Raw genomic sequence first — 271,165 nt, 5'->3', positions numbered from 1 at the left:
TCAGCAGGGGTCTCCCATGGGCAGTGGGTAGGCCTGTGGTAGTGGGGGTCCCCTGGCAAGATTGCATATCCCGGGTCTTTGGGCTTGGGTGGCTTGCCTCCTGGGGGGCGGGTCATGAGCCTATGCCACTATATAGTTTTCTCATAAGGTAGCAGCTTCTTTAAGGGAGGCAGGCTGGCTACAGGCTACCCAGCTCCGGGCCCTGGGTGGTATCACCTGCAGCAGCTGCTCCAATACCACTTGGTCTGCTACTCGATGGCCATCATCCGTAATGGACTTCAACCAATGGTAGGCCATGTCTTGGAGGGTGGTTACTAGGGCCCAGGGCCAGTCGTATTTCTTGTAGGCAGTTGCCCTGAACTTCTGTCGGTATGTCTCGGGTGTTATTTCATACCAGTCCAACACGGCCATCTTCAACTTATCATAGTCGACCCCATCCGCTTTGGGCAGGGCTTTCAGCGCAGCTTGAGCCTCTCCCATCAGGTATGGGCTTATTATGAATGCCCATTGCTCCCTGCGCCATTGGGCTGCTTCTGCCTTGCGCTCAAAAGCCTCAAGGTAGGCACTGATGTCATCCTCTGTGCTAGCTTTGCTAGGTGAAAGGGGGGGGCTCCCCAAGCCAGCAGGATCACATCCCAGACTGGCCCCGGCAGCTGACATGCCACCTCCCCCAGCTCCCAAGAACCCGCAGGAGGGCACTTTGGGCATCACGCTGTTGCTGGGCCAGTGCTGCCTGAGCTTCTCATTGCTGTTGGGCCATCACCTATAAGAGCTGGCTCTGCTGTTCCGCCAACCACTGGCTGAACTGGGTTAGATGCATCTCCCCGCGAGCCTGGGTCTGAGTTGGCTGCTGGAATCCCTTGGGGACCACGCTGGGGTCCCTTGCTTCAGGAAGGGTCAATAAAGGCACCCACAGTTCTGACCGTGAGGCTGACCACCCCACCGGGGTGGGAGGGTGGGGCAGAGGAGAACCTGCAGCAGGACTGGTGCCTGCCTTCTCCACCACTTTGTCAAGTTCGGTTCGTCCTGCCTTGGCGCCTGGCTGCTCTGCTGTGGTGCTGCCACCACTTGCCCCCAGGAGGGCTTCCCTCGGCCTCAGAGGTGGGGCAGCGGAGGTGGTTGCTGCACCACTCTCCTCCTTCTGCCCTTGGCTGTCCATGCCTCTCCTTCCTTCCTGGCCACATCAACTGTCCTCATCCCCAGCTTCATTGGGATGAGCCCCTTTTATCCTCCGCTTCTTGTGCTCTCCTTCCCTCTCCCACCAACCCCATGTCTTTACTAGTCCCCCAACCTCCCGTTGGCCCGATGAGCCCTGCTGCCCAATGGTTGTCCTGGCCTTCATTTCCTTCACCGTTTGGGTCTTCTTTGTGACTCTGCTTCTGCGCATGGTCCTCAGACATCTCCCCCATGCCTAGGCGCCATCCAGGTCACACTCGTCCAGCCCTCAAGGCGATCCGTCTCTGCGCTAGCCGGTGCCTGCAGTCGCAGCATCTTCTGGGCATCTTCAGGCTCCTCCTCCCATCATCAGGCCAACTCCAGTATTGCTGGGCCCGCCGCTGCCAGCAGGAGTGGCCACCTGCACTCCTCCAGCTGCACCAGTGTCTTCCATCTTCTGCAGCCTCACTGCCATGGCCCGCAGCGCCCCGGGCTTGGCTGTGGTGGTGGTCCTGCTGGTAAGGGGGTAGCCAGACCCGGGGGGGGGGGTCAGGCAGAGTCGGACTCTGGCTGCAGCATCAGACACAAGGTATTGTCTTTTACAGTATTTTGCAAAAAATGTATTCTGGAATACGTTTGTTGCTTTCAGGGTTTCTAAAGAAAACCAGGCTTCAATATTATGCAGGCTCCTTTAGGAATGTTAACTTGGGACTTCCGGTTTGGGATTCATGGAGGTCTGACGCAGCTCCATTTGCGGAGCTGACCGGACTGCCGTTTTAAGCGGCCGGCGGGGGAAAAATAGCCCGCGGCCGACTGCTCTCAGGCGGAGAGCAGGCAAAGAATGCTCAAGACCCTAGGGTGTGCTAGATCTCGGACGAGGGGGGGCTCTACACAACGGGTCCCCTCCCGATCCTTGAGGTCCCACCCTGCGAAAGGTCGGCTACAATCTCTGCGGCAGTTCTGGGGCCAATTCGGCTGGCATAAGACCTACATACCCAAGCTTCGATTGGGGGAGAAACGGAGAGGAGAAGCTAAAATCGAAACAGCGATTATAACCCGAGAAAAGTGAATGAGAAGGTAAAGATCACTATCTTCTGTTACGGGACAGATTGATGAAAGCAGAGAGGAATAAAAGTAGATTTTCAAACTGCAACAGGCTAACGATAAAGAGGGGAAGACTCGGCAAGAGTTTTATTTGAAAAGAGACTCAGTTTAAAGAAGTTATTAAAGGAATTGGACTATTGTTTTGAATACTTGCGGTTATGGAGCTGTGAGAAAAAGACACCATCGCGAGACCTACTGTGGGAAGTTGGGAGACAGGAAGTGCGTAACAACAATAGAGTTGCTGGAGAGAAGCGGCCCTTGCTGGAGGGCAGGAAGAAGGGAATCGCCATCTTTGAAAGGGGAAGGGTCGCGGCCTCAGCGGAAAAGGAAGTAGGCCATCTTGGATTGCAAAATCATAGAGAAACCATAGAGAAAAGACGCCCGACATTTTGGACTCTTTAAAATTTAATTTTTGTAAGAAGACCGGGACATTTGAAATAAAAGGACATTAAATTTTACGCCACGGAGTTAAGGAAGAGAGCGGACTTGTGGGAGCGAGCCAAAGCAAGCCCCACGATGTCAAAAAAAGAGTGGCAATCGGCAATAGAAAACCTGGATAAAAAACTTTTAGATGTGATTAAAGAACTTAAGGACACGAAATTGGAGCTGATTAAAGAGGTTAAAGAGGTTACACAGACAGTAAAATCGGAGCTGTCAGAAGTGAAAAAAGGTATGGAAACAATACAAAGTGAACTACAAGGAATGCAGCAGAGAGTTAAAACAGTAGAAGACGCGATGGAGAACTTAGCAGACACGCAACAAACAGAGATGAGATTGATGAGGGGGAGAATGTCAGTTGCAGAAACTAAACACATGGAGAAGCAGTTACGTTTTCGTGGCTTGCCAGAAGTGGAAGGAAAGTCAGCGCAAGAACAGATGACTGAGGTGTTAGCTGAATACCTGGGGAAGGAGGAGGAGGAAGTTGTGGCTATCCTAGATGTGGCATATCGTGTGAACTCGAGAATTGCAACCCAGAGGAAATTACCAAGAGACGTGATTGTGCAGTTTACGACACGAAATATGAAAGAGAAGATTGTGACAAAACAGTTTCAAGATCCATTGGAGATTGATGGCAAGACGATTATCATAATGAAGGAATTACCCAGGTCAGTGTTATCAGATCGGAAAAAATACAAAGTGCTAATTCAGATCTTGAAGGACATGAAAATTAGGTACAGATGGGAGTTACCAGAAGGTGTGTCTTTTGAGTTTGGAGGGGCCAAAAAGCGTATCAGATCTGAGCGAGAGATGGAGCGATTTATAAGGGACAATGAAAAAGACTTACCAACAAGACTATGAGTATGGAGTGTAAAGTTTTATCTTGGAATGTAAATGGACTAAACTCACCGAATAAGAGAAAAAATATTTTCCACTGGCTATTAAAACAAAAATGTGACATTGTTTGTTTGCAAGAGACCCATATCAGAAAGCAGGATGTAAAATATTTAAAATCAGGAAAATTGGGCAAAGAATTTGTAGCGGCCTCCAACAAGAAAAAAAGAGGAGTGGTGTTGTACATAAAAGAGGAGCTACAGCCAAAATTTGTAATGAAAGATGTGGAAGCCAGATTTATTGCAGTGGAATGTACTTGGAACTTAAAGAGAGTGTTGGTAGTCGGAGTTTATGCACCTAACGGTGCAAAGGAAAGCTTCTTTGAGGATTTGAGGAAGCAACTAGATGATCTTTCATACGACCAGATAATTCTTGCCGGAGACTTCAATGGAGTGACGAACTTGGAATTGGATAAAAAGACAACAACTGCACAAAAGAAAAGAGGATTATTACCAAAGCTCTTTTTTGACTTGATACAACAGGAGACTTTAGAAGATATATGGAGAAGAGAATATCCTAAAAGTAGACAATTTACTTTTTATTCTGCAAGGCACTGTACACTATCAAGAATTGATATGATCTGGGCCTCAAAAGACTTAGCGTTATGGACTAAGGAGGTAGAAATAATGCCGATGGTAGGCTCAGATCATAATCCAATCATGTGGAAATTAGGGAAAAGGAGAAAAAGGAAAGCATGGAGAATAAATGAGGACTTGCTACAGGAAGGAGAGAATATGGAGATGTTAAGAAGAGAGACAAAGTTCTTCATACAATACAACGTAAATAAAGAAGTACCAACTGACAAAGTTTGGGACGCTTATAAGGCGGTTATAAGGGGCATACTAATGGACTTAAATGGTAGAGCAAGAAAAAAGAAAGAGGAGAAAAGACAAGAGATTGAGGAGAAAATAAAAGCCAAAGAAATACAGTTAAAAAAGAGACCAGGGAAAAAGAAATTATATCAGGAAATTAAAATACTTCAAGAACAGTTAACAGCAATGAATAATAAGGAATTGGAGTGGAATCTTAAAAGATTGAATCAGAAAGCGTTTGAAGGTGCAAATAAACCTGGGAAGTATTTGGCATGGCAACTGAAGAAGAGAAGGGAAAAGAAAATAATAAATAGAATTTGCGAAGATAATAAAACATATTTGGAACAGACTACCATTAGTAGAGCCTTTTACAAATTCTACGCTAAGTTGTATAATAAGAAAGAGGTAAATAAAGAGTCAATAGCGTTATATTTGGAGAAAATGAAACTTCCAGTAATTTCGGAAGCTTGGAGAAAGAAACTGAACAGTGAAGTAACAGATGAGGAACTAAACAAGGCAATACAATCTGCAAATCTAGGAAAGGCGCCAGGGCCAGATGGACTTACAGCGAAATTTTATAAGGTAATGGCCAATGAACTGGCACCATTCCTAAAAGAGGTGATCAATGGAGTTTTAAAGGAACAGCGGATTCCAGATACCTGGAATGAAGCGAATATATCATTGATCCCCAAAGAGGGCCAAGACTTGACTAATGTGAAAAATTACAGACCTATATCGCTACTTAACAATGATTATAAAATCTTTGCGAAGATACTGGCGGAGAGACTGAAGGGGTGGCTTTCGGAAGTCATTGAGGAGGAACAAGCAGGCTTTTTGCCAGACAGACAAATCAGAGACAATTTAAGGACAGTGATTAATGCTATTGAATATTATGTGACAAAGAGGTTGGTTTCTTCTTTGTTGATGCTGAAAAGGCGTTTGATAATTTAAACTGGGACTTTATGTTTGCCACTATGGAAAAGCTACAATTGGGAGAAAGATTCATTAGAGCAATTAAGGAAATTTACAGAGACCAGACTGCAGCAATTGTGGTGAATGATGAAGCGACTAAGAAATTGATTATAAGTAAAGGAACAAGACAAGGTTGCCCGTTGTCTCCACTGCTGTTCATTTTGGTATTGGAGATCCTGATGATACAAATACGACAAGATGAAAAAATTCGAGGAATTAAAATAAAGGACTATTCATATAAGGTCAGAGCATTTGCGGATGACATAATGTTAATTGTAGAAGACCCATTGGAGAACATGCCAAAAGTGATAGATAAGATTAAGGAGTTCGGAGACTTGGCAGGTTTTTATATTAATAAAAAGAAGTCAAAGATACTATGCAAAAATATGACTAAGCAGAAACAACAATTGTTAACGGAAATAACGGATTGTGAAGTAACAAGTAAGGTGAAATATTTGGGAATCGAACTGACTGCTAAGAATATAGACTTATTTAAAAACAACTATGAAAAACTATGGACTCAGAGAGAGATTTGATTAAATGGAACAGACTAAATTTGTCATGGTTGGGAAGGATTGCAGCAGTTAAGATGAATGTGTTACCAAGAGTAATGTTTTTGCTACAGACAATACCAATCATCAGTGACTCTAAGCAATTTGAAAAATGGCAGAGGAAAATATCAGACTTTTTATAGGCAGGCAAGAAGCCTCGAGTGAAAATGAAAGTTTTACAAGATGCAAAGGAAAGAGGCGGAATGCAACTGCCCAATCTAAGACTTTACCATGACGCAATTTGCTTGGTGTGGTTGAAGGAGTGGATGACGCTAAAGAATAAGAAATTACTAGCCCTAGAGGGATACAAAAAAATATTTGGATGGCACGCATACTTATGGCATGATAAAGTAAAGGCGAACTCGATGTTCCTGCATCACTATATACGGAGAAGTTTATATATAATCTGGAAGAAGTATAGAATCTATCTGGAAGAAGGAACCCCTTTGTGGGTAGTTCCATATGAGGTGATAGATCCGAGAGCTGTTGATAATGAGCAACAATGTCTAACTTATAAAGAAATAACTAGAACTGAAGAATCTAAACTCAGAATAAAGACTCAGGAGGAACTATCACCTTATTATGATTGGTTCCAGTATAGACAGATTAGAGATTTATATAACTCGGACTCTGTAAAGGGAGGTATACGAACAGAAAACTCGGAACTAGAGCAGACCCTTCTTAAAGAGGACAAGAAAAGAATATCTAAGGTATACCAAGCACTGCTGAAATGGTATACTGAGGATGAAATAGTTAAAGGACAAATGGTGAAATGGGCCATAAATTTCAACAAAGAAATAACAATGGAGGCATGGGAATACTTGTGGAAGACTACAATGAAGACAACGACATGCACTAGTATTAAAGAGAACATTTACAAAATGATTTACCGTTGGTACATGACACCAAAGAAGATTGCGCTAGGGAATTTGAACACTTCTAATAAATGCTGGAAATGCAGGAAGCATGAGGGCTCCCTCTACCATATGTGGTGGACGTGTGAGGTAGCTAGGCAGTACTGGGGGGAAATAATAAGAGAAATGAGTGAGATTTTACAATTTCAAATTAATAAGAACCCAGAACTCCTGCTACTAAACTTGGGAATGGAGGGAATTCCAGCCCATCATAGGACGTTGATATTTTACATGACGGCAGCAGCTAGACTTTTGTATGCGCAAAAATGGAAAATACAAGAAGTGCCAACCATTGAAGATTGGATCCACAAATTGCTGTATATGGCAGAAATGGACAAAATGACAAGAAAATTGAGAAACCTGGACTCAGGACAGTTTAACACAGACTGGGAGAAGCTGAAACAATATTTGGAGAAGAAAGGGGAGGTGGGAGGAGAACTGTGGCAGTTTGAGAACTACTGAAGTACAATAAAATGTAGAGGGGGGTGACTTTACTGGGGAGGAGAAGAGGTAAAAGAGAGTTTCTAAGCAGTTATGATATTAGATTGATATATATAGAATAATAAATAGAATATTGATAGAAAATAATTAATCATAAGGGTTAACTATAAGGATTGATTAACTAATAATATTTTCTTTTTGATTCCGTACAGTGTACCAAACTGAATATGTTTATTTGAAGTTGTATATGAGTCAAATTGATTGATATCATATATAGACTTATGATTGAAGGGGAATAGAAATATTAATGTAAACAAATATAACTAAAATAGAAAGAAGATAGAATGAATAACATATAGAGTATAAGTTAAACTGGCTGATTTATATGAATGTATGGTTTACATAGTTTATGATATATAGAAATATTTGAAAGTGAAATAATGAAAAATGGGATAAATTGTTTATCCATTATGGAAAAAGGGACTCATAGTCAGGGTGCAGAGTATTAAAAATAGTTAAAGAAGTATTGCTTAGAATAAAGGGAGAATATATATTTGTTAGATAGAGGAATATATAAAGAGTAAGGGAAAAGGGATAAAGGGTTGGAAAACTGTTGGAAGTCAACAAAATGGGGGGGGGGAAAGGGAGGGGGTTAGAAATTGGGAAATGGGAACATTGACTGTAATGTGTAAACATTTGATCCTAACCCAATAAAAAAATTTTCAAAAAAAAAAAAAAAAAGGAATGTTAACTTGATGGGGCTTGAAGATTACTTTTGAGTAAATATACAAATATACTGTAGAGCAGTAAGATATGAATAGAACAGTAAGATATGAGTCCAGTGCCACCTTAAAGGCTGATAAGATTGATTCTTGAAAGACTGACAAGATTAACTCTTGTCAGTCTTTAAGGTACCAAAGGACTGAGATGTAATTTGTGTTGCATTATATGAAAGTTCCATGTACACACCTACAGTTTGCTTAAACAAACTGTGGTAACTGTCAAGTTAGCACTGTACATTCAGCACATTTGGGGAAAGAGACTGAATGCTGATTGATTATTTGAGAGACAAAAAGACCAGAATGAATATAGTTGCTGTTGTGGAAGGTTTAGCACCATCTGGTGGCCACTTTGAGATGTCAGACTGCAAAATGACAATTTTTTCAGCCAAAGCTCTTTTCAGACATTACGATTTTGCCAGTACAAGGGGAGATCTCACTTGATATGTGTGGTTGCCATTTTGTATGAATAGGGCAATGTACCTATTCTGTAGCTTTTGTAAGCATGATTAGAAACCCAGATTTTTCAGGATACAGGTTTGCACATACCAAAAGTCTGAAAACCCACTCACACAAATTGGTGATGACACACGTTGACGGAATCTTCTCTTATGTGTGGCCAATTGTCAAAATGGCAACACCTGGAAAGGACTTTGGCTGCAAAGCAATTCAGATATAGCTACCAGCACTGCAAACGTACACTTTAACTTTGAGCAAGCACATTAACTTTGGTTTCTCAAGTGTCACCAATGACATTCTGGAAGTCTTTAGGTAATTAATTATGATATAGAGTTATTCTCATTGGTAATTTTATATTTTTAAACTGTCCTTTAGGAGGTAGAATACTTATAGAAAACACAGAGGTAGCCTAATGTGGTTCAAACAAAATATCTTGGTTCATGGTAATATTAACTCAGAGTTCCTGGTTACTCCTAGCTGCGGTTCTATTATTATAATTGTCAGACCAATCTCACTCCTTTCTTAAATCTACAGCTTTCATAATACTTGTAATTAAGTGAATATAAGAATATTCTTTATTGCTTGCAGGCAACATTGGAAGTTTTCCCCATGGAAAAAGACAAGGTGTTAATCCTTTCAGTAAGTGGTTTCTGTAATCCGTCTCCCCCCTACCCCCCCCCCTACACACCATGTTTTCCTGATAATTATTATCTCTACATAATGAGACAATCCCACTTGACAGCTCTCCACGTAGCTGCCTTAACATTACCACTAATGAGACTAGCTATCCTGGAGTTAGTTCAAGGAAAAAGAGATACATAATGTGCTGTCTTACTGAGCTTCACCCATTGACCACGACTTGTGAGGAGGTGTCCACATAGTAAGGAGCAGCAGTCCTCAAGATATATGGGCCCAAGGCTGTGAAGGGCTTTATTGAAGCCAACCCAAATTACAAAGAACATTGTGCAAATTTTTTAGTTCTGTAGAACTCTTCATCAGAAAAGTTTTATAAAATTAAAAAACAAAGGAGGAAAAAAAGCAAAATTTCCATGTCCAGATCTTAAGATTTTGTCTTGTTCTTCTTTGATTTTGGATCCTGGCAGGTTCACAGTTTGATTGCTGTAGGTGTTAATTACAGCACTTTCATTCTGGAAAAAGAAATAAACAATAGAGGGTCCAAATGTCACCCCAAACCTATGTGAGAATCACAATTTTCTTTGCGAGCTAAGAGCAGATGGGATCATTTGATAGTCTTTATATTAACAATGGTTGGAATAAATTTATGATAGTTCACAAGGTTTCTTGGCTGAAATTAGATAACCATAAAGTAGAAAAAAGTTGTAAACAGCCATATTGGCCTATAAAAATCAAGCAAAAGAAACAAAATCATGTAATACCTTTTACTGATACCAACCCACACATCAGGTTATATGTATCCAATAATTTCTTACCATGATTAGCTCATAAACTCTCATTTTTGTCAGGCTATCTTCTTATTATAAGAATATTAGGAATAAGTAGTTACTTTGATTAGGGGACTCACTTGTAGTCTGTGAATTCAAACCAACATGATTTTCATTGGAATTTCCATCTCTTCTTTTTCCCCTCCCTGCAACTGTTGATGCTCTGCTCCCTCCCTTTCCATAACTGCAGTAGGACGTCTTGTCTAAGAGCTGATGGGAAAGCATGATATGACCAGATGGATACACCAATGGAGTGACAGGAGATGCTGCCACTGAAAAACACTCATGTGGGACTGGCACCATCCAGTGCAGCAGAAGTGGCCTCAACAATATTTGCACTTTTAAAGTAATAATTGAAAAGGGGGGGAGGCTGGTCTCTTTTCATGCTATAATCTAGTACCTTGGAGAAGAAAAAATTTAAAAGGCAAGTGTTACATCTGGGAAGTAAACCAAACTGCTACTGATCATTAACACGTTTGGGATTGCTCGGACTCAAAGAAAGAGATGTCTAATATACTGTATATAAATTGATGTAAATTGTACAGTGGTCCTGTGCTGACCTGAGTGCAACTGTTTTGTTCCTTTTTAGGATTTCTATAGTGGTTTAGATTATGTGGCACAGAGGAAGCTGTAATTCCAGAAAAGCACTGATTTCTGCAACCAATTCTGACCTAAAATCAACCTCTTTTTCTTCTACAGTGAGCATTTTTATTCAGATAAGTTTAAATCTGTGCTTGTTCTTAAGCTTTCCCCCCTCACTTTCCTGTTCCCACTACAATTGTAAAAATGTTGCCTACTTTAGTGAACACATGGCAACATGGTTGGATTATTGTAATACACACGTGATTGGGCTGCCCTTGAAGACAAACCAGAAACAGCAACAAGTTCAGAATACTGTCATGGGGTTAGCCAGTAGGAGCATATCTTGCCCATCTTAGAACAGCTACATTGAATGCCAGTTTGTTTCCAAATCCAATTCAAAGCAGTGATTACGTCCTTTACAACCTGGATCTCACATATCTGAAGGACCGTCTTCTGTTGTATGTTCCTGTGCACCAACTACAGTCTTCCGGTTGCCACCTACTTGCTGTTCCCCCACTTTAAGGCAGTCTGCCTGTCATTAACCAGAGCCCTTCCTCTTCCATTGTAGCTCCCACTCTGTGGAATTGTTTTCGTGAAAAGATTAGGAGAGTGTCATCATGAGAAATCCACAAGAGGATCTGCAACACCCCCCCCTTTCTTTTCTTTTTTTTGGGGGGGGGGACTAGGGCTTTTATTGAGGAATAAATGGCAGGCATCTTTTGGGGTGAGGAGATATTGGGAATTTTATTCTATTGGGTTTAAGTGATAACATTTTAACTGTGACAGCAAGCTGCCTTGAGCCATAAGGAAAGGTGGGATATAATTATTTTAATAAATAAAGCACATAGAAATTAGCCTCATGATGGCACCACTACAGGTAGCCATGATTCCCTCTTACTGTACTGCAAAATTGTTAAAAGGTGAGCAAGAGAGCAAATTTAGATGTGAGGTAAGTGTACCAGAAAGATAGACCTTTTGCCGCACTGTAGGTACATGTGGCTCATACTATCTCTGACCTGTGTGGTGCAGTAGATAGAGAGAGCTAGCATATATAGAGCATTGAACTTAGGCTGAGTTCAAATCTTTGATGGCGGCCCTGAGCAGTTTCTCAGCCCACCCTGCCTCACAGGTTTGTTGCAAACATAAATCAGATAGTACCATGTATAGCAGCATGAAATGTTATATTCCAGTAATGGATGAATTCCATATGTTGCTGGTCAAGTTTTGGAGGAGTCTGTAGCCTGTGGAGTAGAAACAAGGCAGTGTGCCGTGGTGGTTTCATGGGGCTTGGTTAATGAAGGCATCTGTCACAGAGCTCCCATCAGTCTTAGCCAATTTCTGGCAAGTAGGCAGCACTGCTGGTGATAGCTGTTGGTGATGGGAAAGACCAGCGATCAAACTGGAGTCGATCTACATCCAGGTTACCAAAGAGGCTGTTCCTGATCATGAGATCTATATGATTCTCAGCAAGGAGGTGGGCTCTTTTGGGGGATGGTAGGCATATACAATAGGTTGAGTTAAAGTATATTTGTGGACCAAGCTATAACCTCATATAGTTTCATATCTTGATATTGTTCCCAGTAATGACAGTGGTGCAGAACTGGGAAACATAGAGAAGGTACAAGATAGAAGAAATAGCATTTGTCATTTTAAAAATTGCAGTAGTAGCCCACTCTTCCTCTGAAGCACTTGGAGCTGCTTCTATATGGTTATGGGATAATGTCCCAGCTAGGCAGCAGCTGGTCCCACCCTTGCTGACTCTTAGTATGTGTGGACTTGCTTGAGTTTCAGGATGGGCCCCAAGCATTGGTTTTTCATGTGGTAAGAGACTGGATCCATTGGCTTCCTTTCTCCAGCGCTTACAAAGCAAAAGTGAGAGGAGGGGCAGACTGGCCCTTTGGAGGAGGAGGAGGAGGAGGAGGAAAGGCAGCAGTTTTGCAAAGAATCTTTCTAGTTCACACGTGCATTCAAGTCCTTTATTAAGTATCTGCAGGTGGAGGTGAGATCTGTGAGATGAGGGTGGGTCTGTCAACCCAACCTAAATAAAAGCACAAAGAGCCAAAGCAAAGGAGCCTTCGTGCTGTAGGCTGGCCTGCACGTTTTCTAAAGGCCTTTGTTCTGCAAGCTCAGTTCCTCATGCTTGCAAGTTGAAATGCTTTGAACCTTCTTGAAATCATTGGTCTGAACAATTTGCACCTTTAGCTATGACACTTTATGGGCTTTGTTGGGCAGGTTCTTGTCCAATAATAGCTAACTATTAGCGTCAGTTAATGGTAGGTTAATAGATTCAAAAGACTCAACTGCCTTGGCTGGTGGTGACTATTTAGCATTTATATAGCACCTTGAAATATTCTAAGTGCTTTGCATATATTATCTCATGACAGCTGCATAAGGTAGATCAGTATTATTTCTCCCATATTACAGAGAGAAAGGCCTGACAGAAGGCAGCCATCCTAAAGCCACCTGGTGAGTTCATGGTGGGGACAAAATTTGAAAGATGTGCTTTCTATTTTGTAGGTATTTTGGAGCCAGTCTGGCGTAGCGGTTAAGAGTGGCAGGACTGTAATCTGGGGAACTGGGTTTGATTCCCCACTCCTCCACTTGAAGCCAGCGGGGTGACCTTTGGTCCGTCACAGCTTCTAGGAGCTCTCTCAGCTCCACCCACCTCACAGGGTGATTGTTGTGGGGATAATAATAACATACTTTGTAAACCACTCTGAGTGGGTGTTAAGTTGTCCTGAAGGGCGGTATATAAATCAAATGTTATTATTATTAGCTTGGTTGTTTAGCCACAAGTTCTTACAGTAACACATATTAATCATTAGATGGTGGGAAATTTGTACTGAACGGTATAGGGTTTGTTGGTCATTTGCTTCTGACTGCAGAGCTCATGTGTTTTCTTCTTAAGCTTTACAGCTTTGTGGAGAGCATTCAGGCATACACAGCTAATCTGTAGGTTGTGCAGTTAAGGGGCTGTATGATTGCCTCAGTTCATATACGCACATAGCTCATCTCAAACTAATGGAAGTGCATGAATTGCTTTATTGTAGTGCCCTTCTGTACCAACAGTTCTTCTAGTCGATTAGGTTTAGTACTAGGGTAATCAATACCATAGTTTGTTATAGACCTTAATAAAAATTCTCAAAATCTTGCTGTAACAAAGTTATACAATCACTTGTCTAAGACATTGTGTGGCAGCTACATTCTGGTTCAGCAACTCCAACGCATGACAACAATGCTCCACAAAAGGTGCATCATAATTTTGGATATCTTGACTCCCTTTATATCCTGAAGGGTGCAAAGCTGGGTTGTAAAAATAAATGATTTTTGGAATTGTGTACAGGGATGGGGATTCTAAGTGGATAGAAGTTTGAAACTGCCCCCCAAATATTGTTCGGATGTATTACTTTGAATGTATGCTAAATTGTTTCACAAGTATATTGTAAAGTAAATATTTGTGTCATGGAACAGCAGCACCCACTGCTGGTTTCTGAATCCTGTCACATACAGTGTATGTGGCATATCCAAACATTTCAGTCTTTGAATTCCATCTCCTTTTTATACCCAGGATTTATTGTTCATGTATTCTTGTTACTTTGTGTAGAATAGAGTGTAAAAAGAGTATACTGCCCATCTGACCTTGTTGTAGGAGTGAAGAACAACTTTGTAAGGAACTTTGTGAAGAATTCTCATAATTTGTGCACTTGTTATAAATATTACCTATGAACACAGCAATGGGTTCCCCTGCCGCTTACTAGCTCCCTTTCCTCAAAAGTGTCCTGCTGTGTTGAAGTGACTATGGCTTACTTGTTTCAGAAACTAGATGATAGGATGTAACCTTGATGGTTATCCTATTAGCTATATTTGACCAATGGCCCCTCTGGCCAAGAATTCTTTCTAGACTGAAGACCAAATCAACATTTGGTCTTTGGTCTAGAGAGTCAGTTGTATTTTGGATACTAGACAGTTATGTAGAGTATGTTAACGAACAGTCAGTAACAGACACTTACAGCAACCCAGGGAACAAACCATCAATACTCAATATTTTCATAAAGAATTGTTATATGTTGCTTGTTTGCAAAACAACGTTAAAACGATTTCCTATTCTTTAGGTTATTGTGGCTGTTAACTAAAGAACCGCAGTTCTGTAAAAGCAAGAATGCAGAATTCTCTATACCTTCACAAAAGTACTGGCAGGGTTCTTTGTGAGGGAACCATGATAAATTAATTGTTCAAATGGCCATGTACACTTTTAATTAAAGTTGTCTTGTGAGAACCTTTCAGAACAGTGTCAAAGAAATGATACTGTCATAAAAAGTCACGAAACTGAGTGATTCTCATCCAGTTTCTGCATTTCTGGGAAATATAAGAATTTTGACTAAAACAGAAGAGAGCTCTATATGTTTTGTGCAGATTTCTACAAGAGGCAAAATCAAAAAGAGTCCAGTAGCACTTTTAAGACTAACCAATTTTATTGTAGCATAAGCTTTCGAGAATCATGTTTTCTTCATCAGATGCATGGAGGGCAGAAGGAAACTGGCCAAATATAGAGGAGGAGAGAGGGGAGATGTAAACAACTGCTTTGATATGGAGATGCAGACAGCTCCTTTTGGGGTGGGGATCAGTTTGCTTGTGTAAAGATTCAAAGGAGTTTGCCGTGTTAGTCTGTAGTAGCAAAATCAAAAAGAGTTCAGCAGCACTGCAGCACAAGCTTCAAACTCCTTTGAATCTTTACACAAGCAAACTGATCCCCACACCAAAAGGAGCTGTCTGCATCTCCATATCAAAGGAGTTGTTTACATCTCCCCTCTCTCCTCCTCTATATTTGGCCAGTTTCCTTCTGCCCTCCATGCATCTGACGAAGAGAATGTGATTCTCGAAAGCTTATGCTACAATAAAATTGGTTAGTCTTAAAGGTGCTACTGGACTCTTTTTGATTTTGCTACTACAGACTAACATGGCTAACTCCTCTGCAAGAGGCAGTATATGTCAGGGGATAATAAAATTGGGCTGGGTTTTTGCATGTCAGGGTCCACACAGGTACAATGAGTGTTATTTTAACTACATGAATATACTATATGTTCATCTTTCACAAATGGAGATGAGATGTCAGCATGGGTGACTTCCAGGCATTATAATATTTGTGCATAATCTTCCAGGTATGCATGGGAACTGCAAAATTTGATTTGAATAAACCACTGTGATGATCATTTGAAACCCTGGAACATGAAACACAGAACTTGTGGCAACCTCTATCAGAGTAGTGTGGACCATTTTCTATTTGTCAGTTCATCTAATTACATTTGCAGGATCCATGAACATAATGGTCAAAGCAAATTAATATAGATAATGTACTAAATCAGCCATTAGAATTTAAATGCTCTAGAAAATGAAAGTACAGCTGAACAAGTTCCACAAAATATGCCTATCTGTGTTTTACACATGGGAGTAAACTTGGTTCAGAACATCACCACCTATATTGAAACATAGAGCTGGAAGGAGCGCCCAAGGATCATCTAGTCAAACCTGTTACACAACACAGGAAATTCACAGCTACCTCCTTGCCTCACCAGACCCCTGCAATATGCCCATCTTGTCATTTTTTCAGTTCATTACAGTTGAATTGTTGATATTTGATCTATCAGCCATGGATTGCAAAAGCATGAGGCTATATTGGTAAGAGACCATGGTGGGAAAGCTGCTGTAGCATAGTGGTTAAGTGGCCAGGCTATGAATCAGCACTTAGCTGGTTCAGCTCCCACTACTGCCATGAACTCTGCAGGTGGCCTTGGATAAGCCACTCCTCTCAGCCCCAGCTCCCCAGCTGTGTTGTGGGGATATTAATAACACTGATTTTGTCAACTGCTTTGAGTGTGGCACTAATCTGTCCAGAAGGGCAGTATATAAGCACACGGTTGTTGTTATTTGGATAACTAGACCCTTCAAATAATAGAATCTGGCTGTGTCTATTAAGATGTCATTAGCAATCCCATGAAAAAAAAGTAGAATTTAACATAATAGTGCAGAAGTTCATGTTGTAAATGAGCAGTACCTGTAGGTGGCTCTGTTGCTTGCTTAATGGTCTATCTTGGTAATCGGCCGTATTGTAAAACTTGTGTTGTAAAACTACAAATGATATTTCCAGTCAAATGCAACCATCTGGAAAGGGCAGCTTGGCACAGAGAGTTACTGTTGTTTTAGCGTAGTTAATGAGAGATTTAAAAACACAAGAGTATGGTTCCAGTTCAGCTTAGTTGCTACTAAGTCCTGTGATGACACCCCATCTCTCTATCTAGAAACTAGGGACTTTTAAAAAAAAATGATCAAGGCTTTTGGGACCTGGACTCAGGGTGCCAGCGGGCATTCATTGGGTCTATTATGAGAGGATTATTGACTTGAAGAAACACTCAGCAGGCTTAATAAAAACAAGTAAGAAAGAGGTTTATTTCAGTGGTGCATGTGGCTTGCTCAAGCATTATATTTAGCAAATTTATGTGTTTACATCATATATGGTTTTAAATATTGTCTCATAAGGTTCCTATTTGAGTAGGGTGTCACTATCATACACACAGAGTAGGGAGAACAAAATGTTCACCAGACTGCACAACTGCATTAAGGAGGAAAACATAAGTTGTGAATAATGGAACTCATTATTACAAAGGGGTGGAGACAGGGCTTTCTTAGCCTGGGCTTGCTTAGGGGACAAGTAATGTAGTCCTACAGAGGAGCCCACTTTTGAAGAGCTACTGTGATTACAGCAGCATCTCATCAGTGATTCAGCTCAGCTCTGGAGGACTGCAGAGGCACTGTGGGTCTGTGTCAGTAGCCAGGCCAACTTCCAACCTGTTTCAGAACTTCCCTCTGCACAAGAGGTTGGCAGTATGTTGGGCATGCACAGCTTACTATGCTGCCTTCAAAGCAGTCTTGGAAGAGGGCAAAAGAGGAAGTGCATAGCATCTTTCCTAGGGCTGTGGTGGAAAGCCAGGAGGAAAACGATGAAAAAGTTGTTCTAGCACAGAATTTCTGAAACAAGTATCAAAACAATGGCTATATATGTAAACAAGCATGACTATCACTTTTAAGCCTTTGATACTCTTGATATGTTTAACTTTAAATTTTAAAGTTATGCTATTATAGTAATATACCATTTCTTACAAAACCCAGGTTTTCATAAACAATAATAAAAAAAAGAATATCAGCAAGTTACCTTGGATACATTTCTCAAGTACTTAGAGACCTTATTCATATTTACTCTTATTTTTCTTGTATCTGTCTTTCATTTTCTCTTTATAAATATCAGTTGGTGAATATTTCAGTGAATTTCTAGTTTTATTTTTATTTGGGGGGGGGTAGTTTGAGAGAGTAGCATGTACTACTAAGGATTGTGTCACTTGCACCCTGTCAATAGAGCTGTTAAGTTAATGAGATTTTTAGGAGCATGAAAATATGTGTGTGTCTTTACAAATCAAAGCAGTAGATGTTTAGCATAAGACATGAAGATTCTGTATATGTGAAGCAAAATTTATTTTTGTGACTAATAAAAGTTTTTATTATTTTTACATCAGTAATGCTTGCTGATAGATCAGACTGCACTGTGGATATGAATCAGAGTGTATAGGTTCCTATTCAGTTTGCAGGACTTTTGTTTGTTCAGGTCAGAAATGCAGTTTTATGGAGGACTTTGAATAAAAAGGAAGCAGTCTCTTTAAACATTCATTCTTTTCTTGGTGTAATGAATTCAAGAGCATTGAATTGCAAATACAGAGTATTCTAGTTAAAATTTTACTTCTCCTAAACTGACAAAATATCTTTCTCTTTTCAGGCCTGGAGAGTGCAACCTCTTATATTGTATTTAATGAAATGGAAATATTGACATTAAAAGTTGGTGGTTTAGCATCATCTAACATACTTTGAGGCATCAGAAGGAAAGCTGGGGAGTGAGCTCATAAAATATTATCCCCATACTGGAGATGGGAAGCTGACTAAGAGTACCTTACGTGTTCATAGCTGAGGTAACATAAGTGGCCTCACAACCAACATTCTTAGTCATGATCCCAATAAAACAGCTCCCTGAACAGTGAGAGTTCCATTTAACCTGTATATCAGTCATATTTGGTAACATTACAAAGCATGTGTGAGAATGGACAATTCTCACAACAGAGAGAAGTAAGCAATTTAGTAACAAGTTTGATGATATTTAACTCAGTCTGGAATTGCAGGATAAGCCATAAAGTGGTTAAGGTTCAAATAACACCATATTGTTAAGGATGGTGAAAATCAAAGCTGAAATAGATACAAACGGATCTTTCTAAATTGGGCGAATGGGCAACAACGTAATAGTTGAGGTACAATACAGCTAAGTATAAAACAGTGCAATCGGAGCAAAAATAATACTTGTACACCAGCGGAATCTAATCTGCCTGTGACGGCAAAAGGATTTGGAGATCATGGTGGATAGTTCAGTGAAAGTGTTTACTCAGTATGCAGTAGTGGTGAAGAAGTCTATACTATTGGTTCATGGTAATGGTGTCTGTGCAGTTCCACATGGGTTCAAATAACACCATGTTGTTAAGGATGGTGAAAATCAAAGCTGAAATAGATACAGACATATGCAGGCCAGTTACAGAGAGGTTTCTAGCAGCTCTAAGAGAGTGAGGGTGCTTCCTTCCCCCTCCCCCATGCCAAATTCCTACCCTTTTTTAATGTAAAAAGGAGGAAGAAGGGGAGCTCCTCTCTCAGTTTTCTCTGCCACTGCTGAGAGAGGTTGTCTTTCATCACAGCTCCTTCTCTGAGGAAAAGTTTGGGTTTGATTTTTCTCTTCCATCTGAGGAAAACAGGCGGTGCTTTTTCCCTCTTTGCCTGGTATGCGGGGGGGGGGGGGGGGAGGGAGGATTTATAATGGTTTGTAACATTACTTGTTATTTAATTAGAAAATGTATATGCTGCCTCTCCTGAGATCTGGTTGAGATGGCTCACAAAGTAAAAACAAATAAAAACCATACAATAATAACTATTACAACAAGAACAAGCATAAAAACAACATTAAGCAGTCTAAAATAATACTCATAAAACAGCATTCAGGTTAGAAGTCAGCCATAAAGATAACTTTAAAAAGATGGCATACTTCAGTTAAAGACCTGGATAAAAAGAAACATTTTGGCATAGCACCTAAAGGACAGTACACGAGTTGTCAAGCAAGCCTCATGGGGGAGCACATTCCAAAGACGTGACTACTGAAAACATCTTTTCTCTGGTTACCTGCTGCCTAGTTCCTGTGGATGGGGGCACAGAAAACAAGGATCAGGTAGAGGTTCATAACTGGAAGGCCAGACAGTATGGGGAGAGGTCATCCTCCCAGTATAGAAAGTGTGTGTTCCCCTATCTCAAAAATACATTGTAGAGTTCAACAAGGTTAGAAAAAGTGCTGCCAAAATGATGTGATTGGGGTACCATTTCTATAAGAAAATGCTTAAAAGTGCAGCTTTTTGATTTACAAAAAAAGGTGGGTAATGGGGGAACATGACAGAGGTTTATAAAATTATGCATCATCTGGGGAAAGTGGATAGAAAGAGCTTTTTCTCCTTTTATTATAATAGAGCTCATGCGGCAAAGTGTGAGGACACTAGATTCAGGACTGACCCAAAAAGGTACTTCTTCAAACCATACATAATTAACTTCTGGAATTCACTCCCACAAGATGAAGTGGTGACCACTAGCTCTGACCATTTTAAAAGAGGATTAGACAAATGCATGTGTGACAGACAGGACTGGTTCCAGTTCCACCTCTACTGAGAAACTGGCAATGACATCTAGTGGAATGCTGAGGGAGAGATGGATGTTTTCTGCACAGTCACTTTATAGCATTTCAGAATCTATTCTGTTTCCCATGTTCTCCAGAGTTTCTCACATGCAAGGGAGTCATGAGAAGCAGAAACAGTTTTTGTCTGCCTTTTCTCCATTCCCCCCCCCCCGCGCACATTCTACGTTTTTTTTTAAAGCCACTGTCCAGTTGCTGCTCTGGCGCTTGTAGAATCAAAAACGCCTCTTCTGCCTCTCGTGCCCCCCTCTTCCTTTCCCCCAGGAGCTGATTGGTCTGTCCACCAGTAATCACTCACACCCTCCTCAGCCCTCTGAACTCCTTTTCCACCATTTTTATCAGTAAAGTGAAATAAAGGTCATAAGACTGGTTCTCCATTCACTTCCTTCCTCCTGGGTATGTTCTCTCTCTCTCTCTCTTTTCCCCAATGCCAGGAATGAGTCCTAACACTTTTTATTCCCTGCTGGCTTTAAAAGCCAGGAAAGCATTAAATAGCTGCTTTCCACTTCCTCCCTGGGTGGGGGTAAGGGAAAGGCACACACACTTTTTTTCAAAGTCAGGAATGAGTTGTGATGTAACATTACTGCTCATTCTTCCTGGCTTAAAAAGTCAGGAAAGGGTTAAATGACTGCTTTCCTGCTGTTTCAGACTTCTCCTAATGCCAAAGAGAAAAAAAATACCTAGGCATTTTGCATAGCCATTTGAAGTTTGAAAACAAAGTGGGAGGAAATGAAGCAGCAACATTTTAACCCTTTCCTGGCTTGGCTTTAAAAAAATAAACAAATGAGAGTGGAACAAGCACCAAAATTACATGTTTTCCTCCAGAACTCTGCAACAAATTGCCTCTCCAGTGGGCACAGGACAGCCCAGTCAGCAAATACGGGGGGAAGGGGGTCCAACATTGCAACGTTACCACGTTTGCGATTTTTTAAAAAAAAAATGACATCAGCTCCAGCCCCCACAAAATGTGGCTCCAAAGAGACACATCCCAGCTTGTCAGCAGACACCAAATCACCTAGAGGTCATGCAGTGCAGAATGATGGGATCCCAAGCTGTTTCAGCACTGATCGGCTTGAATGCGCAGCATTGCCAGCTTAAAGTGCCATGCAGAATGGGCACTAGTTAAAGGTCTGTTGGAAGGCTGTTCCTAGGGGTAGTTGGCTTTGGAAGCTGCTAAGGGAACCAGCAGAAATATAGCTGTCTGTTAATACCTGTTCTGATACCTTCAAACATTCCCTGTTTAGCCGCAATATCTGTGAGTTTTAAAATAATCCATTCCTATGTTCTATCTTGTAAATAAGTTATTCTTTTTTTCTGCTTTAACCCTGGCTGGCTTGAAGTTGTTGGCTGAGGAAACATATGTTGCACTTGTGCTCACATACACACATGCACACCTCAAACACTCTGGTCACAACCAAATGGGCCAAATTTAATTAATTAATGGCAGTGTATATGGAAAGTAAACACTAAATTTTCTTTCCCCAATAGCTCTGAACAGTAGCTGGGTGAGGTGAAGTAAATATAGAGAACAGGCTACCTGTCTGGTGGAGCCTCTGGGAAGAGGAGAGAGGGGACTCTGTGTGGATTTGGGTCAGGGCTATCTGCCTGATAAAGTAGAGATTAGACAGGTGGCATGTTATGGCTGACTTTAACTGCCTGGGAAGCCCCAAACCTGAGAAGAGAGGTTTATGGTGGGTGGCGGTGTCACAACATGTAGCAAGTATCCATCAATGGTTATTGGCCAAGATGGCTAAACAACATGTCTATGCTCAGAGGCAGTGTGTCACTAGTTGCTGTAGGCAGCAGAGGGGGAAAGGTGTTGTATTTCCTGCAGGCATTTGCTTGACCACTGTCGGAATCAGGATGCTGGACTATATAGACCACTTGTTTGATCCAGAAGGATTCTTCTTATGTTGATCAATAGCTTAACAAACAGGAGTGCTTTGGACCTGCTTTGGTTTTGAGTCTGAAACTGTCTTCTCAACAGGTTCTGCCTTAAGGTAAGCCCTTAAAATACAAGCTGCCTGAAAAGCCCAATTCCTTTTTTTTGCTTCACAAGTAAATTCTCCCAAGGTCTAGTTCAGTTCACACTTCAATTTTACATTGGCTTTAACACCTGTCTTTGATAAATTTACTCCCCATTGTCACAGGTTTGCAAGCATGTGGAAGCAGAGAAACGGACACCGTTCTTTGAGGTCTCAACATCAAAGCCTTACTTCCTCCAACAGGAAATATATTGAGCTTATTGAAACGACAGCATTTATTTCACCTTGAATTGAATTGGAGAATTCATAACTTGAATTGAATTGGAGAAATGCTTTTTCAGTTAACAGGAAGTGTCTGTTCTGGCCCCGATCCATCTAAAATTAGGATTAAGTATCATGAAAAGCAATAAGATTTGACAACTGGGGAACCATAAGGACCTGTGGGGAGGGGAATCTCATTTCCCCCTCCCCCACCATGTTTTCTTTCCCTTCCTTGCCTCCCATAGCCTCTCCCCCCTTTCCTGCTTTTGTGGGGGAGGGGGCTGCTTTTGAACAGCAGCAAGCAGCCAGGCGTGGATGAGTCTTACAAGTCACATGGTATCAAGTGACCCAGTGGTTGCTTCTGGGCCTGGTTCCAATGAGTCTTCCCTCAGGAAGCTTTTCAGTTGCCAGCCAGTGGCAGGCAATCTCCTGGGAGTTTGCCCCATTGCCTGCTGATTGCTGGTGTTTGGTGGGAGGTGGCAAACCCCCCAGCAATCACCCACCACTGGCATGCAACCCAGGAAAGTGAACACTGGGTCACTCCTGGCGGGGCATGATGACATCACTTCCTGTGGTGACATTTATGCCAGCCAAGGGCATGCTCCCATGCTTTGCTGGGGCTTATTTTGGCCCCAAACAAGCTGAATTTGCCCCATGCAAAGTGCAGGGTCATGCCCATGGCTAGCATGATGACATCACTTCCTGGAAGTAACATCATTGCACAAGTGTTGGGAGAAACAAAGACTCCACAAAGTACAAGGTAAGTGCCAGGTTCCCCCCTACTGCTGGGAGGGTATAGAGGCTTGGCAACCCTATGCCTCAGAGGCCAAAACAACCATGGAAAGGCTCTGCCTTTTACTGACAGAAAGCAAGCCTGGAATACTGGCTGATGTGTCATAGTTACCTAGCAACAGCCACTGAGGGCATCTAGTTAAACTTACAATCTCTCCTTTTATCATTTTGGACTTTTTAAAACACACAATGTATTTTTTTTTTAGATTTCAGATTTTTCTGCAAACCAGAGGCATTTTTCAGATGTGTAGGAAGATCTATCTTGTCCATTCATTGCTCCAGTCTCCACATTTAAGTATCCTCAGAACAGGGCTACTTGGCTATTAGTATATAATATGTCTGACTAATTATATTGTACTACTTTTATCATGAGTAACTTTATCAGGATTGGGATCTCTGAAGATTGTAGAGTTCTACCCATCTTACATTCTAAATGCACATTTCATTATGTCATCCTAAATGAACTATTTAACATCTTGGTCAAGAATTGCTGTGTGGTGATATGTTAAACTTGGATGTATCAGAGAAGATTTTAATTTTCTAAATGCCAGTGTGTATGTGTGTGTGTGTGTGTGTGTGTGTGAGAGAGAGAGAGATAAACATAATGCATTGCTTGAAAGTCTGTAAGTTTGACAATGAAAAAGCAAACTTTCTTGAGCACATGGGATTCATTACCTTCCCTTAGTGAGCAACTGGGCAAGGACTGCATGCATGTCACTTTGAATGATAGCGTGGACAAATTGCCAGCAAAAACACTTGGTGTCAAAACTAGCCTTTGACTTGTTGTGAGACCTTGCTTCAATGAGTGGAGGTGGGGATTGATGAATAATTGTGATAGAATGGTGCTCTAGTTATGTTCATGGCCTAGCTGAAATATTAGTCAACTGAGTTGAATCCTCATAACAAATTCTAGAGCTGTGTTGTGGGTCATTCTGATTAAAATAAGCACTGTTTCTAGGAAAGGCTACTGTGGAAAAAGAAATATAAATTAAAGTGGAAATGGTTAAATATATGGTTGAGGAATAGATTAATTCCTCTCCATTATTGTAATGTTTTGCATCTAATAGTTTGGATTTTATTTCTGCTTGTTAATGTGGGTCCCCCCCCCTCCGGTATTAGTTACTAGAGTTGTCAGATGGCCTCCCTATCAGAACCAGACAGAGGCCCCACCAACACTCACCTTTTTTTTCTTTTTTGTGTGCACAGGCTCCTGACCCCTGGATCTGGCTATGTATATATGAGAGACTGATTATTCTATCGAGGTCAGGCAAGCTGGGTGAAAAGGCCTAAGTGAATGTGTGGATGAGATGAGAGTTTATTCTGTTAGTGAAGAACTGTGTGAAAAATTAGTTTATGTGACTGAGTCTATGGATTTACCACTGAGAAAATTATTTCTGAAACCACCAAGCTTAAGAACTATTCTGAAACCGATATGCTTATCAAAACTCTGTAACTATCATGTGCAGTTTCTTAAAAGTAAATTCTATTTGTGGTTAAAGAAAAAGGATCCCTTTTTTACTTCACAGCCTCCCCTCCATGCTGACTGTTCTGTCACATTATATATAACAAGCCTTCCAATATTACCAGTTAAACTGAGAAGGTCTAACACCTTTGGGTTTTTATTATTTTTTAAAAATTATTTATTACTGCAAAACAAACAAAAAAGACAAAAAAATGCTGGCTCCAAAAACACTATTGGCAAATATATACATAGGCTTCTACAAAAGGTTTCCAAATATCTAAAAGTAAGACCATCCGCAATTGCTGTCTATATGTGATACATTCAAATGTTGATAAATTTATAATGTCCTCAATCCAATGAATTACAGGAAGTGGGCTTTTGTCTTTCCACCATCTGACGAAGAGAAATGTGATTCTTGAAAGCTTATGCTACAATAAAGTTGGTTAGTCTTAAAGGTGCTACTGGACTCTTTTTGATTTTGCTACTACAGACTAACATGGCTAACTCCTCTGGATCTATGTCTTTCCAGTGTTGTAGTTTAAATCTTTTAGTAGCTGTAAGGGCACAAAGGATCCATTTCTGCTGACCATCAGTTAAATTCCAAGAGACAGGCAAATAGTTTAACAATACATCAACATCCTCAAAAATAAATGAGTATTCTAATACAAAATTAATATGATTCCCTCCCCAAAGAGCTGAATGACTGAACATGTTCAAAGCATATACTTAAGAGATGCATGTTGTAAACTACACCGCCAACAATTAGACACTGTGCTTAATCCTTTAGTAAAAAAGTGCTGTGGTGTCCAATATACCCGAAACATAATTTTTTGCTGGATAAGTTGCAGCTTAAGATCCATTTCAGCAGAACTGGACACTCCAGCTCATATGGTGGCAGCAAAAACCTTTTGAGGGTGTCAGGAAGGCAGCAATATATAGATCACACACAAACAAAAGAAAAGTGTTCTTGAGGTAAAAGCTTGGGTAAAGTAGACAACACCTGAAGCTGTATAGAGGAAAAAAGAGTGTTGAAGGTGACCAGAGCCCTCCTGAGATAAAAGTTTAAGGTAACATAAGGAGGAACTGGATTAAAAGTCTAAAGGAAAGTTTATAAAAAACAAAAGAAATTCTTTACAATTTTGTAATTTGTGTCTTGACTGTAAAATTCAATAGCATTCCTGTTTTAAACTAACAATTGAGTAAATTACTGCCTTTTCCAACACTGAGATGTAGTAGTGGGAAATAGTTCATCTGTCGAATTTCTGCCTGTTATGCAGCCATCAAAACAGTGAGAGCTTCAGAAACCATAGTATATATGCAGAAAGAGCAAGCATACTGATATAGAAAAATTAAGATTTAGAAATCTTAGGTTAGCAAGATTGTCTGCCTGTTGCAAAGCATTCTGGGTGAGCGAAGATTGGATCCACTGACCTTTTCACATACTTGAATGCTTCAACCCTAAAATGACCTTGCTTTTACAACAAGAGATCTGTTTTTTATAACAGGAGATGTACTTCCTGTTGTCTTATCTTTAAAGATGCTATGTAGAGGCACCAGTTTGACACCCTTAGAAGGAACATATTGTTAACAGGAAAGATAGGCAGACACAATTTACAGCGTTATGGCTCCAATCAATACGGGGCCCTAGTCCTTTGATAGTTCAATATACTGTATAAAAATTAAAGACCTTTCTATTCATGTTTCATGTAAGTTTGCTTTGTCTGACTTGCATCTCAAACAATCATTTAAATAAACCATGTGTTTTCTGCCAACTGACAGTCTTGGATACTTTCTTCTTGCTCTCCCAGGTAGGCCTGGGTCAGAGTTTTCTAAAATTGAATTTCCTTAAATTTTCCCCTAACACTCACCCACGGAGCCAAGAGTTTGGCTCTAATGCTATCTGAAACATTGTTTTTCTCTAGCTTTGCAAAAGCAAGCACGTAATACTTACACCATCGTCTGTTGAGTCCAAACTGCCATAGCCATAAACATATTGCCTCACTGCAAGCTTGCTGCCGTTGGCCTCAAGTGTAAAACTGACAGTTTTAATCAAAATGTTTCCAATCTACCTGGCCATTTAATGCATTGGAAGTGAAAAGTGGCTCCCCACAGGTGAGCTTTCCTACTGCAGTGCTGGGCCTGGATAAGCTGAAGGAAAAAGAGTGCGGCTTTTATATATTAGCTGGCTAATATAGTCAAAAAAGTTAGTTCAGTCACGGTGAGCTGAACTACATCGTTTCCTAATTAAATTAATTCAAGTAAGCTTCTTATGTATTGAAAGAAAGAGCATAAGTATTTCAGGCGAAGAACAAAAGTGAAGGAATGCTTCCAGCTAGAATCCTGCTGAGGAAGAATTATAAAGACTAGGTTTGTGGGAGTTGCGTCCTACGGCTAAGCTGCCTGGAGACTCTGGTTCCTGTTTGTATTTGAGCTCTTTGGTAGATGCAGCACTTAAGGTCATACAACTACACTTCTGTAAGCTGTTCTTGCTTATGGAAAGAGTATTGGAGAAGATTGAGGCCTGGCTAATGTTTGAGCACTTATACAGTCAAGGGGCTATCTTATTAGATTGTGTGTGTTATGATGAATGCCTCAAAATATTCATATTGTAGGAGCAAACTCTTTTTTACAGATAGGGAAGAGCAGGACTTCTTTTCAGCGGGAACGTGGTGGAACGGAGTTCTAGCACCTCTTAAAAATGGTCACATGGCTGGTGGCTCCGCCCCCTGACCTCCAGACAGAGGGGAGTTTAGATTGCCCTCCGCGCCACTCGGCGGCGCAGAGGGCAATCTAAACTCCCCTCTGTCTGGAGGTCAGGGGGCGGGGCCACCAGCCATGTGTCCATTTTCGCTGAGGGTGATTTAAACTTTTAAAAACTCCCCTTTGTTCCAGCTGACCCAAAGTGACATCATTGTGCGGTCTTGAGTTCCACCACCTCTTTTCCCATAAAAAAAGCCCCGGGGAAGAGTGAACTATTCTATTCTGTTTGTTCGTTCGTTCGTTTATGGTGAAGTAGAGCTGGGTGTCATCCACATATTTGTGGCACCTAGGGTTGCCAGGTGTCCGGTTTTCCACCGAACAGTCCAATTTTAGTTGGAAATATCCTATTGAGTCAAAAAAACAGATACCTGTGTTCAAGCCCAGTGTTGTTCACATCTGGGGAAAAACTCGCTGGCCCACGCGTTCACCCACTCGACGTTTTGTGCCTCTGTGGAGAGGCTGGCCTACTTGTCCACCCAGTGTCCTGTGCACCCAAGGAGAGCCTAGCTGCTCACTAGCTCACCACTAGCTCACCCAGAGTTCTGTGCACTGGGGAGAGCCCAGCCAACTGCTCATTCACCCAGAGTACTGCATGCCAGGGGAGAGGCTGGCCCATACCCTTGCCTGGCATGCTGCACACTTGGCAAGAGGCCAGCGCATTCACTTGCCCACCTGACAAGAGGCCCACTCACTCACATGCAATTCTGTGGGCCTGGGGAGAGGCCAGCCACTCCCCCACCTAGTGAGATGCCAGTCTACTGGCCTTCCTGGAATCCTGTATGCCCACAGAGCTGCTGGACAGTAAGACATTCTAGCCTATTGTGTGCCAGCAATAATGTCACTCCTGGAAGTGATGTCATCATGCTCGGGGTGGGAGCACACAGACAAAACCATTTTTAAAAGTAAGTAAAATGGCTGTGCCTAGGTTTTTGGAGAAGCTGTCTGGCAACACTGATCTATCCCAGTAAGTTCATGTAGATGTTAAACAGCATGAGGCACAAGATAGAACCCTGCAGAACCCCACAGCAAAAATTCCATGGGCTCTAGCACCACCTTCTAGAATTGGTTAGTCAAGTAAGAATGGAACCACTGAATCATGGTACTCCCCACTTCCAACTCAGCCAGGCTCTCCAGAAGGACAATATGGTTGATAGTGTTGAATGCCACAGAGAGACCCAGAAGAACCAACAGGGACAAATTCCCCCTGACATTCAGGGATCATCATCCTTCAGGGTGACCATTTCTCTCCCAAACCTGGTCCTGAATCCAGACTGAAATGAGTCTAGACAATTTAGGACAAATTGGACCCGAAACATTTTGTATTATGATTAATGGAACTGCATAGAGAGAGAGAAGCAATTTCTGGAAGAAATCAGGTGGGCAGCAAACCAGGAAGCTTTGCAAAAATCTGGTAAAAGTGTAGCCTCAGTATGATGAACAGAGTGGGCATACAAAGTGAGCATCTTTAGGTAAAAGTACCTTTCCTTTCATACTGAAATCCATGATTTAATGAAACATGCTCAATTGTCTGGAAATTTACATTGTCAAGTGAGTGCCACTGTAGCTGAATTAAGGCATCTGAAACACCAAAGAAGTGTTTTGAAAAAAAAACAGCCAGTAACATACATACTGGAGCTGAAAGATACATCTTTGCTTGTGCTCAGCCTTATCTTATAATGTCAACTCTGCTAGAAGCTTAAAGGACTACTTGCTCTCCTGATGATTAGAGGTGTGCACTGAGAAAATTTCTGTTTCAGTTTCAAATCCAGAGTTTGCAAACAAATTGTGTCCCATTATTTTTTTTCCTGGTAGGGCCTTGCTGGTTCAGCTCTAATCCATTTGGTTTTTTCGTATCATGAGTTTCAGCACTGTTCTTTGCAGTGATGGCTTCCAGTCTTTTTGGGCAGCTGTTTTTGCACTTAACAGCACCAAAATTGCACAGATTACAATCCTCCCTCTAAACTTTTGACCCACTGAGTTTCAGCCCACAGAACAGTGGGGTTCGATGTTTACAAAACCTGAAGAATACTTGGGGAAGGTGTCAAGGTAGGAAGCTGTGAATGTACACACTGTTCTTTTCATGACTGGGTTGGGGAAAGAAGGCTCTGTGACAGCTACATTTGCACTTAAGGGCACTCAAATTGAACAAAAACATTGTCCTCCCTTTAAACCATTGACCCAACCATTTTTTCCTCAAATACATTACACTCACACACACACACCACCAACAACAAGAGACTCCAAAGAAGGCAAGTGTCAGTGGGTGCTCACTATGGTGGGAAACTCTCTGGCAAAGTGATAAAGGGGATGGGGGTGCTGGCCAAACAGAAGAGCAATCCAAATGGGGCAGAGGAACAACGTTTTTAAAAATCCCACTTCATATTCACTTTTTGCTTTTTCTAAGTGATGATAGTCCAATAAATTATTACTTTTCTGTCATGCTGTTGCCTGTTGCTGCCACATTTCCTTGTGCTTTGCAGTTTCGTTCCCATTATGAAGGGCAAATTCTTTTTTTGCTGCTCAGCATTCTGCTGCAAAACAGGTTGTTCTCGCATTAATTGCCACCAACCTCTCTTTCCCACGTAAAATCAGGTAGGCTGGAAGATTGTTTGAATTTCGCACCACCACTCACACATCTAAACAGAGCTATGTTTTCCCCATGAGTTTTCCTTTTGCTATGGGTAGGCAGGACTGTTTTTGAAAGTGCAGAGTAAGCCAGTGGCTTGCAGAGGCTTGACTTATGCTTGATGAGGAGAATGTGTTTTTAAATAATGTTTTGGCAGATGCTGGATGGGTAGGAATCCCAGGTCCCCCGGTGGGAGCACCTGATCCCCCATTACCACCCTCCACCCCTTGCCACCACTCTCCGGCCTGGCATGGGGGAAAGGTGAGGGAACAGGCCTCCAGGTCATTTGGGGCCCAAACTGGCTCACTGCAAACTGCAGGAACACTCCCAGGCCCTGCACAACGATGTTACTGTCCAAAGTGATGTCATCACACTGCCCTGGGAGCAAAGAACAAGGTGAGTGCCAGGTCTCCTCCTCCTACCGGGAGGGTAAGGAGAACTGGAACTGTATGGATGGGAATGGTGGTGCTTGCAGTAGGATGAAAAACTGAAAAGCAGGTTGTTTGCTATGTAGGTGGAAACATTGACATCGCTGAAGTTTCATTGAGGTACACATTTACCATTTGACTTAGAAAAAGAGGGCCCTCCCAAAAAAACTATGTAAGCTATCCTAAACAGGTCTACTCAGATGTAAGTGCCATGTTATTCAATAGTGCTTACTCTCATGGAAGTGTCTTTAAGATTGCAACCAATGATTGAAATCTTCCATGGCTTTTATCATTTTCGCCCCACCCAGTGGCACTTTTCCTCACAGCAACCAAGCATCCAAATGCCCTGATAATAATAATAATAATATTTGATTTATATACCACCTTTCAGGACAACTTAACATCCACTCAGAGCGGTTTACAAAGTATGTCATTATACCAAGTATCACCCTGTGAGGTGGGTAGGGCTGAGAGAGCTCGTGACTGACCCAAGGTCAGCCAGCTGGCTTCAAGCAGAGGAGTGGGGAATCAAACCCAGTTCTCCAGATTAGAGTCCCAATGCTCTTAACCACTACACTAAACTGGCTGATGGGGGTGCAGCAGACAGACCAGCACTACAAAATACCCCCAAATGCACATTCCCCCTTCCCTCCAACCAGGGCTTTTTTTTGAGCCAGAATGTCCCGGAACAGCGTTCTGACACCTCTTTAAAATACCCACGTGACTGGTGTAATGTATTTTAAAAATGGCCTGTTTTGGCCATTTTGGGACTGTTTGGGCCCAAATCAGCTCAAAACAGCCTTGATCGGGCTGGCGCCGGGCAGGGGAAGGTTCCTCCACCCAGCAGCCACCGGTTTCAGGCTGACTCAGGCCTGATCCAGGCCATTTTGGTCCCATTTAGGATAAGGCCAGTGCTGGGCAGGGGAGGATCCCCCTGCATGGCAACAGCCCTTTTCAGGCTGTTTTGACCCCGATCTGCGATGTTTCAGGGCCATTTGGGCCATTTCCGGCCCATTTAGGGGCCGAAATGCCCCAGATCAGGGCCAAAATGCCCTGTATTGGGACCAAAATGGCCAGAATCAGGCCAGTGCCACCTGCCTGGCACCAGCCCAATCCTGGCCATTTTGGCCCTGATCTGGGCCATTTCGGGGCCATTTCGGCCCTTTTGGGCCCATTTAGGGGCTGAAATGGCCAGGATAGGGCCCGAAATGCCCCATACTAATCCCTTGCCAGGCAGGGGAAGACTCCTATGCCTGGTAGCAGCCCAATCCTGGTCATTTTGGGCCCCTTTCAGCCATTTTGAGCCCAATTCAGGCCCAAAATGTCCAGGATCGGGCCTGAAACAGCCAGCATCAGGGCCCTCCTAGGTGGGGGGAGAGTCTCCCGCAGCCTGATCCTGGCCATTTTGGGCCCATTGGGGGAGTGCTCTTCCGTATGTCAGCAGCCCATTCCAGGTCGATCCGGACCATTTCAGGCCCGTTTTGGCTCAATTTGGGCCCAAAATGGCCCAGATGAGGCCCTAAATGGCCAGCTTCAGGCCACTGTCAGACATAGGAGTGCTCTCTCATGTGGCAGCAGCATGTTCCAGGCTAATCTGGACCATTTTGGGCCCATTTTGGCCCAAATTGGGGTTGAAAAGGGCCTGGATCCGGCCACTGCCGGGCAAGGGAGTAGTCCCCTGTGGCAGAGCGTCCTGTTCCGTGCCAATTCTGGACCAATCAGGGCTGAATTTAGCCTTATCCATGCCAAATCGGACCCCCCCCCCCATGGAGCACAGGAGCGCTCCCAGGGTGGCCATGGCCTGCGTGATGACATCACTTTCCGGAAGTAACATTGTCATGCAGTTCTGGGAGCATGTGCATGCATGTATTGAGAGGCACACCACCTCCTCCCAGGAGTTTCCCCAGGTGAGAGTTCCCCCACCTCTTTCCCCAGAAAAAAGCCCTGCCTCCAACCAAGTTAAACTAATGTTTCCAAAGCCAATAGGTGGGGACGAGTCTCCCCCTGTGAGGACCTGATTGGCAAAGAGACAGTGCCATTGCCCAGGTATTGCCAGGAAAAAGTGTATTCATATGCATTACATACATTCCCCCTTGGCAACAGAATTAAGGGCTCTCTTCCCTTGGTATCACATTGGCGAATGTTGTTAACGAATGCTGCCATTCCACCCAGTGCCTGCCACTGTTGCCACTGTGCAGTAAGAACCAAAATGAAACACAAACTTTTTGGTGGGAGGGTGCAGTTATAACTTGGTTTCCTAGATCTGGTTTACCGTTCTGGAAGCCACTTTAATGAAATGAAACGGAATTTTGAGTGTGTTTCCAGCTTGATTGGGTTTTTGTGCACACCCCTACGGCTTTTATGGTTGGCACTCTGTTCCCAAATGGCATATATGTGCATGGCACTTATTTCTTGGACTGTCCCCCTTGCAAGTCAGGTCCAAACACATGCACTTGTAGATAAACCTTTATTAAGGGATCACGATCCGGTGTATACTGGGGTTCCAGTCTGAGCAGTGTTTTGTACATAAGCAGAGAGGAATTAACAAGAGACAGAAAAATAGTACAAATTCAAATCCTTTTATTGGAAAAACACAGAAAAATAACGTGAGGAGAGAATACCAAATGCAGTGTGTGTGCACACAGAGGGAGAATCAAAACCTATTACTAAGTTAAGGTACCTGAGTTCTAGACATGGATTGCTAAAAGGAGAAAAAAGGGAGAAAGAAATCATATGACCTTGATCCTGGCTAGACTCAAGGTCCATGAGAGTCCAGGAAAAGAAGACAAATGACAAACAGCAACACTTTGTATTGGGTGATCCCAATGGGCGATTGGGGTGCAGAGGGTGAAAAAGGGAAGGCAATGCAAAGACTGAGGCTAATGTCTCTGTGAAGGGTCCTGTTCAGTGTCACAGGGGTAGTAGGTGGGATGAGCTTGTTAGTAAAATCTCTGGGAAACTGGGGATACTTTTAGGCACTGAGCATCTGCTATTAGGATGCTTCAGTTCTTCTGAACTGAGACTGGATTGTGGATAAAAGTTTCAATTTGATCAGGCAGTCTGGAATTGCTACATGGGGAGAACACTGGAGGGAAAATTGTAAGTACTGAAGTGACAATTTGGCATGATCCGTCTGGAGGACAAAAGACCACGTGTGCCTGATGGCTGTGTCCAGGGTTGATGATGCATTTTTGATGAGGATGAATACTGGAGTGGATCCTTCTGTGCATTAGGACCATTAGCAGTTCTAATCAATGAGATACTGCTGGAATCTTATGGGGGGGGAGGTGTTGATAGGATTGCCTTCAAGTAGACCTTTTTTGCATAATGGACTGTTCACATGTGGGAGTGTCTGAGGCTGCTGGAATTTTATTGGAAACCTGGCTTTACTTGCTAGGCATGTACTTAAAGCCTCAGGAGAGACCAAAGTTAAGAAACAAATACACACAGCCTTCTGGGTGGTTACTGAGTTGTGGGGGGAGGTCTTCCCCGGTAAATTTCTGCTCCTCTAGATGCTCTGGTTGACCTCTAGAATATGACGGAGGCAATTGACATGATAATTCCAATCATTCTCTCTCAGGTCTAAGAGCCTGGACAGCCCCCTGGGTTTCCTGAGGGGCTGTGGATGATGAAAAGACAAGGGAGATCTGAGATTGCCCTTGAAGACTAGGAAGTTATAATTGGTACAGAATGCTGTGGCCAGAATGCTGGCTGGAGTGCATTGTAGGGACCATATCATTCCATCTACACTGGCTCACAATTTGTTTTCAGGCCCAGTTCGAGATGCTGCTATTGACCTTTAAAGCCCTATCCAGTTTGGGACCAGCATCCCTTAAGAACCATCTTCTCCCATATGAATCTACCCATTCACGCTGGCCACCTTCAGGCCCTGCTTTGGCCATCAGGCCATCATCTGAGGGCCTTGTCAGTTGTGGTGCTGAAACTTTGGAACTGCCTCCTCAGGGAGATTTATCTATCTCCTTCTATCATCGTCTTCTGCACATGGATGAAGACTTTTTTGTTTTGTTTGGCATTTCCCCACTAACTGCTATCGTTCCCCCTCCCTGGTTTATATGTTATTTTATACGTTTTATTGAATTCTTTATTTTATATATACTTTAAATGCTGTTTTAATGTCTCAAATGTTTTAATGTTGAGATTTTTTTAACTCTTTATTTTTGAATTGTTTTTGTTTTTGTAACAGAATTAAAAACAACATTCCACAGTGAGCTAACAATACTTTTCTAAATACAACATATAGTCCAATCAGGTTAAACATAAATAATGAACAATAAATATATTACAGGTATGTAGTTAAGGCAGTTTGTTAGATACTGAAGGGGTCTAATGGATAAGGTTTACATGGATGTATCTCATGAGCAATCAATGTTGAGGTGTTTTAATGTGTTGATGTTTGCTGCCTTGGAGGTCCCTATTTAGGTAGAAAGTCAGAATAGAAATGTTTTCTTTCAATAAATAAAGAAAATACTACTTAAGTTCTGAAGTCTTTGAGGTCTTGATCCATGTGTTTCTCCTTCAGATGGGTAACTATGAAAGACAGGACCTTTTCTGTTATGGCACCTCATTCATAGAATGCCTTTCCAGTGACGCTCCACCTAGCAGCAAATTTGCTAACTTTTCAGTTTTTATAAACTGTTGGCTTTCCCCCAACATTTTGGGGGAGGTGCTAATAAATATTGGTTCTGAATATTTTTACTTTTCTATATTCTGCTGTGTCCTGCCATTTTTCTTAGCTAAGGGTGGTATGTTCCATTGAGCCTCCTGCATCAGCAGAATGTATCTTCTTGACCAATGGAACAGCTCTCCTCTCCCAAAGCTGACTGAAGTTATAGGACAAGCCATCTCAAGTTTTATTGAACTGTGTAGTAATACAGACAGAAAACAAACAATGAAGCCTTGTTGGTTGTATTATGAGTTTTAAAGGAAAGAATGGTTTCACCTCCTAAAATATTTCATGGAGGTCTGCAGTCAGGTCATTTCACACAACAGAACAGGCAAACTGACCTCAATTATTCAATAGTTTCTGTATGTTTTATTAAAAAGTTACCCTCTCGCACTTTCAGGTGTCAACATCCTGTTTGCAGACTTCCGTATAACTACTTGCTGGCCAATTCTTTATGTTCTTATTGGCTAAGAAGCAGCCTTCCCAGCCAATCCAAATTGCAGTTTCTGATTCTCTGGGATGTCTTAAACAAGCCCTATGTGTTTTGATTGCTTGCTGGAGGTGTGTGTTTGGGTTAAGCACTATTTAAGAGGTGAGGAACTGAGGTGAACAATATTTGAGGGTCCTTTTCTCTGCAAAGTTGATGCACTAGTTTTTCTTATGGATGTCCAAGTGTTCTGGGCCTAAGGAAGACAATTCCCAGGTAAACGTGTGAGAGGACTTTGCTTGTAGAGATGAGACAATGCCAGAGAGGTCATAGCTCAGTGGTATAGCATCTGTTTCTATGCAGAAAGTCCCAGTTAAAATTGCTGACCTCTCCAACTAAATTGTTTAGGTTGTAAGTGATCTGAAAGACCTCTGCCTAAGACTCTGGCCTGCTACTACAAGAGAAGATAATACTAACTTAGTACAAGGCAGCTTCTTGTGGCAATTTATTTCTTTTTTATTGCTTATGTTGTCACAGTTTTTGTTGACTGCAGTTTAGTAGATTCTTTTTTTTATGCTGTTGATAATGCAATTTGTATATGACTGACACAAATAATATTGAAAAATTCATACATTTTTACAGGAAAATTTGGCATGAGGAAATGAAAATAGGGATGCTGTGAACTTTGTAGGAATCATGTTAAACATGAGGTCTTTGACAGCCATGATCACTAATGAACCAAGCTTCAGAACTGTTTGCAGCTCTGCAGTAGCTGTGGGGGTGAAGTTTCATTTTTTTGCCTTGTAGAAACTTTTGCATCTGTGCAGTAGGTGAAATCAGTTCTACCACAGAGTCTTGGATGTGTGTGTTTGTGGTGGGTGAGGATGTTTATCCTGTTTATGCAAAAGTGTGCATATAAATGAAGTAAAATAGATAGCCTGTTTGTACTGGGAGCTGTCCCTGCTCGTGGCCTGCCAGGTGCACTCTTAGGTTCAGAACTGGAGACACGGGCAGATGTATACTAGGATCTCCCCAGCCTTGTTCTAAGCTTAATACAGTTTGGTGTGTGTGTGTTTTAGAATTAATAGGTATGGATGAGTTTAAACCCCCTATATCCTGAAGAAGAAATGTAATAGGTGTGGTTTGTAAAGCAAGTGTGCAACAGAAAGAGGGGAACATTTTTTGTCAAGGGATTGCAAGCTCAACCTGTTTCTTCTTCTTCCAGCAAAATATCATCAAGGGGAAAGGTAAAGATAAGGATGAAAGAAATGGAAGAAAAGCTTGTATACATTTCTAGAAATGAAGAAAGCTGTACTCCATCAAAAAGGCAACACAGATTTTAATTGGCTTCTCTTGTATTTAATGACTTAAAAATAAAACGAAGAGACACTCCACTGACATCGTTGGCCCAGAACCTTTTCTTCTCAGTGCGTGTTAAAGGCAGCAAAACCACCATGATGCAGGCAACTGCATACAGTCCACCCTTCCCCAACAAGGAGATCTTAAGAAATAAGCAGACAAAAATACTGTGATGCTGAATGAGCAAACTTGATCCGTGTTTCTCTTGTACCCAGGGTTGGTATCTGAACTAGGAAGCCAGGCTAGTCAAGTAAGAACTCACTTAATACTTGTCACCTATTTGATTTAAATCGCAAGCTTAGTGCTTTTTAAAAAGGCTTCTTAAGGGAATTTTCTGGAGTTAAGAAAGGAATCCAAGAAACTTGAGAGTCAAAATAAGTGAGGCGACAGCTTCCACTGGATAGAATGCATGGCTTTGGTGTTATTCAGCACTTTGCCACAGACCAAAATGAGATTCTCACAGATTACTCTTGCTCATTCTAAGCCAACCTCACAGTATTGTTGTGAGGATAAAATGATATCTCATTTGCATGGTCCTGACCTCTTTTGGGAAAGATGGGATACTAAGGTGACAAATAAACTGAAGTATACATACATATGAACATTATTCAGGTGACAAAGGTCATTTGTACAAAAGCATTTGCACATCAAATGGTTAACTAACAGGCATGAAACACAATGGTGGTAACTTGGTGAAATTCTGATTTTTGAAATCCAAAAGAGCTGATAATTTGATATCTGGCTTCTTATTTAATCAACTGTGGTGTTGTTCAGGACTTACTTTAGGACAGGCACCAAAGTATTTATTTAATCTGCTTCCTAGCCCCATTTTTTCCCTAAATGTAGGTAATGATAAAATATAAACTGGAGAAAAAATAGTAGGTGAAATGGCATGATACTTAAAACTCCTACTGGTGATGGAATGGCTGTACTGTTGTTTCCATGGGAAGGAAACTTTTTTCTGATTTGGGGCACAATCCACTAACATGTTCCAATGCATTTCAATGGGGATTCTGCAGGAGATCTTCCCAGTAGATTGTACCCTCGGTCTCATTCACATCACTAGGGGAATTACCCACTTGCTGTGCAGCTTCAGAACACTAACGAAAGCCATTAAATGTTTGCTCTCTACTAGTTTCCAGAGATATGAACTCTTCCCCTATTTCTCTCTCCTAGTTCTTCTGGTGTGAGAGAACCAAGTATTCTCAGCTCCTGCTTTCATTTCTTAATGTACACACACACACATACATATATCTATATCTATATATGATAAGGACCTATAAGTGGAGCGTGGCATATATGAAACTTCTGTATGGCTTTGTATGAAAATAAATAATTTTTTTCAGTTAAAGTTAATTTTCATTCATTGTCCTACATTTCTTAGATCATTTTTTTATCTTCATGTCCATGTTCAATGATGCATTCTTTTTGGCCACTGCAGGTTTTTCATCACTCTTTCACATTCATGCTCCACATGCACTGCACACACTCAGCCACATTTCCATACATGCACACTTCCTACATTACCTTTAATGATTCACCCTTATAAAACAATACAGAATACAGATAACACTCACTTTCCTTATATACTTGCCTTGAAGCCCTCTGCGCCTCTTTAATAAGGTTGGCATTTATGAAGAAGACATTCCTGTACAGCACCTAAGTATTTTTGGACAGAAAAAATGTCTTCCACTTAAAAAATAAAGCATAAACCTGTCTACTCTCGCACTTAAGAAATATGTATATATAATATGTGAGTATAGATATAAGTACAGCTTTTATTTGGTACCAAACCCAAACTTCAATTTGCAGCTGTTGCTATAATTCATTTATATATTTTTTCATTTTAATTTTTTTTCTTTAAAAAAGTGATCAATGGAAGTGAAAAGGGTACTTTTCTTAGAATGTTCATCATGTGGTGCAAAAACGGGGGCTGTTAAGACTATACCTCTCACCTGAACTGAGACTGCAAAGTGCTGGTCCTTTGAAAGATGGGGGTGAAAAGAACATGATGGTAGATAGACGTAAGGCAGGCTAGTTGAAAGGAAAACATCACATGAGCTGGAAAAATATTCTCAGTGCTTTCTTTAGAAAAAAAGAAACCCCAAATACCCAAGGGTGCTGCTGCTGCTGCTGGATTTGCTTAGTATAGAAGACACCAGTGCCTTGTAGTCACCAGGCATCCATGAGATCATACCCTGCCTCACAAGAGAGATGGAAGTCATCTGGCCATATTACCAAATGACATCCCAGATGCTTCATATGCAAATTTAACTCCAAGGTGATGATGGGAAGCTGCATCCAAACTACAAAGCCTCCCAGTGGCTGAGGCGCCAGGCCTCTGAGTCACAGGGAGGACTGTCTGTCACAAATGGGTTGTTAAAAGAGCCACAGGTGTGTCCCTTATGCAGTCCGGCATCCCAAGTCAAAAAGTATCACCAGAAACCTTTCTTGCTTCTCCAGTGTTCTTAAAAACAGGGTCAATCCAGGAAGATAATGCTTAGAAGACTTTGAGTGCCACCTTAACTCCTCAAAGTTTTCTCATATGCACCAAAAATGTGGTAACAGCAAATTATTTACATGAATTCATTGCCACTTAAAAAAGGAACAGTTCTCTTTTTTCTCATAAATGGAACAGACAGCCTACCATGATTAAAAAAGAAACTTGTGCTGGTTTTTCCTGGCTCCTGTTTCCTACACTGCAGCTCCCCCTCCCTTTTGTGTTGGTTTATTTACCTTTTATAAATGACTATCTTTTTTTGTTTTGTTTTCTGCAGTGACAAAAGCTTTAAGTAAGTTCATTACACAAAGAGAATTGCCATATTCAAAATATACAAGTTACATACAATATTGTTAGAGGTCTTTTTTTTCTGTTTTCTTCTTTTTTAAAATTTTGGTAGCCCAGGCAGGTGATCAGATTGCTACATGCTCCAGCCATCAACTGTATTTTTCCTGCAGAGGTGTGTGTGTGTGTTGTCTTTGTGTTTAAAACACAACAGTCTCACACTGTGACTCTAAAAATAAGTGACAAAAGCAAATCTCTTGATTAACATTTATGCAATGTAGAAAAATGTAACATTTTCATTCCCAGCACTGATTCTGGCTTGAGATTTGGATGGACTGATCATTTCTCAGCCTCTTTCTGATTGCTAAAAGGGAAAATAGATCATGTTAGGGCCAAACCAGATGAGAACGGAAAGATTAATGTATAGTGGCTGCTTCGAAGATATGGGAAAGGCTGCTGGGGAAAGGTGCTTAACCCTTTCCTCTCATACTTCTTGCATGCCTGAAAATGCCTCTCCAACACAGTAATTTACTTTGGGTGGGGGGGACAAGTGCAAGTACTTAGATCTATCTTCCCCCCTGGACAGAGTAAACCAAACCCTGGAAGAAGAGTTGCAAGTTGTAGAGGAAGCATGAGAGGAAAAGAGTCACTTAATCTTCAAAGCAGCTGACTGGACCTGGTAGTTAGCTTTTAATAAATCAAGAAAATTCTATATACAGATCTTCTGCATCTTATCTGTTTTGGCTCTAAGAATCATACTCTCAAATATACAAAAAATTGTTTGTTTTCCTTCTGAATAATGACATTTAATAAGGCCAAGGAAGGAACAAAGTTGAGATCAACAGCAACTGAAACAAATAGGAACTTTGAACGTTGCTGAAGTTTTGGATTTGACTAGATAGGAACTGTGGCTGGGATGATGTTGTTGATTTCATTTTAATTATTTTAAACTTTGTTTTTGTGATAGTTTTGCCCTTCTTAAAGTCCAGTTGTCCTACCATCTGGGCAGCTGTGGAATCTTGACTGATAGCTGTCATTCCTTGTTTGACAACACTTTTAGGTCTGGTGTCTAATGAGGTAACGGAGGAGGGGAGCCCTCCCTTCCAACTTGATCATCTTCTTCTGAGCTTAAAATCCTTTGATGTAGCAATAGGCTTCCAGGGTGGCAAACAAAATGTACAGTAGCCACAAGCTCACAAAGAGCAAAGTCGTGGCAAGTCTGCACCCTTTGGGGCCTCCTAGTTCCCCTCCAAGGTGAGGCCGTCTTCGGTACAGCAGGATGCTGATGCAGACGAAAGCAAAGATAGTGAACAGCGTTACAGAGAAGGCGAGAGTGCCTGCGGACACGTGGAACTCCTGTCCCTTGGAAGCCCAGTAGATGGCGGCCACTGACCACGCCAGTCCAATGCCCAAGAAGACGTTGACAGCATTACTGCCTGTGACATTGCCAATGGAAGCATCTGCATACATATCTTGGACGGCGGCTGCTTTGCTAGCAAAAGTGTCTGAAAGGGAGAGGAGAAACTAGGACATGGATAACAAAGAAACAGGGATCCAGACAGCAATGCTTACTTGGGGGAAAGAGAAAATCCTTTGCAAAGGGAAGATGGGGATATCTTGTTGTGATGCAAGGGAAAGGGCCATCAATTTAGTCCTAGTTCTTGTCTGGGTTATAACTCTGCAGATGTCATGGGGACCCACAGGACTGAATCCTTTGCCATACAAAAAGATGTTTTGACCACACTGAAAATCACCATGTCAGGGAGAAGGGTAGGCCAGAATTCTTCTTCCTGACAGCTAATTTTCTATACGGGAGAAAAATTTTTATATAAAGGGTTATTCATGGGAGCCTCCACCTTCAGACATAAAAGCAGCTGTGCTGCATCAGACCAGTGGTATACCTAGTCAAGAATCCCATTTCCCACCATGGCCACACAGATGCTCTTGAAAGGACCACCAACAGGGGCCTAGAGGACAAAGCTTCCCTGTGTGGTTGTCCCAGGCAGCACTGGTATTCACAGGGCTCTGAATACTGCCTTTGAACATAGAGGTTCCATTACTCATCACAACTAATTCCATTGGTGGATCTATTTTCCAAGAACTGGTCTAATCATTTTTTAAAACCAACTAAACTACATCCTGTGACAGTAAATCCATTAAGTTACTCTTTGAGTGAAGAAGTACTTGTGTTTCAACTTGTTCTACTGGGTGCCCGAGTTCTAGTATTGTGGGAGAGGAAGAAAAAGTTCTCTCTAATCACTCTCCACCAAATACATCACTTTATAACCCTCTTGTCTCTCATTGGTTGTTTTTTCTCTAAGCAGACTCAAACTCCTTTCTTCATAGGGAATGTTTGATCATTTTGGTTGTCCCTTTCTGCTTTTTCTAGCACTTCGGTATACTTTTTGAGATAGGGCAACCGGACAATACTCAATATTCCAAATGTGTTGGCACTAGGGTTGCCAGGTTCCCTTAACCTCCCAGTGGGGGTTGTAACCTGGCAGCTAAGCATGATGACATCACTTCCAAGAGTAACATCATCACATTCATGGGGGGGCGGGGTTGTTCGCTGCACACTGGTCCAGGAGGCTTCTTGCTCTGGGCCCATTCCCTGTGGCTTTTTCCTCCCACCAGCCAAGTGAGTGGCAGCGGAGGGCAGAGGCTGGGAGCCAGGAATCCCATGCCCCCATTGTGGGACTGGCAGCTATAGTCGGCACCAGAGTATCAAGAGCAAGAGCATTATGAGACCAGCCATTTTTTAGAAAATTCTTTTCCTAGTAATTCCTAGCACTGAATTTGCCTTTTTCAGTGCTGCCAGAAGTGGTACAGGTTTGCCATCTTAGTGAGATCTCTAGAGTAGTTCCAAGGGCAATTCAAGTGACCACTTGAAGAACTACTTGTCAAGTGATCAGCCTATCACTTACTTTCCATTACTGGATATGGTGTAAACCTTGATAAGAAATTCCTATGATCAGTTAATTCAAACCCCATGCTATCATGAGAAAGTTGTGTTAATCTTGTGACAAACTTGACTATGTCACTGATTCTCATGCAGTGGCTTGAGAGCTCTTTGACATGCCACCTGTGGCTCTTCTGAGCAGCTCACCAGTGTGGCACCTGCCCTAATCAGGCAAGGCCCTTACAGGATGGAGATTTTGGTTGGCAGATAGTTTCCAGAGGAATAGCTGCTGCTGGAGGAATGGGTAAACTGTGAGCCTCCCTGAGGTGCAAGCCTCATGCAAGAAATGGAAGTAAAAGTGGCTCTTTTGGCTGGATGTAACTGCAATGTGGCTTTCCCCAAGGTACAAAGTGAGAACCATTGGACTATGTGAATTGCCTCTAAGGGGGGAAACTGTGTGTGGTTCTGCACGTGGTTCCAGTATCACTTAATCCTGCCCTTTCTTGCTGCTTCTTCAAAGCTGATTTTCCCCCATTTTGGAAAAGGGTCTAATAAATTATTTAAATAAATAAATGGTATTTCTAGAGGAAATGATGCATGCAACTGCAACCTTTAGTTTTGTAATTCATATGGCAACTAATGGGCAGAAAGCAAAATAACTCCCCGATTAAAGCTGATACAGCTCCTTAAAGACAGCATTTTCAGTACAGCTCCATGCACAGAATGCAGAGTTTTCCTGCATTCCTCTATATTCAATCATTCCTTTCTGACCCGCCCCAGGGTCAATCCTAGGGTTGTAGGACTTGTGCAAAAGAAAAGCCACACAGTTGGTAGGTGGTGGTGGGATGAGGCAGGACAAGAGCATTAAATCATCCCTCCATCCTCTTCTGCAAGTGCAGCTCTGCTGCATCCCCTTGTATGTATTTCTTCAGTCTAGCCCATGGGACTGCATGGCTGCTTCTCTGTAAAGATCCCAGGAATGATCATTGTGTAGTCAGAAGGGGCTGCAGGAATGGAGAGGAATGCAGGAAAACTCTGTGAGCCTTCTGTTCACGGATGGGTGGAAACATGCCAGTTCCCAGAAATGCTTACTATGTACATCCTGAAAAGAAATCAGAACATTTGGGACAGATTTTTGAGAGACCCTGCAGACTTTCACATGTGGGTGGGGTGAACTGTACACTCAGGTGTCATGTACAGAACTCTCTGTTTGAAAGATACAGCATATAATGAACACTCTACATACCCACGTGACAAATTGGCCTTTTTTGTCATCCTTGTAGATACACCCAAAAGTGTGGTGGTGGAGAGTGCCACCAAGTCAGAGCTGGTGGGTGGCAAGAGACTAACAGAGGTGGTTTGCCATTGCCTTCCTCTGCAACCATGGCCTTCATTGGAGGTCTCTCATCCAATTACTAACCAAAGCTGACCCTGCTTAGCCTCTGAGATTTGATGAGATCAGGCTCACCTGGGCTATCCAGGTCAGGGCACACCCAGAAGTAGCAGCTTAAATATTTTTTGGCAGCATAGATAAATAAGGGGGGGGGGCTGAATATCTAAATGCAAGCGTTGAACAGTAAGATTATGAATGGCAAAATAATATAGAGCAAATTTCCCCATAAGCCTCCTCACCTGGAACTGAAGTACCAAAGGCCACAAAGACAACAGCCGTCACTGAGTCCTTAAGGCCAATAGTGCAGCCAAAATGAGAAGCTAGGTCTCCAATGATGGCGGTGAGCATGCCAATAATCAAGATGGACACAATAAAGCAAGCCCAGCCATTGCAGTATTCAGTGGGCGGGACACAGGCAAAGAGCACCTTCCAGAAGACAGTCAGGAAGTGCATGACATAGTCGAAGCAAGAGGGCAGACGCTCCTCACCAGACTCATCTTCATCTTCATCTCCTGCTGCAGAAAATAGAAAACAAGAAATACAAGATCAGTGGACTTTGTGGAAATCCTGAGATTTCTACCAGTACTATATTTAGTGCATTGCAACCACAGAAGTCACAGAATCTCAAGATACCAGAATATCTCATTAAGTATAGGGATCGTATTTAGTTTTTGTATCTGAAAGGGATGGAATGAGTGTGTTTGGAAAGAAAGGCTCAAGCCAAGCCATAATAACAAATGCATCACAGACTTTTGGAGGTATTCTCAGAGGGAATGTGGGCAGGCAACGCTGGTTACAGTTTCATGTGACGGAATGAGCCATAAGAGCCTGGTTCTTGGTGACAGCTGTAGCTGACTTGACTATGAAGTGCCTACTGTCTGCTGCCCAAGGGATAAAGAGAAATGAACAGTTCTGCTTATCACAGTTTTTGCTTTTGAACTTACCAGCTGGACAAAGAGGCCATGAAAGGATACTAACTAATCTTTTCTTCTTTTGTAGTTGATAATTTTCGACTAACAGAATGACCAGAGGCATATACATGCATTCAGCAGGACAGCAACAGTCCCTCAGCATGACTGGAAGGCACACAATAAAGCCACCTAAGCAGGTCTGGTCTGCTCAGCACCTGCAGCAGAGACCACCTGGTCATTCTAGAGATAAGAACCATGATAGAAGAAAGGCAGGGTACACATGTACTAAATAAATAAAATAATTTCCTACAGCAAACATATATTTTGAACTCTGGCACCACAATCAGACTCAACAAGAAGTACTATATCCAGGTTACAAACTCTGCAAATCAGGAATAATTAGAACTGTGTCTTCTTTACTGATCTCCATCTAGTTTCTGGATAGTAGATATACAGTTCCAGGAAGTACCCAAACTTCTATACGTGGCCGTTGACTCTTGTTCCTCCTCAACATTTGCCTTCCTTCTTTGTAGATCTGATTTGCCTCTGCATGATTCAAAGGTGGCGAATGATGATATGATATTGCCATGAATTACTAGATAATTCCTAATATCCATAACATTCAGATATAGATGACCTTTAGAACTACACTCTGCTGTGTACTTAGGGACAGCCACTAGATAGACTCCCCCCAAAACTGACCACAGGAAAAAATTATTTCCACCTAAAGGGCTTCTTTGGGGCTGAAGAATAAATATTGCTTTTAGCTTCACTCTAGTTTTCTCTGGTTCTTTAGGGTTCTGGCAGTGCAGCAGGGGACAGCAGTTAAAAATGACAATGGGGTCCCCCATGTCCTGCAACAGTATCAAGCTATTTGAAAGTGAGTTAGTAACAAGAAAGTCATCTGGTAACATTCTTAACTTTGTTTTTGTAAGAATACCCAGAGGATATGGCCATCTGTATTACCATAGCAACAGTTTCACAAAGAAAGTGAAGGCCAGCCATGCATTCTTATTCACCCTTTCTCTGAAGAAGAGTGGGCAAACATTGGAAATGGAAGGGCACTGTAAACAATCAGTTTCCTGCATAATGGGATTGTTAAACCATTGCAGACATTCATAGATAGATGCTGGGGCTGATGCTAACTGAGCTAAGGAGAAAGATTTTGTACTGCAATTACAGTGTAATACTCCTGGCTTTGTTCTTTAAAGTTAGCAACATGGTGTCATTATGAAAATGTGTGTGCGTGCGTGAGAGAGAGAGAGGGGGGGAATGTTTGGAGTGAGACAGAACATTGCAAGTGTTTTTATATAAGTACTTAAATATACCATATGGATTTGAGAGTTCTTGATTTTGACTTGATCTACTTTTAGTTTGTCAAAGAAGAATATATCCTGTGTTCAGAATATCCCAATTGTGCCTACTACTCTGTAATTCTCGAATATCTGAATGGGCTATCCACAGATCAACTGTTAAAGACAGAACTGTCAAATCCTCACCCTCTAACACAATGTTTCTCAATGAAGTCAGATCACACAGTTGCCAATCATCAGCTAAAGAAATCATGTTATGTTCATGCACATGTGAGCACCCAGAGTTTCTGTCAAGTACCCTTTCTGGCAGCTATGAACATACTTCCTCTGGCTGTCCTTCTGAAATTCTTCAGTACATGCAATAGCTACATCTAGAGGATTTGAATCCAATGAAGACATTTCCTACTTTAATAGTTTGGATTTCATGGTGGGAACGTAGCTGAAGCAAGGAATCAGACCTCTTTAATCAAATAAAGGCATTTATCTCACTCTCTCCTTTCCTAGTATCATATAAGACAGCAAATGTGACTATGTCATGATGGACGAGTTTCCTCTGGAATGCTGCTCTGCCCTTACATCAACACTAGCAGTTGGCTGCTCCACATGTACTCAACATGAACAATAGCCTCACTACCGAGACCTGCTGAAGCTCTGAGAAGAAACTGTTCAAGAATCTGGACTTCTGGACAAAGCCTGCTAGTGTTCCATAAAGGAAGAAAGAACATGCTAGCAAAGGGACTGGGGAGATGAACTGGTAAGCTAATCTTAAACAGGTCTACTTGGAAGCAAATCCAAATTGATTTCAGTGCTGTGTTTTGGCTTACAGCTAGGGAATAATCCCAGCAGCAGTGTTCAACTTGGAAAGGGAGAGAGAGGTGTTGACATGCACAATGCCCCAAGCAAAGTTCTACCACTGCAGTTCTCTAGTGTAACTAGTATGGCTAGGGGATCTTCTGAAAGACTGAAGTTATGACTTTAGACTCTCCTCCCAGAAAGAAGAGCCAGTGGCATGTCTGTGTTTCCTGCACTCTTCCCTGCCCTCTGACCATCTCTCACATCTCACTTGCTAGTCTGTTGCAAACTCATGAATAACAAGGCATCTGTATGGCGCACACACTTGCATGCAGCACAAGCAATTCATAGCTGGCCATGGCTATAGGCATGTTGGAAACCAACCCCTTCTCTAGGAGGAATGTGAGGTAGCCAGGCCAAGGTGCATCGTGAACTGAGTTGCAACTGACTGCAGGCCTTTGCAAGAGAAGCTGCTGCTGACATTTTAATCATGCTTTCTTTTATATTCAGTTAGACAAAATGCTCTTGCAATTCTAAAAAAGAGGTGCCTAATCCTCACTGAAATTCCCAGCCACAAAGGTCATTTTTTAAAAAGATGCCTAACAGTTAAGATTTCCATAGGCACACATGGCAATTAGCTGCCCAAGTTTAGCTGAAAACAGCAAGAAATTAACTATTCTAATAATTCAATCCTGATTCCCGACTCCTCTATTAAATGAATAAACATTAAAGCTGGGTAGAGTATTAAATAATCCCCTAAAATGTTAATCAAGTGGGGGAGGAGAACCAATTTTAACTGGCAAGGGCCAAATTTAATCATTGGGAGCTGAGAATTAAAGAAACACTTGTAACTTTTGGGGCTATTTTGGTTCTAGTGTGTTACTGTATTAATAAATGAAAAACAACATAAACTTTCTTCTAACAATGTCTGGTAGGCAACAGTGACCTTGATAGATAAACCATGGGTCAGACTCAGCATAAGAAAATGTCATGTGCCTATGGGCCTTTGCTTATTATACCATAAGGTATCTCATGCTTTCTTCAGTATCTAAAAAAGGCACTTTTATCAAGGTTTGTAATAAATATACATTTATTAAAATGCAATTCATGAGTTGGTTCAAAGGAGATGATCAAACAGCTAAACATTCTTTAAAGATTTATTCACCATTCAATGGCTTGGATCCACCAGAATGTATCTGTTAAAAGGATTTATGCCTCTGGAGTGCTACTTTCTCAGCACACCATTCCCCTGCAGATCAAAATGAACAGTGGGGGCGGGGGGCATTTTTGCCACAGCAGAAGTGGGAAATAAGGAAGTTGTACTCAGTGAGCATAAATCCTCCTGTCTGTGGAAACACACCAATAGACTCAGCCCACTGTGGGGATGAAAAAAAAGAGAACAAAATATTGTATTTATTTAATTTCATTTCTACCCCACCTTGCTCCACAATGGGGGCCCAAAGCCGCTTATGTTGCTATCTCCTTCTGCATTTAATTCTCGCAACAATTTGGTGATGAAGGTTAGGGAGGCTGAGGGTGTTTGACCAGCCCAAGGTCACTCAGCAAGTTTCCACAGCAGAGTAGAGGGGATTTAAACTTGGGTCTCCCAGACACTACATCACACTACCTAACTACTAATCTCAAACAGAATGAAACACAAAATCCTAGGTCAATCGGCAAAGTTTAGCCACTCTGAGAGATCTGGGAAAGCCGAACAATGGCTGGTTCCAGCACTAGTGATTAATATTTTTCTCTTGGTGATGGCTGCCTGGGTTGAATCCCGTCATTAGCCCCATCTCACCTGCACTGACAGTAATGGCTTCCATGAACTGGTCCCGCCAGGAATGTGTCCCTACAACCAAGGCCAGGTTTGTCTTCTTGATCAGCTTGTCCACCGTACTCTGTCAATGACAGAAATACATAGTAACCTGCGTGTGAGAAAACCCTCTAAATTGACCATACAGAACTTCTTGACTGTGTATACCCCAAGCTCATAATGATAGTCAAGAAACAAAAAGATCAAACAACAAATGCATCAGCCAAACAAACTTTATAACAAATAAACTACTGGTCTGCTTTGCATAAAGTCACATCAGATTTTGGCAGTTGCAGACCACCTTGTCAATTAGCAGTGCCAGCTTCTTGCCTTCAACTCATTGATTTATATAGATCTTTTCCCTTCTTACTCAAAGGCTTTTTGTGTTTCAGAAATCTGTCCTTCAGCTGTGCCATTTCTTGTAATTTTCCAGCAGAGTTTCCTCATGGGCTCTTCATTTTCCATTGATAAATAGGCTAGTTGACCCAGGAGCCAGAGTGATGCTTTGCATGGGTGTTGGCAGCACTGGGTTTGAATAGGCTTGTTGCTCATATCAAAGCAAAAAGGCTTTCTGAAAGGAAAAAGGCTAGACTGAACTAAGCCTGGCTTTAAACTTTTGTGTGCTCATTATATACAGCATCCATGAACTGCAGAAGCTTGCTTGCTCCTTTACTTGCCTGGATACCCACTATTAACATTACTGTGGCACCATAGACATTGCCACAGGGCAGAAGAGATGATGGTCTCCAGGGCCTATCAATTTCCCTTGATGATGACAATCAGCAACTAGCAGCCCTTGAGTGAAATCTGGCCCCACCCTTCTGTTGCCAGATGAGAAATGAAATAGATGTATTCAACAGTGACTGGAGTAGAGGGACAATGACAGCCACACCTTGGAGTATTTGTCTGTATAGAACTTTGGCCTGCTATTCTTTCGGGAGATCAGTTTTAGCTCCCTGAGAAAAGTAGCTGCCTAAGGCGCCTGTAACCAGCTTTAAGGCCCACCTGCTAAAATGGGCAGTAAGGAAAATGAAACACGCAATAATTTCTTTACATATATTAGAATATCTACAGTTATAATCTCATAGACTGAGGCTGCAGAAATGCTAAAACATGGCATTTATTATCTGCTCTTCAATCTTGTGAATGGCAATATAATTCTGAACCTCTTTGGTGATCCATATGGTTTCTGCTCAGGTTTAGTTGCCTGGTGTTTCTTTATGAGCTCATTTTCAATGCTAAGTCAATAGAAAATTAGACATTTGCATACACCCAAATAAATTAATGGTTACAGTTTTCCCCCAACTGTACATGATTGTACAGTGTTTGAGTGCAACCAGATGAAGCTGAACCACCTCAAGAAGGTCTCTGGGGAGGCTGCATATAAATAAATAAATAAATAAAATTCGCTCTCAAACAATATATTTTGGACTCAGGATTGGCTGACTTGTGTTTTGAGACATAACATACCAGGAGAGGATTCTAGGTCTCTCTAGGGCTACCCAACTCTATGACATGGTAGATAATCTACTGTTCATTCAGATTGCAATTTATATACCACGACTTGATAAAATCCTGGTTAGCTGTGATAACTGAATGCTGTTATTATTTCAGCTAACCAGGTGTTGCTGGTCATGTCCACAACAGGCTTTAAACTAGGATTTGTAGCTGGTTTACAAACTATAGTTTATATTGATCATGATTTGTTATGACCGCTGAAGTCACAAGGCCATTCACAGGGCCCTGGCTACAGAGATGGCAGTACAAAGAGGACACACTGCTCACTGGGATATGGGAAAAGCGGCAAGAGGTATGCAAATTAGAGTTTGCATAGTATGTATCTGGTAAACTTACCAGAATTTGTTGCTCAAACTGTATTTAAACAAACCACAGCTTATCATGATATCTGAATGCAGCCTCTCTCCTCACAGCATTTTTGTTCTAATCTTTCCTTCTTTTATCTGACTTACCTTCCATAAGCTACATTTCTCCTTTTTATCCCTACAGTGGCTTTCCCTTTCATGTGATGTTTTTTTCTTTCTCCCTTTGAACTTTATTCTTTCCCTCCCCTTCTGGTGAGTCTCTTCCCTGTAGCTCCTTCTCATGCATAGCACTGACCTTGAATTCATAGGACTCTTCAATGATGACCTCCAGTTTGGGATGCTCGCCCAGTATTGGCTTTCCCATTTCTGCAATCCGCTTGGCTTCCTCCTCTTCCATTGTCAGCTTCCTTTCTGCCACTTCTGTGGGAAGAGCACCAACATGTAAAGATTGTCCTCCACATGTCTGATGTAGGGCAGAGGATACTGGACCAAAGAGCTGGGTTGGGCAGGCAGGGATTTGCACACCAGCAGCTTCCTTTATAAACCCAACACAACAAGCCTCATGAAAGCAAGCGAAGGATGGATTACTTTAAATGGCAGGTGTTAATGCTGAAAAGGTGGAGAGAACTAAAAACTGGTGCCACCTATGTCTTGTAGTCAGATATTGGGTAAAACATGCACGTGGCTTTAGCCAATCAGTTGTTCTGTCTTGAAAAGATTATTTCTTAGAATTGCTGTGTAAAGAGAGAGAAATGACATCTAAAGGAAAAGCCTCTGGGGAGGTTATGGGCTTCGAAATCTGATTGAAAATAGTATAAGTGATTGTTTACTGTTTTTAAAAACGTTTTCAAAAATGTTCTATTCGTCTTTTTTCAATCATTTTTCTACATTTGAGTTTTTCTTAGGGAACAATCCATCCCAAAGTTAGGCGCATTTAAATCCACTGAAGAAGCAGACTTGCATGTGTACTGGATTGTGACCTCAGTGATTTGAACATGGTATTTTATTTTTGAGGGTGTTTGAGCTGAGACGTGGCTAGCATATTTTGTAGATAGATGAACTCCATTTCATGTGTTGTGACATTATCATGTTTGACGTTTCCCTGCCAGCAGCAGCCAATGATGTGGCACGAAGGCAGGGAAACATGCAACATGAAGATGTCACAACAAAGGCTCAGTGATCCTACATTTAACAGGAGAGAGGAAATGAATTTGACAGACTCTCTTCACATCAGCAGCCCAATGTTGCGTGCAACATGCAGCACCCCCCTGCTCAGAAGATCATCTTGTAAGCTGATAATACACTTGCAGAAAAGTCAAAAGCGTGAAAGGATTTATTTGTGTGGAATGGCCCTTCAATTTTTAATATCACCCCAGATCTTTTGTTAGTAGAAATGAAGAATTTATTTGAAAACAAGCCAAGATTTCAGAAAGAAAATACAAACATTCAATATAGCATTGACATAGTGCTGTTCATGCCATTTGGAGTGGGGGGAATCAATGCTCCAGTTATTTCTTTCTCTAATTAAGAATCCTTTTCAGAAAAGCTCCATGTTTGTACATATTTTCTGCATTTGCACTGAAAAAGAGATTTTCCTTTTTGGTGAGGAAATGCCTTTTGGGACTCTGTTCATAGTTCTCTCACTTCTTTATGCTAAAAGATGTATATAAAGCTTGCTCAATGATGTATTTGCCTGTACAAACACATCTTTTGTCTTAACTCATTCACATTGTAGCTTTTCTAGGCAACTGCAAACATTTAAAAAATGTGCAGGGAAATGCAAGTTAGGGGATTTCATGCTTTGGGAGGAAAGAGGGGAGGGAAATGTCCTTAAAGTGAAAGGAGTGAAAAGTCATGCCTGAGCTTTCAGGATATGGAAGAATAACAAGTCAAGATAAAAGAATGCATCAGAGGCACCAGTACCCAAGACTAGACTCAACTATGGATCTGTCTATAGTTGATACAACAAGGAATTTCAATTTTGAAAAACAGCTAGCAAACTCGGAGACTAAGGGCAGTATTTGATTGCAGAATTTTAAGAGTTCTTTATTTCCCACTGACCATTTTGGTGACTCTTTGAAAAGATCAAAATTGGCATGGAAATGTCCTGGGCCTTCCATGATATAGGGGACATCATCAGTGTATAATGGTCCCAGAAACCTCTGTATATATTTCACCCTTCCGGTATAGATTGAATCCTTCCCAGCCTCACCCCGGGTCATCCAAAGGGAAGTGCACAATCCATGCTGGGAGGAATGCCACAGACATGTATGCACCTATACTCCTTTATGAACACAACAATGTCATCGACTATGCAAAAGGTCTAAAGATTTACATCCATTCTCTTGGTGTGGATCATCTCCACATCTCACTCCTTCTTCCCAGTGGGTCTTGTCTCCATGCACCCTGTGCCCATCTCAGTAAAAATGGGATCTTGTCCATCAACCCATCCCTTATGGAAAGCCGTGCAGAGGAAAGGAGAGTATTTTGACAGAGAAAGCATGATCCACACCAAAAGCAGTGCAAAATGTATGGAACTCCTGTCCCTGCCCATAGAGACCAGTTTTTCCACTTCAAATAACTGCTTGCCATATTCTCACGAACATTTTCTTTCCCCTTCTACTATTTCACTAAAGTAAAACATACAGTCTAGCACATCTGAAACTCTCTGCTGATGCTAGAAGTATTAGAAACATAATCTATGCTGCACCATCAATATACAGAAGGGCCTCCTTCCCTTGTGGAGCATATGAAATACATTTTAATAGGGAGCTAATAGAGAAGGGACACACAAGAGTTGCAAGGGTAACTAGGGATGAATGAGAGCAAAAAATGTTTGCACAATCTTGTATTATGTATACTGTGAACAGCAAACTTTCAGAATTTGTCTTTGCCAGCCATGACATTTTGCTGTTAGGATAGTCTTCCAATAGACTGTGTCCTTGTCCATGGTGCTGATGATGATTACTAATTGAAACAATGGAAAAGCAGATCAAAACTAAGGCCTAAATCAAGCAAACATTCCTCATGTGGGCATCTTGTGACAAAGCTGTAGAAGTTGCTATTTCCAAGAGATGTCTCTCATGGCAAACAGTCTCATGAACAACAACAACAACAGCAACAACATTTGATTTATATACCACCCTTCAGGACAACTTAATGCCCATTCAGAGTGGTTTACAAAGTATGTTATTATTATCCTCATGACAATCACCCTGTGAGGTGGGTGGGGCTGAGAGAGCTCATAGAAGCTGTGACTGGCCCAAGGTCACCCAGCTGGCTTCAAGTGGAGGAGTGGGGAATCAAACCCAGTTCTCCAGATTAGAGTCTTGCATTTTCACCAAACCACTACACTACTTTGGTGAAAGTCAGAATTGCAACTTGTTGCATTGTGGGAAATGCTTTGAAGTTTCTATTGAGCAAGTATGGTGGTTGGGATTATAAAATACAGTGGACTAGCTAGCCTCTGCACCAAAAAAGGACTCATCATATAAAAATACTCTTGAACAAACTACCAGCAACTCAATTGTTCCAGCTGGGAAAGCTTGTCCCACCAACTTTCCAGGGACTATTTAAAGGCTTGTTTGCCCTTTGGGGTTTAGCTCCTCCTGTATCCTTTACACAAAAACAGCAAACTGGCTATAACTGAAAGCATTCTCTCTCTTGATGATAATATTGCTTCAAGCAGTTACAAAGCTTGTCATAAAGCACTGTACTGGAACATGCAGTAAGGCACACTGGAATATTTGACAGAGAAAATCATTGTTTCATTCTTCTTAGCTGAACCTTGACCATTCAGTCTGAGCTGCCACACAAAGCAAAGATAATGTAGAAGACAAGATTCTCTAGTATGCTTTTAAGGATTTCTGTAGGTTTTCTGAAGAGTGCAGGTCGTTCTGTACGTATGAAATAGTTCACATGGTGGAGTTTATAAATCCTGCATGGATTCCAGTGGGCCTTGTAATCTTCTCCAGAAATTATTGAGGCTAAAAGTTCTGCATAGATTCCATACATCATTAAAACTTTCCCCTCAACTCAAAAGGGCCACCAGACTGCAAAGCCAGCTCAGTTTACAAAACATACATGGATTCCTGTGCCAGGAGACACCATATTAATCTATCACTCCAACAGAAACAAATCCATCCACCTTTCAAAGTCCATAATGTCTTTAAGTATCACAGCCAAACTCCCATGTCATGTAAGCTCTCACAGAGTAGCACTCCAGGAAGGGGAAATCATTTTCCAGCTGCTCTACATAAATAAGAAATTTCTTCACAAAAGAACGAATGCAGAGAAACTGGCAGCGGCTATAAATGTTACAGTTATAATACTATAATGCTTTCCTTTGTGTCAGGTGGAGTCAGTGTGAAAAAACAGATGCGTCTTCAGTAAACTACATCCCTTAGCCATCCTGTGCCATCAAGACACAGAAACAAGAATTTCATCTAAGAAACTTCAAGGCAGAGAGAAAGCCAAACAGAGGTCCTGAATGAAGGGATTTCATATTGACTTCTGTTCATTCCTCAGATTTCAGATATGGAAGTAATTCTACTATAACCTGGATCATCATAACTGAGGCAATGGGGTAGGAACAATTTGTTTGGCTTCATTATGCTTGGATCTGAAAGCCAGCACTCCCATGATAGCTGTTATGTAGATGCCACTAGATTACTTTCAAATGCGGTCCCAGAGGTCTGTTGCAGCAAAAATATGCAGGAGTCTTATGGCACATTTAATACTAACACAATTTTATTTACCATAAGCTTTCATGGACTACAGCCCACTTCTTCAGATGCATGACTGGATCTTCACTATGCATTATTTTATGGAGAGATATGAATAAAGTTAACAGGGTCAAGGGGCCATGAAATGCAGGAAGTACAAAGGGAAAAGAAATTACATAAAATTTAAATCTTATCAATAAATAACAATTGCGACATTATAATCAAAGAGGCTGACAAAGGACTATCTTCAACTATCTATCTATCAACTATCTTCAGTCCCACAAAGGAGTATAAGAAAGAATTTTTAAAAAATAGTGAAGGAGTTACCTATATATATATGTGAGCTAATCTATAAGGACATAAACCAGGAACCTCAACCACTATTTGAGGTATTGGCATTGGTAAGGGTATATGGACATGTGGACTTTTTTTCTTCAAATCCTATGCCATAAACATAATCAGTTATTTACATGATGCTACAGATGTCCTGAGGAAATGAAAATATATTGACAGTCACTCAGAGAATGCCATTTTGGCCTCTGTGGATGCTGAGGCTCTATAAACCAACACTCCCCACACTAAGGGTCTCCCACCTTTTTGAGCCTGTGGGTATATTTGGAATTCTGACAGTGTGGTGGGAGCAGCAACAAAATGGCTGCCACAAAACAGCTGCTGCCAGAGATGGAGCCAGCCACAAAATGGCTGCTACAGCTTACCTTCAGTCACACAGTGAAGTTCTTTCTGCTGTGGAAGCAGTTTCTGCCAAAGCAATGTTTTTAAAAATCTGCACAGCCAATCAATACTCCAATGGCCAATCAGAAGCTATGCTTCCTAAAAGCCCCCATCTGGCCTCAACCACTTTCTAAAAACACTTGGAAGGCATCAGGCAAGGTGTAAGTAGGCACAATTGTGCTCTCAGGCACCTCTGCCCTACACTGTCAGACTGCAGAAACATTATCTCTAATAATATCACAGAACATATTACTACCCATAATTACTTCAGATTTTGAAAAAGCTTATACTTGCAGGTTAATGGCACAGATCCATGATATGCCATATTCATGGCTAACTTGGAACATACATTCTCAGCTCCTATCCAATAACATTTCTTCTGCAGTTATGATCTATGACATTTTTGTTACCTGGATATGTAGAAAGGAAGTTTTAAAGATATTATATTGGCCTTTAACAACCTTAACCTGAGCCTGGACCAGTCTAAACAACAAATCAATTTTCTGGACACCATTGTGAAACTGTAATGGGCACACAAGTGCCTCCTTATTCCAAACCCTCATCCATATCAACATGATTCCAACTACCAGCTTGAGCACACCACACAATCCACTGCCTGCAGCCAAACAGGATGCTACAATTGCATTTGCTCCAGTTCCTTGGACAAGGAACTCACACCTGAATGATTTACAAATGACATCATTGGAATTCTTGGAAACACATTGACAAAGCCAGATTGGTACCCACAAATAACTTCCTACAATACAGACACAAAGAGATAACAGAACTCCACTGTTGTAACCCAGAGCTTCCAAGTCAAATCAGTCTAAAATATCACCAGTGTTCTACAGCCCATCCTACATAACTATACTTTTCTCTCACGGGCCTTGGGTGGTATTGTTTTCCTTGCTTACATACAGCCCTCTAATCTAAAACATCCCACCAGCAACAATGGCCTACCTAGGCTCTGCAAGAAAGACGATGCTAACTTTGTTCCTCTATACAATTGGGCAATAATTGGATGGGTTGTGAATCAGCACTCTGCTAGTTGGACTTCCATGACTGCCATGAACTCAGCAGATGGCCTTGGGTAAGCCACTCCTCTCAACCCAGTTCCTCAGCTGTATTTTTATTTATTTATTTATTAAATTTGATTTTTTTAGCCTACTCTCCTCGCGAACAGGCTCAGAGTGGTGTACAATAAAATGCTTAATACACATTGAAACATTTAGAATACATTTAAAAATCAAAATCACAATACACATGCTGACAACATCTCAGATGGCGGCCCCCTCCAATTTCCCCAATCTATATATATAAAGACAAGTGTCCTCATCAATGCCCAGCCCAAACCCCTGGACCTAGAAACGTGAAATTTGGGGGAAATGTTCCTTTTGTGATGTAGAGGTTCACTAAGAAGGGATTTTAAGAAATTCGCCCCCCTAAGGGGGTAAAAAGGGGTAAAATGTGTTTTCCCATAGGGATACAGCTTCCTTGTGTGGCTCCTCCTCCTCCTACCAACTGCTAACTCAGCCACTCTTCCCTGAGGTTATTTGCATATGTGGCCTGATTGGTCATCATCCCAACATGCTAAACAGTATGCAGGATACATGCAGTGCCTCAGGACACATTCAATGACTCCCAGTCATTGAATGTGTCTTGAGGTAAAGATACACCTCCCAGTCTTCCCCTCTAGGGTCGCCAATCTCCCTGTGGGGCCTGGCTTTCCTGTGTGGCTGGCAGGCTGATGGGTCAGCTGTGGAACTCTGGGTTCTGAGGTAAAAATCAGGTAAAGGAAACTGCAGACAGTTGAAGAAAGACAGTACAAGACTCCTGAAAAGGGATTTTATATAAAAGTCAGTAAGGCAACTGAGCTTTTAAATGTTCATGGGGAGATGGTACACAACCTTTCTAGGGGCCATTTCAATGCAAACCTCTCACATGAACCTGCTGAAGTGCACACCACACCACCCCTTCCTCAGGCCAACTCCACCTCACACCTCTTGCAGCCATCACCTCTTACTGTCCCCAAGAAGCCTCCTGGCAGACGTTGTGCAAGATATACTGATGCTAAAAGGAGGAAGCAACTTAGAGATGCGGCAAAGAAATATGCACATCATACTCCTGCGGTGCACTGAGCAGCAGTGGACAAGTACCAGCAAGTTCTGAGTCCAAGGGGAAGGTAACCATCCCTGCAGGCCTGGGCACAGTAGTGACGGCTCTTGCAGACCTAACAGCCACAATATACCCTGATATCGCCACTATCACAGAGAAGTCCATGGCCGGGCTGTGCAAGCGTGCCATTCTGACCCCCAAGAATGACAAGGCTGCCATCATTAATGAAATACAACTTAACTCTCTCAAAGGGGCAGAAATGGAGTACAGATCTGTGGACTCAGTGCTGCAAATGGTCCACTATCCTGTGGAGTTTCCCAACACGCTCAACACTCCTGTCTTCCCAGCCCGCAAGCTTCTCCTCAAAGTGGGGGCTCCAGTGATGCTGCTCTGGACCTCAACGAACCCAAACTCTGCAATGGCACCAGACTGCAAGTGAAAGCCCTCCACAGGAACGTCATCAAGGCCACACTGTTCACCAGCAGTGCTCGAGGGGGAGTCAGTGTTCATACCATGCATACCATTCATACCATCATATAACCTCTTTGAGTCCAAGAGACTGCAGTTCCCCCTCAAGGTCTGCTTTGCTATGACAATTGACAAGTTCCAGGGGCAGATACTGAAGGTGGCAGGAATTGACTTGAGGGAGGACTGCGTCTCACATGGGCAGTTCTACGTGGCCTGCTGCAGAGTGAGCTCACCCAGCAGCCTGGTGATCCTGAAGGGAAAATCACCAATGAGGTCTACAAAGAGGTCCTTCAGTAGAAAAAAAAAGGTTGTACATGTTTTTCACTTTATTTATTGCCGTACATTCTTTTCCTTTTAAAATCTCTTCAATATATGTTACATTTTGAAATTCACTTCATCAGTTTTTGGCTTCACTTTATTCAAACACCCTTGTGAAGCGTGGGTACTATGCTATTATGTTACAAAACCAGCTAACTCCCCCCCCCCCCACAAACCAAAAAATGTTACATACCTATAAATATTGTAATTGTATTTAAAGTAGTTAAATACCATAGCAAAGTACGAGCATCAAGCTAGTCATAATATAAACAAAAGAGGGGAGGGTGGGGGCCACAGTTAATAACATTTCAGTGACTGTGCTTGTAGGGGGGCAGATGATTTCATAGCCCCCCCCCCCGGCAGGAGACTGGTAGGAAGGCTCCTAAGAAAACCAAAGGCTGGCCTCAACCGTATATCTAGCGGAACATTTGTCTTACAGGCCCGCCGAAAAGATATAAGGTCTTGGCAGGCCCGGGTGTCCTCTGACAGAGAGTTCCACGATGATGGGGCCAGGACTGAGAAGGTCCTGGCCCTGGTCAAGGCCAGCCAGGCCTCCCTGTGGTCAGGAACCACCAGTAAGTAAGATTTGTCGATCTTAGTGCTCTCTGGGGTACATATGGAGAGAGATGGTCCCTCAGGTATGCTAGTTCCAGTCCATTTAGGGCTTTAAAGATTAAAACCAAAACCTTGAACTTGATCCAGAACTCCACGTGGATAATAATTGTGGGGATAATAATAACAGTGACTTTGTTCACTATTCTAACTGGCCATTAATCTGTCTAGAAGAGCAAAATATGAGCTCACGGTTGTGGTTGTTGTTTGTTTGTTTGTTGTTGTTGTTGTTGTTACTATTATTATTATTATACCATCTTGGACTAACATTTATCCTCCAATATGATATATGCCATCATGGAACAACAATGTCCTTCTGCTCTATATATGGACAAAGCCTGTTATTAAAAATAGCAATATTCAGAAATGGGAAAAAACAGAGTTGCACTTACTTGTAACTGTTGTTCGTCAAGTATCTTCTGTGCAGGCACACATTTAGATTGCGCAGGCACAGGCCAGCTGTGGAGAGATATGTCCAGCTCTAGGACTTTGCAGAGGGAGATGCTTCCTCCCACAGTGCACACGTGCTTCTTTCCCTGCCTAAACAGCATGTGTCCTAAGGTGGGGCATACTCCTCTTCCCTCAGTTCTCCTGAGCCACCGGAGCCAGGACTAATGCAAGAACAAAATTCACAGCAGGGCAGGAGGGAGATAATGTGTGCCTGCACAGAAGATACTCAATGAACAATAGTTACAGGTAAGTGCACCCCTGGTTTTGTCATTGTATCTTCCTGGGAGTATAACAAGCTACTCACCAATGGGGGTGGGGTGAGTCTGTTAGTTGAATAAGGAGAGCAGGACTGCTGTTCCCACTGCTGATTCTTTTCTTGAATTCAAAAAACGGAATAATGCCTGATGAAGGTGTCTGCTGATGACCATCTCACAGCTCTACAGATGGCACAAAGTGGAATACCTTTGAGGAAAGCAACCGATGAAGTTTGATCCCTGGTGGAGTGAGCCCTGATATCAATGGGTCATGTGATGCCTGCTTTGGTATAGCAGTTTGATGATAGATACTATCCATCTAGATGACGAATGTACTGAGACCGTATGTCCTTTACGAGCCCTTTGGTTTGCTTGAACTGTCTTGTTCACTTTAAATAAAATAAGAAAGCTCTCCTTACATCTAACTTGCATAATGTTTGTTTGGCATCAGAGTTTGGTGCGGGGAAAAACACTGGGAGCATGATATATTGTGATAGGTGGAAACTGGAAACTACTTTGGGTAAAAACTCTGTGTGCATAACAACCTTTTCTGGAAAAAAATTGTGTAAAAGGTGGGTTACTTCTTAGTGCAGTTAGTTCTACTCTTCTTGCTAAAGTGATGGCAACTGGAAGGCCAGCCATCTAAGACAGTAGAGCTAGTGTACCGAGGGGGAAAAGCATGAGTCTGGCTCAAAGGGGGGAAGCTTGAGTCTTGCTAAAACCAAGGAAAGGCTCCATTGTGGAACTGGTACAGGTTTGGGAGGGAAGGTGTTGAAGAGCCCTTTCAAAAATTGTTTAGAAGTATAGTGCTTATAGGTTCTCTGCTTATAGGTTCATGAAAGGCTAATATGGCTGCCAAGTGAACCTTGACTGATGTGGCAAAAGGCCTTTGCCTGGGAGTGTTATCAGATAATCGAGAATCATGGCAAGGGTACATGAAAAGGGTGACTCACTTCTGTCTGTAACCCAGGATGCAAAATGATTCCACTTGTAGCCATAACAGTTGCATGTGGAGACTTCACGAGCATTCAGAATGACTTATATCACTTCCTTGGAGAAACTGGTTGAGTTGTGTTTAACAACCAAGCTGTCAGGTTGAGTTTCACTGCATTCTGGTGGAACACCAGTTCCCTGCAGAGTAGGTTTGGGTTGGGACGCAAATGTACATATTGTCCTCTCGAAATGGAGAGGAGAGCTGGAAACCATTCCTGTCTAAGTCAAAAAGGTGTAATTAGGATGCAATCGATCTCAAACTCCCTGATTCTGCACAGGACTCTCACTATTAGAGTGATTGGGAGGAAAGTATAAAAGAGCCCATGGGTTCAAGATATTTGGATTTTGGATTGCTCCCCACTATTGCACAAAAAGTCTTTGCCTTCATGTTGGTTGCTCTAGCAAAGAGGTCTATTTCTGGAAATCCCCAGAGTCGGAATACCAATAGGATGTACTTGTCTGACAGTCTCCACTCTTGTTGGGTTTCTGCTGGTTTTGTGTTGGGTTAGAATGTTGGGGTGACTTGTGTTGGGTTTCTTGTGGGGGTTTCTGCTGAGAGCATCTGCCCTTGAGTTGTTTGTACCTGCTATGTGTATTCCATAGAGTGACACTTTGTTCCATATCACCCATTCCCAAATGGTCATTGCTTCAGAACAGAATCTAAGAGAGACCATTCCCTCCCACTTGTTCAAGTAACAGAGTGCCAGGATGTTGTCCATGTGGACCTGCACCCTCTTGTTGCACAGCAGACCAGCAAATGAGACAAGAGCAAAATGGACAGCACTCAGCTCTAACACATTTATGTGCAATTTACGCTCAGAAGGGTCCCATTTTCCTTGCACAGATGTATTAATACAATGAGCACCCCAGCCATGTAAAGATGCATCAGTGGTGATGCATACTTCAGCTAATGGGATACCGAATGAAGCACCTCTAGTGAGGTGGTCTTTCTCTGTCCTCCAGAGATCTAACTACGGTTCTTGGAATGGAGAACTTAACATCCTAGAAGAGTAGGAGAGGGGTTGTATTTTCTAATGAACTAGTTTTGGAGAGGCCTCATGTGTAAGCATGCAAAAGGGACCACTGCTGTCGCAGACGCCATAAACCCCAGTAACTTCTATATCAAAGAGGTTGGTTGGAATTATACTGCCATGAACAAATGGGCCAAGGAACTCAAAGTCTCTACCCTGACCTCTGTGAGGATAGCCCTATCCACCAGAGAGTCTAATCTGGCACCTATGAAATGCGTACGCTGAACCAGTGTGAGGTTGGACTTTTTCCAATTTATAAACAGTCCTAACCTAGAACCAGTGTGAGGTTGGACTTTTTCCAATTTATAAACAGTCCTAACCTAGAACCAGTGTGAGGTTGGACTTTTTCCAATTTATAAGCAGTCCTAACCTAGAAATTGTTTGAGTGGTTATGTTGGTATGAACCTGTAATTGAGCTTCAGAATGAGCTACCATGAGCCAGTCATCCAGGTAAGGGTATACCATGCAACCCTTAGATCTGAGAAATGCGACTCCCACAGTCATACATTTTGTAAAGACATGGAGTTGAAGACAGCTGAAAGGACAAAACTGTGTTCTGATAACAAGCGGCATTGCATTTAAAACATAAATACTTCCTGTGTGAGGGATGGATAGAAACATGGAAGTATGTGTCCTTGAGGTCTAGAACCACAAGCCAAGAGAGCAACTCCAACAGCTGTATCACTCAGGAGAATGTTAACATACTAAACTTTTCAACAATGAATTTGTTCAACTCTTGTAAGTCAAGGATAGGCCTTATTCCTCCATCCTTTTTTGGATACCAGGAAATACCTGGAAGAGAAATCTGGTAATAAGTTGGATCCTGGAATTGTTTCAACACCTCCTTTTGACATTAAGCTGGTTAGGGCCTGTTCGAGTTCAGATGGGCAGTCCACAAAAGCAACAGGAAGGAGTGTTAAGGGTAGATGTTCCCTGAAGTGCAGTCTATATCCCTACCGGACGATATGTCCCCATTGTCAATGATACTTGACCAGGTGGAGAAGAAAGGACCCAGCATGTCCTTGAAGCAGATGGAGGTGGCTGGTTCTGAATTGGCAAGTCATAAAAGTTATTTTTGCCCCTGCTGGAAGGCCCTAGGAGACCTAGGGCTGGGGTTCCTTCGGTCTGGGCTTGGTTGATCTTTTCCCGCTTTATGAAGTGGAATAAGCGTTCTGACTTCTGAGTATAGTAAGGTTGTGAAGGATATCTCTGAGAATGGTATTGATGTTGTGGTCACTGTTAATGACCGCAACAATGGGCACACTTTGCTCTCTTTTCTTGTGGTAAGATTGTACAGCGTTACCAGGCCTGTTGGTGTAGCACAGCTGCAGAAGCCATGGATCTCACTGAGCAGTCTGTGATGGGCTTGCTGGCATTCATCTGCAGCTTTGCTAAACAAGTGGCCTCACCCTGTAGAACCTTGGCAAGAGGCCTGCGGTCCTCTGGGAGATCCTGTAGATAAAAGGCTTTTTTTCTGGGAAAAGAGGTGGGGGAACTCAGTGGGTTGTCCTCAGAGAAAATGGTCACATGGCTGGTGGCCCCACCCCCTGATCTCCAGACAGAGGGGAGTTTAGATTGCAATCTAAACTCCCCTCTGTCTGGAGATCAGGGGGCGGGGCCACCAGCCATGTGACCATTTTCAAGAGGTTCCGGAACTCCATTCCCCCGCGTTCCCCCTGAAAAAAAGCCCTGCGTATCCCATAATGGCTTAGTAGTTAGAGATACAAAAGTTTAGCACTGCTGAGGAATACCTTTTACTGTCCAGGGTAGCCAGTTTTCTGTGCTCTCTATCAGCTCTGAGAGCCAGTTTGGTTTCGTGGTTAAGAGCGTGGGACTCTAGTCTGGAGAGCCGGGTTTGATTCCCCACTCATTCACTTGAAGCCAGCTGGGTGACCTTGGGTCAGTCACAGCTTCTAGGAGCTCTCTCAGCCCCACCCACCTCACAGGGTGTTTTGTTGTGGGGATAATAACATACTTTGTAAACCGCTCTGAGTGGGTGTTAAGTCATCCTGAAGGGCAGTATATAAATCGAATGTTGTTGTTGTTGTTATTAAATTATGCCTGGACTTCTTACGCCACCAAAGATGATGGGGCAGGAGTGTAAATACAAAGCCACAATCCTTTTGTTTTAATCTATTTAGGTTTGCGATTTTTCTTGAGGTGGCTGGCATTGAGGCAGGCTTCTCCCAGATGCCAGCTTCTCTCAGATGCCGTGCACTATGTCCAAGAACCTTAATCTTTGGTTTAGGGGTTGCAGAGGAGACATCCAGTTCGAGAGCGCTTGCCATCTGAACCATTTGTTCAGAAAAAACGTTGCAAATCCTCATTAGGTACCAAAGAAGCTGTTTCCCTAACCTTTTCCTCTGGTGACAGATCCAATGCCAATTCAGAGGCAGTGTCAGAGTATGAAGCAATGTCTTCTTCCTCTGAACTGGAGAAATTTGCTGAAGGTGCCTGGAACTGACGGATCCGAGCCAGTGGGGCTGATGGTGTGGGTGGATGACTTTGCGCCAATAAAGAGGATGCATGTTACAGGAGTTTTAGTAGCTCTTGCGAGCCTCTCATCTGAGGTGGTTGTGGAATGAAAAAAGACGGCCACAAAACCAACAGCCATGGCAGAGTCTGAGGAGCCCATGATGCTGTTGCTGGCATTGTTTGTGGGTATGGCACATAAAGCATTGCCACTGAAGGTGGAACCAATGTTTGATCCAAGATTACCTCCTTGGTTCCAAGCATTTCTTCCTCTTCTTCTCTGTGTACAGATGGAGTGCAAGGTGGAGATGGTGTGCAAGGTAAAGATGGGGACTTTCTCCTCCTGAATCAAGGCTGACAAATTCAGAGTATGTGTAGGAGCCTGTCTCTTCTGCTTAGTTTGCTCTTGTTTTAGCCTTTTTTGCCAGTAGCTCAGAAGCAGCATGCTCCAAAGTTGAGCAGTTCATAGATAGGTGACTGTGTCATTCCAGAGTTAAGGTCCTCAGAACTGGTAAAGGTCTTTTGGTTGGGATAGCTGTCCGAACCGAAAGCGCTGGTGACTTGTGCTTAAATGGGTCCAATGACAGAACTGAGGGGAAATTCTCGGTTCCAGGCACGGGCCCTCTCACAGCAAATGTCTTAGCTGCTGGTTTTTCTGAGCCAGAAAGGACTTTTCCCCACAGGGCAGCCTTGAGGCGGGAAGCCCAGCCACTCCTGGCCTTGAGTGTGAACTGCTGACAGTGCTTACACCTGGCCATGTTGTGGGACTCTCCCAAACAGAGAAGACATAAATCACGCTTGTCAGTGTGTGGCATTTTAGTTTCACACTTTGAGCACTACTTAAACAGCAACTTTTTGAGACATCTCAAAGGGCTGAGAATGCAGGATGTTGGAAAGAACAGAACTCACAATGTTGGGGAAGATGGACAAAGGAAAAAAGCAGAAAGTGAAGAGAAGAACCTTTCTCAATGGCAGCAAAAGAAGTACTGAGGGGGACACCCCACCTTAGTATGCACACTTTTTAGGTGAGAAAAGAAGTACATGTGCGTGGGAGGGAGCATCCCCCTCTGCAGGGTCCTAGAGCTTCACATATCTCTCCACGGCTGGCCTGTGCCTGCACAGTCCCAAGGTGGACTGTACAGGAAGATATGATGAACATTTCACTTTCCCTAAATCCTTTGTTTCTGACCTGAAAGTTGCAATTTTTCAACAAAAAGCTTTATAGGGAGACTTCAGTGTGAAGCTGCTGAAGTGGAATTCACACAGAGATTTCATATAACGCCCCCTTGGCTAAACAAAGACTTGGAATTTCTTATTAATTACAGGTATTAAGTATCACATCATTGCAAAATCTGGGATACCCCCACCAATTACATGTGTTAACCAAGTTAGCATAACTAGTGAGTAGTAGATGGTTTCCTCCATACTTAAAAATTGACTTTTAAGGTCTACAAGGGCATGGAGAAAGAACTTTATCTGAACTGTAATCCTGGGGGAGGGGGCGGGGGGAGGAGGGGTTGCCTAGTCTGTCTGATCTCTTTTTTTCCTCTTTTGCCTTGATTACAAACTTGAAATATCATGCATTGATTCTTGGCCATACAATTCAATGGAGACCTTTAACTCCCTGACTCTTGCTGGTCCTTGGCTAGGCATGGCACAGAACTGAATAAACTACATTACACCCAAGGTTATTCCACAAAATGATTTGATTTGGGATTGTGATTTATTCTTGCTGATTTCTCTCTCCCTCCCCCTCTCCCTCTCTCTCTCTCACACACACGCCAAGCAGATTCCAATTTCCCATTCTCTGTGGTGCTTAATGAGTTACTTCCCCTTCATTCATGGTTCCCGAGCATACCTGAATGTATTCCTTATTGGATCATTTTCTGTGGAGTGATCAATTGCTGCATTTCTCTTGGATACAAAGTGTGATTTTAAAAAATATCTCATGGTCCTATTTGCTCAATTATAGTCATCTAAGGGCGTTCCACACACTCCACCACTCTCAAGGCACAATCAAGTATGAGCTTTAAGGTGGCAGGATCCCTCAACAGCAGGTAGCATGCAAGAGTGAAAAAGCCAGAGATTCTTTAATCTGACAGATCAGGTCTGTCAAGGTGAATGCTGCCAAACAGCTGCTTAATTATTAACCAGCACTGATTTGTTTGTATCGGCTTCAGCACTAGGCTTTCAACATGGATTGCACCCTCGACTCTCGGCTGTCAACCCCAATTAGTCCTGATAAGGTCTAGAGATGTCAGGCTGGAAAATGAACCTGCCACTTTTTCCTAAGTGCCCATCTCTGTTTTCCAGATATAGTAAAGGCAAGGAGGAAAGAATTCCCTTCTCATTCTGAACTCAAGGAGGTGGTAATGGGTAGACAGAAGATAAGTTGCTCTCTATTTTGACAAGGAGCAATAAACTATGCTTTTCCAGGGAGACAGGGGAAACTTCTATATTGTAACAAATACGGGTAGCTTGTATAGCAGAACCCATAATCGAATGAAAGCAGTTCACTGTTTTAAAAAAATCTTGACTTTAATTTAAGAAAACAAGTTAAAAGCCTTGCCTTATAGAGGACCCCAATGCCTTTCTGTTCAGATAGATTGTCAGCCATCATGAAGCTACTCTTGCTTCAGCAACTGGGAGTTATGATCTCCAGCCTTTAAGACCTGATCAGTACATGCAACAGAGTGAGACAGTAGAAACGTGAGACGGAAAGAACGGACTGTGCAAATTCAGGTTGAGGGTGGGGATCAGTGTTTTTCCGTGTCTCTAATGTAAAACAAACATCTAACAAATAAAACCAAACTAGCAAATCAAGAGTAAAGAGACAAAAGTTCCAGTCAAGTTTGGTAACTGATGTGTGCTGATTTTCTACTTACACATTTGATTTTTAAAGCACCATGTTGGATTAACCCATGCTGAGATGAGTTTTGCCTGAATGTCTTCATCCTAGTTACACTTGGGAAGGCTTGGGCAAATTATTATGCACATACTACAGGGTTTGGTGTAGTGTTAAAGGAAACCCAGCCACAGAAAATGAAGGATTGAAAGCTGTGCTCAAGGAAGTACCACAACATTCACAGTTGTTACGGACCAATATGGGAACATTTCCCTTCTTAATCTCAAACTATACACAATCAGTCAAAACCACAAGCACAAACAAGCCTAGTTCCATACACAAGGGGGGAGCCGGACTGCCATGAGTGTAAAAAAAATGGGAGATTGCACCTGAATTGATGGCAGGAGATGGTTTCTTGCACAAACACTGGGCAACTGCACACTTAAGGCTGACAGAGGATCCACCATCCTGAAGGTGGACCGCCTCTCCCTGTACATTCCCCGGAGATCGCTTCGATCAGCGAATAAATATTTACTTGTGGTCCCCGGCCCTAAGGAAGCCCTCCTCGCTTCAACCAGGGCCAGGGCCTTTTCAGTCCTGGCCCCAGCCTGGTGGAACGCTCTGTCAATGGAAACCCGGGCCCAGTGGGACATATTATCGTTCCGCCGGGCCTGTAAGACAGAGCTGTTCCGCCAGGCGTTTGGTGATTGAAGGGGGCGGTGCCATGTCGGCCTCCCACCTTTGGGGTGGGGAAGGTTCTCCCCACCACTGCACCTTGTTAATTTGTTTTATTATTTGTATATTGATTTTAGTTTTTGTTTTTATCGATTTTAACTGTTCACCGCCCATAGCCCCTGGGGATGGGCGGTATATAAATTGAAAAAATAAATAAATAAACAAATAAGGCTTGTATAAGCCTAGCAAATCTAGCCTTCATCATACAGAACAAACATGGCTCCAGCTTAGAGCTGATTCTCATATTGTTCAAGTATGCCTTCAACAATGGTAGATGAAATCAAATCTCATTTCTATAAACAAGATACGGCTGAGTTCTGTCTCATTAAGATAGTGGTCTCCTAATCATGACAAAAGCAATACATTTTGTTGAAATTCAATGACAAAACTGTAATAACATGTAGAGCACATTTTTTTAATCCAGTTCGATTCATCAGAGTACTTGTTGTCTGAAACAACCTGGCATCTCAGACACTGTTAACTCACCCACAGGTCTGTTATGCACTGTGATCACAGTATCTTCTTATCATCAAGGTATGACCAATAACATCAAGGGTTAAAGTAAAATGGTATGGACTAGTGCATAAGAAAGTGGCAGAAGTGGTTCCTCCCATCTTCTGCTTTGAGCCCCCACCCACCCAAAGACAGATAGTAAGAAAGTTAAGTACTTTTGCCTCTGAATTATATATTTAGGCTGGAAACTCCTTGAGGTGGAATCTTCATTTTTTTGCCTATGTTACTCTCTCAAGAATTCTTTGGATCCTTTTCAATTTGGCTTCACACCTGGGACCTGTTCTGGATGGGGTTACACTCTCCTTGAAGGAACAGATCAAGAGGTTGGGGATACTCTTGGACCCAGGCTTACTGCCAGATAAACAGGTGGCAACTGTGGCCAGGAGAACTTTTTACCAGTTTCAACTGGTTTGCCAACTGCAGCCTTTCTTTGAAAGATAAAGAGCTGGCCTCTGTGGTGCATGCCCTGCTTACATCTAGATTAGACTATTGCCATGTGCGCTTAGTGGGGCTGTCCTTGAAAAGTGTTCAGAAACATCAACTGGTGCAGAATGCTGTAGTCAGGATGTTGACTGGAGTGGGTTGTGCAGGGAACATATCACTTCAGTCTTGGCCCAACCACACTGGCTCCTAATCTGTTTCTGGGTATAAATTTATGAAGATTTTTGGTAATAAAATAGAAGATTTGGGGAAACCAAGCAAAAGTCAACTACACTATCCTCCCTTTTCACTAATTCATGTAAATTCACCTAAATCCCTGAAGTCACTGATGCCATTCAAAATATTAAATCCTAACTTTAGGACAGAATGGAAAAAAATCTTTCCCCTAGTGTTTATTTTGGGATCTTGGGAAGTCCTATCCAGGATTGGCAGATCCAAAGCATAAACATCAGCTCCATACAGAGGAGAAAGAATTGACTCATTACAACATCCGATCACAACAGAAGAAATTCTTTGGGATAATCATATGAAATAGAAACAGAAGATATCTTAATCTCAATATCCTTCCATATAGTAAAATAATCACCAGAGGATATCCCTAGAGGGATACAAACAGTAATCAAAATCAAAAAATGGCCCTTAGATTCAACTTTAACAGCCAGTATATAATCTAGGTCTAAAAATCAACTCTAAGCTATGGCATTTAAAAGTGGAGGAAATCAAACAAGCAAGGCCGTCCTTTGGTCTGCCTCCCTTGGAGCTGGGAAAAACAGGGCTAAGAAAAGATACAAAGCTGGAAAAGTAAATATGTTCTTTCTTGCAACAAAATAATATCATGTACACTAATAAATTCTTGCACCTCATAAAATGAAATACAGGAAGACCGACCTGCTAAATTCCAAGATAAAATTTTCACACTAATTAACTTGAAATTTGATCAGCAGATTGAATATGATTGACAGTCCTCTTCTCAACTATATGTGGTTCTAGAGGAATCATTGGCTTGAGAAAGGATGGGTCCTCAGCTTCAATAGGAACAGTAGTATTGGGGTCTTCCTGTGCATTTATAACACTATTCTGAACAGGAATGAAAGGAAGAAATGGGTTCTTTGGTGCTGACACCGTAGCAGGAACCAAATCATTTTGCAATTTATTAGCATATTTTACTGAAGCAATAGTTTTCAAATTAGAATACAGTGCTTCAAGTCTAGTTAGCATATGGGATTGATTGGGGTGGTGGTGGTAATCTGCTGAAAGAGCAGAGTAAATCAGAGTCATTTTGATCATAATGAGCAGCTTAACCATTCGATTCATCAGGACTTGCTGTTACTGGGGGATTATCACACTTCTGTCACTTCATGCAAGGAGATGGTATAGTTAGGTCAATAAGTGAGGGAGAATCACAACTGGCCTTTCTGCTTACAGGGGCAAAATGCTTTCCAGGGGAGTCTCTAAACAACTCTAGTTTAGATAGAAGGTTTGTTTGTTTACCAACTGGGCTCTTAATATTCTCTGGAAGAAGCGGTTTTATGACAGAGTTGATGAAATGTTGCTTAATAATAATTTTTAAAGTACCCATATAATCCCTCTTGTCTAAAAGAAGGCAGATGATTGATTTGGGGGCGGGGGGATGACAACACAAGCTTTTGGGAGTAAAGAGTCTTAGAAACCATTCTAATCTTCTTTATATTAATTCTAGTAATGGGTATCTCCAATAAAAAGGACAGGTGGTGTTTAACTTGCTACTTAGATGACCAAAATATTGTTTTCCCTTGATAAAGCCATACTTAACAGGGCCAAAACCAAAGTGTTTTGAAGATGCTCCAGTACAAAAGATTCTTCCATCCCAGTTAACTGATACGTGTTCGACACAATACTATAAAATTCAACCTGGTTAATACTATATGAACTGGATTTATTAACAGTTCTAATTTGCTATAGATCTACTGTAAGGTTTCTGCAGTCAGGAACATCTGTGAAACTAATATCTGGAGAAGATTGGAAGGGCAAGACTCCAGATTAGCATTAGCAGGATTGGCTGGATCAAAAGAAGAAACACGACTCGAAACTGATGGTGGTTTAGGGCAGTCCTGATCATGCTTTAAGACATCAAATCTGTTGCGGGTTGAGGAAATTTTTTAAAAACCCTCCTCAAGTTGACTTTGTTTCATCAACGGATCCTTTTGATCACCAATAGGGTATTGTCTTTTTTTACTCATAGAATAAGTTAGGGCAAAGCCCAAGATTCATCTGTAGGCCATTTTGGTGGCCTTGTTGAGGGCAGAAAGAATAGGTATAAATTTTGTAAATAAATCAGTGATGATGATGATGATGATGATGATGTATGCTTAAGATGTAATTGATAATAACTAGAACAAATCAGTGCCAAAACATTTGATCTAAAAGCTGCTTTCCCATCAAATCTTTGTCTGCATGTCCAATTTTGTATTGTTTGAAACTGTGATATTAAGTTAATAGCCCAAGAAATGGGTAACTCTAGCTTTGTACCTCAGCAAGCAGGTTGTTAAGATCAGATGAACTTCTGAAGAGCCGAAAGAGGTGCATGCAAGGACCATGCACATGGGGAAAATAATACAGCCATCTTGTCACAGAGAGAGCACAACAGAATGCTAGCAAGCTAGCTTTTGCTCTACTGGTCTAAGAAAGTCTATGTAATGTAGAACTTTGGAAGGAAAAATATGAATTCAGAAGCTAGAGGCAAAGAGGCAGTGACAAACTTTAGTGTAATTTTAATGTAGTTTCCCCCAACACTCCTGAAATGTTTGCATTTTCTAAATCTAACATGACATGGACTAAGTGAAAATGTCACGTCTGTTCTCTATGTATTAGTCATGATCTGTCCTGAGTGGCATTCTGTGCATGCTGCGGCACATGCATTTTTTATGTTGCTCTGGATCTTGTCTGCCATATGATTCACAGACTCTGAAGCACGTCTTCATGCCCAAGTGATGCCAATGCAGCAGCTCAAGTAAAGGGCCCAACAGCAGATGTTAACTGGAATGGAAGTGTCATTATATAAACCTGGTTCAGTCTAAAAATGGGGAAGTCATTTAGAGCAGACATAGTGGTGAGGAAGCAAGGGGAGGATAGTGCTATTTTCTTTCCTAACGTGGTCAGAGATTTTGCCTTTTCCTTATTAACTTAAGAGCAACTTTCTAGTGAGCCAAGTGAGTGAATTATCCAATACTACCTGCCAAAAGCAATCAAATCTGAACATGAGAAAGGGTAGAAATTCTATTATTTTAGCACATATTATTTGGTTCCAGAAGATCTGATTAAATCAGTAAACTACTAAATTAGAGAAACAAAATTACAGTGAGAGCAGATGTGACAGACCTTCTGAAAGTGAAGAGCAGATCGAATTCTTACAAGGAGATGGCCACTTCTGTTCCTAATTATTCTCAGGTTGCATTCTTGTACACAGGGCACTTATCACTGTATACTAAAACAGCCATGCATTGTAATGTGGGAATGGCTGTGAAAGGGTCTGTTTTGGCCCCTGGATGTGCACAGGACATCATGAATCATATCAGTTTCTTGAATCCTGAGATATATCAGAACTGAGACACATTGGGATTCAAATATACCTTAGTAAGTAACAGTGCTCTATCATAGTCTTCCGCCAGCAGGTGAAGACTATTTTGGTTGTTGTGGATTTTCCGGGCTGTATAGCTGTGGTCTTGGCATTGTAGTTCCTGAAGTTTCGCCAGCAGCTGTGACTGGCATCTTCAGAGGTGTAGCACCAAAAGACAGAGATCTCTCAGTGTCACAGTATGGAAAAGAAGTTGGCAGCCCAGCCCTACCTTCCTGAGTAGATATAAATTACCTGCCAACTTCTTTTCCACACTGTGACACGGATGTCAGACTGCTAAGATAGGATGGAAAGGAGTGGCCAGGTGACAAACTGTTAATGATTTAATATAGGCTTTCTTTCAAGCTAATGCACAGAAGAATGCAAGAATTCTCAGTCAGCTGATACAAGAGACAATGTGCTTTTTCAAGGTACAGTGCCATCCAAATTATATTTTGAGTGTGTAGGGGCTTCTACGAGGATGGCCAGTGCAGGGGATTAAGCTAAAGTATAGTTGGAGCACCAGTGTGGATGATGGTGCTCCAACTATACTTATGTGCAAGATCTTTAGTAATATTACCCTAAGGTTTATTATGATAAGGAAATAAATAGTACAGGAGCAGGAAGGATGGTATGTGACTGGTAACTTGATGGTATACAAAATGGTTATGCAGCACCTAAGCCAAGTGGCTCTCAAGGCAAAAAATGTTTGGGGTTCACATGGTCTCAGTGAACAGCTACTGTTGATAGTAACTATGATTCAAGTGATTCCACACAGAAGGCTGGAATGAAATGAACTGAGCCAAACCTAAATAATCAAGGTGGGAGGAAGGAACCACTTACCTTGAGTCAAGAGGAGAGCTATATAAAGAAAAAAAAAAGAGAACAGGGTTAATGTTTCATGTATGAGAGTTTCAAAAGTCTTTTGCAGATGATTGTATTTATATGAGCAATGAGCTTGACTGATGTCACTGTGAATTTTCTGTAGCCACATGCTAGATGCAGGTTCGTGAGCATGCCTGGTCGCAACAAGATGACAATGAAGCTGGAGAGAACAGGTGTGTACCGAGGGTTCTGATTTTCTGAGGTTCTCCCTTCCCCAAAGGCAGGAGGATGCAACTTGAAGGGCTGGAGGGGGGGGGGAGTCCTCTGGAGAAAGAAAGAGTGCAATGTTGCAACACAGAACCTAGGAGAAGCTGAAGTTCACCCTCCCACAAGAAACTGTTGCCTTTAGCAGACATTTCAGCCCTTTTATAATAGCTGCTCTTAGCTTTGCTCAATGCTTTAGCTTTCCTCATGCTTAAAACTGAACTTCAAGTCACCTTACTCAGTAGAACTACTCCCAAGTTCACAGGAAATGTAATGTCACACCACACCTAGTTCACACATCTCCTCTGGTGATGTTTTTAGCAACTGAGGTTGAAGAAATATTCAACCTATTATCTATGGAGGACACCGGACATGTCCAAGATACATGTCACACCCAGCACATGACCATATAGAGAAGAATCGATGTCTCCAAGCTAAGGTCACAAACTTTTAATCTTTGCAGGGAGAGAAGAGCTGTATGTAGGTACAAATAAGTCTGTGATGTGGTCTGAAGAACGGAAAGGAGTTTTGGATTAGGGCTCTTACATTCTAAACTCTGAGCCATCAGCTGTACTTATGGCCCATAAAACCTGAAAAAGGTAACAGCAGCTGATTTGTTGCTCCTGGACAAACACAAGTGACCAAAACTGGTAACTATGAATAAGTCTGGTATTTTAAATAAGAAATTGTGAATCTTTTAATTCTGTTGGAAACCTCTTTTGACGCAACTCTTTATTCTAACTTCTATTTGCTAATTGCTAGTGTAATGTAGATAGGAATATTTTAAACACAGAATTGTTAATTTAGGTTTAGACTGTTAATCATCTTCTAAGTGCTCAGCTTTCTCATTTAATCCCATTATATCTCTTTCCTTCTCACTTCATGTTAGTTTTAATATGACTCACAGGAACTTTAGTAAGAAGAATTAATTTCTTAAGCCTATAACCACTGTTTCTAAAAGTGACTCTTATTTTTAATTTCACTCTGATTTAAAACTACTGTGCTTTTAAAATAACATTACAGGATGCCTAAACTGGTCTGATTTATGACTAAAGCATGACAAAAATGTTGCTATATGGGGAAGTGGGCAGATATGCTAAATGTTAAGTAGGAGGCTGATGGTAGCTCATCCCACCCGCACAATGAGGTGTGTGTTCATGTTGCTATTAAAGGCTGTCTTAGCAGGAAGGATAAAATATCCCTTCTTCAGATAAGTACACGATCAAGAACCTTGTGGGAAAATATGGCATTTTTATAAAAACTGGCCTTGGTTAAAAAAAATAAGGATGAAATGGGTCTAAAAACATGGGTTAAAATAAGTTCATGTCTTATTAAACTTCTTAAATAGTAGCTATGGGGGAACTTGATTGAGATAGCAATTCTAAACAGGTTTATTCAGAATCCTGCTAAGCAATCCCTGCAACAGGGCTTGCTCTGAGGAAAGTTTCTTAGGGCTACACTGGAATCACAGCCTTGGGTGAGAATGTTTAAAGCCCCTTCCCCGGAACCCTTTTGCTGATGTAAATAATTTTCCCAGTGATGCATATATTTTTTCCCTTTCTTGACAACAGTGCTGCAAAGGGGCCAATTTACATTGCATAAGGATGCGGGGAAAGGATTACAAATTGGCTCAACACCATGGCCCCAGTCCAATTTCCTATTCCTCCCACCATTTCTGTAGCTGCTATTTAAAGAGGTGTAACATAGAGGGGAAATCAAATCATTAGTCTTCAATGTCTTGCTTTCTTTGACCACGAGAGGTTTGCCCCTTCAGTGTTACAGGAAAATAATGAGGGCCAGTCTATTCTGTGTCTTACAAGTTTGTATGGGGCAAAGACCTCCCTCAAATAGTACTGTTGGTTTCAACACATCTCTCTCTCCTGTTCCCTTTCCTTTCCCTTCACTTTCCTTACTAACATGTCTTATCTAACTTTTGATTATAAGCCTATGGGCAGGCCCTGCTTTATTTTTTAATTTGGACTGTCTAGCTATTATTTTAGGTGCTTGATGCATATATAAATAATTGCCCTCTATAACTTTCATAAGAAAACAACAGAAAGAAATTGCTAAGACTTAAGAAGCAAATCAGCTCCCAAACTCCAACCATGACAACTATGGATGCTTCTATATTCTTCACTTGTGGAAAGCAATGGATTCACAGGGAGAAGGTGCCTAGAGCCTCAATTCTAAACATACGTCATCTGAAGTAGTCCTCAGTGGGCTTTAATTTTTTTCAAAAAAGCACATAGCAATGTGCTGTACATTTCTTAATGTGGATGTACATACAATGCACCCCATGTGTTAAAATGCTAGCAGACAATATTGATCTTAGCTGTTTTTGTCCTTGTAGTGATACACAGAGATAGATACTGGAGTTGGAAAAATGACAACCACTTAGTATCTACAATGCCAAACAGACTGCTTCATAGTTATACTGGATGAGAGTAAAATCTCTGCTCCTCCCACAGCTACCTTTAACATAGCTAATATTGTTTAAATGCACACATTGGCTTCCACAGATGGGTACCATTGTTTGAAATGGACTAACAGAGTACACCAAGTTTTGAAGAGTATTTCATCAAATAATCTATGCAAATAACCTGAATTCTCTTTAATTGAATGCTGAGTAAAACCCCAAATAATCACCATTGTATCATTGTCAAAGGAGAAACTAACTTAATGAGCAATCCTAAACAAGTTTATACAGAAGTAAGCTCCATTTTAGTCAGTTGGGCTTACTCTTAGGAAATTTTTCTAGGATTGCAGCCTTTGAATATTATCCTTATAAACTTAATTTTTAATAGACTGGATTTAATATTGCTTAATTGAAAACAAATTTGTTCCAAAAACCAATTTGAATTACATGCAAAGTATATTATAAATGTATAATATGTACAAAAATACAAATTTTGCAATTAAAAAAACATTTTCCTGGGAAGGAAAAATGGTCCTAGAAATGGATCCTACCCCCTCCCAAAAGGAGGGAGGAAGAGGCAGTGGGCCTATCCCTGCCCCACCTCCACCCCCACCCCCAGGAGGAAGAAGCAGACCACCTGCCCAGCGGGTTAGGCACTTCTCTCCAAGGGCAGCACACAACAGGATGCTACCTCCCCTGGGCTGCATGGGGCTGGGCTGGACTGTGTGCCACTTCCCCCAGGCTGTGTGAGGCTGCAGTGAGCTAGGCACAGCCCTTCTTCCACTGGGCTGGCCCAGCTGGGGGTGCCATCAGCCTACTGAGAGGAGTCCCAGTGGCCATAATGGTCAATTGGCTCCTGCTATTGTGCCCAGCTGAAATTACTGTTACAAATTAGTTATATCACTGCAATTTGAAACCGAATCGTACCATTCTAAATCCAACAGCATCAATGGACTTACAAGGGTGTAACTCTGTTTAGGATTGCACTGCATATCTCTCAACACTTTCATATCTAGATGATCTGGGATCTTTTTCTTACATATGCACTTCAGCCTAGTAAAAGGGCATTTTTCTCTCTTTCACTTCTAATATGATACATGAATTTTTGAAAAGCACTATGAATGAAACTTCAGGAATATAGAGCAGGAAACTGGGAGTTATTTTATCTTTAAATTTCTAATTGGACATTGCTCATAGAAGCAGGAAAATGGTTTCACAGGCAAGAGATTTCTTCCTCTAAAAATGTAATTCAGTTCTGACCTCTAAAAACCCTACTATTCTATTTGTGGAACCCACTAAAATTACATATTCTTTGCTTGGACTACACTAGACAGATTCTCCTAATCCAGTGAGGAAGGTACTTGGTCCCCCAACTCTTCCCACTTGTAGCCAATAAATGTCAGCTCATGCTAGCATTAGTATCTATTTTAGGATTGGCAGCCAAACATTCCTTACTTTAGTGTAATTGCACAAAAGCAAATGGTCATAGAGTTGCAAATTACCTTTTTTTTGCAATTATGTATTCAAAGAGACCAAACGGTAGATGCTTTCCATTGACTGATATTGTGAGCATCTATGAAAGCAATCCTAAGCAGGTCTACTTAGAAGCCTATTGAGCTCTATTCTCTGGTGTTTTTAGGACTGCATTGTATATCTTAGTTACAGTGCACAAAATTTGAGATAAGACAACTGCATAGTATTCCAAACAAGGCATGTAGAATAAACTTTGGAGTTTTCCTCCTGAAGTTAAAGTCCACTGGGAAAGATTAAGTGGTAATGTGGGGGGAAATGGGAATTTTGAAGAGAAAAAAAATGGAATGGAGAGAATTAGAAGAAGCAATTAATTGTGGGGAAATTAGCTGTGAGAGGGTGATTTTGGACAGTACCTCGGCTAGCCAGATGTCTTTAGAAACTCTCAACTACAGCATGAAGGTAATGACCTTTTGCTGTTTGTCTCTGGAACCTGATATTTATAAGTATTCTGCTTCTGACTAGACATGGGCATGAACCACAAAAAAACCCAAACCATACAGTTCGTGGTTCATGGGTTTCCATGAACCAGGAACCATGAACTCCCACGAACTGGGGCAAATTCCCAAACCAGTTTGTGGTTTGTGGTTTGTGAGGTTTAAATGCCCCTTTCCTGCTGCTTAGCTGCAGACAAAGGGACATTTAATTGTTTAAGGGGCCCTTTCCTGCCGCTTGCAAACGGCAGGTCCCTTTAAACTATCAGCTGACAAGTGGGGGGGAATCCCCCCCACTGCCTGCCAGCTGATAGTTTAAAGGGACCTGCCACTTGCAAGCGGCAGGAAAAGTTTAAATGGCAATTTTCCCGGGGAACGTGCCCTTTAATACGAACCAAACAAACCAGTAGACCAGTTCGTGGAAGTTCATGGAAACGAGCTTCCACGAACCACTGGTTTGCGAACCACGAACCTAGCTGGTTTGTGGGTTTTTTTGGTTCATATTCAGGTTCATGCCCATCTCTACTTCTGACTAGCACATCCATTTAGTTAAATGGATGGGTTTGTCTAATCCTTTTTTGGAAGCTACTGAAATCCAGTGAAATGGAGGCCTCCAGACTTACCTGGGGCCTGGTTGCCACCAGTGAGCAGGGAAGATTGGGGCATGGTGGCTGCCATGTTGGAGGGCTCGCCCAGCATGCCCCGGGCGGGCCCTTGGCTAATCAGTTCAGATCCCTGGCTGACCAAACACAGGTGGCCTGGGAAGGCGCTGAAGGGTGTGGGGCTTAGCCATGGACCTCACATCCATGGTCTTCATTCAGGTGTGGCAGCCAGGTATTTATTACACTGCCATCTCTACCACCTCCCACTTCGGCTCTGGCTTGTGGTCAGAGCAGTTGACAGAGGAGAGGAGCAAATGTGGCAGCGAAGGAGTGAGCGCCGGAAGACCGCGTCAGGGCTTTGCGCAGGCTAGACGCTGAGAGAGGTCGGAGCTGAGTCTCTCATTTCAGCCCAGCTGTTGAGCAGCATTAACCCTGAGTTCGGCAGAAGTGGATCCCTGTGGAGGGTGCCTGAAGAACTGGAAGCACAAGGTTTAGCCTTGTGCCTAGAGCAGCGGCGTGGTGGTGGCAGGGCCAGGGAACAGCCGAGAAGCTTTCTCTCCCCTTCCTGTCTTCTTTCCAGCAGAGGGTTGGGTGGTGCTGGGATCAAGGCGCAGGAGGCTTTTGGGGGGATAATGGCTCCTTCTAAACACGGGGCATCGGGCGGCAAGGGCTCCCAGGTGGCAGGCAATGTGGCCAGGGCTGGGGCTAAACCCACCCGGGCACATCAAGGGCTTCTTCTCAGGGAAGTGGGGTCAATGAGGCCAGGAAGCTGAGGCCCCCACAGGGGCAGGCACCAGGCACCCTCTCTCCAGGCCCTCCTCCAAAGGATAGGAGGGGCTGGTGGGGATCTCAGGCCTGGGAGCAAGTGGAGGACCAAGGCAAAGCTTGGCCATAAGCAAGCTGCCTGTCTTGCAGGGGCTTCTGTGAAGGGTAAGGGGCAGAAAATGTGGGAAACAGTCAGGGCAGACAAGGGGTGCTCTACAGTGGATACTAACATCAGTTCCTTGCAGAGTATTAGCCGAGCGTCGGAGCTCCTCACTGCACGAGTTGAGAACTTGGGGAACTCTGGGCCTGGGGCAGCCCTGCCTGTCTTGGAGCCTGTTGAGGTCCCCCAGCAAAGAGCATGTGGCAAAACTAAGAAAAGGCCGGCGGCAGCAAGGCAGCGGGGAACAAGATACCCTTCCATTTCCAAGGAATCCAGCAGCAGGGAGCGCCAGTGGTCTACCAAGAGGAGGAGGGCCTATTGCAGAAAGGGGGGCCAGCAGCGATGCCAAGAGGAATTAGACAGCAACTGGACCTCAGGTGAGTCTTCTTCATTGGAGGATGGGGCCCCAGAGAAGGATTATTGGGAAGTGGCAGCTAGGGTTCCTGGTCTCCCGGCCTGGGCCCAGTGAAGGTGGGCCAAGGACCCTGTAGGGGAGGGTGACCCCAGGGAGGTATGGGGCTGCAAGGGGGCTCCTCCTCTCGTTTCACCCTTCACGGATGATGAGAATCTCCCTAGGATCCACCTGGTTTGCAAGGTTCGTGAGTGTATTCTGGATGGATACTACGTAGACATCCTTTCCTTGCTCAGGCCAGAGTCGGAGGATGGGATGTGCGCCCCTCCTTCCAGCTGGGAGAAGGAAGTGGTTGAACGCATGTTCGCCAACTGGTTGGAAGGGATTACCGTGTATATGGGGGTAGTCCAAGCTGCCTACCGTGAAAGGGGCTAGCACCTCACCAATCATCTGGGAAATGTGCTTTGGGCCTGGGCATTAGCTGGTGATACTGCAGCCATGGATTATGATGAGGCCTTCTGCAAAAGAACCTCTCATAATCCCAGGGATTGGTGGGATCTCATCAGTCAGAAGATATGGCTCTGGCTGGTTGGACCTCACATGAAGGGCAAAGGGGACACATCCTGGGGGGGGGGCGCTGGTTGTCTCGCTGAGATAGGTCTCGGGGTTTATGCTGAGAATACAATCAAGGCAGGTGCCAGAGGCCTAAATGCTGCTTTGATCACAATTGTGATGCCTGTGGAGGCCCTCATTCTCGTCCGTCCTGCCCTTGCAGCTCTACCCCCTCACAGCCCTTTCGGGGGAGCCGGTCCTCCAATAACATTTCCCGTAAGGACGGAGGACCGGCCTCCACCACTTCCCAGCCTGCCAGCAATGGTAGTTTGTCCCATTCATGGGGCCCTGGGCCTCTCCCACACCGTGGTCAGGCTTCAGGCCCTCCTCCTCTTTCATTCACACTACCCTAGTAGGGAGGCACCCATTTACTTGCAGGAGGGTTTCACAGCTGGGTTTCACATCCCATTCACAGGCCCTCACATACCCACCACCTCCAGCAACCTAAAATCCGCCAGGGAATTGCCTGGGGTGGTGGCGGCAAAAATAGGAAAGGAAGTGGCTGCTGGGCGGGTTGCAGGGCCATTCTCCAGCCCTCTGCTTACCAATCTCAGAGTCTCCCCTCTGGGAGTCGTGTCCAAGAAGACAGGCGAATACCACCTGATACACTACCTTTCATACCTCAGGGGTTTGTCAGTCAATGAATCCACCCCCCCTCCCCGAGTTATGCTTAGTTAGGTATGCCTCATTTGACCTCGCTGTGCGCTTGGTTCAGTCTTGTGGACCAGGAGCCCTTATGGCTAAGTGTGACATGCAGTCAGCCTTCCGGCTGTTGCCCGTCCACCCGCTTGACCACTGCTTATTGGGTTTCAGGATCAGTGGTATGTTAACAAAGCCATGCCAATGGGCTGCTCTGTCGCTTGTGCGGCCTTTGAAACCTTAGCACCTTTCTAGAGTGGGCTGCCAAAGACCACATGGGGACCCCCTTTATTACTCATTTAGACGATTTTTGGATAATGGCTCCCCCGGACAGCTCTGCCTGTGCAGACTGTCTCAACATCTTTCAGGCATTGGCCAGGGAGCTGGAGGTCCCCCTGGCTCAGGAAAAGACTGAGGGTCCTTCCTCTCACCTCACATACTTGGGAATTGAGTTGGATTCAGTGGCTGGGTTGTCCAGGCTCCCTACGGACAAACTGGGCCGCCTGTGGGAGCTCATTTCTAAGACCCTGCCATGAAAAAAATGCACCCTGAGGGAGCTCCAGTCCATTATTGGCCACCTTAATTTCTCGTGCAAGGTAGTTTCCCCTGGGTGGGCCTTTTGTGTATGGCTCTCCTGGGCCTGTTGGGGGGTGTCTGCCTTTCACCATCGCATCTGACTCGTCCACTGTTTCGTGTTAATCTGTCTCATTACTAACATCACCTTCTCAGCCTGGCATGTAGCAGGTGTGGATAACGGTCTGGGGGATGCCTTGTCTCGCTTCCAGATGGAGAGGTTCTTTGCACTGGCACCGGAGGCTCGTCGCGCACCTGACCCATTCCCGGAGGAACTTTGGCAGATTGGAGCAGCTCTATAATGCAGGGAGTACTGAGCTTGGTTGCACCGTCCACACTCCGAGCCAGTTCAGTAGCTGCCTCAAGATTTTTGACCTTCTCCAAGGGGGCAGGGGGAAGGGCATCCTGGCCTGCTTCTCAGACCATGGTGCTTTGTTACGTGGGCCACCTGCGGGAGTTGGGGCTGACCCCTAGAACCATGCAGAGGGATCTGGCAGCCATCTCCTTTTTCTGTAAGGTGCTGTACCACCCTGACCCCTGTGACTGCTTCATTGCTTGTAGGGCGGTGGGTGGATGGGCTTGGTTGGCTCCCCCTCCTCCAGACTGCAGGTGCCCCATCTCCTTGGCTATCCTGGGTTGTATTTTGCGGGTTGCCCCTGATATCTGCTGGTCCTCCTTTGAGGCCCAGCTGTTTCACAGGGCTTTTACTCTGGCCTTCTTTGGCACCTTCCGGGTCAGTGAGCTGATGGCAGGTTCCCGTACAGAAACTTTGGGCCATGCCCTGGGCACCAGCGATGTTTCTTGGTCCCCCCACAGGGTCTCCATCATGGTACGCTGTTCCAAGATGGATAAGTGGGGGCGAGGGCACACCATCATCCTGCAGGCCTCAAGCAATCGATTCCTGTGCCTGGTGCGAGCAGTGGGGGCTTACCTGAACCGCCATCCTCACCAACGGGGCCTTTCCTCCTGCACAGGGATGGCTCCCCCCTCACACGCTTTCAATTCTCAGCTATTCTCCAGGCCTGCCTGCAAGCAGTTGGACTTTCCCCCCATGGAATTTGGCACAAACTCCTTCCGTATTGGGGCTGCCACTGAAGCCTACAGCCTGGGCCTGCCCAGCTCTGCCATCCAGACCATTGGCCACTGGCAGCCCCGGGCGTTTCGTTCCTACATTCGACCTGCCAGTGGGGCTTCTCATTAATGGCTTGGTGTCTATTTGATTCTTCTTTCCAGGGCTGAAGAGGACTGTCTGGGTCTGCAGTCACAGCATCGTGCATTGGGCTGGAAAGTATGCGAAGTCGTCTGGTTGGGGCAGGCACTTAGGTTTGAAAGAGCACCTTTACTCTACTGGCTGGGTGTGCGTGGCATGCTATGGGAAGCCTTGGTTCCTATGCTGCTTCATCAGGCCCGGCGGTGGGGCCCTCCAGACATGATAGTTATTCAGCTTGGGGAGAACTATTTGGACAAGCATGAGGATCCGGACTTGAACCGTTCCATGTGTGCTGACCTGGACTACCTGCGGGGATTTTTTCCACGGACCTCTTTTCTCTGGTCAGACTTGCTCCAGAGGCGCGTTTGGCAAGGGGCACGTTGCCCGAAGAAAGTTGATGGAATCAGGCGAAGACCATGGGACAGTACATTGCGAAAATTGGGGGCCACCTGATCACACACTGGGACATTCTCACTCCCAGGTGGCAAGGGAATCACTGAGGGGTGTACACCCAGGTGATCTTCCCCCTTAATGCCACTCCTTGGTTCCCCCCCTCAGCCTGGGTCTGAGGGGGTGGAGTGCTATTTGGGGGATCTGATCCACATGTGGTGCTAATACTCCTTATTGCTGTTTTAATAAAGTTGTGGCCTAATTTTTATTCCAGCCAGCATGTGGGTCTCAGTTTGTTGCCATGCCCCTTCCCCTTCCCTGCCCTCAGCCATAGGCGGCAACATCACTGCACCTTATGGCAGTGAATTCCACTGTGTGAAAAGGCAATGTATTGGTTTCCTTATTGTTACTGAAATTATGAGATATTAGAAGAAGTGTGTGTGTATGGGGGGGGGGGAGCAATTCAGAGCATCTGATGGCATAGTAGGAAATATTGGATCAGGAATGTTATTTTCAGAAGAGGAAATAACTTAGGAGCTTGGTGTTTCAAGTTAAGACCCCACCTTTGCTTTGAATTCTATTTATGATCTTAGGAAAGTCACTTGCCTTCATCTAGACCACTACCCTCTTTCCAAAAGTGATCAGCCAAATGCAGGGTGAGAGGCATCATTGTGTGATCCCAGCATTCAATATTCAGAGGTATGTTGCCTTTGACCCCAGATATTCTATTTAATTAAAATAGCTAAGGGCCAAGCTAGATGTGCAGGTTTTTAAAAAAAATATGTTTTATTTTTATTGTGAAAAGGTTAAAAGAGAGAGCAAAAGGAAAACACAACAAAAACACAACTACAGAGAGCCAACAGTGGCCTACATCAATCTACAAAGTAAAAAAAAAAAAGTGGATTTGAAGGTTTTAAAAGAGCTGGGTCTTGGAAACCCAGACCCAACTCAACTTCCCTGCAGCTACACAGCAGCTTTGGAGAATCACTGTTAAAAATAAAGGAACTCTTAAACAGCCTCAGCATGCCTCTGTTGGGGGGGGGGGTATGGGCTCCTCCCTCCCCCTCAAGCTGCTTCAAAATATCGGGCAGGGGGAGTTCCTCCCCTTTTTTCTGCTCCATGTTTTCCACTCCTTTTTCTGTGCACATGGAACAGTAAAAACAAGGGTGGAGGACTCTATTGTGACACACAGAAATGGCTTGGCGGGGCGGGTGGGGGGAGCCTCTCCTCTCCCTGCAGAGGCATTCTGAAGCTGTTTGGACTCTCCTTTATTTTTTAACAGCCATTTACTTTTCAACTGCTGTATGGCTGAGGAAACTGGAGTTGGGTCTGTAAAAACCTGCACAACTAGAGAGACCCTAACAGAATGGGGTCTCAGGGTGGAACTGGGGAGGAATAGATAGGAAGAGCTTTAGTTAGGTGTAGTTGAAGGAATGTGAGCTGGAAGAGACTTTGCAGTGTCTTTTAGCACCTCGATCTTTAGAGGTAGCAGCCATCCTGGTATCCAATACATCTTTCTGCATTTCTGTGCAGCAGGCCAGAGTGGTAAGAGTCTTTGATGTACAAGACAGAATTGGAGCAGACAGAAAATATATAAAGCTAATGTAGTACAGCCTCAGTGGAATAACTTAAGGGTATGGTCTGAATGACTTTGATGAATGGCATAAGCAATCTGTCACTGTTTATGTCATAAGGAAGATTATGCTAGAATGAAATGCTGTTGGAGGTACACAGTTACCTGAAAGATTCCAAACATTTTAAATGAAGAAGAGATGAGAGAGCTCAAAACTCTGGAGCAGTAAAAGATTTGGTAAGGGACGTTTGGTAACTAAGGAATCACCTTGGAAACAGAAGGGTGAATGTGCTAGGATGCCTGCATGCTTTGATTAGCCTGGGTTCAGGCAGAGAAATTATGAACGGCCAACAAGAAGCTTCTCAGCCACAGAGGAGTTCAACTAGAAGGAAGACGTGCGTGGTGGCATGCTTGAGTTGTGATGTGGTCACATTTCCTCATGTGCTTTACAACCTTCCTTGCTGTTCCTGCCTTCTTGTTATTTCACACTATGTTTGAAGGAGCCCAGATTACAAAATTAAATTAAATCAAATTAAATAATTCTATCCATCATAGTGTTAAGTGTGCTTGAAACCTATGGTCATACATATGCTTAATTATGTGCTTGATTGTGGTCCTGGATTCATACTACCGTATCTCATAATGTCTGGAAAATTCAGCTCTGTATTTGGGTTAACCCAAAATCTCAGTTGTAATGGCCATGGAAGTATGTTTCTGGAATGTAAAAATCTGCAATATTGTCTTGACAATCAAAAAAAAGTCTGAGAGCCAAACTACATAGTGAGAAAGAAGAGCCACAGTTCATCTCTCAGCTTATTTTTAAAAATTGAATTGTAGCTGCTAAAGGATGTCACATTGTTCAGGGCAGTGTGTTCTCTAACCTGTTCTACTGTAGTATGAACGTGAATACTCTCCTGCTACTTAACTATGCATAAATATATTTTTACTGTGAGAGGCAAACAGTGCATGGGGAGCAAGTCTGATTGGGAAAATAGTATAGGAAGACTATGCCCCAAGGAAGCAAATGGAAAGCACCCCCCCCCCCATTGCCAGGAACAGTATTTCAGTCAATCACACACCTAAAAAGGTCAGGCTATCAGTCATGGATCTCAGGACATAATGGTTATAATAGTCAATGATTCTGAATTTTCTGTACAATGACATTCCTAGATGATTTGGGGGGAATAAAATGGTTACACTTTGATAACTATCTTTTGGTTCAGTTTAAGCTAAACCAAAACTTGAAAGCCTGTAACTAAAACTAGCTTACTATACTAAGTCTCCATGCTATAATTTTCATTTTGTTCAGGCCTGCACAAACTGCCACCAACCAAGCTGACATGTAGAACCTCAGCCATGAAGTCCTCGTAGCCTTTTTGCTTCCGATTCTTCTCTTAAGAACATAAGAAGAGCCCTGCTGGATCAGATCAGTGACCCATCCAGTCCAGCATCCTGTCTCACACAGTGGGCAACCAGCTATTCTGGAGAGCCAGTACACAGGGCATAGAGGACAAGGCCATCCCCTAATGTGTGCCTAGAGTTGCCAGGTCCAGGTTGAAAAATTCCTGGAGATTTTGGGGGCAGAGCCTGAAGAGGGTGGGGGTTTGGGGAGGGGAGGAGCCTCAATGGGGTATAATTCTATAGAGTTCACCCTTCAAAGCAGCCATTTTCTCCAGGGGAACTTATCTCTGTTGCCTGGAGATCAGTTGTAATTCCAGGAGATCTCCAGGAGATCACCTGGAGGCTGGCAAGTCTATGTGTGCCTCCTGGTGGGGGTATTCAGAGGTTTCCTGTCTCTGAATGGGGAGATTCCCTTTAGTCACCATGGCTGCTCTTACATTATTAAGATTGCTACCTAATTATATTTCCTTTGCCTTAGTTATGCTTACAGGTTTGGTTAATTTCCCTCCATTCTCTGTGAGAAACTGACAGTTGGAGAACAGGCTCCACCCACAGTCTAAGGCAGCTCCTCTTCTTCAGGCCAATGCTGTTGTGGGATTTCTGCTTAGTTTTAAACCCTCAGGCAAGTAATAGTTTAGAAAAAGGTAGAAACCTTCCTGGGAAAGCAGGCACAATCCTTCTGCTCTAATGCGGGAGTGTCAAAATTGATGTGTGAAGAGAATACCGACAGTCTGCATTTTTCTAAACTGCCCCTGAGGGCCGACAAGGTAAGAAAAACCTAGGCCCAAATTTCCAACTAATGTGATGCCAAGACTATCCAGGGAGTAGCAGCTGAGCTAAAAGCTGTCATCTTTTAACAATGAACAAACCTTGATTCACTAGAGGGACATTCAAAAGATACCGACAGTAGGGTGACCAGAAAGGTGACACAACATGCTGGAAGCCATCTAGGTGCTGCTATGCTTTGCCACCAACAGTTAGGCCCTGTCACTGTAGATAAGGGAAACATACAGAGCTGTTAGAATTCAGAAGGAAGTTGGGAAGCCTCTGCTCTAAGCAACAGAATGGAAAAGAGAGACTGCAACTCATCTTAATAATGAGGCATTCATCATCCTTGCTTTGAAACCTCTATTCTTCCAATGTAGCCTGAAGAGGCATTTGTTGCTGAGTGCTAGAGAATAACCAACACAGGCCTAATCTTTTCAAGTATTACATGGGGCATTGCCATAGAATGAGATTACAAAAAGAGAAATGCTGGAAAATTGATAATATATGGGATTATTGGGGCTGAAGGCTGCGCTGCCAATAATCTGGAAGGAATACAAAAATAAAAAGGCTGAGAAGCTAACAGAACATAATTTAATTACAAGCCTAGAAGATAACAAAGATCCAGCATCTTATACGATAAATTTATCTAATAGGATGAACAATTAATCTGGGATAGGGGGAGGCACTTTCAGTCTCATTTCTCTACCAAATAAATTGTCTGACATGACTGGAAAAACAGAATGTAAAATCCCACATACTGATTTAATACTGAGTTACTTTGCTTGCTAGTCTCTTGCTGCATTGGCTAGGCACAAGGGCAAACTTTGCCTTGCATATATGCAAGCAATGCTGCAAGGAATGGAGACAACTGTTATATTCTCCCTGCCTACCCACCCACCCACCTCTGCATATGCAGTAAAACTGAGTGGGTGGCAAACAGAGGCACACATTTTGCTTGTGCATGCTGGCATATACAGGCAGTGTTACACTCTAGGCTGGGGGATGAAGACAGATACTACACTTGTCCTCTCCTCCTCCAGCAACGTCAGGCAACATATACTTTGCTGTTTTTCTTCCACTGATCTAAACAAACTGAAATATGTGGCAGTAACACAGAAGAAGATAAGCCGATTTGGGGCAAAACCAGACAAGATGCAATAGATCAGTGAAGATATGAGCTCTCTCAATCTCTTGATTTGGCTTTTAAAGGAGCTGCAAAGTGGTGTAATTGGAGGTATTAGCCTTTATTCCCCCTCTCCCCCATCATTTCCCCAATAAAAATGGACTTTCCTAATTTCTAATAGTCTTGGTAAAGAAAAAGGACAGACAACTTCTTTCAGCTAATTTAATGAAAGGTCAAATTAAATGAAGGGACGTGATATGAGGAGGCCCAACCCAGTCACCATGGCCCCCTTCAGGGCTACCTCATCCCAAACAGAGTGGTGGATATGAGCCAGAAGCATGGGGAAGAAGAGTTTGCCATAGGAGGCAATGCACCCACCTAGTCCACCCTTAACCATCAAAAGTGGAAGTAAAACACGTTCCTTTAATGCTGTTTTTTACAGTCTGCCTCTATCCTGATAAATTTTTTATGAGGCTCATTTTTTAAGGTGATCCATATTTTATGCTATTTTTATGCTCTGGCTGAGTTTTTAATGCTAGCTTGTAGTTATTAATTATTGTAATTATTATTGCCAAACAGGGACCAAATGGTCTACAGAAACCTGATGGATAGTAACAATAATGCAATTTTAATGAAAGTGCCAATGCAGTAAGTGCAAAAAGTGCAAGGTAAGACTTCCAACGTATATGCTCCAAACATACTTGAGACTATCCGTCTACATGCATGTAGCCCCAATGCATGGAATACAGTCCATACAACACACGTATAATAACATGCATATAAATACAAAGTTCGTCTTTCAAAGTGCACAATTCCAACCAGTGGTTTCTTCTATTTGCAGGCAAACCTGCCAATGAAGGGCGAAGAGGGTCCGACGGGAGCCAGAAGGTCAATAAGGAAGCTCCCGGGCTGTTGGCACTTTCATTAAAATTGCATTATTGTTATTATTCATCAGGTTTCTGTAGACCATTTGGTCCCTGTTTGGCAATAATAATTACAATAATTAATAACTACAAGCTAGCATTAAAAACTCAGCCAGAGCATAAAAATAGCATAAAATATGGATCACCTTAAAAAATGAGCCTCATAAAAATTTTTTGGCAATATGTTGTTTGAAACCTGTCCCTACTTGTTTGTGATACCTAGTGTTTATTAATTGCCAACAACTTCTATGGAGTTTCATGTTATTACTAGATTTTACTTTAAGCTGCCTCAAGCAGGTTCTCTGGAGAGGTCGTATAGAGATTTTCTACATAAATAAATAACACAAATTAAAGAAGCAAAAGTAGTAATAAATATTATTACTATAGTAGTAATAATAATCATCCTTGTGAGTCACTATTTACTGATGATTTAAACATGATTGTGCAGAATTTAGAAACAAATTGGCTTCCTTAGCAAAATCAGCATCAAACTGAAAGTCCTCCACTTTTTTGTACTGACAGACAGCTTCTCGTTGAACGTAAAACTTGCCTTCAGTGATTCAGAATTTTGTCTATGAATTGATTTATCTGAATCACAATCTACTGGGGTTTCAAGACAGGATCAATTGAAGTGAATATGAGGAGTGCAGAACTCTCAGCCTTCCACAAACTTCCAAATGTGCATGTCTTTTTGAGATCAGAGGGACTTGCATACAGGCAAACCTGTTAGGAGGGACACTTTTAAATTTGGTTACTTTTCAAAACGGTTAAACAGCTTCATTTTCAAACAATCTGGCATTTATAAATAAGAAAGCTTTATACGTCCCTAACACTAGGGCTAGGAAATGTTATTCATGGGTATTTTTGCTGTGCTGGGAGATTTTTAAACCAAAGGAGCAATGAAGATGCTAATACTCTTTGTCATTATGATGGCAGAACTCATTAAACATGACTCCAGTTGTTCACAAAAATCAACTTAATCTGCACCCAATGTTATTTATTGCAATGCCATAGAAAGGGAGCAAGAAGAAGAAGGGAAAGATGGTGCAAGATACAAGACCGGGGAGCAAGCCCAAAAGGCAGCCATGCAATCACATTCTTCTGGCTAAAAAAAGTACTTTCAGGCTTGGCTTTCGGAAGGGAAACAGGATAACACCAGAGATGCCACCGAAAGGGGGAAGGGGAAAAAATAGAATGGAAACAGTCCAAAACACATGGGATTCAAACGGCCTCAAAGGCACAAGCACTGCACAAAAGGAGGATCCAAAATAAGCTAGGCTCAAAAATGCAGAGATCGGACCAAAACAGGGTGAGAGCGAGAATATAGGAGAGACAAGAAGAAACGTTGGTCTGTCTAAAAATGAAAGAAGAAAAAGGAGGAACAAAGGGGGAGCAAAAAGGTTACTCTTTTGGGATTAGGGTTTATTTGGCTTGTTTTCTCAAAAAGGATCTCACACCTGATATTCCTCGTTCCATCCATTTCGGTTCACCAAGGGCAATGAAGAAATTCTCCTGCCTTTCGTATTCCTCCTCATCTACTATTTTAACCCTTATGGTCTTCCTGTAGGGACAACAAGAAAGACATTTGTGTACAGTGGGTTGCTTGGTTGGGAGCGGATGCAACAGCAGCAGCAGCACCACCACACCTTTCTCACATGCATCCCCACTTCTGCCACTGCCTTGGGTGGTGTTTCACTTGCTTTCTATGGCACATCTTGTAGCTGATCTTTAGGTGAGTCAGAGAAGGTTAGAGGAGGAAGGAAAGGATAGATGGGCAAGGAATGGGGAGGGAGTGGAACCTGGTCCTTGTTGATGGTTAGTGGTAGGTGACTTCTGCAGCACATTGAGTTTAATGTCACATGGTATTAACAGCTCATCAGCAATAAAAAATTACTAAGGGTATTAAAAGATCTTGAGATATCTATAGTTCACTGGTGAATTGAAGAGCCAATTTTTTCCTCTCTCACACCCATTTTGTTGAGAACACTTTTGGTCTTTGGATAGGAAGCAAGAAAGATAGCAAACACATATGCACATCCACCCATACACTCAACCAAGCACAGCTCATGAAACTGTAAAAACCATAGAGACTTAGGAAATTCCTAGAGTGTAGCTGTGATACCATGATGTCATTTTCGGGGTGTCTAACTGGAAGTGACTTGTGGCATAGCTGAGACGCCATGTCATTTCCAGGTATGCAATAGGAAATGAATTGTGGCACTGCTGCAATGCTGTGATGTTATTTCCGAGTATGTAACTGAAAGTGACTTGCAGCATTGCTGAAATGCTGCTTTTCTCTTCATTTTGCTCCCTCTGCGGCAATGAGCAGCAGCAGGAGCCTGGAGCCTGGGGAGGGGAAGCCACTATGGGAGATGTGGCTGTCCTAGCAGGCACTCAGGCCACTTCCACATGGATTATTTGCCTGGTGTTCAATGCGGTTGAAAAGTGCTTCCCCCCCTGCTCTCCCACAGAATGCACCTCCTGGGGTTTCCCCACGTTATCTCCAATCTTTCCTAAACCTGCTTTGCTGTGATGTTTTGGGAAAGATCACAGCAAAGCCTGGATGGCTACCATATCAGTAGGAAAGTGGATTTTCCCGATCCTACTCACAGTGGCAGCCATTTCCCCTGTCCCTGCAGCAACCATTTCCCCACCACTATAGGAGGGCTTTTCATTTTTTTAAAAAATGGCAAATGAATCTCAAATTGGTATAATATTTTAACAGTCTGTGTATCACTTTCTGTGAATTCTTATCTTTCTTTTTTTTAATAAAAAAATTAGTCTCTAGCCCTTTTTGTTCCCTTTTCTCTTATATTTCCACAACAAAAGGGGATAGAGATTTGCTTTTTAAAAATGAAAGCTGGGAATTCACAAGAAATGATATACAGATTGTTATAATGTTGTATCACTATAACTATTAATATATTTTTAAGCACCCTATGAGTTGGAATGGCAGCTACTAAGGGACTGGGGCAGGGAAACCAGTCACGTAGAAGTCCTGTTGCTGCTGTAGCAGCAGCTGCAGAAACAACAGGGAAACTACAGAAGTCTGTGCCCGTGTGAAAAACACCTCAATTTCTCTTCTGCATCTTTCCCAGGTAAACAATGCTCACATGTGACAGAAAGAGTTTAAAAAGCTTAAATGTACTTTTGGGGTCACATATGAAAACACTCTCAGTTCCCATACTACACAGGCATGTTCTGGCTGTATCTTCACACACATTCCAGGGGCACACAAGGAAAAGGGATATGTGTTATCTTTTCCCCATATTACACTACTGCCTTCAGCACGCACACACACACAGCCATATGGATACCATGCCAATGTCAAAGCAATTGAGTGAATAGGAGATCTTGAAATTGTGTGTCTGGATTAATCAGTGGGAAAACATCTGTCAACACTTTGATGTTGTATCTAACTTTCTTAAAAAGTCTAAATGTTATACTAGAATTTAGGCCTGGTTTATATGTGCATCCCAGTGAGGTAGAAAATTGGTGATAAAGTTCTGAGATGATACAATAGACTGCACATTTCAGACTGCACATGATGGAATCTCAATGTTAATGTTCCTTCTGTAAAAATCTAAAACAAACAAAAACCCTCCCTGCCAGCTAAGATTAAATTCTGCAAGGACAGAGCTGGGAGGGCATCCTTCTGCTTGGATATGTTAGTATTTTTTTTTCCTAGCAAAGACTTTTTAATGGAGTATTGAGAGTATTGGAGTATTTAATGGAGTAATGAGAGTCAGTTTGGTGTAGTGGTTAAGAGCGCGGGACTCTAATCTGTTTGATTCCCCACTCCTCCACTTGAAGCCAGCTGGGTGACCTTGGGCTAGTCACAGCTCTCTGGAGCTCTCTCAGCCCCACCCACCTCACAGGGTGTTTTGTTGTGGGGATAATAATAACATACTTTGTAAACTGCTCTGAGTGGGCATTAAGTTATCCTGAAGGGTGGTATATACATCAAATGTTATTATTTGAATGTTATTATTATTTAAAGTCTGATTCTTCCCTGCACTCTGTATGATACAGTTCACTCAATCACTTCAGGATTCCACCACCTTATTCTATGGAATGTATCAAGCAGACCATGGGCTCTCAGTTAATCTGAAAAAATTGTAAGATTAAGACAAAGTGCAGGAAAGAAACAACAGAAACAAATAGCAAGTACACTAGAGAACAAGCGAGTGGAGTATTGGTCAAGAATGTGGAAAGCCTGGATTCAAATTCTTCCCCAGCCATGAGGCCATATTGTAAATTTGGGCAAACTGTAATCTCTCAGTATATTTTCACACAACAGTTTTTAACAGAAGTTAGAATAGTAAACCTAAAATGCTAGATATGCTTATTGGAGAGAAAAATCCCACTGAATTCAATGGGACTTGTGTCTGAGTGTACATGCTTAGGATAGCACTGTTAATTCCCTTTAGGATGGATCCAACATGAGGTTGAAGTAAGAATGCAAGCACAGGGCCTCATAGATTAGGAGAACTGCACTGACATAAGGTTTTATGAATAAGAATTGTAAATCTTCATGCTGGTGCAGTGAGTATAGCAATGCTTGCAATGGGAGGAAAGCAGACTGAATTTCCATTATCGGTGTGCGATTCAGGATTTGTGATCTGGCTAACTGCAGAATCCCAAATTAGAGCTGGGGAGCCTAACTCTGTTAGACATTTATTTGATTCCATGCAGCTGAAGTTAGTGGCAGCATGAGCAAGAGGCCAACCACTGGCATGAGTGAGAAGGCAGCAGTATGAAGCAGCGGCAAGCTCTGGGCCATGGCAAGAGAATGGTGCAAGGCTGGCAGGGACAGGAGGAAGCAGGCAGAGTGGATTCTCATCCCATCTCATTCTTCCATCCCTGTCTAAACTCCAAAATAGCCCATCAAGCTGCTGCTGGCCACTCTTTAAGCTCCAGAGCTCTGGCAAGCCTCACTCCCCCTTGCTTCATTTTGGAATTCTCTACTTTTACGTTGGAAGTTCCCTGGTTCAACATTGGGATTCTCTGATTTGACACTGGTTCCCTTCCTGCACTTTTGTTCTGTTGAGCTTTGATGGTTCAGCCTATATGGGAATGGTACTTGCATCTGGGACTGGCTTTTGGCCAGGGGTTGCCTTTGCTGAAGGTTTCCCTTTCCCCAGAAATGTTTCCCCCATAGAAAACAACGGAGAGTGACTGGGGCAGCCTGTTCAGGGTCCCATAGAATTGGACTCCAGGATCCAATTTTTCTGAAACTTGGGAAGCCTTTAGTGGACAGGAAGGAGTAGGTTCCCTGCAAATTTGGGGGAGTTGGCTTGAAAAATGCTCTCCAGCCTCCTGGAGAGTTTTCCCCATAGAGAATAACGGCTGGATAAATTCAGGATTCTCTAACCGGATTAGAGAATCTGACTCGGATTTCAGGGATTTTTTGGGGTATCCTTGAAACCCATATCCAGATCACTCAAATTTTGGAGAGGTGGGATGTACATCTCTAATTTCCACACATTCATCATGACATCACTATTGACTGTAATTTGATTCAATACAGTCAAATTCCAATAATAGAGAAAATGAATGTAAAAGTAAAGTTAGAAAACTGATCAAACTTTTCCTTTCAATAAGAAATTTGTTTGATAGATTCTCTTGTAAAACCAGTAAGTGTTATTTGTGTGTTGAACATTGTGCATTCCAGACATTCTGCTATTTGCTGGAGAACTCACAGCAGAACCCTTCTTGTGAAGTTACCTGAGAGATCTGCAATATATACACCACCACTAAATGCAGAGCATCACAGCACACCTCTGTAGTGTATAACATAACCTGAAAATTCCAGCACTGCATTCTTTGAGGAATATGCATAGACATCAATCAGCCAAACACATTCTCTCGCACACACTCCATTGCTAGATATATCACTTTGCTAGCACCCATCAGTACCATGTGACAGACTGTGCATACGCAGCAGTGTTAAGGATAGAGCAGTTGGAAAATGAAAAGAGATGATAGGTAGTGAGAAAAGGAAGGTGGGAGAAGAAAGAGAAGAGGAAAGAAGAGTGTTAATGTTAGTTGGGAGAACCAGTACTACACCTTTCTGTAAACTCATATCCACCATGCGTGGGCCCATCAGCTCAATGAAGAAAGTCTTGTTTTTCTCATACTCCTCATCATCAATTACCTTGATGTGAATAGTTTTGCTGTGAATGGAAAAATAATAAGTGTCATAATGGGGAGAAAGGGGTGGGCAAGCTGAGGCAAGAGAGGGAGGAGAAGCCAAATAGGACAGTTAGATGGTCAAAGCTTACTCACCCATTGAGAATGACCACAAAAGACAGTTAGGATTTAGACCATTTCCTGGGCAATTGGCTAGTCTGTTAGAGCATTTCTACCAGACAGTGCAGCTCTGCTGCCAAAATGTTTTTTTTTTTCCTGCTCACATGTACATTCCTGTGTTTATATCTGAAATCTTAATCTCCCCTCAAACATGCAATTAAAAATTAGGAATTGTGTACATATAAGCCTTAACTCCTGCAACTGTTACTTCCTAGATACAGCTTCATTAGAAAATTAACTGTTTTATAGATGGTCTTAGAGCTTGAAATTTAAAAAAGAATTATCAATTCATTTTGGTTAGAAATCCAAATGTTTCATTTTTACACTATGGTGTGAACATTACAAAGTTCATTTCAATAATTTATACTTCCCAAGAGTCACCAAAGATTGTCAACATTTCATAAAAACAGAACATTTGAATTTATATCACATTATTGGTCTGAAACCACAATATGGTTTTAAAAATCTATAAAGGAGGTCAGAAGAAAAACTTCTTTTTTAGTTTATGGATCTTTACAGTTGGTTTCTTAGTTATGTCTTTAATTATACCACACACACACAGTTGTACAGCACATTTTGTACTGGGACAAGACTTGCTTCATTCAGTGTCTCTGCTGAAGATGAATGATATTGCTGTGTTTGGTACATATGAAAGAGAGTACACTAGAAAATTTAATACCATACAGAAGAAAAAATAGAATTGTTTCTTCAAAAGCTGTTAGACAACTAGAAGTGAATATTATCAGTTTAAGACATTTGAATTCTTGAATCATCATCTTAGTTTTTAAATAAGTTAATCTTTGTAGATTTATATAACTATATTTTTTCAATGGAGAAAACTTTGAAGAAACTCCTGCTCACTAACCTATTGTTTCAGTGGTGAGAGAATGATCTGTGCTTCTTAAAATGAACACTCAATGACCTGTCGTATTGAGTGCACAGTGTGGGGGCTTGTGGTGTGCATGTAATGATAATTTTATAAATGCCTGCAGAAATCGTGTTCCAGATAGACTTTCTCATTAAATCAGAACACTTTAGACTTTCCTCAAGGCTGTAGTTTCTGTTTGCCACTCCATGATATCTTTTTTGAAATGGGTCAGCCACTGTTGTATATGCTATTTCAGATATGTCCACACCATATGTGACAAAATACATTATGTATGGGTCATTTTATTTTGCAACAATTTCCCTAATGGTCTATAATAATATGTGAGTTTGCCTTTTTCATTGGAGTTGGACACTGGGCCAATGGTTTCACTGTGCTGTCCATAACAGTGTCAGAACCCTGCTGGATCGTACCAGTCCATTTGCAACATTTTTATATATCCCCTAGGAGCTCTTAACAATCCCCCTCACCAGCATCCTTAATGATTTCGTCTGCAAACTTGGCCACTACACCGCTAACCCAAAATTCCGGATCATTTATGAACAAATTAAATAACACTGGTCCTGGTACCAATCCTCTTGGGACCCCACTGCTTACTCCCTTCCATCGTGAGAACGGTCCATTTATTCCTACTCTCTGTTTCCTGTAATTTAACCAAGTGGAACAGTTTTACAATATAACAATGTATAGCTTGGTCGTATTGTCGAAGGCTTTCACGGCTGGAGAACGATGGTTGTTGTGGGTTTTCCGGGCTGTATTGCCGTGGTCTTGGCATTGTAGTTCCTGACGTTTCACCAGCAGCTGTGGCTGGCATCTTCAGAGGTGTAGCACCAAAAGACAGAGATCTCTCAGTGTCACAGTGTGGAAAAGATGTTGGCAGGTCATTTGTATCTACTCAGGAGGGGTGGGGTTGAGCTGAGTCATCCTGTAAGAGTTTCCCAGGGTGTGGAATGCTAATGGCGGGAGGCTTCACTGTATCCTGAGGAGGTTCTTTTGCATATGGATTGGTACTTGATGTGCTAATCTTCTCTGCAGGGCTATTGTCGGGGATAGAATGTTTTGTTAGCCTGGTGTTTTTCAGAACTGGAAACCATGTTCTGTTCATTCTTAAGGTTTCTTCTTTCCTGTTGAAGTTTTGCTTATGCTTGTGCCATTGAAATTCACAAGCATAAGCAAAACTTCAACAGGAAAGAAGAAACCTTAAGAATGCTACACCTCTGAAGATGCCAGCCACAGCTGCTGGCGAAACGTCAGGAACTACAATGCCAAGACCACGGCAATACAGCCTGGAAAACCCACAACAACCATCTATAGCTTGGTCATTATTTTTTTTTACACTTTACAAAAGGGGTACTTTTTAATAAACCACAATAGGCCAATGCCTTGGGTTAGAAGTTTTCAAAAGTTTATTTTATTATTGTAAGTAGCACATCCTGAAAGTTGGATTTCTTCAGATGTTAAGGTTTTAAAAGTATTGGCACATATGAAAACAGGACTTTCACCAACACCTTACTAATGTTCAGTCAGAGCCCATACATTTATTCACAGACACGCTGAGTAGAAATTCTGATTTAATGAGAAAGTCTATCTGTAACACGATTTCTGAGGGCATTTATATTCTCATTCTTAGTATGGGGTGGGGCTAGTGCACTTGTGCCTACTGCCTCCTTGGTGCATTGATTTCAAACAATGTTGTATATAGGAAATTTCTGCAATTAACAAAAAGGTTCTGTTTTCCCAACACTGACAGTGACAACCTTGAAAGTACTCATCACTAACTGCATTTGGCTGCGGGGTAGAATCCACCCTGGGGTGGGGCCTGCCCTGCAAAGGAGCAGCGCTACTGCAAGGCAGAGGGAGTGGGAAAAGCCAAGCCAGGAGCAAGGATGGAGGCTCTGTAAATGCTGCCTGCTCTCCCAATGCATTTGCCTTCTCATTAGACCAAAGTTTGGAGGACTGGGTGAGTTTGTAGGGGGCTCTCTAATATCACCTTAAGTGTTTGTTTCTAACTATGGAGGAAACTAGAAATAAATAATATGTAAATAAATACATTTCTTAAAAAGCCCGTGGCATTTTTCTGTTTCCTGCATTATATGGAAAAATTCTTATTCAGCAACCAGATAGGATGGAGAAAAACCATTTATAGTCGTGGAAATCTGCCCCACCGGGAATCCTGATCTCAATGCACACAAATATTTTTTAAAGGAATTAATTTTCCGGCATGTGACAGTTAGTTGCTAGGTAGTTACTAGGGATATAGTTAGTTGCTAGGGATATTCGCAAAGGCATCTTTTATTGAGCGAACTAAGAGAACTTGGCTGCCAAGGGGAAAAGTCACCAATGGACATGGAAAGAAGAAAGGTAAAGTATGAAGGAGCTTTTTATTTGTACAGACAATCAAAAGGATTTCAAGTTTCCCCAACATTAAAGCCAACTTTAAGGCAACAATTGGCTTCAAGAAAGGCTGTAAAATCCCTGCAGAAACGTCACCAAGAGAGCAGATTCTGTGCATTCTTAGATCGTCTTCACTCAGCAGCTGCTCACTCCTCAAGTTCTAAAAATCGTTTTATTCTTTTAAAGTTTTTGAATTGCATAACCAATCCAGAAAATAGATGGGTTCCTCCTTGCTACAAAGGAACCCTTTCCCTCTGGCCTGAAACAGAAACCCAAGAAATGCTTTAGTATCATACAAGAAATTGATTCTTTTCCAACAGTCTTTGTAAGTATGCCACAAAACTTCCCCAGCTCTTTAAAGTGTTACTGTCAGGCAGTGATATTTGAAAGAACAGGGAAGTTTTGTGGCATCAGAAAAGTCTTTCCACACATCACCTTTCATGAGCCATTAATGACTAAGATTTTCTCACAGTAATCATCCTATGTTTTAAATTGAATAGTCAGAGTTTCAATGTGATCCAGAAGGAGCCCTTTTTTTGAGAGAGTGACATGTTGCCAATAAATAAGCAGATGAATGGCATTCTTATTCTTAGAATATTAGAGCCAAGCTACAAGTGACGAATGACACTTGCCTGGCAAGTGAACAGACTCACGTGTATTCCTCCCTGTTCACTTGCCATTCACTTGCGCTCCATTTGATCAAGTGGAGAGCAAGTGAATGGCAAGTGAACAGGGAGGAATACACGTGAGTCTGTTCACTTGCCAGGCAAGTGTCATTCGTCTCTTGTAGCTTGGCTCTTAGCCTTGGAATCTGCCTCATGGATATTTGTCCCCTGAAAACCTCATTCCTACCTCACAAAATTACTTTCCATGAGACTTTACTTATGTATGTATGTATGTATGTATGTATGTATGTATGTATGTATGTATGTATGTATGTATGTATGTATGTATGCATTTAAAATATTTATTAGCTGCCTTTCTACCATGCAGAAATGCAAGGCGGCTTACAAGATAAATAAAGGAGCAATAATAAAAATACAATAAAACCTCCAGGATTTAAAAACACAGTTTAAGACTGGTTGTTTTGGATTTTCTGGGCTGTATCGCCGTTGTCTTGGATTTTCCGGTGATACAGCCCGGAAAATCCACAACAACCATCGTTCTCCGGCCGTGAAAGCCTTCGACAATATACAGTTTAAGACTGCCAATAAGGAAGTCAAAGTTAATTAAAAGCTGTCCTAAATAAAATTGTCTTTAGCTGCCCCCTAAATATTGACAGTGAGGGGGCCAGGCTCATTTTCCTGGGGTTGCTGTTCCATAGTTATGGGACCACCACTGAAAAGGCCCTCTCTCCTGTACCCACTAGGTGTGCTTCTTTAGCTGATGGGACAGTCAGACTCAGCAGGGCCTCTCACTGTGGTAGTTCCCAGGCAGGAACATATGAGAGAAGGCAGTCCTTCAGATACCATGGTGCCAAGCCATGTAGAGCTTCAAAAGCCCAAAACAACACCTTGAATTGCACTTGGGAGCAGATTGGTAGCCAGTGCAATTGCTGTAATATTGGGGTCATGTGCTAGCCCCCGCCAGCAGTCTAGCCATAGCATCTGCAGTAAGCTGCAGCTTCCAAAATGTCTTCAAGGGTAATCTCAAGTAGAGTGCATTGTAATAACTCAGTCAAGATGTAACAAAGGTATGGGTCACTGGGGCTAGATCTAACTGACCTGGGAGCAGGCACAACTGACACACCTGCTGAAGTTTGGCAAAAGCCCTCTGAATCACTGCAGCTACCTAGTTATCTGCCATGGCAAAGCAGCACTCCCAGACAACCCCTATGTTGTCAGGATTAAGTGTCACCTTGTTGACTCTCACCCAGCCCATTATTGACTCCAAGCATCAGTTCAAAACATCAACAGCATCCTTGGGTTTCAGTGGAAAAGAAAGGTAGAGCTGAGTATGATCTGCATATTGGTGACACCACAACCCAAACTTCCTGATGATCTCTCCCAGTGCCTTCATATAGATATTAAATAACATGGGGGATAAGATTAAACCTTGCAGAATCCCACAGGCCAACAGCCAAAGGGCATAGCAGGAATCCCTCAGCACCACCTTCTGAGACTATCCTAGATAGGACTTGAACCACCATAACATGGTGCTGCGTAGTCCTAAATCTGAGACGTGACTCAGCAGGATACTATGGTTGGATTGATAGTACCCAAGGGAACTGAGAGATACAGCAGAATTAGCAGAGTCACATTCCCCCCGTCTAGTTCTCAGTGACCAAAGCAGTCTCTGTTCCAAATCTAGTCCTGAACCCAGATTGAAATGAGTCCAGAAAATCAGTGTCATCAAAGTGGAGCTGAAGAGCAACCACCCACTTTAGCACCTTGCCCAAGAATGGAAGGTTGGAGATTAGTCAGAAGTTCTCCAACACAGTATGGCTCAGAAAAGTTTTTTTCAGAACATGTGGGAGGAATCTCAGAAACCACATTAAAATCAGCTCCAAAGATTGTGGCAACTATGTTTGCTACATATACACCACTGTTATGCTACTAATCCCTCACCAGATGTACAAAGTATTAATGGACTGACATACATCTTTAAGCAACCACGAACATGTGCCAGGGAGCCATGACTCAATCACAGATCCTAGTTTTAGGTACACATGTACTTAAAGACACATGTTGACATTTTATATGTCAGCTTTATGAAACAATAGAATATCCTCAGCAAATGCAACTGGCACATGAACCAGAGAGCCACACAAATTAAGTGGGAGACTTTCTAGAATAAGCATTAGAAGTTGCAATGAGCAGACATTGATCTTCTCTTGAAAGATTTTAATTTGTTGATATTTGCTAAATTCCTATTTGAAAAAGGGAGAGAATAATCTATAAAGTCATTTTATTTGACGATGCAGCTGCTATAAACATATAAGAAACAATTGAATGTGTTAAAAGAGTCACTTTCTTGGTTGAGTTTGTCATTTGTAAAAATTATTGCGGTATGGACTAAGAGGATGCAATGGTATGAATTTGGGGAGAAAAATATATATAACAGCAGAGGAAAACTGCAGGGGCCATAAAGGCATCCTGTGACATTGTTACATCATTTGCAGCTGTGGAACAACAACTGACATCACTGCATCACAGGACACTCTAGGATTCCTTGAAACTCTGTGGTTTTTAACATAGAATTCTGGGTAACTCAGAGTGAGCATCTGGAAATGATGTTGACTATCTCAGCATGCAGTTCTGGTGAGTCTGTCCCCTCCCCCAGTCTTCTTGGAATAGCCAGCCAAGAGCTGGAAATCTTAGTAGATTCATATGGGAGTATATGCAGCCCTGGTGTGTAAGTTCTGTACATGTAGTTGAGAAGCCTGAATTTTCAGGGCTTCCAACAGCACAAACAAAGCTTACCCACATCTATTTTACATCCATGTAGGCACTTCCCAAGGCATATGCTGAACACATGTAAGGCTCAGGAGTGGGGAAAGTAGGAGGGAACTCATAATTCCACTCCCCAATATACACTTTGAATGTACACAACTAGAGATGGGCACGATCGGCATTACGATTTGAAAAAAAACCCGATAATGGCGTTCACGCCATCGGGACCCGGCTGATCAGTGCCGTCCACGGCAACTGATCCAGTGGTTGGGGGTTTGCTTGTTCAAGGCTTGATAGGATCAATCGGTTTCTGTTCAGGATTGCAGACACTCAGGCGCCAGCAATCTATTCCCCTGGCAACGGAGCCAGGGGAATGCCTGAGCTGTGTTTGCCCTCCTTCTGTCACCCTGGAAATGTGAATGGAATCCCAGCTTTCCTTGATCAGCAGGGCTTCCTTCCAACCACGGAGCAGCCAGCAATGCATCACCATTTGGGAGAAGAGAGGGGAGGGAGGGGGAAGGGGGTGTTCTGTAGCCATGGGCACTCCAAATGTTTTTTGCTTTTTAAAAAAACAGGGCTTTGTAGGAGGAATGGCTGTTTTTCTGTCTGTCACTCTCTGTTTTTAACCTGCTTTTAAAACACTGTATTTTGTGGGAAAACCTCATTCACAGCTCTGTGTGTGTGTTTAAAAGAGAGTGGGTAAAAGCTGGATCCAGATGCTTTTAAACGGATCCTCATGAATTCATATGATTTTTATATTGAAACAAAGCAAAAAGGCTGTCATATTATAGATCATGTCCTAGTCTACAGACAGCAACAAAACAATCATGCATCCAGTAATTCGTGGTGCCACTTTGTGGTAGTGTCACGGTGCAAAAACATGGTTCTAAGGCACAGATCCTCATGGATCCTCTTGATTTTTACATGGGACCACCCAAAATCCAGTATACTGTCCCAGGACCAAAAGATCTAAACAAACAGGACCAAAAGATCTAAAATATGACAGCCTTTTTGTTTTGTTTCAATGTAAAAATCGTATGAATTCATGAGGATCCGTGTCTCAGATTCATGTTTTTTTCACCGTGGCAGCACCAAATATTTTGGGATCTGTGTTTTTTATATTTCAGTCTGTGGACCTGGCTGTGATATGTGATTCGATGTTTCATTTGTGTTTTTCCTATTTAAAAAACCATAGGATCCATGAGGATCGGTGTGGATCCTGGTTTTACTTTCTTCCTGTTTAAAATATGCTTTTGGAAGACTGGCTGCTTGCTTTTAAAATCAGGTGGGGAGGAATGGAGGATTCTATCCCTGCTTTTTTTTAAAAGCTGGCTGAAACATGTTGATGGGATGTCTCTCTCTATTTGGAGAGGCAGGGACGGGTTAAAAACTTCCCCCCCCTCTGCTCTAAGTGTGTGTGTGTGTGTGTGTGTGTGTGTGTGTGTGTGTGTGTGTGTGAAAATGTCCCCTCCCTGAGGGGAAGTGGCTCGTTGCTGGGTTAACCCCCCCCCCCGCTCTAAGTGTGTGTGTGCGCGTGAAAACGTCCCCTCCCTGAGGGGAGACAGCTGGTCGCTGGGTTAAAAACTCCCCCCCCCTATGCTCTAAGTGTGTATGGGGGGGCGCCTCTCCGCTTTGGCCTCCCCAATCCCAGATCGGAAACGGAAATTGACCGGTGTGGATCGGTGATCTGGGGTCGTCGCCAGCGCGGATCCACAATTAGCTTGATCGGTATTTTTTTTTGGATTGTGCCCACCTCTATACACAACTATAACTTGTGTAGTTTATGGAGAGCAACACAAGGAATGCCAATTCTCCCCCCCCCCGCCCCCAATGATCTTCCTGCATCTACTGGAATGAACATGAAAGTTGTATCCTCCTGCATAATCTGTCAGTCAATGAAACACCTACACATTTATATTTTTCTATTCTTGAAAACAATGATTGACCTTTCATAGGTCTCCTGGGTATCAAGAAATGCCAGAAGCTTCATTTCCTAATCTGTCAAATACCTCTTCTGAGCTTTCTTTGCAGTGCAGTCATTGATTATAACATCAAGGTTCTGTGTTCTCACCAACCTGTGTTTGACCAACAGCATCATTAAACTTGAAATTCTTCAGTGAGGTTTTGCCCCAGAGAGCTGGCTTGATAATGCTTAGGAACACACACAGTTCTGACTTTCAGCTGATGTAGGTGGCAGGCTGGTCTGGTCTGACTTAGCAGGCATGCAAGCAGATACACAGGGTGCTCAAATTCCATAGACTCTGGGTTAATGGGGGAAATCCTCTTGGAGAAACACAGTCTTCACACTATGCTTTAGTGGTTCGGACATTGCTGTCTAAGCTGTGTGGGTAATTGTGGGTAATTCTTCTTTCCTTCTTCCTGCAAAAGTCTCCGTTCACTTGAATGCAATAGGGAAAAGGAGCTAGAAGCTGGCAAGCCCTTGAGGAGGAAAAACAGCTGTTCCTCCCTTGCAGAGATGATGGAAGTGGGAGTCCCACAAAACTAATTTTCAGTGACAACAGTAAAATAGCAGCCACAGCAAACAAATGTCCTACAGAAATTATTTGATTTCTACCTAACTCTGGAGTTCAACAGCCAAACACTACAGCTTTGGACCTACTTTTGCAAGGAGTCCCCTGGCTTACATTTCACTTTTGGACATATTTCTTCCCAAGGAAAGGAAAAACAAAACAACCCCCCCCCCCCAAGCTCCTACAACCCAGTGGCCAAACCCAAGTCCATCCGTATTTTACAGTCCAATCCTAAGCAGAGTGGGCAATCTTTCTACCTTCACTGAAAGATCGACAAGATTCTGATGTTTCAAGCTGCTTGAAATGAATATCTCCCTTAAGAATGATGAAGCCACCCCCTCAGAACGTCATTCCACAATTAGAATCGTAATAGTTATCTGGAGCTTTCTTTTCGGGGAAAATATGATGATGGTGATTTTGAAAAACCAACTCAGAGCCTCGGACAATTCTTGGTGGGCAGAAGGGTGAACTTGAAGCCCTGCTGTCAATCATAACAATTTTTTAAATCACAAATCTTCCAGCTCTAAGAACAAGCTCTCATTCTTTAAATGGAAGCTGTTATTTATATATTGCTTTCAGAGTTCATAACACTTCATATAATTCTAATTCTAGTAATGTAATATTATTGTATTATTTATTTTGTACATGTGCATTCTCTGGTGGCCCCCACCTAATGGAATGGTGTGCCTGAAGAGATCAGGAAAGCTCTCACTTTCCTGGCTTTCTGCAAACTGTGCAAAAATGAATTACTCAGGAGTAGAGGTGGGCACAGTCCGCATTACGGACCTAATTTCGTCATGAACTTACCCAGTTCGTGCTTCGTGAACACGCGGGCCGTGGGCTTGTGTTTTTCTCACGAAAGCGCCAAACATTGGGGCTTTCTGTCCGTGTGTCCGTTGGCCCGTCATGCCAGGATTTCCGCTCAAACAATTTCCTAGGCAACGGTGGAACCACCTTCCCTGTTTGGAACACACCAATCGTAGCCCAGGAAACCTTGATTGGCAGCTCTGTCAGCCAAACAGAGATCACCCTTTCTGTATAAAAGACAACACGCGCAAAGCATCGGCTCCATTTTCCTGGCGCGGGGACGCAAGTTAGTTCTAGCTTAGCAACCGCTTGCTGTGGGGAATTTTTGTGTGTGCGTGTGTGAGAGCACGGCTTGTGCCTTGGGGCTCTGGGGCTTCAGCTGCAAGAGAGCTTTCTCTTTTCTCCATTTCTCCTCCTTTCTATTCTAGAGCACTTTTTAAAAAATCCTTTTACCGCGGTGATTTCTTTCTGCATTGTGAGTCCTTGGGTTCTTCTCGGGCTTAATCCCCCCCCCCAATGTCTTCCTTTTATCTGGGTTGCCGGTGGGTTCTATTGTGCTGTGACGCCACCCCACTCACAGACCCACAGTGGGTGCAAGGCAGCTTTGGGCGTTGTCTGCTTGAGTTCTTGCCTTCATTTCCTCGCGTTCTTTTTTGGCTGCGCTTGTGCCTTAGCCGGGCTTTGGGGCTTCTGGTGCAAAAGAGCTTTCTCTTTTCTCCATTCCTGTTTAATTTTTTTCTCCTCGTTTCTATTCTAGAGCACTTTTTTAAAAATCCTTTTACTGCACTATTGGGTTACTCTGATTTCTTTCTGCGTTTTGAGTCCTTGGGTTCTTCTCGGGCTTAATCCCCCTCCCCCCCCCAAATCTCTTCCTTTTATCTGGGTTGCCGGTGGGTTCTATTGTGCTGTGACGCCACCCTGCTCATAGACCCACAGTGGGTGCAAGGCAGCTTTGGGCGTTGCCTGCTTGAGTTCTTGCCTTCATTCCCCCCCCTTTTTTTGGCTGCCGATGAGATGCAAGGGGAGGAAGACTGCTATTAGGCTCTGTGAAACACATACTCTCTGGTGATGACCGGCAGCACGTTTTGGGGGGCTCTCTCTGCTTCACTCCTTTCAAAGCCTTTTTAGTGGGTGACTTGGGGGGACATTTGCAGCCTGGCTTTTGAGGTGCAAGGGGGAGACTGCTCCTGGCCTCTGTGAAACACCTACTCTCTGGTGACCGGCAGCTCGCTTTGAGGGGGCTCTCTGCTTCACTCCTTTCAAAGCCTTTCACTCCCTCAATTGTGGGTGACTTGGGGGGACATTTGCAGCCTGGCTTTTGAGGTGCAAGGGGGAGACTGCTCCTGGCCTCTGTGAAACACCTACTCTCTGGTGACCGGCAGCTCGCTTTGGGGGGCTCTCTCTGCTTCACTCCTTTCAAAGCCTTTTTAGTGGGTGACTTGGGGGGACATTTCCAGCCTGGCTTTTGAGGTGCAAGGGGGAGTCTGCTCCTGGCCTCTACTCTCTGGTGACTGGCAGCTCACTTTGGGGGGCTCTCTCTGCTTCACTCCTTTCAGCCTTTTTAGTGGGTGACTTGGGGGGACATTTCCAGCCTGGCTTTTGAGGTGCAAGGGGGAGACTGTTCCTGGCCTCTGTGAAACACCTACTCTCTAGTGACCGGCAGCTTGCTTTGGGGGGGCTCTCTGCTTCACTCCTTTCAAAGCCTTTCACTCCCTCAATAGTGGGTGACTTGGGAGGACATTTCCTGCCTGGCTTTTGAGGTGCAAGGGGGAGACTGCTCGTGGCCTCTGTGAAACACCTACTCTCTGGTGACCGGCAGCTCGCTTTGAGGGGGCTCTCTGCTTCGCTCCTTTCTTTTTTTTTTTAGAAAATTTTATTGGTGAGTATACTTTTCAAATTCAATACATACATTCCCTCAATATCTAATTAACCCTATCCCCCACCCTTTTCCTCCCCCCTCTCTATCGACTTCCAACAGCTTTCCAACCCTTACCCCCTCTTATTACTTGATAATTCCCTTAGTCTAAGCACATTCTAACTTTTTTTTTCCAGGTATTCTATCATATATATCAAATACCCTATCAATATAGCATGCTTCTATCAATTATACTATCAAATATTCTATCAGTATAATATACATCTATCAATTATACTATCAATATAGTATAAATCTTATACCCCTCAATATAGACCAGTATGATATAATATAATATATAACAAAAGTCTTAGTTTAAACATATTCTATTTCTTTTAAACATATATTCTATCAAATATACTATTGTCATTATAATATGTATTAACACCCCTACTGTGCACCCTGCCACCAATGTGGCACCGCACACAGCACCATACTGCACATTCATTATATAATATACAATCTAATCTACCAACATAATAGTATATATAGTATGCCCCATCAGTATATTTGTTTAACTATTCCCTTATTCATATACTCTGATAAAGGTATTACTTATCATAACCTCTCTATCTTATTCTTTAAAAAAATCAGTTCTAAATTTCATCCCTCTTCTGCTATATTATAATCCAAGCTTAGATTAAAATAGATATAAATTCTTAATGGTAAAGTCACTTCTCTCTTCTGTTTAAAATGTCTTGTTTCAAAAGTTCTCAAACTGCCACAGTTCTCCTTTCACATCCCATTTTTTTTCCAAAAATTGTTTCAGTTTCGCCCAGTCCGCCAAATACTGTCCCGGATCTAGGTCTTTAAGTTTTCTTGTCATTTTATCCATCTCTGCCATGTACAGCAATTTGTAAATCCAGTCCTCTACAGTAGGTACTTCTTGCACTTTCCATTTCTGCGCATACAGTAATCTTGCTGCAGCTGTCATATAAAATAACAATGTTCTATTTTGCACTGGAACATTCTCCATTCCCAAATTTAGTAGCAGCAGTTCTGGGTTCTTATTTATTTGGGTTTATAACACCTCATTAATTACTTCTATTATATCTCCCCAGTACTGCTTCGCTACTTCACAAGTCCACCACATATGGTATAATGATCCTTCGTGCTTTTTGCATTTCCAGCACTTATCTGACATTTTAGCGTTCCCCAGCGCAATTTTCTTCGGTGTTAGGTACCAACTGTATATCATCTTGTATAAATTTTCTTTAATATTCGTACACGTTGTAATCTTAATTGTATTCTTCCACAAGTGCTCCCATGCCTCCATTGCTATTTCTTTATGAAAATTTATTGCCCACTTCACCATCTGTACTTTCACTGTTTCATCCTCAGTGTACCATTTTAGAAGTATCTTATAGATCTTTGAGATTTGTTTCTTGCCTTCTTGTAGCATTACTTCTTCCAATTCTGTATTTTCCATTCTTATTCCTCCCCTTGAACAGTCCGATTTATAAAGATCCCTTATCTGTCTGTATTGAAACCAACTATAGCAAGGAGACAATTCTTCTTGTGACTTTATTCTTAATGTTGAATATTGTATTTGTGTTATCTCCTTATAAGTTAAACGTTGCTGTTCATTCTCGACAGTTCTCGGGTCTATTACTTCATACGGGACCACCCAAGAGGGGATTTGATCTTCCAGATACATCTTATATTTCTTCCAGATTGTGAAGAGGCTTCTTCTAATATAGTGATGCAGAAACAGAGAGTCCGCTTTTATTTTATCGTACCATAGGTATGCATGCCATCCAAATATTTTCTTATAACCTTCCAATGCCAGAAGCTTGCGATTTTTCAACGTTATCCAATCCTTTATCCATGTCAAACAAATTGCTTCATAATACAGTCTTAAGTTGGGCAGTTGCAAGCCACCTCTTTCTTTCGCATCCTGTAACACTTTCATTTTAACACGTGGTTTCTTGCCTGCCCACACAAAATTCGAAATTTTTCTTTGCCATTTTTCAAATTGTTTAGAGTCTCGAATAATCGGAATCGTTTGTAACAGAAACATCACACGAGGTAGAACATTCATTTTTATTGTCGCGATTCTGCCCAGCCATGATAAATTCAACTTGTTCCACTTTATCAAATCTCTCTCTATTTGTATCCACAATTTCTCATAGTTGTTCTTAAATAAGTCTATATTTTTTGCGGTTAGTTCAATTCCCAAATACTTTACTTTGTTTGTTACCTCGCAGTCCGTTAATTCCATCAGTTCTTGTTGTTTCTGTTTGGTCATATTTTTGCCTAGTATCTTTGACTTCTTTTTATTTACAAAAAAACCAGCCAGATCTCCAAATTCCTTTATCTTCTTTATTACCTTTGGCATATTGTCAATTGGATCCTCTACAATCAACATTATGTCGTCCGCAAATGCTCTGACCTTGTAGGTAAACTCTCTTATCTTTATACCTCGGATTGTGTCATCCTCTCGTATCTGAATCATCAATATCTCCAAAATCAATATGAACAGTAATGGAGACAATGGGCAGCCTTGCCTTGTGCCTTTGCTTATTTTCAGTTTTTTTGTCAAATCGTCATTCACTACAATCGCTGCACTTTGGTCTTTATAAATTCCTTTAACTGCTTGTATGAACTTTTCTCCCATTTGCAGCTTTTCCATGGTGGTGAACATAAAGTCCCAGTTCAAATTGTCAAATGCTTTTTCTGTATCTACGAAAAAGAAACCAACCTCCTTATCACAATGCTTATCATAATATTCAATAGCATTTATTACTGTTCTCAGATTGTCTTTAATTTGTCTATTAGGTAAAAATCCCGCTTGTTTATCTGCAATAAATTCCGACATCCATCCTTTAATTCTTTCCGCCAACACCTTTGCAAATATTTTATAATCATTGTTCAACAATGAAATTGGTCTGTAATTTTTAACATAAGTCAAATCTTGTCCTTCTTTTGGAATCAATGATATGTTAGCCTCCTTCCAAGAATCAGGAATCTCTTGATCCTGCATAACACCATTCATCACCTCTTTCAGGGGAGGTGCCAATTCTTGGCCCATTATTTTATAAAATTTTGCCGTTAGTCCATCCGGGCCTGGCGCCTTCCCCAATTTCGTTGATTGAATAGCTTCTTTTATTTCTTCTTCTGTCACTTCCTTATTCAATTTCTCTTTCCATTCTTCAGAGAGTGTCGGAAGTTTCATCCTATCTAAATATTCCGCTATTGAATCTTTGTTCACCTCTTTTTTTTGGTATAATTTTGCATAAAATTTAAAAAAGGCTCTACTAATAGCGACTTGATCACTTAATAGCTTATCATCTTCTCGTATCGTACTGATAATTTTCTTCTCCTTCCTCTTTTTTAGTTGCCATGCCAAATATTTCCCAGGTTTATTTGCACCTTCAAACGACCTCTGATTCATCCTCTTTAAATTCCACTCCAATTCTTTATTGTTCATTGCCGATAACTGTTCTTGCAATATTTTTATATCCTGATATATTTTCTTTTTGCCTGGTCTCTTTTTGAGCTGAATCTCTTTAGCTTTAATTTTTTCCATAATTTCTTGTCTTTTCTCCTCCCTTTTCCTCCTGTCTCTCGCATTCAAGTCCATTAGTATCCCTCTGATCACGGCCTTATATGTGTCCCAAACCTTATTTGTCGATACTTCTTTATTCAAATTATATTGCAAAAAGAACTTGGTCTCTCTTCGCAGCAACGCAATATTCTCTTCCGTTTTTAACAGGTCTTCATTTATTCTCCATCCCCTTCTTTTAGTATTCTTACCAAATTTCCACACAATTGGATTATGATCTGAGCCTACCTTTGGCATTATTTCCACCTCTTTAGTCCAGAGCGACAGTTCTTTGGAGGCCCAGATCATATCAATTCTTGATAGTGTAGAGTGTCTTGCAGAGTAATATGTATATTGTCTATTCTTGGGATACTGTCTCCTCCATACATCCTCTAAACTTTCCTGTTTCATGATTGCAAAAAATGACTTTGGTAATAGTCCTCTTTTTTTTTGTGTAGTCTTAGATTTCTTGTCTTCCTCTAAGTTTGTAACTCCATTAAAATCGCCTGCCAATATTATTTGGTCATAAGACAGTTCATCTAACTGTTTTTGTAAGTCCGTAAAAAAATTTTCTTTTGCACCATTAGGCACATAAATTCCAATCACCAATGTCTTTTTTGAATTCCAAATTATTTCCACCACCAAATATCGAGCTTCAACATCACTGAACACCACTTTAGGCTGTAGTTCCTCCTTTATATACAACACAACACCCCTCTTTTTCTGTTTGGAGGCAGCTATAAATTCTTTTCCAAGTTTTGCCATTTTCAAATATTTTACATCTTGCTTTCTAATATGTGTCTCTTGTAGGCATACAATTTTACATTTCTGTTTTACAAGCCAGTGGAAAATAACCTTACGTTTACAAGGTGAGTTTAGTCCATTTACATTCCAAGATATAATTTTACACTCCAGGATCAAGGTTTTGTGGGTTTTGGTAAGTCCTTTTCATTTATACTAATAAAATCCTCCATTTCCTGGCCAGATCTGATGCTCTTTCTTACTCCACCAAACTCAAATGTCAGTCCCTCTGGTATTTCCCATCGGTATTTTACTTTCATTTCTTTTAACATCTGGACTAGCTCTCTGTATTTCTTTCTTTCCAACAACACCGATCTGGGCAGTTCCTTCATAATTCTTACCGCCTTTCCATCAACTTCTAATGGATCCTGAAACTGTTTGGTCACAATTAGTTCTCTTGTATTTCTTGTCGTAAATTGCACAATCATATCCCTTGGTAACTTCCTCTGAGACGCAAATTTTGAATTAATTCTGTACACCACGTCTAGGAGAGCTGCAATTTCCTCTTCCTCTGCTTCACTCCTTTCAAAGCCTTTTTCACTCCCTAAATAGTGGGTGACTTGGGGGGACATTTCCTGCCTGGCTTTTGAAGTGCAAGGGGGAGACTGCTGCTGGCCTCTGGGAAACACCTACTCTCTGGTGACTGGCAGCTTGCTTTGGGGGGGCTCTCTGCTTCACTCCTTTCAAAGCCTTTCACTCCCTAAATAGTGGGTGACTTGGGGGGACATTTCCTGCCTGGCTTTTGAAGTGCAAGGGGGAGACTGCTCCTGGCCTCTGTGAAACACCTACTCTCTGGTGACCGGCAGCTTGCTTTGAGGGGGCTCTCTGCTTCACTCCTTTCAAAGCCTTTCACTCCCTCAATAGTGGGTGACTTGGGGGGACATTTCCAGCCTGGCTTTTGAGGTGCAAGAGGGGGACTGCTACTGGCCTCTGTGAAACACCCACCCAAGGACCACTGGCAGCACGTTTTGGGGGGCTCTGTCTGCTTCACTCCTTTCAAAACCTTTTTCACTCCCTCAATAGTGGGTGACTTGTGACGGCGGCTGCTGCTAAGTTTACGCTAAGCCGGAACTTCAGCTGTGGTCACCTGGTAGGTGTGGGATCAGGCTTCCCCTGGGTGAATGTGGCCTCTTTTTCCACCCTCAGTGAGAATACCAGCGCACTCTATTTTGGCCTGTCGGGAACGGGGGGAACCTCCCCCTCCTCCTGACGACACGTCCTGTCCCTGGTATCCTCCTCCTGACGACAAGCCCTGTCCTGGTATCCTCCTCCTGATGACATGTCCTGTCCCTGGTATCCTCCTCCTGATGACAAGCCCTGTCCTGGTATCCTCCTCCTGACGACAAGCCCTGTCCTGGTATCCTCCTCCTGACGACAAGCCCTGTCCCTGGTATCCTCCTCCTGATGACAAAGTCCTGTCCGTCTATGGTGGTCCCCACATCGCAGGGGCAGGTCTGGTTGGCAGGCGGTCTTCCTTGTGGCCAGAGGAATATGCACTTGTCTGGGGTCTGAAGGCTTGTGCTTCCAGAGACTCTGTGGGGAAATATACTCGTATGGTGGTCAACACATCGTTGAGGTGGGATTCTGGATGCCTGTGGCACCCCCTCGGTTTTTCATTTTGGCTTCTCAAAGTAAAACTGGAGTTTGATGGGAGAAGGCCTCCCTGGCGGATTCCCATTGGACAAGGGTTTTTCGGCTGTCACTTTCTCATCCATCCTCTGCCCTGTTCCTTTCTGCTCCGTCGTGGAGGTGAGTTGTTCGGACAGTCGATGAAAGCACTGTCCTGGTGGTGCTTTGAGGATGGCAGGCTCCTCCATTCCATGTTCCATGCCTCACATCCCTGTGTGTGTCAGGGTGATGGATGCTGTGCCAATGAATCATGGTATCTGAAATGCAAGCTTTCCTGTCACCACTCCATCTGGTCACGAGGGATGTTCTTGGGCTGGGCAGACTCAGGACCACAGTACACATACCATGTCAGACAGGTGCGTTCCAGCTGCGGTCCACTGTGGACAACATTGATGGCAATGCTCTCATCGAGCGGAGCTGTACTTTCCTTCTTCTGCCTTTTTGCCCCCTCCTCCAGCAGAGAGGCCGCTTTTACAGAGGGAATATTTGTGCCACGTAGTCTTCTAGGCAAGTCTCTTTGGCTGCTTCCTGATCTATCTCCTCTGACAGGACCGTTTTTGGCATGACACCGGTGACCTGCACTTTCCCTGTGGCCACCACATCAGTGAGGTGTGTTTCGGTCGGATGAAGATAGGCGTAAGGGGTTGTTGTTCCTACATGGTGTTCTGGGGAGGTTGAGCTTTCGGAAGGACATGTATTTTCCTTGCCCCCACCATGCAGGCACCTTCCCACCCAAGAAACCACATTGGCGAGGTGTCTTCTGTCTGTCACACTTGCTCCATGGCTCCTTTAATCCACGTGCCTTTCCATGGGGACAAATGCATCAATCTGGGCCCTGAAGGCTTGAGCTGTCAGAGACCGTATAATCTGGATGCTGCATGAACCCCGGGCGAAGAGGTGGGCTTTGTCAACAGGTAGCGCTCCTAGAAAGGGGAGACAGCCAGCGGTAGGTAGGCCATCTCTGACTGAGTGCAGCTGTAGAGGGGTTGCAGAGACGCAAGGCGTTGGCTACTATTTGGATCACCACCACCACCACCACCTTCCCTCCATTCCTCCATCCACATCCCTTTCTGTGTGGGAGGCGTTCTCCCAAAAGTGGAGTTCTAGTAGCCTTCCCCGAAGATGGGGAAGGCATGTGTTCCTGTCCATTCAAATGCACCTGGCCCGTTGAGGAGGTGGGTTCTGACTCTGACAGTGGACTTATCTCTCAACCGGGGGGGATGCATCTTCTCGTCAAAGTGGGATTACACATGTCCAACATGTGGTTGTTATGTCTTCCTTTTCTGGCTGTTCTGCTGCAGCTGCCACCACATTGTAGACCTGGGAAACGGTTGCGTCTTCTTGCTGTCCTTCCCCTTGCTTGTGCTGGAGACACCATGGGAGTGGTGACTTTTCTTGGAGACCGCCCAGATACTTGCCTCCCTTTTATCCTCAACTCAACCTTTAGAAGTATGTTGTTCAGGGACACTCTTCCATTCTGTCGCAGCTGTCACGTCGGAGAAGTGTGTTGCTGCTCTCTGGTTGACAGGTGGAAGGGAAGGCACTTTGTTGGTGAGACTGTCCTTTCCCCCGAGGATGTGAGAGGGTCCTTCAAGGAGGGGCGCTAGAACTGTTCTTCCCCCAACGTGTGAGGGAAGGCAGGTGGGGGTTGACCCTAGTACCTTCCCATCCTGGACACGACGTTGTAGAGGTGGGATTCCTGATAGCTGTGGCAACCCAACAGCCATGGCTATTCCATGCAAAATAAAACTGGAGTTTAATAGGAGAAGGCCTCCCTGCGGAGGGGTTTTCTCAGCTGTCACTTTCTTCTGAATAACATTCTCCAATGTTTTCTCTTCAGCCAGCCTCTTTTGCCGTCTCTTATTCCATCTCTTCTTTTCATGCTCTCTCTGTCTCATCATGACACCATACAATCTCCTCTTTTCTCCCGCTCCCCGCATCGGTGAGGTGGGTTTTCAGTTGACTGGAGGTGACACAGCCTTCTGGGGAGGTTGACCTTTATGAAGGCCATAGTCCTGCACCAATCAAGCAGGCACCTTCCCAACTGGCACACCACATTGGAGAGGTGGGTTCCAGGCAAGCTGCCTTCAATGGGTGCACTACCCATCACAATCATGTGTTGCAGGAAGATGCCTGCTAATTCCCCTATGCTAGGCACTCCCTCATTGTCTCTGGCCCTCCCTCCAGTGCTTGGCAACGGAAGTTGGGGAATGCTTTGGTCACGGCCACCAAGTCTGTGAGGTGGGTTCCTCGTGCTGTTCTGGGCTGGCAACTGCACCCCAGGATTTCCCACCCTCCACATTAGTGGGCTTCAACTTCTTTCCATGGTACCTGTCATGTCACCCCCCCCCAATTGGGCGGAAGGAGTTCCATTGGTTATGTCCAACCATGGGGAAGGGGGGGGGGTGGCAAGCACATGAGTTGCCTTTGTGGACTGCACCACGTTTGGTGAAGTGGGTGTTGTCGGCGACCATCCTGCTCCTGCGAGCACAGGGGCCCCTCTGAGTGGTGAGGCCGATTCCGCTCGCTTCCTCCAGGTGTGGGGAGGAGTGACTGTTGCAAAAGCATGAGCTTCATTGCCAACTACGTTCGGTGAAGTGGGTATCGTCAGCAGCAACCATCCTGCTCCTGCAAGTGCAGCCCCCCCCGAGTGCGGAGGCCAGTTTCAGCAGACTGCAGGGTATGTGCAAGGAGGGGTGGGGCCAGGCCACCACCAGCACCCACCTCCCTGTCTTGGCAGCCGCCCTCTCGCCAGCCACTCGAAGCCCGACCGGGGCCATTGAAGGGGGCCCCCGCAGGGAGGGGGCGGCCGCCGTCAAAGCCCACCTCTCCAATGTGGTGGCTGCCCTCTTGGCCGGCCACTCAAAGCCCAACTGAGGCCATTGCAGGGGGACCCCGCAGGGAGGGGGCGGCCGCCGTCAAAACCAACCTCTCCGACATGGTGGCCGCCCTCTCGGCCGGCCACTCAAAGCCCAACAGGGGCCATTGAAGGGGGCCCCTGCAGGGAGGGGGCGGCCGCCATCGAAACCCACCTCTCCGACGTGGTGGCCACCCTCTCGGCCAGCCACTCAAAGCCCAACAGGGGCCATTGAAAGGGGCCCCCGCAGGGAGGGGGCGGCCGCCGTCCTCACCCACCTCCCTTCCTTTGCGGGGATTCTGACCCGCTCTCCTTTGGCCCAGCGGCCGGGCACATGGAGGGTGCCGCCTCCCTGGGCCTGTCGGGCCCAGCAGCCACTGCCAGCAGACACCTTCCTTCCTGGCGGGGAATACCGCCCTGCTCCCCTCTTGCCAGCCACTCGAAGCCCAACCGGGGCCAGTGAAGGGGGCCCCTGCAGGGGGGGGTGGCCCCCATCGAAACCCACCTCTCCCACATGGTGGCCGCCGGCCACTCGAACCCCAACCAGCATATCCTTCCTTTGCCAACGCCGCCACGTTTGGTGAAGTGGGTTTCGTCGGCGACCGTCCTGCTCCCGTGAGCGCAAGGGCCCCTCTGAGGGTCAATCCCCAAAGTCCGGTGACAAGGAAGACAGTGGCCCAGGTCAGCTTGCTTGAAAGCAAGCAAGCTGACACACCACATCACTGAAATGGGATTCGTTGTCCACTGCCCAAAGAGGGTCCTTCTGAACAGGGTAGCATGAGTTTCCTTCCCTCAAGGTGTGGAAGACATCCTTTCCCTCCCTCACGTGCCTTCCATTCCAGCAAGGGGCCTTTGAATTGCTGCATGATCTCCTGTTACGGAGTTGGCTTTCATTCAAGTACATCCATTCATTTCCCATCATGGAGAGTTGGTCTCCCCACCCCCAGGGAGGGCATCTCTTGTTGATGCAGCCCCATGTAGGTGGGTTTTGTGGGCAGCCACCTCTCCTGGACAGGAGCACAAGTCTCCCTCCTTCCCCCAAGGGCGGGTAAGGGTCAGTGAGAATAGGGGAGGGGAAATTGTTTTTTTTTTTTTTTGAAAAATTTTTATTGGGTTAGAATCCATTATTTCCACATTTACATTCAATTTTCCCCAATTTTTTCATCTCTAACCCCCTCCCTTTCCCCCCCCCTTTTTGTTGACTTCCAACAGCTTTCCAACCCTTTGTCCCCTTTCCCTTACTTTTATTAGCTTCCTCTATCTAAAACAAATATATATTCTCCATTATTCTAAGCAGTACATCCTTAACTATTTTTAACATTATATGCCCAAACTGTAAGCCTTTGTTTCCATCTTAGATAAACAATTTATCCCAATTTTTCAATTTCAGGTATTTCTATATATCATAAACCATATAGATCATACATTCGTTTATATCAAACAATTTGACTTATTCTCTATATATATTACTCATTCTATCTTTTTATAATAGTTCTATATATCTCTCCTCACGTAGTCAATCAATTTGACCCATCTATATCTTCAGACATTCAGTTTGGTACAAAACTTGTCAGAAAAAAAAGAAAATATTGTTAGTTAATCGCTCCTTATATTTAGTCCTTATAATTAATTATTTTCTCTATGTTCTGTTTGTTAACCTATATATATCTATATATATGTCAATCTATTAATCTGACTGCTTATTAATTCACATTTATCTCTTCTCCCCCCGGTAAAGTCTCCCCCCTCTACTTCAATACTTCAGTAGTTCTCAAACTGCCACAGTTTTCCTCCCACCTCCCATTTCTTCTCCAGGTATTGTTTCAGCTTCTCCCAGTCTGTGTTGAACTGCCCTGAGTCCAGATCTCTCAATTTTCTTGTCATCTTGTCCATTTCAGCCATATACAGCAATTTGTAAGTCCAATCTTCAATAGTTGGCACTTCTTGTACTTTCCATTTTTGCGCATACAAAAGTCTAGCTGCTGCTGTCATATAAAATATCAACGTCCTGTGTTGGGCTGGAATTCCCTCCATTCCCAAGTTCAGTAGCAGGAGTTCTGGGTTCTTATTAATTTGAAATTGTAAAATTTCACTCATTTCTCTTATTATTTCCCCCCAGTACTGCCTGGCTACCTCACACGACCACCACATATGATAGAGGGAGCCCTCATGCTTCTTACATTTCCAGCATTTATTAGAAGTATTCAAATTCCCTAGCGCAATCTTCTTTGGTGTCATGTACCAACGATAGATCATTTTATAAATGTTCTCTTTGATATTAATACATGTCGTTGTCTTCATTGTAGTTTTCCACAAGTGTTCCCATGCCTCCATTGTTATTTCTTTATTAAAGTTTATAGCCCATTTCACCATTTGTGTTTTAACTATCTCATCCTCGGTATACCACTTCAACAGTACTTGGTATACCTTGGATATTCTTTTCTTATCTTCTTTAAGAAGGGTCTGCTCTAGTTCCGAATTCTCTATTCGTATACCTCCCTTTACAGAGTCCGAATTATATAAGTCTCTGATCTGTCTATACTGGAACCAATCGTAGTTAGGTGATAGTTCCTCTTGTGTCTTTATTCTAAGTTTGGATGCTTCAGTTTTAGTTATTTCTTTATACGTTAAACATTGTTGTTCATTATCAACAGCTCTCGGGTCTATCACCTCATATGGAACCACCCACAAAGGGGTTCCTTCTTGTAGATAAATTCTGTACTTCTTCCAGATTATGTATAGACTTCTCCGAACAAAGTGATGCAGGAACATCGAGTTGACCTTTACTTTGTCATGCCATAAATATGCGTGCCATCCAAATATTTTTTTATATCCCTCTAGGGCTAATAGTTTCTTGTTCTTTAATGTCATCCATTCTTTCAACCAAACTAGGCAGATTGCATCATGATAAAGTCTCAGATTGGGCAGTTGCATTCCGCCTCTTTCCTTTGCATCTTGTAAAACTTTCACTTTCACTCGAGGCTTCTTGCCTGCCCAAACAAAATCTGATATTTTCCTCTGCCATTTTTCAAATTGTTTGGAGTCTCTGATGATTGGTATTGTCTGTAGCAAAAACATTACTCTTGGTAACACATTCATCTTAACTGCTGCAATCCTGCCCAACCATGACAAATTCAATCTATTCCATTTAATCAAGTCTCTCTCTATCTGAGTCCATAGTTTTTCATAATTGTTTTTGAATAGATCTATGTTCTTTGCAGTTAATTCGACTCCCAAATATTTCACTTTACTTGTTACTTCACAATCCGTTGTTTCCATTAACAATTGTTGTTTCTGCTTAGTCATATTTTTGCATAATATCTTTGACTTCTTTTTGTTAATGAAGAAACCTGCCAAGTCTCCAAACTCCTTGATCTTATCTATCACTCTTGGCATGTTCTCCAATGGGTCCTCTACAATTAACATTATGTCATCCGCAAATGCTCTGATCTTGTATGAATAGTCCTTTATTTTTATTCCACGAATTTCATCATCTTGACGTATTTGTATCATCAGAATCTCCAATACTAAAATGAACAACAATGGAGATAACGGGCAACCTTGTCTTGTTCCTTTACTTATCGTCAATTTCTTGGTCAATTCATCATTCACCACAATTGCTGCAGTCTGGTCTCTATAAATTTCCTTAATTGCTCTGATGAATCTTTCTCCCAATTGTAGCTTTTCCATAGTGGCAAACATAAAGTCCCAGTTTAAATTGTCAAACGCTTTTTCAGCGTCAACAAAGAAGAAACCAACCTCTTTGTCACAACGCTTGTCATAATATTCAATAGCATTGATCACTGTCCTTAAGTTGTCTCTTATTTGTCTGTCTGGCAAAAAGCCTGCTTGTTCCTCCTCTATGACTTCCGAGAGCCACCCCTTCAATCTCTCCGCCAATATCTTCGCAAAAATTTTGTAGTCATTGTTGAGTAGCGATATAGGTCTATAATTTTTCACATTAGTCAGGTCTTGGCCCTCTTTTGGGATCAATGATATATTCGCTTCACTCCAAGTTTCTGGAATCCTTTGATCCCTTAAAACCCCATTCATCACCTCTTTTAGGAATGGTGCCAGTTCATTAGCCATTGTCTTATAGAATTTAGCCTTAAGTCCATCTGGCCCTGGCGCCTTTCCTAGATTTGCAGATTGTATTGCCTTACTTATTTCCTCGTCAGTTACTTCACTATTCAACTTATTTCTCCAAGCTTCCGAGATTTCTGGAAGTTTGGTTTTCTCCAAATATGACGCTATTGATTCTTTGTTTACTTCTTTTTTATTATACAGCTTAGCGTAAAATTTATAAAAGGCTCTACTAATGGTAGCCTGCTCCAAATACGTTTTGTTATCTTCGCAAATTTTATTTATTATCTTCTTTTCCCTTTTCTTCTTCAATTGCCATGCCAGGTACTTCCCAGGTTTATTAGCACCCTCAAACGCTTTTTGATTCAGTCTTTTGAGATTCCACTCCAATTCTTTATTGCTCATTGCTGTTAGCTGTTCTTGAAGTATTTTAATTTCCTGGTATACCTTCTTTTTCCCTGGTCTCTTTTTTAGCTGTATTTCTTTGGCTTTTATTTTCTCCTCAATCTCTTGTCTTTTCTCCTCTTTCTTCTTTCTTGCTCTACCATTTAAGTCCATTAGTATGCCCCTTACAACCGCCTTGTAAGCATCCCAAACTTTATTGGTTGGTACTTCTTTATTCACGTTGTATTGTATAAAAAACTTTGTCTCTCTTCTCAGTATTTCCATATTCTCTCTTTCCTGTAACAAGTCCTCATTTATTCTCCATGCTTTCCTTTTTCTCTTTTTTCCAAATTTCCACATAATTGGGTTGTGATCTGAGCCTACCATAGGCATTATTTCTACCTCCTTAGTCCATAATGCTAAGTCTTTTGAGGCCCAGATCATATCAATTCTTGATAATGTAGAATGCCTTGCAGAATAAAAAGTAAACTGTCTGCTTTTAGGATATTCTCTCCTCCATACATCTTCAAGAGTCTCTTGTTGAATCAACTCAAAAAAAAGCTTTGGTAATAGTCCTCTTTTCTTTTGTGCCGTTGTAGTCTTTTTGTCTAGTTCCAAGTCTGTCACTCCATTGAAGTCTCCAGCAAGAATTATCTGGTTGTATGCAAGATCGTCTAAATGCTTCCTTAAATCCTCAAAGAAGCTTTCTTTTGCACCGTTAGGTGCATAAAGTCCGACTACCAACACTCTCTTTAAATTCCAAATACATTCCACTGCTACAAATCTAGCTTCCACATCTCTCATAACAAATTTTGGCTGTAGCTCCTCTTTTATGTACAACACCACTCCTCTTTTTTTCTTGTTGGAGGCCGCTACATATTCTTTGCCCAATTTTCCAGATTTTAAATATTTTACATCCTGCTTTCTAATATGGGTCTCTTGCAAACAAACAATGTCACATTTTTGTTTTAGTAGCCAGTGAAAAGTATTTTTCCTCTTATTCGGTGAGTTTAGTCCATTTACATTCCAAGATAATACTTTACACTCCATACTCATGATCTTGTTGGTAAGTCTTTTTCATTGTCCTTAATAAATCGCTCCATCTCTCGCTCAGATCTGATGCGTTTTTTGGCCCCTCCAAACTCAAAGGACACTCCTTCCGGTAACTCCCATCTGTACCTGATTTTCATGTCCTTCAAAATCTGAATTAGCACTTTATATTTTTTCCGGTCCAGTAACACTGATCTGGGCAGTTCCTTCATTATAATAATCGTCTTGCCATCAATCTCCAATGGATCTTGAAACTGTTTTGTCACAATCCTCTCTTTCATATTTCGTGTTGTAAACTGCACAATCACATCTCTTGGTAGTTTCCTCTGGGTTGCTATTCTCGAATTCACACGGTATGCCACATCTAGGATAGCCACAACTTCCTCCTCCTCCTTCCCCAGGTACTCAGCCAACACCTCAGTCATCTGTTCTTGCGCTGACTTTCCTTCCACTTCTGGCAAGCCACGAAAACGTAGCTGCTTCTCCATATGTTTAGTTTCTGCAACTGACATTCTCCCCTTCACCAATCTCATCTCTGTTTGTTGCGTGTCTGCTAAATTCTCCATCGCGTCTTCTACTGTTTTAACTCTCTGCTGCGTTCCTTGTAATTCACTTCGTATTGTTTCCATACCTTTTTTCACTTCTGACAGCTCCGATTTTACTGTCTGTGTAACCTCTTTAACCTCTTTTATCAGCTCCAATTTCGTGTCCTTAAGTTCTTTAATCATATCTAAAAGTTTTTTGTCCAGGTTTTTATCCAGGTTTTCTATTGCCGATTGCCACTCTTTTTTTGACATCGTGGGGCTTGCTTTAGCTCGCTCCCACGAATCCGCTCTCTTCCTTAACTCCGTGGCGTAAAATTTAACGTTTTTCTATTTTAAATGTCCCGGTCTTCTTATAGAAATTAAGTTTTAAAGAGTCCAAAATGTCAGGCGTCTTTTCTCTATGGTTTCTCTATGATTTTGTAATCCAAGATGGCCTACTTCCTCTTCCGCTGAAGCCGCGACCCTTCCCCTTTCAAAAATGGCGATTCCCTACTTCCTGCCCTCCAGCAAGGGCCGCTTCTCTCCAGCCACTCTATTGTTATTACGCACTTCCTGTCTCCCGTCTTCCCACAGCAGATCTCGCGATGGTGTCTTTTTCTCACAGCTCCAAAGCCACAGGTATTCAAAACAATAGTCCCATTTCTTTAATAACTTCTTTAAACTTAGTCTCTTTTTAAATTCGATTCCTGCCGAGTCTTCCCCTCCTTTTCACTAGTCTGTTGCAGTTTAAAAATCTACTTTTTTCTCTCTCTGTTTTTATCAATCTGTCCCGTCTCAGAAGATAATGATCTTTACCTTCTCTTCACTTTTCTCGGGTTGTAATCGCTGTTTCGATTTTAAGTTCTCCTCTCAGCTTCTTCCCCCAATCGATGCTTGGGTATGTAGGTCTTATGCCAGCCGAATTGGCCCCAAAACTGCCGCAGAGATTATAGCCGACCCGTCGCAAGGTGGGACCTCAAGGATCGGGGGGAGACTCGTTGTGTAGAGCCCCCCCTCGTCCGAGATCTAGCTCACCCTAGGGTCTTGAGCGTTCTTTGCCTGCTCCCCGCCTGAGAGCAGTCGGCCGCGGGCTATTTTCACCCCGCCGGCCGGTTAAAACGGCAGTCCGGTCAGCTCCGCAAGTGGAGCTGCGTTAGACCTCCATGGATCCCAAACAGGAAGTCGGGAGGGGAAATTGTTGTTTGTCTCTTTGGAAAAGTGTTAATCAAGGAGTGTTACATGAGAATCTTTGGTGGGGAAAGTCGACTGAAGTGAAAATCTGTGGGAAAACCCAGGCTTTTCTGACCGGGCCTGGTCTGTTAAAAGTTCGTGGACCATGGTCCGTGGAAGCCCACGAACCCCAAACTGGCAGTCCATGGGAAAATGCCGGTCCGTGCCCACCTCTACTCAGGAGGCCTTTTTATACAGGTAAATAAGACTGTGCTGTGAAGAAATGGTTCAGAGAGATGCAATGGAAAACGAAAGGGATTGTAGACTATACTACTTCGTACTGTTTGTTGCTGTAAGAACTACTGGATACTCCCATGTCATGTAATATGTTATATCAATTTGCTTGTTTTGTTTCCGCATTGTTTTTAGCTCCGTATCAGATTTCTGCTTGTTTCTCAAATGTCTGCAATCCTTACCCTATTGTATTTTTATTGAATATTTATAGAATGTCCAAATCACTGATGGTATTGTCCTATTCTGTATAATACACCTCGAGTCTCAGTGAGTGAGGCAGACTATAAATAGCACAAATAAATTAATAAAGGAATGAATGAATGAATAAAATTCTATACCCCTTTTCTACCCAAATAGAGTCCCCAAGGTCAAACAATAAAGCATTTCAACTTTAAAAATATTTTAAATAAAAGTACATATTTTAAAAATTGCATAAAAACAAATGAACAGTCATAACAGAAAAACCAGTGAGGGGACCAAAACAGTTCCTGAGGTTATGTCAAACAGAACAAACAAAGTCTTCACCATTGGTGGAAGACAGCAATAGAGGGAGACAGATGAATATCCCAGGGGAGGGAATTCCAAAGTTTTGGCGCCATGACCGCGAATGCCATATCTAGAATTGCTGCCCATCTATCCTCAAATGGCGGGGGCACCTAAAGTAGGGCTTCCAAAGATGACCAGAGTGGGTGGGTAGATTCATATGGGAAAAGGCTAATAATAGCATTAAAGGAGCCTCTATTTGGACTTGCTTGTTTGAAGATCAGAACTGCAGTGCGTAACACAAAAAGAAAGATGATGTGTAAATCGTAACTTTTGTTTTATGATCATTAGCTTTAGAGAGATAGGAGAGCTTGTTTTAAGCAATTCTCCTTTACACCCATGAACTCGGTAAATTTCCTTGGAAAATGCAGTTGTAAAACAACAACCTGAAAATGAAAGAATTACTGTTTGGGATTCTCTTTAACACTTACTGTAGTCCGTTACATAAGTCCATATGAAGCAATTATTCTTCTGTGGCTAGGTTAATTACTCATATTTTTAGCAATCCTATGTTCTGCAGAAATCCTGAGGGAAGCAAGATGGTAGCCCATGGGTTCTTTCCAGCTAGATGTACACCAGCATTGTTTTAATTGGAGGCATGCCAGATTCTTTTTTTTCTTTCTGAACGCATGCAAGGTGACGTTTCTTTGCCTTCCCCACTTCTTTGGGTGGTAGGCAACCCCTACAAACACCAGGGGGACAATCCAAAAGTGGTAGGGGCACATTGTTTTCTGTGTTTCTACTCCTTCCCACGCTTCTGTCACTGGAAAATGTCTTATCATCTCATTCTTTAATGCACTCTAGTCATCAGATAATTATCCACTTTCCTTTTCATTCCAAATATGTGCATTTGTAGTCCTACCACAGTATTCTCTTCAGTTACTCTTTCCCCTCTTTATTTTTTAAAATATTTGTTTGTCACCTTTCCCCCCAAAATAAGGTCCCCAAGGTAGCAAACATTAACAAAATTAAAACAACAATTTAAACCAATTTAAATTTAAAACAATATTTAAAATAGTATAAAACATACCATAAACACACACACACACAAACACACAACAAAACCCAGGAGGGGGCCAATAACAGTTATTCATAGTATGCTAGACAGATAAAAAAAGTCTTCACCCACTGGCAGAAGACAGCAATAGAGGGAGACTTTGCATTGGGACTGGAAGCAAACTGGTAGTCAGTGCAGTTTAAACAAGACTGGAGTGATATGGTCCGTAGTCCCCACTCTAATCAGCATTCTGGCTGCAGCATTCTGTACCACCTGTAGCTTCTGGACAGTCTTCAAGGGCAGCCTCACATAGAGAGCATTGCAGTGGTCTAAGCTAGATGTTACTAGGGCATGCACCACAGTGGCAACATCTTTCCTGTCTAGGAAGGGCTGCAGGTGGTTCACCAGCTGAAGTTAATGAAAGGCACCCAGAGAACTGCTTCCACCTCTTCATTCAGAAGACAGACCATAAGGCTACAATGATCAATGATCAATGGTATCAAACGCTGCTGAGAGGTCCTGGAGAATAACAGGGTTGTGCTCCCCCATCTATCTCCTGGTGCACGTCATCCACCAGGGTGACCAAGGCCATATCACTCCCATGACCAGGCCTGAATCTCTGGAGTTGGCAGCATAGGTTCATCCCGAGTCTTTCCCCACTATTGCTGTAGCCATCTCCCTTGTCTTTTCATCGTCTGCAGCTGCTCAACCAATCAAGGGGCTGCCCGGGGTCTTAGACCCGGGAAAAGGGACCTAGGTATCAACTGCCCAAGGTCATTTCCTCATTCCAGAGATTAACCAGGACATCAACAGGAGTGCTGACTATATCAGCAGGAAAATCCCCTGATGCAGTCTGAAAACCAGTTGGATCTATCAGATTACGAGAGTGGAACATTTTAAAGCGATCCCTCACCCCTGCCGAGACTTGGTAAGTAGTGATTTGTCCAAGACAAGGGGATCATCTTAAGTCCCTCCACCTTCAGATCACCTTCCTCCATCCCGGATCAAAATAGTGTGCCGTGCAGTGTGTAGGTCCTGTTATTACCTGAGAAAGACACATGGTTGTCATGGAGATGATGAAATCCGAAGCTGTTCCTGTCAAGGTACCATCAGCATGGATATTGAAATCTCCCAAGACAACTAGCTTAGGAGTCTTCAGTACCATCTCCAAGACCACCTTTACCAGCTCAGGCAGGGAGACTGTTGAGCAGTGGGGTGGGCAGTACACTAACTGAATCCCAAACCTGTCTTGCACTCCCAACACTAAATACACATTCTCAAAACCAGCAGAGTCCTTCACAGGGCATCAAGACAAGGAGATAGACTCCTGGTACACTACAGCAACACCACTGCCCCACCCACCAGGTCTATGTTGATACATCACTGAGTACCAGCTCTCTCACACAATATTAGATCCTGGATGGCTGCTGCTTTGTCGGTAACCAACCTGGCATGTAAAAGCATAATATTATAGCCCAGTGGGGTGTCAATATAGTCACCTCCTGTTAAATCTCTCATCCTTGCTCAGACCATTTCATTGGAATTATTGAAGCCTTGCTCTTGCTGACATTTCCTTCTGCTGTGATCCTCAACACTTTATGGGGCAATTCAGAATATCTTTGCCAAGCAGATTCCCTCACTGACCTTGACTCTCCTTTCTTCTGTGACAGCATCACTCCTGAGTGGCAAGGAATTGTTGAGACCCATTCACTATGCTGGGTACATCTCGACTATGGTGAAGGCCCCAATCTGCCATGGGCCCTACTCTAACCTAACGTTTAATTCAACATTGTTTTCTGCATAAGTTGTACCCAATTTGAAGAGAAAGAGCTGAAATATCTAACCTAGCTATTCTAAGCACTGCTACTGCTGGTCTACCACTCTCAGTGGGAAGAAAAAGAAAGAAGTATTGACACAAAGAGCAATTTCCTTTTGTGAATTCTCCTTGTTGTAATCTCAAGTTAATTAATAAATTGGCCTGTGTTTCAATTAGAACTATTGGGAAATGCTTCTGTGCTTGGTGCATGGTAATTAATGGGTCAAGACCAAACCATACATATAAAATAAAGATCTTTGCTTCTGTTAAAATATTAATAGTGAAAGATTTGTACTGACTTTAATGTATAATTCATCAGCAGTGTAGTTGCTATAATTCATGTTGGCCATGTGGAAGGGGACAATTTTCTGCACGTTGTGAACTTTGCTCTCCAGCTTATGGTGAATGATGTCACAGAACTAAAAATCTAATTTAGGCACATGTTCTGATTCACACATTACAGAATACACTGGTTGGTCCTAGGGGGGGCTGGTCTCCTCTGGGCCCCCGCCACTGTCACCCTCTACTTGAAATTAAATCAAAAGAGTTTTCGGCTAAACATTAGGAAGAACTTCCTGACATTTAGAGCGGTCCCTCAGTGGAACAGGTTTCCTCGGGAGATGGTGGGCTAAGCAGAAGCTAGATGGCCATCTGACAGCAATGCTTATTCTGTGAACCTAGGCAGATCATGAGAGGGAGGAGCAGGAAGGGTTACAGCAGTGCTTAGTTCTTGTGGCCCCTTCTTACATGCTCAGGGTAAGGCTGATTGTCACCTTGGGGTCAGGTAGTAAATTTTCCCCAGCCCAGTTTGGCTAGGGATCCTGATGGTGTTTTGCCATCTTCTGGGCATGGAGCAGGGGTCACTGGGTGTGTGTGGTGGGGGGAGGTAGTTGTGAATTTCCTGCATTGTATAGGAAGTTGGACTAGATGACCCTAGAGGTCCTTTCCAACCCTATGATTCTATGATTCTACTGGCTAGTTCAGCAGTGGGAGAAATACAAAAAAGTGCCATCACTTCTGGTTGTATAACTGGAAATGACATCATGTCACTGTGACACTCTGACAATCCCCAAAATCTTTATTATTTTACCATAGAGATTTAGCTGATTGCCATAGCATCATGTTAGTGCATGATAACACTTCCATTTATGTGACTGGATGTGATGTCATGGCACCATGCACCATCAAGCCCATCCCCCAAAGCTCCCTGGGGATTATTAGCCCTCAGCTGGCAATTCCAGTTGGGCCTTAAGTCTCCACCTTTTGTCATGTGTAGTAGCTGCATACGAGTTGAGATTCTCCTCAGTTTTGTGTAACACTTTTATGAAAATGAAGTAAGTCTTTAATATCAACAATGGATAAAAGCTAATAAATAGTAATAAGAAGATAGTACAGAATGATTAGGAGCTAACAGCATGTACCCATGCTTGTTCACATTTTCCATAATACTGAGTAGCAGGATTTTTTTCTGGGGAAAGAGGTGGCAGAACTCTCAAGAGGGAAATGAGGAAGAAACACACAGGATTCTTTGAAATCATATTATTTTCAAGCACTATTGCCGAGTATTTTCAAGAGGTGCCAGAACTCCATTCCCCTGCATTCCCCCTAAAAAAAAAAGCCCTGCTGAGTGGTGTTTATAGTTCCCCTTGCTATGGCTTCCCTTGCCCCCCTGCATATATTTATCGGTTTCCCCAACAAACCAAACAGCACCCTATCCCTGGGCCATTTCACATGAGTAAAATAGTGCAAGGGAAAGGCTGAAGCCCGTTCTCCATACTTATCACAGTCACACTCCAAATGAAGTGCTCCCTGCAACAGAAGGAGCTGATCACCAAAGCTGAAGAGTATTGTTTTGTATTCCCTTTGCAGTACCAGTGATTAATTAAGAAAAGAGGTTAGACAGGATCAGAGGCTCTTGATGTTACTACATATGCAAATTTAATAGATGGCAATTAGCAAATTAAGGAACAAGTAGAAGATTGCCTTTTCATTTCAGCTTCCCCCCCCCCAGTTTTCACTCTCTAAAGTCAACTATACATATACAGATGATGTCCCCCCCATTTTTATTCCAAAGTAATCTTTCTTTCATTTTCCCTTATTAAAAGAGAAACTGCATTTAGCATTTGTGAAAGCATTCACTACAGCCTATCAGTTGTGAAATTCAGCCTTGGTACCTCCCGCCCCCCAAAACAGAACACCTGATATACTCAGTATAGGTTTCTGTAACTGATCATCCCACCCTCCTGGCATGCATGAAAGGCAGGAGAGATCACATGAACTATCTAATCCCCCAATTTAAATTTGTTGTAAAAACTGATAACTAGTCAAACAAGAGTAAATAACTGGTCTTCCATAAAAAAGGTCAAGAATAGCCATCTATTTGACAGTATTCCCAAATACAATGCTTGGAGCCAGTTCACACTTAACACTGCTATGGATGCACTAATGTGGGCCATGGTGAATACTGAAAAGGGTGGAAAGCAGATGCACTTATTTGTAACTGTTTGCCTTCTTGAGGGCCCCAACTGGATTGAAAGCTAGGATACAAATACTTAAATAAATAAATAAATAAATACGTGAAAATATTTGGTGGGCAGCTGCCAGAAACTCATCCCCAACCACAGCTCTCTAGCATACGCCCACAGAATGTGCCCATGTCTTTAGAAATATGCTCCTCCTCTTCACACTTTACAGTATTCAATGGAAGGCAAAAGTGTGCATAATCAAGACTTCATGAATTGTATTTGGAACTACTGGACACCAATAATCAATCTATCAATCGATTGATTGGGGGTCTTCATGGAATCACAGATTCAAAAGTTCAGATGAGGCTCACTGACCACCCTTGCTGCTTCCCACCTTAGAACCTAGTCTCATGCTTGCAGACAGCTTCTGCCCCTTGAGTTTTACTTACCAATATGTTTTTCAGTCGGCCATTTTAAGTTTACATTGTATACATATGCACTTCACTTAGAATGGTGGCAGAGGCAAAGATCAGGGATAGAGATCCAAAATAGAGCTCCAACATCTCTCTTCTATGCCTTCTAGTTTTAGTCTCCATCATTATCTGTCTCTGTTTTATAATAATAATATTTGATTTATATATTGCCCTTCAGGATGACTTAACACCCACTCAGAGGGGTTTACAAAGTATGTTATTATTATCCTCACAACAATCACCCTGTGAGGTGCGTAGGGCTGAGAGAAATCTGGAAGAGCTGTGACTGACCCCAGGTCACCCATTTGGCTTCAAGTGGAGGAGTGGGGAATCAAACCTGGCTCTCCAGATTAGATTCCTGTTGCTCTTAATCACTACACCAAACTGGCCCTCAATGGTACCATTTAAACACATGAAGCTGTATTAAAGTAAATCCAACCCTTGGGCCATGTAGCACAGTATTGTCTAGTTCAACTGGCACCAGCTGTCCAGACACTTTGAGAGTCTTTCCCAACTCCTAGCCCTTTTCACACTACTTACTTGCTTCCGAAACATCGCGAGATGTAGTGCAAAAAATGCAAAAGATAGCGTCTTGTCGCGAGAGTTTTGCACGATGTCGCGCAAAACTCTCGTGAGAAGACGCTATCTTCCGCGTTTTTTGTGCTACATCTTGCGATGTTTCGGAAGCAAACAAGTAGTGTGAAAAGGGCCCTGCTATCTGAGATCTTTTAGGTGGAGATGACCAAGATCTTCTGAGTGCAGAGTACGTGCTGTTCCTTTGGGGTATGACCCCTCCAGCGCTTAAACACATTCATGTATGCTGTGTTTGACACAAAAGGGTTCTAAAAGTGAAAGGCATCTTATACCAATTTTTGGCAAGCAGCTGTGCTTCTCTTCTTCTCAGGATGAACATGTATGTCATTTTTTAAATAGAGAAATGAAAGAAAGAGACAAGAAATCCCGTCCATCCGTCTGTCCATCTAATTTTTGACCAACAATCTCCCCCAGTTGGTATACAGGAGGTTATATTAGTTCATCCTGCCAGCAAGCATGAGGAGCTGGACTGGCTGAGTTTCCTCTATCTATTCTTGGGATCAGATGAGACATCCCATAACAAGCCTAATACATCATTGTTATACTGCTCTGACTCTCTTTCGGGGCTGAAAGCCTAACAGTAAAATCCTGAGCAGGGTTACTCCAGTCTAAACACATTGACTTTAATGGGCTTAGATCTGAGTAACTCTGCTTAGGATTTCACTGTAAGAGTATTTTGCTTGGAATAAGGCTCATCAGTGGCATTTACTACTGAGTTACTGAGCTGTAACACTCTTCCCTTCCCTGACCAAAGGTATAGCAACAAAATTTCTTTTTACAGGAATTTCTTGCCTTGTAACAATTAGAGGTTTGTGATCTGGGATTCAAGACACAGCTAAATAGCTGGATTTATGCCACTGCTTGATATCTATCATAAATCAGTCACTAACTCGAGGCACCTTCCCTCAGCTTCTCAGAGAAGTAGTCATCCACCCACTACCTAAAAAAACGATCCTTAGACAAAAAAATATATAGCCAATTATCATTCTCTCATCTGCCTTTTCTTGGCAAAGTGGTTGAGAGACCAGTAGCTGATCAGCTCTAGGCCTCTGGTGCTTTGGACCCTTTTCAGTCTGGTTTTAAGCCTGACTATAGGACAGAGATGGCTCTGGTGGCTGTAACTAGTGACCTCCACAACGCTTCATTGTTGCTCTGTCTGCAGCATTTGACATAATAGACCATACCATCTGTTGAGGTGTTTGGAGGTAGAAGAAAGTATCAGAGGGTGTGCCTCGGACTGGTTTGTATTGTTCTTCATGGGATGGACCCAAAGGGTTGCTTCTGGAGACCTGCTATCCTCAGAGCAGGAATTATCTTGTGAGGTTCCACAAGACGCACTCTTATGACCTATGATATTCAACCTCTATGTAAAGCCTTTAGGAGAAATCATTTGCAGCTATGGAATTGGATGCCATCAATATGCAGATGATACCCTGCTCTGTATCTTGTTATCCAAATCCCCTTGTGATGCAGTAGAGGTACTGCAAACTATCCCAAATTAAATTATTCTGGAAGGCTCTCTCTCCAGATTACAGGACAGTGTCACAAGAAATAGCTCAGTGAGGTGCCTTGGTAGGGATGGGGACTAAATGCTATGCTATTAGGTACTGTCTGCTGATGTAGATCTGCACCTGCTAGGAAGTTTGCACTCTGCTAAACATGCCATGGGAATTAGTTTTGTTTCTGTTTTTTTTTCAGAGAGATTTCATCTTTGTGCTGGGCTTTATACTTGTTTATAATTTTTCTGCTGTATGTTTGTGTTAAGTAGTGTTAAGTCACCTTTGACCTATGGTGATCCTGTGAATGAGAGATCTCCAAATTGTCCTATCATTAACAGACCTGCTGAGATCCTGCAAACTGGAGGACGTGGCTTCTTTTACTGAGTCAAGCCATCCATTTTGGGTCACTCCCTATTTTATCTGTTTCCCTGAATGTCCCAACTGTTGTTCATAATTGCACTTTGTTCAGTGAATGTCCTAGCTGTCAATTATATTATATTTTCACTTGCCTTCTATCTCAGTGATAAAGGTGGACTATAGATGATGATGATGATGCCAGGTCACATTGGAGAATCCTGGTTCATATTCAGGAAACCCAACTCTGCTGGGCGGAATTTAATGGTTGCCTGCAGCTGCAGCAGAGGCAAAGCAGCAGCGAGCAAGAGGGCAGTGGCATGAACTAGAGGGTAGCAGCATGAGGCAGAGGCAAAGTCCATGCCATGGCAGGATAGTGGCACGAGGCTAGCAAGGACAGGAGGCAGCAGGCAGAGTGGATTCCCATCTTGCACCACCACTGCCCTACCTCCAACAGAGCCCTTCAAGCCACTGGTGGCTACCTTTTAACTCCATGACTCTGGCAAGATTCAAAGCCCACCACCCTTCTTCAGTCTGGGATGCTCTACTTTTACACTGAGATCATCTGGTTCAACATTGGGATTCTCTGATTTGACATTGGTTCCCCTCCTTGTTGGGCTTTGTTCATTCAGCCTGTATGAGAGTGGGACTTGCCTCTGGGACTGGCTTTTGGCCAGGGTTTGCCATTGCTTAAGGTTTCTCTTTCCCTGGAAAGCCTAGGAAATGTTTCCCCCATAGGAAACAATGGAGAGTGGCTGGAGAAAGACTGTTCAGGGGCCCATAGAACTGGAGTCCAGGTTCCTTCTTCCTGAAACCTGAGGGGTCTTTAGTGGACAGGAAGGAGTAGGTTTCTGCAAATTTGTTGGAGTTTGCTTGGGAAATGCCCACCAGCCCCCCCCCGCCCGATAGTTTTCCCCCATAGGGAATAATAACCAAATAAATTTGGGATTCTCTAACCTGATTAGTGAATCTGATCTATGTTTTAGTGATACCTAATTTTTTTGGTATTCCTTAAACCTGGATCTGGATTTCTTTTTGGTGCCCACCTCTAGTTACAGCCCCAGTATGAGCCTGATCCAATGAAACGTAAGTATTGGCTTGCCTTTTCCTTAACATACATGGTTTATTGGCGTTTTTGTATTACTGGTTTTATTGGCTTGCTTTGTATTATTATGAGTTGCCTCAGGCAGGTTCTGAAGAGGTATCATACAGATGCTACAAACACACACACACACACAACACACACACACACACACAAATGAATGAATGAATGAATGAAAAATTAATATCTTTCCCAGAAACAGGCATATCAGTGCTGAAAGCAGAGATTAGAGAAGCCCTATTACTATCAATGGGGGGGGGAATAGGATCCCCACAGAGTCATAAGTCTATGGAATTTGGAGAACTTCTGATCAGTCTTCAATCTTCCATTTTTGGGCAAGATGCTAGAGCAGATGGTTGCTTCCTAGTTCAGGGTTTGTTAGAAGAGACAGGCTTTCTAGACCCATTTCAATCAGGCTTCAGGCCAGGGTTTGCAACAGAGCCTGCTTTGGTTGATGACCTTCACTGAGAACTGAAAGGGGGAATGTGGCCTGCTAGCCCTGATGGATTTCTCAGTGGCCTCTGATACTATCAACCATAGTATACTGCTGAGCTGCCTCTCAGCACTGAGATAAGGGGCACTGTAGCACAGAGGTTAAGTGGTTGGGTTGTGAGTCAGCACACTGCTGGTTTGAATCCCACGACTGCTATGAGTTCAGTAGGCGGCCTTGGGTAAACCACGCCTCACAGCCCCAGTTCCCCAGCTGTATTGTAGGGATAATAGTAACACTGACTTTGTTCACTGCTTTGAGTGGGGCACTAATCTGCCTAGAAGAGTTGTTTATAAGTGCTGCTGCTTCTGTTGTTGTTATGGTGGAATAAGTCTCAGAAGAAGGTGCTTCGGGATTCTTGCTCTGCCTCTTGGTCATTGGCCTGTGGGGTTCTGCAAGGTTCAGTCTTATCCCCCATGCTATTTAATATCTATATAAAGCCACTGGGAGAGATCATTAGGAAGTTTGGGCTCTGGTATCACCAATTTGCAGTTGATTCCTAGCTTTATCTTTCCTTTCCATCAAATTTCAGGGATGCTTCTTATATTTTGAACCAGTGCTTGGAGTCAGTAATGGGCTGGATGAGAACAAACCAGCTGAAACTGAATCCTCACAAGACAGGGGTTGTCTAGGCCAGCAGAAAGGCAGATCAGGAACTTGAGATCTCTCCTGTCTTGCACAGGGTTATACTTCCCTTGGAAAATGAGGTTCTCTCAGCTAGTGGAGTGTTGCTTGACATAGCAGTCACTTTGGAAAACCAGGCAGCTGCTGTGAATTAGAGTGCTTTCACTCAGCTTCGGTTGGTGTGTCAGCTGCTCCCTTTCCTGGCTCAGTCACATCTAGCCACAGTGATCCATGCCTTAGTTACATCTAGATTTGACTACTGCAATGCACTTTAATTGGGGCTACCCTTGAAGATGGTTCAGAAGTGCAGCGAATGCAGAATACTGTGGTTAGACTGCTGGTTGAAGCCAGGTATTGGAACTATGGGACCCTAATATTACAGAAATTCTTCTGTGTATCAATCCACTCCCAATCACAATTCAAGGTATTTTTAGCCTTTAAAACCTTGCATGGCTTGGGATCAGAGTATTCCAAGGTCCATCTTTTCCATTATGTTCCTGCTCAGGAATTAAGACCACAGGGATAGGCCCTCCTGACTGTCCCTTTAGCTAAAGAAACTCACCTGGTAGATACTTGAGAGAGGGCCTTTTCTGTGGCAGCCCTACAATTAGAGAAAAGTATCTCCAGGGAGGTGTACTTGGTTCCCTCCCTGCCGATCGTCAGGAGGCAGCTGAATATATTTTTATTTAGGACTACTTTTAAGTGACTTTGTTTTCATCTGTATTGGCAGTCTTTAACAATTTTTTAAACTTTGTTTTATTCATTTTATTATTCTTATTTTAGTTATATTGTAAACTGCCTTGAGTTCCTGCAAGGTAGAAAGGCCGTTGCTAAATGTTTTTTAAAAAATAAAATAATGGTACCTACATCACAAGGAAGAAGTCAGTGGATAACAATATTCTTCCAGTCAAAATTCAAATAACTCTTGTCTCAGGGGATAAATTTGTACACATATGGTGATGAAAACATCAGTCCACAAGAAAAGAGCTGGAGGCTTGGCTTCAAACCCTTCCAGATCATTCCCTGCCTCCACCCACTATATGTACTCTCCTCTCCCACCATTAGCTGTCTATTACTTCAAACTGCCTTCCCTGGTTTAAAGCTTTGAGCTGAAGGCAAGAAGATCTGGAAGCTATATATAGAGCCATTTTTGCTATCCTCCAGCAGCAGTATGCTGTTGCTATGGAGATGGTGACAAAGATGAAAGACTTAGAAGGAGGAGAAAAGGGGAAAGTTATATGTTTGGGAGCTCTGGGCTACACACGTTGCCAGACCTAAATTTTTTAATCTCCACTGAGATTTTAACAGTGGCCTCATGCATCCAGCATCTCTACCAGAGAACGATGGTGGTTTGTTAAGTGCTTGAAGCCACTGTCACCAAGCAATGTCCACTGGGAAGGACATGTATGGTTGATGGGAGACTTCCTGCCAGCAGCCCTCTTCCCCTACTGCTACTCAGTGAGCCTGCAGGGGGAAATGAAGGGGAGAAATTGTTTGTTATGGTGATGTAGTGGTTTCTCTTCCAGCATGACACAGAAATGATGTTGCAATTTAGGGGTGAGATTCTAGTATTTGCTGAAAACTCTATGGTTAAACCACAGAGCTTTGAGTGAATAATAGAGCATCACCTGTATGTGATGATGTCACTTCTGCATCACGACAGAAATTGACATCACAGTGTTACCAACAACGTTGCTGGTGAACCCTGCCTGCCCGCCCCTCAATAGGTCTCCCACTGGTTGCCAGCCTTGGCCTCGCAACCCTATGGCATCACCTTCCCCAGTTTGCTGCTCAGCAGCAAAAGTATCTTATTATCAACAGTCCCACCAGGCAAGTTGTGACTTACACAGCATTAACTACATTCTTAATGTTCAGTCAGCAAAGCTGCACTCTTCATCTTTCCTTATATGTCAACCTTCTTATTCTTCTTATTATTTTTGGTGCCTTTTGAAACAGAGAAACTGGAAATGTTGGCAATGTTCATTATTTTGTAATTTAGGGGAATTTACTTCAAACTGAACATTCACAGACTTGCTTCAAATCAGTTTAAATTAGGATTTTTAGATTTAGAAGGTATATTAATAGGTATAAACCTATTAAATAAATGTAAAAATGTCTGGAAAAAAATCACTTCTTTTCAAGAGTCATGCTAGACAGTATGATAGGTGTTGTAGTATTATTTAAAAAGAGTCATGCTAGACAGCTGAGCTCTGATGGGCATTTGAATTAAGCCATTGTCTAGCACAGAACAAAACACTTTTTAGAAACCCATTTATAAAAGCATATTATAGACCGAATCTTCCTTGTCCCTCTGGAATATATAGTAGTATTTTACCCTAGCAACGGTTAAGTAGCATTATGGCTATCCCGGAAAATCAAATAGCCCTAACATCTCAGGGAGCTTAAAGCGTAGTGCTTTTCTGACAACCTAGCTGTTAAAAATGGCACCATGGGGCTGTGTGTTTATTATATCCCAATGATTCCAGATCAATTTTTTTTCAGTTTACAAACAAAGAGATAGCTTTTATTAGAGCCTAGAGTTATTGGTTTAGAGTCAAGATGTTTTTTCCTCTTTCTCTCACAGCAACACAAGTAATAAAAACTCTGCAGGATAAACTAGGCCCATGGCGACACCAGCAGAGCCTAGCTGAAGGCTAATGTGCCACACAGGCACAACAAAGGGCAGGATTTGGCTTGCAGAACATTTGTTGCTGTTGACAATGGTTGATCTGTCAGGCCACCTGTGACACTGGCAGGACTTTTAAAAATTGTGTGCTTATTTGTGAATGTAACATTTGATCTAGAATCACAAGCCACCACAGCCTGACTCAGTTGTGCAGAGGCTGCTTCACACAGCAAGCCAGAACACTTAGGGTTCCCACTTCCAACTTGGGAAACTAAGTTTGGGGGGCAGTGCCCTGGAAGGGTAGCATTGGGGATGAGCTCGGCAGAGATGTGATGCCACATAGCCCATCCCCTGAAGCTGTCATTTCCTCTTGGAGAACTGATCTCTGTAGTCTGGAGGCTGAATGTAATTCTAGCAGAATTTGGGGCCCTACTTTGAGGTTGGTAACCAAAATACACCTTATGCTATGCTCTCCAACATTTTCACAGATGAAAAGAGAAATACATGATTCTCATGGCAAAAATGAATGCCCAAGTCCTCTAACCTCTTCACTTTATAGTGTATTTAATTTATATCCTGCCTTTCTCCCTGATGGAGGCCCAAAGTTACTTACACTGTTCTCATCTTCCATTTCATCCAACAACCCTATGAGGTAGGGCAGTCTGAAAGCATATGACTGGCCCAAAGTTACTCAGTAAGCTTCCCTGGCAGTGTGTGAATTCAATCCTGAGTCTCCAAGATCCTAATATGACACTGTACCCATGATACCACACTGGCTATTCCAACTCAGATTTAATTTATAAATACCCTGCTAAGGTTAGAACTCTTATGATTGATAATGTTTATTTATTACATTTGTAAGCTCTCCTTTATCTGGACCAAATACATTAAAACAACATTAACAAACACCCTGTGCAATATTTCCAATGCCCAAAACTCGGACTGCTCCAAATGCTCTGTGGGATAGTTGTTTTACCACCTTGCCAAAAAGCCAAGGACAGAAGCCGCCTTGACCTCTTTCAGGTGGCTGTTCCACTGGCATGAAACTGCTCTAAAAGCCCTAGAGGAGGAATGTGAGGAAATAGGGCTAGCAAGCATCCCCTTTATGTCTGGCACAGAAGTGAGGAAGCTATTCAGCCACCCTAAGCCTCCAGCCTACCCAGGCTCATCTTCTTCCACTCCCTATTTCTTGATCTCCCTCTCGGTTGCCACTACCATAAAAACAATTTAGGAGATCATCTTATTTGAATGTTTGAGCTCAAGCCACCACTATTGCTTTGCCAATGGGCTTAGCTCTGTGTTGGCATCTCCCTCTCCCTTCACACTTGCTACCAAGGGAATCAACATGCTTAGCTGAGTACACTGCGAGAGTTGAGACAGTAACTGCTGCACTTCTCCCTTCTGCTCCTGGTATACATATATTGAACAGGGGCTTAACATGGGTCACAGAGATCAGATTGATTGTTGTGGTAAGATGCTTTGAATAAATACTTAGGCTTGGATTGAATGAATGAGTTCCATGTCGCTGCTTCCATTCCATAAAACTTATCTTTGTGCAAGATCAATGTTTTTCAGTTGTCCCCACAGATTCTTTAGGGTTCACAGGATTCAGATCTAAGCAAGTATTTACATAAAAGCAAATCTATCAATGGTATTTTACAGGCGGGGAGAGAAGAGATAAATGTGAATTAATAAGCAGTCAGATTAATAGATTGACATATATATAGATATATATAGGTTAACAAACAGAACGTAGAGAAAATAATTAATTATAAGGACTAAATATAAGGAGCGATTAACTAACAATATTTTCTTTTTTTTCTGACAAGTTTTGTACCAAACTGAATGTCTGAAGATATAGATGGGTCAAATTGATTGACTACGTGAGGAGAGATATATAGAACTATTATAAAAAGATAGAATGAGTAATATATATAGAGAATAAGTCAAATTGTTTGATATAAACGAATGTATGATCTATATGGTCTATGATATATAGAAATATCTGAAATTGAAAAATTGGGATAAATTGTTTATCTAAGATGGAAACAAAGGCTTACAGTTTGGGCATATAATGTTAAAAATAGTTAAGGATGTACTGCTTAGAATAATGGAGAATATATATTTGTTTTAGATAGAGGAAGCTAATAAAAGTAAGGGAAAGGGGACAAAGGGTTGGAAAGCTGTTGGAAGTCAACAAAAAGGGGGGGGAAAGGGAGGGGGTTAGAGATGAAAAAATTGGGGAAAATTGAATGTAAATGTGGAAATAATGGATTCTAACCCAATAAAAATTTTTCAAAAAAAAAAAAATGGTATTTTACAGGCCAGGTCAGCAAGTCATTTTGCCAGAAGGCTTCTCTGAGCAGGGATATAAGGTGGAGGATTAAGCCCCTCTCCCCAGTATCTAATGTGTCTGGCTGGCAGTTCTAATTGGGACAGCCCTATCTCCTTTCCGAACCTGTTCCTGGGTTGACAGCAGAATGGGCCAATGAGCACCTCTCAGAGCAGGTTTTGGTTCATGGATTGCTAGTTGCTGATTCTATTTTTCAATAGTTTATCTGAATAGATTTATTTCACACTTTTTAACATTACAAACACTGGCTTAAATTATAAGTTAATATCAGGAATTTCTTCAGTACACAGAATCAAATTTGTGGAAAATCATGGTTAAGATCAACAGGAAAGGGAAAAAAATGCTCCAAAATAGACAAGTAAACCTCACAAATGCTTTGTTTAGAAGAAACCTCAATTTTGGAAAACGTGCCCTTTGTTCAATACTCTGAAATCTCTGGCTGACCTCATTCCACAATGTACCCTGCTTTACCAACTGGGTAATTTCAGCAGACAAGAACACTGAATTGTTTGCAAATCTCTGTTCTGCTGAAGAAACCCATATTTGTTCCTTGGTAACCTGATAACAGCCAGATAAACTGGTGGCAGATTTAACCACATGTTTGCTAAAACTTTAGCATATAAGAGCAGTTTTGCCCATGTATTTAATAGACCATTCATTCTGGGTAAGTGTAAACCACTGCAAGACACATGTGCCCCTCTGAAAAATATCAGCTGAAGATACAACATTATAGGAAGAAGGAAATTAATGCTCTTTAGAAAAAATAGCAACACCCCCCCAGCCCCTGCATGATCCCATTGCCTGACAGGGAATAGGAGGCTGGAAGGAGAAAGAAGCCCACCTCGCCCTCATTCCCAAGAGAAGAAGAATGAGACTGAAGGAGACAGCTTGCCATGGGCCACTTGTTGGGCTGCCACTTGCCCAGGGCTGGCACTTGCCACAGCAGACCCAGGCACTGTGAAAAGGGTGGTGACAGGACTGGTCTTAGTGCCTCTGGCCTAGGTGTGCCTAATGGATGGGCTGGCCCTGCAAGAAGTCAACCCATAAGAAGCACCTTCAATATGTTAAAAAGTGCTATATGCAAAAGTCACCGCACCTAACAATAAGTCACCGCACCTAACAATTTTGTTTGCAAGAATCTGGAATACTGATGGCCAGAAAATGGAGGGAAGACACTTGCTGCAATACGGTTGACTGGACTTGCACAATTTGTGATCTTAACACAGCCCACTAGTTATGGATGGCAGTCCACCAGAGGTTTAATAAAGTTTCTCATTTTGATTGCTGTCATATCTGCAAAAGCAACTGTTGGCATCATTCAGACAAATAGACCACAAGGCCTGTTTTAGATTCTGACTATTTGGGAGGCAAGTGTCCATGTCCCCTATACTTGTTAACAAAACAGCTGGGTGAGGTCATCTGCAGATTGGGATTAGGTTGTCACCGATATGCAGATGACAATCTGCTCTACCTTGCACTTCTGGCTGATTCCAAAGAGAGTGTTGAGACCCTGAATCTCAACAGTCCTGTTCTGTTGCCACCTTCTTCCAGCAAGTTAAGACTTTTTTATTTTGTTTGCCCCCCCCAAATGATTCCTCCTTCCTGCCCAGTGATTTAACTGTTTTTATGCCTTTGGATGTATTTTTAGCCCTGATTTTAATTGTTTTGATGGTTTTGTTGGTTTTAATGGTTTTTAAGATGTGATTTTATTGTGCATGTTTTTAATTTATTGTCCACCTTGGTGGCCCTTCTAAGGACAAAGGGACAGGGAATAAATTTTGTCAAATAAAAATGTCTGTATAGAATCACTGCTATTCCAGTTCTAGAGCAGCTGAGGATGTCTGGGGGTCCAGAGAATAAGAGACACAAAGTAAAAGGTAATAGAATGACTACATGTTCAAATTAAATATATTGAATTAATGAACATGTAGAATTTTAGGAAATAGTGCCTGTCAGATATTATCTTTTTCACTGCAGGGGATGACCTACCTCTGAGTAAGCATGCAGTGATCATGCTAAAAAATGCCCCGCTGAACTGCCTTTTTTGTAGAATGTTACCTCACAAAGGGAAGAATGAGAAGAGGGGAGGGTATGACATGCCACAAACTACAGAGATAATTTCAGTCCCCTGTTAGCCTGAGAATCTGTATAAATAAAGACACTATGGGAGCATTATGGGAGCAATCCATCAAGCACAACCTCCACTAATCCATTCTTTTCATTGTGCAGGAGTCCTGCACAAATGCCACAGAAATGAACATAGGTTACACAGCAGCACTACTTGATGGATTATGTTCCATGTTGCTCCCATCATGGGATGTGCCATCTAATTTCTGAGCTTCACTTTCTAGAGCAGCTTGACACAGACAGCTGAGCCTGTCTGGGTGCCCACAGAATAGGAGATACAAAACAGACACTGCACCATCTTCTGTTGGTTTATTGTCTGCTAGAAGAGAGGTTGATGCAGCAAAAAGGTATTGCCTTCTGACATTGTGTGTACCTCATGTTTGTGAGATATAGCATTAAAATGGGCCTCGTGAGTTGTAGTGGATAATAATAGCACTATTCAGCATATTATATAGATTGGCCACCCTGTAAGATTGGCCAGCCTTATTTCATGACCTTTTTAACTGGAGATGCTCTATCCCTGAGCCATGGCTTCTTCAGGGAGTGGGTGTTACTATCTCAAGCACTTCACCAAGAAAGGCTAGCTTAATAGAAGACTTGAGGATGGAATTTGAACCCAAGTCTCCCTAGTTCTAGTCTAAACACTAGAGTCACTGGCTGGAATCACTCCCTTTAGAAACTGATGTCTCAAAGTAGCAAATGCAGATAACCATAGGGTTACCCAAAGGCATGGCCTTTTCAACATGTGAGAAAGTTTGAAGGGCAATGGTCCCCAAGCATAATGGAATTCTCTCCTCCTTCCTCTGGTTTTACACATGTGGCCGTTTCCCTTAAAAAGATGAGAAAAGCTCATTCTCTTGGCCCTGCCTCATGCCAGCCTTCCATCATCTCTTCCTGGTTAAGTGATACTGATGGAGAGGAAAAGAGTGATGCTGATGGAGCATGATACATAATGGGGGGTGGGGGGGTGCGGATCTACCAACTGCAGAAGTTCAACAGGCCCCCACAACGAACTAAGTGAAGTGGGTTGCACAAAAGTCACTGTTCCTCACTGGAACCTCCCTGCTCTCACTCTCCCCAGTTCTCTCATTATGTAACTGCCATCGGCTAAAAATACAACTTGCAGCCGTGGTGCAGCCCAAGCTGAACAAGATGCAAATTTAATGAGGCTACCATGGAAACAAGCTTCAGTTAGCCAGGGAAGGGGGAGGGAAAGTTTGTTTGTGGGGAGCCTGGCAGGGATGCTCCTTGGTCAAAGCAGGAATTGCAGGAAACCAGCCCAATAAAAAAAATTTATAATAAACATCTATCTTATTTTTAAAGGTTTGGCTACTTCAGACAAACAGTGTAGGTTTTAGAGGGGGGGAAAGTAAATATTGGTCTCTTTTTATTTTTAACATGAGGATAAATATTTACTAGTTGGTCCTGAGTTAAATATAAGTACGCACCGCAAATGACAAATTGGGGAGTCTACATCAATATAACAGTATTATAAATACCTCTTCTAGGAAGAACAGCATCTTGTTACATTTCATGTTCCAGCCAGTACCAAGTTGGGGGCTTTCCAAGGGAAACCAGGTTTCTGACTGGTGAATTAACAGTGGTGCACTTCCTGCCAAGCAGAGAAAAGTAAGGCGCCAAGGCCACAGACTGCTGCTAACAGGGTGCCATAGAGCTTAGAGGTGCTCCTTTGCCAAACAGAAGCCTCTTCCGTAGCAGTTTTGTAGCATATATACAAGAACCACCTTGCTAGACCTAGGGTCTTGGCCAAATTCCTACCCAGGAGAATAACAGCATCAAACTGTTAGGAATGCATGGAAAATTGTCCTCAAACTAAACATTTTGGATTCCTTCTAATTGTCAGGTCCAGTGCATATTTAAACTGTACTGACTCCATTTTCTAATGTTTCTAGTGTCTAAGTGCTTTCCCCGCAGGTGCACCAGTTCCCAGGCAGCTTTCCCACCGGAGGAGACTGTTTTGTCTAACACCGTTCCACCAGGCATTGGCCTTGACGGAGAGCAGCTTCCCAAGACTGAAAGATGTTGTTTTGAGAACTGTGGGGGGAGGCTGATGCAGATGGGAACTGTTACTCTGTACCTCATGCTTTGCCCTTCATTGGTAACAATGACTGTGTACCATCCTGAGTCTCCTATTCAGGACAGTGGACTATAATGGACCTTTTCTGCAGTAAAGTTTCCTTATTCAATCAATGGACTCTTGTTTGCTTTTGAGAGGGAACCTGTAGGAAGAGCCTTATCTAGCCACAAGCTGACACTAATTGGAAGGAATATAACATGGTGCTTTTAAGGACATTTTACCTCCCACAGACTAAAGTAGCTTATTAAATAGCAAGTAGTAGACTGGATAGAGAGAGGGGGGCTTGACATGGAACATGAAGGTCTATAAAGTTCCCCATTCAGCTATGAAACTTAATAAGAGTCACTTTTTTCACTTTGAAGCTAACCCACAGGGATACTGTATGGCTAAACTGAATACCTCAGAGGAAGGCTGAAATAAGCATGTAAATAAATAAATGAAAAAAATGACAAGTGAAATCTTAAAAGCTGTCAGCCAAATTTTTAAAAAGCAGCCCTTAATTAACTCCACTGTTCTAACCAATTAAACAATTATTCAATAAAAAATTGAATATTAGACTCATGCTGATTGTGGAATTGGGCAAAACGGATCTGACATGGTCTCTGCTCAAAGGAATTCCAATTAAATGTCATAAGCACTGAAAAGTAAACAACATTCACATGGAAATGAGACCCACTAGAAAAAAGGTTATTTCCTTCAAGTGAGGGCTTATGGTAGCCATGAGGAAGTCTGACCACGTATTAGCTTCTACATTATGGTGAGTTGAGCATGTGCAGGATCTAGCTACTGGCACATCACTGCAAGTGTAGTACATCCTCAAAGTTCAGCCCTGTACATGGTGGTGAATACACAACCAGAGAACAGGATGCAAGCGGAAACAGTGGGTATTTGAGCAGCTCTAGTTCTGAGCCTGAGCAGTCACCTTGTCCCAGAAAGACAAGAGAATGGCCTCTATGGCAGGAAGTTCCTTCAACCTTTTCTGTCGGTACTTGTAGCTCAAACTCTCAAGGTCTTAGACTGGCAGTGCAATCTGATGAAAATCAATGGTTTAGATTGGAGTAACTCTGCATAGGATTGCACTGTGAATCTTCCCATTCTCTCAGCTTTAAACAGTTTCATAGGTAACACTAGAGCCCCACACTCACCATGAGGTGTGGAGATTCTCCTGGATCCTAGTTTTTCCTCTTTCTCCTATCTCAACATGAATACATGTTATAGAGAATGCTCATACATCCTGCATGTACATCTGCTTGTAAGAAAGAGCCAAAACACATTCAGATTGCAATTGAAACTAGTATGTGGATAAATGTGAGGTCAGTACCTCATGATCTCATGTTCAGCTGTACATGCATTGATTGTAACTCAAAGAATTACTCAACACATCTATTAAAAATAATCAAAGATACACCATATGGATTGTACAGGTGCTCACTATAACTGTGAGCAGGGCTACAAAGTTAGACCCATTGGTCTATCAAACTCAGTATTGTCTAACTAAGCAGTACAGACTGAACAACTTTGCAGGAGATCCACTAGAAGTCCTAGTCTTATGGGCTGAATACAACATCATACTTAAGCCTCTTTGAATCCTCAAGCTGTCCACTACAAGCCAAACATGTTCTAATTGCACAGCCTTTTACAAACTATATATGTAAAGGAAAATCATTTTACCAATTAAAAGCTTTGCTTTCCTACATGAAGTGCAAACCGGATTTAACTGCACACAGTACAATGATAGATATCAGGATACAACTTGAAAATACACAACTATCTTGATAAGTTTCCCTCTTCATGCAGAAAGTACCATGGAATATCTGTGAATGAGAGGCCAGATCATGAGCAAACCTACATCTGTCCTCCTCCTCATGGGACATTTAATACAGATATTCAGAAGTTGCCCATAGCCTGTTTATGCATTGGTCAATTTCATGCATGTCACAACAATTTGGCAATATTCATGCAGCCTGAGAAATCTTGATTTGCACAGCGGCTAATTTTACAGTCCTTTTGCACAGGTCCTCTGAGAGTTGATTCAGATGTTTGGTTACTGCACAGAAAGAGCAACTGTAAGCTTTCTCTTCCTCTGTAACAATGATATCACAAATTCAGCCTCCGCATCTCTTCTGTATAAGAGATGTACAAGCTCCTGATAAAGAAGCAGTTGTGCACCTTGTGAGTTAAGAAGATGCACAGTTATATTTCCAATGTAATAAAAGGAACAGGAAACAGAGAGAGCTTGTATTTTCTTGCATAACATCAAAACATCCAAACCCAGCTTGAAATACTAACTCCAGAAGTTTAGTTGGCTGACGTTGGAAGCAGGTTTCTGGGTAGGCTTGCCATCCCCCTGGCCCTGGGTGAGGAACCCCCTGCCCCCCTGCCGCCCCCTGCCAGTGGGGGAGCTCGGGGGGAGAAGCACATACGTCTGCGCCTGTGCCCCACATTGCGCCGGCCAGAGGCGCTGCGGGGTGTGCTGAAGCTCAGTTCAATAAAAATCACCTCCAGTCAGATGACTTTTACTGAATTGGGTTTCAGCACACCCTGCAGCTCCTCTGTTACACCAGAAAATGACATCACATCCCAGCATGATGGGGGAGCTGCAGGGCACAAGGTACACAACTGCTTCTTTATCAGGACCTTGCACATCTCCATCACACTGAAAAATGACATCATTTTCTGATGCAAGGGAGAAGTGCAAGAGGGCACACACACTTTGTGCACATGAGAAGTAAGTAGTCCATTGCCCTCCACTCCCAGCCCCTGCATTGCCATTTTGGCCCCTGAGGCCCCTGGAAACCCTATTCCTCGGAGCCATAGTATAGAAATGTTTTAAATAAATAAAAAGGTCTGATTTGAGCTAGCAACACAGTTCATATTTTCTTCCATCAACTTACTCTGATTTTAGGAGGGGACTATCTCTTAACAATATAGAGTCATTAAAGAAGCATCAGCTGACCTTCTTTGTCATCAGCTAAACAAAGGACTATTCAGTCATAGACCTGAACGTTAGAAAAAACTGAGCCGTAAGTGGCAATATCTAAATGCATTCTGACTGCTTGAAGAATTCTAAAATGGTAGAAAGGTAAAGATTCCTCTTAAAAAAAGAAAATAAAATGTTGAAAAGAACTTAATAATTATGTGAGGAGGAAAAACAAACTTATAAACTGGAAGTTCATTCAAAATTAGGAAGAAAATGAGGGGAGAAAATAAATGGGTAGTTTGTTCAGAGAAGGTAGTCAATAGAGGGGGTCCCAGGTATTTGTACTGGGAGCAAGGCTAGCTAGATTTCTGTAAATAGTCTAGAGTTAGGTAAAACAGCAGGATAGTAAGGTCTGCAGAGGACAAGTTATTTAGAGGATAGAAAATGCCAAGCTGGCTACAGATGTCTTTACTTTAAACCAATATCCAAACTGTTGAATCCTTTCACTTCCTGTCACCTCAAGCACTCAACTCCTAAAGGTATAACTATTCAGGAGACATTCTGACTCATTTACATAAAAAAGATTGACAGGCCAACAGACTTAGAAAGTAAGGGCGGGGAAGCTACTTAATGCCCAAAATATTGGCATCTTTTTCTGTCAAGGTTTATCTCTTAAGTAGAACATGTTCAACTGCCATGATTTTGGCCTTCAGTTTAAAAGTAAACACTCAAACCATCAAAGTTGCAGTTGAACCAGTGAATGTTTGAAAGACTTCTGCTTACTTACTAAAGCCTTCACAGCCTGGGACCCACATATTTGAAGGACCGCCTCTACCTATATGTGCATGACAGAGTATGGGACAGACTGTTTGTAGTCCCATCAATCACCCTGTTAGAAAAGTGGCAGCAAAAACAGGGGAGTTGCTCACTGGAGTCCCCTCTTTTTCAAACCAAGGAGTTGCAAAAAACCACTGTCCTTCTAGGATTTCCTATGAACACAATCCCAAAGAGAGATATACCCTTCAAAAGCCAAAAATGACAATGGATTGAGAGGGGTGTAAATAAAATGCAGTGCTTTGATTACACTAAAAGGATTGCAAGATGTTCCTATCGTCTGATGTTTGGTGAATAAGGTAGTTCCTTAATACAATTGCGATGATTGAATTGTAATTGATCGTTTTCATGGCGGATATTGTTTCTATTACATTCAATGCATTGTTGAATATTATACTGAATGCAGGAAATGTGGTCTATCAAATTTAAAAATTAGCTAAAAGTAAAAGACACTTTCACTGGGATTTGTTTCTTCAGCCCATCCAGAATCTTCACCTTGTCTTCACTTCTGACAAGTGCAGCTGCTGTGTCAAATAACCACAATAATCTCTAGAGACACGCTTACTGCAAAGCAGAATGTAGCAGGCACAAAACACATACCATTCCAATTTCACATTATTTTAAAAGGCGTCATTGACAAATAGCCTGGATGTGATGGTTTTGGTACAAAAGGCTGGGGAAACAAATTTATGTGTCATACACACACACAAAATATGTTTAATGTATCAGTTCTGTCTTATATCAATTGATTGCATGTATTTTTATACTAGCATTTATTTGGGAGGCTCAAGGTGGCCTGCATGGGGCTCCCACTCAGGTACAATCAGATCCATACCATTGTCAAGAATGCTACAGTAGAGATGGGCATGAACCGGGAAAAAACTGAACTGTGCAGTTCATGGTTCATCATCACATTTCACAAACCATGAATTTTCATGAACCTTGCCCCAGTTCGCAAATCAGTTCATTTTGGTTCGTGAAAATGTGACTTCCGGGCCAGCAGAAGATCACTTCCAGGCCAGCAGAAGGCCTCTTCTGGGTCAGCAGAAGGTCTGCAGGAAGTCCATTCTCTGTTGCCTAGGAAACAGTTTGATCAGCACCAGGCTGTCTGCAGTGCTGAACCAAAAAACGAACCAGCCTAAAGTTCGTGGTGGTTTGTCAGAAATGGGCTCTGACGAACCACTGGTTTGCGAACCATGAACCGGCCTGGTTCGTGCTGAATTTTGGTTTGTATTTTGGTTCATGCCCATCTCTATGCTACAGCTTATTATGTTACCTGTATCAAGCCTGAATCAAGGATGGATATACCATGCTGGCATTCGTGTTAGTTCAGGTACATGACTTTAACGAGCCAAGAAAAGTGCTTTTCACAGAAATTATCTTCAAAACTGGAATAGTCCTGTGATTGAAGCACTCCAGACTACACGTTGTAGTTCAAATGACTGAATTTTCCCACGTTCAAAAAGAGGAATGCATAGAGAAAATAAAATGTCACAGACTGGCCTCACCGTCTTCCTGATATGCCAATTTTTCCTGCTGCTGTGAAAGAGTTTGGAACTCTAAGATTCAAGAGCTGTAACTGAGACAGCGGACTTTTCAGCACACCCGATTTATTCCTGATTTTCTTAGCAGTTTATCCCCAAGCATTGGAATTGGCTTGGGCACAGTTCTTCTGCATGTCTGCCCTCCCTTTGCATTTTTATAGTTGTGGAGTTGGTTTATATTGTTCTGCACACACCTTATATAATCAGGATTTTCAAGTGAGGGTGCTGTCATCATCAGTGATGTCACAGCACCCTCTTATTTTTTGTGTATGCTTATATTGATAGTTCAATAGATTGATATAAGGGCTGGTTTTTTTAAAGACTGAAGATGAACACATGGGGAAGTCTTTGCATGGGGAAGCCTAAAAGGGAAGCAGTTCTACCACCCATACTAAAGCCCCTACCCCTCTACAAGCAGAAGAGCCCTGCTTGAGCCAGAAGGTGGAGGCAAGCACCTGTGGGCCAAACCAACTTCTGTTGGGACAGACCCCCAGAGCTGCAGCAGCTATGTGTTTTTCAAACTGCACTGCTTTCTGGAGCCAGAAGTGGCCACGGCCCTCCCCTGGGCCACCAGGCCTCTTGCAATTGTTTTTAATTATTAATTTCATATTGATAGATTGATCTTTTGTTGTAATAAAAGATGCAGCAGGTTCTCTGTATTCCCAGGTTTCTTTTTTTTAAAATAAAGTAAGTCTCTAGTCCCTTCCCTTGCAGAGATATAAGGAAAAGGGCATTTCTCTAGAAGAGAAGGAGCTAGAGAATTACTTTTTAAATATGAAAGCTTGGAATTCATAGAACCTGCTGTACCTTTTATTACACTAGTAGGTTGGTCTATTGATATGAAATTGATGATTTAAAAAGATCAAAACAAAACCAGGAAGAGGGTAAAGGAAGGTGGAGGGATGAGTAATTTGATAATGATGAAGTCCAGTAATCGAAATGTGGGTTGGAGATGGGTGGGATGAACATAAAACAAAAAAACCCCATTATGCACAAAGAAAAAACTGACTCAGAACTGGCTTCCAGAAAAGGATCTGGGTAATAGTGGTCTCAAAAGAACTGGAAAAGTATCAGGGGAAAACTAAAAATACCCAAAGCAAAAATTGAAGGCATGCAAAATGCCCCCCAACCCTCAGGGGCCCTTCTCCCACCTCTACTCCCACCCCCCACCAAGGCTCAGCCAGCTCCCACTTGGGGGGGGGCATTTCATGGCCTCCCCAAGTAGGTGCTCTCAGCCCCCAAAGTCCACCCCCTACAGCCCCACACAAACCCAATTCCCCCCCAGCTGCCACACACGGATCCAAATCCCCACATTAGCCCCTCACAGACCCAAATCCACCCCCAGCAGCCCTACACCCATAACCCCAGGAACAGGCTGGCCAGCCCTCTCCTTTTGTTCCCTATGCTGGGAACTTCTAAACTCTCTTTCCCAGGGCAATTCTGCACAGCCCAGGGGTGCCACAATGGTGGGCAAACTTCTGAGTGCCAACTGGTCTCTGGGGAAGAGCACCTGACCTGACACACAGACAACCACCCCCTGACACCCCCACCACCTACAGAGGAGGCTGGCCAGCCAGCCCCATTGTTCCCTATGATGGGAACCAACTGCACAACAAAGAATAAAACACAAACAACACAAAATAAAGTTTTTTAAAAATTATTTTCTCCCTTTCAAAGTACAAGTAGGCAAAGCATTATGACACATTACACCAGCAGTCCCCCACACAGAAAAATAACACAACTCTCACTTAACATCAGAGAATCACAAAAGCACAATTCCTGTCAAAAACACTTTATTTCTTTAACTGCTTTAGGTTACACAGTAGGCGGGCACAACAGGGCATGATAGCAGTGTACTACACAAAATAATACAACTCACTTCACCGTTTTTGACAGCAATTGTGTTTGGGTGATTCTCTGATGTGAAGTGAGTTGTGTTACTTTTGTGTAGTACACTGCTTTCATGCCCTGTTGTGCCTTCCTACTGTGTAACCTAAAGCAGTTAAAGAAATAAAGTGCTTTTGACAGCAATTTTTTGGGGTGATTCTTTAATGTGAAGTGAGTTGTGTTATTTTTGTATAAGATACTGCTGCCATGCCCTTTGGTGTGCCCCCCTGCTGTGTAACCTAAAGCTGTTCAAGAAATAAAGTGTTTTTGACAGGAATTGTGTTTTTGTGATTCTCTGATGTCAAGTGAGTTGTGTTATTTTTGAGGTGGAATGCTGGAATGCCCTTTGGTGTGCCCCCCCGCCTCTTCATTTCCCCCCCCCCATAGGAAATAATGAAGAAGATTAGCAGCAGCAAGCTAAAAAGACGCTCACTTTTCCCTTTCTTAGGCGAGGATGGGGGACCTGGTTTGGGGGGCCATAACATGGCCCCCAAAGTCCAATCGGTCTGAAACTTGGGGGGTTGTTAGAGAGGAGTTAGAGGAAGGTCCCCACCAATTCTGGCTTGATTCGGTGGGAAAATGCCTCCCCCAGGCGTCCTGGAAGACGGAGGCATTTTCCCATTGAAAAACCCGAAACAACCCGAAACAACCCGAAACAATACCCGAACTGCTAAACCCGAAACGGCTAGCCGTTTCGGGTTTTGCTGTATCCGAAACAGATTCTCGTTTCGGATAAACCCAAAACGAGAAACCCGAAACGGTGTGCCTTTGCACACCCCTAGCCAGAACTAGAGATGGGCACAAACAGCAATATGAACCAAAAAAAGCTACAAACAGCCCAATCTGCTGTTCGCGAACAAGCTGTTCGTGAGGCCCCATTCTAAATGAACAAGCGGCCGTTGCAAGCCTCGTTCACTGCTGTTCATTGCTGTTTGTCAAGCCAGACAGTCTGGCACCTGCAATCAGTTCTCTTGGCAACTTAGACAGGGATTGTCTGAACTCTGTCTGAACTCCTGCTGTTGCCCTGGAAACCCCAATCTAAGCCCAATTTAGCTTGATAGGCAGGTCTTACTTTCAAGTGTAGAAATCCAAATTTGTTACAAGGGAGCAAAGAGCAGGGGGGGAGGGGGGATCCCAGCTCTGGCTTAGTTTGCAGACAGTGGAGAGGGAGAGACAGTTGCTGTTGGCATTTTGATAGAAAGAGTGCATTGGAGCTTGAATTTTCTTCGTGTGTGGTGGGATAGGGTGTGGTGGGACACCCTTTCAAGTTTCAGGGCTGCTGCCAGGCTCTGGACCAAGCTATTATTTATTATTGGTACCTGTCCTGCTGCCTGCTCAGGTACGGTTTCTGGGAGTGGTGCAGTAGGGATCTTGACTTGGATGATGGCTGGAGGAGAGCCTGCTGGCCCCCACGAACAGCCAACCATGAACATGTTCGTGAACAGGGCCATATTCATGGTTGTTTGTGAGTCCCTGTTCGTGGATGGCAATGAACAACAAACATCATGTTCAGGTTTTTTTTCTGTTCGTGCCCATCTCTAGCCAGAACTGACAAGAAACACCCATGCAGAAAATCCTAATATGTAACCTGCAGATGCAGGGAATAACTAGTGGATGGGCAAACTTCCTCCTTCTTGATTCACAGCTGGGTTCAGCAAACTAAGCAATTTCTCTTACCCAAATCATAAAATGTCTGGAGGTTTTTGCTCAAACCAAATTTAAAATGTTGAATGAATACTTCATTACATTTCTGATATCATTGGAAATAGACAGATGTTTCTGAATTCCTCCACCAAGTCCCCACCAACCTTCAAGCTCTATTCTGTGAATCAGGGTTGCCAGGTCCCCTTACCCTCCTGGCTGGAGGGGAGGGGGTACCTGGCACTCACCTTTTGTGATGTCTTTGCCTGCATGCACTCCTGGAGTGGCACAATGACATCAGTTTGGGGAAGTGACAGCATCACGTAGGGCCCAGGAGCACTCCCATGATTCAGTCTGTTTAGGGCTCAAATCGGCCAACTGCAAAGCGTTTGCACACTCTCGGAAGGCTTATTCCCCGGACCCTTACCTCCCGTGGTTAGGTGAGTGGTGGCAGGGACACAGGGTGGGACCAGGGGATCCCTCGCCCTCACCAAGGAACCTGGGATCCCTACTGTGAATCCAGAAGCCCTTTTACATGACTGCTGCAGCATGGAGGAAAGACTCTCCCTTGAACATTGCACTAGCAGCATTTCAAGAGCCAGATACCCCGGACATGTTATTCTCCAATGGCTCCCAATGTATATACCGTGGACATTAAGAATGCTGGAGGTATATGTCCAATGGCCACTGGCTAATAGTTTCCAGGACACTCATATTTTAGGAATTTGGTCCCTTGTGCCTGGAACACTGCTGGAGGAGCACTGAAGCCACCAAGAGGTGACAGATATTTTTCCTTCTCTCTCTCTGTTGCTACTTGTACCACAACAATAGCTATACAAATGACTAAGTGAAATCAGAGGAATTCTTCTTTGAATCAGAATTCAGTTCATGCCAGAGAAATACTCTCATGTCATAATCCTCATTTTGGATTGGAGGTGAGCACCACAAACCACAGAAGTTTATAATCTGAACTAGGTGACTGCAAACATTAACAAAACCACGAAGACAGTTTTGTTGCAGTAATATAGATTAAAGCACATTGCAATACTAAGCAATACTAAGCAGTATAAAGCAATACTAAGCAGTATAAAGCAATACACTTATATTCTAGGTGAACTTCTAAACTTTGCATGAATTGTCTGTGTGTGTTTTTTCAGAATGTTAGGTAACCAAAACAGGTGTGCTTTTCAGCTTTGACAGTCAGTTAAAAATAGTGGACTCTATCTAGATTAATGTTATTTGATCAGAGAATGAACCAATAGTGAAAAACTTAATTTTTTCAGTCATTTCTCACAGATGTATAGTTTTGTTTTGCAAGTTGGATATAATATCATTTTTGGCTAATTAAGAAGGTTAATTAGGAAATGTTAGTAAACCTAATATTTATTGCTTTTCTGTGTTCTGTTTTTGTAGGATTTATATTAATAACCATATACATTTTGGTATCTTGCTTTGTTAAAAGACCAGAGCGTAATTTCAATAAAAGAAATAAATAAACTCTAGAAAAGTGTCTGTCTACTTTGATGAAAAGAAGCATTGCAAGAAGGACCCTATAAATAATGTACTGATAAACAGAACTTGTTCAAAGAACAGTCCTGTTTGACAGGTCTTGAACTAATCACTGAAAATATAAATCTTTCTTCTGGGATAGTGGAAGCTTAGTAAAGACACGGATAACAGAATCCATTACAATTTCCTAGCTTTAACTGGAGAAGACCCTGGAGACGCAGGCATTTATGATTTCTAAATAACAGACATAGGGTCTCCAATCTGGGGTAGTTCCCAGTACATTTTCCTTGGTGAGGCAAACAACATCTCTGACAGCCAGCTGGGGCTTGGAAAATGCATGATAAGGAAATAGTTAACATCCTCAACCTGCAGCCCAGTCTAATCCAGGACATCTCCATGGCTATTGTTTTAAAAAATCTAAAACCCATGCAGAAGATCCCTTCATAGATGTCCTAATGCCTCATGTAGTATTGCTCTTAAACTCCCTGCTGCCTTAAAAAGAAAATACTCCTCAATGCCTCTCTACCACCTGGCTATTAGGAATGCCTATTGCTGCTGTGGATGGAAAGCATCCTATTAAATGATATGCTCAGAGGACGATGGAGCTGGGGAAAAGGACAATAAGTCAGTGGCTGTGTGTCAATGGAAAACAGAAGAGCTCCTTGCCTCAGTTTCCATGCTGTGTTGAGCAGCTATCAAACATAGTACAACCAGGGCCTGCCTCATGTCCCTGGCCACCTCCTATGCCACCCATTTATGACAATTAATAAGAGTGAAAACATATTATATATGGTTGTAATAGACTTCTGGATCTGCTGGGAAGCAAACATTGAAAAACAAACTGAAATTATATCACTGCCTTGGTCCAAAGAAATACAGAGCCAGCAGATATACAGTTTCCAAAGTAGTTTTGTCAACATAGTCCTGATCAGCCTTACACCCTGCCTTGATACGAGCATGCAGCTTGGCTAATGTATCTCATCAAGTAAGACTCTTCAGCAATGCCATTCAGTCCTGGCTTGCAAGAATTATGCAGTCATTTGACCCCTAGGAAATCCCAGGGAAGACAATGCCAGGACCATGGGATGGATGGACAGCTTTCTAGCAGATATAGATGGGTAAACAGCACCTAAGGGCTAAACTCAGTGAGATGCTGGGGGTTCTATGATTGGGTCTTCCCAGCATTTTTAAAAAGTAAATTGCAGCCACTGTATGTTAATTAATCAATCAAGTTTATTTTGATACAAGATCAGCTCCAGAGAGTCAGCAGTAATAATAAAAATAATAAATAAAGGAAAATAAAGGAAAAATAAAGAAAGGGAGGACATGTACAGTGACCAGGGGTCAGGGGAGGACACCCAGGTGCATCTGGTGCAGGCCCCTGGTCTGGGAGGCTGGGCCTTGCCCCTCAGCACTTGGCCCGCAGCGACATCCTGCCCAGCCCTCCCTTTCGTCACAACTTTGGAGTGAGTAGGCTGCGAATTGAGCACTGGGCACTGATCCATTTGCTTCCTGAGCTGTAATCTCAATAAAGGTGTGGACTTCTTTACCTCCAGTACTGTGTCCGTAATTATATATGGAAAATTATACATGGAACAGCTGGAAAATTATACATGGGATGTATAGAATACATAGTTTACAATACACACATAAATCCTCCTTTCTACTCCAGTCCCGTAATTCTCCAGTTTTAGTTACTGTAAAAAAAAAAAAAAGCTGGCATAAAAGAGAACAAGCTTCATCTCTTCTCACTGTTCTTTATAACACCAGGAGGCCTACACATCTGCTGCAGAGAACAAAAGGAAGTTTACTAGCAAGTGCAATTTGATAATGGAGTAGCAGGTGCAAAACAGGTGCTCTGATTAAAAGAGTTACAACAAGTGCAGGCTGCTGGCCTGAGTAATATATCTTCTTAAACAAGGTTCCAGCGGCCACCTCGGCTGTATGAACGCCCCTATCATCCTTTCCATCTCTCATTTGTTCTTTCTAGTACAATACTTCATTGATTACTATCATCTTGTTCTTCAGCAAGGGGGCAGACATGGGTCTTCTCCTGATGACATGGCACAGAATGCCATGCATTAGTCTTTCCTTACTGGATGGCTCAAGTAATAGATTAAAAAATGAATGATGATCAGCCAAGCTAAAATTATTGCAGCAAGCAGTTTGGATTTTATTTATTTCCGGGTATTGGGTTGGATCCTTCCACTCCATTAAGCAGAGTGAAGCCTTCCTCCAGCCTAAGGACCCCTCCTCAAAGCAAAAGTACAGATACAAGATATGAAATATCAAAGCAGAAATATCTTACTGGGAAGAGCTAATTTCAGCCGGTCCTCACTAATTTCAGGAAATTAGTCACAACCGCTTTGTAGCCCAGAAAGTATGGAATCAAGGAGAGGAACAGGCTTAAAGACAAACTGCCGAGTAAATTTTACCCAAGTAAATTGCCAAGTAAAATTTTGAATGACTCATTGTTCAGGCATTGGCACGCTCACTGTAGTGGTGTCTGGCCATATGGACTCTATATCCCCAGGCCATGTGCAAATAACATCCCCGATCATTTGCATGATACTACTGATTTCCTGCAGAAACTATAGATGATTGAGATTACCAGCCTAATACGGATGCGGAGGTTCTCTCTGCCAACATCATCCACAAAGACAGACTACATGTCATCAGGAGTATGATCTCTGATATTACTACAGCACACTTTGCCACCATGTTTTGCAACTTTGTCCTCATCTGTAATTACTTGTACCCTTCAGGTTAATGGAACAGCTGTGGGTACATACTTGGCTTCATAGTAAGGGGACATTAGTTTCCGCAGCTCCTAGCTACTCAAACTTCTGCTACAGTTAAGACATCTTAATGGCATTTTCATCACCAGAACACACGGGAAGGGAGCTTTCAAGAGACTCCACCAGGACTCCAACAGCTTTAACTCCATCATCAAATTGACCCTGGACCAGTCTATGAAACTGGTTCATTTTCTGGGCACTACTGAGCAACTATACAATGCACACATACGCACCTTCTTATATCAAAGCCTTATCTAATACTACACATATCTACAGACACATACACATATCTTGAGCATACCACACACAATCCATTGTCTACAGTCACACACTATGATACAATTGCATTTGCCCCAGCTCTGTAATTAAGGAATCAAACCTGTCAACAAAATAGTAAAGAGTCCAGTAGCACCTTTAAGACTAACCAACTTTATTGTAGTATAAGCTTTCGAGAACCACACTTCTCTTCGTCAGATTTCATTAACAGAAATTGTGATTCATTAACAAATTTCACACTATCTCCCATCTGGGTTGAACTGGGACTTGGGTTTTTTTATATTATTAGAAATGTTAGATAGCATAGAAAAACCCTGGACTCCTCACTCGTTACAGGCATTAACTCACTCGTTACAAGCATTAACACAGAAGAGAAAAGGGGGGGGGATGGGAAGATCACAAATAAAAACTCATGTGCCTGTGCCACAAAGTTCCATTTGAACTGGGAGACTGGACATGAGTGGTGATGAGAAAATAATCCCCTCCCTTTTCTCTTTCGTATAGATCCTGTATTAATCAAACACATCTAAAAATCAATAATAATCTGAGAAGAAATCGACTAAGAAACATTCAGTAGCTATTCTAAAATAAGAGGATAAATTTAAATTCATCATATGGTATGAATGGAGCCAAGGCTGTTTAGACTGTACTTGATGGCGGGGGGCGGGGGGGCACAGGATGTTTGCTGTTTTTCTGCACACAGAGAACTGACATGCGTGAAACATCCCAGATATTTTCATTTGGTTACTTGAGGCACTGGGTGACCTTATCTATCAACCAGTCTTTGCAATGTTCACTCCCTCCTTTCCCTCCACACTAAGAATCACACCATATCGCCTCCAGTGTGCACAGTGAGTCAGCAGCGCTGGCATGCTCTGAATCTTGGAAATGCTCCTGCGCTCACTCTGAGGGTTTCCACTTGCAGCATAACAATTAGGCCAGTTTGGAGAAAGTGAAGATATACCAATTAGAGCAAAAATGGAAGAAATGGGGCAGAGTTTATAATCCACATTCATAAATCTATAGTTAATTGCCTAGTACAAGCCAAGTAGCAATAATATAAGCTGTGCCTCCCCACCCTCAGGAAGGCCAAAAGAGCCATTATCTCCATGAGCACTAGTGCTGAACTCCTGATTTTGGTTGCTGGAGCAGAGCACAAGGCACATGTTGATTTTTAAAATTTCAATTCAATCCAAATGAAATTAGTAAAGTTCCTCTGAAATCATATGAAGACATGAACCTGCCTTACATTGAGTTAGACCATTGGTCTATCAAGATCAGTACTGTCTACTCTGAGCAGCAGAGGCTCTCCAGGTTCTCAAGCAAAGGTATTTCATATCATCCGTCATCTGATCCCTTTAACTACACAGGCTGGGATTGAACTTGGGACCTTCTACATTTGAAGCAGTTGTCTAATTCCTACAATAGATACATGCCAAGTCACTTCCACAAAGCACTTCTAAAGATGTCCAATACTGTCCCACCCCCTGAGTGGAGGGATGAGGCCAAATCATATATTTGAGAAATCAAACTATCCTCTACTTTCTCCCTCCTCTGTTCACAAGAATATAAGAAAAGCCCCATTGGATTTGGACCAGTGGTTCATTCAGTCTGGCTTCCCACTCTGCAGTGGCCAACCAGCTGCCTTAAAGGTCAAATAAACCGAGCTAGCCTGTTGTAATCTCTACTGATATAAAGTACCTGGAGCCTTAGTTCTCCCCTCTAAGTGCACAGCAGCTGAGAACCACCACAGACCTCCAACGGCTTCCTTTTCACATTATGAGGAAGACACAAAACATACTTGATTCAAGCAGGTGTGTTCCTGTTACTGTTCCCTAATGGCACCTTGCTTGGCTTCTTGGGCCCCCAGTATGTCCTACACCTCAAGGAGTTTGTAACCCTAGTCCCTGCTTCTCAGCAGTCCTGTATAAATAATTAGAAGTTACATTCAGTTCTGGGGTCAGGTTATTTTTTTTTTCTTTAGGAGGTTTAGTTTATCTACAAAAATTCAAAAACCTTCCTAGCAAGTTACACAAAGTAGTATATAATTGTAAAAACATTTCAAATAGGTACGTGCTATTAAAAAAAAACTACCTAAAATCTCAGTAAGACTACAAATGTACAGTATAATAAAACACTATGCACATTAAAATCTGAGTTATTAAAAATCATTAAATTGTTGTTTAAAATGAAGAAGGGTGTTTTCCCTAAGGTGTTTTGCATAGCAGCTGCAGCATTACCCTTGAAAAGGCAGTTCTCTGGGTTTCTCTCGATCTTAGGAGTTAAAGTGTCACTGTGCATCCCCGTAATAGAGAAAATACTTGGCTTTAATAAATGAATGCTACGAATTTACCCAGTTTGTTCAAATGACAGTAAAAATGTCTCCTCTCCTATGTCCCCAAAAAGGCTATAAAGACAAGTGTAGAAACCACAGATGATGTCCCATACTATTGAAGCTATGTTTATAATCCGCATATGGTTGAGTATTTGCAATATTACCCATCAAAAACCAGACTATTATAAAAAGTGCCCTGTTACCTATGACTAGACATGGGCATGAATGGGGAAAAAATTCCGAACACCCTGTTCATTGGTTGTTGTGGGTTTTCCGGGCTGTATTGCCGTGGTCTTGGCATTGTAGTTCCTGACGTTTTGCCAGCAGCTGTGGCTGGCATCTTCAGAGGTGTAGCACCAAAAGACAGAGATCTCTCAGTGTCACAGAGTGTCTTTTGGTGCTACACCTCTGAAGATGCCAGCCACAGCTGCTGGCGAAACGTCAGGAACTACAATGCCAAGACCACGGCAATGCAGCCCGGAAAACCCACAACAACCATCGTTCTCCGGCCGTGAAAAGCCTTCAACAATACACCCTGTTCATTGTTCATTGCCAACCATGAACAACGAACAACGAACAGAACAGAACATGTCCCCTTAACGAATATGTTCGCTGTTCGTGTCCGTGGCCCTTTAAAGATCCCTTTCAACTAACAGCTGGCAGGTAGAAGGGGGGATTCCCCCTTGCCGCCTGCCAGGTGATAGTTTAAAGGGCCCTTTCCTGCCACGTGCAAGGAGCAGAGCCCTTTAAACACCCCACAATCCCCAGCCCCTACCCCCCTGCCCCACCCCACTGCCGCTGGGCTGCTGCTGCCGGATGCGAGAGGGACAGAGAGATTCTCTCCATCCCTCTGACAGCGGGCATAGCTGGCCCCGCAGGCCGCTTCTGCCCGCTGTCAGAGGGACGAGGAGGCTCGCCTCATCCCTCTGTCAGCGGAAAGAATCGCCACTGCGGGGACGCTTCTGCCTGCTGTCAGAAGGATGGAGAGAATCTCTCCGTCCCTCTCGCATCTGGCAGCAGCAGCCCGGCAGTGCTTCTGCCCGCTGTCAGAGGGACGAGGAGAGACTCCCTTGGTCCCTCTGACAGCGGGCAGAGCCGGTGCCACCGCGGGGCTGCTTCTGCCCGCTGTCAGAGAGATGAGGAGAATCTCCTCATCTCTCTGACAGCGGGCAAAGCTGGCACTGCGGGGCTGCTCCTTCCTGGTGCCAGCCGGATGGATAGATTCTCTCCATCCCTCTCATACTGGAAGAGCTGGCACCATCCCCTTTGCTGTCATTTTCTCTTCACAGTGGCAAAAATTGTACTTTCTGTTGGAAGCTACTTTGAGGGGTTACAAACCTGACCTTCCCAATGTCCAATACCCACCAAATTTGCAGGGGACATAGTCCTCACTGTCCTCTGAAGCCCCCCCCCCCCAAGTTTCAGAGAGATTGCAGCCCGAGAAAGGTATGATCCATGGGTCCCCCCGCTTTGCTCTCTATTTCTCTTCTGAGTGGCAAAAACTGGACTGTCTGCTGAAAGCTGAAGGGTTAAAGCCAGAAGGAAAGCCAGGAGTTCAAACAGAGTTCAGTCCTTGCCGTTGCCAGGGGAATTGATTGAAGGCGCCTGAGTGTCTGGCTTCCTGAACAGTAGCTGAATGCAATGAACAAGGCTTGCTACGACCACCTGTTCATTTGGAATGGGGACTCACAAACGGCCCGTTCGCGAACAGAGGAACAGGCTGTTCATGGGGGGGTTTTCGTTCGTATTGCTGTTCGTACCCATGTCTACCTATGACTCTACTGAGCAAAGCCTGAACCCTTCCTATAACCCAAGGCATGTTCCTCTACATTAAGTGGTTTTTCATTCATGCTTTTGAACTGGGAATGGAGACACAAATTTACAAGCATGTCAGGGCTCCTGGGCCAGACTCACACTAGGAAACACCCCTCCAGGGATGAATGGGAGGTGCTAGGGACAACCCTGGGGTAATAGAAGACTCAGGGAATGTCCAGCATCCTCAGACACTTTGGGAGAATCCTATGGCATGTGGCTTCTTATGGAATTAGAAGTTCACAAACTGAAAGAATATTGGTGACTAAAGAAGCATATCGTCCTCTCTTAACAACAGCAACAACATTCAATTTACATACCGCCCTTCAGGACAACTTAACGCCTACTCAGAACAGTTTACAAAGTATGTTATTATTATCCTCATGACAATCACCCTGTGAGGTGGGTGGGGCTGGAGAGCTCCTAGAAGCTGTGACTCACCCAAAGTCACTCAGCTGACTTCAAGTTGAGGAGTGGGGAATCAAACCCGGTTCTCCAGATTAGAGTCCCACACTCTTAACCACTACACCAAACTGGCTTTCTTGCAAGAGAAGTGAAATGATGTATACCATGGACTGCCAAAAAGACAAATAAGTGGGTTCCAGACCAAAGCAAGCATTAATTCTCCCTACCAGCTAAAATGACGAAACTGAGGCTATTGTACTTTGGTCCCATCATGCGAAGACAAAAATCACTGTAAAAGACAATAATGCTTTGTCCAAGGGGCAGCAACTCCGTACCCTCGGACTGGGCCCCCCCACCCTCGCCAGCAGCCCCGCGCCCGCTGGCACCCACCTGCAGTCCGAGGGGTGCACTGAAAGCCAAGCCGCCGTGAGCGACAGAGGGGAGGATGCCAGCCGGCCCGACAAGCAGCCCCCTGGCCCCGGGAAGGAGCAAAGGGGCCAGCCCGGGCTGACAGCCGTGGCCGCCATTACCGGGCCACTACCAAGGGCCCTGAGGCCAGCCGCCAACAGCAGGAGGACGGGCCGAGACGCAGCAAGGCGGAAACCGCGGCCCCGGCCAAGGAGACGGCCACAAGGAGAGCGCTGGGGCCGGGCGAAGAGGCCAGCCCTATGGGACGAGCGGGCAGGCCACAGCCAGACTCCTGTGCCGGCGCAGCAGGCCAGCCCGGCCTACAATGCCCAGGGGGCACTGGGAGGGGGCAGGAGCAGCAAGCTGACAGGCAGCTCGCTCAGCCGGCCCTCTGAGTCAGCCATAGGTGGGGAGCGGGGCCAGGGGGGAGAGAGGCGGGAACAGAGGCAGAAGGGCCAATGGGGCCAGGCCAGGTGGAGCCAGCGGATGTGGCCACACCTGGCCCAGGTGGTGGGAATGACTCTGGGGGCGGGGACCGGATTGGAGGGGTGGAAATGGCCTTAATGGGAGAGGGTACTTAGGGGGAGGAAAGTCCAGAGACCGAGGAGGATTGCTTGCTCCTGCTACTGCAGTGGTGAGACCAGCCAGTCCTGACGTGAAGGAGTGCGCTGGGACAGGTGGAGCTAAGTGCTGACTGGCCTAGCCAGATCAGATGGTGGCCGCCTAGCTGAGGCCTACTGGGAGTCCTTCCCAAGGGCTCAGGCGGGGGCCAAGCCGGCCTGCTCGGACGCCTAACTCTCAGCACGGACCCGCCAGGGGCGTTCCCCGCCGCCCCGACCACCGACCCGCCGCCAGGGGGCGCCCTCCCGCGTGACATGCTTGGAAAGCAGTATGAAACAAGGAAAACCCCAAATGAGATGGATTGACAGGAAGCCACAGCCTTCAGGCTGCAAGACCTGAGCAATGCCATTAATGAGAGCACGTTTTGGAGGATGTTAATTCATAGGGTCGCCATGTCAGAAATGACTTGGCAGCAGATAGCACACATATGCTATAAACATATTGAGGATCATCTGTTGCACAAAATCCTTGCAAATGTTTGATGGGTTGTGTGCAAAGTCCTGAAATGAAAACTTCTACGGTGTTTAGCTCAGAGATCAGAGTTAGACTCAGAAAGCACATCAGCTGCAGATGACTTGTGAAACAGTATACATCAACAGCTTGGTGTTTAATCTGATCCTGTGACTCCCCATGGTAACTGCTGCAATGTTAATTTGTTACACAGTTGCCCTGCTGTGTACTGTAGGTCCGACTGAATTGGTGACATAACATTAAGTTCACACTGGGCAGCTAAAGAGATTTTTAAAAGGTCATTGGCATTGGAGGCTTGCTTGAAGAGTTTGATGGAAAAGTGAAAAGGTGGTGAAGATCATTATTGGGGGAACAAGGATTTTGTTACACCTGCTTTTTAGAATGGGACAAAATACTGTTTTCATTATAAGGACAAAGATGTGTGTGTATGATTTAGCATTAAGATGGATATATTTACATTTTAATTCATGATTATTCCATCATAATTGTCAAATAGATTGCTATAATAAAGCTACTTTCTTTCGCCAGCTCATGAGGTTATCCTTTGGGAGAACATAAAGGGAAGAATTGCCCATTTCCCCTTGGCATTATCATAAATATTGACTGGTTCCCTGCTCTTTCTTTGGCATAAGAACCACACTAATTGGAATCTGTACCCTTTGCATTAACTAAACAGAAAGTCTGCAATGGCCCTAGTGGTAAAGTGAGTAGAAAGGTGAGTTTGGATGGGGAAGACAAAGAATCAAATCCCTGCTAATCCCTGAAACTTATTGCATGACTTAGTAGAAGAAACTTCAATCTTTATAATGTTTCAAATCATAAATGAGATAGAAATTATAAAGAACTTTATGCGCTGATAAATGATATTATAAAATAGTGTAAACAGAAAGTCCACATTTCTGCAACAAGAACATACTGGCTTAGTTGTGAACGTCTTCTGGACATCAAAGAGGAATCCTAGATCAGGGGTCCCTAATGTGATGCCCATGGGTACCATGGCACCTGCTGTCACCTTTCCTGGCATTCACCAAGTTGGTCCAGGTGTTGCTCTTGCCTAGCAGGGCTTCTGACCACTGGCAAGCTGATTGGCTGTGCAAATTAAAATAACTTTGCTTCAGTAGCAGCTACCACCGCACTATTGATTTTATTCTCTTTTGCACTCCTCTTTTTCCCAGTGTTAATGTTCTTGTCCTCTGCATTTAGGTTTCATCTGTGTGTGGCTCCACTCCTAGGGTTGCCAGCCCCCAGGTAGTGGCTGGAGATCTCCCAGAATTAAAACTGGTCTCCAGCCACTGAGATCAGTTCACCTGGAGAAAATGGCTACTTTTGGGGGTGGACTGTATGGAATTATGCCATGCCAAGGTCCTTTCCCTCTCCAAACCCCACTTTCTCCAGGTTTCACCCCCCAGATATGCAGAAATTTCCCAACTTGGAGCTGGCAACCCTATCCACCCCTCATAGCAGCCATTTTGTTGTGCTCACCACCTTGTGTTAGATCCAAAAATGCCCACAGGCACAAAACTTTTGAACCCCCCTGTCCTAGAACATCTTAGAAGTATCCCTCTGTTGTGCTCTCTTATGTTTACCCTTGCTTGAGTATTCATCCTTTTTGATAGGTGAGAAGTCAGTGCTCTGTTCCATGACACTTATGAGCCTGCCTGGCATAGCTTCAGAAGGCCTTTCTGAATGCCCCCAATTTCAAAAATGAGGAGGGTGGTTATCAGAGAGAAGACATGCCATCCTAGTGACTTCCTTAGCATTTTCTTTAACAAATTTTAGGCACTACTTGAAGTTAGTCCTGTTTACCTAAACTTAAATTATGTTGGCTAAGGCCAATGAGTTTTCTTTTCTGATTTAATACTAAATTGGTGTTACTGTTTTACAATGTTTTTACATTAGCAAGTGAGCTCACCTTGAGCTCTCTTTGTACTACAAAAGCTGGTAGGAAAACCCCATTCTTAAATATATAAAATAAGAAATAAACAGCAAGCTATATCCAATACTTGCATTCTGAAACCACATGAGTAAGCCACATCCTGAGACTAGAGAAAGAAAGGTATGTGTGCACAACTGTATAAAATAAGGAGACAGAACAGCACAATGAGACTCACAGCTAAACATCATCCTGCAGGAAGAAATGCAACCACATTTATATCTCCAAGAAGAGAGAACAAGATTAGGTACAAATACATATTATACCTGCCTCCAGGAAATCTGATTTTACACGAACTGTTAGAGCACTCAGATATCTCAGGGAGTGAGAGACTTGTGAAGAATCTAAATCTCTGCCATGAGGATTAGGAGAATGAAAGAATGTGTGTGTGTGGGGGGGGGTAAGGTTCAAAATCCATAAATGTTCTTCTTTCTGCTCTAAAGAAATGAACATGGTGGTAGAGCTTAACTGGAGCAAGTCGAATGGAAGTGTATGAATCTTGTTGGAGTTGTATTCGGTTGAACTAGGGCTGCCAGATCCCCAAATCCTAGCCTGGGCTGGTGGGGGTGAGGGATCCCCAAATCCTAGCCTCTAACCCACCCCCTTGACATTGCACATGAACTGGACATTCTTTACTAGTCTTCCTGACCCAAAAAAGGGGAGGTCCAATTGTTTTGCAAATATTTTTGCTTTTTGTTTTTTGTGTCCTGTTGGAACAGGATACAAAACTCTTTGCAAGGATGCCAGTATTAGGAGGAAAGGAAACATGTTTCTATTACTAAAGAATCAAGGTTGATGCTTTCTTTCACCATAACCGTACTACAGCTGTAGCACAGTGGTCAAGTGGTTGGACTGCAAATCAGCGCTCTGCTGGTTGACATCCCACTACTGTCAGGAGCTCAGCCTTGGGTAAGCCAGTCCTCTCAGCCCCAGCTGAGTGAAGTGGCTTACTTGATTATGTTCACTTTTCTGAGTAGGCACTACTCTGTCTAAAAGAGCAATATATAAGCACACTGTTATTACTGCAGAGGAGTTAGCCGTGTTAGTCTGTGGTAGCAAAATCAAAAAGAGTCCAGTAGCACCTTTAAGACTAACCAATTTTATTGTAGCATAAGCTTTCGAGAATCAAGTTCTTTTCGTCAGATGCCTGATACAGAGACTGGTCAAATACAGAAGAGGAGGAGGGAGAAGAGGCAATTAGGGGGAGGAAGGGGGAGGGTGCAATCAAAACATTATTACTGTTGTTGTTGTTACTTAGACCAATTTAGATAGGATGTCTGATCACAGATCTCCAACATCTTGTCTACTTGGCCAGTGAAGATTAACAGTTCGGATCAGGCATCTGATGAAGAGAACTTGATTCTCGAAAGCTTATGCTACAATAAAATAAAATTGGTTAGTCTTAAAGGTGCTACTGGACTCTTTTTGAATAAGTGCATTGGGCTCAGTAATGATGAATACTATTTGTAATTCATAAATGCCTAAATAACTTTAGGGTCCTAGCTCCATCATGATGCATGGTTAAAGTTCCACTGGAACTCAAACTCTCCTCCCCCATGAATAAAAAGTTAACAAAAGCAAGATGGGTAGCTGTGTTAGTGTGTCTGTAGCAGCAGTAGGAAAGAGCAAGCATCTGGCAGCACCTATTAGACTAACAAAATTTGTGGTAGGGTATGATCTTTCGTGAGTTCACATCCTACCACAAAAAATGTTAACAAGTTAGTGAAATTTTAGGAAATGCAAAAGCTTCAGAATGTTAATAGCCTTGCTACTGTTGAATGTGTCATTATAAGCAACAGACAAATCAAAAAAAGAGCTAAAAGCAACTGTTCTCAGGCGGAGAACAGGCATAGAACGCTCAAGCACCTCAGGGCGCGTTGATCTCGGGTGAGGGGGGTCCTACGCAATGGATCCTCTCCCGACCCTTGAGGTCCCACCCTAAGACAGGTCGGCTATAATCTCTGCGGCAGTCCTGGTGCCAATGTGGTTGGCATAAGACCTACATGCCCAAGCTTCAACAGGGGAAAGAAGAGTGGATGGGAATCTAAGATTGAAACAGCGATTACAACCCAAGGAAAGTGAATGAGAAGGTAAAGATCACTATCTCTTGAAACAGGACAGATTACTTAAAGTAAAGAAGAATTAAAGTAGACTTTTAAACTGCAACAGACTAAGTATAAGGAGGGGAGGACCCGGCAAGAATTATATTAGAAAAAGGACTAAGTTAAACAAAGTTATTAAAGAAATTGGACTATTGTTTTGAATACCTGTGGCTATAAGGAGATATCAGGCTGTGAGAAAGTTTCACCATCGCGAGAACTGCTGTGGGAAGTCGGGAAACAGGAAGTACGTAACAACAATAGAGTTGCTGGAGAGAGGCGGCCCTTGCCAGAGGGTAGGAAGTAGGGAATCGCCATTTTTGAAAGGGGAAGAGCTGCGGCTTCAGCGAAAGAGGAAGTAAGCCATATTGGATTACAAAAATCATAGAGGAACCATAGAGAAAAGACGCCCAACATTTTGGACTCTTTAAAAGTTTTTTTTTTGGAAAGACCGGGACATTTAAACTAAAAGGACATTAAATTAAACGCCACGGAGCTAAGGAAGAGAGCGGACTCGTGGGAGCGAGCCAAAGCAAGCCCCACGATGTCGAAAAAAGAGTGGCAATCGGCGATAGAGAATTTGGATAAAAAACTTTTAGAAGTGATTAAAGAGCTCAAGGACATGAAACCGGAGTTGGTGAAAGAGGTTAAAGAGACAGTGAAAATGAGCTGGCAGAAGTGAAGAAAGGTATGGAAACAATGCAAAATGACCTGCAGGGAACACAGCAAAGAGTCAAGGTAGTGGAAAGTGTGGTGGAGAACTTAGCAGATACGCAACGAACAGAGATGAGGGTGATGAGGGGGAGAATGGCGGTTGCGGAAAGTAAACATATGGAGAAGCAGCTGAGGTTTCACGGCTTGCCGGAAGTGGAAGGAAAGACAGCTCAAGAACAGATCACTGAGGTGTTAGCTGAATACCTGGGGAAGGAGGAGGAGGAAGTTGTGGCTATCCTAGATGTGGTATACCGTGTAAATTCAAGAATCGCGACCCAGAGGAAGCTACCAAGAGATGTGATTGTGCAATTCACGACCAGAAATATAAAAGAGAAGATTGTGACTAAACAGTTTCAAGATCCATTGGAGATTGATGGCAAGACGATTATTATCATGAAGGAATTACCCAGATCGGTGTTGTTAGATCGAAAAAAATATAAAGCTCTAATTCAGATTCTGAAGGACATGAAAATAAGGTACAGATGGGAACTACCAGAAGGACTGTCCTTTGAATTTGGAGGAGCGAAAAAGCGCATTAGATCTGAATCAGAGATGGAGCACTTTATAAGGGACAATGAAAAGGACTTACCAGCAACAAGATTATGAATATGGAGTGCAAAGTTTTATCTTGGAATGTAAATGGACTTAATTCACCGAATAAGAGAAAAAGTATTTTCCACTGGCTATTAAAACAAAAATGTGATATTGTATGTCTGCAAGAGACTCATATTAGAAAGCAGGATGCAAAGTATCTAAAATTGAATAAATTGGGCAGTGATTTTGTAGCGGCCTCTAATAAGAAAAAAAGGGGAGTGGTATTGTATATAAAAGAGGAGCTACAGCCAAAGTTAGTGATGAGAGATGCGGAAGCCAGATTTTTAGCAGTGGAATGTATATGGAATTTAAAGAGAGTATTGGTGATTGGAATTTATGCACCTAACGGAGCAAAAGAAAGCTTCTTTGAGGACTTGAGGAAGCAATTAGATGAACTTTCTTATGACCAGATAATTCTTGCAGGAGACTTCAATGGAGTGACAAACTTGGAACTAGATAAGAAGTCAGCAACTGCACAAAAGAAAAGAGGACTATTACCAAAGACGTTTTTTGTATTGACGCAACAGGAAACTTTAGAAAATGTATGGAGAAGACAAAATCCCAAAGGCAGACAATATACGTTTTTCTCTGTGAGACACTCTACGTTATCAAGAATTGATATGATCTGGGCCTCAAAAGACTTAGCGCTTTGGACTAAGGACGTGGAAATAATGCCTATGGTAGGCTCAGATCATAATCCAATTATGTGGAAGTTGGGGAAAAGGAGTAAAAGGAGAGGATGGAGAATAAATGAGGATTTGCTGCAAGAGGGAGAAAATATGGAGATGTTGAGAAGAGAAACAAAGTTTTTCATACAATATAACATGAATAGAGAAGTACCAACCAACAAGGTATGGGACACCTACAAGGCAGTAATTAGAGGCATATTAATGGACTTAAATGGAAGAGCCAGGAAAAAAAAAAAGAGGAGAAGAGACAGGAGATCACGGAGAAAATAAAAGCCAAAGAAATACAGTTAAAGAAAAGACCAGGGAAAAAGAAAATCTACCAGGACATTAAAATTCTTCAAGAACAGCTGACAGCAATGAATAATAAAGAATTGGAATGGAATCTTAAGAGAATGAATCAAAAGGCGTTCGAAGGCGCAAATAAACCTGGGAAATATTTGGCATGGCAATTGAAGAAGAGAAAGGAGAAGAAAATAATAAATAAAATCTGTGAGGACAATAAAGTGTACCTGGAACAGACAGCTATTAGTAGAGCCTTTTATAAATTTTATGCCAAATTGTATAATAAAAAAGAGGTGAATAAAGACTCAATAGCGACATATTTGGAGAAAATGAAGCTCCCAGTAATTTCGGAAGCTTGGAGAGACAAATTGAACAATGAAGTAACGGAGGAAGAAATAAGAAAGGCAATACAGTCAACAAACTTGGGAAAGGCGCCAGGACCGGATGGACTTACAGCCAAATTTTACAAGGTAATGGCTAATGAACTGGCACCATTCCTAAAAGATGTGATTAATGGTGTTTTAAAGGATCAACGGATCCCAGACACGTGGAGTGAAGCCAATATATCACTGATCCCCAAAGAGGGGCAAGATTTGACTAACGTGAAAAATTATAGACCTATATCGTTACTTAATAATGATTACAAAACTTTTGCAAAGATACTGGCGGAAAGAGTGAAGGGATGGCTTTCTGAAGTTATTGAGGAGGACCAAGCTGGTTTTTTGCCAAACAGACAAATCAAAGACAATTTAAGGACAGTTATAAATGCTATTGAATACTATGACAAACGTTGTGACAAGGAGGTTGGTTTCTTCTTTGTGGACGCTGAAAAAGCGTTTGACAATTTGAACTGGGACTTTATGTTTGCCACCATGGAAAAGCTACAAATGGGAGAAAGATTCATAAGAGCAGTAAAGGAAATTTACAGAGACCAGAGTGCAGCAATTGTGGTGAATGACGAGGTGACCAAGAAATTGACTATAGGTAAAGGAACAAGACAAGGTTGCCCGTTGTCTCCACTGTTGTTTATTTTGGTTTTGGAAATACTGATGATACAGATACGAGAAGACAATGCAATCCGTGGAATAAAAATAAAGGACTTTTCCTATAAGGTGAGAGCATTTGCGGACGATATAATGCTAATTGTGGAAGATCCAATGGAGAATATGCAAAAAGTAATAGAGAAGATTAAGGAGTTTGGAGATTTGGCAGGATTTTATGTAAACAAAAAGAAGTCAAAGATACTATGTAAAAATATGACTAAACAAAAACAACAACTATTAATGGAAATAACAGACTGCGAAGTAACAAGTAAGGTGAAATATCTGGGAATTGAACTGACTGCAAAGAATATAGATTTATTTAAAAACAACTATGAGAAACTGTGGACTCAGATAGAGCAAGACTTGATTAAATGGAACAGACTGAACTTGTCATGGTTGGGAAGAATTGCAGTAATTAAGATGAATGTGCTGCCAAGAGTGATGTTTCTGTTACTGACAATACCAATTCTCCGAGACTCTAAGCAGTTTGAAAAATGGCAGAGGAAAATATCAGATTTTGTTTGGGCAGGCAAAAAGCCTCGAGTGAAAATGAAAGTGTTACAAGATGCAAAAGAAAGAGGCGGAATGCAACTGCCCAACCTAAGACTTTATTATGACGCAATTTGTTTAGTGTGGTTGAAAGATTGGATGACGCTGAAAAACCGGAAATTACTGGCCTTAGAAGGATATAAAAAAATATTCGGATGGCATGCATATTTATGGTATGATAAAGTAAAAGCGGACTCTATGTTCTTACATCATTATATTCGGAGAAGCCTATTCACAACTTGGAAGAAGTACAGAAATTACCTACAAGATGGAATCCCCTCATGGGTGGTTCCATATGAAGTAATAGATCCGAGAACTGTCGATAATGAACAACAGTGTTTAACATACAAGGAGATAACCCGAATGGAATTTTCTAAACCCAAAATAAAGACGCAGGACGAGTTGTCTCCAAGTTACGATTGGTTTCAGTATAGACAGATCAGAGATCTTTATAATTCGGACTGTGTGAAGGGAGGGATAAGAATGGAGAATTCGGAATTAGAACAGGCACTTTTACAAGAGGACAAAAAGGAAATCTCTAAGGTATATAAAGTGCTGCTGAAATGGTATACTGAAGATGAAACAGTTAAAGTGCAAATGGTGAAGTGGGCTATAAACTTTAATAAGGAAATAACAATGGAGGCGTGGGAATACTTGTGGAAGAATACATTGAAGACCACGACATGCACCAATATCAAAGAGAATGTCTACAAAATGATTTATCGTTGGTATATGACACCAAAGAAAATTGCGCTAGGGAATCTGAACACGTCTAATAAATGCTGGAAATGTAAAAAGCATGAGGGATCTTTGTATCATATGTGGTGGACTTGTGAGGTAGCTAGGCAGTACTGGGGGGAAATAATAAGAGTAATAAGCGAGATTTTACAATTTCAAATTAATAAGAACCCAGAACTCCTGCTACTGAACTTGGGAATGGAGGACATTCCAGCACAATATAGGACATTGCTATTTTACATGACAGTAGCGGCTAGACTTTTGTACGCGCAAAAGTGGAAAGTGCAAGAAGTGCCAACTATTGAGGACTGGATTTATAAATTGCTGTACATGGCGGAAATGGACAAAATGACAAGGAAACTGAGAGACCTTGATCCAGGACAGTTTAACACGGATTGGGAGAAGCTGAAACAATATTTAGTGAGGAAATGGGAGGTGGGAGGAGAACTGTGGCAGTTTGAAAATTACTGAAATACAATAAAAGTAGAGGGAGGTGACTTTACCGGGAGGCGGAGAGTTAAATGAGAATTTCTAAGCAATTATTTTATTAGACTATTATATATAGCATTAAGTATTATAGGTGTTATTATAAGAATTATAATGAGAGAAATTAACTAATTATAAGGATAGAAACTAATTAATTTCATTTCTGGCAATAATCGTATAATGGAGATAATTTTATAATTGCAATGAAGAAATTTAAGCAAGGTGGGAAAATATATATTAATGTATAGATTATGTATTAAATTGACAGTTTGGAGGTATATATGGGTCAAATTGGTTGACTATTTTTGGTGGATAGTTGCATAATGGAAGAATTATATAATTACATAATTAAAACAGTACGAAGATAAGAGATGTAGAAAAAGTAATATATAGAGTATAAGTTAAATTGGTTGGCTTATATTGAATGTACTGTTTATAGAAGTATCTAAAATTATGCTAAATGAGGGATAAATTGTTTGTCCCATATTGAAGATGAGATTATAAGATAGAGTATAGAGTACCAAAATTAACTAAATGATTATTATTAAAAGAAAATATGCCAAGAATGTATTATTTAGTTATGCATTATTTAGTTGTTAAAGTAAGTAGGAAGACAGAAGGAGCACTGTGTTATATAGATAAGCTTAGAAGAAAGTGAAAGTTTACGTTTGATAGATAGAATAAATTTGAAATGAGTAAGGGAAAAGGGACAAGGGGTTGGAAAACTGTTGGAAGTCAACAAAAAGGGGGGAAAGGGAGGGGGTTAGAACTGGAAAAATTAAAGGAAACTGATTGTAATGTACAATTTAATGACATCTAATCCAATAAAAAAATTTTTAAAAAGAGCTAAAAGAACCAAGTCAGCTTTCCCACTGCCCAAGTTTATGTAGATGTGGTCAACAAGGCTGATTGCTTCCAGCACTTATTTAAAGCACTGGCTGTGGCTTGGCATGGAACAATGTTCTGTGTGCAGGTAAGCAAGGGCCTTGTGGTGTGAAAAAACAGGGAGGATGTTACTGCCTTTAAATATTAGTCTTTGAATATGTGAAGTAGATTTCATTGGAGATATCCATCATGTTATCCGTATCTGTATGTTTCCACCACACCTCCCATGGAAGCTGTTTTGTGGTTGTGCCCACCACCCTGTGTCAGAATTCCCAAGGTGCCTGTAGGCTTAAAAAGGTTGGAGACCCTTGGGTTACCCTGCACAGTTACCCCCCCCCCCCCAAATGGATCAAAATGGCCAGAATGGCTGAGTCTAAGAAAAGAAAGAGTAGGAAACCAAATGCAGCTGATAGAAGGCCTGCTGAACCCCACCCCCATTCCAGCTGGCTCTCAAGAGTAGCACACTGCACTCTTTTCAGCCCCACTGCACAAACTGCCACTGATTATAGGAAAGCATCACCACAGGGTCCGGGTTTTTTTTGGTCACCTGTAGAAACTGGACACAGCACACATGCAGTGCTAGTTGCAGGCATTCAAGGCGGTCAGAGGGACACACAGTGTTACCTTGGATTGCCAAGCTTCCAGTTGGGGTGAGGGTTTTATTTATTTATTCTATTTTTAGTCCACTCTCCCCACAAATGGGCTCAGTAAGTTCTTATTTGCTGTCCTAATGCTCTCTGGGGTACATACTTTTTACCATAAAGCTTCCAGCAATTCCTAGAGCCACCCACCATCAGTTCCAAGCTTTGTCTGGAAGTGGTTCCTCTAACACCTGCAACTCTGCCCCCCACCATATCCCTGCCCACAACCCTACCACTGGTTGCCTGGCTTGGCCTGGCTACCCTACTGTTGCACTGCAGCCATAAGTTGTGTTACCATCAAGTCCATCATAGACCCTTGTTATTTAGTGCAGATAGTGATTTTATACCTTGATATCAGAATGTTCTACTTTCAGCAGACCATTACTGTGGTCTGCCGGTGTAGGAAATAAGCAGTAGGATTAGTTGTATCTTATGCACGAGCAGATGTTCATGACTGCTGATGGTGCAGACATGTTTTTAAGGCAGTCCTTTCTACATTGCTGCATAGTATGCTTATGGTTAAGACTGTGGTTCTTCTTGAAAACAAAAATAAATCCCCAAATAATAACTTACGTTGATTCTATATTCTCCAGTAATCTAGGCAGGGAGAGTAAGGTCTATAAATATTAAAGGAGTACATTTTTTCCATCCAGCCTTACACTTGGGGAAAATATCTTATAAAATAAAAGGGGGAAAGGTGAAAACCTTAATTTAATGGCCACATCATGTGCTGCAGCCAATATATGGAACCTGCTTGAAATGGAACTGAATGCAGTGCTAAATAGTGCAAATAACTTTAGTGAGCAATGGTTCTCATTATGGATGGTTCACTGCCATGCGTTTATCTCCCCATCTCCAACGATGCCTCAATTTGGTACTTTATGGTGACATGGAGAAAATGTACAATGGTAGTTCCACGAGGTAACTGTCACAATAATACAATTTCAAGCAGCCTCACCCAGGTAGCCATTGCACATGAACTGGGCATTCTTTACTAGTCATCCAAAAGGGGGTGGGTGGGTCTATCATTTTGCAAACACTTTTGCTTTTCATTTTCTGTTTTTTACATCCTGTTGGAACAGGGTGCAAAGCTCTTTGTAAGGATGCCAGTATCAGGCAGAAAGGGAACATGTTTCTATTACTAAAGAAACCAAGTTGATGCTTTCTTGACTCAGTTTCCCATTTGTTGATGGGCTGGAGTGGGGGAAGATAGGGATGGACATATCTGTGCAGATCCCATTGTAAATAATGCAGTGCAGATATCCTTCCTCTAGATGTGCACTCACATCTGGATATCACCCATCCATTCCACATTACTTTCAATGAGATGTGAATCTGAGTCAGCCATATGTAGCCACACACTTCTAGAACTAGATCTGGACAATAGTTTTTGTTATGCAGCATTGGTAGTTAATGAAACTGTCAGTGTGGCACACCAAAAGATCAGGATCAGCCTGCTTGCCTGGGCAATGGGAATCTCTTTCCTCTTCACCAGCCTCTTCCAAGTGAGGTCACTGGATGGCCTCCTTCTGCCCTCAGTGATGCTATCAGGCAAGTACACCTGAACATCACAAGGTACAAATGAAGAAACCCTTTCTAGTAAAAAAAAAAAGTGGTGCTAAAGCAGCAGCAGTTTAGAAAAAGGTTGTGAACAGGTGTGGAAAAACACATTAAACACAATCTGCTTTAGGTGTGGGCATGTTTAATTGGGGAAATTAAGATGACAAAGTTTCCTCATCATTTGGACCATTTCAGTCCAGCCAAGAAAAAAAAAGAAGTTTGGTATCTTGAACTGTTAGTTTTGCAACAGTCTCTTCTGAGACACAATAGCATTTTTCACACTTCCTTTAAAGCACAGAGGACTAGATCCAGAGAGGCTGAAGGACTATTCCCCCTCGACACTGATGAAACCAAGCACTACTTTCCCCCACCCTCCCGTAGCTACTCAACAGCAAATCCCCATCAGTATGGCGAGTGTTGCTGGACTCCAGCATTGCTGTATATCAGCTGGATATCATTCCTCATCCTTGAAATCCGAGGTTCTCTGTACTTACCTCCCTTCCAAGGGCAGTATGATAATTAGAAAAATCTTCTGTTTTACTTTTTTTTTTTAATGGACAGGTATTTGCTTTACCTTTATTATAAGTTAGAGTCCCTCCCCCCACACACATACAGTAAATGTTCCCAAACACATATTTTGAAGAAGCAAACAAGAATGGAAGTTGTTTGTGGAACAGGCATAGAGGCATTTACCTCTCGGTGCCACAGCCTCTCAATGGACGGTATGATTGTACTTCTCCAATGTATTACATTCCTTCCCTTTCACAGTTCAAAGCTCACCTTAAACATGTGAGGATCACTGGAGTTTTGTTACACAGTCAATTTCCCTCAGGGTTTGGACCTGTGCAGTCCTGGGTATTATCAGCCACACAGACACATATCCACACATGTGCCTTCCTCTTCAGTGAATTCTCATACATTCCCCCACTGAGGCAAAATGCAGTTTTCAAGGAAGGCACATATCTCAGGGTTAAAAATATCTTCCCTCTCAGTGCTCATTCTTAGATTTAGATGGGGGGATAGCCACAGTCCTGCAGGTAAGTCTTGTCACTGGATTCAAGATTCCAAAAATATCTTCAACAAGGCATGACATCTAATAAATGTAATATTGTCAGAGGACAGAAACTATGAACGCTTCATGATTTAGGAAGGTCATCCCCACAGCCTGAAGGGCAGAATTGCAAAAGTATTACCTCAAAAGGAAATATTATCTTTGTAGAGAAGGAAGAGCCAGTAGCTCCATCTTCATAGATCCAGAGGAGTTAGCCGTGTTAGTCTGTAGTAGCAAAATCAAAAAGAGTCCAGTAGCACCTTTAAGACTAACCAATTTTATTGTAGCATAAGCTTTCGAGAATCACAGTTCTCTTCGTCAGATGCATGGAGGGCAAAAAGAAACTGGTCAGATATAGAGGAGGAGAGGGGAGGGCGGAGTAGATGCAAACAGCTCCTTCTGATATGGAGATGCAAACAACTCCTTCTGATATGGAGATCAGTTAAGGAAATCAGTTACCTCTGATTTCCTTAACTGATCTCCATATCAGAAGGAGCTGTTTGCATCTCCATATCAGAAGGAGCTGTTTGCATCTACTCCGCCCTCCCCACTCCTCCTCTATATCTGACCAGTTTCTTTTTGCCCTCCATGCATCTGACGAAGAGAACTGTGATTCTCGAAAGCTTATGCTACAATAAAATTGGTTAGTCTTAAAGGTGCTACTGGACTCTTTTTGATTTAGCTCCATCTTTACTCTGTTCTGTTCAGTCAGTGCTGAATTAATTAGCATTGCTTATTTAGAGATTTTTTTCCCCTTAAAATATGTAGTAGAGAGAAAGATTTTTGTAAGGATTCTAAAATTACAAAATTCTCCTAAATATAACACTGCCAATGAGAGCTAAACTTGACCTTTAAAAATATAATTAGAAGTCCCATGTAGCTGATATGAAGTTGTGGTAGGCAAAAGAAAATATTTAACACTTTCCTGCCATGTTGTTTCATTAATATAAGTTCTCTTCCTCCTCCCTAGCTGATGCTGTATCTGTCCCCCCACCCTCACCACCAGCTAACTGTGACTTTCTGGTGACTTCCCACCAACCGCATAAAGCTTCTAATTTTTTAAGTAAAAAGCAAGAGATCCTCAATATGGACCTTTAATATTGTCTGGCTGTACCCTTAATCTGGACTTTTAGGAAAGTTTCATATTCAGAGGGGTAGGTGCAGCCGGGCAAGCTAAGAACTGAGTTACATATGCAAAGGCATCATATGCTACAATTTTCCTCAGACTATTAGGCAGGCCTGTAGCTATTGTTGGGCCCAGGGGACCGGCCCCCCTAGCGTTTTTTACAGGCCCCCTTCTCCCAAGCCTCAGCTCTCTCTCCCCCCGGGACTCCTCCCCTCGAGCCTCAGCTCCTTCTTCTTTGTTCCCTGGGCCCCAGCTACAATTGCTGTCTGTGTTGGCCTGTCGGCAGGTGAATTTCAAAGATTAGGAGGAGAAGTGAGCCCAAGCCCCCATCCAACCTCCTCAGCTGCTGCATGCTGCACCCAAATCTGCCCTGCCCCTAGCCCTCCTTGATTGGGCAGTGTGAATGTTAGGCTCTGTGCAACACTGATGTAGAGCCCATGCAGGTCCAAAAAGCTGTGCTGCGCCTGCCACGCTACCGCTGTGGGATTTCCCACCTCCGAGCAGCAGCAGAAGACGCATCACAGCGTGCCACGGTCTCTGAGCCCCCTAGAGCCTCCTTCCTGTAGAAGTGAGTTCTCAGTATTCAGCTTCTCCTCCAATGTCCTCCCAGGCTCCCAGATTTACTTGTTATGTGCTGCCTATCTGCCTTGTGCCCTTGCTCCATCCAGTTGTCCACCTCATCAGTGCTGCATTTCCAGCTTGGGCTGGGCTCTCCTCTCTGTGTGCAGCAGGAGCAGGGACCAGACCAGGTCTAGCAGCAGGTTAGAGAGCAGCTTGTGTGTGTGTGGTATTAATGGTGCACAGTATAAGTTGTTTTTGTTGAGGTGGTAGTTGCTACAGTTCTTTGGGCTTGGAGGAGGGGGACTGCTATCTGGCCTGATTCTTGTTTCTGGGCCTGGCACCGGGTTGACACATTTTCTGATTGAATTTTTACTATTTTCTGATTTGACTGTTGGGGTGGGTGTCCGTGAAGCAGGCTGGTGGTCTGCTGTTGGCTACTGCCTGCCCTAAGTTAGGATTTCTCCAGGCCTTCTCCTGGCCTAGTGTGTTGCCTGGCCTGGTTCTTGTCAGGAAATGGACAGGTTCGTGATTAAAAGTGATCTGGATCCCAGCTGTCTTCTGGACTCCAACCATCTGACTCTGAACTCCAGCCATCCTCACAGAGATGAGAACCAACCTGTCCTCCAGATCTAAGTGCAGAAAATCCTTCACAGCCTCAGCTACCAAATTTCCCTAAAACAAAATTTGGGAGCAAGGATCAGTATTTTAGTAGCAGATGGTACGATGGCAGCCCTTGGCTGGAATACTCTGTCTCAACTGACAAAGCTTTCTGCTTTCCCTGCAAAAAGTTTATCAAGGACAGTGAAGAGGATGCTGCATTTATACTTGCTGGTTTCAATAAGTGGAAGATTGCTTTAGAGTCCAATAAGGGATTCAGTAGACATTGCACATCTAAAACCCACATACTGGCAATGTCACAATGGGAAGAATGAAAGGCTCGGTCAGAACGAGGAATAGAAATTCATACTCTGTTGGGGCCAGAGCAGATAATGAAGAATAGATATTATGTCAAGCGCATTATGTCAAGAGCATTGCAGAAACCATCAAGTTCCTTGCCATAAATGAACTGTCATTCCATGGTAATGAGGGCCATGGGTCAATTAGCAAGAAAGCCAAACAGGAGGAAACCAGCCCCGAAGGACTGTTCATGGCCCTCTTTCTTTATACTATAAAGAAAGATGAAAAACTCAAAACAATCACTCCGAGTATACCCACCTATGCTTCCTATACATCCCCAGAGATTCAAAATGAAGTCATCTCTATCCTTGCATCAATAGTGGTAGAACAAATTGCTTCCCTTTACAGAACCAGGGAAGTGGATTTCTTCTGTGTAAAAGCTTATGAGACTCGTGATGCAAGTGTTGTTGAAAATTTATCTGTCGTCATCCGATTTGTAAAAGATGGCAGACCAGCTGAACATCTTCTGGGTTTGTATGAACTTTCACAGTTAACGGCAGACTACATATCTGATCTATGCTTTCTGACTGTGGGTTTAATACAAAGCAGCTAACAGCACAGTACTAGGATGGGGCTAATGTTATATCTGGCAGGAGTTAAAAAAAAACACAAGAGAAACTTGGTAAAACTGTACCATACATACACTGCTACAATCACCAATTGCATCTCGTGATTGTTAATGCCTGCTCACAAATATTACCTATGAAGCAGTTTTTTGACACATGTAACAGTTCATAGAACTTCACCAGAAAACATTGAGTGAACCCATTGTATCGTTGTTCTTAGCGCAAGAGACTCTTAGAACATAGGAGGACTGGAAATTGGCAACAGCGAGAGCCATAAGTGATAACTTACAGGAGGTGCTGGTAGCACTCGGTAACCTTCCAGATCCTGAAGGGGAAGCTGCAGCTTGCACAGAATTGCAATTGGAGGCAATAGGTTTACATGTCACATGTGCAAATGTCAGGTCTGTTTTTTTAGCACTCCTAACGAAAGAGGTGTTGTCTATATTTAAGCCAAGTAATGCAGCACTGCAAAACAAAGGCCATTTCCACACGGCTTACCTTGTTCCGGAAAACAGCAAAATCTCATGAGAAGACGCTGTTATCGCGCCTTCTCACACGATAATAGCGTCTTCTCGTGCAATTTTGCTGTTTTCCGGAACAAGGTAAGCCGTGTGGAAACGGCCCAGGACATGCAATTAGGGAAAGCTGCAGAAGTGGTGAAAACTTGCATTTCTGTCCAGGGCTGGATCGACGGGGGTGGGTGGGGGTGGGTGGGCAGGGGGGTAGTCTGCCCCCGGCACTGTCAAAGAGGAGGCACCAGGTGCCAGTCACTGGGAGCGCGCAGGAGCTGGCAGCAGCAGCACGGGTGGCTGCACGGAGGGCTAGGAGGCCACCCGCGCCATTCGCCTGCCCCACCAATGGGGCTGCCCCCTCAGTGGGGCAAGTGAATGGCATAGGTGGCCTCCCAGCCCTCTGCTCAGTTGCCCATGCTGCTGCCACCAGCTCCGTGGTGCACCATGTGCCAGGGCGGCCGGCTTGCCACATGAGCGGCACGCCGCGCCCTGCATGATGACATCACTTCCGTGACATCATCACGCAGCACCAGGAATGCGCGTGCTACATGTGTGCACAGGGGGAGGCCAGACTTGGGTTGCCCTGGGCACCAGAAACCCTAGATCCGGCCCTGTTTCTGCCCTTAAAAAGAGGAGAAGTAAAGCAGACATGCTCTTTGAAGAGCTTATGGGGGAAAACAGCAGCAAATCGTGATCAGACCAAATGGCTGTTGATACAGCAGAAAGGGAAGTCAAAAGAAAAAGGAAGGAGAAACATTTGCAGGATTTCATTGTAGAAGGAAGTGCCAGAACCAGCCATGACATGCCTTCTCATATGCATCTAAAACAGGTTTTCATTGAAGTCCATGACTATTCCATTTCAGAGGCTGAAATTCAGTTTTCTAGTTGCAATGTGCTTTGGACTCCCTGATACCAAATTCAAAATCCTTTTTAGAGGTGGAAGCAGTAAAGCCTATCCTACAATTAGTATATGATAACAAGGATAACTATGCTCAAGAAGCAGACCTTGTTAAAAGGAATATTATAAAACCAACAAATCCACTATTGAAAGAAGACAACAGTATCCATAATGCTCTTGCTGTGCTATTCTCCTACAAAGGTGCATTCCCCAATGGATACAGAATCCCTGCAGCTGCTGTGACTTTTGGAGCCTCCACTGCTACATGCAAGTCAGCATGTTCTTGCCTTACTCATGTTTTATGACCACAGAGGCTGGCAATGTCCCATCTCCAGAAAACCAGTCTAGTGCTGCTTGCTTATGAGAAATCACTCACAAATAATATTGATATGAATGCATTCTTTGAAAAATTTAGTTCCCTATCACGATGACTTCTACTGTAATTTTCAATAGGCTATGACTTTCTAATAAACCTGAAACATTTTTGTGCAATAAACCACATGTATTTATTATCTATTTATTAATTATTATTTAGAACTATGAGCATAGAGTGGTAGCTCTGTACAGACATATAATGGCTGGCCCCTCCAAGCAAGAAATTGCTAGCTATGGAGCTGCTGTTAGGGATTGTCAACAGTCCCAGAGGAAATGACCTGTCCCTTTAATTCATGTGCGGAAATGGGCAGTTGGAGCTTTTCATGGCATGGAGATAAATAACATGACATGGTAAATAACTTCCCATAAATTTTCTATTAGAAGGACAGGACATTTTGTCCAGGACTGTTGGCAACTTTGGGCTGCCATTGGTGAACTGCATATTTGAATGTTTTCCCATCTGAAATCTCCCTCCATGCAGAAAACAAAAGTTCTGCATTTTATCCAAGCTTCCTATTTTTCTATGTATGGGAAAGTTTTGAGTTGGAGAAACAAATGAGCATACACCTGCTGCCCCCTCACACCTTTAGTATATGTTATTTTATCCTGACCTCCTTCAGAGGACATATGGCTCTCCCTTCCCCACATTTTATCCTTATAAAAATCTTGTGAGACAGGTTATGCTGGGAGAGCATGACTGGCTGAAGGTCCCCCCAAAAGCTTCATGGCAGCAGAGAGAACCCTTGCCTCACAGATCCCAGTCCCAATTCTCTAACCACTACACTACCCTGACTCATTTCTGGTATGGACTAGGCTGCCCAGGACTAGAGATGGGCACGAACCTAATTACGACCCAACCCCCCCCCCCCCCAAACCAGGCCTGTTTGGGGTTCGTGAACCAGGGTTCGTAGAAGCTCCTTTCCATGCTGGTTCATTGGGTCGTATTTACAGGGCAGTTTAAATGGCCATTTCCCCAGCCCCACACATACCTTATCTTGAAGTGCAGCGTCCTTCCTCTCCTCCCAGGAGGGGTGGGAAGGTCGTTTTTGGCCTCTTTCGCCACCCTGGGGGCCTGCAGGGCGATGGAAGAGGCTGAAAACGGCCTTCCTGCCCTGCTGCGGCAGCCATTTGAAGGGCAGGGAAGCCAAAAATGGCCTTCTCGCCCCTCCTGGGAGGAGAGGAAGAACTGCGCTGCAGGATAACGTAAGTGTGGGGCTGGGGCTGGGGGGTAGGGGGGCTGGGATTTGGGCAGTTTAAAGGGACCTGCTGCTTGCAAGGCAGGAAAGGGCCATTTAAACTGTTAAATGACCCTTCCCCTGCCACTGTTAAGGCCAGAAAGGGGCATTTAAACCTCGCGAAGCACGAACCACGAACTGGTTTGTAACTGGTCCAGTTCTGTGGTTCGTGGTTCATTTTTGTTTGTTTGTTTGTTCCGTGCCCATGTCTGCCTAGGATAGGTTGGGCCAAAAGTCTTACCCAGTCCACCACTCTGTACCTAACACAGTATGTCAGCCAGATGGGAACAAAAGGGAGATAACTATCTTCTTGCTGAGGCCCCCGTCCAGAATTCCAACCCTCATCCTAGAACCCAGCCACCCTTGACTCTTCTGGTCTCTAATCTCCCACCTGCAGGCATAAATCTTTGTCTGCCTGGCTATGACCCAGAGCACCACTGTGCGAAGACTGCTAGAGCACAGAAACCTGCATTCACTGGGTGCTACTTCTCCTACAAAATATTTACACTCTGAAAGATCAAACCAAAGTTGCACGTTCCAGAAGGCTTCTGGATGGAAGTGATAGGCAACACTGGAAAAGCATGTGGGAAATACAAATGTGAATAAGCAAAAGTGAAAATGTTCTTGGAGCAGGTGTTTCTTAGGGAAACAACACAGGGGGAAAGATGCATAAATTGATGGTGTTACTGCTAGCTTGTCTCTCTGACCACTGTAAAACCTGATCAAAGCATCAGGCTCAGAATCACAACATTCATGAGTGATGATGGGATGGGGTGTAAGGCATTAACCCCCTTTCTGCCAAAAATATAAAAAAACACAGCTGCACCTGTCACCAAAGACAGAAAGTTTATCCACAATGAAGCCACGTACAGACCAAACCATCACTGACCATCCCTAATCCACAGAACCTGCAAGTCCGTCCCAATGATTCCCTGGGAGGCTGCCCCAATGATTGCAAAATGGGGCACTTGCATTTTCATCTGCATGCAAAACAGCCAGCAGGCAGCTCAGCCTGATCAGCAGAGTGTCTGGGATGGTGCAGGACAGACGGGACTCCCTGTGCCTCTCACATCTTTGGCACAACATAAATTTATGCATCTAGTTATTCATGCAGCTCCATCTATGTACATAATGTTTTAGAGGGTTACAGCAAGACAAAAAAAGACCATACTCCAAGGAGGAGCTTGCAATCATAATTTCTACAACGAGGGAGACACAGGAAGGAAGAATTGTGAAGAATCTTGTACATCTTTATACTACCTCCTATCTCCTCAGACAGATTTTGTTATAAATGGTGATGGGAGCTAGATATTTCATTTCTTCTCTCTAGTCAACTAGTGCCCAGGGAAAATCAAGTCTTTTCCAAGCTTCTGCTGGATGCATGCTACACCCTGATACAGGAGTCTTTTGTGCACATCCAAAATAGAAGATGTTGCTTACCAACAGCACATAAGCAACTGTCTCATGCTACAAAATATGCTAAATTGTGCGATGCATTTTCCTAATTGCCTATCAGAAAGGCCTGATTTTAATAAGCCATCCCAGGGGAGTCTCCTTGTCTATCCCTAATGGCTCAGGTGTAAACAACCAGTGCTTTTCATTGATAGTCCTATTCAAAGTCTTAGAAGGGAAATTTCAAGCATTGACCATGGATAAAGACTATTAAAAATATTCATAAATGATAAATCTCTTGCTCAGTCCTCTGCATGCATAGAAAAGTGACTGTTAGAAAAGTGACATTAGTACCCAGTCATACCATTAAAATTTAGTTCAAATGGATGCTGGATTCAGTCCTCCTGCCAAGAAGCTTGTTGGTACAGCTGCAAATGTTTGACATGGTTATACACAAACAGTCTTGGGTAGTGCATAGGTACACAAAGTTGGCTTAGGATATTCAGAGTATTCAAATTTTTCACAGAAACTTTACCATTCTTACCAGCGCAGTAAGGTAGGATCAAAAAGACTTAATTCCATGAAAGAGAATTTTAGTTACCATCATGTATAAAAGAACCAACCACCCAGAGAGAGCACCAGCCAAAGACCAAGGCTAACCAAGTCTCTTTTCATCTTTGCGTTTTCTTTTTCTGTGCTTCCCCCCCCCTTTTGACACATGAATATGGATGATTCATCTGTGCCTAAGCAAAAAGGGATCATCATCAGCCACTTTCGGGGGGAGGGGGGGAGGTTGTGAACTGAATTTGAAGACTGGGGTTGGTGGGAAGAGATGGGTTATTTTTGAAATATCTGTAAGTATTTCAAACAGCAAGCCAGAAACTGAATCTGGAAAGGTGGGAAAGGTGGGGGGAGGGGGGAATGAGAAAAGTTCCCTGCAGACATACTCTGCTTTCTCTTGAATTCTTGTAGCCCTTGGCTCAAGCAACTTGAAGTATCTAATTTCCAAGGACAACTCTATCTGTATGAATCATACCTTTGGCTGTGGACAGGACAGAAATCCTGTCCTTGCACCCATAAAACTGCAGGATCACCTTTCTCCTAATGCTACTAGCATTAATAGCAGGTTAGCAAAGAATGAGACTGAAATGCAAGGAAAGAGAAAGAATGCTTAGTAGTTCCACACAGAAATTGGGAAATTTGCAGCAGCAGCAGCAGCAACAACAACAAAAAGAATCACAAGCACATGCTTCACTTTTCTCTCCATGTCCAGGGGATATTCCCCTCATATCTCTATAAAGCCAATTAAATTGGTAGAAATGCAGTCTTTTTCTCCTACCATTGCCAGCCACTGAACGATATTGATCTATTCAAAGGGACAAAAATTAATATACTAAACATTCAGATGGCTGGAGCATATAGGTGACACACACCCCGCCCCCCCGCCCCCCCCCCCCAGTTTCTGGAGGCAGAACAACCTGCTGTAGACACAAGAGTGGTTAAGTGGCTGGGATGCGAATAAGCACTCTGCTCATCCGAATCCCACTACTGCCATGAACTCTGTAGGTTGCCTTGGGTAAGCCACTCTTCTCAGGCCCAGCTCTCTAGCTGTATTGTGGGGATAATAATAACACTGATTTTGTTCACCACTCTGAATGGGGCTCTAATCTGTCTAGAAGGGCAGTAGTTGATGATGATAATAACAACAGTAATGATTTTAAAAAACCAGGTCCAAGTGATAAATATGAGCAAAGAGAACAGCTCTGCTTTAGGAATTGGTATTTTAATGACACAAAAGGGATAGGTAATAAATTGTACCAGAAAAAAATGAAAAAAATACACCAGAAAAACATGAGCAGAAAACAAAAACAAACATATCACTGGCTAAACACAGAGAGGAGCACATTCGGAGGGCTCTTTTATGGTGGTGAGGTTTTCTGGGGATTTTGAGAGAGAAATCATCAGTGTGAGGATGACAGCCAAATGGCTTCAACCTGCATTGGATAGCAATATACTTTCTATTAAAGATCAAATGCGTTGCGTGGGAATACTTGAAATCCAGCTCTGATGACAGACACACAAGCGTCAGCCTATCACTAAGTTCCATTCCACCAGCTATGTTCCCTCCTGGAAAGAGATGGCTCTGCCTCAGTGATCCATGCTTTGATAACATAATATTCTTTATTGCAATGCATTATATGTGGGGTAACCTATGAAAAGTGTTCAAGTGTCAACGGGCCCATAATATAGCAGCCAGGTTTTTAACTGCGACAAGCAGTTTCACCAGTACTTACTTATATCACTTGTTCCCAGACTGGTTCAATTCAAAATGCTGGTTTTAACCTAACAGGCCTGAGCGGTCTGGGGACAGGGTACACGAAGAAGCACTCTCCCTCAGCTGAAACTTCTGATGAGGCCCCAGTCATCAGACTGACCCAGAAATGAGATAGGTGGCTACTGTTAAGAGGACCATCTCCGACGTGGTGTCCCAGCTGTGAGACTTCTGCCCCAGACAGACTCAGCAGGCACCTTACAGTCTACTAAGGTTTTAATACCAATTCGGTTTTATTGGCTTTGGGTTTTTTTTAAAACTCAGGCAGTTGTTTGTATGAACATTTGAATGTGCATTTTACTTTATTGTACTAGGGTTTTGTGATATTGTTCTGAGCTATTTGTGAACTCTGTGAGAGCTTTTTACAATCAAAAGGTGGAAAATAAGTTTTAAACAAATTAATGAATAAATAAAACACAACTTTTGAAATGAAGGAGGACATACGTATTAGTGGGAGAAGAATTTGGAGAGATGCTATTTGGCATAAGGTCAGGTAAATAGAAAGAAGTTTTTTAAAAGATGAGAAGGCAACACTGACTGTTCCATAGCAAAGGTATAGGAACAGCAGGTTTTGTGAAAAGTATTTGTTTCCCCTAAGTCTTGACGATGTTACTGGATTTATATATCATGGACCACAGTTTTATTAAAAGGGGGGTGGTCCCTGCTTCCTTTTTTGTGAATAAATATGTATCCTCACTTTTTCCAGAAACTCAAGGCAACTCTCAGCAACTGGAGAAGTTAAGCACTCTTCAGAGGCTCGGATTTCACTCACACACTGAAGGGTAAGTAATTTGTTAAAAAAGTCTATATATAATTCTTGCTCAGTAAATTATACATCAGATTTAACCACTGACTAATCTAGCAGTATTGCATAAACTCAAGGGATATATCTAAATCTTTCCACATTTGATCCTAAGCAGCTGAGGAACCTTTGATGATTTATTTTAATAGCACTGACCACATGTCAGGTTCACAAAGTATGGGCCGGATGTTGGCAACCTTTCTGTACTCAATTCTGCCAAAGCAATTTAGTCATGACCTCCATCGGCACCAACCATTCCCTTTGGGTCTCCTGCCAATTATCCTCAGTCCTGAACTACAACAGAACCTTGCTAAACAAAGAGACTCTCCAGAGTATACCAAACTGTTGTTTGACACATGATGAGGGAGAAAAGTGAGCCTTTGACCTTATCCCATCCACTACCTGTATAGCATAATATATGACCTGGAGACTATGCATATGTGCCTGTGTGAAGACAAGCTTCATTGACTCAAGCCATCCCTGCTGAAAATGGATCAGACTATAATGTAATTGGGGCCTATATGAGCAAACGCATGGGGGCTCATGTAGCTTGTGGGCTCTGAAGTTGGGTGTGGGCCAAGAACAAGTCAAGGGTTTTACAGAGTACAAACAGTATATGCATGTATGAACGAGTCCTATGTTATCACAGAAAAAACAAAGCTGCTGAAAGTTAAAGTAACTCTCATTAACAACATATGCCATCGATAGCTTTACGGAAAACTTCGGTCATCTCACACAATCATTCAGTTTACTTCGGAATTCTAACAAAGTGATCTTAGAGACATTTACTAAGAATTAAATGGCACTGATTTAAATTGAACTAATGTTCAAGGAGATGAGCTTAGCATTGTTAAATTCTTAAAGTCACAATCTTAAAATATAATAATAATCACTATATTTACATGGAAATTCTTGTGTTCAAGCTTCATGCTGGCATGTATATCCACTATATTACATTGTTAACTCACTATTTTTCCAAGGAAGTCGGGGCAACATAAATGGTCTCCCTTTTTCCATTTTATCTTCACAAAAATCTTCTGAGATAGGTGGATCTGGTGGTCATCTTAATCAGACCTAAGACTCCTCAAGTTACAAGTCACATAACATCAGTTATATGACAAGAAGAAGGGGGAGCCAAAGTTATGGAATCACTGGTGTCAAGGTAAGAACCATGGGTGGCTGATCCATGGTTTCCTGGGGACAGGAACACAAGCCAAGCACTAGGAGGGGAAGAATAAGCCAAGGTACAGAACCATGGAGGAATCCTCTCCAACACTGTGTGACCTCACCTTGCCATCCTGCTTCTCTTCTTATCATGTATGCATCATGTATGCCTGCTCTCCACACAACAATTCATTCTAAAAGGCAGCAAAAAAGGTCAGCCCTGGATAGGTCAATGGACTGACCTATCCAGAGAGGTCAGGCATGGAAGACCACTGGGTTAGATTAAGAGTGATATGCCCAAGGTCACCCAGGGACCTTCACGGTTAAGCTGGAATTTGAACATGTTTTTTTTTTCCAATTCTAGACTGACACTTACACCACTACACCATAGTGGCTCGGTGCACCCTCATATGCAGATGTCAAGGAACGATGAATGTGTATCTGTCTGTCTAGTTAGTACCTTCCTCCAAAGAGTGTACCTTCCTCTTTTTATGAAACATGTGATAGGAAATTTGAGGTGATGGCAAATATATCTGCCTGTATTGTCAATGTTGTGCACAGGTGACAGAAACCATTTGTCCAGTGATTTATGCTCTTTAGCTGCCTGACAGAAATGAAAGGTGTGCTCCAACACCTTAACTAAACATGGGCAGTTTATGTAGGAGTTTGCTGGTTTTGTTGGGTACACACAGTATTTTAAATTCTTATATTGAAGTTAATTGGGTGCTGTCAGGAATAAAGTGATGGCTTCAGACTGGAGATGGAGAGGCAGATTAACTCAATGCACAAATGTAATTTTATGCACTTGTGTCCAGGCAAACTTTGTAGAGCCCAATCCTGGATAGATGAGGCTTGTCAGGAAGCCAGAGGAAGGGCTTGTGGGTGGAAGGGATTCTATCTTAACAGTACAAAAGCAGCTGACGTAGAATGTTTAGTAGGACTACATTTTTCCTTTGACTGGAATGTGAGATAAGGCCTCTAGCCCAGCAAGGAGGGATCCCTGGCTATAAACTCAAGGCTCTGAGCTTGAGGCTGGCAAGCACTCAAGGGTAAGAGGGCTATGTTGGTAGATGGTGAAGTAGAGACCAAGAACCTTGAAGGGATAGATTTGTGTAGCCTATCATATCCATGTTCTAGCAGTCAAACTTGTAAGGCACCTGTGGCTTTCTCAACAAAACAAAACATGAAGGTGTGTGTGTGTGTGTATAAGCCGGCACTAACCATGTAATACTGTATTATGGCCTGTGTCAAGTATTTACCGTGGAGTTCATCAAGATTTTTACAAACATTCCTATTTTCAGGTGACTTGTTTATTTCTGCAGAAAGCCAGACATTTGCTACTTCCCCCAAACAATCCCCCTGCCACCTCTTTATCCCTCTCGGAGGTCAGGCATTGTGCTCTGCAAAACCATGTCTTACAAACAAACCAATATTCAGACACAAGAGTCTTGAAGTGAAACATTTTCTACATAATAGCTACAAAGACAGCTACACAACAAATACTGATACAACCAAAACAACCTTCCCTTACCAGCTGAGGTGAGATGGCAAAGGTTAAAGCTAGCAAGGGCACTTCACAGGAGAAGTGATTCAAAGGACAATTTTAATGAAGAAATGCAGCACAGTTTACTATGATTATAGATTAATACATTGTCCATTCCATATAAACCACTGTCACTGACCCTCATTTTCAGGCTAGTTCTTTAGTTAGATATAAAACAGTTTTTGCAAAGGATCTTTCAGACGCTTGGCACTTCACCTATCTTGTCTGCTTGTTCGCTTTCTCACCAGATGGGCCAAGCCAATTCAAAATTCACTATTTCCCTCAATTAATACTAAATCACACGGAGTCATGAGACTTTGCCTAATTTTTGTGGCACAATGGCAGAGACCATGGATAGAGATTAATAGACTGTTCACCCACAGTTCACCCTGCCAGCACTGTTTTTATTTTCATCCTTTGAAAATTGTGCGTTTTCCTGATACATCACTCTAATTCTGAAGCATGCAAGCAGTTATATTTTTTAAACAGTGTATGCCAGCAAGGATAATTCCCTTCCCGCTTCAGTCACATTCATCATCCATGTTTTGAATTTTGTGTTTACTTTTACGTTTTACAAAAGTTCTTTGGGACAATATATTCCTTCTCTCGTGTAATGACAGAATGGGAGGGGCTGGGTTAGAACCATGGCTATCCAGCCCACAGTAAGACAATTGCTACCCTCCTTCTCTGTTATATGATTTACCAATAAGATACCAAGTTATTTTAGGCTGCTTCTTTTTTTCTGACAGCTTTTCTATATGTCTAGCAAATGCATGAAATTAGATATTTAACTAGTATAGCTTTTTTCTTAGTATGAAGGTACACTGGCTTCCCAGAGGCACCTGCTGAATTTCTGCCTGTCGTTTTTTTTTAAGTCAAGGGAAATGTGGCTATCCTTGCACTTCTGAAATTGGATATGAGGCTTGCAGGAGTATCATGCAAAGGCTAAAGTGCATGCTGTGATTGTTTATGTAGAAAGTCTCACAGTAATTCAGAGTTCCACATCTGAGCTTGAGGGCAGGGACCAAAATATCACCTTTCACGATGTTCTCTTCTTCAGGATGATGCTACCATTTGCTTTCTCCTCTTCTTCAATTTGTAGAGCCCTGCTAATGAAAGTACTGTGGCAGGGGGACAGGCTGTGGAGAAGGAGAACTAAGAATGTCATAGCTCATTCCAGGAAGGAAAAAATAAAGCACCCTGGAGCACTGATGGCAGAACTTTGCATGTCACATCAGTGTCTGCTAAGGGCACCACAGCGGTAGAAATCTCAAGGGGAAGAATGCACTAACTGAAAAGCAACCTGCTTATAGAAAATGGAGAGAGAGACAGAGTGCTAAGTCAGCGGAGATGTTTCAGATAGTTACGAAAGGCAATTTTCAAACTACCTTGAAGACTAAAATAGTCCCGTACTGCTGTGTGTGTTTTCAGCAAGGGGCAGAATTCTTTTTTTCTCTTTTTCCATGATGCTTCAGTCCACGTTTCTCCTTCTATCTTGTTACTTCACCCATTCAGTGCTGGTACTCCCAGGAAGTCATCAGAGTTAAAGAAGAGACTGGAAGCATATTCTTATCAAATCTACCTCCACAGTCATACACAATTAACCCCTTCCATTCTCGCAGGTATTCATGGGCAAACACCAGCAGAGGGATCCTCAAAAGCGGTGGCAACAAGTCTGCAGCAGCAGCAACCTTGTAAAAACAAACCGGAAGGAAGCTGATAGACTAATGGGAGCAAATCAGGTAAGATTAGCAACCCCTTGAACAAAGGACTGTTTTCACATCTGATGCTAACAAGCGCACTTGAGCCTCTCTCTGTGCCATGTGTGAATACTGTTAATGCAGTACAGAAAGTGAAAGAGAAATCAAATGCAGGTTTCCCATTCACACGCGGATTGTGGCATCACATAAGAAAATTCCCTTAGTGAGGGCAGCTGATTAGAGGAAAGTGCAGAAAAAATTCTTCCTTCCTCCTCACACACACCATCACTTTTTTAAACAGCAGCTCTGAAATGCTATATTTCTTCCTGAATCCTGACTGTTCTGGTAGCTGTTAAGTTACTACAGTTCACAATATTTGTTTGGTATTGAATTGAGCCCAGATAATAGGAGAGGCAAAAATGGAGATGGGTTAATGGAAGTGAAGAACAGGTGGTTGATATATAATGATAAAAGGAGAGGAAGGGGAAACCGTATATCTCCTTTAGGCCAGTCAACTAATAGGCATTCAGGACCAAAAGCACAGCTTCTGCTATGTGTTACCTCCTTATACAATTAGTTTTGATAAGCCTGAACAGCAACTTTTCATTTCAAAAATATTTGCTGGTGGCAGACGCACAGCTGGGCTTTCCATTCCAGGAGTAGAATGTGAAGGAGTATTTCAGGTCGGGGTGGAGCCAAAATGTAAATGGAAGTATTGTGGCTGGAGCCTGGAAGAATCCAGAGTGCCATGCATGGAGGGTCTAGGATTTACTGCATTTTCAAATGCTGATCACCTGACAGAGCATGGTTGAGAGAGCAAAATATGGATTGGGTTAAAGCCATGTTGGAAAGACAGTAAGCAAGATAATATATTTGCAAGGGGAGAAGTGGCAGCCATTTTCCGTTGCCTGGGTACTACTTGTCCTGTAGCTAAGCTAGCTGGCAGAACTGTCACTTCAGCACTCCACTCACTTTAAGATGTATTCATAAAAGTGAAGAGTCAAGAGGCATTTGAGCACAGAAGGTCAGAGAAGGACAGCAAAAACAGAAGAAAATGCAGAGAATGCAGACTGTTAGATATTAGATGAATATGAGAAAATCAAGCAAGTAGCTCCTTAGTGTTTCCCAAAACAATTGCAATGGTTATTGTTAGATTTTATCTCACCCTTCTTCCAAGGAGCTTAAGGAAGCCATATGGTTCTCTGTTCCTTCATTTTCTAATCTCCTTGCTGCCAAAACTGGTTTTTGAGAGGATATCAGCATTCCCCCATTTCGTGGAAACCTATTTGTCTCCTGAAGAACATGTTCTGCCTTTGTCTTAAGACTATCCCTGCAGAAATTAGACTAACAAAGACATACCCTGAGATAGATAGAAAACAGCCATTCCCCCAAGGAAAGGCTAAAGCTTAAAGGTAAAGGTAAAGGTAGTCCCCCGTGCAAGCACTTAGTCATTACTGACCCATGCTTAGTGTTTTTTTAATTTAGGAATACAGAAAGACTATAGGTTTAGAACATATTATTAATGGACATAGTACAAAGAATTTTATTTATTTATTTAGGGTGACCTAATGACATAACTCGGGAGCAGGTTCCAAACAGGATGAGATACTTCTTGACTCAATTTATTTTTGTAAGTTTCGTTGATGATTACTAAGCTTTCATAATGGATTAGACCAGAGATGCCCAATGATGCCGCCTTTCCTGAAGCCCACCATGTTTTTATAGAAAGTGGGTGAGGCCAGGCAGAGCTTTTGCTCAGCTGGGCTTCTGATTGGCCATTGCACATCTGATTGTGCAGATTTTTTTAAAAAGTTGCTTTGACAGCAGCTAATACCACAGCATAAGGGTTTTTACTGTGTTACTAAAAGTAAACTGTTTGTATGCAAGAAAATATTTTTAAACAGTATGTTCATTTTAAAAGGCATTCTGTTAAACAGAGCTTCTGCCTGAAACGTTGAAGAGTTACTATTAGAGTTATGCATAATCTCATTCCCTGACTTTTTTTGGTTGGCTCAGTCTCCTGCGGCAACCATTTTGTGGATGTACTCATCACCCTTTGTCAGAATTACAAAGCTGTCCACAGACTCGAAAAGGTTGGGGACTCCTGAGCTAGACAAATTCATGAAGAATTGCCATGCTAACTGAATGACCAGCTTCTAAGTCCATTGCAGCCAATGGGTTTTGGTTTAGAGGGTTTATCTCCATTTAGAATGGCACTGTCACTTTACCAGTGATGATTAGTCATGATAGTTGAATGAATCCATACTCAGAGGCAATGATCTTCTGAGAACCAAATACTATTGACAAAGGACCAGAGAAGGCTGCTGTTTTCCTACCCTGTTTAAAAATTATCCAAGGCATATTAGGATGGCCTCTGTTGGAAACAGACTACTGGATAATCCTAATCCAGTAAGGATTAAACTACTCCAAATGAGAAACCAGTTTATTTCTTGAACAGTTTGCTATCATTGAACAGCCACAGTCCTTCCCCCCCCCCAAAGCAAACAGTTCAGTACATGAAAGTACAAGCTAATAGAACATGGACCTATACGGATATTAAATTTGAGCTACAGATGAGGTGCCCTTCAGTGTTTTCAGTGGTTCCTGTATGGTAATCCGGAATTTCCCCTCTGACATAAGGTCATTCTAGAATCTAGATGCTTCTAATGGTACAGCATCCTGGGATGGGGCACCTTCCCTGGGGATGAGGCAAATATTTATTCCTTTCTGTTCCTGAATTAAAAGCTACATATTTGCAGTTATGGATGAGTGTCTAGACTAGAGCATGCAGTTGGTTTGTGAATATTTTTGTTAGATCTGTCCAGAAGCAAACAAGAACCCAATTATTGCTTAATGGCATAAACTGTTGCTCAAATAACTGCACATGGAATGTACAATACTGATTCAGATCTGCATTGAATGGCACTCTGTGCATAAACATGATATTCAGTTAAGCCTGTTGTTGATATTGGTAGACATGTCATATACCACAATGACTTGGAGCTGCTTTGTGAAAAACATACATCCGTTTCTGTGGATATGTGTTCTGAGCATGTGATACCACCAGCATGTGGGAAAGTGGAAGAATATCAGAAAATACACAGCCATCCCAAGTCTAGGTAACTGAAGTGCTCCATCTTTTAAAGCTGTTCTGTTGGTCTGCCCTAGGTCTGTTTTATGGATACCATTTTAGGCTGATGAATGTCGCTTTCAGGGCTTGTTTTTAGGGTCTGTTTTTATATGGACAACGTTATGGTGGTTGTTTTTATGATTTTATTGTATTTGTTTTTTGTACTTTGTGAACCAAATAGAGTAGCTCTCTGGAGAGGTGGCAGATATATTTTCTAAATAAATAAACATCTTCCTGGCTTTTGCTGGTAAAAAATTCATGCCCTCAAGCATGAAGATTCAAAGACACAGTAATTATGACTGCAAGCTAATGCTACTACAGATGCTATTCTTATTCATAGCAATGTCTGATCCTAATGTCTAATTCATACAAGAACTCAGAGAAAAAGCAGAATCAAAGGATTTTGTGCAGGAGACAAGAAACCATTACAAAAGCAAGAACTGCAAATACAGGCTGCCTTCCATCCTCAGCTGGATCTCCATCTGTCAATGGCTGGCCGCCTTGCCTGCATTCTCTACTATCCATCTCTATTGCTCTCCACAAATGGACACTTCCCATTCACAGTCTGAACTCCCTCCCCTTAGGTGCTATATCCAAGAGCTATGAGTGATGATGACATATAGCTCTACCTATTATAAATGCCTAGCACTCAAATGAACTATCACTTTTTATATTTCCAGACAAGGTATACAGTTCTGAGAGACTCTGTCACTGCTGTGCATAATTTCCTCTGAGCCACTGTCCAAAAGCCACAGTTGAAAAAGTTTTCAAGAAAAAAAAATTAAAGCTGCAACAAGAAGCATAGTGACCATCTTTTCTTCTGCAGCATATACAAGGGCTAGCTTAAGCAAGCAAGGGCCATATGACACTTATGAAAAAATAACAATGAAATCCTGAGCACAGTTACTCCAGTCTAAGACCATTGATTTGAATGAGCTTAGACAGGCATAACTCCGCTTAGGATTGTGCTGTAAGAATCCCTCTAGAGCTCACCTAGGAACTATCAGTAAAGGTGACACATGTGACGTGGTTGCTTCAAATCTATATAAGTAATGGTAAGGAAATGTTTTTCAGAGGATAATGGTAACTCGTCAGGCACTAAAGAGGAAAAATTAGAGATTTCAGATTGTACCCTAAATGTGAATAGCTAACACAAGACTTTAAAAATTTGAGGCTAATTCATACTTTTTCAGGCTGGCTGATACTTTTGGGTACAGGAGTTGCTGGAATATGCCTTTTCCTTACACTGTGTACCTCAAGTAATGTGTAATATACAGAGGCTCCAGTGCACTCAATTTTTACCATTCTTCCCCCTCAAAATGAGAGGAATGTTCTAATTGCAGAAACCAGCCAAGTGAAGAATCAGCTGGCCTGGTAAGTGACTGATAACAGAGTCAGAATAAGGAAATCCTATCCAAGGCTGCCCTGGGCATCATGAAAAACTTCCATCACAGCACAGGTGAGTAACTCAAACCTTTTTTCACCTGCCATGGATGACAACACATTGTGTTCTGCTTACCATTGCTGGACTCACCTTTTGCTTCAAACATACTGCCCCTTTTGACAGTCAATAAAAGCATGAAATATACAAGACTGGAAATCTGCTTTTCTTCCTTCCTGCATGTGAGATTTATTACAGCAATAAAGAAAGAACAATAGTAAAGGCTGGAGGGGGACAGCAGTCTCCTGAGAGTGCGAAACTTTAATAAAGGCAGTGCAGATTCTCAAGAGGACATTGTCCTCAAGGGGAAGATGACCGAAGTACCAGCCTTTCCACAATATATATATTGGGCTCCAGGCCACTGCAAAGCACCCACTTGCTGCCGGTAGGGGGCCCACCAAATCAGTTTTCTAGAGTGCATTGTATTTTTTCACACAACAGGCGTTGTTGCTAGTCCCATAACAATGATCAAAACTGAAGTGCATGGAAGTCATGTTCTACTTTCTTCTCGGGCCAGAGCATTCCATCTGCGATTATTTTATTTAAATTATATAAAGTAAATGTGCACAAATGTTTCAGTCCTATCTATTATATTGTCCTGACTGCAGCTCTCAAACAAATGGCTAATTTCCTTAATTCCTTTTCTTAGTGCTCTTCTACTCATCTTTGGGGAGAAGTGAATGGATGATTTAGGAAGCTCCAGCATTCCACAAAACAAACCTCCATTTCACATGCAACAGGCAGTAATTCAACTCAGCTCCTTCACCACCAGTCCTTCCAATGCACCTTTCCTGTCACTCCTAAGAAAGAGAAAACAGACTGAGGGAGCTTGCCAGTCTGTCCTGGGGAGGGTAAAGAATAGTTGGAAAGGAGTGACCTTGCCATTTATACCAGTAGCAAGATATATCTTATTTCAAGGCAAGAGATGGTCTTTTCAGAGACATCTTAGCTTTGCAAATTAGAAGCCTTGAAATATGAGAGAGATGTCTGTGTCTCCTTAAAAGTGTGGCTACAGTCAAAAGAGAGAGACTGTCATTTGTCTTCTCTGAACAGCTTTCATATGAAACATGTTCCATTTACAAGACACAGGAACTTTGTTTGAGAAATGATAACCCTGCAAACCATCTTACAGCATCTGTTATTGAAAACAGCCTCCCTCTGCTTCTTTCTGGCCAAGGGATAATAAAGATACAGCATTCTGAAGTTAACTAGCGAACATGTTGCTGCATAGCAAATACATGTTTTTGTTATCTTTTAAAGAGGACAGCGGCTAAGAAAATACACGTCCAGAACAGAGTTATCAAATACCCCTTACTGTAATGGGTAAGAGTATCACTTAAGATCCAATCATACAGCACCATAGCTCAGGTGACTTTTTTTTAGTTTCAGAATATGGCTGCTTGCTTTTGAATGAGTAATTCGATCTGCGTACATCTTGCAGGTGCTGCCACTCCAAATTCACACTAGAGGAGACAGCAATAGCCATCTCGTTTGCCTATAGTATCTAGTAATCTACATATGTTTGCTGCCTCAGGACATGGAGATTCTCTTCATAATAACCATAGTCATGATTAGGAGACTATGCTCCATTATACTTTTGGAATGTTCGTTCAGGAATAACCATCCCCTGACTGAGGTTCATAAAGGGAAACTCCTTGTGCATGGTTAGTAATAGTAACCATAGTGGAAGTCATCATAGCTTGCAGATGTAACAGAAGCAAAGCAGGTAACAGAAGGGGATAACTGACAATCAAAAGGTCAGATCTGGGGATGAGAGAGACACGTGCTGACAGCAGCTGTCAAAGGATGAAACCGCGCTAGGTGTTGTTTTTTTTTGCTGCACATACGCAGTTAAAACGAGTAGGAGTTGTTCAGTGGGGTGGGTGTGCAGGTAGCTTATAGGCAACATGAATGGCAGCAGAAATGTGCACAAAAAGATCCCACCCAAGAAATAACTGAGGAATTCAAATACTTCTAGACAGGTTTGATGTAAAAGCATTCTGGGCTGATGCCAGGCCACTTCATTTTTATTTCAGAATCATTTTGGCTCTTTGTGTATTGTCATTATTCAAAATCAATAAGCCAGAGTAAATGGAAAGAGCAAAACCACTGAGCAGCTCTGACCAGGTGACTGCTGTTTGAATTTCCAAAAAAAGGAGAAGAATAAAAATAGGAGGGGGCCATAACAGAAATACTGTGCTGCTTGTTTCAGTAAACGGAATCTCTCACTGTACTACCCAAAAAAGGCCTCTTTCAGTTGGTGACTTGAGTTACAGCACTTATAAACAAATAATAATAGGCTTGGATTGCAAACAGTGCACATTAGTTTGAATAGCAAATGCAGGAAAAGATCTTACCTGTGAGAACAAGTGGGAAATATACTACATTTGTTTTCAGTGTAGTCTAGCAAGAATTAGCCTACTAATAGCAAGAGTGTTTGGAGACAAGTTTATTGCTTATGAGACCAAAGCCAGATCACATTGGATCAATATTATAAATATACAGGGGATGGCATTTGTTCCAAACATGTTGGCTCACTTCAGATAATAATCCCCTTTAAGCAATTATTGAGGGTCCCACAAAAGTGGCTAAAAATATTATGTAGAGATACCACCACTTGTGTGAGCATCTTTGACTTGCCTCTACAGTAGGGGCATGCACTTCAAAAATAATAATTTCAGATCTGGATATGGGGTAGGGCATTATTTTCATTATTCTGATTTTTCAGAGATTTTGTTACTGGTTCAGAATTTTATTCCAGGTATCTGGGGGGGGGGGTTCCCCAAAATTTAGGATCATTATTTTTGTTGTTCCCCCTCTTTTGAAGCAGCAGAAACAAAGAGAAGGGGGACAGTAAGAAAGGAAGACAGGCCCAGACTTTCCATGTTGGCATTTTCCCCACTGGAGGCTTCTCCTGGCCACCAACATAAAGGCAGCAGAGCCCACCCCACAGCCAGAAAATGGCGGGTGGGATCCTAGATGCAACAGTCATTTCCTCTCCTACCACTGGGGGCTGTTTTTTAAAATAAATAAATAAAGGGCTGTCAGTGGAGGCCAAGTCTACCTGGTGATCAGTTGTTAGTGTCTCTCTTCTCAAGGGAACAGAGATGCCAACGAACAGCTGTTTCCGCCTCCCTCTCTCCCCCCACTCCTGTGCCTCCCCCAAACATGGAAACAATTCCAAAATTCTGGGAAATAAATTTTTGTTATTCCTGAAATTTCAGTGGAATTTTGTGTCATTTTGGATGTCCCTGAGCTGACCCAAAATAGCTAATGTCACGTATAATTTCGAGTTGGATATATCCAAATGCACACTATACATACAGTGTGATTTTCCTCTCCAAGTTCATTTGAACTCAGCAACACTGTCACATGGTCAAATCTGATTGGCTACATATTGCCATAATGGCATCATGTTGCCTACATGATCCTTGATTGCCTAGGAAAGAAGCAGCATGGTGGGGAGAGGAGGTGAGTGGGGAAGCAGCAGCAAAGGTAAAACAAGATCTACAAAGGTATTATTAAAGGATATTTCAGGGAATAGTTTGTTCCCTCTCCCCAGACCTCCCGTTTACCTTTAAAACAAAAATGTGATATGTGAAAAATGGGCCCTATGAATATGATAAGTGTTAATATGACTAAATTTGTCTCTGAACCTTTAGATCTTGTATTATTAGATATACCACTTCTTATTTCTGAGAACTGGTCTGCATTACTGTTACTTCCAGGTACATGTTTCTATGTTCTTAGTAAATCGGAATGTAGGTCACTTTATTTAAAGCAGTCTGGGAAAGATTAGAGTAGGCCTGTGAAATGTGTGCCTTCTGGGCAGGATGCACAATTTGAGGCCTGCCTGAGGCTGCTAAACTAAAAGCAGTGGTTTATCAAGTACCTGGTGGGCAACAATATTGTAGCTCACATGAAGGGGTGGTTTGTGGTTTGCACAAGTTTGACAAGCCCAGATTCCAAAGGAAATTAACTTCTGTGGGTTTGACACACCCTTCCTCTTGGGAAAAAAGAGATTTGAAAAAAAGCAGAAAAAGACAATGCTGTCTGTGCCAGCTTAGACTGCCTATCGCATATTCAGAGACCGTCCCTCAGCTAGGGCAAGCGTGCTGTGCTCCGCCAGAGTCACTGCACCACTTTAATGAAACACAAATCTTTCTAATTATCACAATATGCAATTTTCTCCAGGAGAGGGAAAGCACAGAAGGGGAGAGGAATGCTTTGCAATAGATAGCTCTCTACAGCAGTGGCAGACAATGCGCAATGACCACAGATGAAATCCAGAATGAGCAAGACACATACGACTTATGTCAGCAAGAGCATGGCAAAAAGTGGAGCAGGGGCCTATTAAGGCTTTTTAAAATACATCACTGCAGAAACTCAACACCCAAAAGGTTCCCAATGGAAAACCATTTCCTCCTGCGACATAAAATGTTTATAATTTAAGGAATAAAGTAAATAAAGTAGGCTGCTCTTGCCTCCTTTTATTATTTACAGGGCTACTATGATAGTTTTCAACTGACCTAGGCAGACTTATTTCTATACTTTAATTCCTTTCCCTTAAATTCTGGTCAGATCTATACATGCAGCATAATGAGGTGGTGGTATGGGCCATACTACATCAAACTGAGGCAGGTCATGTTTCCAGTGCTCCCTATGAGCAAGTCCTTACAAAATAAGCAGTTAGCATATCAGGGGAAGAGGTTGTTGCCTAGCTCTTTGCATTCTCTTTGGAAGCTGTGAAACCTTGTAAAACCCACCCCCGCCTGCAGTTTGAACAAATTCTGTTCCCTGACTTCACTGTTACCTCATTCTGCTGCATTTGTAGACCAGGTCTGAGCCTGAGTAAAAGGCAGGGGTGCATGTCACATTCTAGAATAAATATCAATTAGCTGACACATACAAATCAGCAGCAGTCTGAATTTTTACCCACCTCAGAAGTGGTAGAAACATCTTCATTTTCATCCCTGTAGCATTCTTCACTGCTACAGTCAAGTTTGTACCGGTATTACGTGACTGATTACATGACATTCAGGGTCAGGAAAAGGTGTACTGGGATTGACATAATCATCTTGCTGGAAAAACTTTCACTCAAACTGATGAAACGGGTCTAGTTTTAACTGAGAGTTTAAGCCAGTGTTGAGCTCAGCTGTACAACTTCAGACTGCAGGTGGGGTTCACATGATTGAATGCTGCTGCTTCTTTTTTAGAAACTCTTCCTTCACACGGAAAACTCAGCATCAGGAAGAAGGTTTCTAGCCTAGTTTTCAGTATGCATGGCTATCTGTTTTTCGTACAAAGGAACATGCAGACCTCAGAGCATCTGCCTATAGTCTGAAGCAGTATAGCTCGGATTTTCCAAGACATCTAATCTGATTCCAACCACAATATTTGATTTCTTAATCTCCTTCTGTGGAGCTGATACCAAAACAGAAAAAATCCCAGCGATAGTATCCCGGTTCCCTTCCCATCTCCCCAACCAACAAAGTGGTATTCTCAGAGCCTATCTGTTCTGGAAGCAAATGTCAGCTTGGATTTTCAAAATGCTTTTGAAAAACACTAAAGCCTCCTAAGGAAAGTATGGGATAAGACAAGATAGAGCAACCAGTGATGGTGGAGAGCCAGGTGACCACTGGCGACTGAGTGCTGAGGAGCAGGAGAAATCAGGGGGGAAACTGAGGAGGGTGGGGTATATTGGAAGTTCTAACAATTGAAAGGGTTGGCTGGAGACTGTGCTGAACAGGTTAGATGAAAAGGAGATTGAGTAAAGAGCAGAGCAGGAACCAGATTGCTCATTTGATCCTCTGACCCTGTCCTGTAATCGATTCGAGAGACAGGATTTCTGAATTATCTCTTGTAGTTATTTTTAAGTGTAAAATTTCAGTGGGTGCGTATAGGCAGGACCAATATGCTTGGTTACTAGTGGGGCACACCTTCTCTGTGAGTGCTGGCCCATCAACAAATATGGGGTTCCAGTGGGCCTACGGAAAATAATTTTACCCAACACCCCCAAAACTAGAGCCAGCTCTACTTCGTTCTTATACCTTATATCTATAGTAGCATTAACCTCATTTGAAGATGAGGTTAATGACAGAAAATTTCCCACGTATTCATGTATCAAAAGTCACACTCGCACAAAAGTCTGCTTTAGGCAGCAGAAATTAGGCTGGCTGGTCCTGGTTAGGGTGACTGATTAATATATCATAGCAAAGATTATTAAGCATCATAAAAGAGCAGAGTGATCAAAGCACCAAGGCACACATTGTATACATTCTATACCCTGGAAAATCTTGTTGGTCTTTAGGGAGCTACTGGAATCAAACCTTGCACATTCTATATCATTTCTGATATCACTAGCCTAGTTTATAAATATATTTGAAGGCCCAAAACTTAAGGGAAAAAATTATCTCGTATGACACCCTTTCTGTAAGGAGGCTGATGCTGATGGGAACACTTTCATGCCTCAACACTCCAGCTCTTATTAGGCAGTATAACAAGCAGTCAAGACAATGCCCACAGCAGTACAACAGGAAACTAGAGATTTCCGCTGACAGGTGAATATGCAGCACAGCCATGTGTCTGATGAAAGAGCCTTGTTTCCTATTGATGGCCAATCAATAGTCACATTCTACCTCTGTCTTTCAGTTGCTGCAGTCCTGAAAGGTGGTAATCAAGATCAGAGTAGCTGCTGCCTGATAAGAAACCATTATCAGCACAGCAGCAAAGTGGAACCTCAGATGCGCGAGCGCCCGACTTACTGGGCGCTCGGTTTGCTGCCGCGGGGCCGAAGGACGGAGAAGGCGCGGTGGCTGGCTGCCGGCCGGCCCGGGCTGGGACGGCGGCAGCCAATCAGTTTGAATCCCCGCCGTCCAATCGCGGCCGTCGGGGGAGGGGCCGGGGCGGGGCCGGCTGCCGGACCACGGGGAGGGAGTCTTCCCTCTGGTCCGCCGGCCAGGTATTTAAGCAGGCAACTGCCTGGCCCCTCCTCACTCGGCGTCGGGCGGCGAAGACGGAAGGAGCTCCGAGTGAAGACACCGAGGAGGACAGAAGAGCGAGCGGCGTGGGGCAACGTGTTCGGAGGGAGGCTGCGGTGCAGAGAGGTTTAGCTGAGCCTCTCTTTCGTCACCCAGCTCCTCTGCCAGTTGACTCCCAGCCTGAAGAGGACGACGCGAGCGGCACGAGGAAGGCGGCGGCGGAGAAGCTCGTCGGAGCCTAACCTACCCGGCGCCCAGCCCCACGCCAGTCGGCTCCCTGCCCTCGGCAGAGTCCAGGGGCAGGTGGGAGCACCGCGGCCGTTCGTCCCAGGGGCAAGCTGAGCCTGGGGCGCGGCGCGGAGAGGAGGAAGGCAACAGCGGAGCTTCAGCGCAGCAGGGGGAGGGGCAGGCTTTCGTTTTCCGTCTCCCACATTGCTGCGATTTTAGGCCATGGCACCCAACAAGAGGGCGGGGGTGGCCAGGTCGGGGGCACAAGGGGGGGGGAATAAGAAAATTACCCCCAGAGCCCACGGGAGGGCAGGGCCAGCCCAGAAGGGGGACAAGGGCAAGGCCAAAGCCAACGCCACTGATGGGGGAAAGGGGGCACGGGCGAAAAGGGTCCCCCAGCAGGTAAGCGGGGGAGCTCCCCTCCCTTCACCCAGCCAGCAGCGGGCAGCAGCACAGGGCCATAGGCAGGCTGAGAGGGCTCGTCCCCGCCCCTCTCAAAAAAAGGCTGCAAAGGGAAAGGGGCCCTCGAACAGCAAGGGCACAGCAGGTTCCCTCCAGAGCATCAGCCGGGCATTGGAACTCCTCACGGCCCGTGTGGAGAGCTTGGGGAACTCTGGGCCTGGGGGGGCCGTGCCCCTCCCTGAGCCTGTTGAGGTCCCTGAGAAGAGGCGCAGCCGGAAGAGAGCGGGCAGCCCAGCCAGGGGCCGCCGAGCACAGAGGTCTTCAAGCTCCAGTTCCAGGAGCTCCAGCCACAGCCGGCTGCGGCCTGCCAAAAGGAGGAAGGGCTCCAAGAAGAACAGCAGAGGCCACAGGAGGCACGAGGAGTCAGACAGCGAGGGATCCACAGGTGAGTCCACCTCCTCTGGGGAAGAGACCCTCAGGGAGGATTACTGGGACGCCGCCGCTTCCATCCCAGGTCTCCCAGGGTGGGCCTTGCGTCGCAGGGGCGGGGGAACAGGAAAGGACGACCCCTCCGGGGTCTGGGGCGAGGACCGGACTGACGCCCCCCCCTCTGGTTCCTTTGGGGATGAGGAGGATCCCCCTGGGATCCACCTGTCCCGCAAGGTCCGAGAGCGCATTTTGGACGGGTATTATGTCGACCTCTTCTCCCTCCTCAGGCCGGAGGCAGAGGACGGGCGCTGTGGCCCGCCTTCTAAGCGGGACAAAAAGGGGCCCAAGAGGGATGTGGCAGAGCGCACCTTCAGCAACTGGTTAGAGGGATTCACCGTATATATGGGGGTCGTGCAGATCGCCTACCCTGAGCGGGGATGGCACCTGTCCAACCACTTGAGCAATGTCCTCCGGGCCCGGGCCTTGGCGGGGGAGGCGGCGGCATTGGACTATGATGAGGCCTTCCGTAAGAGGGCCTCTCACAACCCAAGGGCTAGGTGGGATCTCATCAGCCAGAAACTCTGGCTTTGGCTGGTGGGGCCGCAAATGAGGGCCAAGGGCGATTCGTCGCGGGGTCCCCGTTGGTTCCCCCGGCGGGACAAGCAACGCGGCCTATGTTGGGAGTTCAATCTGGGCAGGTGCCAGCGGCCCAAGTGCCGCTATGAGCACAGCTGTGAGTCTTGCGGGGCCCCGCACGCCCGTCTCTCTTGCCCCCACGGCACCCTCCCCTTTCGGGGGGGAAGGCCCTCCAGCAGCGGGTCCCATAGGGATGGGGGGTCCACCACCACCGCAGCCCCCCAGCCCAGCAGCGGCAGCAAGTAGGCCCGGCCATGTCAAGTTAGGCCGGGCCCACACGCCGGTGCTGGTAGCAGCCCTCCGCCCCCTCCTGGAACGATACCCAAACAGATTGGCGGCCGCCTTCTTGCTCGATGGCTTCTCGGCAGGTTTCCGAATTCCATTCACGGGCCCCCGCGTGGCCACCACCTCAGGCAACCTAAAATCTGCTAGGGAATTGCCGGAGGTGGTCGCTGCCAAGATTGCCAAGGAGGTGGCGGCTGGTCGGGTCGCCGGCCCCTTCCCTTTCCCTCCGTTACCCAACCTTAGGATTTCCCCGCTGGGGGTGGTACCCAAGAAGGCCCCAGGGGAGTACAGGCTCATCCACCACTTATCCTACCCAGGGGGCTCATCGGTCAATGACTGCATCCCGCAGGAGCTGTGCTCCGTTAAGTATGCCTCCTTCGATCAGGCGGTACGCCTGGTGCGATCCTGCGGGCAGGGGGCCCTCATGGCCAAGTGCGATATCGAATCCGCGTTCAGGCTCCTCCCCGTGCACCCTCAGGACTTTTCCCTCCTGGGCTTCAAGTTCAGGGAGCAATGGTATGTGGACAGGTCCATGCCCATGGGGTGCTCAGTGGCCTGCGCGGCTTTTGAGGCATTTAGCACTTTCATCGAGTGGGCGGCCAAGGACCGTATGGGGTCCCCCCACATTACTCATTACCTCGATGACTTCCTCATCATGGCGCCCCCTGGTGGGCACACTTGTGCCATCCGCCTCAGGATCTTCCAGGACCTGGCGGAGGAACTCGGGGTCCCGCTCGCCCGGGAGAAAACCGAGGGGCCCTCCCCCCGCCTTACTTACCTGGGGATAGAGCTCGATTCTGAGGCTGGTCTCTCCCGCCTCCCCCAAGAAAAATTGGGCCGCCTGCGGGAGATCATTGCCGCCACTCTCCTGCGGGAGAAGTGCACCCTGAGGGAGCTACAGTCTATCATCGGGCACCTCAATTTTGCTTGCAGGGTGGTTTCCCCGGGCCGGGCCTTCTGTGCCCGTCTCTCCAGTGCCTGCAAAGGGGCCTCGGCACCACACCATCACATACGTCTCTCTAAAGGTTTAAAGGAGGACCTCAGGGTGTGGCTTGATTTCCTGTCCAAATACAACGGGGTGTCCCTGTGGCAGGGGTCCCTCTCCCCGGGTTCTGACTTGCAGGTTCAATCCGACGCAGCCGGCAGCTTGGGGTTCGGGGTTTACTTCAGGGGGAGATGGTGTGCGCAGCGCTGGCCCTCCTCCTGGGCTGCCTCTGGGATCCTCCGGGACCTGACCTTCCTCGAGCTCTTCCCCATTCTGGTGGCCGTAACAATTTGGCGGGAGGAGCTCCGTGATAAAAAGGTCCTGTTCTGGTGCGACAACCAGGCCTCCATGCGGGTCATTAACAAGCAGTCCTCCCGATCCGACCGGGTCATGAGGCTGGTCCGCCGCTTCATGTTGTGCTGTCTTGCTGCTAACATCTCTTTCTCAGCCCGTCACGTAGCAGGTGTGGATAACAGCATGGCAGATGCGCTGTCTCGCTTCCAGATGGAGAGGTTCTTCACGCTGGCACCCGGGGCCTCCCGCACACCCGACCCATTCCCACCGGACCTGTGGCGAGTTGGCGAGACACCGTGACGCAGGGGATCCTCTGCTCCGTGGCACCCGCCACTCTGCGGGCTTACTCCAAGGCGGCGGCGCGCTTCCTCCAGTTCGCGGCGAAGGATGAAGGGCAGGGCTCTTGGCCGGCGTCCAAAACATCGGTGCTACGATATCTTGCCCACCTGCGAGGAGCCGGTTTTGCCCCAGGAACCATGCGACGGGAGCTGTCCGCCATTTCCTTCTTCAGCAAGGCTGCGGGTCTCCCTGACCCCTGTGACTGCTTTGAGGCCCGGAGGGCCATAGAAGGGTGGGGCAGGGTCTCTCCACGGGTGCCTGACCAGCGCAGGCCTATTACGCTGCCCACCTTGCGGGCTATTCTGCGGGAGGTCCCCAGCATCTGCTGGTCCCCCTACGAAGGGCGGCTTATCCGAGCGGCCTTCACCCTAGCATTCTTTGGAGCTTTCAGGGTCAGCGAGCTGGTGGCGGGGTCTCGCTGGGATTCCTCCGGCAGGGCCCTCACAGCTGGTGATTTGGTGCTCTCCAGACGCACGGTTGCCATCTCAATACGTCAATCCAAAACCGATCAGCGAGGCCGGGGGGTCTCTGTCCTCCTGCGGGCCTCGCGGGATCGTGCAACCTGTCCCGTCGCGGCTGTCCGATCCTTCGTGGCAGGTCGGCCTCAGTGCTCCGGTCCCTTCCTGGTACACAAGGACGGTACCCCCCTCACGCGCTACCAGTTCGCTGCCCTGTTGAGGGCATGCCTTCAGGCTGCCGGATTCCCACCGAGGGACTTTGCCTCCCACTCCTTTCGCATCGGTGCAGCCACGTCGGCAGCACAGCTGGGCCTCCCCCCCGCCGCCATCCAGCGGGTGGGCCGCTGGCGGTCCGGGGCTTTTCGCACCTACATTCGCCCTTCTCGAGTGCTCTCCCACTGAGTTGTGTCTGTGCTTCAATTTGTTGCAGGTCAGCGGAGGACTGTTTGGATCTGCGGCCATAGCATCGTGTTTTGGGCCGGGAAATATGCTGCATCATCGGGATGGGGAAGACACCTCGGGCTGGACGGCCACATCGCGATTCGCTGGATCGGCACGCGGGGTATGCTATGGGAGACGCTGGCCCCCACCTTGGTCCGACAGGCCCGCCGGGAGGGCCCACCTGACGCGCTGATCATCCAGCTGGGCGAGAACGACCTGGGCAGACGGGAAGGCCCGGACCTGCAGTGGGCGATGTGCGCCGACCTGGACTATCTAAGGGGATTGTTCCCTCGGACCTTCTTTTTGTGGTCAGACTTGCTCCAGAGGCGCTGTTGGCGCTTTGCGCGCCACCCAGAAAAGGTGGACGGGATCCGGCAGCGGGTGGCCCGCGCCATGGGGCGCTACATTTCTTCAGCTGGCGGCCTACTCATCCCACACCCGGACATTTCCTTCCGCTTGGAGGCGCTGTTCCGCCCGGACGGGGTGCACCTGTCCAGCTGGGGCCACGACATTTGGCTTCAGGACCTGAGAGATGGCCTGCTCGAGTGGTTGCGGCGGTAGGAGCTTTGGCGGGAGCCCTCCCCCTCCTTGGGGGAGAGGGGGGGCTCTGGTGGCAGTTGGTCATTGGATCGGATCTCATTTTGCGGGAGCCAGGGCCTCCGCCCTGGTTCCTGTTGAGGGGATTCCCATAAGGAATCTTGGGGTGAGTCACGGAGGTGCATGCCCAGCTCGGGGGCTGCCAGGTCGGACTCATCTCCAGGTGGCAGGGGAATCATGCAGGGGTGTACACCCAGATGATCTCCCCCCTTAATGCCACTCCTCCGGTCCCCCCCTCAGCTGGGGTCTGAGGGGGGAGGGGTTCATCGGCTTGGCAGGCGGGCCCGCCGATGCATGGGGATCCGATCCAGATGACTGCCTTCGCTCCTTACCTGCTGTGTTAATAAAGTTGTGGCCTGTTTTCTCTCCAGCCGTGTGTTTGGTCTCTGTTTGTCATCGCGCCCGCGGCCTCCGGCCATCAGCACTAGGCTGCAAGCGCGAGCGCCCGACTTACCGGGCGCTCGGTTTGCTGCCGCGGGGCCGGAGGACGGAGAAGGCGCGGTGGCTGGCTGCCGGCCGGCCCGGGCTGGGACGGCGGCAGCCAATCAGTTTGAATCCCCGCCGTCCAATCGCGGCCGTCGGGGGAGGGGCCGGGGCGGGGCCGGCTGCCGGACCACGGGGAGGGAGTCTTCCCTCTGGTCCGCCGGCCAGGTATTTAAGCAGGCAACTGCCTGGCCCCTCCTCACTCGGCGTCGGGCGGCGAATCCCACCCACCACTCCCGTTGTTCAGTGGACCGGGGGGGGACATTGTTCCTTTCGTTTTCCTTGTCACATCTGTTGGCGGTTGGTCATTGGATCGGATCTCATTTTGCGGGAGCCAGGGCCTCCGCCCTGGTTCCTGTTGAGGGGATTCCCATAAGGAATCTTGGGGTGAGTCACGGAGGTGCATGCCCAGCTCGGGGGCTGCCAGGTCGGACTCATCTCCAGGTGGCAGGGGAATCATGCAGGGGTGTACACCCAGATGATCTCCCCCCTTAATGCCACTCCTCCGGTCCCCCCCTCAGCTGGGGTCTGAGGGGGGAGGGGTTCATCGGCTTGGCAGGCGGGCCCGCCGATGCATGGGGATCCGATCCAGATGACTGCCTTCGCTCCTTACCTGCTGTGTTAATAAAGTTGTGGCCTGTTTTCTCTCCAGCCGTGTGTTTGGTCTCTGTTTGTCATCGCGCCCGCGGCCTCCGGCCATCAGCACTAGGCTGCAACTAAGGTGGCAGGTCATGTATTCAGTGTGTAGAACATTCAAGTTTGACTTGCACCTCCCTGCTTCTGCCTTTTATTTCCCAGCTGGTTTTCCCAGTTCACTGCTCACCCCGCCCCCCTCCCATTTCTATTTTGTAAACATCTAGCAAAACAAAAGACAGTGCTAGGAATGGGAAGGTCAACTCCAGTATTATTCATTTGATTCCTGTTCTTTGCCTCTGGCCCTAGTTCATTCCAAATAAACAAACAAATAAATTTTGTTAGTCCCTAAAATGCCATTTTTGGAGCTTTGGAGCTGGATGTCATCAAAATGCAGGAGATACTCAGCTCTCAATCTTTCCGTCTAAAACCCCTGGTGAAGTGGTAGAGCTCTTGAGCCACTGCCTGACTTCTGTAGTCAGATGGCTGAAAGTGAACAAAATGAAACCAAACCTAGACAAGGCAGAACTGAGGCCGGTTGGGAAAGTGAAGATCTCAAAGGACATTGTGCTCCTTATTTTCAGTGGGATTCAGTTGACCCTTGCTGACTTGGTTAAGAGCATAGGGATTATATTGGATTCAGCACTGCTGTTAGAGAAGCAAGTTAATACAGCTACAAAAATGTTTTCTTCCAACTCACTCTAGTCCACAAGATGGCCTCTTACTTTGACATGGTCTATCTGGCCATCTGGATCAACACCTCGGTAACATTGGGACTAGACTACTGTAATGCACTCTAAACAGGTCTCCCCTCAAAGTCAACTTGGAGATTCCATTTGGTGCAGAATGCCACAGCTCAGTTATTATCAGTGGCTAGATGGAGCATGGATATTATTCCCATTCTGCAGTTACTCCATGGGCTACCAGTCAGCTACCAGGCTCAATTCAAGGTTTTAGCTATCAGAAACAAAGCCCTTAATGGCCTTGGTCCATCATATCTGTAAGAAATGGCTCAGGGAGACCCCATGGTAAAGGGACAGGCTGTGTACTATAGTATTGGGTACTGTCTGTTTCAGAGGTAGGTGTCGGGAAGAACACTGGGAAGTACTATTCCCAGGAAGTACTATTTCCTGGGAAGTGTGGAACTTAAGACACTACTTGAGGAAGAAATTAGAGGCTTCGCCTAAGAACCACCTTTTCCAGATGTTGTTTGACGAAAGGCGGGTCCATCCTCAATGCAGCCAACTCACTTACATGCCTGGCCAACATGATAGCCTTTAACAATTTTAAAGGGCAATTGGCTAAAAGCTCAAAGGGTCTGGACATTAACTTAGATAGTACCAAAGACTGCTGCGACCCTACAGGCTTCACTAGTAGGAACATAGTATAGAGGACCTTGAGGAATAATTTCAATGTGTAATGCAAGAAGAGTGTTTTCTCATCCATCAGGGCATGAAACATGGATATGGCTGCTAAATGGACTTTAAGATAGGAAATGGATAAACTTTCCTGCTTGAGGCTCAAAAGGTATTCCAATACCAAAGCAAAAGCACTTGTGTAGAAGTTGAGACCCTTGTGTCTTGCCCAGCTTACAAATCTATCCCATTTCTGGGCATGCGATAACCTGGCGTTAGGTTTTCTGGCATTAAAAATTACTTCTGCTACCCCTTCCATGAAACCTGTTTCTATGGGGAGACTAACCAGGCTGTGAGCCTCAGACTGGGTATATCATAATGTTTCAGTCGTCCACACAGCAAAAGATCCAGAGTCATTGGCAAGTGGAGATAGTGATTCTTGGTTAGAAGTAGCAACCATTGAAACCATGGTTGATGTGGCTATCATTTTGCATTTGGTTTTGTCTGTTCGCATCTTGCTGATCATGTAGGGAATTGGGTATGGGTAGGAAGGTGTTAAATAGTGACCCTGACCATTTGATCTGAAATGCATCCCCTATAGATTCTAGATCCATTTTTCCTCTGGAACAGAACATTGGAGTGTTGCTGTTTTCCTTGGTGGCAAAGAAATCTGGTTATAGGTAACAATTTTTCAGAGACCACCCATGAGTGGTAGATCTCAGTCTGCTCAGTCTGTCTGCTATAACATTTGATGTGCCAGCAATATGGGCAACCCAGTCCCAGACTGGAAGGGATTCCTTGCACAGGATCCTTGATGTGGTGCCCCCTGTTTGATTAAGTAAACATAGCCATGCAGTTGTCTGTTTGTATTTGGACCCTGCGGTTTTTCATTATATCTGTGAAGGTGGTAAGTGTATAATGTATGGCCTGCAGTTCTAGTACACTGATAGGTAAACTCTTTTCTCCCACCAACTACATACCATGAGTTGAGATGTATTGGCAACAAGCCCCCCAAACCTTCAGTGAGTCGTCAGTGGGAACTGTCACACCAGTCTCTGAAGATCCAAAGTCCACTCCTCTGAACAGATCAGTAACAGACAGCCACCACCCTAAGGACTTGACTACCGCCCTTGGGATGCAGTATTTTCTACTCTGTGAGAGTACTGCAGGGTTATGGATTGAAAGGAACCAAATTTGAAGCTGTCTCATGTGTAGCCTTGCTGTGGTTCATAGCTGTGGTTGCTATCATCAAGCCTTGCAGCATTTAAATTTTTAGTGCTAACTGGAATCTACAGCTTGACAAAAAATGCACTAGCACTTTTATCTTTCGTGCTCTGTCTGAAGACAGAAAGGCTTTGTTTTGTGAGACATCTAGGATAGTCCCTATGAATTGTCATTTTCTGGAAGAGACCAAGTTAGACTTATGCACCTAGATCACCAGACTTAATCCTTCCCACACCTTTACTATCAAACCTATGTGACTCTGTAAGGCTTACCCGGACTGGCCTGAAAGTAGCCAATTATCCAGGTATGGATAAATCAAACACCTCAGTGTTCTCAAAATGGTGACTACCACTACTATACACTTGGTAAAAAATCCTGGGGGTTGTAGCTAAACTAAAGGGTAATGTGATATTGGTAACTCTGTCCTCCAAACTGAAATCACAGAAATTTCTCATGGAACTTCTGGATAGACACATGAAACTCAGCATTCTTTAAATTGAGGACCACAAACTAGGAGCCAGAGGGCAGTGGCTATAGAACCATGGGGAGTGTGGCTATTCTGAAATTCTGCACTTTGACAGACTTATTCAGATCTCTAAGCTCTAGACTGGGTCTAAACCCCCCATCCTTCTTGTCTAGAAGGAAGAACCTTAAGTAGAATCCAAATCTAGATTAAGATTCAGGGACCTGCTGTACTGCCCCTTTATTGATGATTTCAAGAAGCTTGCTTACTAACTCAGTGATATGTTGCTTACAGATTTACAAGTGATGCAAGGAATGATCAAACCATACTGAACTATCTCAAGCATCCAAGCATCAGTGGTGATAGCCCTCCAACTGAATAAGAAATAGGCAAGTTTGTTGCCAAACACCACTGGAGTTTCGTCTCCTAGTCAGAACAGTTGCTTCTGACTTTGAGGTGGGTGTTTAGAGGTAGAGACTTGGGTGCTCTGTCTCGACTTGTGCGAAGTTTTCTTTCTCTGGTGTTGTGTTTGGGTCCTTGGAAAGGAGCGATGGTGCTGATATTGGTGGTAGAGTTGGTACCTAAACTGACGCCCTCTGTATAGTTGCTGTCTGCCAACATATTGGAGCCTGTTTGTTGTGAGGGAAGTAAAATCCCATAAGATCTGGCTTTCTGACGGTCCTTCTTCTTTTGAGACAAATAGTCATAGATCTTTTGAGAGAACAAGGCTTGGTCTTCAAACAGCATATCCTCAACCTTGTTCCTTGTTTCCACCTGCAGTGCAGTAACCAGGTATGCCTCCTAATGACTATGGAAGACAACAAAGCCCTTGTTGAAGAGCCAGTCACATTCTGACCTGCATTAATTTGCTGCTTGGAGAAGTGGATTGCCTCCTCCTAAATAACTCTGGCCAGTGCCTTTTGGTCTTCAGGTAAATGTTCATTAAATGCAGCCATCTTGTTCCATCAAAATATCTGGTATGCTTCCATTATAACAGAATAGCTTGTTATTTTAATGTTGAGTGCTAAGGAGGTGTACATCTTTCTTCCAGTTACACAAGTTCCTCAGTCATAGAATACAACTGTTGCAGGATTTTATCATTCATTTTAGATTCAGTGGAAGATATTTCTATTTCAAGGGACTTTGCCATCCATACCATTTTTTCCACATATAAATGGAAATCACCTTTTGGAGAAACCGGCTCTCTGTCTCCTACAGCCTTGTGAGGAGACGCGTGGCAAGGAGTGCTTGGACTCCAATCCAGGATCCATGGTTCCATCTATGGTTCCAACCATTGGAAGGCCACTGAGGACTGTGGGATACGATGCAATGGGCATCCATGGGTTCTAGAATGTAACGGATTCAAGATGGATCTAACTGACTCTGGAAGGTAAATTTCCCCCCAATCAAACCCACTCAAGGCAGAGGGTACCAGATGGCATATTTATGTGAGCAAGAGTTTTGATGTGCAACCTGCCTGTGGGTCCTAAGCATTGATTCTGAGTGGAAGTGGACTAGTTTGCCCTCCTCCTCTGAGGAACAGATTGATGGGAGCTGGATGACAGCGTACTGGGAATTTTGATGATTTCCAGGTCACCAGCACCTGGATTAAGTGTTGCGGTCAGGTGGAATGAACAGGCTTTCTGCCTGGAGGAATGTGTTGACTTTGCCTTCTCCCTTTTTAAGTGGTTCAGAAGTCTCCCAAACACACATGCTCGCTCCCAGTGACTTTGATCTCTCATGGGTCAGATCCAAACTCCAACTCAATAGTATTGGTATCAATGATGGGGCCCTCAAAACCAACTCCAAGGGATCTCTAGACTTGGAGCGCTGTCGAATCCAACTCAGAACCATCAGATCCAATGTTCCCAGAGCATTTGGGTTTGAAGTGCTTGATTGCACCAGATCAGATATTTCTGCAAGCTGCACCAAGGTGAAAGACTTCTCTAATGGGCTGTTGGTACTGGAGAGTGCCTACTCCCAGAGAACTTTCTTGAGCTGGGTAGCTCTTTCGGCGTAAGTTTTAGGCATGAAAACTGGCTATGCTATAAGGTGCCTTTATTATGCTCTTCTCTGAAGCATATGAGGCAAAGAGAATGACAATCGGTCTCGGTCATCTTAATGCTGCACTGTGTGCACTTTTTAAATAAAACTTTTTCAGCTTTTCTTCCTTTCTCTTAGGTAACAGCGAAGACACAGAAACCCCACGATTAAGAAGAACTCGCTGCAGACGTTCTGTCATGGGCCAGTCAGGGCACAGCAGTGTTGAGGACTTCTCAAGAGAAGAAGACGCCTCCTTTTGCCACTAGTCTTGATTTCCTTTTCTGTTGCTTCTTATAATACGGTCCTTTCAGCCACGAGAACAGGCTGGCAGGTCCTCCTGGAATCTTAGCCCACTTTTTGCTTTGTGCACTGGATTACATGCTACCAACTAACACAGCTGGCAATGTCTCTCCCCCCCCCTCTCTTTCTCCAATTTCCCCCCCTCTAGCCTCCAGAGACGGAAATATTGACCTTTCCTTCTGTTAGTTGCTTGCAGTTTTATCATCTCTGATTGCCTAATTCAGTACACAGAGTTTGGGAAAGTTTCTCACTGGGGCTCCTGTCACTCAGAAGTTTTTCTTCCAGCGGGATTTCACATTCTTTTGATTATTTTCTGTCTCTGAACTGTGTATTTTGAGCTGGTTTAGACTGTACTACTGCTTTGTAATTTAATTTTTTTTAAAGTCTGTATCTACCAAATTTTTGATTTACATTAAACATTTTAAAATTTTAAAGAGAGAGAGAGAGAGAGAGAGAGAGAGAGAGAGAGAGAGAGAGGAGGAGGACTCCTCAGGAGAAGAGGAGCCCTGGATAGCTAGCCCTGAACCAGGCACCAGCAAGCAAGCTGACGAGGACCAGCAGCCAACAGCTGAGGCAGAGCCGCCAATGCCCTCCAGCCCTGAATCCTAGTTGGTCATTCCTAGCCCTCTAGCATTGCCCACATCCTTGGAGTGTCGGAGAAGGCAAAAAACAAGCCTGCAGGAGGGACAGCACAGCACATGCCTTCAGGCCAGACGGCAGCTGCTTGCTGATAGTGACAAGGAGTAGTCCCAGGATCATTCCCAAGAATCTGGCTGCAAACTCAGCCCTCTGGTGCCTGGCTGTAAAATCTAGCCAAGAGAGAACATCAAGCATGGAAGCAACAAGTTGCCACCCCCTGACTCTTGCACTGGATCCTGCCTTGTTCCTCGTCCCTGTGACCTTCGGACAATGCCTTGACTCTGCTTTCGTCTAGCCCTTGAACTTGCTGGTAACTGACCTTTGGACCTCCTGACTCTGCATTTTGGACTGCCCCTTGGACCAGGCTACCACTGGCTTTTGGATTCTGTGCTTTGGACCTAGGACTGGACCTGGGCTTTGCTACTGGAACTAGCCTCTTGCCTGTGCCATTCATGCTCTGGGAATGCAGCCTGCACCGCCCTGACCTGGCACCCAATACATTCCTCTCTGACCAGTGGTGAAAGAGAAACTGGCAGTCAGATGCCACCCTTCCCAGAGTGTGGACTGTTCAGGTTGAAATCAGTTGTATAGGTGCTCTGGGAGGTAAAGGCGCCCCTTCTTTTGAGATTTAAAGCTACAGAGCCTACTGATCATACTACATATGGGACTGCACAGAAGACTGACAATGAATTCAACCTTCCTTATTCTGGCTAATGTCATGTACCTATCCGAAGATCTAATTCCAACATTCCATAAGCAGTAACATAAAACCATGCCACTGTATAACTAATATGTCATGTAAAGAAAGCAAACACAGAAATCAACCATCAAAATATCTGCACTTTTAAAGAACATTTTTCTCACGATTCATCCAACCCTTAAACAATATGTCAGTCAACATCTTTACAAGATATACAGTAGGTAAAGGCTGAAAATTGCAAACCACTTACATAACTTCATGTAAGATTTACAACACAATTTCCATTAGCACAAAATGTCAAAGATATGAAAAGGCCAAGGTCATATAACCTTTTATTAAACAATCTTGTCAATGAGAACAATGGTCCAGTATCAGGTGGTTAGCTTACATCAACACAGCAATAATCCTCTACACTAGTGCCAAACAAAATGGGAATGCATTTCTACACCGCATGCAAAATATGCCTCTGCTTTCAGTGATTTTTCATACCTCTTTTTGAAATGGTGGGAAACTGATGAATAAGGGAAGGGGCCGGGGTGAAGAAGAAATGCATTCAGATGGCCCAAACAAATAGGCCAAGGCTCCCACACCTGGTCCTTTGCTCCAATCCAGCCATACATAGTTGATTAGTTGGGGTAGGATGCTAATGCAGATGTACTTTCAGATACATCTATCAATGCACATTCCATCAAATATAAAGAAGTGCAGAGTGACAGCATTTGCATAGGCATGCAAATGTGAATATTGCCATCTGCATGGCACAATTTTCAGCGGAATACACATTTGGATGCATATTCAAATATCCATCCCCATCCATACTGTTTCCCAAATAGTTAAACCCTTTGCTGGATGGTGGGACATGGTGACATTCCTGCTGCGCAATTCTGGCAGGAAAGTGTACCAAGGCATTCCCTCTCCTCCCTTTTCGGAATGTAAGCAAAGGGAAAATTTCATTTACCCTCAATGAGACATTAATATACTGGCTATGTGGCACCATGGCATTGTGATGTTCACTGTATGGTTCATGATTGGCTGGGAACATGCAGTGAAGAAACCCTCTCAGATGGGGTTTTAAATGACATTGAAGCAGAAGCTAATTGAGGGAACAAAAGCTGCAAACACAGCCAAAGAAACGAATGTGAGAATGAATAATAGTAAAGTTTTCATGAACATTTTTGCATCCTTTGAAACTTTAACAGCAAAAATTGAATCCCGCACAAATTCAGCACAGCACTAATCTATATTGAACTAGAAACAAGGCCAGTTCTTCCTTATACCCCAACAAAATACTTGGTATTATTACGACGTAAAGCCTTGGAAAGTACTGATGGGATGTTTCACAAAGCCCTGTAAATTACACTTGCTACCATTTCCTACCTTGCGTATTGGTGAACTCACAAAAAAAAGACTGCTGAGAAATTCTCAAAATATATATAGTTATTTCACATAAGCCAATGTGACTTATTAACGCTTGGCCTTCAAAAGTCAACAAATGATGAACCTTTGAGATGCACAACAGCAACATTTCACACAAACACTATAGGAGTAACTCAAGGGAATCACATGGCTGTAAATATTTTCACTCATCAGATTCATGCAATAGCATCTTGCATACATGCATAACAACATTTTTCTTTAAAAACACATTCACAAATAGTTTGGATACAGCCTGTGTTTTGTGAGATTCATAGCCCCGTGTAATCTCATTGCCATTCACTGCCCAATCCTAAATGAAGAAATACTGGTATCCACGTACACATGTAAAGAAAATGTACAAAAATCAGCAGAAATGAGCAATTGCAAGGGCAGGAATCGCCAACATGGTGCCCACCCACACCTTTCCTGTACCCGTCAAGAGTTTTTTTAGAAAATGGATAGGGTCAGATGGGATTTTGCCCAGCGAAGCTTCTATTTGGCCACTGGAGATTAGATAGGCTGTACAGATTTTTTTAAAATGTTGCTTTGGCAGCAGCTGGCACCACAGCACAAGGATCTTCAGAGTGTGACTGAAGGCAAGCTGGGGTGGCCATTTTTTGACTGGCTCTGCCTCTTGCATCAACCATTTTGTGGCAGCCCTTTCGTGGCTATACCTACCATGCTGTGTGAGGTTGGGCACCTCAATGCAGGAGGATAATTTAAACATGATGTATTGTCAAAGGCTTTCACGGCCAGAGAACGATGGTTGTTGTGGGTTTTCCAGGCTGTATTGCCGTGGTCTTGGCATTGTAGTACAATGCCAAGACCATGGCAATACAGCCCGGAAAACCCACAACAACCATCAATTTAAACATGCTCTGAGACAGCCCTTAAAAGGCAATGATGAATTTTTTGCAGAATAATGGTGATAAAAAGTTTTATCGCCACAGTTTTAGCTTTACAGAAACGAAAGAACTTCAAAACTTTCAACACTACCCAACCAGTGGCATCAACAGTACAAAAAAACCCTAAAATTTAGGATAGGAGATTTAATATATTGTCAGAAGCAAAAACCTGTTTGGAGAAGAAGCAGAAAAGGTATTATTTCTTGCATGCATATATTTGTCTGCAAGAGATGGATATACAGAGAAAGCCATTTGTTTCATGTCATAGAAAAGAGAGAAAATAAGAAATGGATAAATAGTTCCACAGATGCGAAGAGGTTAGCATGAACTCTTGTAAGAATTCACGCCACTGCAGCAGCCTTGAAGCAACTGCTGGCATTCAGAATTGCATCATTTCCTCAGAGAGAATGCCTCAATGCACAGCAGGTATGCAAACAGAGTGTGAGATAGCTGGTTCAAATATCTTTGCTTTCAGAAAGAATGTACATGTCCCAATGTTACGTATTTATTTGGGGTATATTTGGCATACAAGCTAGAGATGGGGACATGGGGAGGGGGGGGCAGCGGAATTAGTTGTGCAAAGCTGGTGAACGGGACTGACACTCTCTTGACTCCTCAGCTGTAGTTACTAACATGAGCTAGACAACTGAACTCATTTTGAAGGCAACTGCCTCACATTGCATAACAATTTTAAAGCTTATTTCATTGCTGTTATTGAGAATGGGCTACAGCAGTCAACAGATTCAATCAGTGAGCCAATCATACAACAAGTATCCCTAACAAGCATTATTATTATTTATTTATTTACTTTACATATACCCCTCCTTTCCCCCCAACAGGGACCCAAAGCAGCTTAAATTGTTCTCTTCTCCATTTTAGCATCACAACTGTCCCGTGAGGTAGGTTACACTGACAGTATGTGATTGGCCTAAGGAAACCTAGCAAGCTTCCATGCCAGAGTGGGGATGCAAAACTGGGTCTCCCAGGTCCTAGTCCAACACTCTAACCACTACACCACACTAACTCCTCCTGGATGAGCCAATTTTGCCAGTTCAACATTTTTTCATGACCATCTGCACCCAATTTGTAGCCATAAGCAGTCACTTAGGCTAGTATGTGGGTTTTCCACAGCTTTCCACCCTCTTCTATCCTCCTCCCCCTTTCTGCCCAGCCCACTTCATTGTGATTGGCAACTGTGGCCTATCCAGCTACTCCCTCCCCTTCCTTTCCATTCCTCCTCCCTGCTCCCCGCTGGAGAAATCCAGAAAATAGATTGACCCAGCATTCCAGCAATGCATCGATTCATTGTATGTGCAAAATATAAAAAAGGAACAAAGGAAAGATCTGGCACTGTGATGTCAACACTGTCAGCATCAGTGACAAAAGTGCCAGCACTCATCAATCCCAACACATTTTGACATGGTGCAGACTAAAAAGAATGGCGCCACACTGACCAAACATGAGAGGTGCAGACAAGACGATTCCATGCCTTTTGGTTTGATTTCTGGGATAGGTGGCCATGTTAGTCTGTTTGTAGCAGTAAAAAAAAGCAAGAGTCCAGTAGCACCTATAAGACTGACAAAATATGTGGTAAGGTTTGAGCTTTCATGAGCCACAGCTCACTTCTTCTGGGATAAAGAGGAGTTACGTCTCCAGTGCAGAAGGGGCTACCGATTGCTTGTTTATCTAAGACTAAACAAATGCCATCATTATGAGCAGCAAGATGTGATTGGAAAGAGTGCCTGTACATTCCTCCAGATTCAGTCCCTCTCAAGGAAAGCTGAACTACTCAGGGATGACAGACAGTTCTGGTACCCTCCCATAATGTTGATCCCAAGCAGTGCCTTACTGTTTCCCACAGATACATAAACTGAAGCTCAATCCAGATAAGTTTGGTGCTAATGGTTAGTGACAGAGTACATTGGGGAATAGGAAGTCAGTCTATTCTGCATGGGGTTGCAGCTTGGGTTGCCACTGTATCTAGAACAACAGGAAGCTCATATCTGTATGTGTTGCATAGTGGCTTTTACCAGACAAAGATGGGTAAGGAGAAGAAAGCAGGAAAAAGGAGAGGTGCTAAAGAGGGCAGGGAAGGGAAAGAGGACATGTGGAGGAAGGGAAAATGAAATGCCTCCCACAAGTCCGTGTGAGACCCCACTTGTCACTGTTTATTTTGCAAATAAGAGGAGCAGAATACTGTTGGAGACCTCCATATGTAAGGAAACCCTCTTTTGCCAAAGACAGGAAACTGTAACCATGTCTATTTATTTATTGCATTCATAACGTGCCTTTCTTCCACCATGGAACTCCTATATAAGATTACTCAGGGGTCTCCAGTCCATGCACTGACCAGGCCCCCAGCTATGTAGCTACCGTAGCATGTGCCTGACAAGCCCTCCTCCTCCTTGTACATGTCTGCCATCTAATTCCCTTACCATCAAACAGAAGTATGTGTGAGCAAACAGAACATGACTGGAATGGGTAGATTTTCTGGTTTTTGCAGCAGCCGCATGCTGCTGCAGTATTTTCTTTTCTTTCCTCCTTCCCACTTGATGGACCAGGGGCCTAATTAATAGCAAGTGCTAAGGGAGGTGAAGTGAGCGTGTGGGAAGCATGTGAGAAGAAGGCAGAAACTGTTCCCTGAAGCGAAAACAAGTAGCACAAACAATCAATGGAAACACAGCAGCAGTGTCTGCTCTGGGCCACAGGGAATGACTGATCCTGCAATGACGTTGTGATAGCACTGCCCTTGGTTGGTACATGAGAACTGGCACATGAAGTATGAAACATTAACTGTCTAATGTGGCTTATGATTCTGTAACCGTAGGTGCTACTCTGGGGGATAGGTGCTACTATGGAGGTATAGTAGGTAATGTAGTGATGAAACAAGTCAGAATCAGGCTCTTAATTCTAGCACCAATTTGAATGCAAGATGAAGGTGTCTCTTTCAAGAGGAACATCCGTAGCAGGAACTCACACTCCCATGCCCCAGGGTGAGATGTGTGCCATTCACATGCACACAGATATCATATGAAGGTGATCTGAAGGTGGAGGAATTTATTATGGTCATGGACAGATCACTATTTGCTTGGGTTTAGACTTACATGGATACCAAGACTCTGCAGGGGTGGAGGAATCTATTCAAATAATCTGCTCCCAGTGCCAAATGAATTCAAATGGCTCTAGGGGATTTTCCTGTTGATATGGCGGCTGCTCCTGTCAATGACCTGGTTGACCTGGAAATGACTCAGGTGATTGACATGATCACTCACAGGTACCCCCTCTCAAGTGTTAAAGCTGAGGTACTCTGTTGGATTACTGACGGGCTGTGGGCGATAAAAAGACAAAGGAGACAGCTAGAGCAACAGTGGAGGAAGACTTGGGACACAGGCAAAAGCTCAGTTGAAATTTTAGTCTATGGCAGTGATGGAAGCAAAGACACAACGCTTTTCGCCACCATTGCATTCTGCACAGTATAGGCCAGCACAACTATTCCAGGTTGTCAGACACCTGTTGGGATTTGGCCAGCAGGAGAAGAAGGACTCCTCAGTGTCCTGTTGTGACCCCTTTGCTCAACACTTTGCAGATAAAATGTCTCACATCCATTCCAACTTGGACTCTGATAGGGACAGATACTTTTCAGTTTATTCAATCTGAGGATGTGGACAAGATCCTTGGAAGTTTGAGACTTGCTTATATGACCTTTGCTCTTCTGGCTACTTAAATCTGCTTTGGGGGAGGGGTGCTGACTGACTGGATCTGAGATGTAGTTAATGTCTTGAGAGAGGGAGTAGCAGTGGCATAGCATGGGCTAGGGGTACCCAGGGCAGGAGGTGGTGCCCCTGGCCCCGTGCATGCACGCAAAGCCAGGAGCGCTCCCGGGGGGGGGGGGCGTGGATGTGGCACCCCCTCAAAATTTTGCACCCGGGGCAGCCGCCCCCTGGCCCCCCCACACTATGCCACTGGGGGGCAGGCCATGGTGCATCCTAAAGAAGTCTACCCTGGACCCAGCAGGTCTCAAAAACTGTCAACCAATCTCAAATGTACCATTCTTGAGCAAGATTATTTCTCGGGTGACAGCTGAACAACTTCAGGCTTTTCTGGATGAAGTGAATTGTTTAGGCCTTTTCCAATCTAGTTTTAGAACTGGTTATGGAACTGAAACAGCCTTGGGTGCCCTGGTGGATAACCTGCTCTGGGAGATGGGCAGAGGGAGTACAACACTGTGGATTCTCCTGGACCTCTCAGTGACTTTCAGTACCATTCATCATGGTATCCTTCTGCACTGCCTTTCCAGGCTGGAAGGCACTGTCATGTGCTGGTTCTGGTCTTACCTGGACTGCTCCTCAGACCCTTGGGCTTTGACCTGTAGGGTCCTGCATGTTTTCATCTTATCCCCTACACTTTTTAACATCTTCCATAAACCACTAGGTGAGGTTATCTGAAGATTTGGGCTGGCTTCTCACCAATATGAGGATGACACAGATCTGCCTCGCATTTCCCCTCATTCCAGGGAGGCTAGAGAAAATCTGACATGGCACCTGGAAGCAGTTCTGGAGTAGATATGGGCTACTAAACTGAAGCTTAATCATGACAGAAGTGCTACTGGTGAGCAGAAGGTCTGATAGGGTTGAACTCCCTTTTAATGCAACAAGTCCACAGTCTGGGGGTGCTCTTGGACCTAGTCCCAATGCTGGATAAGCAGGTGGCAAGTTTGGCCAGGAGTGCCTTCAACTAGTTAGCTAGCTACAGCCTTTCCTGGCAGAAAATACCTGGCCACTGTGATGCATTTCCTGTGGTACATCTAGATTCAGTTATTGCAGTGTGCCCTACATATGGCTGCTCTTGATAAGTATTCAGAAACTTCAATTGGTGCAGAGCGCTGCAGCTGTTGACTAGAGTGGGTCATATGAACCGTATCACTCCAGTCTTGGCCCATATACACTGGCTCCTAATTTGTTTGGGGGCAAAGTTCTAAGTGCTGGTGTTGATGTTTAAAGCCCTATATTGTTTGGGACCAACATACACTTATGAACCTACCTATTACCACTACAGAGATCTTTGGATGCCCTCAATTAGGCTAGTAGCAGCCCAGGAGAAGGCCTTCTTGGTTGTGGCACCAAAACTTTGGAACTCTCTCCCCATAGAGATTAATCTGTCTCCTTCTGTTGCCATCTTCCACCAGCAGATAAAGACTTTTTTTGTTGTATTTGGTATTCTTGCAATGATTCTTGCCCAAAATTTTAACTATTTTTATGTCTTTGGGTGTACTTTAGCTCTGGTTTTAATTGTTTTAATTATGGTGTGGTTATTGGTTTAGATGGCTTTAAAACATGATTATTATTTGTTTTAATTTGTTAGCAGGCTTGTTGGTACTTGTGAGGGCAGAAATGCAGGTATAAAATTTGTAAAATAAAAATAAATAGAATTGCTTCCAAATCATTCTTTATAACTTTAAAATGCTGTGGCCACGTGTAGACATTTACTCCTCCAAACTAGGTAGAGGAGGACTGGATATGAAAGCAACACACCTTTTTTAATGGGCAGAAAGCCTTACCCTTGAAGAAAATCTTCTCTCAAACACAACATCAAATAATAGAGAGGACCAAGGGTTGTATGCTGCCTTCATGCTACTGGGGAATATCTCCGAGAGCAGACAGCACTATTTGCCTGAGGCTTAAAGAGGGTTGGGGTTTGGAGAACTCACCTGGTGTGTTTCATCCACGCCCAGCTTTCCTCCATTCAAACATGCTTCTGAGGCAAGGGAGGGATGGGTCTCCCCTTCATTATTGAAATGCTTTGAGGTAAGATTTGTGCTCTTACAGTGTCTCTCTTCCAAGCCCAGCTTCCCCCTCTGCCTACACCTTTGCACTATTCCCCTGTGAATTATTCAGAGATATGTTTCACCTAAACAGAAATGTCTAGGTGAATTTTGAGGCTCCTAAGGGATGAAACATCCCAGAAATTTCGAGAGGAAAAAATACTTTTGATGTAATTAATGCAGTTAGGGGACCTTGGCACATCCCTGCATGGAACCTACTTACATTTGCAGTCTGTTAGTCAAGCTGTGTTGAGCCCTGTTGAGAGTTCAGTTCTGTTGGAGAATAGGGGTGTGTATAACAAAAAAAACCAAGCCATAAAAATCACAAAACCCCCATTTTTGAGCCTTACTTTTGATACTTTGGAATACTCTGATCCTGATTGCTTAATGGCCATGAAACCCTTCCATCACAAAATCTGGTTTTTCCCGCCAAGTGCCAGAGTTTACTACCAATGCAGCATGAGGTCACATTTCACTTGAATCTGTATTGAATTTCTCCCTTCCAATCAGATCATTGCAAGGAGAGGAGCAAAGAGCACTCTCAGATGGGGATTACCAGGTCCTTACACTCCTGGCAGGAGGCACTTGCCTTCTGCATGTGGCGACGTCACTTCTGGGCAACACCATCACGGAGGAGCACGCATACGCTTCACAGCGTGCCCATTTGGGCCTCAAACAGGCCCAATTTGAGGCCCAAATTGGCCCACTTTGAAGTGCGGGAGTGCACTCAGGGTGGTGTGATAACATCACTTCTGGGAGGTGACCTTGTCACGCCACCCTGGAAGTGCACCTGGGTGGCCTGTTCCTGCACCTTTTCCCTTGCCAGCCAGGTGAGTGGTGATGGGGGGCAGAGGGTGCAAGCAGGAGATCCTCCACTACCACTGGGGGACTGATAACCTTACTCTCAGACAATCTCAAAGACAGCTGTCATTGTCCTTCCTCTCTCCCCCCTCTTGTGAAAGCAGAAAAGGGGCCCCTGCAGAATTTGAATACCTTGCCCAATTTGCTTAAAACTTGGGGGTTCTTTGAAGAACAGGCAGAAGGAACTCAGCTGCAGTTTTGGTGGTATTTGGTTGAAAAATATTACTCCTGTAGGAAATAATAGAAGTGCAAATGTGGCTGGGGGGGAGGGGTGCAATTTTCTTTTCTTCTTTTGCAGTGTTTAGAAACACCTCTGAACATCTCGACATTTTCCTCAAGTAGTTCAGCTGGTAGGTGATAGATATTTATGAACGCTGAGTTATTCCAGAGTTATTCTTTCTCTGCACATTTGCTCTCCTTTCTTTTCTAGTGGTTAATTCCTCACTGTGAATCCAATTAAGCTTTTGCATTGGTTAGACTTGTTCTATTCAAGGGAGGGGGCCCGTGCATCCAAGTGGGACAACATATGCTTTTCTTTTAAAAGGTCACAGGATTAATTCCAGGCATTTCATGTTAAGGGATCTCACATAGTAGGTTCTAGAAAGGATCACTCTTTGTCTGGGATCCTGCAAAATTAGTACCAGCCAGAGTAGATAACACTACACTACTTGGGCTGACTTGGTTGTGTGTGGGGGGGGTTAATATTCACTTGTCCAGCAGAGGTCATTCTCCCTCTCCTTCATTTGTATGAAGATTGTTCTTAATTACTAATGAGTTCCATTTAGGTAGCATCCATCTCCCTCAGAATAAGCATTAAAGAACATATGCCATATTTGGGACTAAGAGCCAGTAATGATGATGCATTCATTACTAATTGTTGGCAGCTGTATTCATTCCAGTGATCTCTCTGTAGCAGTGGAAGAGTTGAAAAATATGAAAGAACAAATACCACCTTCATAATTATATGAGAAGAAATGGACCACAGGATAATAGGCACCTGAGACCTGCCTGGAAGGGGAAACGTGGAAACCAATTTAAACAAAGAACTAATGCATACTGAAGAGACAGTCATTTTATTGGTGGTTTACTTTGCACTACTTCTCACATTGTTGGGAAACAACATGTGGCTTTCCATATGGGTACATTATAGAGAAGCACAGCCATTTGAGACAGGTGTTCTTAAATACGTGTCAAAAGTTTGTTTTAAAACATGTTTTGTTTCCAATAATGAACATTACATCTTTAGCATGCATAAGATGGGTACATGCTAAAAACAGCAAAATATGGTCAGAAAACAAACATGCTTTTGAAATTCTCTGAAGTTTTCTTTGGAACATTCTGATTGATGATGATTGCTTCTTGGAAGTAGGGTTGCCATTCCTCTGCACCCACCCTCTGCCTCCTACCACCACCACTCACCTGCCCAGCAGGGGGTAAGGGCAGGGGAACAGGCCTCCTGGGTGTGCTCCCAGGAGTGACATCATCATGCCACCCTGAGAGTGCTCCAGCGCTTCGGACTAGGCTGATTTGGGCCCAAACGGCCTGGTGCGAAGCATGCACAGACACGTGCTCCTGGGCCTGCATGATGATGTCACTTCCCAGAAGTGATATTGTGCAGGCCTGGGAGTGCACAGGTGTGAATAAAACGGAAGAGATGAGTGCCAGGTCCCTCTCCTCCTGCCAGGAGAGTAAGTGGACTTCGCAAGCCTACTTGGAAGCTCTTTTCCTTTGTTACTGTCTGATAATGACTATACACAGTAATCACTTGCCAAGGGATAACCAGGGATGCTGCAAATAGTGCAGCAAATATGTTCAAAAGTGGAACTTCATGACATGTTCAGCAATGACAATCACATGTAAACCAGTCATTGGGTCTGTTTATTTCAGCACTGGAATACCAGCCGAATAGGCCTTCATCAGGTTTTTTCAACATTGTGCATGAATGACAAAGGCCATTCAGCCATTAATGACCCTAAGGACTATTTAGACAAACACTGAATTGTAAGATTTTTTTTTCAAACACAGCATTCATTTATGACTGATGTATATTATTTGAGGCTTATTTAACTATCTGTTTAAACAACTGCCTGAAGAGTGGACCAGAGGCATAGCAAGAACAGGGGGAAGCACAATTCCATTGAACAGTATGAGAACATGCACATTCAAAAAGCTGATTGTGCTGTACTTTACTGCAAGGAAGGAACGCGTTGAAGCAACCTGCTGAACCTGTCACAAATGGGACAATGAACACTGTTTGAAAATCAACTTACCTACAACTGGTGAACAGTTGAGACAAATTGGTGGGTATTCAAGCATCATTCCCTGAAATTACTTCAACCACATATTTACATGTTGAAGAGACAAGCCAGGAGTGGATGCCACTGAACTAAGGGTTAATTCATCACTTGTAGTGACCCTTGCAGAAGTTTCTTGGGGGCAAACGGGGGTCTTTCAGTGGGCTCACATGAAGACATCTTGAAAGACAGCGGAGGTGAGACCCTGCCTCTAAAGGAGATGGGGCAGGAAACAAACAGAATTACACACATCAGGAAGATAAAGGGTTACAATGAGAGTGTAGTCAAAACGCACAATGAAAGAAGGTTTGGTGAAATGCAGTGTTGTATAGTGGTTAGAGTAATAGACTGAGGAGACTCGATTTTAAATTTCTACTTAGTTATTAAGCAGGTGACTAATCAAATTCTCTCACCCTAACATAACTTACAAAGTTGTGAAAATAAAACAGAAAAAAAGAAGGATCATGAGCTCTTTGGAGGATGGGCTAAAAATATAGTTGACAAACTGAGCAGGAGATATAAAGAAAGAAGGAGCTAAACTATACCTGAAAGTCATTCCCAAGGAAGTGGTTGATGGAAGGAATGGAAAGGGATACTTCAGAACCTCTAGCAAAAGCAGAGAGAGGGCAGTCAGACAAGAGGAAGGAACAAAAGACAGGAATCTGCAGACTATCATTAGGAAAGGGAGGAGCTCACAGCGGCAGGATCAAGTCTGAACAAGCTGGCAGGCTTCTGCTGGTCCCCAAACATGAAGATCCCACCTGGTGCAGAGAAATAAATCTTCTAGGCCATTACAGCATATTGCTATCTTCCTCCCAGCACTATTTTCTCATCCATGCATTGAGACTCCTAATCTCTGCCTGTCTAGTTGACCCCGTGCTTGAAACAGGCATCAGTTCTAAGAATGCTGTCTTTGTGGACCTGGACCTTTTTTGCTAGCTAACTTATATTTTCCCTTCAGGACTACATGACTATCTTTTTCAGTGACTGACTCTTTCCTTATGCCTATGTCTACAGTGTATGAAGTCCACAACCTTCACAGCAGACAAGCAAGTCTCCATGTGGTCAAATAAAGATCACAAACCTACTCTCTGTTCCTAATAACTGAATCTCCTACTTCCAAAAGCCCATCTGCCCACAAACCCAGAGGGGTATCCCCAGTATGAGAAGATATTGGTTCATAACTCAAGTAAGGGGTCCTTTCTAAGGCATTTCTCCCACCCCAATCTGATGCTGTCCTACAAGACCCTCAACCTCTATGAAAGCAGGACACATCTAGCAGAACTCTGAAGGTGTGAAACACAAGGCTGGCTCCAGCTCCGCCTCTTCTGAGAAACAGCCAATGGGAGCAGGCAGAATACTGGGCCAAAGAAAGTTAGGAGGAAGAGAAGGCTTTTCAGAGGCTGAAAAAGAGAAGGGTTTTGACTCTGTTGAGAGGCAGTAGAAATTTTTCTGGCAGATTCCAAACCTGTTCTGTTATATTGAAACATTCTCTGTTTAACTCCAATTTGTTAATTAGTTTAAAATCCCTTCACTCCTATGTTCCATCTTGTAAATAAAATTTGTTTTGTTTAACAAAAGCTGGCTTAAAATCGTTGGCTGAAGGAAAATATGTCACACACAGGCCTCAAATACTCTGGTCATGTTAAATGGAACAAGTTTAAATGGCCATAGGGGAAAGTAACCTCTAAATTCCATTTTCCCCAATAGACCAGGGCTGTAGACAGGTAAGGGGTGGTAAGCACAGGGAATGGGCTGTCTGGTGGAACCTCCGGAAGAGGAGAGTGGGGACCCTGGGAGGATTTGGGTCAGGGCTCTCTGCCCACTGTAGTGGAGGCTAGACAGGTGTAGGGTTGTCAGCCTCCAGGTAGTAGATGGAGATCTCCCAGAATCACAACTGATCTCCAGTTGACAGAGATCAGTTCCCCTGGAGAAAATGGCTGCTTTGGAGGATGGACTCTATTACATTATACTCTGCTGAGGCCCCTTCCCTCCCAAACCCCACCCAATCCAAGCTCCACTCCCAAAATCTCCAGGAATTTTCCAAGCTGGAGCTGGCAACCCTATACAGGTGCCGTGTGATGACCCAGTTTTTACCTGCCTGGGAGGCCCCAAACCTGTGAAAGGTTTGGAGTGGGTGGCAGCGTATGTGAAAGGTGTATGAAAGGGTTATCACCATAGAAGGTCTAGTCCACATACCTCTTGGTCATTATCAGCTTCTACGTGTTGGCAAACCTGGCACAGGATAATCCCCATTCCCCTGCTTGCTTTGTAACTTCATGGCTGGTTTGGGTGTATAAAGGTGTATGGAAAGATGATTGTCCAAAAAAGCTATGCAGAATCCTGTACCCAAAAGGATAAAGTGTAGTACTCTACCTTCTTTGCATTGCTGCAAAACTTATATAAGAGCTTTACTCACAGTTCCTTTTTCAGAGAAACTTCATTTCTGCTGTTGCCCCTTCATCCTTCTCAAACTTCCCCAGTAAACTACCATACCAAATTCCCATTACTTCCATTTGCCTACTATGGTTACAAACTCCAGGAACTGCTATATGACCTCTTAGAGCCTTGACCTCTGATCAGTTTTACCTACAGCTGTGCCCTGTGGTTCCTCAACCAAGACTCTGACAATAGCTGACTCACCTCATCCAGCAGAAGCCCCTTCCACTAGGAATGTACTTAAGCACAGATCAAGAGCTGCTAGCACAGATTAAGAGCTACAAGCAAACTTCAGATCTACGGACAAACGCCCACCCAATCAACTCAAGAAAGCAGAGGTAAGTGTCCTTTAGCTTCAGCCCAAGCTAAAGGACATTTACCCCTGCTTTGCATCTTGCACCAAACTTCTGTTAATACTTCTGTTTGCATGTCTTTTTTTTTTGCATGTTCCAGGAGCTGCTTGTCACCATTACTGCCTCCTCTCATTCTGCTCCCAATCCAGCCCCTCAGTCAGAAGAGATAATGCCCCCTTCTTTCTTCACAAGTGTCTTTAAACAGTACAGAAAGCCAGGCATGTCCAACAGAACTTCACACAGTTTGGAAAATACTATTAGTCACAAACAATTTCCAGTGCTATATTTGAAGATGCTTGAGGAATGAGAAGGGAAGGAGCATTAGCTGCTCTGGGTGTTTACAGCATTTATAGAGAATCTGGGACCAGTTTTACACAGCAACCACGTGCCATAGATATAGCTAGAAATATAGGGGAACTGTTGCTGGATTTGACCAAGAACATCATAGAACATGTCTTTTACACACAAAAACAGGGCTAGCCTGTCCTTCAGCTAGACATACCAAGAATGGAGTCTGGAGGCCTAGAATAGAACAACCTTGGAGAGGGCATGAAACCGAGGAGTAACACAGTTATATAGTCTTGTGTAGATTAGAAGAGCCGTCTAATCCATATCAATAGATACTGTGTGTTGTTGATGTCCAGGTACAGAGAGTGTCTGAGAATGGAAGGAATGTCTAACTTCACAGAACTGAAGATACAGTTCAAAGATGGCTGTACTGGTTGAGGACCAAAACAGATTCATATATATGAGAAACTTGTAATCATTCATTTTACATAGACATTGTTAAGATAAAAAGTATCAAGAATGAACTAACAGTTTTCATTTACTTTAAGATGTTTCAAATATAGATAACTTTGTATAGTGTTTGAAGAAAGCGAGCCTTTATCAAGTGGAACAGTTATTGATAGATGATTCTGAAACCCTATAAATATTAGAAGTTGAATTGATTGGAAGCTTCTTCATAGAAAGGGCTCCTTATCTGTGAACTGCTTATCTTTGAGGTAATAAACTTTCTTGGACTCATGTAATAACTCTTCTTTAATGATCAGTGGAGTTATAATAGTAAGACTCCCCTCTGGAGTCTTACTATTACATTCCTGATCAGTAAATACTGGGGAAATCTCTGATTTTCTGCTTATATGAATTCACTTACTGCACTGAATGTAATAATTAGGTTTTCTTCTTCTTTTTAATCATAAAAGCATATTTCTTCCATGTACTGAAATCAATTGTCCTGGACTATGTTAAAATCCTTGTGATACATTACAGGGGATATTGGTGAGATAAAATGTGTGTGTAGAGAAGCAGAGAGGGGAGGGAACAGTAGTTGTATAGGTGCTCTCAGCCCAGCAAGTGGGGCTCTGTGTCTCAACTGGAGCCCTGATCCATGGGGTTGAATACCACTGCGCAACTTTACCCTTGGCTGCTTGTTACTCCATACAAACCAATTAACGTATTCTTCTCCCTGATTTAGAGTACAATCCTATGCATATTTTCAGGGCAGGATTGTAATTTTAGAGTCCCATGCTAAGCCCCAAGCTACAAGCCAGTTTGGTGTAGTGGTTAAGAGCACAGGACTCTAATCTGGAGACCCAGGTTTGATTCCCCACTCCTCCACTTGAAGCCAGCTGGGTGACCTTGGGCTAGTCACAGTTCTCTAGAGCTCTCTCAGCCCCACCCACCTCACAGGGTAATTGTTGTGGGGATAATGATAACATACTTTGTAAACTGCTCTGAGTGGGTGTTAAGTCATCCTGAAGGGCGGTATATAAATCGAATGTTGTTGTTGTTGTTGTTGTTGTTATTACAAGGGCTTAGGAGAGTGACTCAGTCCTGTGTTGCTGTTATCTCAGAAGTATGGCAGCATGATGCAGAGAGACACCAGTACAAAGCCAAAACAGTGTCATCAATCTACTGGTGTAGAACTGGGAGGCATCAGGGGCATGCCATGGGTGATGTGGGTCTGACTCAGCTTCCTAAATCCCTCTAGCCCCAAGGCACCTTACATCATGGAAAGTCCTAATCTAACATACATCAATTTCATAGGGCCCCATGCAGGGGGGGAAACAACTTCTTCCTTATACCTCCCCAGCCCCTAAGCATTGGTGCAGCTAGATAGCCACGTTGTTTTGCAGCAGAACAGAAGGATTTGAGTCCAATGGTACCTTAGAGACCAACAAGATTTTCAGAGTGTAAACTTTTGAGAATCAGAGCTCCCTTCTTCAAATATGAGGAAGAAGGTGCAGCTAAGGATGCTAGGTCAGCAACTAATCTCATCCCTCCACAATCTTTAAAGGTGTAATCCTAGTCTGTGTTTGTTTAGGACAGTAACTAAGCTTCATGCTGATGTTAGCAACAAAACACAATGATGTTAGGCAGGTAGGCTGCTGAAATTGGAAATACACCAGTGTAACATCCTACTGATGCCCTGCTGATTTAAAACCGGTGTAAAGGCCAGAAACAACCAGTGAAATCAATGGTCTGAGACCAGAGTAACTCTGCTTAGGATTTCACTGATATAATACCAAATTAAGTCTGCAGACAATCACAGTATATCCAACACAATATAAACCCCAGCCCAGACACCTATATCTCAGATGACAGGGCCTCACATATGAGCATATGTGCAAGATACATGGGAAGGTAGGCGGTTGAAGAAGTGTTCTATAAAAGAGTACTTTGCACAACAGACAATGGTTGGATTGGCTACTGCTCGCCAAACACTTTTGCCTTGCAGGATCAGAAACCCATGTAGCAACCCAAACCAAACCCCAGAAAGGATTCTAATGTAACTTGCTATAAGAAATGGGTAAATACTGGTCCATAGGCAACATCTTCCCATATATACGCATCCTACATTCAGAACCCTTCCCCAAGAAAGAGGGAAGGGAAATTTAGGAATTTGAAGGACATTTAGGTGATGCCATTCTCTCAAATCACTCATGCCTTGCAGTGAGACCACAGCTTTTTTTGCTACTGCACAGCATTACTTAAGTATACCTCAAGGGCCACCTTCTCCCATACGAACCTACCTGTTTACGGGGGTCATCTTTGGAGGTCCTGCTTCAGGTGCCCCTCCACCTGAGGCTAGAAGGGTGGCAACCCAAAAAAGGGCCTTCTTAGTTGTGGCCCCAAAACTTTGGTACTTCCTCCCCATGGAGATTCACCTGTCTCCATCTATAATTGTCTTCTAGCAGTGAGCAAAGACTTTTTGTTTTGATTGGCATGCTCCCAATAACTGTTAATGACCCTCCTACCTGTTCTTTGGGTTGTGTTTTTATTGAATAATTTTTATCCTTTTTAAAGTAGTGTTTTAAAAAAAATGTTTAAATTTTTACCAACTTGGGGACCATATTTGTGCAGAAAGGAGGCATATGAATGTTTTAAAATAAATAAATAAATTGTTGTCTTTGTGTCTCCCGTGGCTCTTTCCAGGCAAGCTTCCAATGATGATAGAGGTTGGGCTGGATGCCACTTACCAGCTGATACTACAAGATCAGCAACTGCAATGGCCAGTGTACATCTAGCTACTCTGCTGTGGGATTGCTAACTCTTTTGTTCAAGCCTGCCCACAGTTCATATGTAGAATGTCTTCATTGTCCAAAATGTTTAAGCAAAATCCAGCCATTGCTTCTTGTCATCCTTTTCTCTAAAGCAAGGCAAAAGATAGTGAGTGAGAGAACTACTTCAAAAAATCCCACATTGAAAGACTTGCTGTCTGAGAATCCAAAGTCCCAGATCCCATTTAACAGGTTTATTCCACTGGCAGGGATTCCTTTCAGAAGCATTTGGATAAGTGCTGCACACCACCAAGTTCAATCTGTGCTAAGAAGATTAGTTCTTTACCAGTGAAAGGTTCTGGGCAGCAGTATAGTATTGCGTACCACGTGATATGAGGAGGCTGTCATTAGGTTTCACAGATAGGATGTAATTATATGCTCCCTGGAGGGTACTTCTAATTGAATTATAGGGTGCCTCATTCGCATTCTGGGCAGTTTTAGGTTCCCACCTGTGTTGGTCTGCAGAAGGGAGCTCTGCCTCTCAAAAGCTCATATTCTGAAAATCTTGTTGGTCTCTAAGGTGCCACTGGACAGCATTCTGGGCAGTGGCTCAAGGAATCAAAGGAGTTTTCTTGCTCCAAACAAGATAAAGACACCCCATAACTAAATTAGAAATATCCCCCCCAAATACTCCCTTGCCTCAACAAGTATTTTGTTAATACATTTTAAAGGAGATTCTTAGATTTTCTGGCCCATTCTAATCTTCTTACTGCTGCTTAAAACAGAGGTTGGAATCTACCTATTTCTGATGGTTGTTGTGGGTTTTCCGGGCTGTATTGCCGTGGTCTTGGCATTGTAGTTCCTGACGTTTCGCCAGCAGCTGTGGCTGGCATCTTCAGAGGTGTAGCACCAAAAGACAGAGACAGAGTCTGTGACACTGAGAGATCTCTGTCTTTTGGTGCTACACCTCTGAAGATGCCAGCCACAGCTGCTGGCGAAACGTCAGGAACTACAATGCCAAGACCACGGCAATACAGCCCGGAAAACCCACAACAACCATCATTCTCCAGCCGTGAAAGCCTTCTACAATACATCTACCTATTTCTCTTCAGCAGGATATATTCTCCTCTCTTCTCCACACCCCCTAATTGTGTCAGAAAGCAATGTGCTACTGGAGGTAGTATTTTTTAATTGCTTATTCTATATCCAAACACTGGATGATCAGTTTAAATACCATCCTCTGACTAAACTCTAATTCAGGTTCAGCTCATTCTATGTCTACTACCCAATATTTCTTTTGTGTCTACAAAGGGTTTCCCCCTCTAATAGAGGGTTATGCTGACATTCTTTGTACTATCAAATAGATGAAGTTCTACCAGTTGCAGATGACTCAAGGCAAAAGGATAATTATAAATATATTTGGAGCCATCAGTTCTTTTGGTGTGGTTTTGCACTGCAGTTCCTAAAGCTATGCTTAGGGGCCTGCTGATTTTCCCAGATCAGTCAGTGGCTTTTGATCAGTCAGTGTCAATTGCCTGCTGAGGTTGGGAATTAGGGATATCATGCCATGGAAGCTTCCCTCCTACCTGGAGGGCACATTTCAGAAGGTAGCACTGGGGAACTGCAACTTAGCCTCCTGTCTCTTGTATGGAACTACTAGCTGAGGTCATTAGGAGACTTGGGACGAAGTGTTGTCAGCTCTTTATCAACAGTTTCCAGAAAGAAAACAATAGACTGGATGAAGGTTAAACTGAAGCACAATTTTGACAAGATGGTAGTGGGATGTTCTTCAAGTTGTATGTGTGTATGTGTGTGTGTGTGTGTGATTTTGGCTCATTTATTTATTTAGATATTTATGCCCTACTTTCCCCTCAATGGAAATCCAAAGCAGCTTACAACCTTTTTCTCTGCTCCTTTTTATCCTCACAATAGCAAGCTTGTGAAATAGGTTAGGTTGGTATCTAACGAAGGGAGCTTCATTTTCCAAAAGCTTATGCACTGAAAATCTTGTTGCTCTTTAAGGAGCTACTGGATTTGAATATAGGCTGATAGTGTATGACTGGCCTCAGGTCATCTAGCAAGCTTCCACAGCAGAGCAAGGATTTGAACCTGGGTCTCCCAGATCCTAGTCTGGAATTCTAACCACTGCAACAAACTGAGTTATATTACACACAGCTATTTAGGCCGCTTAATTATTTTTCTGCTGTTGATTTAAATTATGCACTGGTTTTACTGTTTTATCCATGTAATTATTGTAACCTGTCTCAAACTGAACTGGAAAAACAGGATATAAATAAATAACTAAATAAATATGCAAAAGAACCTCCTCAGGATACAGTGAAGCCTCCCGCCATTAGCATTCCACACCCTGGGAAACTCTTACAGGATGACTCAGCTCAACCCCACCCCTCCTGAGTAGATATAAATGACCTGCCAACATCTTTTCCACACTGTGACACTGAGAGATCTCTGTCTTTTGGTGCTACACCTCTGAAGATGCCAGCCACAGCTGCTGGCAAAACGTCAGGAACTACAATGCCAAGACCACAGCAATACAGCCCGGAAAACCCACAACAACCAACTAAATAAAACATTACCTCCAAATTCACGGATTTCCATACCCATGAGTTAGCCAGTTACAATCATGACATATTAAACCCATTTTAAAAAATATTGTATGTTTTTCATGTTTTCTGCCTTTGGTACCCACTCCTAAATCACTGTCTTGCTCCCCCATATGATTGTGAGGACTAGCAACCTATTAAATTTATTTTATCTTTTCATGACATGACTAAAAAAATTTTCTGTTGAAATACAGATAAGAGTCTTACCCTGGATAGCTTACAAAGATATGATTAAAACTCAATGTAGAAGAATGAATAAACGCTGCAGCATCCTTCAAGTCATCCTGATATCATTTGCATTGCTCTTATACTTCTCCTATTTCTAGTGGCTGAAAAATGGAACAAAGCTCTTATTCACGATTCGTTTGCTTAAAGGTAGGACAGCAGCACCAGCGGCAAGATGTATAGCACTTTAATAAGCTGGAACAGTTTCTGCCAGTCCCAAATCACAGGGACACTTCACCTTCTGGCATTGCCCCATCTATCAGATCACTTAAGAACAGTACAACAAAAAATAAATTTATTCTGCGAATACAGGGATTGTATGAGACACATCAATCCTCATAGTTTAAACAACAAAGTCACCTCTGGAACAAAAGAACTTTTTCATTGCTGTCCATGGTGCTAAATGCCTTCCCAGGAGTTCAAACTTTGGATATAGTATAGACACCTTCCTTGGACAACTATCCAAAACTGCTTGACACTCAGGGATGTCACAGCTGGTCTTTATTTTTTATGCTAGATTCAATTATTCTTGCTAGTAAACATAAGGCCACTAACTTTGCCCATCCCTATTTTATACTGGATCATCCATGTCCTGAAAAGTTTAAATATGACTGATTGTACACTTTGAAAGTTGTGTTAGGCAAACTGGGACTGGAACCAAGAGTTACACAAAAGGAACCACTAGTGTTGTCCTGTAGATGCTTGCACAAGTAGCTGTGCAAGAGTTTGCATAGTTCTATACTACCTAGGACTTATAGCAATTGACAGTATTATAACAGGGAGGGGGGGGCTTCTCATTCCCTCCTAGTCATAGTTCCCTTCATTCTCTGTCACCATGAAACATGCAAATTTCAATCCTCACCAGCCATTTGGAAACTGGTGAACCTTTGACCATGCGCAAAGACAAGCAAATGGATGACCAGTAGGCCAATGGATGGGGACACTTTTTGAACATAGCTTGTTCTTAACCAAAGAAAGCTCTTTATTGGACTACACTAGAATATAAAAAAAACAGAGAGCACAAAATACATATGAAGATATAGCATACTAAGACTAACAGCTAAATATGAAAAGGAAAAGGAAGTTACTAGTGTCTAGCTACAGCACTTGAGAATTACAGAGATACCTTTGCATCCTTCAGGATGGGTGCACATCTTCGTGTAGTTTGGTGTAGTGGTTAAGAGCACGGGACTCTAATCTGGAGAGCCAGGTTTGATTTCCCACTCCTCCACTTGAAGCCAGCTGGGTGACCTTGGGCTACAGCTATCTGGAGCTCTCTCAGCTCCACCCACCCCATAGGGTGTTTTATTGTGGGGATAATAATAACATACTTTGTAAACTGCTCTGAGTGAGCATTAAGTTTTCCTGAAGGGTGGTATATAAATCGAATGGCATTGTTGTTGTTGTTGTTGTTGTTGTTGTTGTTGTTGTTGTTGTTGTTGTTGTTGTTGTTGTTGTTGTTGTTGTTGTTGTTGTTGTTGTTGTTGTTGTTGTTGTTGGAGAATCTGGGAACAGACCCAAGCCTCCTCCACCTCCTCCTTTTTCCATCACCGATGAAACACACAAACAGAAGACTGCAGATCTTTTCAAATCCTTCTTCAGAAAGATGGATTCCCCCACTCCTTCCTCTTGAGTTAGGACCAGCCTCCCCAGACTCCATATCCAGGCCAAACCCTAGTCATGTTGCCCATAGGGTCCAGATTTTATGATGGCACCAAAAGGCTAGAAAAACATCAATTTCTCCACCACGGGATGACAGTGACAACAGATACCAGGCCTCTTTTATGGCCTCCTCTTCCGTGAGAAGAGATCAGTTTACCCAGGTCCTGGGTCAGAAGGTGAATTAAAAGGTTAACTTGATATCTAGAGGCCTATTTGATATCCCTTTAGCATAAAATTCTTGCAAAGGAATCCAACTATCTTTGGAATTATTTTCTCTTGTTCGTGTATGACACTATGGCTTGAAGTATAAAACAGCCCTTGAAAACAGAGAACTTCTTCCACGTCAGCAGGGGCATCTCCAATCCCTTGTAAATTGGGATTATCATTGTAACATGAAGCCCAGTGTCAATCTAGTAGGCAGTGTTGGCTGGTTTCCCACCCTGGGATACAATATTCAGCTGGTAAGTAATTTAATGAGAGTGATGATGTTTGCACTATCACCGCCTATGATGTTTTGGCAAGTCTTCTGATTGTATTAACATGAGTATTAACCTTTTTTTGATGGAGCTTTCAAAGATGAGATTTACATATAAGCAGCTGTCAGCATCATTCTCAGATATGCTGGATGGTAAAAAGTAGATCAATGGCTTCCCTTTCCAATGTATAATTAATATTTTTAGAGAAAAAATTAAAAGCTAAAAGGAAATGATATTGGGCATCATATTCCTATAGACTGGCTTTCAGTGCACTGGTATGAATACAGATTCATTCCCCTTTCAAATATCCTATATAAGAAAAATGATGGACAATCACTGTCAATTTTAATCTACTCTGACATACCATAGGTATGAGGTCCCATTGCCTCCATGTATTTACACACATTGTCTCAGGCCATTGTTTAAGGTGCAGCACAAAAAGCTGATGCTGCCTCTCTTCCTGCTCTTAAAAGTACCAGAAGCCCCTAAGGGTCTATGATTCAGCTGGAAGAAATTCTGGCTCAGATGCTCCCCTCCCTTTTCAGGTTAGGTCCAAGACCTGGTCCTAGGGCCCCAGATGAGCAATGCTGGGACACATGTGCTTTAGGCTATGTTCCCTGCCTTAGCACAACAGGCCGAGTCTCTATAGAGATAGAGATTATTTTAATGTTTATAAATTGATTTCTATTATCTGTTAATATATTTACCTTGAAGAACATAAAAGCACAAATAAAGTGTGTGTGTGTGTGTGTGTGTGTTTCCAAGTGCAAATTACTGTAAAAACAGTTCATAATTATTGACTTTTCACAACAGTACTAAGAAGCAGGGCACTGTTAATTTCTACACAACATATACTTTATATTATTGCAAAATTCAAATTCATATTATTGTGAAATTTTTGAATTATTCAAATATTTACTCATCACAAAAGTTATCTTTTCCCATATTTGTGTGACAGAATTTAAATAAAGGTAGATAAATATCTAAACATGCAATTAATATGTTTTCAATCCCAAAACTCTTCAGGGAATGACTGAAATAGATTTTTTAAAGACAATTAATTCCATAGTACTGGGATCACAACCAAGAAAGCTCTGGGTTCTCTCCTATCCTGTGCAAAATGCTAAGCAAAAGACAGGAAAAGAAAATGAAATCTGTGAAGTACACTGGAGCCAAGTCACAAGGCTGAAGCCATCATCTTGAATCTGGATCAGATTCACAACCCAGTGTCATATTTCCCTCCCACCTGTCCTGATCTAGAGGCAAGCATCCTGTGTGAACTGTACCATCCTACACTCAGTATATTCCAATAATTGACCTAACAAATTGCCCAAAAAATGCAGCCTGAAAATTAGTAAAAATTGAAGGTTATCACAATCATCTGCAGCAACAAAGCAACACATATGTTTTGGCAGGGATAATGAGTGACTAATTATGGGCAATCTTACCCCTTCCCAACTACAGGATGGCCAGGCAACCTTCACTTTCTCAAGATTCAACTTCAGTTTGAAGTTCTAGCCTGAAGGGAAATTTATCAAGAGAACAAGCCACAATCAGTGAAATAATAATGCCATCCTAAACAGAGTTACACCCTTCTAAATCTATTGAAGTCAATGGGCTTAAAAGGGTATAACTCTGCTTAGGACTGCACTCCAAGCTGGCAAAGTAGAAACAGATGGAAGGTGACATTTTGCCCATGTTTATAAACATACATGGATGAACTTCACACAAGTCACGAAGGCACCTCATATATCAAAGGTCTTCCTTATCACACTGTGAGCAAGGGTGGCATCACTGAAAAACTAAATTAGTTTTTTGACCTGAATCAGAATAAGCCACTTTGGGTCTGTGGTTTTTGGCAAGCAAAAACTCTTGTGTTCCCTCTAAGATAATGCAAACACATGCCCTGTGAATTACTCTCATAGCCTTTCTACCCAAGGCTTTTATAATGCTAAGAATACTAATCACGTCTTCAGTGTCTCCATATTTCATTTCAGCCATGGGTGATTTGGGCCTCAGGGACTTTCCTTCATTTGAAGTTGTCACATAAATCCCTCCACATGTCATTCTCCTTCATCTACCCACCCCAACAGTATGTCATTTGTCCTTCATACGGACAGGGGTCAGTACCAATCCGCACCTGTCAGCAAAGGCTGTAAGAGGGGAAAGATCAGCCCAGTGTTTCTCTGGTTCAAGCTATTGTCAAGGTGTTCCTGAAACACCAACACCACCTGATCCTAATCTCTGGAAAGTCACGCCCTACAGATCTCAACCAATCTGCATTCAACCAGCATTGAAAATCATCTCCAGCCACTCCAGCCAATGCAGAACCCATGTATTGAGAAGAGTCTGATGTCACCAGCATGCCGTGAAAATCAAAGTAAGGAAGTAAAATCTGTCAGTCATGATTAAGTATTGAGACAATGCAGAAAGCTTATCAGATCCGCAACCCCTGACATACATTGAATGCACAGGATGTAATGCATCAAGATGATGTTTATTACAAAACATTCACTCAGACAGTAAAGAACTTCCCATTATTCAAGCCTTCAAACATTTAGATTTTTTAAAATTCCATTGGGTTTCTTACGCATCCTGTGGAAACCAAAGTCCCTTTATTCAAATATCTGATCATTGGAAGTATTGTAGATTAAACTGTTTGTTTCAAAGACATCAGATCCTTGGATTTGGACTGCTTAGTGGGAAGTGATAGTTAAGTGAAGAAGGCCTTACTCTGCTTACAAAAAAGCAAAGAAACAGGATTTTAGTTTCTACAGGCCACCAGAGAGCAGCTAATAGAAATATTTATCTGTGTAGCATTCATTTAGGGCACTGCTATAGTTACTAGTATGGCTACCAATTATTTCTGAGCTGATAGTGGAGGTTCCACAAATCCTTAAAACTTTTCATTTAGTTAACTCTGGTAGAAATTTGGAGAAAAGGATAGTCAGAGAATAAATGGAAAGAAAGAAGTGGTATATGGGGAGAAAAGGGATTTTAGAATTATCAACATTATAAAGCTATCAATACTCTCCTAGAAAAAGGGGGTTTCCAATACTGAAATTGTGACAGACCTGTAGTTCCATTAGAATAACTGAACCATGGATCTTCTGCTTAGAAATCCCATGGAAGGAACCAACCATACTTGAATCCTTGCTCTAAAGTAATGGCACTGACTCAGAGTCTCAAAAGTGCTAACCTTGCATTCACCACCACCAGCTGTTCTTTACTAGAACCCAAGGGCATTACTATCCAAAGTAGATAAGCATTGGTATTGAGTCAAACAAATCTCCACAGATTCCAAAGGAATATCCATGTTAGTATGTTACAGAACGGAATGTTAGGACACCGTAAGGAATTTATTGTCACAAACTTTCATGGACTAGAGTTTAAGCACAGTGACCGCTTACATAGCAATGTCACACACTGCATCGCATGGCCTTCTAAGCCCATAAAGATAACTGCTGATTGAGGATGCTCTTCATGCATCAGATGAAGTACAAAACCTTATGCCACAATAAATGCACTATTCTTTAAGGTACCGCAATATTCTTTCTTGTATTTTTGTATAGAAGTGCTTGCTTAATTAAAGGAAGAGCTCCATCATAAATTATACCATTTGTATATAGTATATGAAACACAAATGTACACAGAAAAGGCACACAGATCTCATCCAAAAAATCACTTTCTCAGACAACTGGTTTGTTTCCAGTTTAACACTAAAAACCAACAATTTAACACATGGCATGTGCAAGCTGGCATTTATATACTGGTTAATTAGCAGCATTTACACTGATCTGGAAGATCCAACTATGGCAGTTCAAAACAGAGGATCCCAGATCAGATCCAGGAAGCCAGATACTATTGGGCCAGATTAAATTGGGTTTATTCTGTTTAATCTAGCAAACACTGCAGGCTGACTTCTCCAAGGTTTTTTTTTTTCAGCACATGGGTGGAGGAAGGCAAGATCATGTCCCTCAGGCTGAGTCCTCGTGGCTCCCAGCTGGCTCCTCTCCTGTCCTCCCTGCCTGCTGCCTCCTGTCCCCCACAAGCCTTGTGCCACTCTCCTGACGTGGAGCCACTTCACGTGGAGCCACTCCACTGCCCTCTTTCTTGCTCTGCCAGTTCTTCTCCACAAAGGCCATGAATTCCCATCTTGCCTCCATCCCCAAGCTCCAAAAGAGCCCTTCAAGCCTTTGCTGGCCACCTTTTAAACTCAACAGGTTGTCCAGCAAGCCTTAGCACCACCACCTACACAACTTGCTTCAGTTTGGGGTTCTCTGGTTTGACATTGGTTTCCTTGCTGTATTCTGTTGAGCTTGTTGGTTCAGCTTGTATAGGGAGTGGGGCTTGCACTGGGACTGGCTTTTGGCCAGGGGTTGCCTATGCTTAAGGTTTCTCTTTGCCTGGAAAGCCTGGGAAATGTTTCCCCCATAGAAGAAATCAGCAAAAATAACAACTTTGAATTCATTAGTACCTTTGGATCCAATTATTTGAATTGTAGGTAACTTAGAAATGGGAATCCCTGAATATTCAATTTGATACTCATCATCAAAGCCTTGTTCTGGGATCAATATAGAACAAAAAAAAAAAGATTGGTCCAATTTACCTCTCATTCTTCTGCACTAGTTGCTATTTTGGGGGATCTGCCAAGTGAGAAAGAGTTGATATATGAACCTTCCAAAACAGCAACTTGGATCTGGAAATCAATTATTAAAGAAAATGGGACTTTATCCAAAGGGGTCTCAGGGTTCAGGGTGAAAGCACAAGTCCTGCTGAAGATTTGTAGATCTCACACTTGCCCTTTGTGAACACACTCAGGGACCAGTGTTGCAGCAATTCAGTATTGAAGAACTGGCTCTTGAACTTTTCAATGAATTATTTGGGGGGGGGGATGTACAAGTCTAATGCAAATGTGATCACACTATTTCCTCAGAAGGCATCTGAGTGCATTAACACAGCCAAATGGTATGTAGATGAATAGAACAGAATAACATGGTTATGGGAAGGACAGCCCGAGACCCATGTCAATAGGAAGCAGAGCCAAGGAAAGAGCCTCCAGTGGAGTGGAGGAGCTCGAGTGGAGGTCAAGACTGCAGACCGAGATGCCTGAGACAATGGCTTGTGTGTCATCAGTGGAAGGCAAGTTTATGTGAGACAAGGCTCCAAACTCTATGGAGTTTAGACTCTATGGGGATAAAGACAGGCAGCAAAGCACTCCAATGGTCCACACTATGCACTAATTGTTTGGGAGGGAAACAGGTGGTGCAGGGCAGGTAGCAACGTTAAAGCTGTACAGCTAGGACAGCAGGTCTGCCCTAGACCTCAAATTCATATTCTATTTATTTATTTAAACATTTCTATGCTGCCTTTCCACCCAACTCAGGATCCTCAAGGCAGTGAACATTTCAAACATTAAAACAGTGTTTAAAATACAAATGTATATAAACTATTTAAAACAATTAAACAAAACATAAAAATACAAACATATATAGAGATTGACAAAAGGATTTGTATACTGTAGCCAGGACTGACTCATATTTATTTATTTACTTACTTACTTTATGCCTCAATTTCCCCCATAATAGGGACCCAACGTGGTTTATAACATTCTCCTGTTTTCCATTCTATTGTCAAACAACCTTGTGAGGTAGAGCAGACTGAGAGTGTATGACTGGCTCACAGTCACCCAGCATGCTTGAATGGCAGAGTATTTGAACCTGAGTTTCCCAGATCCTAGTCCAAGGCTCTAACCGCTACACTACACTGCCTCTCAAATAACAGAGTCACCCTTAATAACAGTAGAAAAGAGCAAAAGTCCAGTAGTACTTATAAGACTAACAAATTTTGTTAGTCTTATAGGTGCTGTTGGACTCCTGCTCTTTTCTACTGCTACAGATAGACTAACATGGTTACCCATCTTGATCTTGACCAGGTTAAGATTTGAGCAGAATAATGCTGCTTGTAAGGGTGTCATCTTTAATAACAGGGAGCTTCAGAGGCAATGCTGCAATGACATGAGTACAGCAGCTCCAAACAGCTTGTGGAAATCAGCTGGGGTGGGCAATCTGGGTTGTTGATAGACACCTGTCAAATTCACAGTCATTCATCTCTAAGAGACTAGTATCTTAATAACCCCAGACTAGCCCGTCAAAGCTTGGAATCTAAGCAGGATCTGCCATGGTTAGTACATGGATGGGAGACGGCTGAGAAAGACTTGGGTTGCTATGCAAAGGGAGGCAATGGCAAACTGACTCTGAACCTCTCTCTTGCCTTGAATGCCCCATGGTCTTCAGGTCAGTATGAGTTGGCTGTGACTTGATGGCACACAACTATTATGAAGAAATGTAATGAAGATTACTGTTACACATCTATCCACCAACAGAGAAATAATTTCTCCTGGCCCACCTCCCACAATACAGGTGAGGAAACTTTGACCATACTGGAATTATAGAAGCAGCAAGCAAGGCCCTGTGGCAGGTTCTCTCTGCCTCCCACATCATTCATATTTGATTCTGGGGTAGTTTTAATCACATGCATCTCACATTTTTAAACTTTCAAGGTGTGGTATTTTTGTACAATTTTAATGAAACTCAGATCTTTTCCACTTACATTTATAAAAAAAAAGACATTCAGTGCAACCATCTTGGGCTACCAAGTAAGTTCACTTTCCTGGCACTTAAGTGTCCCTGCACTCACTCACACAGAACAGTCTATCCACACATTCTCCCAAATATGTTGAGAATTCTAAGGTAGTGCATTCTCTACATCAACAACTTCTACATGGTACTAGCTCATTGAAGTCCTGACTGACTGAATGGCTCTATATCACAGTGGTTTTTCAGCAAGAGGTTCACTTTAGCAGTACCACTGGAAATGAATGGAAACAACTATTTTAGGTGAGCTTTCATAGTTTTGGTGCAGAGCACAATGCATCCCGAAAAGAGAAAACTCTGATGTGGGAAATGAAGAAGTCAAGGAAGTTACATATGCCTGAGGCTCAGAACACATTTCTGCTCCCCACATAATAGGAGAGTAGATGCGAAAAGCTTGTTTGTGAGAGTTAATATAAGAGGACCAAAAGCCTATCATTATCACTGAAAGTTCTTGCAACAGTAGCGGCTTAGGTCAGATACTGGGAGGGAAGTGTGCTTCCCTGTTTTTTTGTACACAGACACATAGGACATTTTCCTCATGGGAAGATAGAGAGCATCTGAAATGTCCTCCTGAAGATATACTTTTTCCTATACTGGAAAATGAGGGCAGCATAATTAATCTTGACCAGGTTAAGATTTGAGCAGAATAATGCAGCTTGTAAGGGTGTCACGGGGCAGGCTGAAAAAATTTAAAACACGTGTTCATCATCTCTAGCAAAAGGACACAATTTCTGCCTTGAGATACGAAGAACAAATACTGGATCATTCATGACAAGAATAAGATATTAATTTCTCCAGCCCATTTGCCCCTAGTTTCTCCCTCTTTCCTGCTGCATACCTGAATGACTGAATCATTCTTGATTCTACTGATCTGCTATGATGTCCAAAGGAAAACAAACTGCTTTGTTCCCTGGCCTACAAACCCAGATTCGAAACCAGGATTAAAGTGGGATGAGGAACTGCAGGCACATAGAACTAGGAAGTCTTCTATTTTCCTGCACTGTGAGAGGAAAGGAGCAAGAAAAGGGAGCATTTGACCCAGACAGGGTTGCCCAACCTCCAGGTGAGACCTGGAGATTTTCCAGAATTATAACTGATCTCCAGACAACAGATCAGTTCCCCTGGAGAAATAGTTGCTTTGGAGACTGGTCATTGTACCCTAATGGCTATCAGGGGTTAAACTCTGCTAAAAGAGATGATTGCACTGAAGGCATCTTGCAGAGACTAGCCTTAATCAAATGAAATGATCAGAATAAGTGGTGGTGTAAAATGGACATATTTCCAAACTACAACCAAAAAATAGGCATTATTGCTGGCTAATGGAAGATTTTATTAACAGGAATAATTGCTGTATGCATCAGAGGAGGAAAATTCTTTAGAAGGTAAGAATCACTTGCCTGGGGGTTATTCCTGAAAGCTACCTTATTGTCCAGACATATTCATTTAAAACTAATTAAAGTATTTTTCTTTTCAAACCAGTCTTCACACTGAACTGTGTGACAAAAAAGAGAATGATTAATTTGATGGCTGGAAAGAAAAGAGAAAAAAGTTAGCTGTTTAGATGGACATACTGATCTAGGTTCTGCAGCCAAAAATGATGCCAATAGCATGTCAATATGACAACTGATGTGAGGCCTCGGTGTCCTTAGGAATAACAGCAATTAGTCCTGTTTGAATTGTAATACTTTAGGTAAAGTTATGAATGTCTTCCAATTAGGCCATGCAAGAGGCATGTGAAACCCCACTTAGTCACTCGTAAGAGGAGAGCAGAAGAGACTAGACTGCTGTAGGGTCCTTGCCTGGAGAAGTTAAGTATGGAGACTGGAGGAGAGGGAGAGATAATAATCCATTCTGTGTGGCTCAAGTTTACCTGTGATGGAATAAAATTCAAAGGTTAAAAACAATTGATCACTGAAGAAATTATAAAAGTGAGATACTTACACAGTTTCATCATTCTTGAACTCCAGCTCACCGTAAGCATCTTCAAAATCCTCTCCCCCTCCTTTTGCTGTCCCTTCAACTGTTCTAAAGGGGACTATGACTGTGCCTCGGGCACCAGAGGTCCTAAGGACTTTCACCTCCATCACTCCAATGCTCTCACTGACATGTATCACATCACATTCAAAGGTAAAGATGCCCGCATGGTCATCATCCAAAATAGTCACAGTAGCCACGCAGGGAGAGGCAAGTATGGCCTTGGGATATGGCAAGTTGTTGAGCTCAGGAGGGTCATCCGTTTCAACCACCCGGAGGTTACTGAGGCGCACAAAGAAATGCTCATCTTCCTCAAAGATGTCGTCATCAATGATCCCTATTGAAAACTCTTTTTGGATCTCTCCTGACTTCAAAACAACTGTACCTTCTGTAAACTCATAGTCAGCCCCAGCATTTGCAGAACCATCTTCTGTCTTATAGTCCACATAAATTGTCTTGGAAATGTCCCCTCCTTTCCGAACAATGGTTAGGAGGACAGCACCACAGTTCTCAAGACACTGGTAGGAGCAAGGATCAAAATAAATTTTTGAAATGAATTCTTCAGGTTCCTCTGGCCGCACTTCGTGCAGGCTAACGCTCCTCTTGGCTTGCTCAGCTGCATGCTTTTTCAGAATATTGCCTGCTCCAGTCATCATCCTGGTAGCCTGAATCCGATAGAATGCCCTGCTCTTTTGCTGATGAGACAAAGCATAGTAATTGGCCATCTCCACTAGCTGGTCCAAGTCTTTTTCTGGATGCTTTTGCTTCAAGTCTTTGAGGATCCGGATCATCTCTTTGCGAGATTCATCTGCTTCTTTCCCTTCCATAGGCACCAGGTTTCCATCCAGAAAGTGGGAGTTCATGATCTTACCATCCATTTCAATCCCCTTGGGGTGATCCCCTTCCGTCTCAATTATAATACCTCTGTGCTTGTCAGTACGGTACCTTTTGTGCATATACTTGTAAAGGAAAAGCTTTCTGTCTGCTATCCAAGCCAGGATGACACAAACAGGGAAGAAAAACAAAGTGAGTAGGCCTTCCCATACCTGGACCACACCTGGAGAGAAGACTGCAAGGATCATGTACAACCAAATATACGCAAAGATGCTCCATGCAGCTGTGACAAAGAAAACCCTCAAGTGTTTTATCTTTCTAGTCTCTCCATCAGGAATGACATAGACGCAGATGGCGATAATGATGAACATATTGAAAGCTGCACTGCCAACTATGGTAGAAGGCCCTAGCTCACCAGCAACAAACCCATGACCACATACTTCTATCAATGACAGAAGAATCTCAGGAGCAGAGGAACCAAGAGCCATGAGGGTCAAATTGGAAACAGTTTCATTCCACACTCGGATGGTGGTTGTAGTAGTTTCTCCATTAGATTTCCTGATTGTGACCTCTTTCTCTTGTGAAGTAATGACTTCTATGGATGCCATGAAGCGATCAGCAATGATCGAAACTCCCAGGAACATGTAGATCAGTGCAACAAAATAAACAATAACCCTGGCAATTTTGTCCCCGAGAGATGGGTTTTCTGGGTACCATATTGGCAAGATGACACCTTCCTTGCACTCAGAAGAACCTGAGCATGTGTCATTCTGTCCTATGATGGGGGAAACTGCCCCTGTGCCAGCGTCCACCTGCAGACCATGTAAAAACAGTACAAAGGTAATGAGGCCAAAGCGGAGGAAGGCTGAGGTGACAGGTTGCAACCTTAACCACGCCATACACAAGATTTAACTTCCACTGTACACAGATAACAGATCTTCTTATCAGGTCAGCAATCTGAAATAAAGGGACAAGAAGAAGACGATTGAGACCAAAGAGGATAAAAGGAGGTATAGATTTCTTACATTATGCATTAATGCTTCAAGGAACACTGATGAAGTATGTAATGGTGCTGATACTCAGAATCACAATTCATTAGCTTTGCGTCCTCCCCAGGTCAACCAAGAGGACTTTTGATCAGATTCGCCTTGCACGTTCTAAGCTGGTAACTCAGTTCTCAAGTGTCTGGAATCTTGATTTGGATCAGGAACACAGTGCACAGGGAGATGGACCCCTCACCCCCAAGGCATTTCCTAGACCTGGAACAGCTCTAGGGATCCACTATTTGCCCTGTTGGGGAAACTTAAATATGCTGATGGCTACATATAGGTTTCCTCACTGGCTTTGTCAGTGCTGTAGGACAGTTCTGGCATCAAGACCATCACTAGAATAAGGACCAATCGTATTCTATCATTGTCACTAATGCCTCTCCTCCTATATTGGAGATTTGGAGAAATGATAATATCAATGTACCATCTCTGACAGATTGATGCCAAGTTCACTAGCATTGGATACACCAATAGCAATAATAGTATTTCTGTATAACCTTCTATTGTTTAAGGGCTTCATCTGATGTAATCATTACAACCCTGCTAGGTAAGCATTATTGTAGATTGGGGAGGGAGGTTGACAGGCTAAGCTAAGACCACCTGGTGAATCCATTCAAAGTGGGGAATTTCTTGCTCTGTAGAGCTCAGTCTGTTAGCCAACAAGGCTACAAAAGAAACAATCCTAGGCATGATTACTCAGAAATGTCTCACATTATTCTGCAGGGATTGTTCCCAGGAGAATGTCTTTAGGATTTCAGCAAAGTCATCTAGCCATTTTGGTAGCAGTTTCATTACAGTCCAAGGTGAATCATTTCACAAAGAGAACAAATCAGGCCCCGCTTAAGGATATGAGTCCATTAGCAGAAAGCGGAGCACAAGTTTACACAGCTGTTATTGCTACTTCTTCACCCCTATTATAGGTGTCTCCATAAAAGTTTTTGCAAGTAGCACACTGGCAGAAAAATGATAACACTCTCTTCACTAATGGTCTAGTTTAAAAATTGTGTAGATCTACTAAAATATATTAGAAGAAATATAGTTATTAAAACAAATGCCACATAGAAGGCTCCATCACCACTTGTTAAATTTTCTCACATGCATTCCTATTCAATAATAATATTAACAACAATAATACTAAGCATTTATTAGTTCTGTCAGTATTGAAAGTGACATTATATCATCACATGCACTACAGCAGTGTGTTCATAGCTGTGGCACGCCTGTAGCTCAAAATTCTTTGTTGTACTGAGTACAATTATGAGTAGCCATAACAGTTCAATGAAAAATAGGCAGGAGAGTTTGTTGGGGTGGTCAAGGGAATGGAGGGGGCACAGGCCGGGGAAGAGGCAAGACTTGAAAAGGGGAACCTCCAGGATCAGGTGTGGCAGGTGTAGCAACTCCAGGTGCCCCCTGTAGGGCCTTGTGCTCTGTGGATAAACAGTTTCTGGTGGTCCCCAGACCGAGGGACATTTGGCTGGCCTCAAGTAGGGCCAGGGCCTTTTCTGCCCTGGCCCCAGCCTGGTGAAATGCTCTTCCAATGGAGATCTGGGCCCTGCGGGACCTTTTACAGTTCTACAGGGCCTGCAAGATGGAGCTGTTTGACTAGGGCCCAGCTTTTTGTCCCCTTTTTTGTCTGCCACACCCTCCTTTTGCAGCCGCCCTGGAGGTACATCATGGCAGTACCTGTGGTTGTGGTGACTCTGTAGTGGCCAGATTTGTTTGGTGGCGCATGGATTTTTATGCTGCTGATATAAAACTGTGTATCAATATTGGTTTTTATACTATTTATGTTTTATTGTATTTTTAATAATATATTTGTTGGAAGCCGCCCTGAGCCCACTAGCGGAAACGGCGGGGTATACGTTGAATTAGATAGATAGATAGATAGATAGATAGATAGATAGATAGATAGATAGATAGATAGATAGATAGATAGATAGATAGATAGATAGATAGATAGATAGATAGATAGATAGATAGATATGCTACACCTGCTCCATATAAGAAGATATCTCTGTAGGGTTGCCAACTCTGGCCTGGAAAATTTCTGAAGATTTGGGGGTGGTGCCTGTGGAGGAGAGAGTTGGAAAGGGATTTCACCTATAATCTATCTATGCTATACCATGGAGTCTATCCTCTGAAGCTGCCATTTCCTTTGGGGGAATTAATCTCCATAATCTGGGGATCAGTCACAATTCCAGGAGAACTCCAGGCCCCACCTGGAGTTAGCAATCTTTAGCCACTGTGGTACAGTGTCAGACTAGGATCTGGGAGACCTGGGTTTGAATCCCTGCTTTGTCAAGGAAGCTCACTGGGTGAGCCTCCCTGAGCTTGGATAACTGTAAAATTCTAGGGCTGGTTCACACAGCCCTTTGAGGGGTTGCATCAAACTGTGTTTAACTACTTCTTTGCAAGTCAAGTATAACAAAGAATTATAGTATGATAATCAGTTACCAGACTAATTATCACCATGAAGGCCCTTCGTGCCCTAGGTCCTACTATGCTGTGCCATGCCAGCTGCTCACATAAATTCTCACCTTGTGGAAAAACCTGCTTGAGGAGGTCAGGAAGGCCCCCCCTACTATCATTCCACCAATTGTGCAAAACTGAAATGTTCAGAAGAGCATGGGATTAGATCTGTACTGGGTCCAGAGGGGCACTTTCATGTGGGAGTGGGGAGTTGGTTACTGCTAGGAGTTTGCAAAACAAAACAAATGAGCTGAAAACACACCCGGAAATCACTGGCTCAGTTCATTAAAGTGGCTTTCAGAATGATGAAACAAATTTAGGAAATAAAGCTGTAACAATTCCCACCACCAAAAAGTTTGTGTGTTTTGGTTTGGTTCTTATTGGTTCTTATCACACAGCAGAGCAGGCAAGCAGGCACTGGGCCAGCAGCAGCAGATGGCAATCTCATTAACTGTTTTCCTTAATGGCAACCAACCAATCGGATCTCAAGGGGAGAGACTGAGCCCTAGTGTAGCATAACTCCATTGGCAGTAAGGGGAATGTGCACAATGCACATGTGTGCTCTTTATCTTCAAGGTCTTCTGGGCAATGGTATTGGCACTGAGGGCTTGACCTTATAGGGATTGATTTGCAAAAGGCTTGCTTTGTGCTGGGGAGGGGAACAGCAAACAGAAAGGCACTGTTGGTGTCACCAATTCCTTTCTGTGTGCTTCTGTGCGCAATGAAAGGAAAGGCTGGCAAGCAAGCAACCAACATCTGGGGGGGGGGCATGTGGGAGGAAGGAGCCTCTGAATCCCAGGCTGCCACAGAGGCTCATGTTATGCAGATTAGGGTGAAAATTATTAAAGCAGATTCACACTAAAGATGACCCAATCATGTATGGACCAGGTTGCCTTCTGCTGCTTTCTTTCGCTTAGGTACCAACATTGTAACTAAAGAAGGCCTCTGAAGATAACAGGTTGAGGAGCACCAGGAGGAACTTCACCTGTCCAGAAAGACTTCTGTGTTTTCTGGGCTTTTCTGATAAAAATTGTTAACTCAGCATTATGCATGTGGAGAATAGTAGAGCTATGAAAAGTTGCACATACAAACCCAAGCCTTTCATATTCAGTATTTGTTTTCTTACAGTCAGGATTTTTGGCATTCTCTTTGCCTACTCCTATGTCCTTCACCTCTGGATTAACAATTTTAGTCAGAAAGGGAGCCTGGGTGAGCTGTCCAGTGTCCCATGTATATGAGTAAAAAAAATAAAAAAGAGAGGGCCATCCCTCTACTTCCCTTCCCATGAAGGAAACAAAAGACCTATCCCTCCCTTTCTGTGCCCTTTACACAAAGTGCAAGGAAATGCTGGAAGCCAGCAGGAACCACTAAGCAAGGCAAGCATATCTTCATGTGGGTTTAAAGAGGGAGGGGGTCCACGTCCTGCTGCTGCAAACTCTCATGTGATTACATGCAGACACCCAAGCCTGTCCAGATCAGTATTCCACATGGACCGGTTTGGTTAAAGACTGGGCTCCATTTTTGTTTATTGAGACTGGGGCTTTGGCTTTAGTTTAACTTCTTCTCCTTCATCACTCAACTCTGGGTTAATACTATTAGTCAGAATGGAGACTGGGTGATCTGCCTGTCTCCCACCTTTATTGGTTAAAAATAGAGACAAAAATAGAGACAAAAATTGACAATACCAAAGACCCTCCCAATCTCTCTGTGGTGGACTGTTTTAGGAACGAGAGGGATCACGGGTGTAGGAGGCTATGAGTGAAACATAACACTGATTCCTGTGTTGATGGCATGGCAGCTTCCCCCAACATTTCTCTGCCAGTGCCCTTTGACATGAAATAACATTATGGCCCTGGCATTAAGTCAAGATCGAGGGCCAAATGCAAAGGATCATGGTAACGTGGAATGCCTGGTCTACTCTGGTCAAAAACAGGAACTTGCAAAGACCACAGGCACTCAGAGGAAGAAGGCATAGTGCTAAGTGCTAGTCACGGTTCCAGCAGGTCTCTCCACTGTGGCAGCAAGTCCACTGTGACAAGAAATCTGATGCTGAGATTAAGGCCTTTATGGGAACACTTCACTCTTAATTTTGAAGCCTGCAAAGATCTCTACAATGTTCAAAGTTCAAAGGTCAGAGCTGAGGACAGAGCTCAGTTAGATCCTCTGGCATCAACTTTGGCAGGCAGCTCCTCCTGAGCACCAAAAGGAAGGATTTGCCCCTCATCATGGGAACAAAACTACAAAATACAGAGAAACATGGCATCAATAGGCAACAGCAGGACACAAAGGTATTTTATTAACACCATCGTAAAGCAAAACGTTTTTTAAAAATTGCGCTTGGCTGTGCTGGTTGGCAATGGACCACTCTCCTGCTTGGGTGCCAGCCCATCACTGCTGCTTTGCCAGCCAGTTTCCTGAGATTGTGTGTGCCCGCTGACACTTGTCTTCTTTGGGATCCATTATTGTTTGTGTTTTGCACTTGAGGAAAAATTCATCGGATCAATGGGTCTTTGGACTAGGAGGGGGGACTAATGGTTGGTAGCAATTAGTTTTTTTGTTAAGCATGAATAGAGCCTCATTTCTCCATCCCCCTTGAAAAAAACAGCGTGTGCATGCACAGCCCCCCAATACTTACCATGATGCCTTACCCCAATCATTCTCTGGAGTTCCTAAACACCAAACCCCATTGTTGTGCATGGTCTCAAATCCGGTGGGTTAATGATTGGTTGGGAGGATTATGTTCTTTGCAATTTTGCTGCCATTAAGTGCAGAAACAGTTGCCCCAGTACCTTGTTTCCCAACTCCCTTGAAAAGAAGAGCGTACATATGTACATGCACAGCCAACACTCACCTTCTGTGTGCACAATGGGCCAAAACTCAAGATAATGAGAAAAAAAAAACAGAATAGACTTGAAACTGCACTGGCCCAGCTGGAACACACCAAAAATGGAACTGAATTCATCTGGAAACCCCAGATTCGAAACTGAAATGGATTTTTTTTTCAGTACATACCCCTAGATACTGCATTGCCTTCCACTTCTGTAATTCCATGTTTTCTGTTGCTCAGACTATGCCAACCTGGGCAGTTAGCTGTTTGACACTGTCATTTAATGTTGCATTCCCAGTTCTATTGACTGTTAATTTGTATAGTACGCCTTGTACTGAACATACAGTATAGTATAGCTTATACTGTATGTTCAGATTGTTGTTCGCATTATCATTCAATTTTGTACTCCTAGTCCTATTGCATGATACTATACAATTACATTCTGTACTCCTGTAATCTGCCTTGAGTCTCAGTGAGAAAAGCTGGTTATTATAAATAAGCTAAACAAACAAACTTCCTGTGTACATTTGCTGGCCAAAGATCCAGAACTCCTCCACGCAGCTGTATCCTCCCCCCCCCTTTCTATACCCCTCTATTTATTTAGAAAATGTATATGCTACCTCTGCAGGGACTTATCCGCAGATATTTATTCTAGTGTTTGGGCTTGTGGCACCTGGCTCCCACCTGGTGGAACGCTCTGTCTGCTGAGATCAGGGCCCATCAGGACCTACTATCCTTCTGCCGGGCCTGCAAGACAGAGTTGTTCCGCCAGGCATACAGCTGAGGCTGGGCCTCCGCTGGCCTGGAAAAAGGGGTGTATAAAATCTTAACCCTCCCTGTGAAGGCTGTCCACCATCCTGTTTTAAATGTGTACTAATACACTGCTGTTTTAATGACATTTTAATGCAGATGAATTTTTATTGTATTTTAATATGTTGTTATCCGCCCTGAGCCCGCTCGTGGGGAGGGCGGAATAGAAATTTGAAATAAATAAAATAAATTAAAATAATAATAAATACATAAAGAAGACCACTATATGATGAATTGATCTGAACTGACAAAAAGGGGGAAAATTAATACATCTTAAAATAATGCCACCTCCCGCAAACAATTGTGTGAGTTGTGGGTTACACTGAAGAACTGATGAGGGTGGGTGGGAACTAAATGATTGGTCTTCGGACTACTCTAACAGTGCAATCCTAAGAAGAATTCCTCCAGTCTAAACCCATTGATTGCACTGTAAGTTCCAGGGCAATGATATAATAAAGCAAAGGGGGATTGGGAAAAATAAGCTGTACCCTTTTGTAGTCAATTCCACAAAACTGAAGATTCACAAAGTCTGTTTCTTGGCATGTTTGTGCCTGTAATTTTCAGTAGCATGACTGAAAGAGATTCCAGGAGTCCTATGTAAAAGGTCAGAGTTTACAGTTTACATGCATAATTATAAACCAGGGATGTTCAAACTGCTATAAAACCTGCAGCACAGAGTATATTCCAGGAATCATGTAAATGTTGCCAATGTTAACAGTTGTGTATCAAATGATAATTTTATTATCATATTCACTTATTTCCCAAGGAGGTACAATCTCTCCAACATCAACAACTTTTTTTCCTTTTAACTTTCAGATAAGAATATATAACGACATGCAAAATAGAAAGGTAAGAATGCAACTGAACAAAACGAGGTCTGGCAAACTGAAGAAACGGAGAGAAAATTGACTGTGGTTTCAGAATCACAAATCCACATCCACCATCCTTGATAGACAAAGAAATAACACATCTCTTGGCATTATCAGATTAATTCAGACAGGACAGATTATTTTTCTGCCTTGCTTCTTGAAAGGCTAGTTATTGCATTTCCTTTTCTAATTTAGATCTGACTTTTGGTGTTAGTCTCTAAGACCAAAGTAACTTTTTTTTTGGAGCCAAACCCTCAAGCCCTGACCTATATTAAGCTCTGTATAAAAACACTGCCAGAATGTTCGCTGAAGAACAACTTTTCAGAAAAGACAATATTCTACTGTGTTTCTGTAGAGTAGCCCTTGCAGTGCCTGTTCTTCATCCCACTGATGGTTGATCAATGGGCTGCTTCACCATATTCCTTCGTAACAGTACAGTGCAACTGGGTTTCCCTGCAGCCATACTTACCATTTTCCCTGCCATGCCATTGGAGTGGTTTTTGAGAGTTTTAATCAATAGTTGCTATTGTGAATTAACATTCTAATGATAATTATACAGTCATGATTACTGAAGTCTCAGCTTTAATTTTTTTAAAAAAGTACATCTCCAGCCCCTTCCGTTAAGGAGTTATAAAGGGAAAGGTACTACCTGCACCTTTTCCCTAATAATTCCACAATAGAAGGGACTAGAGACTTACTCATAAAAAATGAAAGCTGAGTCTTTGACTATCATAACAATAATTAGAAAGTTAATTCACAATAGGAATTGCGGACTTTTAAAAAATCTACAAAACTGCCAATGGCACAGCAGGCAAAAAATACAAGACAAAGGACATAGTAGTATACTGCATATATTATATATTTTGTACTGCCCCAAAGGAATGCAGATTGCAGTAGCCAATGTCCCAGGAATTTTGTCCCCGTTTCCCCATTCTTGACAGCTCTGCTGGAAGATAATTGTAATGTTGATATCTCATGTTCTGGGGCAGAACCTTGGCACTAAAAAGAAATTAAGTGGCTGAGACCTACTGATCTTTGGCTCAAATTAAGTTTTACACTCATTGAACCAGAATTATTATAATATGAACCACAATCCCTTAGGACCAGTTAATATTCTTCATTGACATAAAATGCCAATAATGTTCAATTACCCACCAGAGCCCGTTGAGCTAGTCCCACAGATTATGATGGAATAATGCCTCCTAAATGCATTTTATGATTCCACAGAACTCAAAGTCTGAAGTGTATACCCTAGAGAGTTTCAAGCAATTGCTAGGAAGGAAAGCTCTACCTTCCTCCTACCTACCTTCCTCCTACCTGCCATTTGGTTGTATCTGTGTCTTCAGGAAAGCAGGTGGGTGGTCTGTTGCTTCTAGGGTTGCCAACTTCCAGGTAGAGCCTGGAGATCTCCCAGAATTAAAAAAACTGATCACCAGAGTACAGGCATCAGTCCTCCTAGAGAAAATGGCAAGTTTGGAGGGTGAAGTTTTATGGCATTATGTCCATGCTGAGCTCTCTCCCCTTCCCAAGTTGTTGGGGACAAATCCATGACTGACTTCCCTGTATCACCATGTTGTCAGGGAGAAAACTGAGGCAAAGTAGGCATTGAGCATTTCTGCCTTCCCTCTGTCCTGTCAGAGTTTCTCCATTTTCACCCAGCAATTGAGGCATCAGTCCCTTCACCTTCCATTTGCTGCTCCTCAGATATCTGAAGAACGTCTTTTTTGTTGTGGCGAGGCCCCTGGCCTGTCTCAGCTCATTCTGAGCTTTGGCCTCCCTGACAGCTGCCCTACAGTGCTTAGCTACCCCTAGACACTCTTCTTTCAATACATTTCCTTCCCTCCATTTCTTGAACATCTCCTTTTTCCTCCTTAGTTCATCACAGAGTTCTCTGTACATTCACATTGGCTTCTTAAATCCTTTACTGCATTTCCATCCTGCTGGAATGATAATAGCTTGAGCCTGCAACAGCTCTTCTTTTAGGAGAGCCCACCCTTCACTCACTCCTTTTCCTTCTGTCTATTCCCACCTAAAATTGAACTGAAACTTCTGGAAGCTGGTTCAGACATGCATGCACATAACTCAGTAGAAATGTGTACAGAAATTTTATTTGGGTTGGTATATTGTTCATTAATTATTTTGTTTAGATTCCTTAATAGCTTAATTAGGGGGGTTGGATTAGCTGTCAGCCATTTACATTGGTTTTAATGGGAAGCATATTTTCTGTTGTAACTCCACACTCCACCCACAATGTTTGCAATGGGAATGAAGGATAGAGTAGGCATCCTGCTAGTTTACTGGCCACTCAGCTCCCCAGAAAGGACAATTTCTGAATTGGCAGAGATGCTTTTGGACATGGTGCTGGAGAAACCTAGACTGATTGTTCTGGACAATTTCAGCATTCATGCTCATTGTTCCTCATCTCCCATATACTGACAGGCCCAACACTGAACTTAAATCTTTTACACAGCTCCTTGAAGCCACTAATGACATTGCTCCTCTTCAACCTCTCCCACCCTTGAGGAGGAAGCCAGCCCCATGGTTGGCACAGAGTTAAGTGATCTAAAGAGGACTGAAAGATATCTAGAAAGACATCTGAATAGACAAAAGCCATGCTTCTTTGTTGCTCCTCCTGGATCTATCTGCAGTTTTTAATATAGTAGACCAGACCATGCTGTTTTGAGGCAGAAGTAGGTATCAGGGGATGTGCCTTGGATTAGTTTAAACCATTCCTCAAAGAATGGACTGAAAGAGGTCCTGTTGGTGACTAGCTATCTTCAGTGCTGGAATTATTTTGGAGGGTACTATAAGGTACAATCTTATTCTCCATATTATTCAACCTCCATGTAAAGCCTTCAAGAGAAATCATTCGTAGTTAGGGAATTGGTTGCCATCAATATGCAGATGCTACCCAGCTCTATATTTCACTATCCATATCCCCTGGTGATGCTGTCAAGGTCTTGAATTTGTGGTCAAATGGATGAAAGTGAACAAACTGAAATTAAACCCAAACAAGACAGAAGTGATGCTGGCTGGGAAGGCAGAGATCTTGAAGGACATTGTGGACTTTTAATAGGGTTCAGTTGATCCTCACAGTCTCAGTTAAGGGCCTAGGAGTTACACTAGACTAAACACTGCTGCTAGTGAAGCAAGTTAATGTAATGTAATGTAATGTAATGACAAAAAAGTCTTTCTCCTAACTCAAGACTGGGGACTTTTTTAATACAATGCTAGTACAATGCCATCCTAAGTACACTTTCCTGGGAGTAAGCCCCATTGAATAGACTTGAATAATATTCTGAGCAAATCTGATTAGAATTGCTTTCTTAGTTAGCAATTATGGCTTGATTCCATCAAATTTCTTATAGATCTAGTGATGCCAGTTGTCCGTATTAGGCAAGCTTTCTCCCACAGTTGCCCCCTCCCACGTCCTTGCCTCTAGGACGAGCAGAACAGTGGGAAGTGTGATCAAGATGGGTAGCTATGTTAGCCTGTCAGTAGCAGTAGAAAAGAGCAAGAATCCAGTAGCAGCTATAAGATATGAGCTTTCATGAGCCGCAGCTCACTTCTTCAGATACTTCTTCAGTGGGAAGCATAAATGACATCACAATACATGTTGACAAATCACAGAATTTGTAGAGCATCAGCTGATGTGCCAAAGTCATGTCTGAAGTTTTGCCCAGAGATAGGGTTGCCAGGTTGGCAACCGGTTTGTGGGGGAGGGGGGGTAGCAGGTACTTACTTGTGCACATGCACGCTCATGTACCCACAGCCCTGGTCAATTATACCACTTCCAGTGTGACTCAGAAGCAATAGCGTCGAGTCAGGGCTGATTCTTTAACACTTGGCCCAAAATACCATCACCATCTGTGACAGAATGCATGTTAAAGAAGTTTTCCTAAATACAACACTCAGAGAGCTAGAAGGGAAAGAGTTAACAATTACCTGGAAAGAGAGCTTAATTGACAGCAGCTCCCTTCTCTCTGATTGGCCAGTCAGAAACCAGCCTTCAAGACTTCCGGTTTGGGATCCATGGAGGTCTAACACAGCTCTAAGCGCAGAGCTGACCGGGCTGCCGTTTTAGCAGCCGGAGGGGCACAAATAGCCCCCGGCCACCTGCTCTCAGGCGGAGAACAGGCAAAGAACGCTCAAAGACCTCAGGGCGCGTCGATCTCGGGCGAGGGGGGGTTCTGCGCTAAGGATTCTCTCTCGTCCCTTGAGGTCCCACCCTAAGACAGGTCAGCTAAAATCTCTGCGGCAGAACCGGGGCCAGTGCGGCTGGCATAAGACCTACATGCCCAAGCTTCAACAGGGGAAAAGTAGGTGGAAAAGAAATTGAGATCGAAGCAGTGATTACAACCCAGAAAGACGCTTGAAAAGGTAAAGATCACTATCTCTCGAATTGGGATGGATTGCTTAAAGTAACGAACTTTTAAAGTGAAACTTTAAACTGCAACAGACGGAATATAATGAGGGGAAGACTCGGCAAAAAATAGTTTAGAAAAAGGACTAAGCTAAATGAAGCTATTAAAGAAACTGGACAATTGTTTTTCATACCTGTGGTCAGAGAGTGATAGCAGGCTGTGAGAAAATTTCTATCATCGCGAGAGCTGCAGTGGAGAGACGGGAAACAGGAAGTGCGTCACAGTGATAGAGCTGCTGGAGAGAGACGACCCTTATTGGAGACAGGAAGAAGGGAATCGCCATTTTTGAAAAGGGAAGGACTTTGACTTCAACAGGAGAGGAAGTAGGACATCTTGGATTGCAAAAAGACTACAGAAAAACCATAGAGAAAAGACGCCCGACATTTTGGACTTCTTGAAACATCCTTTGCTTTTTTTAAGAATCGGGACAGTCAAATTAATTTAGAGGGACATAAATTTAAGCGCCACAGAGCTAAGGAAATGTGCAGACTCATGGGAGCGAGGTAAATCAAGCCCCACGATGTCGAAAAAAGAGTGGCAAACGGCTATTGAGAACCTGGATAAAAAATTTCTGGAAATGTTAAAGGAATTGAAGGAGACAAAACAGGAGTTGGTGAGGGAAGTCAAAGATGTTAAAGAGACAGTAAAAAATGAATTGGCAGAAGTAAAGAAGGGAATGGAAACAATACAAAATGACTTGCAAGCAGCGCAGCAAAAAGTCAATGTAGTCGAGAAGGTGGTGGAGAATCTTACAGAGACGCAACGAACGGATATGAGAGCGATGAGGGGAAGGATGGCAGTGGCGGAGAGTAAGTACATGGAGAAGCAGCTGAGGTTTCGAGGTTTGCCGGAAATAGATGGAAAGACAGCACAAGAACAGGTTACAGAGGTGTTAGCTGAATACCTGGGAAAGGAGGAGGAGGAGGTTGTGGCTATCCTTGATGTGGTGTATCGAATAAATTCCAGATTGGTGACCCAGAGGAAACTACCAAGGGATGTGATTGTGCAATTTACGACAAGGAATTCAAGAGAAATGATAGTGAGTAAGCAGTTTCAAGATCCATTGATAGTTGATGGCAAGACGGTTATCATCATGAAAGAGTTACCCAGATCGGTGCTGCTTGATCGGAAAAAATACAAAGTCTTAGTTCAGAATTTGAAGGACATGAAAGTAAGATACAGATGGGAATTACCGGAGGGGATATCCTTCGAATTCGGAGGAGTGAAAAAGCGCATCAGATCTGAATTTGAGATGGAAAAGTTTATGAGAGACAATGAAAAAGACTTACCAACAACAAGGCTATGAATATGGAGTGTAAAGTACTATCTTGGAATGTAAATGGACTTAATTCACCTAATAAGAGAAAAAGTATTTTCCACTGACTATTAAAACAAAAATGTGATATTGTGTGCTTGCAAGAGACCCATATTAGAAATCAGGATGTAAAATATCTTTTTTTTTTTAAAGAATTTTTATTGGATTAGAAACATATAATAACAATTATAATCACAATCTTTAGTTTTTTCTAATTCTAACCCCCTCCCTTTCCCCCCCCCCCTTTTTATTGACTTCCAACAGTTTTCCAACCCCCTATCCACTTTGCTCCTTCATATTTATTTTATTTGTTTATTATAATATACTTTCAGATTCTTCTAAGCACTATTTCCACTTCCTTTCACATATAAATTGTCATATAAATTGTCATATAAATAAAATCCTCTTAATCTATCTTCTTCATTAAAACTACTAATAATATTCATTTTGATAACCTGTGTTTTATCTTACTCCTTCTATTCTCTTCAATATGGGACAAACAATTTGCCCCCCTTTATACATCAATTCCAATACTTTTATACACATACTTATTATACACACTTATTGTCATTTACTTAGGCTTCTGTTCTATATGTTGTTCTTTATCTATACATATACCATAAGTCTAACAATTAAACCTATCTTTGAATTTACGTATGTATGTATATATTCACTCTATGTTATACGGTTATCTTTCCAAAAAATATAGATTAGTTAATTTCTATCCCAATAATTCTCATAATATCAACGCTATTACTACTTAATATAATACTTAAAAATCATATAAAGTTGCTTAGAATTTTTCCATTAACTCTCCACCCCCTCGGTATAGTCACTTCTCTCCTCCTGTGTACCTCAATAATTTTCAAACTGCCACAGTTCTCCTCCCACCTCCCATTTTTTCACCAGATATTGTTTCAGCTTTCCCCAGTCCGTGTTAAACTGCCCTGGATCAAGGTCTCTCAGTTTTCTTGTCATTTTGTCCATCTCCGCCATGTACAGCAATTTGTAAATCCAGTCCTCAGTAGTTGGCACTTCTTGTACTTTCCACTTCTGCGCATACAAAAGTCTGGCTGCTGCTGTCATATAGAATATCAATGTCCTATGTTGTGCTGGGATGTCTTCCATTCCCAAGTTCAGTAGCAGGAGTTCTGGGTTCTTATTAACTTGAAATTGTAAAATCTCACTCATTACTCTTATTATTTCCCCCCAGTACTGCCTAGCTACCTCGCAAGTCCACCACATGTGATACATTGATCCCTCATGTTTTTTACATTTCCAGCATTTATTAGACATATTCGAGTTCCCTAGCGCAATCTTCTTTGGCGTCAGATACCAACGGTAAATCATTTTGTAAATATTCTCTTTAATATTGGTACATGTTGTGATTTTCAATGTATGTTTCCACAAGTATTCCCACGCCTCCATTGTTATTTCTTTGTTAAAGTTTATAGCCCACTTCACCATTTGCACTTTGACTGTCTCATCTTCAGCATACCATTTTAACAACACTTTGTAAACCTTAGAAATTTCCTTTTGGTCTTCTTGTAAAATTACTTTCTCTAATTCTGAGTCTTCCATCCTTATCCCTCCCTTCGCACAGTCTGAGTAATAAAGATCTCTAACTTGTCTATATTGAAACCAGTCGTAGTTTGGAGACATCTCTTGTTGCGTTCTTATTCTTATTTTAGAGGAATCTATTTGAGTTATCTCCTTATACGTTAAACACTGTTGTTCATTATCGACCGTTCTTGGATCTATTACTTCATATGGAACCACCCAGGAGGGAATTCCTTCTTGTAGGTATTCTTTGTACTTCTTCCAAATTGTGAAGAGGCTTCTCCGAATATAGTGATGCAGAAACATAGAATCTGCTTTTACTTTATCATACCATAGGTATGCATGCCATCCAAATAATTTTTTGTATCCCTCTAAGGCCAGCAGTTTGCGATTTTTCAACATGATCCAATCCTTCAACCATACCAGACAGATTGCATCATAATAAAGTCTCAAGTTGGGCAGTTGCATTCCCCCTCTTTCTTTTGCATCCTGTAACACTTTCATTTTCACTCGAGGCTTCCTGCCTGCCCACACAAACTCTGATATTTTCCTCTGCCATTTATCAAATTGCTTGGAGTCCCTAATGATTGGTATCGTCTGTAACAGAAACATAACTCTTGGTAACACGTTCATCTTGATTACTGCAATTCTTCCCAACCATGACAGGTTCAGCCTATTCCATTTGATCAAATCATGCTCTATTTGAGTCCATAATTTCTCATAGTTATTCTTAAATAGATCTATATTTTTTGCAGTCAATTCAATTCCCAAGTACTTCACCTTACTTGTTACCTCACAGTCTGTTATTTCCGTTAATAACTGTTGTTTTTGTTTAATCATATTCTTACATAAAATCTTTGATTTCTTTTTGTTTACATAGAAACCTGCCAAGTCTCCAAACTCTTTTATTTTTTCTATTACCTTAGGCATGTTTTCAATTGGATCTTCCACAATTAACATTATATCATCTGCAAACGCTCTGACCTTATAGGAAAAGTCTTTTATCTTTATACCACGGATTGCATTATCTTCTCTAATCTGCATCATCAAAATTTCAAGAACCAAAATAAACAACAATGGGGATAGCGGGCAACCTTGTCTTGTACCCTTTCCAATAATCAGTTTTTTAGTCAGCTCGTCATTCACCACAATTGCTGCACTCTGGTCTCTATAAATTTCAACCACTGCTCTTATGAACCTTTCCCCCATTTGTAGCTGTTCCATGGTGGCAAACATAAAGTCCCAGTTCAAATTGTCAAATGCTTTTTCAGCGTCTACAAAGAAGAAACCAACCTCCTTATCACATCGCCTGTCATAGTATTCTATAGCGTTTATGACTGTCCTTAGGTTGTCTCTAATTTGTCTATTTGGTAAAAAGCCTGCTTGTTCTTCTCCAATAACTTCGGCTAGCCACCCCTTTATTCTCTCCGCCAAGATCTTTGCAAAAATCTTGTAGTCATTGTTAAGTAAAGAGATAGGTCTGTAATTTTTAACATTGGTCAAGTCCTGTCCTTCTTTGGGGATCAATGATATATTTGCTTCACTCCAGGTATCTGGGATCCTTTGGTCCCTCATAACACCATTGATCACCTCTTTTAAAAACGGTACCAGTTCATTGGCCATTACCTTGTAAAACTTAGCTGTGAGTCCATCAGGCCCTGGCGCTTTTCCCAAGTTTGTTGACTGTATTGCCTTCCTTATCTCTTCTTCTGTTACTTCACTGTTTAGTTTAACTCTCCACTCCTCGGACATTACTGGCAGCTTCATTTTCTCCAGATATGCGGCTATCGCATCTTTATTCACTTCTTTCTTATCATACAATTTAGCGTAAAATTTATAAAAGGCTCTGCTAATAGCGACCTGTTCCAGGTGTACTTTATTGTCATCACATATTTTATTTATTATCTTTTTCTCCTTTCTTTTCTTCAATTGCCATGCCAAAAATTTCCCAGGTTTGTTCGCCCCTTCAAACGACTTTTGATTCAGTCTTTTAAGATTCCATTCCAGTTCTTTATTATTCATGGCCGTCAACTGCTCCTGAAGGATTTTAATGTCCTGATATATTTTCTTTTTCCCTGGTCTTTTCTTCAACTGGATTTCTTTGGCTTTTATTCTTTCCATAATCTCCTGTCTCTTCTCCTCTTTTTTCCTTCGAAGTCTTCCATTTAAGTCCATTAATACACCTCTGATTACTGCTTTGTACGTGTCCCATACCTTGTTGGTTGGTACTTCTTGATTCATGTTGTACTGTATGAAGAATTTAGTCTCCCTTCTCAACATTTCCATATTTTCTCCCTCTTGCAACAAATCCTCATTTATTCTCCATCCTTTTCTCTTAGTTCTTTTTCCAAATTTCCACATAATTGGATTATGATCTGAGCCTACCATAGGCATTATTTCTACTTCCTTAGTCCAAAGTACTAAGTCCTTTGAGGCCCAGATCATATCAATACGCGATAAGGTAGAATGTCTTGCAGAGAAAAAGGTATACTGTCTGCTTGTGGGATTCTGCGTTCTCCACACATCTTCCAACGCTTCCTGTTGCATTAATCCAAAAAAAGTCTTTGGTAATAGTCCTCTTTTCTTTTGTGTAGTGGCTGATTTCTTGTCCTGTTCCAAATTCGTAACTCCATTGAAGTCTCCTGCAAATATTATCTGATCATATGAAAGTTCATCTAGTTGCTTCTTTAAATCCTCAAAAAAGCACTCTTTAGCTCCATTAGGCGCATATATTCCAATCACCAACACTTTCTTTAAGTTCCAAATGCATTCCACTGCTATAAATCTGGCTTCCCCATCTCTAATTATCACCTTTGGTTGCAGCTCTTCTTTTATATATAGTACCACTCCCCTTTTTTTCTTTTTTGAGGCTGCTACAAATTTAATGCCCAATTTACTTACTTTAAGGTATTTTACATCCTGATTTCTAATATGAGTCTCTTGTAAGCAAACTATATCACATTTCTGTTTTAATAGCCAGTGGAAAATACTTTTTCGCTTATTGGGTGAGTTAAGTCCATTTACATTCCACGATAAAACTTTGCACTCCATATTCAAGGCCTTGTTGTTGGTAAGTCTTTTTCATTGTCCATCATGAACCTTTCCATTTCCAATTCAGATCTGATGCGCTTTCTTACCCCTCCAAATTCAAAAGATATCCCTTCCGGTAATTCCCATCTGTATCTTACTTTCATGTCTTTCAAAGTCTGGACTAACACTTTGTATTTTTTCCAGTCCAAGAGCACCGATCTGGGTAACTCCTTCATGATGATAATTGTCTTGCCATCAACTATCAATGGATCTTGAAATTGCTTAGTCACTATCATTTCCCTTACATTCCTTGTCGTAAATTGCACTATCACATCCCTTGGTACCTTTCTCTGGGTCGCAAATCTGGAATTTATTCGGTACACCACATCTAGGAAAGCCACAACCTCCTCCTCCTCCTTTTCCAGGTATTCAGCTAACACTTCAGTCACCTGTTCTTGTGCTGTCTTTCCTTCTACTTCCAACAAACCTCGAAACCTCAGCTGCTTTTCCATATATTTACTCTCCGCAACTGCCATTCTTCCCCTCATTACTCTCATGTCCGTTCGCTGCGTCTCTGTAAGGTTGTCCATCGCCTTCTCCACATCGTTAACTTTTTGCTGCGCTGCCTGCAGGTCGGTTTGTATCGTCTCCATTCCCTTTTTTACTTCTGCCAGCTCATTTTTAACTGTCTCTTTGACATCTTTGACTTCTTTCACCAACTCCAATTTTGTTTCTTTAAGCTCCTTTAGCATTTCACAAAATTTTTTGTCCAAGTTCTCTATGGCTGCTTGCCACTCTTTCTTCGACATCGTGGGGCTTGATTTACCTCGCTCCCACGAGTCTGCACGTTTTCTTAGCTCCGTGGCGTCCAAATTGGTAGTCCTTTTAATTAATTTAAAAGTCCCGGTCCTTTAAATGAACAAAAATCGCTTCAAAAATCCAAAATGTCGGGCGTCTTTTCTCTATGGTTTCTCTGTACCCTTTTGTAATCCAAGATGTCCTACTTCCGCCCTTGCTGAAGCCAAAGCCCTTCCCTGTTCAAAAATGGTGATGCCCTTCTTCCTGTCTTCCAGTAGGGGCCGTCTCCTTCTGGCGACTCTATCACTATTACGTACATCCTGTTTCCCGACTCTCCGCTGCAGCTCTCGCGATGGTAGAAGTTTTCCCACAGCCTGCTATCGATTCTCAACCACAGGTATGATAAACAAATGTCTCTTTTCTGAAATTACTTCTTTTTACTTAGTCCTTTTTGGAATCTATTTCTTGCCGGGTTTCCCCCTCCTTATAGTAAGTCTGTTGCAGTTTAAAAAGTCCTTTTAAAACTTCGTTACTTTTAACAATCCATCCCAATTCAGGAGATAGTGATCTTTACCTTTTCAAACGTCTTTCTGGGTTGTAATCACTGCTTCAATCTTAAGTTCTCTTTCCGTTTGTTTTCCCCCTGTTGAAGCTTGGGCACGAAGGTCTTATGCCAGCCGCACTGGCCCCGGGTCTGCCGCAGAGATCTATGCCGACCTGTCAAAGGGTGGGACCTCAAGGGTCGAGAGAGAATCCTTAGCGCAGAACCCCCCCTCGCCCGAGATCAACGCGCCCTGAGGTCTTTGAGCGTTCTTTGCCTGTTCTCCGCCTGAGAGCAGGTGGCCGGGGGCTATTTGTGCCCCTCCGGCCGCTGAAACGGCAGCCCGGTCAGCTCTGCACTTAGAGCTGCGTTAGACCTCCATGGATCCCAAACCGGAAGTCCAGGATGTAAAATATCTTAAATTGGGCAAGTTGGGCAATGAGTTTGTAGCGGCCTCAAAAAAGAAAAAAAGGGGAGTGGTATTATACATAAGAGAGGAGCTACAGCCAAAGCTAATGATTAGAGATGCGGAAGCCAGATTTATAGCAGTGGAATGTACATGGAATTTAAAGAAAGTGTTGGTGATTGGAATTTATGCACCAAATGGAGCAAAAGAGAGCTTCTTTGAGGATTTAAGGAAGCATTTAGATGAACTCTCTTATGATCAGATAATCCTTGCAGGAGACTTCAATGGAGTTACAAATTTAGAACAAGATAAAAAATCAGTAACTGCACAAAAGAAAAGAGGATTATTACCAAAGACTTTTTTTGCATTAATGCAACAGGAAACTCTGGAAGATGTGTGGAGAATGCAGAATCCCACAGGTAGACATTATACATTTTTCTCCGCAAGGCATTCTACCCTATCACGAATCGATATGATCTGGGCCTCAAAGGACTTAGTGCTTTGGACTAAGGATGTAGAAATAATGCCCATGGTAGGCTCAGATCATAACCCAGTAATGTGGAAGTTTGGAAAAAGAATTAAGAGGAAAGGATGGAGAATAAATGAGGACTTGTTACAAGAAGGAGAAAATATGGAGATGTTGAGAAGGGAAACTAAATTCTTCATACAGTATAATATGAATCGAGAAGTACCAACCAACAAGGTATGGGATACATATAAAGCAGTAATTAGAGGCATACTAATGGAATTAAATGGAAGAGCTCGAAAGAAAAGAGAGGAGAAGAGACAGGAGATTATGGAAAAAATAAAAGCAAAAGAAATACAATTAAAGAAAAGACCATGGAAAAAGAAAATCTATCAAGATATTAAAATCCTTCAAGAGCACCTGACGGCAATGAACAATAAAGAATTGGAATGGAATCTTAAAAGAATGAATCAAAAGTCGTTTGAAGGTGCAAATAAACCTGGGAAATACCTGGCATGGCAATTGAAGAAGAGAAAGGAGAAAAAGACAATTAATAAAATATGTGAGGACAATAAAGTGCATCTGGAACAGACTGCTATAAGTAGAGCTTTCTATAAATTTTATGCTAAATTGTATGACAAAAAAGAAGTGAATAAAGACTCAATAGCGACATATTTGGGGAAAATTAAGCTTCCAGTAATTTCGGACGATTGGAGAGCTAAATTGAACAGTGAAGTAACAGAGGAAGAGATAAGGAAAGCAATACAGTCAACAAATTTGGGGAAGGCACCGGGACCTGATGGACTTACAGCTAAATTTTACAAGGTAATGGTCAATGGGCTGGCATCATTTCTAAAAGAAGTGATCAATGGTGTTTTGAGAGATCAAAGAATTCCAGATACCTGGAGTGAAGCTAATATATCATTGATCCCTAAAGAAGGACAGGACTTGACTAATGTTAAAAACTATAGACCTATTTCCTTACTTAACAATGATTACAAGATCTTTGCGAAGGTCTTGGCAGAGAGACTAAAAGGATGGCTTTCCGAAGTTATTGGGGAAGAACAAGCAGGTTTTTTACCAAACAGACAAATCAGAGACAACCTAAGGACAGTTATAAATGCTATTGAATACTATGATAGGCGTTGTGATAAGGAGGTTGGTTTCTTCTTTGTAGACGCTGAAAAAGCATTTGACAATTTGAACTGGGACTTTATGTTTGCCACTATGGAACAGCTACAAATGGGAGAAAGATTCATAAGAGCAGTGAAAGAAATTTACAGAGACCAGAGTGCAGCAATTGTGGTGAATGACGAATTGACTAAAAAATTGACTATTGGCAAAGGTACTAGACAAGGTTGCTCGTTGTCTCCACTGTTGTTTATTTTGGTTTTGGAAATTTTAATGGTACAGATTCGAGAAGACAATGCAATCCGTGGAATAAAGATAAAAGACTTTTCCTACAAGGTCAGAGCATTTGCAGATGATATAATGTTAATTGTGGAAGATCCAATTGAAAACATGCCTAAGGTAATAGAAAAAATTAAAGAATTTGGAGACTTGGCAGGTTTTTATGTAAACAAAAAGAAATCAAAGATATTATGCAAAAATATGACCAAGTTAAAACAGCAGCAATTGATGGAACTAATAGATTGTGAAGTAACAAATAAGGTGAAATATCTGGGAGTTGAACTGACTG

At 43.0% G+C, this 271,165-nt stretch overlaps 1 protein-coding gene across 8 annotated transcripts; it reads right to left on the bottom strand.

Moving 5' to 3' along the window:
* Positions 1-41,049: 41,049 nt before the first annotated feature.
* SLC8A3 (solute carrier family 8 member A3) lies at positions 41,050-249,801 on the bottom strand. Of its 8 annotated transcripts, XM_054972595.1 has the most exons (11): positions 248,036-249,801; positions 95,811-95,928; positions 93,814-93,819; positions 78,925-78,957; positions 77,468-77,494; positions 71,658-71,699; positions 57,841-57,867; positions 51,193-51,300; positions 49,060-49,159; positions 44,482-44,757; positions 41,050-41,455 (listed from the first exon to the last, which is right to left on the bottom strand). In XM_054972595.1, exons 1-11 carry the CDS (start codon positions 249,799-249,801, stop codon positions 41,079-41,081), a joined length of 2,880 nt encoding a protein of 959 aa, XP_054828570.1. In that variant the 3' UTR covers positions 41,050-41,078. The 8 variants fall into 8 exon arrangements, with proteins under 8 accessions (XP_054828570.1, XP_054828573.1, XP_054828576.1 ...); XM_054972598.1 differs by lacking the exons at positions 57,841-57,867; positions 71,658-71,699; positions 77,468-77,494; positions 78,925-78,957; positions 93,814-93,819 and adding exons at positions 73,044-73,063; positions 82,684-82,720 and having other exon boundaries at positions 95,817-95,928; XM_054972601.1 differs by lacking the exons at positions 57,841-57,867; positions 71,658-71,699; positions 77,468-77,494; ... (1 more) ...; positions 93,814-93,819; positions 95,811-95,928 and adding exons at positions 68,392-68,396; positions 74,032-74,053; positions 91,210-91,313 and having other exon boundaries at positions 44,482-44,754; positions 51,193-51,308.
* Between the last annotated feature and the right edge of the window lie 21,364 nt (positions 249,802-271,165).

Source organism: Eublepharis macularius, chromosome 2 (genome assembly GCF_028583425.1).
Source record: "Eublepharis macularius isolate TG4126 chromosome 2, MPM_Emac_v1.0, whole genome shotgun sequence".
Classification (NCBI taxonomy): domain Eukaryota; kingdom Metazoa; phylum Chordata; class Lepidosauria; order Squamata; family Eublepharidae; genus Eublepharis; species Eublepharis macularius.
This window is presented reverse-complemented; position numbering and strand designations above follow the sequence as displayed.

Bases quoted from the DNA above. Each gene is read 5' to 3' on its own strand.
- SLC8A3 (XM_054972595.1), bottom strand. From the start codon at position 249,801: ATGGCGTGGTTAAGGTTGCAACCTGTCACCTCAGCCTTCCTCCGCTTT. The intron at 77,495-78,924 runs GTTTAAAGGGAC...TGGCACCCCCAG, and splicing joins CCCCCACTTGTCAGCTGATA to CTGGGCCAGCCCAGTGGAAG. The intron at 41,456-44,481 runs GTGAGGAGGCTT...TCTCCCTTTCAG, and splicing joins CTTTGGTACTTCAGTTCCAG to ACACTTTTGCTAGCAAAGCA.